Below are 247,348 nucleotides of genomic sequence, written 5' to 3'. Positions count from 1 at the left end.
ATCAGTTTCTTTTTTACTCTGTGGATATTCTGAGCTTTAAATGTGGAGTTTGCACTTTATGCCTGTGCCCTTACGGCTTTCCTCAGGTGCTTCCCCCCCCCCCCCCCACCCAAAGATTTGTGGGTTACCACCCCTAATTTGTAGGTGAGTGATGGGGAAATTCATGGGAAAGTGGAGAGGATGAAATGCGATCAGTGGAGTTCGTTTTCATGGTCAGTGCTTATTTTGTGCTGCGTGATTACTTTTAAAAATCCCAAAAGTACAGTGAAAGAGTCCTGTACAGCATAATAAATCCTTAAAATCTTTTCACCTAATAATTAGAAGTAGTGAACACAATTCTCTCTGGTCAGCTGAATATATGCTTGTCAGATAATGACCCATTGGATAATCCTTGAAATCTTAAAAACTAATTGTCCAGGAATGCTCTTATTAACTGCTGGAATACACTGATTTGTCTGCAGGTTCGCAGTTTTCATGAAGTTTCACAATGAAAGGAGGAAAATAATTAAATCTGCACGAATCAATAGTAAAAACAAGCACTGACTGCCAATCTAAGCAGAATAAATCTGATTCAGCTATTTACTGCCCAATCAGACCATTCTCAATAATCAGCAAGGGGATGGATGGAAACTGTAATCAACATTGCTTTCAAGTCTGCTGGGTTTCAAGCTTAATCACCACCTTGGTCCAAATGTGGAACAAGGAGCCAAATTCTACAGGTGAGTGCAAATGCCCTTTAAATCAAGATGGGATCTGTCAAAGTATGGTATGGAGAAGGCAGAGTACAATTGAAGCCAGTACACATTAAAAGAAAAACTTGCATCTCAATGGGAGATGCGATTGCTGGTGGAGGTGGGAGATTTAAAGGAGTTGAGTGGGCTTTGGATTATAAAAGAAAAAAGAAGCTCAAGGGGAGTGACCATTGCAGGAGTAGTTCTGTTTGAGTGGAACTTGGAGGCTTTGGTGAGCAGAGGCTGAAGTGGGCTTAGAGCTCAGTAAGCAGAATGGCAGGACAGTGGAATGCTGCTGGATATTGGAAACCAAGGATCACTGTGCTCTTCATACTAATGACATCTGTGGGAAGTGTCTGCAGCCACAGCTCATGACAGATAGGGTCAAGGAATTGGAGCTGCCATTGGATGTATTTGGAATCATCAGAGATTCTGAGAGCATCATGGATAAGACTTGCACTGAGGTGGTCACATCCAAGGGACAGCTAACAGATAGATGGGTGACCACCAGGAGAGTAAATGGGAGTAGGCAGAGAATACAGAGTTCTGTGGCCATTCCCCTCGCAAGAATGCTGCTTTGGATACTGTTGGATGGAATGACCTTTCAGGGACAAGCAGCAGCAGTAGTTGGGGGTTTATAGTGAAGATTACAAGATTCTGTGGCTGGAATTGTGTGTTGCCTCCAGGGTGCCAAAGTCAAGGATGTCACTGAGCAGTTGGGGGGCATTTCCAAGGGGAAGGGTGAACAGCCCAAGGTTGTTGTACACAATGTTAGGTAGAATTAAGGGATGTGGTCCTGAACAACATGTATAGGCAGTTAAGTAAGCAATTGAAAAGCAGAACCTCAAGGGTAGTGATCTTTTGATTACTCCCGGTGCCACGTGCTAGTAAGCTCTGAAATAGAAGGGAGACCACATTAATTTGTGGCCAAGGAGCTGGTGCAGGGGATGGGGATTCCAGTTTTGGGTTATTGGGATTTCCTCTGGGAGAGGGGCAACATGTTCAAGTTGGACAGGTTGCATTTGAACCAGTGAAGGATCCTGGCAGGCAGGTTTTGTCATGCTTCAAATTGTAGTTTTAAACTACATTGGCAGGATTTGGGACCCTATTGCAGGACAGGAAGGTGAGAGGTTTGAATTGGGAATGGAGGATAATGGGAGAAAATTTACTGCGCAGAAGAAAAAGACCGAGGAAAAACTTGGTTTAAATTGCACCTATTTTAATGATAGAGGTTTGTTGGGTGAGGTGGATGAATTTAGGGCATGGATAAATTAGAATCAAAATTTGTCATGAAGATGTCATGAAATCTTGTAGCAGTGGTATTGTGCATTACAGGTGCAAAAATTGCGAGAATTTACGTTTTTCAAAATAAGTAAATGCATGCAAAAGAGAAAAAGTGAGGTAGTGTCTGGTTCATTGGCTATTCAAAAATCTGGCAGAGAGGAAGAAGCTGTTTTTGTGCCATTGGATGTTCATCTTCAAGCTTCTGTACCTTTCCCGATGTTAGCAGTGAGAAGAGGGCATGGCCTTGGTGGTGAGGATCTGAGGATAAAGGCTGCTTTTTTTTTGTGATATTGCCTCTTCCAGATGTCCTTAATGGAGTGAAGACTGGTGCCCATGATAATGCTTGCAAAGTTCACAACTCTTTGTAGCCTTTTCCTGTCCTGTGCATGGGCACTCTATACCAGAATGATGCACACCATCAGAATACTTTCCACAGTGCACCTGCAGAAATTTGCAAGGATCTTTAGAGACATACCGACTCTTCTCAAACTCCTAACAAAGTACAAGGAAATTAAGGCCCCAGGATAGGTCTTAAGAGATGTTGACACCCAGGAATTTGAAGTTCTTTATCCTCTCCACTGCTGACTCCTTGATGAGGACTGGTTTGTGTTCTCCTAATTTTCACTTCCTGAAGTCCATAATCCCTTACTTCTACTGACGTTGAGTGCAAGGTTGTTGTGACATCACTCAATTAGCTCATCTAATTCATGTATGCCTCCTCATTGCCATCTGTGAACCTGATGGTGATTGTCATGTCATCAGCAAATTTGTAGATGGCATTTGAATTGTGCCTTGGCACACACTCATGGGTATAGAGCAAGTAGAACTGCACACACTCATGGGTATAGAGCAAGTAGAACATATCCTTGATGTGGGCCTGTGTTGATTGTCAGTGAGAAGATGTTACTGATTCTCACAAACTTTTTCCAGTGAGTGAGTTGAGGATCCTATCGCAGAGGGAAGTTCTAGTTTGGGTACTCACAGTATGTGTGTGATGGCATGCACTCATCCACATAGATCCTGATGAAGTCGCTGTCAGCTGTGGGATATTCATTCAAGTTTGAAGTGGAGTCTTTGAATATGGTCTAGTCCACTGATTCAAAGCAGTACTTGCAAGCACTCCTTGGCCTCATGACTCTCACTGTCTTCACTGCTGCTGTAGTCCTCAGTCTCTGCTTGTATGGCAGGAGTAGAAGTATAGCTGGGTGATCAAACTTGCCAAAATGTGAGCGTGGGATGGCTCAGTTGGCATTCTTGATGGTATAGCAGTAGTCAAATATTGGCTTTTCTGGTTGTGCAGGTAATATCTTGGTGATAGTTGTAAATATATGTGACTGGGATGTATTGTATATGCTGACATAAAAGTTGACATGTGCAAAATGACCCTGCCCCTCCCCCCCAAATTTCCACCTAAAATGTAGGTTTTGAGCTATATTCGTTGTATAAGACTGGCCCAATAAGTACTGACCAGTTGAGTGATGCTGTCATAATATTTTAAAAGCAAATTTTAGTAGCATATTTTAAAATAAACCACCAACAGTTCCTTAATAGACCATTTAAAGTCTGTACAGAACTAACGGCAGTCAGACAGAGCAGATGGACCCCACAGGGGAGCAGAGACTTCACTTTTAAGATTCAGATTTTATACTTGGCATGGGGGAGCATTGAGACTTTGCTGTTAGGGTCAGATTTCATACATGGGATATAAAACCCATGGGTTTGGGGTGATATTTTTAAGATTCAAATATTTATACACCAACATATACAGTAACCACAACAGAAACTTGGTTAAGAGAAAAGCAGGGAGTAGAGCCCTTCCTGACTTTAGCTTCCTAAACCTTATAAAAGCATAGCTCCTTTACGCTGTCTCAATAGCCGTTTTCAGGTGGAATAGCTGGGAGAATGTGGCTCTGGAGTTGGCTGCGGGTGTCTGCAAAGGAACGTTCATGTGAGAAAAAGACCTCAGTGGTGAATTCACACATCAAATGACAGATAAACTAGCAGTCAAATTCAAATCAGGGGAGGGAATATTCCACATTTCCCCCTTTGCCACTTGTTTTTGTGACTATATATAAATAGTCCAAAGGTTTATTTATTGGGACTCCATAATATTAGAATGATCAGAATCAACGTCACAAGTGGGAAGGTATTTGAGTCAAGCAATAATTGAAGCTGCCCACATTTCAGACAGGAGGCATGGTCAGAATATCAAAACTGACTCAGGATTGGTTTGAGCATAGACTGAAAGAAAATAGTTTCAAAACATTATCCAAGACAATCCCTCTTTTCAATCAAACTAATAAGAGGTTCTGACTGAATTCACTCCTTGGATAACAGCAATTCGTACATCAAACTGCTTTTCATCGATGACAGTTCAGCTTTCAACACCATCATCCCCTCAGTACTGGTCAGCAAGCTTCAAAACCTAGGCCTCTGGAACTGGATCCTTGACCTCCTCATCAAAAGACCAGAGTCAGTGTGGATCGGTAACAGTATCTCCTCCTCGCTGACAATCAACATAGACACACTTCAGTGATGTGAGTTTAGCCCACTGCTCTCACCCATGACTTTGTGGCTACGCACAATTCAAATGGCATCTATACATTTGCTGATGAGATCAGAATCAGATGGCAGTGAGGAAGCGTACAAGAATGAGATAGATCAGCTAGTTGAATGATGTCTCAACAACATGGCAATCAATGTGAACAAAACTAACAAACTGATTATGTATGCACATCATATGGAAGGAGTGAGCAATGGAATTAGTTTAAACCTGATACAGGAGACCATTGTTCCGTTCAGTTTAAGATATTTATGGAGAAAAACAAGACTGAATTAAAATTCAGAATTGGTGTAAGGGCAACTTCGAAGGTATAAGACAGGAACTAGCTCGAGTAAATTGGAACAGGTTTTTTAATGGAAGAGAAATATTAGGAAAATGGGATGTTTTTAAAAGTGTCTTGACAAGAGGCCAAGACATGCACACTTTTTAGAATCAAAAGTTGGACAGGGAACATAGGGAAGTTGGGATAACAAGGGAAATTCAGGCTCTCTTTAAGCGCAGAAAGGAGGCTTGAGGCAAAAAGGCTTTTTAGAGTCAAAAGTTGGACAGGCAACATAGGGAAGTTGGCATCACAATGGAAATTCAGGCTCTCTTTAAGCACAGAAAGGAGGCTTGAGGCAAAAAGGTGACAGGAGATAACACAGGCACATAACATTAAGGGATAATCCTGAGATTTTTATCAGTACAAAAAGGAAAAAAAGTACCAGAGAAAAATGATCCATCTGGATTCAATTTGGTCAACTCTGTGGAGCAATAGTAGATGGGCAAGGACCTCAACAAATAAATCCCCCCTCCCCCTCCATACACCCATTAACTTACAAACCCCATATGTTTTTGAAGAGTGGGAGGAAACCCACGCAGACACAGGGAGAACATAAACTTGAATCCAGCGCTGGATTCAAACCCGGGTCGTTAGTGCTAAAGTAAGCATTGCACTCAGCAAGTACTTTTCTGTTTTTTGCTGCGCAGAAAGACATGAGGATTGGGGAACTTGATTCTTTTCTTTTTCTTCTTTCTTTGGCTTGGCTTCGCGGACGAAGATTTATGGAGGGGTGTGTCCACGTCTGCTGCAGGCTCGTTGGTGACTGACAAGTCCGATGCGGGACAGGCAGGCACGGTTGCAAGGGAAAATTGGTTGGTTGGGGTTGGGTGTTGGGTTTTTCCTCCTTTGTCTTTTGTCAGTGAGGTGGGCTCTGCGGTCTTCTTCAAAGGAGGTTGCTGCCCGCCGAACTGTGAGGTGCCAAGATGGATGGTTGGAGGCGAGATCAGCCCACTGACGGTGGTCAATGTGGCAGGCATCAAGAGATTTCTTTAAGCAGTCCTTGTACCTCTTCTTTGGTGCACCTCTGTCTCGGTGGCCAGTGGAGAGCTTGCCATAGAACACGATCTTGGGAAGGGATGGTCCTCCATTGTGGAGACGTGACCCACCCAGCGCAGTTGGGTCTTCAGCAGCATGGATTCGATGCTTGCGGACTCTGCCAGCTCGAGTACTTCGATGTTGGTGATGAAGTCATTCCAATGAATTTTGAGGATGGAGTGGAGACAGCGCTGATGGAAGCGTTCTAGGAGCCGTAGGTGATGCCGGTAGAGGACCCAAGATTCGGAGCCGAACAGGAGCGTGGGTATGACAACAGCTCTGTACACGCTGATCTTTGTGTGTTTCTTCAGGTGGTTGTTTTTCCAGACTCTTTTGTGTAGTCTTCCAAACGCGCTATATGCCTTGGCGAGTCTGTTGTCTATCTCTTTGTCAATCCTTGCATCAGATGAAATGGTGCAGCCGAGGTAGGTAAACTGGTTGACTGTTTTGAGTTCTGTGTGCCCGATGGAGATGTGGGGGGGCTGGTGGTCATGGTGGGGAGCTGGCTGATGGAGGACCTCAGTTTTCTTCAGGCTGACTTCCAGGCCAAACATTTTGGCAGTTTCCGCAAAACAGGACGTCATGCGCTGGAGAGCTGGCTCTGAATGGGCAACTAAAGCGGCATCGTCTGCAAAGAGTAGTTCACGGACAAGTTGCTCTTGTGTCTTGGTGTGAGCTTGCAGGTGCCTCAGATTGAAGAGACTGCCATCCGTACGGTACCGGATGTAAACACTGTCTTGATAGTGCCTTGAAAAATCACTCAAATGCTGGAGAAACTCAGCAGGTCAAACAACACCAATGTTTCCCGCTTCAAGGTGTAGGGGAACATGAGAGATGTCCGAACAAAATGGGGGTGGTGGGGGGGAGTCTAGGCTAGGTGGAGAGGGAAAGGAAGTAGGAACTGGAATAAATAGTTAAGTGGGGGGTAGGGGGGAAAGGCAAGCTGATTAGTGGAATGCAATGAACTCAATATTCATCCCCTGGGGTTGGAGAGTGCCCAGATGAAAAATGAAGTGTTGTTCCTCCAATCTGTGAGGTGATCGGGGAGGGGTAGTGTGAAAGGCCATGGACAGTCCTTGAGATCTGTTAGCTGAAGAAGAGCTAAAGTCTCCTGGGCCTGATCAGATATATCACTGATGTAGGACACTCGAGAGGAAATTGCAGGTACCCTGGCTGATGTGTATGAGTCACCATGAAGTGCCAGAAGACTGGGGGAAGGCAAATATGTCTTAATTCAAGAAAGGCTGCAGTGAAAATCCTGGGAACAACAGGCCAGTGAGCCCAACAGCTGTGGTTGGTAAGTTATTAGAGAGCATTCTGATTTAGGAATTATTGTCAGAGTAAATACATGGCATCACATACAACCTTGAGATTCTTTTTCCTGTGGGCAAGGCAGAATTACCACTTATTGGCAGTGCACAAAAAAACTAACTCAACATACACATGTAAACAAATAAAGAAATGTAAACAAACTGCAATATAGATATAGAAAAAGAAAACAATAAAGTGGAAAAGTAAGAGTCCTTGAATAAGTCCCTGATTGAGTTTGTTGTTGAGGAGTCTGATGGTGGAGGGGTAGCAGCTGTCCCTCAACCTGGTGGTGCGAGTCTTGTGGCACTTACTCCTCTTTCCTCATGGCAGCAGCGAGAACAGAGTATGCCCTGGGTGGTGTGGATCGTTGATGATTGCTGCTGCTCTCCGATGGCAGATGTTCCCGATGACAGTCCCTTTTGCATGGCTATACGCTCAGGGGTATAGGTGTCCCCATACCAGATTGTGATGCAGCTGATCACATCTGGGGAAACTTGCCAGGTTTCTGATGTCATACCAAATCTCCGCAAACTCCTGAGGAAGTAGTGTACTGATGTGCTTTCTTTCTTGTGTGTTGGCTCCAGGAAAGATCCTCTGAGATAGTATCTCCCAAGAACTTAAATTTGCTCACTCTCTCCATCTTGATTCCCCAATGATTACTGAATCATACACCTCTGGTTTCCCCAGCTTCTTAGTTTTGGTGACACTGAGTGTGAGGTTATTGTTGGTGCACCATTCAGTCAAGTTTTCAATGTCCCTCATGTATGCTGACTCCGCCCCTTTTTAAGCAACCCACTACCATGGTATCGTCAGCGAATTTGTAGATGGTGTTATTGTTGTACTGAGCCCCACAGTCTCAGTATAGGAAGGGGTTAAGAATGCAGCACCGTGGTGTCCAGTACTGATGGAGATTGTGGAAGCGATGCTCTTACCAATCTTCACTGATTGTGGGGGATGTTGAGTCCCAGATCTTGGAGTGAACAATGCCTGATTATAAAAGTCATCATGGTTTGGGAGGTCATGTCTCACAAATCTGACTGAGTTTATTTTAAAGATCTGACCAAGAAGATTGATGAGGGCAAAGGTGTAGACATTGTATATCGGGATTTCAGCAATATATTTGTTGAGGTTTCACACAGTAGGTTGTTCTGTAAGGTTTGATCACAAGGAATCCAAGAAGAGATAGAAAATTGGCTCCATGGTAGAAAGCAGAGGGTGATGGTGGGAGGTAGTTTTTCAGACTGAAAGCTTGTGACCAGTGGTGTGCCACAGGCTTTGATGCGGGGCTCATTGCTGTATGTTGGTCTATGATTGACAATGATCAACAAAAACATGCATGGCATGATTAGTGAGTTTGAGGGTGATACTAAAGTCGTATTATAGATCGTGAAGACAATGCCAAAGATGGCAGCAAGATCTTGCTTGGTTGTGCAGATGAAATTTAATACTGAGAAATGTGGGGTCTTGCATTTTGGGAGGCCTAACATAGCTCCACTTGGAGTATTGTGTTCAGATTTAATTACAGTGCTATAGAAAAGATGTAGTCAACCTGAAGAAAAGATTTACAGAGCCCTCCATAATGTTTAGGCATAATGTTTTTTCATTTATTTGTCCCTATGCTCCACAGCTTTAAATTTGTAATCAAACAATTCACATGTGATTAAAGTGCACATTCCAGATTTTATTAAAGGTTATTTGTATATATTTTGGTTTGACCATTAGAAATTACAGCCCTATTTATACATAATCCCCTCATTTCAGGGCACCATAATGTTTGGGACATACCAATGGTATGTATATTTTTTTTAAATTTTTTTATTGATCATATTGATCAAGATACATACATTTTCCTTCTTAAATATATACAGTGTCATTTTCTCCCCCCTTCCCTCCACCCCTCCCTCACCACCCCTCCCTCACCTCCCCTCCCATTTATTTAAAGTTCAGAATATAAGATACATTAAACCCGTCAAACAATGTTGTCACTCAATAAAAATAAACAAGAAATTCCACTGAGTCAGTTCTTTTCATTATCTTCTCCTTCTGCCATTTTAGGTGGGAGATGTCCACGGTAGGTTTTCTCTATTGTGTTTCATGTATGGCTCCCATATTTGTTCAAATACTGTAATGTTATTTCTTAAATTATATGTTATTTTTTCTAATGGAATACATTTATTCATTTCTAGATACCATTGTTGTATTCTCAAGTTATCTTCTAATTTCCAGGTTGACATAATACATTTTTTTGCTACAGCTAGGGCTATCATAACAAATCTTTTTTGTGCACCATCCAAATCGAGTCCAAATTCTTTGTTTTTTATATTACTTAGGAGGAAGATCTCTGGGTTTTTTGGTATATTGCTTTTTGTGATTTTATTTAATATCTGGTTACAATCTTCCCAAAATTTTTCCACTTTTTCACATGTCCAAATTTCATGAATTGTTGTTCCCATTTCCTTTTTACAGCGAAAACATCTGTCTGATACTGTTGGGTTCCATTTATTTAACTTTTGAGATGTAATGTATAGCCTGTGTATCCAGTTATATTGTATCATACATAACCCCGTGTTTATTGTATTTCTCATAGTTCCGGAGCATAACTTCTCCCATGTTTCATTCTTTACCTTTGTTTAGATCTTGTTCCCATTTTTGTTTAGTTTTACCATTTGTTTCCTCATTTTCCTTTTCTTGTAGTTTAATATACATGTTTGTTACAAATTTTTTGATTATCATTGTGTCTGTAATCACATATTCAAAATTACTTCCTTCTGGTAACCACAGACTGTTTCCCAATTTGTCCTTCAAATAGGATTTCAGTTGGTAGTATGCCAACATTGTATCGTGAGTTATATTATATTTATCCTTCATTTGTTCAAAGGATAATAATTTATTTCCCGAAAAACAATTTTCTATTCTTTTGATCCCTTTTTTCTCCCATTCTCTAAAGGAAAGGTTATCCATTGTAAAAGGGATTAGCTGATTTTGTGTCAGTATTAGTTTTGGTAGTTGGTAATTTATTTTATTCCTTTCTACATGAATCTTCTTCCAAATGTTGAGCAGATGATGCAATACTGGAGAATTCCTACGTTCCCATTTATATAATATATGTTCAGGTATCTTCTCCCCTATTTTATCTAGTTCTAATCTAGTCCAATCTGGCTTTTCCCTTGTTTGATAAAAAAATCTGATAGGTATCTTAATTGTGTGGCTCTATAATAATTTTTAAAGTTTAGTAGTTGTAAGCCTCCTTGTTTATACCATTCTGTTAATTTATCTAGTGCTATCCTCAGTTTCCCCCCTTTCCATAAAAATTTCCTTATTATTTTCTTTAACTTCTTAAAGAATTTCTCTGTTAAGCGTATTGGTAATGTCTGAAATAGGTATTGTATCCTTGGGAAAATGTTCATTTTAATACAGTTTATCCTTCCTATCAGTGTTAGTGGTAAGTTTTTCCAATGCTCTAAGTCGTCTTGTAATTTTTTCATTAGTGGATAACAATTGAGTTTATAGAGATGGCCGAGATGTTTATTTATTTGTATACCTAGATATCCCATTGCTTGCGTTTGCCATCTGAATGGTGATTCTTTCTTAAATTTTGAGAAATCCGCATTATTCATTGGCATTGCTTCACTTTTATTTGCGTTAATCTTGTACCCCGACACTTCTCCATATTCCTTCAATTTCCTATGTAATTCTTTTATTGATATTTCTGGTTCTGCCAAGTATATTATAATGTCATCTGCAAATAGACTGATTTTATATTCCTTGTCTTTTATTTTTATCCCTTTTATTTTATTTTCTGTTCTTATCAGTTCTGCTAGTGGTTCTATGGCTAACGCGAACAATAAGGGAGATAGTGGGCATCCCTGCCTTTTTCATCTGCTTAAGTTAAATTGTTTTGATATATATCCATTTACTGTCACTTTCGCCAATGGTCCCTTATATAATGCTTTAATCCAATTAATATATTTCTCTGGTAAGCTGAATTTTTGTAGTACTTTGAATAAATAATTCCATTCTACGCTGTCAAAGGCCTTCTCTGCGTCTAAAGCAACCGCTACTGTTGGAGTTTTATTTCCTTCTACTGCATGAATTAAGTTAATAAATTTACAGATATTGTCTGTTGTTCGTCTTTTTTTAATAAATCCAGTTTGGTCTAGATTTACTATTTTTGGTACATAGTCGGCTAATCTGTTTGCTAATAGTTTAGCTATTATCTTATAATCTGTGTTAAGTAAAGATATTGGTCTATATGACGCTGGTGCGAGGGGATCTTTCCCTGTCTTTGGTATTACTGTAATTATTGCTGTTTTGCATGAATCTGGTAAGCTTTGTGTTTTATCAATCTGGTTGATTACTTCCAGAAGGGGAGGAATTAATAAATCTTTAAATGTTTTATAGAATTCTATTGGGAATCCATCATCTCCTGGTGTTTTATTGTTCGGTAGTTTTTTTATTATCTCCTGTATTTCTTCTATTTCAAATGGTTTTGTTAATTTATTTTGTTCCTCTGTTTGTAATTTCGGTAGTTCAATTTTAATTAAAAATTCATCTATTTTGTCTTCTTTCCCTTCGTTTTCAGTTTGATATAGTTGTTTGTAGAATTCTCTGAAGTTTTCATTAATCTCCATTGGATTATATGTGATTTGCTTGTCTTTTTTCCTTAATGCCAATACCATTCTCTTAGTTTGTTCTGTTTTAAGCTGCCACGCTAGAATTTTGTGCGTTTTTTCTCCTAGTTCATAATATTTCTGTTTTGTCTTCATTATGTTCTTCTCCACCTTATATGTTTGTAGTGTTTCATATTTTATTTTTTTTATCTGCCAATTCTCTTCTTTTAATTGTGTCTTCCTTCATTGCTAATTCTTTTTCTATATTTGCTATTTCCCTTTCCAACTGCTCTGTTTCCTGATTGTAGTCCTTCTTCATCTTAGTTACATAACTTATTATTTGCCCTCTGATGAACGCTTTCATTGCGTCCCATAGTACAAACATATCTTTCACTGATTCCGTATTTATTTCAAAGTACATTTTAATTTGTCGTTCCATGAATTCTCTAAAATCCTGCCTTTTAAGTAGCATGGAGTTTAATCTCCATCTATTCATTCTTGGTGGGATGTCCTCTAACTCTATTGTCAATAACAGGGGTGAGTGGTCCGATAATAGTCTAGCTTTATATTCCGTTTTCCTAACTCTCTCTTGCATGCGAGCTGATAACAGGAATAGGTCTATTCTTGAGTATGTTTTATGTCTACCCGAATAATATGAATATTCCTTTTCCTTTGGGTGTTGTTTCCTCCATATATCCAAAAGTTGCATTTCTTGCATTGATTTAATTATAAATTTGGTTACTTTGTTCTTTCTGTTAATTTTTTTTCCAGTTTTATCCATGTTTGAATCCAAATTCAGGTTGAAATCCCCTCCTATTAGTATGTTCCCTTGCGTGTCTGCTATCTTCAAAAAGATATCTTGCCTAAATTTTTGATCTTCTTCATTAGGTGAATATACATTGAGTAAATTCCAAAACTCTAAATATATCATTACATATCTCCCTGCTGGATCTATTATTTCCTCTTCTATTTTAATTGGTACATTTTTACTGATTAATATAGCTATTTCTCTAGCTTTTGAATTATATGACGCTGCTGTTACATGTCCTATCCAATCTCTCTTTAATTTCTTGTGTTCCACTTCAGTTAAGTGTGTTTCTTGTACGAATGCTATATCAATTTTATCTTTTTTCAGTAAATTTAACAGTTTCTTCCTTTTGATTTGCTTATGTATTCCATTAATATTTAAAGTCATATAGTTCAACATAGCCATTTCATACTTTGTTTATCTTTCTTTTCCGTTTCCTCATCATCACCTTTCCTTCTTTTTAAACTTTATTTAAAATTTTATGACATGAATAAAATAAAAATTACATTTAAAGAAATAATAAAAAATAAGATAATAAAAATTAGAATACTACATCATTAAACTACACAAATTAACCCCCCCACTAATTATAACACAACTTTAATCATCTAATTTTAATTAATCCAACCCTCCCCCAAAATAAAGAGTGAATAATTAATTAACAATGTTGTAAATAAAATAGAAAAAACCCCACTTACAAAAAAAAGGATAAAACTTAACAACAAAAAAAATTACTAACAACAAAAAAAATCAATATTAAAATAATACCCTTAAACATATATTTAAATCAAACATAATTCATGTATTTAACAAATGAAATCCACTTTAAAACTAAATTCAAATATTAAAATCATATATCAACCACATATCTGTTATACAAAAAATCATAATTAATAATACATAAATACAGAATTTCCATCAATACAAAGTTTCCTTTATAATTCATCGAGAGAACAAAAACATCCCTTAGAAAAACAATCAAATAAACTTTTTATTCCCTTCCCCTCCCCTTATAAAAAAAAGAAAAAAAAGTTCAATCTCTTATAAAATTCTCCATATTCTTCATTTATAACATCTTCAAAATTCTCTATCAAAATTAAAATTAACTTAATTTTATTAAACTCTTCTCCCTCAATGTATTTGTACTTAATTTTTTTCTTCTTCTTATCACCTTTCCCCTCATCTTCCTCTTCATCTAATTCAACATCCTCAATTTTTGACTTATTATCCTCTGTGACATCATCCTCTTAAAAAAGAAAGAAAAAATAGAAAAAAAAACCCCAAAAAAGGAGAGAAAAAAACCTCCTAATTCCCTCTCAATTACAATCAAAACAAAAAGAGTTAAAAATAATTATTATTATTTATTTTAAAAAAATAATTTAAAAAAAACCTTCACTTCTTAACCCAAAAATTAAAAAGAAAAAAAACAGGTCGGAGGTCACAACTACCTCCTCCAGTTTAAACCGCCCAAAGCGGTAACTCCCCCAAAATATTGGGTGTGAGATAACTCATAGGTAGCTGATGACTTCTGGAAACTAGTGCCCACCCAGTTCCCTCTCCCAACTCCCATTTCATTAAACTATCATCATTATTTAAACTCTTTTCAAAAAAAAGATAAAAGATTTATTTTTTTAAATCAACATTACCACTTCGATCACCATTGCTTCCACCTTACATCTCTACTCTCTTTGGAGACCTTGAAGGACTACATCGTTCCTGAAACTACATGATTGGTAGAGACTGAGCAAAGTCCATAACCTCTTTAGGATTGTCAAAGAATTTTGGCTAATTTCCATCCTAAAAAATCTTCAGTACCGCAGAATACCTGAATGTTGCCCTATGTCTTTTTTTTCCACAACCGTTCTTTCACAGAATTAAATTCGCGTCGTAATAGCATAGTATTAAATCTCCATCTTGAAGCTTTCTGAACATCTTGTGAACTCAAATATTCTAATAATAATAATCAATGATCCAAAACCAATCTAGCCTTATACTCCACAGATGTAACCCTATCCTGCAAATGTACTGATATTAAAAAATAATCAATTCTAGAAAAAGAATTATGTCGCGAGGAATAAAAAGAAAAATCTTTCTCTGTAGGATTAACTCTTCGCCAAATATCAATTAAATTCAAATCTGCCATCATATTAATCACTTGGATTGCCATCTTAGACTTCTTAATTACTCTTGAGTACTTATCCAATAAAGGCTCCAACACCACATTCAAATCTCCCCCAACATCACATTAGAGTTCGATTGTCCAAGTAATAAAGACAACAAACTGTATCCTCAACATTAGGAGCATAAACATCAAGCAAAGTCCATGCCTCATTAAAGATTGTATAATTTAATATTAATAATCTTCAACCATTTTTCTCTTCACTCTGTAACTAAAATGGTAGATTTTTATGTACCAAAATTGCCACACCTTTTGCCTTAGAATTAAACGAAGAATAAAAAACGTGCCCAACCCATTCACGTTTGAGTTTCAAATGTTCCTTATCTATTAAATGAGTTTCCTTTGCCATTGCGACCACCGTTTCTTCCATTTCTTCCAGAAATCAAATTCCCTTCTTGCAGCTCTGCCCTCTTTGAAGACCGCGGAGGACTACGTCATTCCTGGAATTGCGTAATTGGTAAAGACTGAGCAAAATTCATAGCTTCTTTAGGATTATCAAAGAACTTTGGTTGATATCCATCCTGAAAAATCTTCAGTACTGCAGGGTATCTAAATGTTGCCTTATATCCTTTTTTCCACAATAATTCTTTCACAGAATTAAATTCACGTCGTTGAAACATAATTTCCTGACTCAAATCTGGATAGAAGAAAACACGATTACTCTGAACCATCAAAGGAGATTTGTTTTGCTGTGCATTTCTAATAGCCATACGTAAAATAGTCTCTCTATCACAGTAATTTAAACAGCGAACCAGAACAGGTCTTGGATTCTGTCCTGAAAAAGGTCTCCTTCTCAAAGCTCTATGAGCCCGTTCCAATATTAAACCTTCAGAAAACTTATCTTGTCCCAACACTTGTGGAATCCATTCAGTGAAAAATTTTCTTGGATCTGGCCCTTCTATGCCTTCTGGCAAGCTGACAATTTTCACATTATTCCGTCTGGATTGGTTCTCCAAATAATCAACCTTTTTTGCTAAATTTTTATTCTGAATCTGTAATTGTTTTATTCACATCTTGCAATTGATCTTGTACATCAGATAATCCTTGATCACACATCTCAAGTCTTTCAAGAGTTTCAACTTTAAAAGCTCCATAATCAGCCATCTGTTGAGTATTGACATCCACCAATGCATTAATCTTAGAAGTAAGATTATTCATAGAATCACCTAAATGCATCATTGAAGAAAATATCTTATGTTCAAGACTCTTGAAAAGTATATCAACATCAGTAGATCCAGACATGGTGGGATTCTGCTGTTCTTGTGGAATCAAAGTCTCAGTAGACGTTGTTTGAAATACTGGCATCTGGCAAGCCCTTTGTTCTAAAGGCAGCTGAAAACGACCTTCAGAAAGACTTATGGAATCAGAACGGAGATCCAAGGCCGAATTCTTCGCTTGTTTTCCTGGATCCATTTCACGCTGAGTCGTGGCTTTTTGTAAACAAGCAGGCTAAGATAATTTCGGAAAATATAATTTTTTACCAATCTGTTGATGTTTCCTTTTACTTTTTTTTTTAACAAATGTACCATTAGATATTAATTCAACATCTCATACTATTTATAAACTTTTTAAAAAAAAGTTTTAACGGGCACTTAAAGACAAAACAATAAGTTAGAGTCAGGAGAGGACTGGAAGGCACGTCTGTTCCTTACGCCATCTTGCCATGCTCCCCCATCACCTTTCCTTCTTATCCATTTCTGCTTTCTTTTTTTGAACACATTATAAGACAACATTTCTAAAACATAAAATATTTCCATTATTCTCCTATCTAAAATTCCTTTAACCCCACTATCCCCTCCCCTTCCTGAGTTGCCCTTTGTCCCTTGTCGGGCAACCACATCTCCCCTCTCCATTTGGATTTGCGAATTCACTCGCAAGCGTCAACTGATTTCGCAGTGACTGTACTTCTTCCCCACCCAGCCCCCCCCAGAAAAGATTTTAATCTTCATATATAACAAAGGTCACTCTCTTAATTCCCCCCATACTTCCTTTCTTTTCCTTCTTAGTTCTTACCTATACTCTATTTTTTTTTATATATACATACACACATATTTATATATATTTATATATATACCTACATACACACATACATATAGTTTGTGGTCATTTTTGTTCTTGTTACATGTCTTCATCTCTCTGTCTGTTTTGTAGTTGTTCTGCAAATTTTCGTGCTTCCTCCGGATCCAAGAATAGTCTGTTTTGCTGCCCTGGAATAACTATTTTAAGTACCGCTGGGTACTTTAGCATAAATTTATATCCTTTTTTCCATAGGATCGTTTTTGCTGTATTAAACTCTTTCCTCTTCTTCAGGAGTTCAAAACTTATATCTGGATAGAAAAAAAATTTTTGACCTTTGTATTCCAATAGTTTTTTGTCTTCTCTTATTTTCCTCATTGCTTTCTCCAATATATTTTCTCTTGTTGTATATCTTAGGAATTTTACTAGAATGGATCTTGGTTTTTGTTGTGGTTGTGGTTTAGGGGCTAATGTTCTGTGTGCCCTTTCTATTTCCATTTCTTCCTGTAATTCTGGTCTTCCTAGGACCTGGGGATACATTCTTTTATAAATTCTCTCATATTCTTGCCTTCTTTTTTAAAAATTTTTTATTTTTCACATCATAAATCACATTAGCCATGATACACACTTTTTCTTTTTCACACATATACAGTGACTTTTTCTCCCCCCCCCTCCCTCCTCCCAAGCCACCCCCCACCCCCACCCCCTCCCATCCATTTTAGGTATACAATCTAGGTTACATTAAACCAGTCAGACAATGTTGTCATTCAACAAAAATACACCAGAAAGTCTACTGAGTCCATTCTTTTCTTTCCTTCTCCTTCCATCAACTTAGGTAATAATTGTCCCCGGTAGGTTTTCGCTATTGTATTTAATGTAAGGCTCCCATATTTGTTCAAATATTTCAATATTATTTCTTAAACTATATGTAATTTTTTTCTAATGGAATACATTTATTCATTTCTATATACCATTGTTGTATTTTCAGATTATCTTCCAATTTCCAGGTTGACATAATACATTTTTTTGCTACGGCTAGAGCTATCTTAACAAATCTTTTTTGTGCATCCTCCAAATCAATTCCAAATTCTTTGTTTTTTATGTTACTTAGGAGAAAGATCTCTGGATTCTTTGGTATATTGTTTTCTGTTATTTTATTTAATATCTGATTGAGATCTTCCCAAAATTTTTCTACTTTCTCACATGTCCAGATTGCATGAATTGTTGTTCCCATTTCTTTTTTTACATCGAAAACATCTATCAGATACTGTTGGGTCCCATTTATTTAACTTTTGAGGTGTAATGTATAGCCTGTGTATCCAGTTATATTGTATCATACGTAACCTCGTATTTATTGTATTTCTCATCGTTCCGGAGCATAACTTCTCCCATGTTTCCTTTTTTATCTTTATATTTAAATCTTGTTCCCATTTTTGTTTAGTTTTACCATTTGTTTCCTCATTCTCCTTTTCTTGCAGTTTAATATACATATTTGTTATAAATCTTTTGATTAACATTGTATCTGTAATCACATATTCAAGGTTACTTCCCTCTGGCAAACTCAAATTGCTTCCTAATTTATCCTTCAAGTAGGATCTCAATTGGTAATATGCCAGCGCTGTATCTCCAGTTATATTGTACTTATCTCTCATTTGTTCAAAGGATAAGAATCTACTTCCTGAAAAACAATTTTCTATTATTTTAATCCCTTTTTTTTCCCATTCTCTAATGGAAAGGTTATCTATTGTAAAAGGGAGTAACTTATTTTGCGTCAATATTAGTTTTGGTAATTGATAATTTGTCTTATTTCTTTCTACATGAATCTTCTTCCAAATATTGAGGAGATGATGTAATACTGGAGAAGTTCTATGTTGTACCAATTTTTCATCCCATTTATATAATAGTGGTTCAGGTATCTTTTCCCCTATTTTATCTAATTCTAATCTCGTCCAGTCTGGTTTTTCCCTTGTTTGATAAAAATCTGATAGGTATCTTAATTGTGCGGCTCTATAATAATTTTTAAAGTTTGGCAATTGTAAGCCTCCTTGTTTATACCATTCTGTTAATTTATCTAGTGCTATCCTCGGTTTCCCCCCTCTCCATAAAAATTTCCTTATTATTTTCTTTAACTCTTTGAAGAATTTTTCTGTCAGTTGTATTGGCAATGCCTGAAATAAGTATAATATCCTTGGAAAAATGTTCATTTTAATACAGTTTATCCTTCCTATTAGTGTTAGTGGTAAATCTTTCCAATGCTCTAAATCGTCCTGTAATTTTTTCATTAGTGGATAATAATTGAGTTTATATAATTGGCCGAGATTTTTGTTTATTTGTACACCTAGGTATCTTATTGCCTGCATTTGCCATCTAAATGGAGATTCCTTCTTAAATTTTGAGAAATCCGCATTATTCATAGGCATTGCTTCACTTTTATTTACGTTTATCTTGTAACCCGACACTTCTCCATATTCCTTCAATTTCTTATATAATTCTTTTATTGATAGTTCTGGTTCTGTTAAGTACACTATAACATCATCCGCAAATAGACTGATTTTATATTCCTTGTCTTTTATTTTTATTCCTTTTATATAATTATCTATTCTTATCAATTCTGCTGGTGGTTCTATAGCTAACGCAAACAATAAAGGTGATAGTGGGCATCCCTGCCGCGTTGACCTGCTTAAGTTAAATTGCTTTGATACATGTCCATTTACTGTCACTTTCGCTAACAGTCCCTTATATAATGCTTTAATCCAATTAATATACTTCTCCGGTAAACTGAATTTTTGCAATACTTTGAACAAATAATTCCATTCTACTCTGTCGAAGGCCTTCTCTGCGTCTAAAGCAACTGCTACTGCAGGTGCTTTATTTCCTTCTACTGCATGAATTAAGTTAATAAATTTACAAATATTGTCTGTTGTGCGTCTTTTTTTGATAAATCCAGTTTGGTCTAAATTTACCATTTTCGGTACCTGCTCTGCTAATCTGTTTGCTAATAGTTTAGCTATTATCTTATAATCTGTGTTTAGTAAAGATATTGGTCTATAAGACGCTGGTGAGAGTGGACCTTTCCCTTGTTTTAGTATTACTGTAATTATTGCTGTTTTACATGAATCTGGTAAGTTTTGTGTTTCATCAATCTGGTTGATTACATCCAGGAGGGGCGGAATTAATAAGTCTTTAAATGTTTTGTAGAATTCTATTGGAAATCCATCGTCTCCTGGTGTCTTATTATTTGGTAATGTTTTTATTATCTCTTGTATTTCTACTGTTCCAAATGGTTCTGTTAATTTATTTTGTTCCTCTATTTGTAGTTTTGGTAGTTCAATTTTAGTCAAAAATTCATCTATTTTCCCTTCTTTCCCTTCGTTTTCAGTTCGGTATAATTGTTCATAGAATTCTCTAAAGTTTTCCTTAATTTCTTTTGGATTATATGTAATTTGTTTGTCTTTTTTCCTTGATGCCAATACCATTTTCTTAGCTTGTTCTGTCTTAAGCTGCCATGCTAGGATTTTGTGCGTTTTTTCACCCAGTTCATAATATTTCTGTTTTGTCTTCATTATATTCTTCTCTACCTTATATGTTTGTAATGTTTCATATTTTATTTTTTTTATCCGCCAATTCTCTTCTTTTAGTTGTATCTTCCTTCATTGCTAATTTTTTTTCTATATTTACTATTTCCCTTTCCAACTGCTCTGTTTCCTGATTATAGTCCTTCTTCATCTTGGTTACATAACTTATTATTTGCCCTCTAATGAATGCTTTCATTGCATCCCATAGTATAAACTTATCTTCCACTGATTCCGTATTTATTTCAAAATACATTTTTAATTGTTTTTCAATAAATTCTCTAAAATCCTGCCTTTTAAGTAGCATGGGGTTTAATCTCCATCTATACATTCTTGGAGGGATGTCCTCTAGCTTTACTGTCAATATTAAGGGTGAATGGTCCGATAGTATTCTAGCTTTATATTCTGTTTTTCTTACTCTATCTTGCATACTAGCTGATAACAAAAATAGGTCTATTCTTGAGTATGTTTTATGTCTAGCCGAGTAATATGAATATTCCTTTTCTTTTGGGTTTTGTTTCCTCCATATATCCAAAAGTTGCATTTCTTGCATTGATTTAATTATAAATTTGGTTACTTTGTTTTTTCTGTTAATTTTTTTCCCAGTTTTATCCATATTTGAATCCAAATTCAGGTTGAAATCCCCTCCTATTAGTATGTTCCCTTGCGTATTAGCTACCTTCAAAAAGATATCTTGCATAAACTTTTGATCTTCTTCGTTAGGTGAATATACATTAAGTAGATTCCAAAACTCCGAATATATCTTACATTTTATCATAACATATCTCCCTGCTGGATCTATTATTTCCTCTTCTATTTTAAATGGCACATTTTTACTAATTAATATAGCCACTCCTCTTGCTTTTGAATTATACGATGCTGCTGTTACATGTCCTACCCAATCTCTCTTTAATTTCTTGTGATCCAATTCAGTTAGGTGTGTTTCTTGGACAAATGCTATATCAATTTTTTATTTTTTCAGTAAATTTAGCAGTTTCTTCCTTTTAATTTGGTTATGTATTCCATTAATATTTAAAGTCATATAGTTCAATGTAGCCATTTTATACTTTGTTTATCTTCCCTTTCCGTTTTTCCATCATTACCTTTCCTCCTTTTCCATTTCTGTTTTCTTATTTTAAACCCTTTATAAGACAACATTCCTAAAACATCAAACATTTTCCTTATTTCCTTCTTTAACCCCAATCTCCCCTTCCCCTCCTGAGTTGTCCTTTATCCCTTGTCGGACAACCACATCTCCCCTCTCCATTTGGGTTTGCGAATTCACTCGCAAGCATCAACTGATTTTGCAGTGACTGCAACTCCTCCCCACCCAGCCCCCCCAGAAAAGATTTCACTTTTCATATGTAACAAAGGTCACTCTTTTAATTCCCTCCTTATTCTCTCTATTCCATTACCTTCCCTTATTAATTCTTGTCTATACTATCTATATTTTCCTCTAAATACAGATACATTCACGTATGCACATTATACCTATACACTCTTATACCTCTTTACCCACATACATATCAATCGTGATCATTTTTACTCTCATTACACGTCTTCATCCCTCAGTCTATTTTGTAATTGTTCTGCAAATTTTCGTGCTTCTTCTGGATACGAGAATAGTCTGTTTTGTTGTCCTGGAATAAATATTTTCAATACCGCTGGATGCTTTAGTATAAATTTATACCCTTTCTTCCATAAAATCGCCTTTGCTGTATTGAACTCCTTTCTCTTCTTTAGGAGTTCAAAACTTATATCTGGATAAATGAACATTTTTTGCCCTTTATACTCCAGTGGCTTGTTGCCCTCTCTTACTTTTTCCATTGTCTTCTCCAGTACCTTTTCTTTTGTAGTATATCTTAGGAATTTTACTAAAATAGATCTTGGTTTTTGTTGTGGTTGTGGTTTAAAGGCCAATGCTCTATGTGCCCTTTCTATTTCCATTTCTTGCTGTAGTTCTGGACATCCTAGGATCCTAGGGATCCAATCTTTTATAAACTCTCTCATATTCTTGCCTTCTTCATCTTCCTTAAGGCCCACTATCTTTATGTTATTTCTTCTGTTATAATTTTCCATTATATCTATTTTCTGAGCTAACAGTTCTTGTGTCTCTAAAGCTTTTTTATTAGATTCCTCTAATTTCTTTTTTAAGTCCTCTACCTTCATTTCTGCTGCTATTGCCTGCTCTTCCATCTTGTCCATTTTCTTTCCCATTTCTGTTAAGGTCATATCTATTTTATTCATTTTCTCTTCTGTGTTGTTTATTCTTCTTCTTAAGTCATTAAATTCCTGTGCTTGTCATTCTTTAAATGACTCCATGTATTCTTTAATAAGAAAAAGTAAATCCTTTATCTTGCCTTTCCCTTCTTCTACTATTTCACTGTACTCTTCCTCTTCCTCTTCTTCTTCCTCTGGGTTGGCCATCTGTTGTTTCTTTGTTGCCCTTTTCTTCTCTTCTTTCTTGTTTCCATTGTATTCTGTGTTCTCTTCTTGCTGCAGGTGTTCTGCAGCTGTCGTTGCCGGCTGTGGAGATCGACTCCCCAGCTGGTCACCCCTCCCGTCGGTGTGTTTTTTTTCATGCGCGGTTGCGCACTTTTACTTGGCTCAGCGAGCCATTTTTGTAGTCCAATTTCTACCGACCTGAGGAAGCGGGTTTCTCTCTCCACCGCGGGCCTCTTCGAACAGGTAAGGCCTTTTCCTTCTTCCTCCATTGTCTTCTCTTCCTCTCTTCTTACCGTTGATTTCGATTTTTCTTTTTTTGTCGCCATCTTCTTTCCACCTTTATACTCACTTTTCTTTAACTTTTATTTCTGTGCCTTTGTGCTTTCCTTTGTTTTTTCCGACTTTTTTGGAGAGGGCTGGAGTTCACCGTCCGGCCACTACTCCATCACGTGACTCCTCCCATATTCTTGCCTTCTTCATCTTCCTTAAGGCCCACTATCTTTATATTGTTTCTTCTATTATAATTTTCCATTATATCTATCTTCTGAGCTAACAGCTCTTGTGTCTCTTTAACTTTTTTATCAGATTCTTCTAATTTCTTTTTTAAGTCATCTACTTCCATTTCTATGGCTGTTTCTCGTTCTTCCACCTTGTCCACTCTTTTTCCTATATCTGACATGATCATCTCTAATCTATTCACTTTTTCTTCTGTACTTTTTATTCTTCTTTTTATTTCACTGAATTCTTGTGATTGCCATTCTTTTACTGATTCCATATATTCTTTAAAAAAAAATATATATCCATTTACTTGCCCTTCCCTTCATCTTCCATTTCTCTGTGTTCTTCCTCTTCTTCTGAGTCCACTCCAGGATCTGTGTCCTTTACCTCTGTCTCTTCTGGTTTTCTTGTTGGTTTGTTTGTTTTATTTTGTTGGGTATTTTTGGTCTTCTTATTTTTACTAGAAGTGTCTTGATGCTGGTCTTCTTCCTCTGGGTTGGTCATCTGTTGTTTCTTTGATTTCTTTTTACTCTCTTCTTTCTTGTTCTCGTTATTTTCTATGTTTTCCTCTTGCTGCTTTGTTGTGGTTGTCAATTTCAACTGTGGAGATCGACTCCTCAGCTGGTCCCCCGTCCCGTCAGTGTTATTTTTGTCTTGCATATGCGTGGTTGCGCATTTTTGCTTGGCTCCGTGAGCCATTTTTGTAGTCCTGAGTTCGGGGCTTCAACTGACCTTAGGGAGCGGGCTTCTCTCTCCACAGCGGGCCTCCTCGTACAGTTAAGGCCTTCACCTTCTTCTTCTGACGTCTTTTCTTCTTCTCTTCTTCCCGTTGCTTTTGGCTTTTCTTTCTTCGCTTCCATTTTCTCCACACCTTTACTTTCACTTTATTTTAGTTTTTGTGTTTGTGCCTTTGTTTTTTCACTGTCTTTTTTTTACTTTTCCGGAGATGGCTGGAGTTCCCCGACCAGCCACTACTCCATCACGTGTCTCCCCTCCCAATGGTATGTATATTAAAGTAGTCATGTTTAGTACTTTGTTGCATATCTCTTGCATGTAATGCCTGCTTGAGGTCAGTAGCCCCTTTCACACTTTCATTCCAATATGTTAGCTGTTCAGTATCATGGAATAGGAATAGTGGTTTGGCTTTTCACACTTGACCACTCCTCACTGGGACACTGCACACTTTCACATTGCAAGGAGCCATCCCCAGAGTTAAGACTGTTCTACCTTCTACTGGTGATGCATCGAATGATGGTGAACCTGCCCTAAATCCTGATCAATGTATTATGATCTTTAAACAAAATTAATCATGCATAATTATAACATAATTAAGCTTTATGTACAGCACAGTTTGAGCTCTTCAGTCCCTGTTGTTGTGTTGACCGATATAAACCTTTATAAGGGACTGAGGGAAAGTGCTAGCAATAAATTGCAATAGCGGACAATTTTTAAACTGTGTGGAAAGTTGGTAGCACAGAATTTATAAAGACCATGGGGGGGGGGGCAGCAATGGCAGACCAGCCCTCCCATAATGCTGTGCAGCAGAGAAAGGGTCGTAATCATTGCTGCATGCATGGAGCACTTATGGAGGGGTTTCTCTGCTGCACAGCATTCTGGGAAGGCAGGTCCATCATCACTTTTTCCACAGTCTTTATAAGTTGTGCACGATAGTGCTACCAAATTTCCCAAGCTGTTTAAAAATTGTCTGCTGTTGTTATTTATTGCTATTTATTTTCACTCTCACTGCGACTTTCCCACAGCAAAGTTTATATCTTCATTTTAATCTTTTCTTCCTTCACATTCCTGCATTCACAAAAACTTGGGTCATTTCTACCCAAGAATGCAATTGCCAAATCTACACTTGCCTGATTGCAACACCAGGATCTGCAGATGTTGGGGATTGTACCAGGGGTCAAGGCTGTCAATCCCCATCTCATGCCAGCATTGAGATTTTCCTTTCACTCTACATCCTTTTTAGGCCGATTGGCCGTTAATTCCTGGGACCACTTGCAAATGTGAAAGGTGCTTTGGTTCCTACAGGTCCCCTGGTATGGCTTTGTGCAGTCCTGGAAGTCCCTCTATAGAAAGAATGTGATTGCACGGGAGAGGGAGCTGAGGAGCTTCAACTTGGATGGAGCGTTCTGGCTACAAAGAGAGACAGGAGAGGGTGGGTTGAAGCAAGCAGTATGGCAATGTGAGAAACAGAAGTACCTTCACAGAATTTGCACGAGACAAAAATTGAGAACAAAGAACATTTATTATACAACAATGCAAAGTTGGGTGCTTCCCCTTACCCTGGGAATACACACACATACTGGGGCTCACCCAACTTTTATACAGTTCATTTCAGTGTAGAGGTACCCTCCCCCCCCCTAACATTCTTCTGCCTCCTGGATAAGTTTGGCATTAGGCAATCCTGTCTGCCTATGTGCTGTGAACTTGGAGGACCAGGGGGTATCCCATATCCCATCATGTTATTGACCTTATTCAGCTGCCTTTGTCCTTATTCACACCTTCCCAAACCTCAGGGCTTACTAACTGCAGAATTTGCTAATTCTGTCTAAGGCTCTAATTACATATGCGGAACTTGCTGACTCTCTCAAGGCTAGAAGACCCTTATCTTATTCAGACTAACTTTACTTCCTACATTCATACTGGCTTTATTCATTACACATATATCCATACTAGCTTTCTTCATCTCTCATATTTTCATATTAGTTTTACTCATCTCTCAGAGTAAGAACTGGCTCTCTGAGACCACTGAGGCACTCTGATCTTGTTCCCTAAGTGAGACCACTGCATTGAGCAGGATTTGGATTCTGGGGTCATTTATGCAGTTTGCATTTAACATGTAACTCAAATGAAGAAAAGAGTTAAAATTGCCACTGAAGGGACAAAAGCCCCAACCTATCCAGCCTCCCCTTATGAGTTAAATTCACCAGTCTCATAACATTCTTGAGAATATTTTGTGGACCTCTTTCAGCTATATATTTCTTATAATTAGGCACCTGGTTTTTCACACAATACTTCAATTGTGGTCTCACCACCTTCTTATGCATCCCTGCTCCTGTATTCCATTTGGTTAGACACAAATTCCCATGCACAAATGTGCGCTATCAGTAATTAGTCCCTGTCTTTGCATTGCATGGAGGTCCTGTTCCTCAGAATTCTCTCCAATAATCTACCAGTGACTGAGGTTAAACTTGCCAGCATGTAGTAGCATGGCTTGTCCTTGCAGCCTTTAAGTGTGCAACATTGAACACCCTGCAGTCTTTTGACACTCCACGCATGTCATTATTAGTGAGACTTAGTTGTAGGAGTGGCAGGACTGGCAGCTTAGTGTTCTAGGGTTCCATTGCTTCAGATGTGATGGAGGGGGAGGGATGAAAGGGGGAGGAGTGACATTGCAAGTCAGGGAAAATATCACAGCCCAGAGGGCTTGTCTGCAAAGGCCATATGGGTGGAGCTGAGGAACAGGAAAGGTGTGTGACCACACTGATAGGGTTGTATTATAGACTGTCAGAGAATTGGAGAATCAAATCTGTAGAGAGATCCTAAGAAGCAGAAAGTTGTGGATAATAGATTTTAACTTTCCACTATTAACTGGGACTCCCATACTGTGAATGGGCTGGATGGCTTGGTGTTCGTGAAAGTTGGTTCGAAATAAAAGGGAGGCCTACATTAAATACAAGAAGCAAGGTATGGATGAGATGCTTGGAAAATACATGGATTGTAAAAAGAAGCTTAAGAAAGAAATTAGAAAAATGAAAAGAAGGTATGAGGTGTCTATAGCGAACAGGGTGAAAGTAAATCCGAAGGGCTTTTTACAAATATATGAATAGCAAAAGGAGAGTGAAGATAAAATTGATCCATTAGAGAATCAGAGTGGACAAATGTGTGCAGAACCAAATGAGATGGGCGAGATATTGAATGAGTTCTTCTCTTCGGTATTCACTAAGGAAAAGGATATGGAATCATGTAGGATAAGAGAGGCAAAAGGGATAATTATGGAAAATGTAGGGATTAGGAAAGAGGGGGTTTTGGAACGTTTGAGGCATATAAAGGTGGATAAGTCTCCAGGTCCCTACGGGATATTCCCCAGGACTTTGAGGAAAGTCGGGGAGAAAATTGCGGTGGCTCTGACAGTGATTTTCTGACAGTCACTGGAGGGGGGGGGGCATGGTGCCGCAGGATTGGCGTGTTGCAAACATGGTTCCTGTTTAAAAAGGGCTACAGGTGTAGGCCCAGCAATTATAGGTCAGTAAGTTTTACGTCGTTGGTTGGTAAACGAATGGAAAGTATTCTTAGAGATAATATGTATAAGTATCTAGAGGGACAGAGACTGATCAGGGACACCCAACATGGGTTTGTGTGGGGAAGGTCATGTTTGACAAATCTTGTTGAATTTTTTTGATGAGGTGAATAAGGAAGGTTGATGAGTGTAGAGCAGTAGATGTGGTCTATATGGATTTCAGTAAGGCCTTCGATAAGGTTCCACATGGAAGGTTGATAAGGAAGGTTCAGGCGCTAGGTATTGATGTTGAGATAGTCAGATGGAGGCCGGTGATGAGCGGTGTGGGTGTTGCATCCTTTGTTGTTCATCATTTATGTTAATGATTTGGATGACGGGGTGGTAAATTGGGTTAGTAAATATGCAGATGATACAAAAATAGGGGGAGTTGTGGATAGTGAAGATGGTTTTTAGGGACTGCAGAAGGATTTGGACTGCTTAGAAGAGTGGGCTGAAAGATGGCAGATGGAGTTTAATATCGATAAGTGTAAAGTGTTTCATTTTGGGAGGAATATCAAAACAGGACACATGCAGTGAAGGGGAGGGCATTAAGGAATACAGAGGAACAGAGAGATCTTGGAATAACGGTTCATCGTTCTTTGAAAGTGGATTCTCATGTAGATAGAGTGGTAAAGAAGGCTTTTGGTATGCTGGCCTTTATAAAACAAAGCATAGAATATAAGAGTTGGGAATGATGTTGAGACTGTTCAAGGCATTGGTAAGGCCAAATTTGGAATACTGTGTGCAGTTCTGGTCCCCAAATTATAGGAAGGTTATCAATAAGGTAGAGAGGGTGCAGAGAAGATTTATTAAACTGTTGCCTGGATTGCAGTATCTAGAATAGAAAGAAAAATTGAGTAGACTGAGTCTTTATTCATTGGAGCATAGAAAGTTGAGGGGGGATTTAATAGAGGTTTTTAAAATTATGAGGGGGATAGTTAGAGTAGATGCGAATAGGCTCTTCCCCTTGAGGGCAGGTGAGATTGGAATGAGGGGTCATGAGTTAAGGGTTAGGGGGCAAAAGTTTAGAAATAACATGAGAGGAAGCTTCTTCACTCAGAGTGGTGGCTGAGTGGAATGACCTTCCGGAAGAAGTGGTTGCAGCAGGGTCAATTTTGTCATTTAGGAGAAGGTTGCATAAGTGCATGGATTGGAGGGTTATGGACAGGGAGCAGGTAGCTGGGAGTAGAGGAGATCACTTAAATCGATGCGGACTAGAGGGGCCGAGATGGCCTGTTTCCGTACTGTAATTGTTATATGGTTATATAAGTTTTCTAAATCAATAGAAAGAGGTACCAACAAGAGACGATACAGTACTTGATCTCCTATTAGGGAATGAGGAAGGTCAGATGACAGAGATATGTGTAGGCGAATACTTTGGGTTATTAGCTTCGTTAATTATGGAAAAGGATAAGTCTGGCCCTCATGTCGGGATTCTAAATTGGAGGAAGGTAAATGTTGTGGAAATGAGAAAGGATCTAGGAAGAGTGGATTTGGATAAGTTGTTTTCTGGAAAGGGTGTGTTAAGTTAGTAACTTCAAAATGAAATTTTGAGAGTGCAGTGTTTGCATGTTCCTGTCAGGATTAAAGGCGAAGTTGACAAGGGATATTAGTGATCTGGTTAAGAAGAAGGTGGCAGTGTATAGAAGGTATAAGCAACAAGGAGAAAATGCAAGAAAATACTCAAGAAGGAAATCAGGAAGGCATAAAGATGACATGAGGTGGCTCTAGTAGATAATGTGAAGGTAAACCTGAAGGATGTGTTAAGATAAAAGAATAGGAAGGGATCAAAGTGGTCAACTATGTGTGGCTTCACACATAATGGGGGAGATCTTGAACAGTTTTTTTTACATCAGTATTTACTTAGGAAATTGGCATAGTGCATGAGGAAGGAAGAGAAACAAATAGAAGTGGCATGGAAATATAGAGATTGAGGAGGAGGTGTTCACTGCCTTTCAGCGAATAAAGGTGGATAAATTCCCCCCGACAGGATGTGATATCCCCTCAGACCTTGAGGAAGACACATAGAAATTGCAGGGGTTCTGGCAGATATATTCAAAATGTCCTAGGCTACAGGTGAGGTGCCAGAGGATTGGAGAGTAGCTCATGTTGCCCTGTTTTAATAAAAGGCTCCCAAATAAACCAGGTTATTATAGGCCGGTGAGGCTGACATCAGTAGTAGGTAAATTATTGAATGTTTTCACACTTGCAAGGAGCCATCCCCAGAATTAGGACTGTTCTACCTTCTACCGGTGAAATCATGGCACATCAAGTGATGGTGAACCTGCCCTAAATCCTGATCAATGTATTATGATCTTGCATTTAAACAAAATTAATCATGCATAATTATAACATAATAAAGCCTTTCAGCCTGTTGCTGTTATGCCGACCTATATAAACCTTTATAAGGGACTGTGGGAAAATGCGAGCAATAAATAGCAAAAGCGGACAATTTTTAAACAGGGTGGAAAAATTGGTAGCGCTATAGTGCACAATTTATATAGCATGGGGAAAGTTGGTAGCACTATTGTGTATAATATATAAATACCGTGGGAAAAACTGATGGCGGACCTGCCCTCCCAGAATTCCATGCAGCAGCGAATGGGCATTCATGGAGGTGTTTCTCTGTCACACTGTATTCTGGGAAGTCAGGTCCACCATTGCTATTTTCCTCCCACGGTCTTTATAAATTGTGCACTATAGCGCTACCAACTTTCCTATGCTGTTTAAAAATTGTCTGCTATTGTTATTTATTAGCTATTTCCTCCCTCTCTTGCCCCCACTGCAACTTTCCCATGGCAAAGTTTATACCTTCATTTTAATCTTTTCTTCCTGAACTCACGCAAAAACTTGAGTCACTTCAATTCCCACAATGCAATTACGCATTTCACACTTGCCTGGCTGCAATGCCGGCATTTGCAGATGTCCAGGATTGTACTAGGGGTGGAGCCCGTCAATCACCAGCATGAGATGACGTCATCTGATGCCAACATTCAGCTGATTTTGCTTTCACACTAGGGACTTTAAAGGCCAATTGGCATTTGATTCCTGGGATCACTTGCAAGTGTGAAAGGGGTTAGTGATCCATGGACATCACCAGGTCATGAGTATCTTCTCTGATGAATGCTCTGCCAGGCCTTTACTGCAGCCATCTTCAGCTCCTGCTTGTTTCGGGGACTTGTCCCCTTTTTTCCTTCTTCAGCTTATGTGAGGTATGTTCAATTGGATTTCAATCAGGTGACTGACTTGACCACTCTGATCTTCCAGGGGACCAATTTTGTCCCTTACTATCCTTTTAATATACTTGTAGAAACTCTTCGGGTTAACCTTACCATTATCTGCCAAGGCAACCTCATGTTTTCTTTTTGCCTTCCTGATTTCCTTCTTGAATATTTATAAAAATATTTATTGAGCCTAATCTGGAGTAATGTTTGTTTCTTAGCTTCATGTTTTTGGCAGGATGAAAATGAATGGGCAAATTGGAGAATTATTAGATGTTGAAAATTATAAATGGTTCTAATGGAATAAGTGGAAATGTTCCACCCGCCCCCCCCCCCCCCCCACCACCACCCCCATCATTCCTAATTGACCCAGGTTCAGTAATCAGAGAACCACATCTACTAATTGGAATTTAGAAGAATGAAAGCTAATCTTATTAAGATTCTAAGGGGGTCTGTCTGGTGGGTTAAATGCTGGGCAATAACTTTTCCCCTACTTGGGGAAATCAGAGACAAAAGTACATTCTTACATCATGTCATTCCTTCAAGATGATCATAGATTTTAAAATTGATCCAAGGGGCTGCATAACTGAACATGTATACAAGACCAGTCTTTCCATCTATTGGGGAATTGAGGGAGGCTTGCCAAGAGATAGAGCAGATATAACAGTGATGTTCAAAGGGCAACTGGATAATACACAATACAGTAGGGATTCAGTAGAAAGGAAGTGGTGTAGGCACAATCAGTGCTATTCCAAGCAGAGGATATCATATACCCACATTTGGCAAAGATTATACCAGTGAATTTCAAAATAATTGGAGGTGGTTGATCCTAGGCTCTATATTCGACCCTTAATGGAGAACATTTGTTAACTCAGAGCCTGTTGAATATTCAAAAGCCCAGCTCAGAGTGGTTGGAGCACATCTTTCTTGCAAGTACCTTGAATGCAGAAAGTAGCTGCAATCATCAAGGATCCACACCACCTGGGACATGCTCTGCTCTCACTGCAGCCATCAAGAAACAAGTATAGATGCCTCAAGACTCTTAGCACCAGATTCAGGAACAGTTGCTCTCCCTAGACTGTCAACAAACTCAGAGACTCATTCAAGAACTCTTACTCAATAATAAATAATGTTTAATGTTCCACAGTTGTTTGCATGGTTTTTTTTTCACATTTCTCTTTTGTGTGTTTTCTTGAGCATGTTTCTTTGTACTACCGATAAGTAAATATCCGCAGGAAAAAGTATCTCAGGTTGTATGTGATGTCATGCATGTCCTCTGACAATAAATATGAACTTTGAAAATGTGTGATCCATAAATTGCAGCATTACTAGTGGGAACCTAGAGTATGCCCCATTCAAGAAAAAGATCAGAACTTTTGAAAAGAAAAAGTTTTGGATAGTGCATCTGTAACCCTTCCTTCGCACCCCCACCACCTATCTAGGATAATGAGGAGGTAAGAGAAAAACATTTTCATGCAGCAACTTGTAATCTGAATGCCTCAAAAGAGAGAGTGGAAGCAGATTCCTCTCGATCTTCATGAAAAACTTGCAAGAGGAAATCCTGCAGAACTAATAGGGGAAAAAACTTGAAAGATTGAATATTACAATAGGAAGCATTCAGTGAAATCCGGGCAGCAGTGCAAGTCTCTTCATAAAGTCATCACTTGAACACAGATTCCATCTTAAGGAAGGTAATCACACAAATATGTTAATATTACTTTATTTGTAGAAGTATTCCAATATGGCTTAGGTACATGGGTAATACAATTTGTACAAATATCAATTTCACATTCAGTTATAAAAGCACAGCAGTATTAATGAGAACAGCTTTGAGTTGTCACTCCTGCCCTGGCTAATGAAATGTGTAGTAATTGCCATATTAACCTAATGGCATACTGAAAATATCATTAACGCAAGACAGGAGCATACAGTGATGTGTTACACACACAGGTGTTGGTTAACAAGGGAGAGGAAAGTCAGATGGAAGGTTTATTCAGCCTGGACATTCAACTCTCAACATTGCTTTCATAACAGGCAGCACATCCCATTGGAGGGGGGGGGGGGGGGGGGGGGTGGGGTGGAAATTCACAAAGACAGAGATTACATCAAAACCAGAACAATACAGTGAAGTGCTGAGCATTAATAGTCTACAATACCAAGGCACATCTTGGGAAATTGTTATGGGAATCCAAACAAACCTTAACAAGTAACCCAATTTAACAGCCTTCATTTTACGGTAGAACAAGCTTTTGGCGAGTCTTGTCTCCGCCAACATACAACTCCACTCAGACAATGACATTTCTGTTTTGCATTCCAACAGAAGCAACTAGCCAAAGGCAATTGTATGTCATCCTCATGTACGTTGGTGACAGATATGGTACAACTACAACCTTGGTTTAGGCACACTAAATGGCTCATCAACTCTGAACAATATATTACTCTCCATGGAGTGTTAAAAATTTCACATGTCACGCCTCAGGATGGCGATCACCCTGCCTCAGGCTTGGAGTTCATGCCAATGTACATCACTTTGGGACTATTTCACACTGCATTCAAGGTCAAGATTTTTTTTAAATTTGTCACCACTGGAATACTTTGGCAAGCATCAAGAACCAAGCCTGGGAGACAATTAAGTGGGGACAAACATTTTCCATCATTTACTAATCAGACCAATAAGGAGAACCAGTTTTTCAGGATATTTTCAAAATCAACTTTCACATTAAACACTATGATAAGGAGACTTATCTTGGTTCTGAGAACAAATACAGTAACCAGATGACAGCTCCCATCCCAACGTGCCGACTGTGGAAAAACAGCATTGCTTCAGATGACACAGTTATCATCAGATCAGGTGAAAAGCAAAAAACATTCGATTATATAATTAGTAGTGTATGTAAAGCTCTTGTACAGATTCAGGATTGTCAACAGAACTATCACTTCAGTGGTACTTGGTCTTGTCACAGTAGAGCGAAATTCTCCAGTCCTCCTTGGGTTCACATTCATTTTTCCTCAGAATTGTTTGGAGATCTGAAACCATACCCATATGTACACATTAGCATTTCACCCAGATTACTGTTCAGACTTCATACATCTTCATGACTGATGCAAACACAGAGTCAAATTAATGTTAACACTAAGTCAAATGGATGTGGGAGAAAATTGAGATTTTACCTAATCTCTGCTGAGAAACAGCAGTGCAGCACCTGTTTATTCAACATGGTCGAATGATTCAAGTGAATAAACCAAAGGTAAATGGTGTTGAGTTTTTCCCCTGACAAGGTTCCACCAGTTTGGCAGAAGCAGCAATACTCTTGCCTTAAACTTATTGGGTTATGCAAGTCATGAACTGTAGGGATGTGGTATTTTCAACCACAGTTTTTTGGCAATGTTGCAACAGTTAAGCTATGTATTTCTGGGGGGGGGGGGGGTGGATCGACAGTATTTGCCTGAGTGGGGTGTCTGGTAGGTACAGGTTGAGGCAATGTGATCCAATATGTAAACATTTACTTGCCTTGTGCACTGTTCTGGTCCCACACCATTTTTCTGGCAAGAAATTTTAAATTTAGACATACAGCACAGTAACAGGCCATTTCAGCCCACAAGTCAGTGCTGTCCAATTTACACCCAATTAACCTCAGTATGTTTTGAATGGTGGGAGGAAACCAGAGCCCCCCAGGAAAAACCCATTCAGATATGGGGAGAACGAACAAACTCTTTACAGATAGCGCAGGATTCAAACCCCGGTCCAAATCTTTGGAATCTGCACTACCCAACGCCAATGGTGGCTGTCCCTGAAATACACATTTCCCATTTACAGAAAACACATCAGTGAGTTTTGTAGTTTGACACTCATTGAGATCGAGGCAAAAAAGCAATACATCATTTTAACTTGGTTTTTTTGGACCACGGGAGCTGAGGTTTGAAACAGGCTTTGTACTTTGAATATCACAGTGAAAGTGATGAATGAAGTTTAGATCAACCATTGGACAGACCACGCAAGAGCTACCGAGAGCTTGACAAGAATAAGGATCCATATCGAGAGAGAGAGAGAGAGAGAGAGAGAGAATCTATATATATTAAAAAACTAAATGTTGATACCAGAGCATCACAAAAATTCACTGCACTAGATAAAAAAACATGAAGCACAAAACTCCTTTTAATGCAGTCAAACCCTGCTCGAGTTTCAGCATTCAGTTTCAGAAGAAACCCCAAGTCCTGCTACAAAGATCGAGGGACAAGCTGCCCTATTGCACAACAACAAACATTGGCAAGATCTTCTTGAATTTAGAGGCCGAGAGAATAGTAAAGTTATGACAACATCTTTAGACACGTCTTCCCCTCAGCTTTTTGTAGGAACTGCTCCCTCCAGGACTCTCTCATCTACGCATGGGTTGGGGACACCAATATCCCCGAGTGGAAAGCCTGCGAAAGAATGCAGCCCAGGACATCGCAGGCAAAACTCTCCCCACCATCGAGAACATCAATAGGGAACACTGCCTTCAGAGAGCAGCAGCAATCATCAAGGATCTACACTACCCAGAACACACTCTGTTCTCACTGCTGTCATCAGGAAAAGGTATGGGTACCACAAGACTCACACCACCAGGTTAAGGAACAACTGCTACCCCTGTGCCATCAGACTCAACAATAAACTCAATTAGGGACTCATTTAAGGACTTTTACTCTGTTCTTTCCTCTCTATATTGCAATTGTTTACATTCCCTTTTGTTTACATGTGTACATGGTGTACAGTTTGGTTTTGCACCACCACTAAGTGGTAATTTTGCCTTGCCTGCAGGTTGTGTGATGTCATACAGGTACTCTGACATTAAAATCTGAAATCTGAATCCATTCCCACGCAGACATGTCTGTTTATGGTTTTGTGCTCTGCCAAACAAGGAGTTGGAGGAGTCCAGCGGAACAGGGGTGAGGAGAGAGTGACGGCATGGTAAGGACTTAAATTAAAGCACTTATTGGAGCTCTGGCCTAGTGGTTTGGGTGAGGAGTTGGAGGCGTCAGAGTTCTGGGGCATCCAGTGGAGGAGGGGCGAGGAGAGAATGATTGGTAGAGGGCCAATAAAAGGAAGGTAAGGTAAAGGAGCAGCCAGCGAGGAGTGGCCCAGCGTGTGAGTGGCTCAGGGTAGGAGTGGGACTTGGAGGCTTTGGCTCACAAGGCTTCGGTGGGCAAAGGTCGAGGTCGAACTTGCTCACATTAAAGTAAGACTAGTTAGTTGTTTTCTCTTAAGATTCTTTTTTCTTTCCACTGCATTTGAGGAAAGAGAAAGAATGAGTGCAAGAGCAGTTTGCTGTTCTCAGTGTTGGATGCAGGAGGTCCTGGAGTCTTCTAGCTTCCCGGATGTCCATATCTGCGCCAGGTATGCTGAGCTACAGCTTCTCAGTGACTGTATTAGGGAACTGGAGCTGCAGCTCGATGACCTCATTCTGGTCAGGGAAAGTGAGGGTGTCATAGACAAGAGTTACAGCCAGGTTGTCACATCAGGGTCATGGGAGAACAAGTCGGTCACAGTTAGGAGAGGAAAGGGGAAGAATAAGGTGGCTGTAATCCTCAATAAGAAGTACTCCTCTTTGAGGACACTTTGGGTGGGGGGAGGGGGGGGGAGAACAGCCGAGCTGGGGGAAGCAACAGTGGCTGTGCCTCTGGCACAGGGTCAGACCCTGAGGCTCAGAAGGGTAGGAAAGGAAGAGGAGGGCAGTGGTCATAGGGGACTCAATTGTTAAGAGTACAGATAGAGGATTTTGTGGATGCAGTAAGGAGAACAGGGTAGTGGTTTGCCTCCCTGGTGCCAGGGTCCAGGATGATGCTGCTCGTGTCCAAGATATCCTTAAGCGGGAGGGAGATGAGCCAGAGGTCATGGTACATGTAGGTTCCATTGACGTAGGAAGAGAGAAAAGGCCCTGAAAAGTGAGTACAGGGAGTTAGGTAGTGAATTGAAAAGAAGGACCACAAAGGGTGCAACGTTGGGATTACTGCAAGTGCCATGTGACAGTAAGGGCAGGAATAGAATGGGGTGGAGCAAGGGGAAGGGATTCAGGTTTCTGGATCACTGGGACCATTTTTGGGGTAGATGTGATCTATACAGAAAGGATCGGTTGCACTTGAATCCCAGGGGGAACCAGGATTCTGTCGGGGATATTTGCTAAGGCTACTCAGGAGACTTTAAACTAGAATAGTTGAGGGAAGGGAACCAAATGGAAGAGAACAGCATGGAGAAGATTAGATTGCAAACAGAGAAAGCTTATAGACAGTGTTTGAGGGTGGAAAGGCAGGTGATAGAGAAGAGAGATGCTCTGTACGAAGATGGAAGGGAGATGATATAAAAAGAACATAATAGAGTTGTTTGTAAAGATAGGGGCAATCAGTAAGAAGTGGGAAATCTCTGAAATGCATACATTTTAATGCTAGGAGCATTGTAAGGAAGGTGGATGAGCTGAGGGAATGGATTGACACTTGGAAATAATAACGTGGTGGCAATTAGTGAAATATGGTTGCAGGAGGGATGTGATTGGCAGTTAACTATTACTGGATTTCATTACTTGAGGTGTGATAGAATCAGAGGGCAAGAGGGGGCGGTGTTGCATTACTTGTCAGAGAAAATATTACAGCGGCGCTTAGGCAGGATAGATTAGAGAGCTCGTCCAGGGAGGCTATTTGGGTGGAATTGAGGAATGGGAAAGGGGTAGTTACACCTTTAGGGGTGTATACAGACCACCTAATGGGGAACGAGAACTAGAGGAACAAATTTGTCGGGAACTAGCAGATATTTGTAATAAGTACAGGGTTGTCATTGTGGGAGATTTTAATTTTCCAAATATAGATTGGGAACCCCATTCTGTGAAAGGGGTGGATGGGTTGGAGTTTGTAAAATGTATGCATTTTACAAAATGCATAGTTAGTTTTTTTGTTTTTACAGCAATGCGTAGAGGTAACAACTAGAGAAGGGGCAATGTTGGATCTACTCATGAGGAATGAGATAGGTCAGGTAACGGAGATATGTGTTGGGGAGCACTTTAGGTCCAGTGATCATAATGCCATTAGCTTCAATTTAATTGTAGAAAGCGATAGGTCAGGACCTAGGGTTGAGGTTTCTGAGTGGGGGGAAAAAGCTAGATTTGAGGAATTGTGAAAGGATTTACAAGAAGTGGATTGGGACAATTTGTTTTATGAGAAGGATGTAGTAGAGGAATGGAGGTCTGTTAAAGGTGAGATTTTGATGGTACAAAATCTTTATGTTCCCGTTAGGTTAAAAGGCAGGGTCAAAGTTTGAGAGAGCCATGGTTTTCAAGGGACATTGGAAACTTGGTTTGAAAAAAGAGGGAGACCTATAATAAATAAGAAACAAAGAAAAAATAATTCATTGAATGCAAAAAGAATCTTAAGAAAGAAATAAGAAAAGCTAAAAGATATGAGGTGGCTATAGCAAGCAGGGTGAAAATAAGTCCAAAGGGTTTCTACAAATATGTTAATAGCAAAAGGAGAGAGGGATAAAATTGGACCCTTAGAGAATCAGAGCAGACAACTGTGTGGAGCCAAGAGATGGGGGAGATATTGAACATGTTCTTTACTTCAGTATTCACTGACTTGTGTAGGGTAAAGGAAGCAAAGAGTGTAATTATGGAAAATGTAGTGATTAAGAAAGAGGAAGTACTGGAGCTTTTGAAGCATACAAAGGTGGATAAATCTCTGGGCCACTACAGGATTTTCCCCAGGACCTGGAGAGGTTAATGAGGAAATAGCAGAGGCTCGGACAATGATTTTTCAAATGTTACTAGAGATGGGTATAGTGCCGGAGGATTGGTGTATTGCACATGTGGTTCCGTTGTTTAAAAAGGGTTCGAGGAGCAAGCCTGGCAATTATCGGACTGTACGTTTGATGTCTGTGGAAGGTAAATTAATGGAAAGCGTTCTTAGAGATAGTATATACAAGTATCTGGAGAGACTGGGTTTGATCAGGAACATTCAACACAGATTTGTATGGAAGGTCATGTTTGACCAATCTTGTTGAATATTTTGAAGAGATGACTAGGAATGTTGATGAGGGAAGAGCAGTGGATGTTGTCTACATGGACTTCAGTTAGGCCTTCGATAAGGCCACGAAAGGTTAGTTAGGAAGGTTTAGTCATTAGGTATTAATTTTGAGATAGTCAAATGGATTCAACAGTGGCTAGAAGGGAGCTGCCAGAGAGCCATAGTGGATAACTGTTTGTCAGGTTGGAGGCCAGTGACAAGCGGTGTGTCTCAGGGATCTGTATTGGGTCCTTTGCTGTTTGTCATATACATTAATGATCTGGATGATGGGGTGGTAAATTGGAAAAGTAAATATGGGAATGATACTAAAATAGGTGGAATTGTAGATAATGAAGAAGGTTTTCAAAGATTGCAGAGGGATTTGGACTGCTTAGCAGAGTGGGCTGAAAGATGGCAGATGGAATTTAATGCTGATAAGTGTGAGGTGCTTCATTTTGGAAGGAATAATCAAAACAGAGCATATGTAGTAAATGGCAGGGCTTTGAAGAATGGAGTGGAGCAGAAAGATCTAGGAATAACAGTTCATTGTTCCCTGAAGGTAGAATCTCATGTGGATAGAGTGGTGAAGAAGGCTTTTAGTATGCTGGCCTTTATAAATCAATGCATAGAATACAGGAGTTGGGAAGTGATGTTGAGACTGTTCAAAGCATTGGTGAGGCAGAATTTGGAATACTGTGTGCAGTTCTAGTCACCGAATTATAGGAAGGATATCAACAAGGGAGAGAGAGTGCAGAGAATATTTACGAAAATGTTACCTGGGTTTCAGAATCTAGACTACAAAGAAAGATTGAACAAATTAGGTCTTTATTTTTTAGAGCGTAGAAGGTTGAGAGGGGATTTGATAAAGGTATTTAAGATTATGAAGGGGATAGATAAGAATTGATGCGGATAGGCTTTTTCCATTGAGAGTTGGAGAAATTGAAACAAGAGGTCATGAGTTAAGGGGCAAAAGTTTAGAAGCAACATGAGGGAGAACTTCTTTATTCAGAGAGTGGTGGCTGTGTGGAATGAGCTTCCCTCTGCCTCTGCCCCTGCCTCTCCTCCCACCTTTTTATTCAGGTACCTGCCTTCATTGTGTTCATACCTTGAAGGCCGCAGGCCCGAAATGTTGGTTACCCTTAACTTCCTACAGATGCTGCATAACCTGTTGAGTTTCTCCAGCCCTTTTGTTTATTGCTTTAAAATTTTCATGTCACTGGGATGGTTCCCTGAAACTCCCTCCCCATAAACCATGGAACTATTTTCAGCAGGAGGACAATATACAGTTCACCACCCACCTTGGAGGGTGGTGATCTTGTCAGCAAAACCCAGATTTCAAATAAACAGTTTTTAAAAAAAAAAACAAAGCAAACTTGGTTGTTTGGGTGATATTCAGGAGATGCTGAACATTGACAGTTTTTACAATGATGGGGAGTATTTAGCAAATTTTCGATTTAAGAGCAAGGTTTTAGCAATGTCAATCTTTGCTACATCAAATAGTGAAAGCTTCAAATATTTATTCCATGACCCAGACTTGCATTGAATGAGTGTAGCAGTGTTTCCTTCCCCCCCCCCCACCCCACCAAAATCAGATATTAAACAAAAGCTTTATCTGCTCTCACCAACCAATGTAAAAGAATTCATTGCATTGTTCAATGACCAGGCAGGTTCTTCTTGGTGAAGAATGTTAATGCCTCACAACCAAAGTGTGCGGTCGTTTATTTGTTTGTGGAATCTTCTAATACCAAAATTCAGCTATATTGGGATTAAAACTGTTTTATGCACATAAATCTATAATTAATTGGCCACAAAGTTGCCTGGAGTTCCCCATTGCAAAGGAACAATCACAAATATAATCTAAATTTAAAGAGCCCAAATCTCTTGAAGTTGCATTTTGCTTTGATATGGAGCTTAATTTATTTAAGTCATTAGAAATTCTAACAAACCACAAAGATGTAAAAACTTCCAAGTGTGCAGAAAGGAGTCTGAACTACATTTCCCAACACCACAAAGGGTAGCTTCACTTGCCTCAGGATGCTGTTCCCCCAGCTGCATCTTTTGCAGGGTCCACTGCAGATGACTCAGTCTCCACTTCCTGGCTTTGCTTTTCATCTGCATCCAGTGAGCGATTTTGATCCATCTCGTCACCTTTTTTTGCCTCCATCTCATTTCCATCCAGTTTCTCATTTGCTATTCCTTCTGACAATGAGATTGTTCTGGCTTCTACATCATGCACTGAGGTGTGTTCTTCAGCTATCTGCTGGATTGTTACAAGTTGGGTTCTCTCTGCCATCTCTGTGGATGCAGAGGTTCTTTGGGGTGGCACCAATGAGCAACATTCTGCTTTGTTCACTTCTGGAGGAGGTGTCACATCACCTAAAGCACTGTCAGACAATGCTCCCTGCTCACTTTGCACTGATGCTAGGGATTCAGGCTCCTGGCCACCTCTTTCAGTTCTCTCCAGCATCATCTCAGCTGACTGCATCACTTGGTCTTTACCATCAACATCCTGACTACCTGAAGCTTTCAATCTCTCATCAACAACTTCACCTGTTCCTTCAATCACCGTATCATTTTGTAGCCTTGCTAACTTTTCTTCCTCTTCCTTCGTGACCAGTTGTTCCTGCAGCTGAGTTGGTATGAGGGCACACTGAGCCAACTGCATGCTTTGCTTTTCAAATGTCCATGTTTCATTCATTTCGACCTCTTCCAAACACTTTGGTTTCTGAGTAACATCTTCTATGATTTTGCATTCAGCCACCTTTCTACTGCTCTCTGCCTTTTGTTCATCAAGTGCTGCTCCCATTTCAGAAACTACATCAGGGGTACCTGACAGACTGACTGCAGCCACATCTATTGCAGTCTCTACTATGACAGCTGCAGTCTCGATTATTGAAATTTGCTTGACATCCTTGTGAGAGAGCTGAACCCAATCCACTGCACTCTGCTCTGGAATCTCAGCCACTACACTTGTTACAGTCTCTGCAATGACCTGCTTCTCCACAGGAGGTGCAGTCACTTGGAGCACATCTTCACAAGACTCGAAACTCTTAGTGATAGAAAGATCCTCCTTCAGTGTAACCATCTCATCCTGTACAGCTCGAGATTCATCAACCACACCATGCAATTTTACTTCAGGTACACTTTCCAAAGTAGGAGCTATTCTGTCGACATCTACTTCACATTTTTCTCTGGAAAACTCATTTGGAGTTGGCATGACAGCCATTTGGAGGGGTTGTTCCTTGATGAAGGATTCCTCAGCTGGTCCGCCCATCTCTGGACTAGTTTGTGACTCTGCTGTCATCACAGTGTGTACCAACTGTCCAGAAACAGCCTCAGGCAGCTTGTCATCTTGGGCCAGTCCACCAGATTTAGACGAGATCTTTTCAAGGGGTTCATCTTGTGCTGGTGTGTCAGAGTTCAACTTACATTCCACTTCCTCGACAGGCTCAGCCACACCTGTAACCTGTTCCTGGCTCGCCACGTCACTGGTTGTGCTCTGTGGCTCACCGGTTACTGATGTTTCAGTTAGTTTGGTTTCACCAACCTCTGGTCCCATGAGTGCTGTTTCCTCTGGACAAGATTCATGCCGATCTTTGAACTTCACTGCCAAAAAGGTATGGATTTCTGCAGCCAAATGGCCATTCTTGTCAATTTCAGGTTGCACCAATTGGGTTCCTTCCAGCTCATCACCTGCAGCTTTATCTTCTACCTCAGCCCCTGCAATTGTAGCCACTTCGCTCATTTCTCTGCATGTTCCTCCAGTCACAGCAGAATGTAGGATGGGTGATGCTGAACCCAACGAATCAACCACAGACTCTGGTGCTCTTTGTTCTTCAGGGGATATAACGAGCTCTTCACACACTCGTTCAACCATTCCAGTTTTAGCAACTCCTGCACCCTTTGGATCTTCAACTGCCTGCTGCATGACCTTAACAGGAGTGAGCTGATCCTGGGCTGCTTCAGAGCCCACAACCTTTTGGGAACCTTCAGTTCTCTTGATCTCCCCCTGCTGTGAGGTCTGGCCGCCATGCTCACATTTGCTCTCCTCCATTCCAAGTTTCACTGGAGCAGCAACAGCCACCTCATGATCCACCACGGCTGCTATTTCAATGGTCTCTGCACCAAGCACCTCACCTACTCCCATTGCTGCGACTGGAACCGTGTCTTTGCTGGGTGAAGTTTCAGAATGGCTGGCGGAAGTAACTTTGATAGTCTCTTCAGGTGGGACTTCAGTTACACTCACATGAGCAATGAGATCTAGGTCCTCACAGGGCATGACTTTGGGTGCTCCCAACGGAGATAGTTCCATGGTCTCTCTTCCACACAATGCCCCCATCATTCCCCCTGGCTTGACCCCAACAGGCTCATCACCAGGCAGATCTTGTGATGCCACTGGAATGCTTTCAGTTGTCTTTGTGTCACATTCCATCTCCAGAACACCCATATTTGGAGTGAGTTCACCAAGTTCCTCACTGGGTATATCCTCAGTTAAAATCACATGAGTGATGTCAGCAGGTTTCTCACCAGGTCCAACCTCCATTACTCCCACCGGAGTGACCACTGAGGTCTTTTCTCCACACACCATCTCAGTCACTCCCACTGCTGGAGTAATTACAGTGGGTTCTTCACCCTTTGGAGTCTCTGTTCCTTCTACTAGATTAACCTTCGAGGTCTCACTGCACATTTCCTTGGTCATTCCTGCTGCTGAAGTAATTACAGTGGGATCCTCATCCTTTGAAGCCTCTGTTTCTCCCACTGGAGAAGCCTCCAATGTCTTCTCTCCACACACTGCCTCTATCAGCCCAACTGTTGGAATGATCCCAGTGGGTTCATCATCCTTTGGAGCCTCTGATACTCCCACTGGAGTGAACTCTGACATCTCACTACACACCACTGCTGGAGTGATTCCAGTGGGCTCTACGTGATTCTCAATTTCCGTCACTTCTGCAGCAGTGATTGTAATGGCTTCTTCACCAGGAAGAATCTTAGTCACTCTCACTACTGGAGGGACCTCAATGTGCTCCTCACTAACCTCAGCCTTGCTCATTCCAGCTGGCAATACAACTTGCTCACTCTTTTTGACATGCTCCACTTCAGTCACCCTCTCCTCCACCTTTGCTGGAGTTTGGGCACCCTCTTCCTTTTCGTGTTCCTCCCAGATCTCATGGGCACCGACCTCCCTGCATTCACCCAGCATTTTCTCTGCCCCAGTCTCTGGACCCTTATCAACATCAGCCGCAGAAGCAATTTCACCCCTTCCTCCTTCCACCTGCTCAGCCACCCCTCCCACTTGCTCCACCACCACCTCATCCTTCCCATTAAACTGTGCTGGAGTTGTCCCAGTCGCTGTGCTTTCAAGAACTTGTTCTGATCCTACCACCTCGACAGCTGACGCAGGATGGGGAGAACTCTCTCTCTGATCTCCCTCTTTGCCTATTTGGATGGACAGATCCTCTGGGCTCACAATGTCCTCTCCTTCACCATGTTCCAGAATCATCTTCTGCATGGTTTCCACTTTCTCAGCCTCCTCCGTCAACTCGCCTCCATGCTCTTGTGCAACAATGCTTTCTCGCAGCTTGTGCAATGCCCCCATTGCCTCTGCTCCCTGTGGTGTGTCCATTTTACCAGCATGTGCTGTGAGCAGGCTCTGGTCCTGTGCCACTGCCAGGCAGGTTGCACTGCTCTCTGCCTCAATACACTGTGTTCCTGCATGCATCTCTGTCCTGGCCAGTTCACTGGGTGGTGTCTGCAGGGAGCTCTCTCCAACTGGCTCCGGGCTCAGAACCATTGAGGGTGTTCCAGCTATTTCCCGTGCCAACTCTGGCACGCCTGAATCGCTTGGACTTTTCTCTGCACCAATGTCTGCCACCAGCTCAGGCCTGCAGTCAACCTGAGCCACATCATGGCCGCAGGGCATAAAGGGATCAGTTGGCAGCTGCACCTTGTCTGCCACCTCCTCCAGCACCTCCTGAGTCTGCCTGGCATCTGTGGCCTCCTCTTCCTGGACAGGTGTCCCCTCCGCTGTAGTCACTGGCGTCTCAGTCAGCTGCGAAACTGCTGAAACCATCTCAGCCGTTTCTTCAGTGATGGACTCCTCGGCCACTGCTGCCTTGGGGAGAGGCTCCCGAGCTTCCTCAGCTACCTCATCAGGGGAGATGTCGCCATCCCTTTCCACTGATGTGGGCACCTCACCAAGTACCACTGGCCTCTTCGCTACCATCATCTCTTCAGCTCTTCCTTCGTCACCTTCGATGACCTCCTCAGTGAGGTCTGACACTGCAACTGATATCCATGATGGAGATCGCTCATCAGTGCTACCTTTAATGGCTTCCAAAGGTGCAGTGTCCAACACAGTTAGTCCACCATCAGTCACCTGAGCTGCCTCAACTCCTGCCTTCAGCCTCTCTTCATGTTCCCTCTCTCTGTCCACCGCATCGTACTCAGACAGCGGAACCACAGCTGGCGTCTCAGATTCCTCTTCCCTCCTGCTTCCCACAAGCTCTGCCAACCCGTTCTCTTTTCCAAGCAAGTCACTCTGGAGGAGTTCAGGCTTTGGGTCAGACTTCTTCTTTCTCCTACCAGATATCAGCTTCCTGAGGGACGCCCAGGAATCTTCCTTTGTAGGTTCAGTCTCGGGAGCCACTGCTTCTGGGCAGGGTACAGATTCCTCCCCTTGCTCTTCCAGTTTTGACTTAGACTTGCGCCTGGGGGTCATCAATCTCTTGAAGGACTCCCAAGTGGAGATGATCCCGTCTGTAGCCTCACCTTCCACAGGACTTTCTGCAGTTTCAGGAGATGCACCCGTCGGCTCCGGACCTGGAGGGCAGTCGACCTTGGGGTCTTCAGTATGCTCCTTTGCCTCAGGACCTTGGGCCTCTTCATTTGACTTCTGAAGCTCCAGGTCAGGCAGCTTCTTTGCCCTTTTCTTAGAGGATCCCATGCAGATGAGTGCTTCCCATGTCACAGGGACATCCGCTCTCTTCCTTGGGTCCTCTGTGCTCTGTTCCAGCTTTGGCTCCTCACCATTGGACTTTGGTTCTTCTTGTGTCTCAGACGACGTACTCTCGGCAGAGACGACTGTGGTGCTCTTTGCCTTTTCGGTCTGCTCCTCATCTCTGTCACTATCTGACAGCCCTTTGGGACGTTTCCTGGGTGTCACCAGCTTCTTGAAGGAGGCCCAGGCTGTGACTGCTTCCCTCTTCCTCTCACTATCACCAGAGGCGTCTAACTCCTCCTGCTCTGCGGGCAATGAGCTTGATTCAGCCACCTCTGCCGCGATCTGTGGAAAGGCTGGCGGACTATCCGGCTTTAGGCTGTCAGGACTGCTTTCAGATTCTGTCGAGGACTGCAGTCGCACCTCGTCATCCATGTCATCCCCTTTCTTGCCTTTCTCCTTCTTCCCAGACAGCATTCTGATGCTACTGACCAAGAGGAGCTTCTTCAGCGGACTCTCCTGTTGCTTGGACTTTGGCGAAGGCACCAACTCGCCCTCAGTTTCGCCAGTGGGCTGATGTGAGGGTACCTCCTTGCCCTCTGCCTGTGGTCCCACTGGCCCTTCATGGGCAGCCAATCCTGCTTGCCCCTCTGGTGATGTTCCAGGGCTAGGGGCTGGCTGGCCCACTGCTGAATCAGTGGTGCCCAAGTTCCTCATAGGCTCTGCAGCAGCATCATCCTTTCTAACATCAGGGGCCTTGGTTCCATCCGCAGCTGCCACACCAATGCTTGCCAACTCTGCTGTGAGATCTTCAAAGTCCTCCTCTGCTCCTTTATTTTCTCCCATCGCCTGATCGGTCAGGGCTTCGGCAGCTCCCCGGGAAGGTGGCTGGACTTCAGGAGCCTGTGCCGCCTGCTCACTCTCACCACTTTCAGCAGAACCGGGCTGCTCACCGCTCTCTTCCACCGTCTCATCCTTGGCTTTCTTGAAACTCTGCTTCCTCCGCAAACCCAAGAAAAGACCTTGCTTGAAAAACCTCTTCAGCGGTGAATCCACAGTGGTAGCCTCAGCAGGACTGAGGCCCGACTCCATGGTTGCCGGACACTCCTCGGCTTCTGGGGCTTTCGGCTCTTCCTGGTCAGTCCGCTCTGCAGCTTTTGCTGGAGAGAGGACTTCGGGAGAACTGCCCTCATCCTCAGTGACGGGACTTCCATTGCTCTCTGGGCTCCCTCCCTCCTGTGGCTTAGATTCGTCATCCTCCTCCCCTGCTGCACCATCACCCTCTTTTGTCACTGTCACCAGCTGCACTGGCTCAGACTTGGCCTGCTTCTCCTTCTTCACAGCGAACCTCAAGCCAACAAACTTGAGGACTTTTTTGAAGCCAATCTCAGCAGCCTGCACTTCCTCAGCTAGTTCTCCAGCCTCTGCCGGCAGCTCTCCTCCCTCCTGGGTGTCTTTCTGCTCACCGCCTTCGGTTTCGACACCGACCTTCTCCTGGTCCAGCTCCTTTTCCTCCATCTCTTCCCCTCTGGGTGCAGCCACCAGATCACGTTGTCCAACTGCAACACAAATAACCGAGTCACAACACAGAACCAGACAGATTTTAAAGTACAGTGTTTAAATATAGATTCCAAACCTGACCACCACTCAAGTTAGATTCATAGAGTTACACAGCATGGAACTGGCCCATCGGCCCAACTTGTCTATGCTGACCACAATGTCCATTTCCACTTTTTGTTTGGAATATTTTATTTATATTTTCACACAAGTTTGTAGTCATACACCACGTCCTCCCAGCGATGGCAGTTCACAATCACATATACATGTGTTCCTTTTCTTTATGACTTTATATACAAGGCCATATCTCTACCAACCCCACCTGGAGAACAAGACGATTCATTCATGCTACAATGACAATAACAAATATTAACATTAGGAAAAAATGGGGGCAGGGACTGTCGCACCTCAATGGACTGCCTCCTGGTCGGTGCTCTTTCTCAACTTTCCTTGATTGGGACCAGCGTGGGGCAAGAGAAAGCGGCAGCAGAGAATGGGGAAAGCAATCCCCCCCATGCACCTATGTAGTGCATGTATTGCTGGCATATCTTACAAAAGGTACTGTATTTGTTTAAGTTAAAAAAAAATTTCCCCAGGGGAACACAACTTTGCATTTCCTTGTTCCATCGTTCAATACCAAGATTAGAGTCAGACTTCCAAGTCACCGCAATGCACTTCCTGGCCACTGCCAATGCGATGAACACAAATTGGATTTGAAATTTGAACAGCTTCATTTTGTAAGCCTTATGTCCGTTATATTTCCCAACAAGAAGAACTCTGGATCCTGAGGGAATCATTTGCCTATAAATTTTTCCAGGACTTGGCCAATATCAAAAGGGCCTCGCCTTGGTACATGACCAGGTTGCGTGCACAAATATCCCAGTTGCAACACCACACCTGAAGCATTGGTCCGGGAGTTCTGGTTTTGATCGGTTAATTTTCTGCGGCGTTATGTACAATTGGTGCAAAAGTTATACTGGACCATCCTGTGCCTTGCATTAATGTCCGTGGTCATGCTTTCCCAACACAAGTTGGATGAGCACCTCTCACCAATTGTAATGCCCAAGTCTGACTCCCATCTTTCTCTTGACCTACGAAGGCCTGGTTTGTGTCCCTCTGACTGGAACAGGTAAAATATATTGCTGAAGTAAATTTCTTGCCGATCCCCCTTCGAATCAGGGCCTCTATGTTACTTCCACATTCCCTCCAAACATTTCATATCCATGTGCCTATCTGTGTACTTTTAAATATTGTAATTGTATCCACCTCTATATACAATAAACCCACCACCCTCTGAAAATTTTGCTCCTTGGTTCCCCAAAAATCTTTTCCCATGCTAGTTTTAAACTCCATTACTGGGAGAAAGACCAACTATACTAGACTGTTCATCCCTTCAGCCTCCAGGGAGTAAAGTCAAATTCTGCCCAATTTTTCTTTCTGATTCAAGGTAACATCCTTGAGAATCTTTTCTGCACTGCCCTCATCTCAATTATATCAGGGTTTGATGTAGAGCATGGCAGCAGAATGATACACAAGACCCAGATGTAGCACAATCGACAATATGTACTCCTGAAAGAAGATGTCAAACTTCTATCTTCGACGGTTCAGCCGATGAAGACACATGATGTGATTACCTTCACCTCAAGGTTGGCATAAAAGTTGATAGGATGGTTAGAAGCCACATGGTGTGCTGGACTTCATTTGTCAAGGATTGAGTTTAAGAGCCACGCAGTAATGTTGCAGCTTTATAATACCCTGGTTAATCCACACGGAGTATTGTATTCAGTTCTGGTTGTGGAAGTTTTATCAGGATGTTGTCTGGATTGGAGAACATGTCACACGTAGCAAGGTTGACAGAGAGGGCTATTCTCTTCAGAGCAACAGAGAATAAGAGGTGAATTAGAGATGAACAAGATTATGAAATGTAGGGATAGTCAGAACCTTTTTCCCAGTGCAGCAATGGCCAACACCAGAGGTAGGGAAAAATTAGAATGATGTGGGGTAGACTTACAGCTCAACACAGTTGGAAGAAGGGCCTGTACTACTTAATGTTCTATCCACTTTCAGGGAATTGTGTCCCTGTCCGCCAAGGTTTTTGTTCTCCAGCACTTCCCAAAGCCCTGCTATTTACTGTACACGTCTTGGCCTGATTTAATTTCACACTTGTCCAAGTTCAATTCTACCACTAATCCTTTGCCTACCTCCCCAGTTGATCCAAGTTGTCACCATACACATTCTGTTTACTGCTCATTTTGGTTTCATCTGCAATATTAATTGTGCCATCTACATTCTCTTTCAAATTAACAAAATTCTGTAACTTTTAAAATAGCTGATAAAAGATGGGCCTGCCCACAAACTCCAGTCCTAAAAGGCCAGTTTTGATGGGATTAGATCGAACTTTCAAAGTTGATTGGGAGAGGCTGAATGCTGGTAAAAAGGGACTTCTGGCAAGTGAGAGGATTCTAAATGAAAGAAATGAGGAGAATTTAGGGACAGGTTGAAGGGCAAGGCGGGCAAGATTAGGGCACCATGAAGAACCAGAGATATTGGGACTCCAGTCAAAAAATAATGTAGATGCTTTGGAGAAGGTGAAGAGGAGATTTACCAGGATGTTGCCTAGATTGGAGAACATGTCATATGAAGCAAGCATGACTGAGCTTGTGCTTTTCTCTTTGCAGCAACGAAGGATGAGAGGCAACTTAATAGAGGTATAGAAGATCATCAAGGGCCTAGATTGGGTGGGCAGCCAGCACCTTTTTCCTGGAATACCAGAGAACATCTGTATAAGGTGAATGAAAGTTTAGGGGAAATATCAGAGGTAATAAAAAAAAAAATAGAGAGTGGTGGGTGCCTGGAATACATTGGTTAGGGGTTGGGGTTGGAAATGGAGGCTGGTTCAATAAGGACACTTAGATAGGCACATAGATAGAAGAGGGTTATGGTGTGACGTAGAAAAAATTAATTTGTTGTGGAGTAAGTTTACATAGGTTGGCACAACATTGTGGCTGAAGGGTCTGTACTATAATGTTCTACGAAAAGTAAGCAAATGTCATTTATAGATTATGTAGTCAGGCAAATCTTTTGAGTATAGAGGATGGAGGAATTCACAGAAATCATGAGGGTAGATTTACAAGCTGTCTCTGGCAGATAAAGGTAAAGAGAATCTCAAGAGATTCCACAAGTTACTTGGGACAAGAAGTAATGAGGGACAGAAAGGGCCCTAGATAAGGATAAATGTCATCTATGTGCGGAGCCACAGGAGATGGGCAAGATCCTAATTGCAGAAGCCCGACAGAGATACTTGAATTTATTTAAATATTTAGAACTACAGAACACTGCAGCACAGAAAACAGGCCACTCAACCCTTCTAGTCTGTGCTGCACATTTGGGTTAGGGTTAGGGTGCTCCCATTCCATAACCCTCCAGACCTCTCCCATCCATGTATTTGCCCAATGAACTCTTAAAATTTAAGATCAAGCCTGCATTCACCAGATCAGATGACAGCTCATTCCACACTCCCACCACCCTTAGTGAAGAACTTCCCCTAATGTCCCCTTTCAGCTTAAAACTATTACCTCTTGTATTTATCTCTCCAAATCCAAGTTGAAAAAACCTACTTGCATCCACTCTGTCTAAACCTCTGATAATCTTGTAAACCTCGATCAAATCTCCCCCACCCCCATGCTTCTTCACTCCAAGGAATAAAGTCCTAACCTGTTTAATCTTTCCCTGTAACATCCTAGTAAATCTTGCTAGACTCTTTCAATCTTCTTGATATCCTTCCTGTAGTTGGGTGACCAGAAATGCACACAATATTCCAAATTTGGCCTCACCAATGTCTTAAAATTAACTTCACTGTTATATCCCAACTCCTATACTCAATACTTTATTTTTAAAAAAAAAGCTTTGGTTACAAATCAAACAACCCTGTCCACCTGCGATGCCACCTTCAGGGAACAATGCATCTGCATTCCCAGATCTCTTTGCTCCTCCACACGCCTCAGTGCCCTACAAATTTACTGTGCGTGTCCTACCTTGGTTTGCCCTTCCAAAATTCAACACCTCACACTTTTCTGCATTAAATTCTGTCTGCCATTTTTTGGCCCATTCTCCCAGTTGGTCCAGATCCCTCTGCAAGTTTTGAAAATCTTTCTCACTGTCCACAACACCTCCTTTGTGTCATCAGCAAACGTGCTGATCCAATTTACCACATTATCATCCAGATCATTGATATAGGCAACAAACAATAATAGTCCCAACACAGATCCCTAAGGCACACCACAGGCCTCCAGTCTGAGAACCAACCATCCACTTCCATTCTGTTTTCTCCTATACAGCCAATTTCAAATCCATTTTACAACCTCTCCATAGATACCTAGTATCTTAACTTCTGAACTAACCTCCCATGTGGGACCTAGTCAAAGGCCTTACTAAAGACCATTAGACAATATCTACAGCCTTTCCTTCATCTACCTTCTTGGTAACCTCCTTTAAAACACTACAAGATTCATTATACATGACCTACCACACACAAAGCCATGCTGACTGTCTATAATCAGTCCTTGGCTGTCCAAATACCTTGATATCCTATATCTCAGAACTTCTTCCAATAATTTACCTATAACTGACTTCAGGCTCACCAGTTTATAATTATCTGGTTTATTTTGGAGCCTTTTATTAAAAGAGAGCAACATGAGCTACTCTCCAATCCTCTGGCACCTCACCCATGGCCAAGGACATTTTGAATATATCTGCCAGAACCCATGCAATTTCTACGTTGGTCTTCCTCAAGGTCTGAGGGAATATCACAACCTGGGGTAATTTATCCACCTTTATTCACTGTAAGGCTGCAAACACCTCCTCCTCCTCCTCCTTATCTCCATATGTTCCATGCCACTTCTGTTTGTTTCCCTTCCTTCCTTATGCACTGCCAGTTTCTAAGTAAATACTAATGCAAAAAAAAAAACTGTAAGATCTCTCCCATAAGTGTGGCTCCACACATAATTGACCACTCTGATCTTCCAGGGGACCAATTTTACTATCCTTTTACTCTTAACATATTTGTAGAAACCCTTCAGGTTTACCTTCACATTATCTGCTAGAGCCACCTCACATCTTTATGCTTTTCTGATTTCCTTCTTGAGTATTTTCTTGCATTTTCTATACTATTCCAGTACTCTGTACCTCATTAGCTCCTTGTTGCTTATACCTGCTATTCACTGCCCTCTTCTTCTTAACCAGATCACTAATATCCCTTGAAAATCAGGGTTCCCTATACTAGTTAACTTCGCCTTTAATCTTGACAGGAACATGCAAACTGCACTCTTAAATTTTCACTTTGAAGTTACTTACTTAACACACCCTTTCCAGAAAACAACTTATCCAAATCTACTCTTCCTAGATCCATTCTCATTTCCTCAAAATTTGCCTTCCTCCAATTTAGAATCCCAACATGAGGGCCAGACTTATCCTTTTCCATAATTAACAAAGCTAATAACTCAAAGTGTTCTCCTACACATACCTCGGTCATCTGACTTGCCTTGTTCCCTAATAGGAGATCAAGTACTGTATCCTCTCATTGGTACCTCTATATATTGATTTAGAAAACTTAACTGAACACATTTTACAAACTTCAAGCCACCCAGCCTTTTCACATTATGGGTGTACCAGTCAATATATGTAAAGTTACAATTTACTATCACAACTTTCTGCATCTTACCATCTCTCTACAGATTTGTATTATAGACAACCTATGATATAATACAACCTTATCAGTGTGGTCACACACCTTTCCTGTTCCTCAGCTCCACCCATTATGGCTCTGTAGACAAGCACTCTAGGCTGTCCTGTCTAAGCATAGCTGTGATATTTTCCCTGGCGAGCAATGCCACTCCTTCCCCTCTATCACTTCTGAAGCAATGGAACCCTAGAACATTAAGCTGCCAGTCCTGCCCTCCTCACTAATAAAGGTATGAGCAGTGTGTCAGAAGACTGCAGGGTGTTTTTTTTTTTTTTAAATTTTTTTAATTTTTTATTTTTCACACCATAAATCACATTAGCCATGATATACACTATTTCTTTTTCACACATATACAGTGACTTTTTCTCCCCCCCCCTCCTCCCAAGCCACCCCCCACCCCCCCCTCATCCATTTTAGGTATACAATCTAGGTTGCATTAAGCCAGTCAGACAATGTTGTCATTCAACAAAAATACACCAGAAATTCTACTGAGTCCATTCTTTTCTTTCCTTCTCCTTCCATCAACTTAGGTAATGTTTGTCCCCGGTAGGTTTTCGCTATTGTATTTAATGTAAGGCTCCCATACTTGTTCGAATATTTCAATATTATTTCTTAACCTATATGTTATTTTTTCTAATGGAATACATTTATTCATTTAAATTTAGTAGTTTCTTCCTTTTAATTTGGTTATGTATTCCATTAATATTTAAAGTCATATAGTTCAGCGTAGCCCTTTTATATTTTGTTTATCTTCTCTTTCCGTTTTTCCATCATTACCTTTCCTCCTTTTCCATTTCTGTTTTCTTATTTTCAACTCTTTATAAGACAACATTCCTACAACATCCAACATTTTCCTTATTCTCCTATTTCTATCTTCTTTATCCCCAATCTCCCCTTCCCCTCCTGAGTTGTCCTTTATCCCTTGTCGGACAACCACATCTCCCCTCTCCATTTGGATTTGCAAATCCACTCGCAAGCGTCAACTGATTTTGCAGTGACCGCTATTTCCCCCCACCCCGCCCCCCCCAGAAAAGATTTCACTTTTCATATGTCACAAAGGTCACTCTTAATTCCCTCATTATTCTCTCTATTCCATTACCTTCCCTTATTAATTCTTGTCTATACTATCTATATTTTCCTCTAAGTACAGATACATTCACGTATGCACATTGTCTCTATTCACTCTTATACCTCTTTACCCGCATACATATCAATCGTGATCATTTTTACTCTCATTACCCGTCTTCATCCCTCAAGACTGCAGGGTGTTTAATGTTGCGCACTTAAAGGCTGCAAGGACAAGCCAGGCTACTACATGCTGGCAAGTTTAACCTCAGTCACTGGTAGATTATTGGAGAGAATTCTGAGGCACAGGACCTCCATGAAATGCAAAGATAGGGACTGATTACTGATAGCACACATTTGTGCATGGGAATTTGTGTCTAAAATGGAATACAGGAGCAGGGATGTATAAGAAGGTGGTTAGACCACAATTGAAGTATTGTGTGAAAAACCAGGTGCCCAATTATAGGAAATATACAGCTGAAAGAGGTCCACAAAATATTCTCAAGAATGTTATGAGACTGGTGAATTTAACTCAAGGAGAAGTTGGATAGGTTGGGGCTTTTGTCCCTTCGGTGGGTATTTTAACTCTTTTTTTCCATTCGAGTTGCACATTAAATGCAAACTGCATAAAGGACCCCAGAATCCAAGTCCTGCTCAATACAGCGGTCTCACTTAGGGAACAAGACCAGAGTGCCTCAGTGGTCTCAGAGAGCCAGTTCTTGCCATACTGCTTGCTTCAACCCACCCTCTCCTGTCTCTCTTTGTAGCCAGAATGCTCCATCCTAGTTGAAGCTCCTCAGCTCCCTCTCCCATGCAATTACATTATTTTTATGGAGGGACTTCCAGGACTGCACAAAGCTATACCGGGGACCTGTAGGAACCAAAGCACCTTTCACATTTGCAAGTGGTCCCAGGAATTAATGGCCAATCGGCCTAAAAAGAATCGAATGTGAAAGGAAAATCTTCTCAACACTGGCGTGAGATGGGGATTGACAGCCTTGACCCCTAGTACAATCCCCAACATCTGCAGATGCCGGCATTGCAATCAGACAAGTGTAGAATTGGCAATTGCATTCTAGGATAGAAATGACCCAAGATTTTGTGAGTGCAGGAATGTGAAGGAAGAAAAGATTAAGATGAAGATAAACTTTGCTGTGGGAAAGTCACAATGACAGAGAAAATAAATGGCAATAAAAAGCAAAAGCAGACAACTTTTTAAACAGCTTGGGAAAGTTGGTAGCACTAGAGCGCACAACTTATAAAAGACTGTGGGTAAAACTATGGCAGATCTGCCTTCCCAGTATGCCCTGCAGCAGAGAAACCCCTCCATAAGTGCTCCACGCATGCAGCTGTGAATACAACCCTTTCTCTGCTACACAGCATTCTGGGAGGGCTGGTCCACCATTACTTCCCCCCACCCCCCCATGTTCTTTATAAATTGTGCTATCAATCCGCTATTGCAATTTATTACAAGCACTTTCCCCCCCCACAGTCCCTTATAAAGGTTTATATAGGTCAGCACAACAGGGCTGAATGGGTCATACTGTGCTGCACATAAAGCATAATTATGTTATAATTAGGCATGTTTAATTTTGTTCAAAGATCGTAATACATTGATCAGGATTTAGTGCAGGTTCACCGATGCATCATAACATCACTGGTAGAAGGTAGAACAGTCCTAACCCTCAGGATAGCTCCTTGCAAGTATGAAAGTGTACAGTGTCCCAGTTAAGAGTTGTCAAGTGTGAACAACAAAAACACCATTCCTATCCCAGGACACTGAACGGCCAACTTATTGGGATGCAAATATGAAAGGAGCTAAAGTATCTGCCACTGTGAGCACTGCAGTCCTGATTACCTTTCATCACTTTCAGGTGCATTCTCTGCCAAAATTGCACCTGCAGATGCAAACCTGTGGAATGGTCGTTCAGGTGGCAGCCCTGAAAGTGCTGCACTGTCCACCTGAAAGGGACAGTTGCAGGAGAGGCGCCTCGGAGCACACTCCGGCTCCTGTCCCGCACCTAGGGGGAGGGGCAGCGGGAAGGGGGCTGTCAGGTGGCTAGGAGTTGGGTGGCCTGCTGATTGTCATTAACCTGCCCCTTAGCAGCTGCTTTCAGGCAGCTGCATTTCAGTGCCTAGGGGGACTTCAGTGCTCCGGCTACTATCTCGCTCGGAAGAGGGTTAAGAAAGTGCGCCTCGGAGCCGCCTCCTGCTCTTTCAGGTGGGTACCCCAAGAGCTGCATAGGGGTAGAATAAGAGGCTTTACATCGGGATATTCTGGCCACTTGAAAGAGCCTTTTGATTTCTGAATCACTGGCCTTTTATCATATTAGCTAATGAAATCTATTGCTAATTGGTCATTAACACAAAAGCTAAGAATTGAATTATTAGTTGATTACCAATTTGTCAGATGGCATAGTTGTGTAGAACTGGATTCAAACAGCAGGAAACATTGAATCGGAGATTAAAGCAAGGGGTTTACAGGTACTGAAGAACTAGAACAAAACACAAGTGTTGGAAGAATTCAGCAGGTCAGGCAGCATTGATCGAGAGTAGCAGACAGTCGACATTTCAGGTTTCAGGAGTAGTCTCGCCCTAAAATGTATCATTAGTTAAATCAAATAGATGTTAAGAAATTCAGAGTTAATTCTATGGTGCCTGTAAAGAATATGAACCATCTTCTTCTTTGGCTTGGCTTCGCGGACGAAGATTTATGGAGGGGGTAAAAAGTCCACGTCAGCTGCAGGCTCGTTTGTGGCTGACAAGTCCGATGCGGGACAGGCAGACACGGTTGCAGCGGTTGCAGGGGAAAATTGGTGGGTTGGGGTTGGGTGTTGGGTTTTTCCTCCTTTGCCTTTTGTCAGTGAGGTGAACCATATTACCATATGTATTCTCCAATTGAGGAGAAAAGCAAGTTAATCTGATACTACAGAAGCTGCTTCGTGTATTGAACATTTAGTGTTACATCCCCCCCCCCCCCCAACTTGTACAGCATTAGCGGCCCTCTTATCGGAAAATGTTACAAGTATTAATTACTATGAGCATACCACAATAGTCCAAGAATGCCCACAAGCAGGCCTCGCTGGGCTTGTATGGTATCAGTCAATCTATTGAACACAGCAGGACTGAGCCTTTCAAACAGCTCATGTTTGCCATCATTAGTTTCCACATTTTCTTACACTGTTCAGTCCATTGTGTCAGTGTAAACATCACCTTACAAAACAAGCCAGCTAGCTTGTTAATTGTATTTCCTAACATTTAGTTTAAGATCTTGGTCAGGGGTCAGTTGGGCAATGAATTCTGCAGTCTATAACCCAGACAACCGAAGCCACAACTATAGGTGGAACAAAAGGGTGCGAGGAGTTTGAGAGGTTGCACGCTGGAACATGGCGTTCAAGAGATCACAGAAGGAATTCATCATGCAAATCCTTAGTCTGCATGAAAACTCCTCCATAAGTGGGAGGGGTCGATTTTCAATAGAAGGATCAGTTTCTAATGGCAACAGTGCCCATTCTCAATAGCAGTAACTAGTTTTGTAAATACATCAACATTACACTTCAAAAAGTCACCACAAACAAGCAAGGCAGAAGCAAAGGTGCAGATTCTAAATTTCTAGCCATTATTATATATTAGATGCTACTGAAAGCATTGGAATATTTGGGAAACAAGGCCCATTGTGTGCTGGATAGAAACAACCTACTTCACCCCAAACCACCCTTCAGCACTAGATCTAGACTTCTCCAGGCCATTGCTCTAAAAATACACATTCCAATTCTATTCAGTGTAGAAGGGCTTCCTGCTCTCTTGCCCTGCAAGGTAAATGGGTCTGAAATCCTCACCTTACAGCTTTGTCATCATCCCTCTCCCACCAAATCGGAACCAAAAGGGTCCACTGAGGGAAACAGGCCATTTAGTTTTGATGCACCCTTTAATGTTCTCGTGCTCCAAAAAGGCCATCTACCACCTTTAAGTACTCCTTTACTCATCAGAGCACCTATGGCATAGGGATTACTTAGGGTAGTATATGAGTGGAAAGGTTTGAAAACCACTGATCTCAACTCTCCTCATACCTTATGATTGCCAAGACTCAAGAGATCTTTGTGAATTGCCCCTGCTCCAGCCCTGCTGCAGTGTCCAGTGACCAGGGCAGCAGGCACCAAGTTCTCAGTCCCAATTGGTGTGGTATACAGTTTAGTATTGTCTAATACTAAAGTACAGGAAATAATCCAATTTACCTTCATTTCCTATTGACCTGCCTTTAGTATCAGTGAACACCGAGGTCTCTCCTTCTTCACTACTGAACATCTCTCACTTCATTGATAATATCCATCAACCACTACCCCTGCCTTCCTGCCAATGTGACAGCTGTGAATTAAGTTTACTGCTCTCTTTTAGTCTCCTACTATTAACAGATTACCATGTGGAACCTCGTCATAAGCCTTTAAACTCCATAGAGCTCACTGCCTCACTCTCCCTTTCAACTATTTAACTCGGCAAATCCAGGACTAATTCTTAACAGAGGTATATCATCCTTCGGAATGGATTCAAAATCTGCCTCACATCAAAATTCTTGAACCTTCCTCCATTTTTCTTAAAATGGAATGACACAGTATATTAACAGTTCTCACAGGAATTACTTCTGCAACCAGGGAAGACTAAAATGCAGTCCAAGGCTCCATTTCCATTATTTGTTCAAATAATGACTTTATTTTTTAAGTTGTATGTTATTTTTTCCAATGGAATACATTTATTCATTTCTATGTACCATTGCTGTTCTCTCAGGCTCTCTTTTGATTTCCAGGTTGACATTATACATTTTTTTGCTACAGCTAAGGCTATCATAATAAATCTCTTTTTGCACTTCATCCAGTTTGAGGCCTAATTCTTTACTTCTTGTATTACTTAGAAGAAAGATCTCTGGATCTTTTGGTATGTTGCTTTTTGTGATTTTATTTAATACCCGCTTTAGATCTTACTAAAACTTTTTCACTTCCTCACATGCCCAAATTGCATGTACTGTTGTTCCTGTTTCCTTCTTACAGCAAAAACATCTATCTGATAATGTTGGGTCCCATTTATTTAACTTTTGGGGCATGATATATAGCCTGTGTAACCAATTATATATCGTGCGTAACCTCGTGTTTATTATATTTCTCATAGTTCCAGAGCATAACTTTTCCCATATTTAATTTTTTATCTTTATGTTTAATTCTTTTTCCCCCACTTTTGTTTGGGTTTATAGCTTATTTCATCATTTTCCTTCTCTTGCAGCTTGATTTACCTGTTTGTTATAAATCTTTCTATTATCGTTGTTTCTGTAATCATATATTCAAAGCTGCTTCCTTCTGGTAATCTCAGTCTGCTTCCCAATTTGTCCTTTTAAGTAGGTTTTCAGTTGGTGGTATGCAAACATTCTACCATGAGTTATTCCATATTTGTACTTCATTTGTTCAAATGATAATAAATTATTTCCCAAAAAACAATTTTCTATTCTTTTAATTCCTTTTCCCTCCCATTCTCTAAAGGAAAGGTTATCTATTGTGAAAGGGATTAGTTGATTTTACGACAATAATAATTCTGGTAGTTGGTAATTTGTATTTTTCCTTTCTATATGAATCTTCTTCCATATGTTGAGTAAATGATGCAGTACTGGTGAACTTCTATATTGCACCAGTTTTTCATCCCACTTATAAAGTATATGGTCTGGTACCTTCTCCCCTATTTTATCTAGCTCTATCTTAGTCCAATCTGGTTTTTTTCTCTTGTTTAATAAAAATCTGATAAATACCTTAATTGTGCTGCTCTATAATAATTTTTAACATTTGGTAGCTGCAAACCACCTTGTTTGTACCATTCTGTTAACTTATCTAGCACTATCCTCAGTTTCTCCCCTTTCCACAAGAATTTCCTTATTATTTTCTTTAATTCATTGAAGAATTTCTCTGTTAAGGGAATTTGTACCGATTGAAATAGGTATTGTATCCTTGGGAAGACATTCATTTTAATGCAATTTACCCTCCCCATCAATGTTAGTGGTAAATCTTTCCAATGTTCTAAGTCATCCTGTAATTTCTTCATTAATGGCTGATAATTTAATTTGTATAGGTGGCCTAAATTATTACCTAATCTAATACCTAGGTATCGGATTGCTTGTGTTTGCCATTTAAATGGTGATTCTTTTCTAAACTCTGTGTAATCCGCATTATTCATTGGCATTGCTTCACTTTCATTTGCGTTGATCTTGTACCCCGATATTTCTCCATATTCCTTCAATTTCTTGTGTAGTTCTTTTATTGATATTTCTAGTTGTTAAGTATACTATGTCATCTGCAAATAAACTGATTTTATATTCCTTCCTTTATTTTTAATCCCTTTTATTTATTTTCTGTCCTTATCAGTTCTGCCAGTGGTTCTATTGCTAAAGCGAACAGTGAGGGAGATAGTGGACATCTCTGCCTAGTTGACCTACTTAATTTAAATTGGTTTGATACATATCCATTTACTGTCACCTTTGCCAATGATCCCTTATATAATGCTTTAATCCAATTAATATATTTTTCTGGTAGGTTGAACCTCTGTAATACTTTAAATAAATAGTTCCATTCTACCCTGTCAAAGGCTTTCTTTGCATCTAAAGCAACAGATACGGTTGGCATCTTATTTCCTTGTACTGCATGGATTAAGTTGATGAACTTACAGACATTGTCCGTTGTTCGTCTTTTCTTAAGAAATCCAGTTTGATCTAGTTTTACTATTTTTGGTACACAGTCGGCCAATCTGTTTGCTAATAGTTTTGCTAATATCTTATAATCTGAATTAAGTAGAGATATTGGTCTATATGATGCTGGTGTTAATGAATCTTTCCCAGTCTTTGGTATTATAACCATAACCATATAACAGTTTACAGCACAGAAACAGGCCATGTCAGCCCTTCAAGTCTGTACCGGTTCACTTGAACAACTCCACTAGCTCCTCCACAAACTCTTGAGGAAGTAGAGGCTTTCTTCCATGTCTCACATCACAGGTAAACTGTAATTATTGTTTTTTTTACATGAATTTGGCAAGTTTTGAGTTTTTTTCTATCTGGGAGGAATTAATAACTCTTTAAATGTTTTATAGAATTCTATTGGGAGTCAATCCTCTCCAGGTGTTTTATTGTTCAGTAGCTTTTTTTTAAAAAAAATATCCTGTATTTCCTCTATTTCAAATGGTTTTAACAATTTGTTTTGCTCCTCTTCTTGCAATTTTGGCAGTTCAATTTTAACTAAAAACTCTTCTATTTTGTCTTCTTTCCCTTCATTCTCAGTTTGGTATAATCGCTCATAGAATTCCTTAAAGTGTTCATTGATCTCTGTTGGGTTATATGTAATTTGTCCTTTTTCCTTGATGCCAATACAGTTCTTTTCGCTTGTTCTGTTTTAAGTTGCCAGGCTAGTATTTTGTACATTTTTTCCTCCTAGCTCATAATACTTCTGCTTTATTTTCATTATGTCCTTCTCCACCTTATAAGTTTGTAATGTTTTGTATTTTATTTTGTCTGCCAATTTTCTTCTTTTTGTTGCATCTTCCCTTGTTGCTAGTTCTTTTTCTGTACTTACGATTTCCCTTTCCAACTGTTCTATTTCCCGATTGTAGTCCTTTTTCATCTTAATTACATAACTTATTATCTGCCCTCTAATGAAGGCTTTCATTGCATCCCATAATATAAATTTGTCTTTCACTGATTCCGTATTTATTTCAAAGAACATTTTAATTTGGCGATCAATAAACTCTCTAAATTCCTGTCTTTTAAGTAGCATGGAGTTTAATCTCCATCTATATGTTCTTGGTGGGATGTCCTCCAGTTCTATTGCTAATAACAGGGGTGAATGATCACATAACAATCTAGCTTTATATTCAGTTTTCCTAACTCTCCCTTGAATATGGGCTGACAACAGGAACAGGTCAATCCTCGAGTATGTTTTATGTCTACTCGAATAATATGAGTATTTCTTCTCCTTTGGGTGTCGTCTCCTCCATATATCCAAAAGTTGCATTTCCTGCATTGATTTAACCATACATTTGGCTACTTTGTTCTTTCTGCTAGTCTTTTGTCCAGTTTTATCCATCTTTGAATCCAAATGAAGGTTAAAATCCCCTCCCATCAATATTTCCCCTGTGTATCTACAATCTTAAAAAAAATATCCTGCATAAACTTTTGATCCTCTTCATTACGTGCATATACATTGACCAAATTCCAGAATTCTGAATACATCTGACACTTTATCATTACATACCTCCCTGCTGGATCTATTTTTCCTCCTCTATTTTGATTGGTACATTTTTATTGATTAATATAGCTACACCTCTGGCTTTTGAGTTATATGATGCTGCCGTTACGTGCCCTACCCAGTCTCTCCTTAATTTATTATGTTCCACTTCAGTTAGATGCATTTCCTGCACAAATGCTATAGCCTCTTCCTTTTGATTTGGTCATGTTTATTTATTTACATTAATATTTATATTCATATAGTTCAACGTGGCCATCTCGTACTCTGTTTACACCTCATTTCCACTTCCTCACCACCACCTTTCCCCTTTTCCCCATTTTCATCTCTCAGTTTTTCATTTTTGAACTCAATGTATGACAACACTTCTAAAACATAAAATACTTCAACAACTCCCACGTCTAAAATTCCCTTAACCCCAAGTGTTCCCCCCCCCCTCCGAGTTGCCCCTTGTCCCTTGCCAGGCAACCACAACTCCCCTCTCCATTCGGATTGCGAACCCACTCGCATGTGTCAACTGATTTCGCAGTGACTGTTATTCTCTCCCACCCAACCCCCTCCAGAAAAGACTTTTATCTTCACATTAAAACAAAGCTCCCCCTCTTTTCTTCTTTTTTTTTTAACCCCTCCTTTTTCTCCCCTTCTCCCTTACTTCCATTTTCTTTCCCTTCTTTAGTTCTTACTTGTACATTATTTTTACATCTTTATATGTAGTTTGTCATCGTTCTTGTTACATCTCTTCATCTCTCTTTCTGTCCTGCAGGTGATCTGCAAATTCTTGTGCTTTCTCCGGGATCTAAGAACAGTCTGTTTTGCTGCCCCGGGATAACTATTTTAAGCTCTGTTGGATATCTTAACATAAATTTATAGCCTTTTTTCCATAGGATCGATTTTGCTGTGTTAAACTCCTTCCTCTTCTTTAAGAGTTCAAAACTTGTGTCTGGGTAAAAAAATAAAAAAATAAAAAAATTTTTGACCCTTGTATTCCAATGGTTTTTTGTCTTCTCTAATTTTATTCCTTGCCCTCTCCAATATATTTTCTCTTGTCGTGTATCTCATAAATTCTACTAAAACGAATTTGTTGTGACTGTAGTTTCGGGGCTAGTGTTCTGTGTGCCCTTTCTATTTCCATTCCTTCCTTTATTTCTGGCATTCCCAGGACTTTTGGGATTCATTCTTTTTTAAATGCTTTCATATTTTTGCCTTCTTCATCTTCCTTTAGGCCCACTATCTTTGTTGTTTCCCCAACTCTAGTTTTCCATTATATCCATCTTCTGAGCTAACAACTCTTGTGACTAACTTTTTTGTCACTGTCTTCCAATTTTCTTCTTAAGTCATTCACTTCCATTTCTACAGCAGATTCTCTTTCTTCCACATTTTCTAATCTCTTCCCTATTTCTGTCATGGCCAGCTCTATTCTATTCACTTCTTCTGTACTTTTCATTCTTCTTTTCATTTCAGTAAATTCTAATGTCAACCATTCTTTTAATGCTTTCATTTGTTCTTGAAATTTTAAAAAATCTATATACTGTCATCCATTTTACCTTCTATTCTTCTGTGCAGAGCTTGGTCTTCTTCCTCTCTGTGTCTGCTCTTGGGTTTGTATCTTCTACTTCTCCTCCTTGTATCTGTGTCTCTTCTGACTTTCTTGTTGAGCTGCTTGCCCCAGGTTGTTGGATTTTTTTTTGCATAGCTTCTAGTTGTTGGTCCTCTTCTTCTGGGCTACTTAACTGTTGTCTGATAATGGCTGTTGGGCATCTCTCAGCTAGTCGCGCTGTGTAAGTTCGCTCCACAGCTGGGCCCCCTCCCTTTGGTGTTTTCCTTTTCCTTGGCGTGCACAGTTGCTCACTTCTGTTTGGCTCATTGAGCCATTTTTGCAGTCCCGCAGTTGGGTGGTCGCGACCCTGCAGGGTCTCCACTAACCTCGGGGAGCGGGCTCCTCTGTCCACGGCGAGTCCCTGCCTCTTCATGCAGGTAAGGCCTTCTCCTTTCTCTTCCGGCATCTTTCCTTTTTTTCCCCCCCGTTGTTTTTGGTTTTTCCTTCTTGGGTGCCATTTTCTTTCTTTTCTCCACACCTTTATCTTTTATTTGTTGTGTTTTGTGTTTCTTGAGCTTTGCGTTTTCTTCACTTTATTTCTTCTTTTCTGGAGAGGGCTGATATTCTCCTACCGGCCACTACTCCATCATGTGACTTCTTTCCACATTGCACAAGGTTGATGACAATAACTTATTTTCATTAACAGCCAGTAGTGAACTTTGAGAGGCTGGTTACGGAGAGAATAATCTTCAGCCTCAGAAATAACCTGAACCCACTCAGTTGGTCTGTGTTCACAATAGGTTAACAGCAGACTCTGAATTTGCTGGCCACTCAATGTTAGATCACCTAAGCCAGCCATTATCAACAGGGACCACAGCACATTTAAGTAAAAACCTTTTCTTTTTTCACCTCATGCAACATAACTATTTTTAATTTTTTTATTTATTTTTATTTTTTATTTTTTTTATATAAAGGTAGTCAGAATATGGGAAGTATAGAAGAAAGCCAAACTTGGCTGCTTCACAGGGAAGGGGTCCATAAATTTTGTGCATAATCCTGAGGCCATAGCTTAAAAAACCTTGAAAATGGCTAACCTATACCACAGGAACATCTATGTATGGTTCTTGTTCATTGATAAAAGCTTGGCACTCTTAATAGCAAAACATCAAAGGAAGGGATCTGACAATGTCCATCCCTATGCAACTGGATCCTGGACTGCCTCATTGGCAAACCCCAGTCAGTGCCAATCGGCAACATCACCTCCTGCTCACTGACAACCAATGTTGTATGCTTAGTCCCCTGTTCTACTCCCTTTTCACCCTTGACTCTATAGCCAAGTTCAGCTCCAACTCAATCTATAAATTCACTGACATCACCACTGCTGTTGGCCGAATAATTGGAAATGAGGAGTCTGAATACAGGATGAAAAAACCCAAGAACCTGGCTGGGTGGAGCCAGAACAACAATCTTACTCTCAATATTGGCAAGACCAAGGAACTTATTGCTGATTTTGGGAAGGTGAGGACAAGAGACCATGCATCTCTCTGCATTGAAGAGAGTTTTCCCCTCAAGCCCCTGGGAATCCACATCTCTGGGGACCTCTCCTGACATATCAGCATCTCTACTTTCCAAGAGGTTTTGGATTTGGCACATTATCAAAGGCTCCATCAAACATTTACTGGTGAACTGTGAAAACTATGCTGACTGGTTGCATCAAAACCTGGTTTGGGAATTCATACCTAGGAACTTGATCTACAAATTTGCTGACAACACACTGTTGTTGGCTAAATAACTGGAAATGAATAGTCAGAATACAGGATGGACAGCATACATCTTAGTGCCAGAGCAATCTTGTTCTCAACTTCACCACCAAGGAAGATGGGGTTGATTTTTGGAAAAACACTCGATAGTGCCTGTACAAGTCAAGGCCAGAAAGGGGAATGCCACAGAAGATACTTGTGCATTTCTTGACCCAGGTAACACTGCATCATTTTGCACAGGAGAGGTGGATGAATAAGCTTATTCTTCAGGGAAGAAGGTCAAGTATTCTATTGAGAACTATAGGTCAAAGGAAGTTCGTTGAAACCAGCATTGTTTCAAGCCAAGAGATCACTGGACTGGACAGCAGTGATTTTTGTCATCTCCCAGGCATTTACACTCCTAAGACTATGCCTGTGCACAAAGGAAACATTCCACATCAAAATGCTGTGGGTGGGGCACGACTGCAGCACTCCACTGGCTGAATGTTTGCTCCCATCTTCAAGGATTTGGGTGTTGCTTCAGAGAACATTTACTTTTACAATTTAAAATTTTATTTACAATTTTATTTATTCTTATTCATTCTATTTATCCATCTGTCAATTTATTTCCTCAATTTTGTTGCTGGTTGTTTGAATCTGGACAACAGGGATTTTACTGTATTACATCTACTATAGCTAGATTCACTACTCCTTGGCCAAATATACACCACTGTCAGTAGCTTCAGCTTACTTTGCCCATGCCCACCAAGTTGACATACTGGGCTAGTCCCATTTGTCAGTGCTTGGTCCATATCCTTCTAAACCCTTTCTGTCATGCCTCATTTTATTCAATCTATCTATCTATCTATTCCAGTTGCTTGAATTCCAGATACCAAGGATTTTACTGTAGTTACAACACATCCCCAAATTTTGTGGAAAAAACCCTCTCACACCAGAAGTCCAATTCTCCATATACTTTCCCAATCGCGTTGTACTTATCTTCTGGCATTCCAGTTGTATACAAGCACATTCAAAGATCGTTTTGGATATCAATACCATTCAAACTCACATTTAAACAAATATTTAAACTTTTCTGTTACACATACCAAATTAAATGAGCACACATTTTCCTCCCATACATCACGTCCTTACTCACTCACAGTTTGTCAAGTCACCTCTAATTCCCTTCACCAAGTATACTCATCCCCACTGCTCAGCAAATTTGGAAACAGTACTCAAGTATGGGTTGACTTGCCTGGAGAGCACAGTAGAAAACCTTGCCTATCTCAGTACACACAAAGGCAAACAATACAATCTAATATTTTGCTCCACCAGCCAAATTGTTGATGAATTACAAGCAGCTGGGGTCCCAGCATCATTGAAAGCATGCCAACCCAAGGGTCCATTTATCCCTTTCTTCACCAGCTCCCATACATGTGGGAATCATCCCAGTGTTCCCATACACAGCACAGGAAGTGCCTTCCAGAGGTCCAAGGGGCTCTGCCACATTTCTTCCTAGTCAGCTGAGTATTTAAACAGACATGAAAGTAAAGCTTCTCTGTGACTTTCCCTCCCACGCTGCTGATGCACCATCTTCTGTTTTATATTCACAGGTACAACCTCCCATTTAACCCAAAGCACTTTCCATTAAGCAGGTACCCCGATAGAAGACAGAAGGATTAATACATGAACCTTTTCACACTTGCTTCCCATTCCTTATGAAAACACCATTTATGAAACACTAGAATAACTGAATAATTAAAATGAAAAACAGATCCTCATTAACAAAAAGGTAACACACAAGGTCACAGCTGCCTCATCACCAGCTACCCTGGTGACCACAGCAAGGGCAGGAATGGAGGCACAGCACCTGCTCCAGAGGCAGCCTCACTCTCTACTTGCCCAGCAACTGGGGGCCCTGATAATACTCTCCACAATCTTCTTGGAGCCTCCTCAAGGTCTAGAAGCTTATAGATAGGACCAATGAGAGCGAGTGTATGCTGACACAAGTCAGAGCATATCAAAGATAGAAATTTACAGCACAAATCCTATTGTACCTGCCTCCACCACCATTGCCAGCAGTGCATTCCATGCACCCACCACCCCAAGTGAAAAACTTGCCTCTTGCATCTCTCCCCCCCCCCCCCCAGAGACCACCTCCCCCCCCGCCCCGTCCTGCCCTTTCTTATTTAAAACTATGCCCCTTTGTGTTAGTCATCTCAACCCCAGGTAAAAGTCTCTGGCCATCCAGCTGATCAATGTCTCTCATCATCTTATCCACCTTTATCAGATCATTCCTCAGCCTCCATCTCTCCAAGGAGAAAAGACCTGGTTCACTCAACCATTCTTCACAAGGCATGCTCTCCAATCCAAGAAACATCTTTACAAATCTCCTCTACACCCTCTCTATAGCATTCACATCCATCCTGTAGTGAAGAGACAGAACTGAACACAACATTCCAAATGACGTATAACTAAAGTGTTATATAGCTGCTCCAACATCATCTCATGGCTCTTGAACTCAGTCCCACTTTTAATGAAGGCCAACACACCATACGTCTTAACAACACTATTAACCTGTGCTTTGAGCGTCACATACCGAAAGATCTTCCAGTTTGTCCACATTGCTCAGAGTCCTCTCGTTTTTTGCCTTCAGATTTGATCTACCAAAATGAACCACTTCACACTTATCTGGGTTAAAGTCCATCTGCCACTTCTCAGCACAGCCCTGCTGTAACCTCTGGCAACCCTCCAGACTATCCACAACACCATCAAACTCCATGTCATTCATAAACTTACAAAGCCACCCTTCCATTTCCTCGTCCAACTCAGTTACATTTTAAAAAAATTACAGAGGAGATGAAGTGCCAATTAATGAAGGTGAAGGCTGTGTAGTTAACCAGGAATCATGACTTTTATTAGCAGAAACTAGGAATATAATAATGAAAGTCAATGGATGCATACACAGTTATACCTAAGGGGAGTGTCTTTAATGGTAGAGATAATACGTCCAATGTCATAAAGCAGACCAAGCACAGCGAGAGACTGACAGTACAACACAGATTCACTACAGGAGGGGCCCTAGAACCAATCCCTGTGGAACACCACTGACCACCATCTTCCAATCATCTACAACCATCCTCTGCCTTCTCAAGCCAAGTCAATTTTGTTTCCTCAAAGCTCGGCCTCCTTGGATTCCATTCCTCCTTACTTCCTGAAGGAGCCTTGCATGAGGAACCTTAAATGCCTTGCAGAAATCCATATTCACTACATCCACCACTCTACCTCCATCAATGTGCTTTGTTCCACCATTGAAGAATTCATTCAGGCTCGTGAGATGCAACTTTCTCCTTACAAAGCCATACCAACTATCACCAATCAGATGCTTGTAAATCGTGTCTCTCAGGATCTTCTCAAACAGTTAAACACTAAAGTAAGAAAGATTCACTGATCTATAATTTACCGAGTTATCTCTGTTTCCTTTCTTGAACAAGGAAAGATCATTTGCAACCCTCTAATCCTATGGTACTTCTGCTCCTGGTGACGATGCCAAAAAAAATGCCAGTATCCCAGCAATCTCCTCCCTTGCTTCCATGCACAAAGCTAAAGAAACAAATCCACACTTGACAGTAAAAGCACTGTCGAATGCTGCAGATGAAGTCATTAAAGCAGGAGGTTCAAGACAAATTTTGGGACATGGGATCAGCCCAGAAGGCCAATGGCTAGCATGGAGGAGCTCAGCCAAAGGGCCTGTTTGGTGTATACGACTCTGGCATTATCCTTTCAAATTTAACACACCTGTAATCCAGGTTTCAGATATCTTTGGGGTTACAGCCGAGCCAGAGTGATCAGGTTCAAACCTTTCTGCATACCCTGACCCTGCAAAGTCCAAGCCATTTAGAGCAGGTGCCATCTTGCCTAGGGTTAGACAAGCTCAGAAACTGTAGGCCCCACTCTCTACCTGCCACACACTCTGATCAAGCATTTAAAACCACGATCACAGTTCAGAATGGTAGAGCTTCAGGACCTGACTGGGAGCTGAACTCTTGCTCACCGCCCCGGCGAAGGCAGCAGCTCATTTGACAGGCCAATGTACTGCTGCACACAGTTATCACTCGGCTGCCTTCAGGGGCACATAAACTCCACGCACTAGCTCTCCACTCCCAGCTCAAGGGTACTGCATTGCAGTCTTTCTCCAGAAACTAACTATGCCAACAGCTCCTGCTGGCAAACTATTAAGGTCATGCCTTACATTACCGGATGGAAGAAAGAAGAGCTCCATGATATTTTCCTGATGCCGATCTTTACTAATCATTGAGGGAGGGATAAAGCCAATTCCAAGGCACTAGTAATCCCCACCTAGAGCAGGGAATATCAATATCCCAACAGGCAAAATTTGAATGCCTCAGGCTTCAGAAAACAAGATTACTGTCCACTCATTGCTTTGCAATTATTTGTAAAGCTTGCTCAACAAGAAAATCTGCAGACTCAAGGGTTAAGTGCAATACACAAATGTGCTGGAGAAACTCAGCAGTTCACGCAGAATCCTGAAGGGTGACCAATATTTTGGACTCGAGCCCTTTGTCAGGAGATTGTATCAACTTTCAATCAAAGGAGCTTCATTCCAAATCTAACACAAGAGCACAAGCTCCAGGTATGGTGGTTTTAGCATTTCAGAACTGATCCCCCTCAAATCCAGTTCGGTTTACTTTTACTAACACAGCAAAATATCCCACACATCTCAGAACACCAAAGCTTGCTTACAAAAGTTTGAGGGAATCCCTTCAACAGAAGAAATGCAACATTGCATATTGTCAGAGACCAACAAATTCCAGACCAAAGGGCAAACACTTTAAATGCCTGCATTCACTTAAGTACAATGCACCCTCCTTTGGAGAGCAACTCAACTTCCTCATTCAGAGAGAAAAGCATCTATAACCTGGAGGTGTAGAAGGTTGGATACAAAATGCAAGTCTGGCCAAACACTCCGCAGTTTTGCTTTTGAAGTTGAATGGAACTTAATACTCAAACAGGTGCGTGCTGGGGAGTTGCGGCCAACACTGGGGATGGGGAGCAGAGGGGTGTGTTTGACCCATACTTACTTGTGTTGAAAAACCTCAAAGATAAGCGTATACAGAGCCGTTGTCATACCCACACTCCTGTTCGGCTCCGAATCATGGGTCCTCTACCGGCAGCACCTACGGCTCCTAGAACGCTTCCACCAGCGTTGTCTCCGCTCCATCCTCAACATCCATTGGAGCGCTTACATCCCTAACGTCGAAGTACTCGAGATGGCAGAGGTCGACAGCATCGAGTCCACGCTGCTGAAGATCCAGCTGCGCTGGATGGGTCACGTCTCCAGAATGGAGGACCATCGCCTTCCCAAGATCGTGTTATATGGCGAGCTCTCCACTGGCCACCGTGACAGAGGTGCACCAAAGAAAAGGTACAAGGACTGCCTAAAGAAATCTCTTGGTGCCTGCCACATTGACCACCGCCAGTGGGCTGATATCGCCTCAAACCGTGCATCTTGGCGCCTCACAGTTTGGCGGGCAGCAACCTCCTTTGAAGAAGACCGCAGAGCCTACCTCACTGACAAAAGGCAAAGGAGGAAAAACCCAACACCCAACCCCAACCAACCAATTTTCCCCTGCAACCGCTGCAATCGTGTCTGCCTGTCCCGCATCGGACTTGTCAGCCACAAACGAGCCTGCAGCTGACGTGGACTTTTTACCCCCTCCATAAATCTTCGTCCGCGAAGCCAAGCCAAAGAAGAAGAAGAAGACTTGTGTTGGGCGGAATAAGAAGTGATCTCTTTGAAGCACACAAAGTTCTGACTGTGCATAACAGGCCGAGGTAGGGATGATGTTTCCCTGGAACCTCAATAGGGGACAGCCCACTCAGGACTGAGGGGGAAGAGAAAACTCCATGAAGCAGAACTTGGGAGTTTTCAGCCCCTGAGGGCTGGGAGGTTGTTGTGTGCAACATTGCAGCAATACAAGACCGAGGTTAGATCCCACTTGTGTTCAGTTCTGGTCACCTCACTACAGGAAGGATGTGAATGCTATAGAGATGGTGTAGGGGAGATTACAAGGAGGCTGCTGGATTGGAGAGCATGCCTCATGAGGATAGGATGAGTGAACTTTTTTTCTGCTTGGATTGACAGGATGAGGGGTGACCTGATGGAGGTGCACAAGATGAGAGCATGGATGGCTAGGCTTTTAACCAGGGTTGAAATGGCTAACATCATAAAAGAGCATAGTTTTAAGGTACTTGGGAGTAAGTATCAGGCGGATGCAAGAGGTAGGATTCCCCGCCCCCCCCCCACACGCACAGAGAGTGGTGATTACATGGAAGACACTGCTGGCAACAGAAGTGGAGGCAGGTGCAATAGGAACCTTCAAGAGACTATTAGATTGGTACATGGAACTGAGAAAAAAATGGAGGGTTATGCAGTAGGGAAATTCTAGGCAATTGTTAGAGTAGGTTATGAGATCGACACAATACGGTGGGCCAAAGGGACTGCACATTTCTATGTTCTAATCTGGATACTAATCAAGAAGCTATCTGATCCCATGACTGCAGCTGGGGAATTTAGAATTAATACCTTAAATGATAAAAAAAAATTCCACCATTGCATTCAGCATACAATGGAAATTTATTCACCATCATATGGCCACAGGCTACAATGACAGTCCAAATCCCCAAACACAGCAAGCAGCTGAAGCAACTTCAGCCCAAGAACGGTGTTGATGGTCCCATTTAAGAACATCGATAGAAGTCATCCATCTGTCCATCTGGGCCTACTCCTCCACTCATTGGCAAGGCCAATCTCCTCAAGTGCCATTTTCCTCTCCTATGCCCAGACCAATTCCCTCACAATAGTGAATGAACTCAGGGGAATGGAAGGGGTTAAGGAACTATTAACTTGTCAGATGTGAGGCAGGGGGTAGTGTGTCAGTATAAAGTGGAGAGGGGAAGAGATTGGGGCCAGAAGGTGAGAAAACTGGTGTAGGTTGGAGTCAGGTGGGCAGTGTCTACTATTCCAGTGCAACAGTTTCAATCAGGTATTTGCCCCTCTCCACAGCCAGAGTCTGCAAAAGAAGCTTATTCCACCAAGCATATTCATCCAATGTAGTTGGAATCTTTCCACCCCCCCCCCCCACCACCCACCCCATCTTAAACATGGTCTTGAAACTGTCCTGCACTTAAATTTCTTTCTTCTTTGGCTTGGCTTCGCGGACGAAGATTTATGGAGGGGGTAAATGTCCACGTCAGCTGCAGGCTCGTTTGTGGCTGACTAGTCCGATGCGGGACAGGCAGACACGGTTGCATTAAATATCAGGTCAACATTAAATCCTTACATCTTGAGGAATGTCCTCTATCAACCACAATATCCACGCCTTATAATGCGCTGGCAGTGGAGACACCCGAAGGGCAAATTGAAATGGTGACGTGCGTGCTAACATGATGAACTGCATGTATCATGAGACACGATGGCTGCTCTGATGAGAAACAAGAGCTGCAGACACTGAAATCATAAGCAAACATTGAGCTCCAGGAGGGACCCAGAGAAAATCCACACAGGGAACGAGAACTTAGAAAGTGGCAGAATAGAACCCTGATTGCTGGTACTGTAATAGCATTATACTAACACCTACATAACTGTAGTGCGCAAACATCAATTATAAGGTTATTGATCCCGAGATTATTTCTGTGTATATTTCACAAAGATTCAGTTCTTCCGCCACCCCCCCCCCACCCCAAACCTATCCAGAATGATCAGTTTACTCCTTGCGTTCCACCCATGTGCCTTGTGAAGCAAGGTGTTCCAAGCTGGGACTTTTCTCTTTGGAGGAACAAAGAATGAGAGACGTCTTATTAGAGGTATTCCAGATCATCGAGAGGCTTAGATAGGGTGGACAGCCAGCACCTTTTTTTCCATGGCAAAAATCGTTGGAAAATATAGGGGAGATGTCAGAGATTTTTTTTTTTGGTTAAATACAGAGCAATGGGTGCCTGGAATGCATTGTTGGTGGCGGAGGCTGGTACAATAGGGACATTCAAAAGACTTTTAGACAGGCACATGGATGCAAGAAAAATAGATGGTTATGGGTATGAGGGAGGGAAGGATAAGATTGTTGAAGAGTAGGTTTATACAAGTCGGCACAACATCATGGGCCAAAGGCTATGATGTGCTACGTTCATAACGCGAGTTCTGCAGCCTCAAGTGATTATGCTTCTTCTGCTTAGCCTCCAATCCCTTTCATCTTTGGTCTTTTGTCTAAATCTCAACTCCAAAAGACAGTTTCCACCTTTCACATCCAACAGCAAGCCTCCCCTCAACTGAGGGTTCAATCTGTCACCCTATCAAGGTACCAGCACAATTCAGGCACAGCCATAAAACATTCACCAGTACATAGAACATTACAGAACAGTACATGACCTTCAGCCTTCAATGTTGTGCCAACCTATATACTCCTACCAAAAAAAGGACTTCCTACCTCATAACCTTCTACTTTTCTTCCCTCCACAAGCCTGTCTAAATGTCTGTTAAATGCCCCTAATGTTTCAGCCTCTGTCACTGCAAGACATTCCAGGCATCCATAACTCCATGTAAACAAAAACCTACCCCTGATATATCCCCCAAACTTCCTTCCCTTCACTTTGTAGAGATATCCACTGGTGTTTGCTATCCCTGCCCTGGGAAAAGGTGTTGGCTGTCCCCCTTATCTTATGCCTCTCAGATTCTTGCAGACTTCTATCAAGTCTCCTCTCATACTTCTTTGCACCAGAGAGAAAAATCCCAGCTTTGCTAACCTTGCTTCACAAGACTTATTTTCCAATTCAGGTAACATCCTGATAAACCTCCTTTGCACCCTCTCCACAACTTTCACATCCTTCCTATAATGAGATGACCAGAACTGAACACAATACTCTAAATGTGGTCTCAACAAAGATTTGTAGAGTTGCAACAGGACCTCTCGACTCAGTCAATCCCCCATTAATGAAGCCAGCATCCTATAGGGTTTCTTAAATATATTCTATCAACCTGTGTGGCAACCTGGAGAGATGTATGGATTTGGACCACCTCTGTTCCTCCACACTGTTAAATATCTGACTATTAACCCATCATCCTTCTGGTTTGACCTTCCAAAAAATGCATCACCCACACTTATCCATATTAATTTCTATCTGTCACTTTTCCACCCAACTCTGCATCCCATCTGTATCCTTTTGTAATTTATGACAACCTTCAGCACCATCCACAACTCCTCCAATCTTCATATCATCCACAAACTTACTGATCCATCCTTTCACTTTTTCATTTATGTCATTTATTTAAAAAAAAAATCAAAGAGCAGGGGTCCCAGAACAGATCCTTGCAGTACTCAACTAGTCACTGACCTCTAGGCAGAATACTTTCATTCCACTACCACTCTCTGCTTTCTACCTGCAAGCCCATTTTTAATCCACACAGCCAAGGTTCCATGGACCCCATGCCTCATGACTTTCTGAAAGAGTATCTCATGGAGGACCTTGTCAATGCCTTGCTAAAATCCATACACACATCTACCACCCTACCTTCAATTTCCTTTGTTCCCTTCTCAAAAAACTCAATTAAGCTAGTGGGCACAACCATCCCTTCACATGTCCCTTGAGTAGACCGTACTTCTCTAAATGAGAGGATCCTATCCTTAAGAATCCTCTCCAATAGTTTGCACATCACTGATGCAAGATTCACTGGTCTACAATTCCCAAGATTCTTTAAAAAACCAAACACATTAAAAAGACCACATTTGCCATTCTCCAATCCTCCAGCACCTCCTATGTGGCCAGGGAAGGTGCAAAGATCATAGCCAACGCCCAAGCTATCTCTTTCCCCCCCCCCCCCCCTTCCCATAGTAACCTGGGGGGGGGGGGATATCACATCTGGCCCTGGGGACACATCAATCTTAGTGTTTTTAAGAAGATCCAACACTTCCTCTTCCTTCATCTCAACATTGTTCAGCATGCAAGGGTGTTTCATTCCAAGCACCCCCTGATCAAGGTCCTTTTCTCTTGTGAATACTAAAGCAATGTATTTAGTTAGGATCTTCTCTGTTTCCAGGCACATGTTGCCTCCTTTGTCCTTAAGTGGTCCCACCTTCATTCCAATCATTCTTCTGTTCTTGACATATGCACAGAATGCTTTGGTGGTGGTGGTGGGAGGGGTGGTCGTCTCCTTAATCCAACTTGTCAAGCCCTTTTTTAAGTTTCTTTCTGGATACAGTACAAATCTCATGAGCCCTTCCTGTTCCCTGCTTCCTAAATCAAATGTACCTTCCTTCTTCCTTTTAACTAGCTTCCGCAACTGTTTCGTCAATCACTGTTCTCTTTCCTTATCTTTTCCCTGATTCCGTGGGACAAACCTATCCTGAACTCAGCACAAGTGGTCCCTAAACATCCTTCACATTACTTCTGTTTTCTCCTGTCAACATCTGCTCTCAATTTACCCTCCGTAGTTCTTGCCTCAATCTATCAGAATTAGCCCTTCCCCAATTGAACACTTCCCCATTCTGTCTGCTTTTATCATTGTCCATAGCTATGCTAAAGCTCGAGCTGTGGTCACCATCACCAAATAGTCTCCCACCAAGGGGTATACCATCTGATTAAATTAATTAGCGAGTACTAAATCCAGTATGGCCCCTGCTCTTATCAGCTGTTCCACATACTGTGTCAGGAATCCTTCTTGGACACACCTGACAAATTCTGCCCCATCTATCCCTCTTGCAGTCAGTAGGTGCCAGTCAACATTGGGGAAGTTGAAGTATCCCACAACAATAACCCTGTTATTTTTGCACCATTCCAAAATCTGCCTACTTATCTGTTCCTGTGTCCTGAGAGCTATTTAGGGGCCTATAGACTATTTCCAGTACAGTGATTCCCATTTCTGACTTCCAGCCACACTGGGTCAGTGGACACTCTCTCTGCAGCATCCTCCCTTTGTACTATCTCTAGCCATTAACACTAGTACTTCCAACCCCCCCCCCAACCAAACTGACCTCCATCCCTTTTAAACACCCAAATCATCCCAATTGTCTTACCACCAGCCAAGTCTGTAACAGCCACAAAAACATAATTCCATGAACTGATCTATGCTCATCTCCTTTATTCCTAATACTCCTCGCATTGAAATAGACACATTTCAAAACCTCAAAGTGACTAGATTTATGCTTCTTCCCTTGCCTATCCTTCCTCAGAGACTTGAAACATAGTGCACATGGCATGCCACAAAGTTGTGCGCTCAGCATAATCCTCTTCACGCTACTGACCAATAACTGCATCACCAGATCCAGCTCCAAAATTGCAGATGACATAACAGTAGTCGGCCTCATCAGCAACAACAATGAGTCACACTGCGGAAAGGAGATGGAAACTCTTGTGAAATGGTGTGAGTGTAACAATCCGAGTTTCAACATGAACACGTCAAAGGACTTTAGGAAGACCAAAAATGACCACCCTCCGCATCAACTCTCTGAAGAGAGTGGAGAGCACCCCAAGGGGGAAGAAAATCAGATGTTCCTCTAATGGATTTAAATCATTTATTAATTTTTATATACATATGTATATCTACAAGATCATTTAGATCTGGTCTTGAATTTGTATGGGGGTTTTTATATAAATGATAGTGAAATTGTATGTATTTACCAAATAACTTTGGAAGGGGGTGGAATTTGTAGCATAGCAGTAATTTACTTCTTAGGAAAAAATCTTTTTCAATTAGTCACTTTACAACTGATTAAATGATTATTTCCTTTTTTGTTTGATTGTAATGGAATCTCGTTCATATGTAGCAGTTTTTCTTATACAAGTCTCTCTTCTACAGTTCTTTTTCCATATTACCTCTTTATATTTAAATAAAGATGGCTTCAATTTTGTATTTTTTAAAATTTTGTATTTTTGTAAAATTTAATAAAAATATTGAAACAGAAGAGCACCAACTTCCTTGGAGTTCACTTAGTGACCTAATCGTGGACACTCAACATCTCATTTGTCAGGAAGGCATAATGGTGGCTGCACTTACTGAGAAGACTGAAGTGGGCAAGGCCACCATTATGTCAACTTTCTATAAGAGCTTTAATCGAGAATGTCCTGGCCGACTGCATCAAAGTGTGGTACAATTACTGCAGAGAAATGGATCGGAGGTCAATCCACAGGACCACAAAAGTGGCAGAGGGGAGCAATGGAGTCTCCTCCACCTCCCCCCACCCACCCCCCCCCCCCACTCTACTCGTGACATGATCTACTAGAATCGTTGTCTGAAGAGGGCATACAAAATCATTGAGGACCCCTTCCACCCTGCATGCCAGCACCTTTCAGCTTCTCCCATAGGGAAAAATGCATGTGTATCAGAGCCAGTACCACATGCTGAGGAACAGCTTCTTCCCACAGGCAATGTGAATGCTGAACCACCAAAGGAACTACTCACACTAACCATTCAAGATGATCATATTCATGAAACAATATTTATTTGTATCGATCAATACTTGTCTTGCATATGTATTGTTTGTCTGTATGTGTGTTATGTCTGGTTGTAAGCATGCATGTTTTGAAAAGAGAACCAGAGAAATCGGTTTCATCAGGTTGTACTTGTGCAATTAGAGGAAAATAAACTTGACTTGATCATGCTTTTCACCTGCTGCCACATTCTCTGAACTCACGTTCTGGTTCCTATCCCCCCCTGCTCCAACACCTCAAACAAACCTGCCCACCAGTATATTGGTCCCCCTCCAGTTCAGGGGCAGCCTGTCTTTTTTGTACAGGTCTAACCTTCCCCAGGTCCCAATGATTCACAAATCTGAACCCCTTCTCTTCAGTCATGCATTCTTCTGCCACAACTTCCTATTCCTACCCTCACAGGCAGCAATCCCAAGATTACCACCTTTTGAGGTCTTGCTTTTCAGCTTCCTTCCTAACTCACTTAATTCCTTCTACAGGACTCCTATCTATGTAACTGGTACCAACATGGGCCATGACAACTGGCTGCTCATCCTCCTGCTTGAGAATGCTGTGAACTCGATGGGAGATGTCCACGACTCTGGCACCTGGGAAACACCATACCATCCAGGAGCCCCAATCACATTTACAGAACCTCGCATCTGTTCAACTAGCTACCGAATCCTCAATCGCTATCCTCTTCCCTCTTCCCTCCCGAGCCAGACTCTATGTTAGTGACATGACCACTACAACATGTTCCTGGTAAATCATTCTCTCTCTTTCTCCTCCCTCCACCCCCTCCCCCCCATAGTGTACTTATTGTTGAGAGAAACTCCCACAGGGGTGCTCGGTATCGTCTACCTCTTCCAAGTCCTGCCTCCTGATTTTTGAGGGTTAACTTTCTCCCTGAAGCTCCAGTCTCTCAACCCCCTCTGCCTCACAAATGATCCAGAGAACCTTGGTTCTGTGTAACAAGCTCTGTCATCTGCATGATTAGCTTGCCAACTTTGAAAATTGCTTCACTGCAGTGAAACAAGGTGCTGAGTGATTTTCAGGTGACCAGGTGGCAACTTGGAGCTAACAATGTTCAAGGGCAGAATTCCAGAATGTGGCCACTTGTCATCAAAGGAAACCCAAACCACACAGGATGGAGATCTCAGCAGAGAGCAAGGAGGGCAGTTTAGGCTGCACATTTAGCACAATACGATTACAACACAAGCAACCTGGGTTCCAGTCTGTTGCTGACTGGAAGGAGTTTATAGGTTCTCCCGTGGCTGCATGGGTTTTCTCCTGCATTTTAAAGATGTGTTTGTTGGTTATTTGGTCACATGGGTGTACTTAGGTAATGTGGGCCCATGGGCTGGAAGGCCTTTTACCATGCTGTATCCAAATTAAAAAGTGACTTGTGCACAGGATCCAGGGGCTTTAACCACATGACTAACCCGCCACCATCTCACAAAAAGGCAAGTTTTTAAATGAGCAACTCTAGATGGCGACATTGAACAGAGCAGTCGAGCCATCTGCTAATTGAAGTGATTTTCCAGGAGCTAATGCGTCAGTCTGATAATTAGAGAGAGCAAAAACCATCCAAGGTCAACAAAGGCCCCACCTCTTGTGAGCAAATATCCACTCTTTAGATTCTGAAAACCACAAAGTGGGAACACCAACAATTTCCTTCACAACCAGGCAAAATTAACATAAACGTACAAGTGGAAGCCACTTCTCATCCTGGAGATTTGTGAGAGTAGCTGCCCCCTCTCCCTTCCCCACAAGCTTACCATTTTTTTTATTTTTAAATTTTCACACGCACAGCACACTGCATTTAAAAGTTAATCTGCTTCCAGCAGTGCAATCTGCCACATGAAACCTCCAGTGAAAATGAATTCTGAGCCCATCTTTTAAAAAGGTCTTTTCATGATGAACAATTTTTCCATTAGACAGAGGAGCACTCCCACCATTCCATCAGGAGCTGATCCACTCTCCCACTCCCCTGCCTTCTCTCCACAACTTTTCCGCATCCAAACTGGAGCTAATGAATATTGTGGATGCGGCCTTGCTTGGCCTGAGTTTGAGCTGGGATTTCTGACCACTGCCTAAAGAACTCCCTAAATCACAGTGTGGATTCCATACACCGTGGCAGGATTTTCTCACAGCAACCACTGCAAGAAATCACTCAGGGATTGGGATGAGGTTGTTCAGTGATCCATGGTTAACCAGAGGGGCAGAATGAGCTCCTGCATTGTAAGAAATTCTGCCACGGTGTATGGAATCCACACTGTGATTTAGGGAGTTCTTCAGGCAGTGGTCAGAAATCCCAGCTCAAACTCAGGCCAAGCAAGGCCGCATCCACAATATTCATTAGCTCCAGTTTGGATGCAGAAAAGTTGCAGACCATGGCAAACCTAGCCAAGGCTTCAGGCACCAAACCCTTGTCCATTGCAGACATCTATGTGAGACATTACCTCAAGAAGGCAGCCAATGTCATAAAGGACCCCCCCCCCCCCCCAATCTCCCTGCTCACAACCTCTTCTCACTGCTACCTTTGGACAGAAGATACAGAAGTCTCCAGGTTCAACCATTTATTTTCCCAATAGCCATCAGGCTCTTGAACCTCCCCTAACCATAAACTATTCTAGGACCACCAAAGATCTGTGAGCACTTTAGAAATGTCACTTTTTCTTGCATTAACTGCATGAATATTTATCTATCTTTAATAGTTATTATTTATATTGGAAATACTGTGGGCCAAGCCCAGCACCAATTACAATGATTCTTCCATCTGATTCGAAAGCCATTTTATTGCACTAAATTTCCACAATGAGAAGCTTACTATTTTAAAAAAAAAAACAGGGCAAAGTGGCAAGGGCATGAATGGTAGCAATGCCATCAATGCCCAGACAAGGAATTAAAGAGGATCCTCTCCCGCTGGTTGAAAGATGCCAGACCAAAAGCTGGGACCACAGTGAGCATGCCCAACTAATAGAACCACTTTCCATTGCTAGAAAGGTCTAAAACTATTGCAAAGACTAAAAATGCCATAAATGTTCACTGCCACTACAAAATTAAAACTTTGCAACTTGATTGTTAAGATCTAATGTATAGTGATAAAGTAACTAAACTGAGAAAGTGATTGAACAAATTTTAAGAGCTGGAACATATTGACAATTGTATTCAGTTGGGGAAAATTTGCTCAAATGCTTGGCAGTGGAACTGGTTATTACACCATAATCTTTTTTCCAGTTAGAGTGGAATAGTTCCTTTTTATATTTACATTTGAAACCAAATCTTGATTTCAGTGATAGTTTGGCGAAACTAACAAGGCAAATTTTTTTTTTTTTTTTAAAATCAGAAGCTTTAAAATATGCAAGCTTTTGAAATAAATGCATGGGTTTATGAATAAAACTGGAGATTTAAATCCAAAAAGATTCCACATAATCGGAATTCAATAAAATGTCCTTCGTCAAAACATCCCAAATTGTTGTTCAACTTCTGATTTACAGTAGCCATAAAACTGGCTCTACAATATGACATCAATATTAAATGGAGGGGAATTGGGAAAATAGGAACTATAGATCAGCCTGTAAAAGTATTGAAACTGGAGCCAAGAGGTTCAAGATGAACATTATGAAAAGGCAAGGCTGCAAGAGCTGGAGTCTGATGATGGCACAGAAGGGAGTTGGGTCCACAATAGAGGGACTGGCAGAGATATTAGACATTACCTCATCTTCCAGGAACACTCAAAGAACAATCCAAATTACAGAGCATAATGAAGGCAGAAAAGGGGAAGCACCAAAAAACAAATCCTGGATGGATGACTTCCCAACAGATACGGATGGTGTTACAGTACCAGCTATTGCAGTCAGCAAGAGGGCAATGCAAAGTGATGCTGAGCCCAAACTCAGCTCCAAGAAACACAACTTTTCGTTCTCTGATTGATGTGGTTTTGCACGAGGAAGCATGTTGCACAGCTTTAAAACACAGTCCCAGCGACTTCCACTGTTCCTTTCACAATGGTGTCTCAAGTGCCTTTAACGGTGTTAATATTATTCGATTAGAAGTTTTTTTTTAAAAACCAGCAGGATACTAGACAGAATCCAATGGATAACCATCAACAGTGGCATTTGGATCCCACGCCGTCTTCCTCAACTCCCCACCACAGAGATGCAGGCAGCACAAATCAACCTGGTACTGCATTGCAGTGCCAAGAAGGTGCGACACTGTCAGAGGAGACAGGGGATTAGTGCTTCAGCTGCCCCGTTGCAGGTGGGCACACCCCGGAGAGCGAGGACGGATTCTCCCTCCCCCCGCCACGTCCTGCCAAGTTGGGGACATCCACAAGTCAACCGAAAGGACTCTTGGCTCAGCTTGCTGTAACGATTTGGCGTGCGTTCATTTGCAAAGCAGCAAAGACATCTTCTGAAAGCAAAGACACTGAAGCATTCCGAACGAATGGAGACCCGGATTACAAGAGGACTCAGCCTGGGGTTGTGCAGCCCGTCCAGTTTCAGGTGTTGAACAGACAAGTCGAATGACATCACACCGCATAGGCACAGCCCATCGGCCAGCCTAGTCGCTTCGGCATTGTTCTCCGTGTGCTCCCCTTTCTCAACACGACCTGTGGAATTCGTCTGTTTCTCGGCCCCGCCACTTGTCTGGGCTGCGGGTGCCCACAGAACAAGCACAAGGGCTGAACCGGCTTTCCTCTTGTATCTGGACAACCCACTGGCGGGGATAGAACGGGACTCGAAGCTGCAACCTTTCGGCCAGAAAGGTTGGAAGATTTCAAATGCAGTGACGAGACGAAAAAAGTCACTGAAATTCTGCTGCTCGCAACAGGGGGACATTGCAAACTATCTCCGCACAATGCATCAGTGAGATATTAATCCAGATCCTAAACCAGCTGCAGTTAATGCACTGAAAATGCGGGCGTGGGGAGAAAACTCCGTCCCCAGTGAGACAGCTGCAGACTCCCCTCTCTCCACCCAAACACCACACTCGGGAAATGACAGGCATTCCCGGGCTTCAGGCATTCCTCCCCCTCTACCTTGAGCTCACGGCACTTCCCTCCTCAGAGATTCCGACCGACAACAGGCCGGGTCCTCGTCCAAACTCCTCAGGGGGTGAGGCAATCGAAAAGGTCTGCCTGAACCTTGCTTTCCAACTCGAACCCGGCCACGTCTTTTACCCCAAACGTGCTGAGCACTTAGTTCCAGACGAGAACTATATTGTTGTAAGTATTAAAGCTCTGCTATATATTACACGTGGCACATTTAATAATCCAACTGACAAATGTGCCAAGAAACTTTCAAAATAAAAACGGAATTGATAAAGTGGGGAAGGAGTAATCAAGGTCGCTGAAGACTGCACCCTTTTCTTTGTGACTCGACTGGATGAAAGCTGCAGAACTGCACAATGTCTGCCCCACCTCAACCTCCAACACCAGCCCACTAACCCTCCGCTATTTCCATAACTTATTCTTTAAAAAAGATATATATATTTTTAAATGGCAATTTTAAGAAATGACACACGCCTCTCGAGACATTCTGAGCAAGTCCAGGGTATTAATGCATTCCCTGGGGGGAAATGGGAATGCTGAGAGATCCACTGGTACAGATATAATCAGATTTAATCTTAGAAGATGCGTTCAGAAGTTAATATCCGTAATCTTAAAGCAAGGACTTTTTTTTTAACAAAACCAGGTGCTATTTCTAGTATCCCAAGACATGCAATTTAAAAATCTTAGATTTAAAATTTTCCAAGATAGAGAGCAAGTCTTCCAGATTTGTTAAAACTTGGGTTTTAGAGGAATGAATAAATCCATCTCACACGTGATAGAGCTGCACAAATCTCAGAATCCAGGCAAACGGATCCAGTTACACCCTCCCCTTTCAATCTCCACACAATGCCGAAGACGCGCAAAATGTTGCAGTTTTAAAGAGAAACGAGCCACACTCACACAGATGGGCTCACCCTTACCTGTGGCTGCTAGAGCACCCAGCATTCTCTAAACCACTGCTCCAGCTGGGAAAGAAATCAGGCTTTATATCAGAGAGGCTCCAGTGAGAACAGCTGACGGAAGGGCACTTTGCTTAATGCAAACTGGTCCAGTTAATTAAAAACCAACCGAGACACGCTCCCTCACTGTTCCGAGGCTGGATCCAAGAGCGAGGCAGACAGACCGCGTGCATATTTCACGCCCCTGCTGCAGGGTGATGAATCTGCCTTCCCTTATTCCTACCCCCCTAATCACCCCTTACCCCTAGCTCCCAATCGCCCCTTACCCCCCCCCCTCTCTAAAGTTGACAATGTCAGGCTGCTGGTCTGTTGAGAGAAACACCTCAGTGGGGGTGGGGAGCGTTGGGTTTGGAGAATGAATCGCATTCCTTCATCTCTGGCAGGCCGAGGGGAGGGGGAAATAAAAAGTCACACGGTCCGTTTGGGGACCTGTCCGAGCCGACAGCCCAATCACAAGACACTCCAGCTGTTTCAAAGCAGCAAACGCTCAGACTTTCTCCACCGACCAGATGCGACCCAGAAAAGAAAATTCCAAGAATTCTGCTTTCACGACAATGACAGAGCAAGCTGGTAGAGACAGAGACAATATCTCACACATGGTGGTATTACTCCTTGAAAATAATGTCCACCGAACTAGTGTGTAGCAAACAAGGCCACACCCACGCCAATGACTTAGGCTTTCTTCTTCCCCAGACAAGTGTACCAAGGCAAAGCCCCCACCACTCCAGTCCTAAACTGTCATTGTCTCAGCTGTACACAGGATTAAAATGTACCGAGATCCCAGTTCAGGGCAAGAGATTTAGCAGCTGTATTCAATTCTGGACACTGCACAAAGCATAAGTCAGTTTGGGGAGTGTGTGGGCTCAGGGTCACGAGAACAACCAAGGGTTTATTCTCACCGCCCATCTGCAACGTCTACCACCAAGGGACAGGGCAGATGTTTGCTGTTATGAAAAGGGCAGTGCTGGCAACGTGGAGGTGCATCAAGGTGGATAAACCTTCGGGCCTGACCTAGTGTTGGGGGAAGCAAAAAAAGGACTTCAGCAGCCCTGGCAGAGATATTTTTGTCTCTTCCTTCGTCTCTGGAAGTGGAGCGTGGCTCATGTTAGACCTTAATTGATGTAGGGATGCAAGGATAAGGCAGGGAACTACAGGACAGTGAGCTGAACATCAGTAGGAGGGAAAATTGCTGGAGGGATTGAGAGACAGGATGTATCTATATTTGGAAAGACCAGGACTGATTAGGTTGTTTATGTGGGAAATTGTATCTCTGAAATTTGACTGAGTTTACTTTTAAGAAGCAATCAAGAGGATTTAGTGAAGACAGGGCTGTAGCTATTGTGATCATGGACTTTAGAGGGTTCAATCATGTGGTGTTGAGGGTGAGCTGGCCAAGTGGATACAAAATTGGCTTGGTAGTAGGAGACCGAAGGTAATAGTAGAGGAATTTTTAGTCAGACAAGTCTTGTCACCAGCGTTGGGAAGTCCACTGTTGCACATCATGTATATTTATGATTTGCATGAGTATGCAGGTGGTGTCCCTCACCTTTTTTTAAAATTTTTTTATTTTTCACATACATTTTCCTTTTCAAATATATAGTGTCGTTTTCTCCCCCCTCCCTCTTCCCATCCCACCCTCCCTACCTCCCCTCCCATTCATTTAAAGTACAGAATGTAAGATACATTAAACCAGTCAAACAATGTTGTCACTCAATAAAAATAAACAAGAAATTCCACTGAGTCAATTCTTTTCATTTCCTTCTCCTTCTGTCATTTTAGGTGGTAGATGTCCCCGGTAGGTTTTCTCTATTGTGTTTCATGTATGGCTCCCATATTTGTTCAAATATTGTAATATTATTTCTTAAATTATATGTTATTTTTTCTAATGGAATACATTTATTCATTTCTATATACCATTGTTGTATTCTCAAGTTATCTTCTAATTTCCAGGTTGACATAATACATTTTTTTGCTACGGCTAGGGCTATCCTAACAAATCTTTTTTGTGCACCATCCAAATTGAGTCCAAATTCTTTGTTTTTTATGTTACTTAGGAGGAAGATCTCTGGGTTTTTTGGTATATTGTTTTCTGTAATTTTATTTAATATCTGGTTTAGATCTTCCCAAAATTTTTCTACTTTCTCACATGTCCAGATTGCATGAATTGTTGTTCCCATTTCTTTTTTACAATGAAGACATCTATCAGATATTGTTGGGTCCCATTTATTTAACTTTTGAGGTGTAATGTATAGCCTGTGTATCCAGTTATATTGTATCATACGTAACCTCGTGTTTATTGTATTTCTCATAGTTCCAGAGCATAACTTCTCCCATGTTTCATTCTTTATCTTTATGTTTAAATCTTGTTCCCATTTTTGTTTAGTTTTATCATTTGTTTCCTCATTCTCCTTTTCTTGCAGTTTAATATACATATTTGTTATAAATTTTTTGATTATCATTGTATCTGTAATCACATATTCAAAGTTACTTCCCTCTGGTAACCTCAGACTGCTTCCCAATTTGTCCTTCAAGTAGGATTTCAGTTGGTAGTATGCCAACACTGTATCTTGAGTTATATTATATTTATCCTTCATTTGTTCAAAGGATAGTAATTTATTTCCTGAAATACAATTTTCTATTCTTTTGATCCCTTTTTTCTCCCATTCTCTAAAGGAAAGGTTATCTATTGTAAAAGGGATTAGTTGATTTTGCGTCAATATTAGTTTTGGTAATTGGTCATTTGTTTTATTCCTTTCTACATGAATCTTCTTCCAAATATTGAGCAGATGATGTAATACTGGAGAATTCCTACGTTGTACCAATTTTTCATCCCATTTATATAATATATGTTCAGGTATCTTCTCCCCTACTTTATCTAGTTCTAATCTAGTCCAATCTGGCTTTTCCCTTGTTTGATAAAAATCTGATAGGTATCTTAATTGTGCGGCTCTGTAATAATTTTTAAAGTTTGGTAGTTGTAAGCCTCCTTGTTTATTCCATTCTGTTAATTTATCTAGTGCTATCCTCGGTTTCCTTATTATTTTCTTTAACTCCTTGAAGAATTTCTCCATCAAGTGTATTGGCAATGCCTGAAATAGGTATTGTATCCTTGGGAAAATGTTCATTTTAATACAGTTTATCCTTCCTATTAGTGTTAGTGGTAAGTCTTTCCAATGCTCTAAGTTGTCCTGTAATTTTTTTCATTAGTGGATAATAATTGAGTTTATATAGATGGCCGAGATTTTTATTTATTTGTATACCTAGGTATCGTATTGCTTGCATTTGCCATCTGAATGGTGATTCTTTCTTAAATTTTGAGAAATCCACATTATTCATTGGCATTGCTTCACTTTTATTTGTGTTAATCTTGTAACCCGACACTTCTCCATATTCCTTCAATTTCTTATGTAATTCTTTTATTGATAATTCTGGTTCTGCTAAGTATACTATAATGTCATCTGCAAATAAATTGATTTTATATTCCTTGTCTTTTATTTTTATCCCTTTTATTTTATTTTCTGTTCTTATCAATTCTGCTAGTGGTTCTATAGCTAACGCGAACAATAAGGGTGATAGTGGGCATCCCTGCCTTGTTGATCTACTTAAGTTAAATTGCTTTGATATATATCCATTTACTGTCACTTTCGCCAATGGCCCCTTATATAATGCTTTAATCCAATTAATATACTTCTCTGGTAACCTGAATTTTTGTAATATTTTGAATAAATAATTCCATTCTACTCTGTCAAAGGCCTTCACTGCATCTAAAGCAACTGCTACTGTTGGAGCTTTATTCCCTTCTACTGCATGAATTAAGTTAATAAATTTACAAATATTGTCTGTTGTTCGTCTTTTTTTAATAAATCCAGTTTGGTCTAGATTTACTATTTTTGGTACATAGTCGGCTAATCTGTTTGCTAATAGTTTAGCTATTATCTTATAATCTGTGTTAAGTAAAGATATTGGTCTATATGACGCTGGTGCGAGTGGATCTTTCCCTGTCTTTGGTATTACTGTAATTATTGCTGTTTTGCATGAATCTGATAAGCTTTGTGTTTTATCAATCTGGTTGATTACTTCCAGGAGGGGAGGAATTAATAAATCTTTAAATGTTTTATAGAATTCTATTGGGAATCCATCCTCTCCTGGTGTTTTATTATTTGGTAGTTTTTTTTATTATCTCTTGTATTTCTACTATTTCAAATGGTTCTGTTAATTTATTTTCTTCCTCTATTTGTAATTTTGGTAGTTCAATTTTAGTTAAAAATTCATCTATTTTGTTTTCTTTCCCTTCTTTTTTAGTTTGGTATAATTGTTCGTAGAATTCTCTGAAGTTTTCATTAATCTCTGTTGGATTATATGTGATTTGTTTGTCTTTTTTCCTTGATGCCAATACCATTCTTTTAGTTTGTTCTGTCTTAAGCTGCCACGCTAGAATTTTGTGCATTTTTTCTCCTAGCTCATAATATTTCTGTTTTGTCTTCATTATGTTCTTCTCCACCTTATATGTTGGTAGTGTTTCATATTTTATTTTTTTATCTGCCAATTCTCTTCTTTTAGTTGTGTCTTCCTTCATTGCTAATTATTTTTCTATATTTACTATTTCCCTTTCCAACTGCTCTGTTTCCTGATTATAGTCCTTCTTCATCTTGGTTACATAACTTATTATTTGCCCTCTAATGAATGCTTTCATTGCATTCCATAGTATAAAATTATCTTCCACTGATTCCGTATTTATTTCAAAATACATTTTTATTTGTTTTTCAATATATTCTCTAAAATCCTGCCTTTTAAGTAACATGGGGTTTAATCTCCATCTCTACATTCTTGGAGGGATGTCCTCTAACTTTACTGTCAATATTAAGGGTGAATGGTCCAATAGTATTCTAGCTTTATATTCTGTTTTTCTTACTCTGTCTTGCATACGAGCTGATAACAGGAATAGGTCTATTCTTGAGTATGTTTTATGTCTAGCCGAGTAATATGAAAATTCCTTTTCCTTTGGGTGTTGTTTCCTCCATATATCCAAAAGTTGCATTTCTTCCATCGATTTAATTATAAATTTGGTTACTTTGTTCTTTCTGTTAATTTTTTTTCCCAGTTTTGTCCATATTTGAATCCAAATTCAGGTTGAAATTCCCTCCTATTAATATGTTCCCTTGCGTATCTGCTACCTTCAAAAAGATATCTTGCATAAACTTTTGATCTTCTTCGTTAGGTGAATATACATTGAGTAGATTCCAAAACTCCGAATATATCTGACATTTTATCATTACATATCTCCCTGCTGGATCTATTATTTCCTCTTCTATTTTAACTGGTACATTTTTACTGATTAATATAGCTACTCCTCTAGCTTTTGAATTATATGACGCTGCTGTTACATGTCCTACCCAATCTCTCTTTAATTTCTTGTGCTCCATTTCAGTTAAATGTGTTTCTTGCACGAATGCTATATCAATTTTTTCTTTTTTCAGTAAATTTAGCAGTTTCTTCCTTTTGATTTGGTTATGTATTCCGTTAATATTTAAAGTCATATAGTTCAACGTAGCCATTTCATACTTTGTTTATCTTTCCTTTCTGTTTCTCCATCATCACCTTTCCTTCTTATCCATTTCTGCTTTCTTGTTTTGAACACTTTATAAGACAACATTTCTAAAACATCAAACATTTCCCTTATTCTCCTATCTAAAATTTCTTTAACCCCACTATCCCCTCCCCTTCCTGAGTTGCCCTTTATCCCTTGTTAGGCAACCACATCTCCCCTCTCCATTTGGATTTGCGAATTCACTCGCAAGCGTCAACTGATTTTGCAGTTTCCGTACCTCCTCCCCACCCAGCCCCCCCCAGAAAAGATTTCAATTTTCATATATAACAAAGGTCACTCTCTTAATTCCCTCTTTACTTCCTCTCTTCTCTTTCAATCCCTTATTAATTCTTATCTATACTCTATATATTTTCCCTTAAATACGGATTCACTCATGTACACACATATATACATACACACATACATATAGTTCGTGGTCATTTTTACTCTCGTTACATGTCTTCATCTCTCTGCCTGTTTTGTAGTTGTTCTGCAAATTTTTGTGCTTCCTCCGGATCCAAGAATAGTCTGTTTTGCTGCCCTGGAATAACTATTTTAAGTACCGCTGGGTACTTTAGCATAAATTTATATCCTTTTTTCCATAGGATCGTTTTTGCTGTATTAAACTCCTTTCTCTTCTTCAGGAGTTCAAAACTTATATCTGGATAGAAAAAAATTTTTTGACCTTTGTATTCCAGTGGCTTTTTGTCTTCTCTTATTTTCTTCATTGCTTTCTCCAATATATTTTCTCTTCTTGTATTTTACTAAGATGGATCTTGGTTTTTGTTGTGGCTGTGGTTTCGGGACTAATGTTCTATGTGCCCTTTCTATTTCCATTTCTTCCTGTAATTCTGGTCTTCCTAGGACCCTGGGGATCCAATCTTTTAAAAATTCTCTCATATTCTTGCCTTCTTCATCTTCCTTAAGGCCCACTATCTTTATATTATTTCTTCTATTATAATTTTCCATTATATCTATCTTCTGAGCTAACAGCTCTTGTGTCTCTTTAACTTTTTTATTAGATTCTTCTAATTGCTTTTTTAAGTCCTCTACTTCCATTTCTACGGCTGTTTCTCGTTCTTCCACCTTGTCCACTCTTTTTCCTATATCTGACATGACCATCTCTATTCTATTCATTTTTTCTTCTGCACTTTTAATTCTTCTTTTTATTTCACTAAATTCTTGTAATTGCCATTCTTTTACTGATTGCATATATTCTTTAAAAAAAAATATATCCATTGTCTTGCCTTTCCCTTCTTCTTCCATTTCTCTATGTTCTTCTTCTTCTTCCTCTGGGTTGGTCATCTGTTGTTTCCTTGTTTTCTTTTTACTCTCCTCTTTCTTGTTCTCATTGTTTTCTGTGTTCTCTTCCTGTTGTTGTGTTGCAGCTGTCATCCTCAGCTGTGGAGATCGACTCCTCAGCTGTTGCTCCCTCCCGTCAGTGTGTTTTTTTTTCATGTGCATCTCAGATGCACTCCTCGCGCATGCGCGGTTGCGCACTTTTACTTGGCTCCGCGAGCTATTTTTGTAGTCCTGAGCTCGGGACTTCCACTGACGTTAGGGAGTGGGCTTCTCTCTCTGCGGCGGGCCTCCTCGAACAGGTAAGGCCTTCACCTTCTTCCTCCGACGTTCTTTCTTCCTTCTCTTCTTCCCGTTGCTTTCGACTTTTCTTTCTTTGCTGCCATTTTCTTCCTACCTTTACTTTCACTTTGTTTTTATTTTTATTCTTGTACCTTTGTGTTTTGTGTATATTTTTTAAACTTTTCCGGAGAGGGCTGGAGTTCCCTGACCGACCACTACTCCATCACGTGACTCCTCTCGTGTCCCTCACCTCATGTGAGGAACAGTGAAGAAGGTCACAGGAAATTCTGCAGAAGTTAAGGGTTGAGAGCAATACACATGCATATCTGGGAAACTCAACAGGTCACACAGCAAACATGTGAAGTAAAAGGTAACTAACGTTTCGAGCCTCAGCCTTTCATCAGGAATATGGAAAATAGGTATGTGCCTGAATTAAAAAGGTGGGAGGATGGGGGAGAATGGGGCGGGAGAGGACACAGGCTAACATGTGAGAGGTAATAGGTGGATACAGGTGGAAGGGTAGAAGAGAAAGAAGTTGAGGTGATGGGGGAGAGGGAGGGTCACCGTCAGAACAAGTCTAATGGGGGGCATTAGGGTGACTGCGGATGGGGGCACAAACTATCATTCAAAAACTCTCTCAGTGGGGGGGGGTGCTGTGCTTATATCCTGTGCTGCGAGTGGGGGGGACAATAACTCAGTGCCCGCAGATACCTCCCACCCCGGCGCCGACTCTGGGGAGATGGTTAAGAAAGAGAAGGAAGGGAAGGGAAGGGTGTGGGGAGCTGGAGGAAAGGAGACAGAGGGGTAGGAAAGAAAGTGACCGGGGAGGCACTTAAATGGAAATTGCTGGTCACTATTGATGCCTTCTGGTTGGAGAGGGCTGAAATGGAATACAAGGTGTTGTTCCTTCACTTTGTGGATAGAGAAGAAGGTTGTCTAAGATTACAGTAGGATCCAAATCAACTGGGAAAATGGACAAAATAAATGGCAGATGGAAGTTAACGCAGATAATGGCAAAATGATAAAGTTAAACAAGGAGAGACAATGAATGCCACAGCCATGGGAAGTGTTGTGGAACAAGTACAGTTTCCTGAAAGTTATGAAACAAATAGAATAAGTGGTGAAGGGGTTTGGCACAATGACCTGCATCAAAAAGGACAAAGAGTACAAGAATTGGGATGTCCTGTGACAGCTAATGATGTTGGTGAGACTTCACCTCGAACACTGTGCACATTTCTGGTCACCTCACTATTGGAAAGATGCATAAAAATGAGTGGTGGAGCTGAAAATCTTCCAACTATGTTGCCAGGACTGGAGCGCTTAACTTAAAAGTGGTTTTCCATGGCACAAAGGAAGCCATGGGGTGACCTTGGAGGTTTATAAAATCAGGAGGGACAGAGACAAGATCGGTAGTCACAGTCCTTCTCCTCCCCCCTCAAAAGATAGGAGAATCTAAAACTAAAAAGCACAAGTTCAATGTGAGATAGGTGGAGTGATCTGAGAAGCAACATTTTCCCCACAGAGAATGGTGGGTTTCAAAACAGGTGCAATTAAAGTGCCCTCCATAATATTTTGGACAAATACACTTTTTTTGTTTATTCACTTCTGTGTTGCATAGTTTTAAATTTGTTATCAAATTACTCACATGCAATTCAAGTGCACATTCCAGATTTTATTCAACTTATTTGTGTACATTTTGGTTTGACTGTGTAGAAATTACAGCACTTTTTGTACATAGTTCCTCCCATTTCGGGGCACCTTAATGCTTGTACATTTGGCTTCACAGATGTTTATGATACTCAGGCATGTTTAATTGCTTCATTGGGGCAGGTATAAGAGAGCTAGGCTTGCTTCTCAGCATCTGGTCACCTTTGGAGTCTGTAGCTGCCATTTTTCAACCAGAGTTGTGCCAATGAAAGTCAAAAAGGTCATTATGAGGCTGTAAAACAAGAATAAAACACTAAGAGACATTGCCCAAACCTTAGATTAGCAAAATCACCAGTTTGGAACATCATTAAGAAGAAAGAGCATTCTGGTGAGCTCAATCATTGCATAGGGACTGGTAGGCTAAGGAAGTCCTTCACGGCTGATGACAGAAGAATTCTCATCATAATGAAGAAATATTCCTAAATATATGTTTGACATCAGAAACACTCTCCAGGAGGCAGGTGTGGATATGACAATGTCTACCGTCTGCAGGAGATTTCCTGAACAGAAGTACAAATGTTACACTACAAGATGCAAACCATGGTAAAGGTGGTATGCTTTGGATCTTGGGGAGTTCCTTTATGCTTCCATACTTTTCCCATCACTGTGATACAGGTTAATCTTGGTCTCATCTATCCATAAGACCTTTATCCAGAATTCTGCAAGCTCTTTTAAATACTTTTCGCCAAGTTGAAATCTGGCCATCCTGTTTCTGTGGCTAACTAGTGGTTTGCATCTTGCAGTGTAGCCTCTGTATTTATTTTCATGAAGTGTTCTGCAGATGGTAGTTATGAACATAATTACACCTGCCTCCTGAAGAGTGTTTCTGATCAGTCAGTCAAATATTTGGGGATTTTTTTTTCATTATGATGAAAATTCTTCTATAATGTTTCCTGGATTGCAGTATCTTGAGTACAAAGAAAGATTAAGTAGACTGAGTCTTTATTCAAGGTTGAAGGAGATTTAATAGAGGTGTTTAAAATTATGAGGGGGATAGATAGAGTAGATGTGAATAGGCTCTTCCCCTTGAGGGAAGGTGAGATTGGAACGAGGGGTCATAAGTTAAGGGGCAAAAGTTTAGAAGTAACATGAGAGGAAGCTTCTTCACTCAGGAGTGGTGGCTGAGTGGAATGACCTTCCAGAATAGGTGGCTGCAGCAGGGTCAATTTTATCATTTAAGAGGAGGTTGGATGAGTACATGGATATGAGGAGGTTGGAGGGTTATGGACAGGGAGCAGGTAGGTGGAACTAGTGGAGTTCACTTAAATCGGTGTGGAGTAGAAGAGCCAAGATGGCCTGTTTCCATACTGTAATTGTTATATTATGGTCATCAGTAATGGAGGTTTTCCTTGGAATTCCAGTCCCTTTGTGATTACTGAATTTACCAGCCCTCTTTTTCTTCTTAATGATGTTCCAAACTGGTGATTTTGCTAATCCTAAGGTTTGGGCGATGTCTCTTACCGTTTTATTCTTGTTTTGCAGCCTCATGGCTGCAAACGGTGATCAAAAGCTTAGAAGCAAACCTAGCTCTCTTATACCTGCACCAATGAAGCGATTAAACATACCTGAGTATCACAAACACCTGTAAAGCCAAATATCCCAAATGTTATGGTGCCCTGAAATGGGGGGAACTATGTAAAAAAAGTGCTGTAATTTCTACATGGTTAAACCAAAATATATAGAAATAACCTTGAATAAAATCTGGAAAGTGCACTTTAATCACATGTGAATTGTTTGATGACATAACTATGGAGCACAGGGGCAAATAAAGAAAAAAATGTCTTTGTCTCAAACATTATGGAGGGCACTGTATATATAAAATACACTTTGACTGGTATTTGGAAAGGCAAGGTTTAGCGGGAAATGGGCAAATTATAGGCAAATGAGACTAGCTGAGGAAATACATAGGGCAACATGGGTAACTTGGGCCAAAGGCCCTGATTGCACACCGTCTAACTTTATGGCTACATACATGACTACTGATCCCTTTCAGGTCATGCACATTGCCCAATTTCAAAATACATTGCCTTTCATTCATCACTATCCACAGACTCTGGAACCTCATGTCCCAAAGCATTGTGGGAGCACCTTGTCCTTGCACTAACTCCTCGCTGCTTTTAAGGGCTGTGGATGATAAGTGCTGGCCTAGCAAGCAACACCAGATCCTCATTTTTAAAAAAAATTCAAGGTAAAAGAAGGATGAAAGAGAAGAGACAATGCTCATATGGGCTTAAGTCTGGAAAATTGAGACACTATCCAAGTGAAGGTTTATGGTAACTGATAAGAGTTGCGGGGTGGAGAGACAAACTAATTTTGGGCAATGTCCTGCACACAAGATAGATCAACGCACAACCTGCTAGAGGAACTCAGCAGATTGAGTACCATCAGTGGGAGAAAAAGTCAACTTTTGAACAGTTCCAACCTGAAGTGTTGACCATTCTTTTCCTCTCATGGACGCTGCTCGACCCGCCAAGTTTCTCCAACAGGTGTGTTTTACTCCAGATTCCAGCATCGGCAATCTCTTGTGTGCATGGCATAGCACGCACTGGAATCTCAAAGGTCTCTAGCAGGGCAAGTCGCCACTGAAGATTTGGGTAAGGCAAGAATAGTTGAAGAAACATCAGCCAGGATCTAATTGAAAGGCAGACAGCAGGGTTGACCTTTCCTTGGTCAGTCCACTGCAGGTGGCACAAAGCCAGCCCACCGGGGTGCCAGTGGCTCATCACCATTTGTGACTCAAGTAAGATGAGCCACAGGAAGATTTGCACCCTCAGGCCATTATATCATTGAAGCAAGTGTGGCAAGCACACAACCCAACCCATCTTACAGGGCAGAGCCCAACAGAATCCAAGGTTCAAGGTTCTTTTATTATTGTGTACATCTTTTACATTTGTTTGCCCTGAAAAGACACGCTATGAGGTGCCATTGGTCCAGCAGCCTAAGATAAGAAAGAGAAGCAGAGACCCTGTGTTTGTGGCTCCTACCACCTTCTCCACTGCTTCCACTGCCTGTTCCCCCCATAACCTCCATAGCCACATGGCCTCTTGCCCTTTCCAGCAGTGAACCTAAGCTCCAGGCATCAGAGTCTCCCGGTTCCCCATCCTAATACAGACAGGAAGCTGTCAGCACCTGTACCCTCACCAATCCTAGGTGCGATACCTGGTTCCCAGAGTCTGGTCAGCTGGTGTTAGGCCTTTGGTCTCCAAGCCCCTTGCCAGTCCATGGTTGTGATCTCTCCTTCCCTGCAGGATCTTCTCCTTCTCAGCACAGGGGTGTTCTTCCCCTCTGATTCCCTGTGTTGGTTAGCTGCTTCCCAGGGCCCACAACCTTCCTGGTTTGGGATGCCAAGGTTGAGCACTATCTTAGGCTTGGACCTCCATGGGTCCTCAGTTATTCAAAAGATGCTGCTGCCCTGTTCAATTGATGAATGAACCAAAACGTGTGGAAATATGGCCATGGACGTACTTCAAAATCCATCCACAGGAGATTCTCAATATTTCATGGCCAATCATTTACCTGTCCCAGCTTCTGATCATCTTCAGTTAAGCTGGAGGCACAGCCCAAAGTTTGTATCTCCACCCCGCAACTCTTATCAGTTACCATTCAATTATGCTCTGCACAGAAGCCTCTTCTCACCATACAACCAGAATTGCCATTCGGAAATTACACTTTTGTTGTTTGTCAGCTGATGCAAAGATGGGAGAGCCTATTAAACACATTCTGAGAGATGCAAGAACAGAATAGAAGGGGAGACAAGAAGATGAATGACTGCTTGGTACATGGTCAATACCTCTCTTCAAGGAAGCCACACAAGGGCTTATAAAGATCAGGAGGTTTAGGACGGCATTATAGTGGATGAGTGATGTCCATTAAGAGAACACAGAAGTGGCAGGACTGTTCTCCTTGGTGCAGAAGGTCAGAAAAATTCCCAAAGGTTTTCAACGAGAGGTTCTGATGCAGAAGGAAAATAATATTAACCAGAGATTGCATTTTTAAATTCATTGGCAAAAGATCAAGGAAAGGGCAAAGTGCTTTCAGTCAGCTGCTTGAAATGCAAAAAATGCTCCAATGGGCATGCGTGGTGGAAGAAGAGTAAATAGGAATTCAACAGCTACTCCGGAATGGGGGAATTCCAATTTCAGGTGCAGTGCATGTAATGTGGACATAAGTCCATCAGTTCTTCCAAAGTGCTAACACCAGGGTGATGAGTTTCCTGCATGGCAAGTTGCAATAATAATCCAATTAATTAATCAGATTTCTTTCTCCCTTCTCTTGGATCTTGCTTCCCCTTAGAAGCATCTATTGTACTCATCTCCAAATCTTATTGCATGCAAGTTCAACTTTTTATCTTTGATTAAATTTCTGACCGGAATACCCATTAGACTTGTTAGAAACCATAGAAACCACCTCATATTACATGGTGGGTCTTGCTTCTCCCTATATTCAAACCCATGCTCTAACGTGGAAACTTGCTGGATCTACTTAATCCTAAAGGCCTCCATGGATCATTATCCCTCAGGCTTGCAGAAAAAAAAAGCCCTTCCTTATCATTTCAGTTCTAGCATATATATCTATTTTTAAAACCCATCTCAGATGGATTGGAGGCCAGAAATAGGGTCCAAGGGTCAAACATACTGAACAATTTCCAAGTGTCTTCAAGTGCTCCAATGGCCTGTCATGCTTGCACTGCCCTCCACTGTAACATTTAACAATTAGCCTCCTTTTTCTGACTTAATCTACTTTTCTGCCCCTATGATGAGCTCAATATCTTCAGCCAGTTTGCTGCCAACTTCCAGCCCAACCTCAAATTCACTTGATATATCTCTAGCAACACTCTCTCTTTCCTCGATCTCTCTGTCTTCATCTCAGGAGACCAACTCTCAACAGACATTTTCTATAAACACACCAACTCCCACAGCTACCTCAACTACACCTCTGCCCATTCTGTTCCCTATAAGGACTCCAATCTCAATTCCTCCATCTCCATTGCATTTGCAATCAGGACAAGGATTTCCATTCCACATCAGAGATGTCCTCCTCCTTTAAACAACATGGCTTTCCCACTACCACCATTAACTCAGTGTTCACCTGTATATCCTCCATTACCCACTCATCTGCCCTGACCCCCTCTGCCCTCATGCGCAACAAGGACAAAATTCCTTGTCTTCACCTACCACCCCACCAGCCCCTGCATCCAACACATTTTCCTCTACCATTTCTACCACCTACATGATCCTACCACTAGACACATATTCCCCTCTCTGCCTTCCACAGGGACCGCTCACTCCATGACTCCCTTGTCCACTCCTTCCTCCCCATCAGTCCCCTTGGTACCGACCCCTGTAACCGCAGGAGATGCTCCATTTGCACACACAACTCCTCACTCAGCATCATTTAGGGCCCCAAGCAGACCTCCAAGTGAAGCAACATTTCACGTGAATCTGCAGGGGTCACCTAGTGTATCCAGTACTCCCACTATGATCTCCTCTACATCGGAGAGACTGGACACAGACAGGGAGATTGCTTTATTGAGCACTTTGGCTCTGTCCGTCACAATAACATGGATCTCCCAGTGGCCACCTATTTCAATTCTCCATCCCTTGCTGACATGTCTGTCCAAGGACTCACGGACTGTCAAACTGAGATCACTCATAAATTGGAGGAATAATTCTTCATCTTTCGACTGGACACCCCCCAACCGGATAGCATTAATATCGACTTCCCTGGCTTTCATTAAAATTTCCCAACTCCCCACCCCACCCCCTTGCTTCCCCCATAGTTGGTCCATTGCCTGTCTCATTTCACAAACATGATAAATTCCACCTAGACCCTTATCACGTGAATTTAACGCCTTTTGTTGGTCTGGATTCCTCCCCCATTGTTTGAATTCTAAGACATACTGTTATATCCTCCTTCTGTCTTTTCTGATTTTTCTTTGGCTATTTTAAAGAGAATAAAAGTGGATAAATCTCCGGGTCCTAACAAAATATTCCCTCGGACCCAGAGGGAGGTTAATGTACAAATAGTGGGGACTCTGACAGAAATATTTAAAATATATCCATATAACAGTTTATGGCATGGAAACAGGCCATCTCAGCCCTACAAGTCCACACCGGTTCACTCAAACAACTCCGCTTGCTCCCTCCGCCTATTCTCCACCCATAACCCTCTAATCCCCTCTTATCCATGTATATACCCAGCCTCCTCTTAAATTAAAGAATTGACTCTGTCTCAACTATTTCGTCCAGAAGATTATTCCATTCAGCCACCACTCTCTGAGTGAAGAAGCATCCTCTAATGTTTCTCCTAAAATTTTGTCCCCTTACTTGTGTCCTCATGTTTCAACCTCCCCTGCTCTCAGGGGGAAGAGTCTACTTGCATCTAGTCAATCTATTCCCTTCATAACTTTAAACACCTCTATCAAATCCCCTCTCTACCGTCTACGTTCCAAGGAATAAAGTCCTAACCTCTTCAATCTTTCTCTGTACTCTAGGTATTTTAAGCCAGGCAACATCCTGGTAAATCTTCTCTGCACCTTATCTATATCCTTCCTATAATTTGGAGACCAGAACTGAACACAATACTCCAAACTTGGCCTCACCAACGCCTTAAACAGTCGTAACATCACTTCCCAGCTCCTATACTCAAAGCTATGATTTATGAAGGCTAACATACCAAATGCCTTCTTAACCACCCTGTCAACATGGGAATCCACCTTCAAGGAACCCTGCACCATAACTTCAAGATCACTTTATACATGTATTCCCCAATGTCCTCCCTTTTACAACATATGTCCTATTTTGATTATTTTTACCGAAATTAAGCACCTCACACTTCTTTACATTAAACTCCATCTGCCATCTTTTAGCCCAACTCTCCAGACAAACCAAATCCCTCTGTAATCCCTGAAAACCTTCCTTGCTATCCACCACTACCCCTATTTTCATATCATCTGCATATTTACTTACCCAGTTAACCATCCCATCATCCAAATCATTAATATAAATTATGAACAACAGGGGACCTAGCACCGATCCTTGAGGCACACCACTCATCGCAGGCTTCCATCTGACAGACAGTTGTCCACCATGACCCTCTGCTGTCTCTCCTCCAGCCACCTTTGGACCCATCTTACTATTTCTCTATTAATCTCTAGTGACTGAACCTTCCTTACTAACCTTTCATGTGGAACCTAATCAAAACCTTTGCTAAAATCCAGATAGACTACATCAACTGCCCTACCTTCATCCACCTTTCTTGTCACTTCTTTGAAAAACTCAAAAAGGTTCGTCAAACATGACTTAGTCTTCACAAACCCATGCTGGGTGCTCCTGATCAATCCCTGCTTATCTAGATATTCATACACACCATCTCTAAGAATACCCTCCATAACTTTCCCTACCACTGAAGTCAAGCTTACAGGCCTATAATTACTTGGCTGACACATCATGCCTTTTTTAAACAATGGAACTACAGTAGGAACCGTCCAATCCTGCGGCACCACACCCTCTTCTAGTGACCTTTGAAAAATCACTGACACTGACTCCGCGATTTGCTCTCTGACCTCCCTTAACATCCATCAGGACCAGGAGACTTATCTACTTTTACTGACCCTAGAAGCTCCAAAACCCTCTCTTTATTAATCCCTATCTTTTCCGTAACTAAGCCATTTGCCTCTCTTATCTCTCATAGTCCAATGTCCTTTTCCTTCATGAACACAGATGAGAAAAAAATCGTTTAATATCTCTCCCATCTGATACGGTTCCTCGCACAGTTCACTGCTCTCATTTTCCAGCGGTCCTATTCTACCCTTAACCCTCCTTTTACTATTCACATATCTGTAAAAACTGAATTCACTTTTACCTTATCAGCTATTGACACCTCATACCTTCTTTTTGCCTTTCTAATTTCCTTCTTCAGGTTTTTTCTGCAACCTGTGTAATAATCATACATCTTATATTTTTTGTTTCTTAAATTTAGTAGATGCCCCCCTCTTATCCCAAACCAACTTCCTTATTTTTGCAGAAAACCACGGTTCACTTAGGCTTTTGACCTTGCCTTTCGATTGGAGTGGAACGTAAAGGTCCTGTACTCTCAATATCTCTTCTTTAAATACCCTCCAAATCTCCTCTATGTCCTTTCCAGAAAAAAGATCAGCCCATATAATTTTCTGCAAATCCCTTCTCATTTCTTCAAATCTAGCCTTCCCCCACTCGAAGACCTTTAACCTCGGACCTGACCTATTTCTTTCCATATTTAAGTTGAAGCTAATGGACCCATGATTGCTGGATCCAAAGTTCTCACCAACGCACACTTCCATCACCTGCCCTATTCCATTCCCTAACAATAGATCTAACACTGCCTCCACACATTGTACAAAGACTGAGCCATCCTGCCCTCTCACTGATTGTGGTTCCCAATCAATATTAGGAAAATTGAAATCCTCAACTATCACAACCCTGTTTCTACTACACATCTCAGTTATTTCCCTGCACATTTGCTCTTCCAGTTCCCTATACTCTTTTGGTGGCCTATAATATAACCCTATATTTGTAGCCTCACTTTTCTTATTTTTTAGTTCAACCCACAGAGCCTCGCGCAATGAGTCCTCCAGTCTATCTTGCCTCAGCACCGCTGTAATATCTTCCATGACAAGCAACACCACACCTCCCCCTCGTACCCCGCCAATTCTGTCATGTCTAAAACAGCAAAATACTGGAATATTCAGCTGCCTGTCACAACCTTCCTTCAACCATGTCTCACATAACACCATGTGTCAATCCACACCATTAGTTCATCCACCTTTTTTAACCACACTCCTTGCATTGAAATAAATGCATCTCAGAAATCTTCCACATTTAACTTTCTGCCTCTCACCTTCTCTCCAATTGTTACTATGGCCACTATTTATTACCTGCCGCTGTTCCACCTCCAGATTGTGTGAAAAAGCCTTTTTTCTTTGCCTAAAGACTCTGTTCTTGCTCTCCTCCCTGACATGAACCCTTGTCCCCAACTTTACTAGTTTAAAGCCCTAGCAAACGCCCCTGCCAGGAGAGTGGTACCTCTGGGATTTAGATGTAACCCATCCTTATGGTATAGGTCCCATGTCCCCCAGAAATGGTCCCAGTGGTCCAAGAATTTAAAACCCTGTTTTTTACTCCACCCCTTCAGCCACACATTCAATCTCTCCCTGACTCTATTTTTGCCCTCACTATCATGTGGCACAGGAAGTAATCCAGAGATTACACCCTTAGTGGTCCTTCATCTGAGCTCCCTGCCTAACTCCTTATATTCATTTTGCAGGACCACTTCTTCCTTCCTACCAATGTCATTGGTACCAATGTTGACCACGACCTCAGGCTCTTTCCCTGCCCTCTTTAGGATGTTCTGGACTCGTGTAGCCACATCCTGGACCCTGGTTTTCTTTATCTCTTCCACAAAAAATTCTGTCCGTCTGCCTCACCAACGAGTTCCCTATAACTATCTCCCTATTCTTCCTATTAAAATGTCACTGGCCACGGGGGAGGTGCTAGAGGATTCGAGGGTGCTCTTGCTGTTCTGCTGTTTAAAAAAAGTTCTAAATGTAAATTATAGGCCTGTGAGTCTGACGTCAGGGGTTGGTAAATGAATGGAGAGTGTTCTTAGAGATGGTATATACAATTAATTGGGTAGACAGGGATTGATTAGTAGTCAACATGGTTTTGTTCATGGTAGATCATGTTCAACAAATCTTATAGAGATTTTCAAGGAGGTTACTAAGAAGGTTGGCGAGGGGCAGGCTGTGGATGTTGTCTATATGGACTTTAGTAAGGTCTTTGACAAGGTTCCACATAAGAGATCAGTTAGGAAGGTTCAATCATTCAGTATTAATGTTGAAGTAGTGAAATGGATTCAACAATGGTTGGCTAGGAGATGCCAGAGTGTAGTAGTGGAAAAATTGTTTGTCAAAATAGAGGCTGGTGACCAGTGGAGTGCCTCAGGGATCAGTACTGGGTCCATTGTTTTTGTAATATATATTAATGATCTGGATGGTGAATTGGATTAGTAAGTATGCAGATGATACGAAGATTGGTGGTGTTGTGGACAGTGAAGGTTTTCAAAGCTTGCAAAGGGATATAGGGCAGTTAGAAGAGTGGCTGAAAGATGGCAGGTGGAGTTTAAGACTGATAAATATGAGGTGCTACATTTTGGTAGGACTAATCAGCAAAGGTTATAGATATTAAATGGTGGATAATCGAGGAATGCAGTAGAAAAAAGGGATGGAGGAATTCTGGTACATAATTCCTTGAAAGTGGAGTCGCATGTAGATAGGCTGGTGAAGAAAGCTTTTGGAATGTTGCCTTCATAAATCAGAGTATTGAATATAGGAGGGGGGATGTCATGTTGAAGATGGATAAGACATTGGTGAGGCCAAATATTGTGTGCAGTTTTGGTCGCTGAATTACAAGAAGGATATAAACAAAATAGAGAGAGTGCAGGGAGATTTACAAGAATATTGCCTGGGTTTCAGGGTTTGAGTTACAGGGAAAGGGTAAACAGGCTAGGACTTTATTCCCTGGAGCATAGAAGATTGAGGTACTGATTTGATTTGATAGATATATTTAAAATTATGAGAGGACAGACAGAGTAAATGTAGATAGGCTTTTTCCATTGAGAGTGGGGGAGATTCAATCAAGAGGACATGGATTGAGATTGAAGGGGTAAAAGTTTAGGGGAAACCTGAGGGGAAATTTCTTCACTCAGAGGGTGGTGGGAGTGTGGAATAAGCTTCCAACTGAAATGATAGTAGATGCAGGTACGATTTTAATATTTAAGTAAAAGTTGGATAGGTATATGGACGAGAGGGATATGGAAGGTTATGGACTGGGTGCGGGTCAAAGGGACGAAGTGGGAGAAGGTGTTCAGCATGAACTAGAAGGGCTGAACTGACCTGTTTCTGTGCTGTAATTGTTATATGGTTATAAGGGATCAGGTCCAAAATCTTGGCAATATATTTTTGTCAAAAAGATCCCAGATGCTGAATAAATGAGTTCCTCCAGCATTTCGGTGTTTTTACTACATCTTCAACCTATCGTGTTTCTCTCACCTTTTCTTTTCTGTCCCATTCAAGGACTTGCAACCCCAACTCAACAGAACCATCATTTCCTCACTAACTCCAATAACTCCAAGTTTATTCTTTCATTTTGTCCTTGTCATCTCTAGAAATAACTAAACAAATGAAAGTTTTTTTTTTAATTTTGCAGTTCCAATTATTTAAGAGCCAGATCATATTGCAAGTCGGGGCACCTGTGCTTCTCTGGTGTTGGTAGTATTGTGGTAGACTACTGTGGTAAACCATGATTGGCTGCTATCAACTGGATATGCCTCCTGAGACAATTCCTACCCAAAGCCCCTTGCAGGCTACCCCTTTCCTTTTGCTCTGATCAGTCATGGAGGTGGATGATTGTTTGATCATGTTCCAGTCTTTAGCTATTAAAAGCCTGCTTGTTTCACTACTCAGCCTTGTGTGAATTATTGATGGTACATCAAATATATTACTTAAATTATTAGCATTATGTGCACTCTCTTTCCAGCTTTGTGCCCAACTTAGTTGAACCCATAGTTGTGAGAAAAAAAATGTTTCAAGAATATGGATGCGAGTAGGCTTTTTCCACTTAAATTGGGGGAGATAAATACAAGAGGTCATAGTTTTAAGCTGAAAGGGGAATGGTTTAGGGGGAACATTAGGGGAAAGTTCTTCACTCAAAGAGTGGTGGGAATGTGGAGTGGGCTGCCATCTGATGTGGTGAATGTGGGTTCGACCTTGAGTTTTAAAAATAGGTTGGATCAATATATGATTGGGAGAGGTCTGGAGGGTTATGGAGTGGGAGCAGGTCAGTGAAATAGTGGTCGGCACAGGTTATAAAGGCTGAATGGCCTGTTTTCGGTGTTGTAGTGTTCTATGGTTCTAAGAAATGAAACTTTGAATGAACTTCCTTAGCTTTGTTCATCTTTGATCCAACTTACAAGGATATAATGATGCTAAACTAACATTCAATGCTGCCCACCCATTATAGTTTGCATTCCATTTTTCAGTGAAGATTCTACTATCCTTCCTACCACTGGAACCTACTTTGTAGACACAAGGAACAGAATTAGCATTTGTCAGCTGTCTGCTCTAGTTCCCATTTTAATCATCCAGAATAGGATGCTGGGATCTCCACTATTATTGGTGGAGCAGCACATGGTATTTCCCAGCAGGGACAGCCAGGTAGGGTTCCACATCCAAAAGCAGCAACACACCTCAGTACTGGGATCAGAATTGGACTTCAGCTGACTGGCCATCCACTGAACCAAGGCAGGTGCAAAGGAATATTAAGCACGCAATTACAAGCCACTCTTGGAAAATTATTTCTTCACTTCTCTTTAAAGCACTGTCACTTTTTAAACCCCCCCCCACCCCCCACCATGATTCACCCTCAGCACAAAGTGACTGGTTAACTTTGCCATTGGTGATTACATCTTTTAATAGCTTTTCCAGTCTCCGAGCTTTGACCTTTTAAATACTTGCACGAGATCAGTGGTTTTACGAAGAGTGAGATTCCAGAGGCTGACTGCTTGGAACCTCTAGTTTTGATTTCCATGATTAGTGAGCTTAGAATACTCCTATCCACCAGGACAGTACACAAAATGCTGGAGAAACTCAGCAGGTCACACAGTCGACATTTCGAGAAGGGCTGAGGCCCAAAAGATTGACTTCCTTTTATTTCCCGTGGATGCTGCGTGACCTGCTGAGTTTCCCCAGCACTTTGTGTCCTGCACTCAACCACAGCATTTGCAGGTCTTCTTTTATTCGCCCATGGTGGCCAATAATTCAAGTGTAGGACTCCTCACATCAGTGGCTGATCCCATATGATATCAGTATTTCCTTCCACCAATCCAAAGGGTCATGCACCACAGAAACAGGCCCTTCAGCCCCTCAGGACCATGACAACCATCATGAAATCATCAATACTACTCCCATTTACCAGCATTTAGTCAATAGCTTTGGTAATTCTAGTTCTTGTCCAGATACTTCCAGAATTTTATTGTAGGGTCCATGGTTACAACTGATTTTACAAACCACCTGTAACAGAATTATGTTATTAATAATCTTTAAGTTATAAATATATTATTTTTAATAAAGGGACTTTGTAGGTTGGATACAGGGACATTTACACAAACAAACTTACACATAGAGGGTTGAGTCTGCTATGGACAACTGAAGCAGAGCAATAAAACCTAGAATGATTGTCTATTGAAATATTGAAGACAATGAATGTTTGCTCAAACAGACAGTTTGAATGTTAATTCAGAGAAGTGAGCAATTTTCCATTGAAACCTGGATCAATGAAGTTTACTTAGAATGCATCTGTGTACACATACAGCCATCTTGCTTGTTGGTCTGGGCAGGCAGCCTGGAAGCATTTTCTCATAAACCTTTGGAAGAGAGGAACTTCAAACAGAAGTTAGCAGTGATGTCATGTGATTATGATGGCAGGAAGACATCTTTAATATTGCACCAGTTTCATCTGAAGTCAGAAGGGAGTAGCCTTCGGTAAGAGAGGTACTCATGGGTTGTGCTCTCCTTGTCATGGGAGGAACACAGATCAATGGGTTCAAAGAGAAAGAGCCATTTCATTTGTGGGAGGGAGTAATTGAGATAAATGGCAGAGACAAATAGAAGAGGAGTAGCCCAGTGAAGAAGTGGAGCTCTGAGCCTCTGGCTCGAGAAGAGAGTAAGGATGAGCATACTTTCTTTGAGGTAAGGCTGGTAAGTTTCTTTAATTAATTTAATTAACTTAGGTAATGGAGGCAATGGTTAGGGCAGTCCAGTGCTCCAGTTCCAGGATGTGGAAAGTCAGGGACAGCACCTTTGTTCTACACCTGCAAAAGGTGCATCCAGCTGCAGCTCCTGACAAACTGAGTTAGGGAGCTGGAGTTGGATGAACTGTGGATCTTAAGGAAGGCAGAGGTAGTGATAGATGGGAGTTTCAGGGAGGCAGTCACCCCTAAATGTTAGGAGACAGGTAACTGAATGACTATCAGGAGAGGGAAGGGGAAGAGGCAGAAAGAGTAGGGCACCCTTGTGGCTGTTCCCCTTAACAGGTATACCAATTTAGATACTGTTGGGGGAGTTGACCTACCAGGGCATCAAGGTGGTCACATCTCCAGCACAGAGGCTGGCCCCCCAGCTCAGAAGGGAAGGGGGGAAGAAGAGAAGTGCCATAGTGATTGGGAACTCCTTGGTTAGACAAGTGGATAGGAGGTTCTGTGAATGAGATTGAGGCTCCTGGATGGTATGTTGTCTCCTAGGTGCTAGGGTCAGGGAGGGGGAGGGCAAACAGCCGGATATCATGGTCCATTTGGGGACCAGTGACATAGATAGGAGTAGGGATGAGGTCCTGAAGATATAATATTGGGAGTTATGAAAGAAGTTAAAAAGCAGGACCTCAAAGGTGGTCATCTCAGGATTGCTGCCTGTGCCATGTGCCAGAGAGGGTAGGAATAGGAACCTATGGCCGATGAATGCGTGCTGAAGAGTTGGTGCTAGGGGCAAGGGTTCAGATTTGTGGATCATTAGGATCTCTTCTGGGGAAGGTCTGATGTGTACAAAAATGACAGGCTGCACCTGAACTGGAAAGGGACCAATATCCTGGCCGACAGGTTTGCTAGAACTGGTGGGAAGGGTTTAAACTAGTTTGGCGGGGGGGTGGAAATCAGAATGTGAGGGCAGAGATTAAGTAAGATTTTATATTATTACTAGTTATTAATATAAATGATTGTTTTGAAGATACCATTGCCTTGGTGAATTTCTATGGCTACTAATCTATCTCTAATACCACCAATAGAGATCTTCATCTGATTGGCTTTTGTTGCTAGCATCTTCAAGTCCAATTGGAAGAGATGTTTCATACTGAGCTATCTCAATTATCATCATCTTTCATCTCTCCATTATTCATTCCACACCCTCCAAAAATCTCAATGTGCATACCTTGTCTGGAAATTACTTCCTCCTGGATTCCATTTAGCTGCTCCAATTTTCCATCCAGGGCCTCCTGATCCTCCAATTCTTCCTGCATTCCTGAAACCTGGCCATTTTTCTGAGCAGACTCCTGCAACAAAAGGAGGAAGTTATTCTAGTTCAGCCATTAAATGCACACACAAGACAACCTTCGAAACACCATTGAGAATGCGTGTGACCTATTGCCAACTGAAACTGTGAACACCTTTGTGCCAAGAGCAAAGTGCACTGTATAAAGTTACCAGGATTAACGTGTTCTCCAAACTAATCCAATTCTGATGTGCTGCAAATTTCCTCAATTAGTCTAGGTTTGGAATTCACTTCTGCTGTGAATCACACAGCTTTAAGAGGGGAAAAGTCAGAATGATGTGACTGGCTGCAACACAAGCCTTGTCAATTAAACCATCATATGTTCAGATATGTAGTGGCCGGATGGTGAACTCCAGCCCTCTCCAGAAAAGTCGGGAAAAACAAAGGAAAACACAAAGGCACAGAAATAAAAGTTACAGAAAAGTGAGTATAAAGGTGGAAAGAAGATGGCGACAAAAAAAGAAAAATCGAAAGCAACGGTAAGAAGAGAGGAAGAGAAGACAAAGGAGGAAAAAGGTGAAGGCCTTACCTGTCCGAAGAGGCCTGCTGCGGAGAGAGAAACCTGCTCCCTCAGGTCGGTAAATAATGGACTACAAAAATGGCTCGTAGAGCCGAGTAAAAGTGCGCAACCGCGCATGCGCGAAGTATCGCGCATGCGCGATGCGAATGAAAAAAAACACACCGACGGGAGGGGGGACCAGCTGGGGAGTCGATCTCCACAGCCGGCAACGACAGCTGCAGAACACCTGCAGCAAGAAGAGACCACAGAAGACAATAGAAACAAGAAAGAAGAGGAGGAAAGGGCACCAAAGAAACAACAGATGGTCAACCCAGAGGAAGAAGAAGAGGAAGAGGAAGAGTACAGGGAAATAGAAGAAGAAAAGAAAGGCAAGGTAAAGGATATGCTTGCTCTTATTAAAGGATACATGGAGTCATTTAAAGAATGGCAAACACAGGAATTAAGGATTTAAGAAAAAGAATAAACAACACAGAAGAGAAAATAAATAAAATGGAGATGACCTTAACAGAAATGGGAAAGAAAATGGACAAGATGGAAGAGCGGGCAGTAGCAGCAGAAATGGAGGTAGAAGACTTAAAAAAGAAATTGGAGAAATCTAATAAAAAAACTAAAGAGACACAAGAACTACTAGCTCAAAAAATAGATACAATGGAAAACCATAACAGAAGAAATAACATAAAGATAGTGGGCCTTAAGGAAGATGAAGAAGGCAAGAATATGAGGGAGTTTATAAAAGAGTGGATCCCTAAGACCCTAGGATGTCCAGAACTACAGCAAGAAATGGAAATAGAAAGGGCACATAGAGTATTGGCCTCTAAACCACAACCACAACAAAGTCACTGTATATGTGTGAAAAAGAAATAGTGTATATCATGGCTAATGTGATTTATGGTGTGAAAAATAAAAAATTTAAAAAAAAATATGTTCAGATATGTAGAAAATGAAGTTACAAGGAGAGTCAATATAACTGCATTCCCTCCCAAGATCTATTGTAGTAAAATTCCTAAGATATACTACAAGAGAAAAGGTACTGGAGAAGACAATGGAAAAAGTAAGAGAGGGCAACAAACCACTGGAGTATAAAGGGCAAAAAATCTTCATTTATCCAGATATAAGTTTTGAACTCCTAAAGAAGAGAAAAGAGTTCAATACAGCAAAGGCGATTTTATGGAAGAAAGGGTATAAATTTATACTAAAGCATCCAGCGCTATTGAAAATATTTATTCCAAGACAACAAAACAGACTATTCTCGGATCCAGAAGAAGCACGAAAATTTGCAGAACAATTACAAAAATAGACTGAGGGAGGAAGACGGGTAATGAGAGTTAAAATGATCACGATTGATATGTATGTGGGTAAAGACAAAAATAGACTGAGGGATGAAGACGGGTAATGAGAGTAAAAATGATCACGATTGATATGTATGCGGGTAAAGAGGTATAAGAGTGAATAGAGACAATGAGCATACATGAATGTATCTGTACTTAGAGGAAAATATAGATAGTATAGACAAGAATTAATAAGGGAAGGTAATGGAATAGAGAGAATAAGGAGGGAATTAAAAGAGTGACCTTTGTGACATATGAAAAGTGAAATCTTTTCTGGGGGAGGCGGGGTGGGGGGAAATAGCGGTCACTGCAAAATCAGTTGACGCTTGCAAGTGGATTTGCAAATCCAAATGGAGAAGGGAGATGTGGTTGTCCGACAAGGGATAAAGGACAACTCAGGAGGTGAAGGGGAGATTGGGGATAAATAAGATAGAAATAGGAGAATAAGGAAAATGTTGGATGTTGTAGGAATGTTGTCTTATAAAGAGTTGAAAATAAGAAAACAGAAATGGAAAAGGAGGAAAGGTAATGATGGAAAAACGGAAAGAGAAGATAAACAAAATATAAAAGGGCTCGCTGAACTATATGTCTTTAAATATTAATGGAATACATAACCAAATTAAAAGGAAGAAACTACTAAATTTAAATGAATAAATGTATTCCATTAGAAAAAATAACATATAGGTTAAGAAATAATATTGAAATATTCGAACAAGTATAGGAGCCTTACATTAAATACAATAGCGAAAACCTACCGGGGACAAACATTACCTAAGTTGATGGAAGGAGAAGGAAAGAAAAGAATGGACTCAGTAGAATTTCTGGTGTAATTTTGTTGAATGACCACATTGTCTGACTGGCTTAATGCAACCTAGATTGTATACCTAAAATGGATGAGAGGGGGGGGTGGGGGGGTGGTTTTGGAGGAAAGGGGGGGGGGAGAAAAAGTCACTGTATATGTGTGAAAAAGAAATAGTGTATATCATGGCTAATGTGATTTATGGTGTGAAAAATAAAAAATAAAAAAATAAAAAAGAAAATATGTTCAGATATGTAGAAAATGAAGTTACAAGGAGAGTCAATATAACTGCATTCCCTCCCAAGCCTTCAGGTTTCAGTAGTTCTCAACCTTTTTCTTTCTACCCACATACCACCTTAAGCAATCCCTTAATAACCACAGAGCACTGATGGCATAGGGAACACTTAAAGTGGTATGTGAGTGGAAAGAAAAAGGTTGAGAACCACTGGATTCTACCTGGTATTCACAAGGGATTAATTGTACGGTCCTTGTAACCACCTTATTCACACTTTAGGGATTCATATCAGAAGTGAAGGCCTCAGGAAATCCAAGGTAAGTTTGGACCTTTCTTTGTCCCTCGCCCACAAATGGAAACAAAACAAATGTGTAGTTCCTCAAGTTTAAATCATATGCCACCTAGATAGCCTTAAACATTGATTTTTCTCATTTTTGGTCACCCCCACCTCTATTTGGTTCCATCTTCACCTCTTCTGTTCTTAATTTGCTCTCCAACCTTCCTCCTAGTTGTCTCTCCCTCTCCCTGTCACTCCACCTCTCCCACCTCTGTATAACCTTTTTGGCCCCTCCCCAGCTTATTTCTCCCCTTTCATATGCAAAATTATCACCTCTTTTTACTATAAAGGGTCCCAACTTGAACATTTTTACCCATGGGAACTGCCTGATCCACTGAGCAAAGGCTCAACATTCTTTATGTTTTATTTACAGCGTGGCAGAAGCCACTTTCAACCATTTAAACCCGTGCCACCCAATTACGCCCAATTTAACCGACAACCCCGTACATTTTGGAGGATGGGAGGAAACCAGAGCACCCAGTGAAACCCCACGCAGACATGGTGAGAACATTGTGATAGTACAGATTCTATCACCAATGTGTATATGTACAGATTGTAGTGTAGGATGACTGTGATTGGCTGAGAGTGTAGCCACGCCTACTGGCAGGTCTTAAAGGGTTGCTCCTAGCCAGACCAGGTCATTCTGGACTGGTCGACCTACGTGATATGCTCCAGTCTTCTAGTTAATAAAATTGTAGAGTGCGTCAAAAGAATCAAAGGCTTGTTGATCCAAACCAAGGCTTTTGACCCTGACTGCATGCGTCCCCTCATGGACTTATTCCCCCCCCCCCCCACCCAGAAGGCACTCAGACGCTGCCTGGGCTTTTTCTCCTACTATGCCCAATGGGTTCCACACTATGCCGACAAAGCACGGCCACTCATCAAGACCAAGAAAACCTCCTTCCCCCTGTCAACCGAAGCCAGATCGGCCTTCAACTGCATCAAAGTGGACATTGCCGCTGCAACGCTACACACCATCAATGAGTCCATCCTGTTCCAAGTCAATAGCAGCCACTTTGAACCAGGCCAGCCGGCCGGTAGCCTTCTTCTCCAGAACCCTCCAGAGTCCTGAGAGCCGACACTCCTCTGTCGAGGAGGAGGCCCAGGCTATAGTCGAAGCTGTATATCGTTGGAGACACTACCTCACTGGCAGGCGCTTTACACTGCTGACCGACCAACGCGTGGTCTCCTTCATGTTTAGCAATACCCAGCGAGGTAAGATCATGAATGACAAAATCGTTAGGTGGAGAATCGAACTCTCCACCTTTAATTATGACATACTATATCGCCCTGGTAAACTCAACGACCCGCCAGATGTGCTCTCCAGGAGGACTTGCGTCAACATACAAATGGACAGACTGCAGAGACTCCACGAGGAGCTCTGTCATCCAGGGGTCACTAGGTTCACGCACTTTGTCAAAGCTTGCAACCTGCCCTACACGGTCGAGGAGAATTGCTCCATGACCCGAGCCTGCCTGGTGTGCACTGAGTGCAAGCCCCACTTCTTCCATCCGGAGAACACCCACGTCATCAAAGCCACCCGCCCCTTTGAGCTTCTCAGAGTGAACTTCAAGGGGCCCCTACCGTCGGCCAACTGTAATACCTACATCCTTACGGCCATCGACGAGTACTCCCACTTCCTGTTCGCTGTGCCCTGCTCGGACATGACCACCTCCTCAGTCATAGAGGCCCTGCACAGCATCTTCGCCATCTTCGGGTACCCCAGTTACATCCACAATGACAGGGGGGTGCTCATTTATGAGAGCAGAGCTGCGGCAGTACCTTCTGGAGCGTGGTATTGCTTCAAGCAGGACCACCAGCAATAACCCACACAGTAATGGGCAGGTCGAAAGAGAGAATGGCACCATCTGGAAAGTGGTTATGCTTGCCCTCTGGTCCAAAGGTCTCCCCATCTCTTGCTGGCAGTACGTGCTCACTAGTGCCCTACACTTCATCCACTCCCTCCTATGCATCGCGACCAATGCCACCCCCCATGAAAGGATGTACTCTCTCCCGAGGAAATCCAAATCAGGAATAACCATACCAGAGTGGCTCATGGTTCCCGGGCTGGTCCTCCTGCGATGCCACATCCGGCACTCAAAGAATGACCCCTTGGTTGACCGAGTGACTCTGCTCCATGCGAACCCGCATTATGTCTACATTGAGTACCCGGATGGGTGGGAGGACACAGTCTCGGTAGGGGACCTAGCCCAAGCCGGATCAGGCCCAGCAGTGCTCCCAACCCAACGTCTGCCAAATCCTTCTCCCCCAGGTCATGTGCTTGAACAGAGGGACCAGCACCACCCCACCAGCTCAGGCCAGACCGTCGACAACGCCTTTGGGGAATTGAGCGAAGCAGTGGCTGCACCCGTCGAGCCTGCCGGCGACACGACTCCAGCGACCCCAATCCCAGCACCACGGCGGTCACGCCGGATGATCAGGCCCTCTGACCGGTACAGCCCCTAACCTCCACCAGGCCATTTTTTCCTTTTTTTTTTAAACAGCCCTGCATTCAACCCGGGGTCAGTTCTCAAAGAAGGAGTAAATGTGATAGTATAGATTCTATCACCAATGTGTATATGTACAGATTGTAGTGTAGGATGACTGTGATTGGCTGAGAGTGTAGCCACACCTACTGCCAGGTCTTAAAGGGTTGCTCCTAGCCAGATCAGGTCATTCTGGAATGGTCGACCTACATGTGATGCGCTCCAGTCTTCTAGTTAATAAAAGCCTTGGTTTGGATCAACAAGCCTTTGATTCTTTTGACGCACTCTACAAACATACAAACTCCTTACAGACAGTGCCAGATTTGAACCCAGGTCGCTTGTGCTGTAACAATAGGTGTTACAAACTGGGACTGCTCAGGACCCGTGGATCCTACCTGTGTAGTGGGCCCTGCAGCCCTTGACACACTGGACCCTAAATTTCCTGGTCAAATGGCGACCAGACAACTTACGTGCACTCCTGCCCCTTCGGTGATTGTAGAGCTCGTTGAAAGAATCAAAGACTTGTTGATCCAAACCAAGGCTTTTATTAGCAAAAGACAGGAGCTCTTCACAGGTGGCCGACCAGTCTGGAATGATCCGACCTGGCTAGGGACACAACCCTTTAAGGCCCAGACAGTAGGCGTGGCTAAGCTCTCAGCCAATCGCTGTAAGCACAGTCTAGATACTGTAACTATATACACTATATACATTGGTGATAGATCTGTGCTATCACAGCGATGTGGTGAGTGACATGTCATGCACTCACTGCGTTGCCGTAGGCCTGCAAGGAATCCCCCGTTTCCCATTTTAGCCTCCAAAAGCCCGGGCAGGCACGGAATCAGGACGGGGGGATGCTTTTGGGGCCAGGGCACGTATGAAGTCGGAATGCTATCGGAGCCGGGGGAGAACACTGTTGGGCTGGCAGGGAGTGGAATGGGCTGTCAGGGGAGCGGAGTTGGGGCAGGAACAAGGGCTGCCCTTCTCGCCCATAATCCCCAATGCTGCGAAGCTCTCTGGCGTTTCAGCGGTGTGGGGAATTATGGGTAAAGAAGACAGCCATTGCACACAAGCGCTGACGTCATTTTCTATCTGGGCAGCCATTCATTGCTTACAAATTGACCAGCAGCAGGGTACACGAGCAGACAATTCACCTCCGAGGTGGTTTGCCTATCCGCGCAGTTTTTAAAAGAATTCTACCCAGAATTGGCCTATACACGGATAGAAAACCTGCCAAATTGACAGGCTAAACTCATGTTACAATCCCATTTATAAACTCCTAGTGTTGCGCTAACTGCTACGAAACTGTGCTACCCATTCAAGCAAGAATGGGCTGACTAGGACCCATCTAAAGCAGAATCAAAATCAAACTCAAATTACAGAAGCTGCATTATTTATTTTCACTGAATTTATTGCTTTAATAAAATCAATCAACTAGCCATGATGCAACGCAGAGGTGGGGGGGGGGGGGGGGAATCTGAGTAGCAGTACAGTTTGCACACTGCACAGCTTTTGCAAGCAGAATACAGATCCCAGTCAGCTGAGAGAGCAGCATTGTTCTTACTGAATGTGGATCGTGGAGTATAACATTTTATTAACAGGCTTCTCAACTTGCTATAAGGAGGGTAACAGATCATCCTTTGAAACATTTCTATTAACAGAAGCCCCTCTGTGGAGGGTGCCTGGGACTTGAGGTAGGAGAGGTGGGGCAACAGCTGGTGGAGTCAGGGTCACTTTGAACAGTCAGCAGGCCTTGGAGAGAGCAATGCCTGTTTATGAGATAGAGTTTGCTAAACCCTGAGGGGCCATAGGGCCTGCAGTGGCTAAATCCAACCAGGGAAAGGATTTCCTTTTAAAGGCAGTTATATCCAGACATCCAGACTCCTGATTATTGATAAGATTGCCATAGTCACCATTTGTAATCTGCCTCAAAGGCACAGAGATCATCTCCCATGCACCGGATGTGCAGTACAGCTACCGATTTGAGAACTGGGATAGACAAGCCCAAAACTACTGGAGAAAGAGGATCGGCAGTTAAAGCGAACCATTCATTCTCAGATGGCATGAGAGACTCACATGGTCCAACAACAGCCAAGGGGAGAAGCGGCCAGTGCCCTTTGAAGGGGAAATAAATCTATAAAAGGGGAAAGAAGCTGGGGAGGGGCTAGAGATGATAGGGCAGAAGGTGTGAGAGATGGAGAGACAGGCAGAGGGACAGACCACTGGGAAGGGGTTGGGGTGGAGAAGAAAAGGCAAGAGGAGGAAGAATGGTACAGGCAAGAGTGCAGAAATTCTTTCTGTTCTGCTGCATCAGTTCGTAGGATGAGGCCTTCCATGCCAGGACATCCAAAAAATCCTGTCTTTGATTTTCCCTTCCCATGCAGGTAAAGCTCACACTTGTATCTCCTCCATTTCTCATACTTCTGCCCTCAACCCACCTCCCCCCCCTCCCCCCAAGACAGAACAAGTGCATGGTCCCTCTGGTCCTCACTTTCCACCCAACCCCACAGTCACATCTTTCAATCTCCACTTTTGCAGAGATCAGTCTTCCCTTCCCAACCACCCATTCAGGCACTTCCTACTGTAACCACAGAGAGTGCAGAACTTGTCCCTACGTCTCCCCATCACTTCCATCCGGGGCCACAAACACACCTTCCAGGTGAGACAGAGCTTCGTGTGTGTGTGTGTGTGTGTGTGTGTGTGTGTGTGTGTGTGTGTGTGTGTGTGTGTGTGTGTGTGTGTGTGTGTGTGTGTGTGTGTGTGTGTGTGTGTGTGTAAACCTGAGCTCTCTGTTGCCAATCATCTCAACTCCCCAACCATATCTACAGAGACATGTCTGTCCTCGGCCTCATCCATTGTCAGGGCAAGGCCAAACATAAACTTGAGGAACAGCACATCATCAACCTCATGGCATTAACTTTCATTTTTCTAACCCCCACTCCCATCTTTTTTTTAACCACTCCTGTAACTTATTCCCCTGTTTTCTCCCCTCCCCCTTCCCAGTGGTCTACCTGTCTCTCTACCTCTTGCATCTATCCTTTTCTCTGTCACCTCTGAGCCCCTATCCCCAGTTTCTTTTTGTCTTTTATACACAATATCACCTCTTTCATTTTTGTATGATACTTGGTCCCAACCCAAAACATTGACTGCCTTTCCCTCCCACACATGCTGCCTGATCAGTTGTATTTCTCCACCAACGTTTAGCTTGCTCAAGGTTCCAGTGTCTGCAATCTTTGTGTTTCTCATTCATTCTCAAGGTCTGCTTTGTTTGACTAAGATGTGAAGGCAACAAATTTTACCTAACTGGAGAGAGAGGAAGGAGAGGGGAAAAACAGGAGTAGAGACCAATTGGATGAAGTGTCATTGCAAAACACTAGAATCTATCAAGGAAGCAGTTACTGCACAGTGCCTCACACATCACACAGAACGTACCTCTGGAATCGAGTCCACCAATGGTATCAAGTGTCGAAACAGGGTTCGTTGTAGTGTTTCACATAGGAAAGTAACAGGCAGTACAGCTGTCGTAAGAACCTGGCAAGAAGCACCGACTTCCCCCTTCCTACGCGGGAAAAGCCCATGATTGTATTGCCTCCATTTCTCATACCTCTGCCTCACCCTACCTCTCCCCAGACAGAAAAATGAGGCCTTTTCACACCACCGTATAAAATGGGGATTTCCGGAAAATTTTCCCGTGAACCCTCCCATAAACCAGTGGTGTCAAAATGTCATCCTCTCCCTGTGGTCTGAATCAGCAAATGGCCGAGCAGGGGAAGCGTCGTGTCGTCAGCACTTGTGTGCTGTGTCATCATTTCAGCATTTAAGCTTGTCAACCTCAATGTGCCTTCAATAAATCAGTTCATTCTGCTATTTGTTAATTGCTCTATATGTGTGTGTATGTGTGTGCATATGTAAAGATAGACACAAACACACACACACACACACACAAACACACACAAACACACACACACACACACACACACACACACACACACAGAGTCTCTGACTTCTAGTAGGACTTCCTGTGAGTGCGTAATACATCACTCAGTATGTTATTGCAGGGGGCGGGAAACCCCCACCCCTCCAAATTTCCAGTGAGGGCAAAATACAGATAATTTGGACTGCAGTGTGAAAGGCCTGGGAGCTCCTGTCTTCACTGGAATTTCATCCAGGTCCAAGTAGGATCATCACTCACCCTCGGTGTGAAAATGCCAAATGGTGATCCCCCAGCAATCAACTCACTCAGGGATTGGTGTGGAGACAGATAGAAGTGGTGTTAGTTAGGTGTGGGTGACTGGTGCAACCAAATACATGGCAGTGGATTGCATCGCATTGAGTGAAGGCCATTGCTGGGGAGCTCCCAGAGATGGAGCCTCCTGCATTGCTCCACTGAATACTGTTTCCCACTATTTTGACAGCACATCTATCAGGTAAGAAGCTCAGATCAGCCAGCACTAAGCTCACTAATCATAGCAAGTTTACTGCTACATACATTGTATCAATGCATTGAAATTCCTACTTGCTACAAACATTTATTTTATAACAAAAACTACAATAATATGCACAAATTGAATTTTCAAAAAGATCTTAGACAAACAGCACAGGAACAGGCCATTTATTGAAACAGCACACCCAATTAACCTACACTGCCAGTATATTTCCAACAGTGGAAAGAAACCGGAGCCCCTGGGGAGAATCCACGCAGACAAGGGGGAACATACAAACTCCTCACTGACAGCGTGGGATTTGAACCCCAGTTCCAATTGCTGGGGCTGTAAAGGCACTGCACTAACTGCTATGCCAACTGTGCCAAATTAAAGAGAGACAATAAATACTAAAGATAGGTAGATAGTAAATATTCAGTTACCATTGTGCAAGAAAAAAAAGTGACTTGCGCAATAGTTCACACAATTGTATTGTTGGAGCAGTTTATGATTAGTGCATCAAATGCTACCAACAATGAGGAAGGCATGAGTTCACGCCAAATTTCTCTTATAGCATAAGATACATAGAAAGTTAATAACAAGAGCTCATTGGATTAGGCACAAACTGGAATCTTGATTTGCTGTCTGTAAGACCGCAGTCAGCAAAAACGGGTACCATCTACCCCATGCTCACACTTAATACCAGCATTCCTCAAGGAAGACTCTGTGTGTGTGTGTGTGTGTGTGTGTGTGTGTGTGTGTGTGTGTGTGTGTGTGTGTGTGTGTGTGTGTGTGTGTGTGTGTGTGTTATATATCTTCTTTGGCTTGGCTTCGCGGACGAAGATTTATGGAGGGGGTAAATGTCCACGTCAGCTGCAGGCTCGTTTGTGGCTGACAAGTCCGATGTGGGACAGGCAGACACGGTTGCAGCGGTTGCAGGGGAAAATTGGTTGGTTGGGGTTGGGTGTTGGGTTTTTCCTCCTTTGCCTTTTGTCAGTGAGGTGGGCTCTGCGGTCTTCTTCAAAGGAGGTTGCTGCCTGCCAAACTGTGAGGCGCCAAGATGCACGGTTTGAGGTGATATCAGCCCACTGGGGGTGGTCAATGTGGCAGGCGCCAAGAGATTTCTTTAGACAGTCCTTGTACCTTTTCTTTGGTGCACCTTTGTCACGGTGGCCAGTGGAGAGCTCGCCATAGAACACGATCTTGGGAAGGCGATGGTCCTCCATTCTGGAGACGTGACCCACCCAGCGCAGCTGGATCTTCAGCAGCGTGTACTCGATGCTGTCGACCTCTGCCATCTCGAGTACTTCGACGTTAGGGATGAAAGCGCTCCAATGAATGTTGAGGATGGAGCGGAGACAACGCTGGTGGAAGAGTTCTAGGAGCCGTAGGTGATGCACATGTATGTATCTATACATATATACACACACATACATACATATATAGTACCTAGATACACACACACACACACACACTATATTTCATCCACACTCAATACAGCTCCATCCTCACATTTGCCAATGAAACCACAGCAGCAGGACACCATTCAAATAATAACAAAATGGAATTCAGGAAAGATATTGAAAGTCTCGGGGCATAGTGCCAAGATACCCTCTCAGTGTCAATAAGATTACTTCAAGAGAGAGGGAAGAGTCGAGGAGTCACGTGATGGAGTAGTGGCCGGACGGTGAACTCCAGCCCTCTCCAGAAAAGTCGGGAAAAACAAGAGAAAATACAAAGGCACAGAAATACAAGTTAAAGAAAATTGAGTATAAAGGTGGAAAGAAGATGGAGACAAAAGGAGAAAAATCAAAATCAACGGAAAGAAGAGAGGAAGAGAAGACAACGGAGGAAAAAGGTGAAGGCCTTACCTGTCCGAAGAAGCCCGCTGTGGAGAGAAGACCCCACTACCTCAGGTCGGTAGAAAGAGAACTACAACAATGGCTCACAGAGCCGAGTAAAAATGCGCAACCGCGCATGCGCGACTCCTCGCGCATGCGCGATGCGCATACAAAAAAACACACCGACGGGAGGGGGGACCAGCTGGGGAGTCGATCTCCACAGCCGGCAACGACAGCTGCAGAACACCTGCAGCAAGAAGAGACCACAGAAGACAATAGAAACAAGAAAGAAGAGGAGGAAAGGGCAGCAAAGAAACAACAGATGGTCAACCTAGAGGAAGAAGAAGAGGAAGAGGAAGAGTACAGGGAAATAGAAGAAGAAAAGATAGGCAAGGTAAAGGAGGTACTTGCTCTTGTTAGAGGATACATGGAGTCATTTAAAGAATGGCAAACACAGGAATTCAATGATTTAAGAAGAAGAATAAACAACACAGAAAAGAAAATAAATAAAATGGATATGACCTTAACAGAAATGGGGAAAAAAATGGACAAGATGGAAGAACGGGCAATAGCAGCAGAAATGGAGGTAGAAGACTTAAAAAAGAAATTGGAGGAATCTAATAAAAAAACTAAAGAGACACAAGAATTACTAGCCCAAAAAATAGATATAATGGAAAATTATAACAGAAGAAATAACATAAAGATAGTGGGCCTCAAGGAAGATGTAGAAGGCAAGAATATGAGGGAGTTTATAAAAGAATGGATCCCTAAGGCCCTAGGATGTCCAGAACTACAGCAAGAAATGGAAATAGAAAGGGCACATAGAGCATTGGCCCCTAAACCACAACCACAACAAAAACCAAGATCTATTGTAGTAAAATTCCTAAGATATACTACAAGAGAAAAGGTACTGGAGAAGACAATGGAAAAAGTAAGAGAGGGCAACAAACCACTGGAGTATAAAGGGCAAAAAATCTTCATTTATCCAGATATAAGCTTTGAACTCCTAAAGAAGAGAAAAGAGTTCAATGCAGCAAAAGCGATTTTATGGAAGAAAGGATATAAATTTACACTGAAGCATCCTGCGGTATTGAAAATATTTATCCCAGGACAACAAAACAGACTATTCTCGGATCCAGAAGAAGCACGAAAATTTGCAGAACAATTACAAAAATAGACTGAGGGATGAAGACGGGTAATGAGAGCAAAAATTATCACGATTGATATGTATGTGGGTAAAGACAAAAATAGACTGAGGGATGAAGACGGGTAAGGAGGGTAAAAATGACCACGATTGATATGTATGCGGGTAAAGAGGTATAAGAGTGAATAGAGACAATGGGCATATGTGAAAGTATCTGTAATTAGAGGAAAACATAGAAAGTATAGACAAGAATTAACAAGGGAAGGTAATGGAATAGAGAGAATAAGGAGGGAACTAAAAGAGTGACCTTTGTGACATATAAAAAACGAAATCTTTTCTGGGGGGGGCTGGGTGGGGGGAAAAGAGCGGTCACTGCAAAATCAGTTGACGCTTGCGAGTGGATTCGCAAATCCAAATGGAGAGGGGAGATGTGGTTGTCCGACAAGGGATAAAGGGCAACTCAGGAGGGGAAGGGGAGATTGGGGATAAAGAAGATAGAAATAGGAGAATAAGGAAAATGTTGGATGTTGTAGGAATGTTGTCTTATAAAGAGTTGAAAATAAGAAAACAGAAATGGAAAAGGAGGAAAGGTAATGATGGAAAAACGGAAAGAGAAGATAAACAAAATATAAAATGGCTACGCTGAACTATATGACTCTAAATATTAATGGAATACATAACCAAATTAAAAGGAAGAAACTACTAAATTTACTGAAAAAGGAAAAAATAGATATAGCATTTGTCCAAGAAACACATTTAACTGAATTGGAGCACAAGAAATTAAAGAGAGATTGGGTAGGACATGTAACAGCAGCATCGTATAATTCAAAAGCAAGAGGAGTGGCTATATTAATTAGCAAAAATGTGCCATTTAAAATAGAAGAGGAAATAATAGATCCAGCAGGGAGATATGTTATGATAAAATGTCAGATATATTCAGAGCTTTGGAATCTACTTAATATATATTCACCTAACGAAGAAGATCAAAAGTTTATGCAAGATATCTTTTTGAAGGTAGCTAATACGCAAGGGAACATACTAATAGGAGGGGATTTCAATCTGAATTTGGATCCAAATATGGATAAAACGGGGAAAAAAATTAACAGGAAGAACAAAGTAACCAAATTTATAAATAAATCAATGCAAGAAATGAAACTTGTGGACATATGGAGGAAACAAAACCCAAAAGAAAAGGAATACTCATACTACTCGACTAGACATAAAACATACTCAAGGATAGACCTATTCCTGTTATCAGCCCACATACAAGGGAGAGTTAGGAAAACGGAATATAAAGCTAGACTATTATCGGACCACTCACCCCTGTTATTGGCAATAGAGCTAGAAGACATCCCTCCAAGAATGTATAGATGGAGATTAAACCCCATGCTACTTAAAAGACAGGATTTTAGAGAATTTATTGAAAAACAATTAAAAATGTACTTTGAAGTAAATACGGAATCAGTGGAAGATAAGTTTATACTATGGGACGCAATGAAAGCATTCATTAGAGGGCAAATAATAAGTTATGCAACCAAGATGAAGAAGGACTATAATCAGGAAACAGAGCAGTTGGAAAGGGAAATAATAAACATAGAAAAAAAATTAGCAATAAAGGAAGATACAACCAAAAGAAGAGAATTGGCGGATAAAAAAATAAAATATGAAACATTACAAACATATAAGGTGGAGAAGAATATAATGAAGACAAAACAGAAATATTATGAACTAGGGGAAAAAACACACAAAATCCTAGCATGGCAGCTTAAGACAGAGCAAACTAAGAAAATGGTATTGGCAACAAGGAAAAAAGACAAACAAATTACATATAATCCAAAAGAAATTAAGGAAAACTTCAGAGAATTCTATGAACAATTATACCGAACCGAAAACGAAGGGAAAGAAGGGAAAATAGATGAATTTTTGACTAAAATTGAACTACCAAAACTACAAATAGAGGAACAAAATAAATTAACAGAACCATTTGGAACAGTAGAAATACAAGAGATAATAAAAAATTTACCAAATAATAAGACACCAGGAGAGGATGGACTCCCAATAGAATTCTACAAAACATTTAAAGACCTAATAATACCGCCCCTCCTGGATGTAATCAACCAGATTGATGAGACACAAAACTTACCAGATTCATGTAAAACAGCAATAATTACAGTGATACTAAAACAAGGGAAAGATCCACTCTCACCAGCGTCATATAGACCAATATCTTTGCTAAACACAGATTATAAGATAATAGCTAAACTATTAGCGAACAGATTAGCAGAACAGGTACCGAAAATGGTAAATTTAGACCAAACTGGATTTATCAAAAAAAGACGCACAACAGACAATATTTGTAAATTTATTAACTTAATTCATGCAGTAGAAGGAAATAAAGCACCGGCAGTAGCAGTTGCTCTAGACGCAGAGAAGGCCTTCGACAGAGTAGAATGGAATTACTTGTTCAAAGTATTGCAAAAATTCAGTTTACCAGAGAAGTATATTAATTGGATTAAAGCATTATATAAGGGACCGTTAGCGAAAGTGACAGTAAATGGACATGTATCAAAGCAATTTAACTTAAGCAGGTCAACGCGGCAGGGATGCCCACTATCACCATTATTGTTTGCGCTAGCTATAGAACCACTAGCAGAATCGATAAGAAGAGATAATAATATAAAAGGAATAAAAATAAAAGACAGGGAATATAAAATCAGTCTGTTTGCGGATGATGTGATAGTGTACTTAACAGAACCAGAACTAGCAATAAAAGAACTATATAAGAAATTGAAGGAATATGGAGAAGTGTCGGGATACAAGATAAACGTAAATAAAAGTGAAGCAATGCCTATGAATAACGCGGATTTCTCAAAATTTAAGGAGGAATCCCCATTCAGATGGCAAACGCAGGCAATAAGATACCTAGGTGTGCAAATAAACAAAAATCTAGGCCAATTATATAAACTCAATTACAATCCACTAATGAAAAAATTACAGGACGATTTAGAGCATTGGAAAGAGCTACCACTAACACTGATAGGAAGGATAAACTGTATTAAAATGAACATTTTTCCAAGGATACTATACTTATTTCAGGCATTGCCAATACAACTGACAGAAAAATTCTTCAAAGAGTTAAAGAAAATAATAAGGAGATTTTTATGGAGAGGGGGGAAACCGAGGATAGCACTAGACAAATTAACAGAATGGTATAAACAAGGAGGCTTACAATTGCCAAACTTCAAAAATTATTATCGAGCCGCACAATTAAGGTACCTATCAGATTTTTATCAAACAAGGGAAAAACCAGACTGGACGAGACTAGAATTAGATAAAATAGGGGAAAAGATACCTGAACACATATTATATAAATGGGACGAAAAATGGGTACAACATAGAACTTCTCCAGTATTACACCATCTCCTCAATATATGGAAGAAGATTCATGTAGAAAGAAATAAAATAAATTACCAAATACCAAAACTAATATTGACGCAAAATAAGCTACTCCCTTTTACAATAGACAACCTTGCCTTTAGAAAATGGGAAAAAAAAGGGATTAAAAGAATAGAAAATTGTTTTTCAGGAAGTAGATTCTTATCCTTTGAACAAATGAGAGATAAGTACAATATAACGGGAGATACAGCGCTGGCATATTACCAACTGAGATCCTACTTGAAAGATAAATTAGGAAGCAACTTGAGTTTACCAGAGGGAAGTAACCTTGAATATGTGATTACAGATACAATGTTAATCAAAAGATTTATAAAAAATATGTATATTAAACTGCAAGAAAAGGAAAATGAGGAAACAAATGGTAAAACTAAACAAAAATGGGAACAAGATTTAAATATAAAGATAAAAAAGGAAACATGGGAGAAGTTATGCTCTGGAACGATGAGAAATACAATAAATACGAGGCTGCGTATGATACAATATAATTGGTTACACAGACTATACATTACACCGCAAAAGTTAAATAAATGGGACCCAACAGTATCTGATAGATGTTTTCGATGTAAAAAAGAAAGGGGAACAACAATTCATGCAATCTGGACATGTGAGAGAGTAGAAAAATTTTGGGATGATCTCAATCAGATATTAAATAAAATAACAGAAAACAATATACCAAAGAATCCAGAGATCTTTCTCCTAAGTAACATAAAAAATAAAGAATTTGGAATTGACTTGGAAGATGCACAAAAAAGATTTGTCAAGATAGCCCTAGCCGTAGCAAAAAAATGTATTATGTCAACCTGGAAAATGGAAGATAATTTGAAAATACAACAATGGTATATAGAAATGAATAAATGTATTCCATTAGAAAAAATAACATATAGTTTAAGAAATAATATTGAAATATTCGAACAAGTATGGGAGCCTTACATTAAATACAATAGCGAAAACCTACCGGGAACAAACATTACCTAAGTTGATGGAAGGAGAAGAGAAGAAAAGAATGGACTCAGTAGAATTTCTGGTGTATTTTTGTTGAATGACAACATTGTCTAACTGAATTAATGCAACCTAGATTGTATAACTAAAATGGATGAGGGGGGGGGGGGATGGGGGGGTGGCTTGGGAGGAGGGAGGGGGGAGGGAGAAAAAGTCACTGTAAATGTGTGGAAAAGAAAAAGTGTATATCATGGCTATTGTGATTTATGGTGTGAAAAATAAAAAAAAAAAAAAAAAAAAAAAAAGAGAGAGAGAGGGAAGAGTCCACACCCCTGGTCACATTAACGGCCCTGAAGTTGAAAGAATAGATTGTTTCAAGTTCTTAGGAGTAAAAGTCTCTAATGACAACTGAGGGACAAATGTGGAGAAAGGACACCATGCCTCATTGTCTTAGAAGACCTTGACCTTCAACAACTTCTACAGGGGCACCATTGAAAGCTACTTGCTGGATGTATCACAATATTGGGACGGAGCTGCTCTGCTCAACATCAGAAGCTACAAAAAGTAATGACTTCAGCTCAGAACACCATATAAACTTCCCTCCCCTCCATGAACTCTAACTATGTCTTCCGCTGCTAAGGAAAGACAGCCAATGCACTGAAGGACCCATCAAACACCAGGCTCATCAATAGGCCTCAAAATAGTTTCTTCCCAACAGCCATCAAGCTGAAGAATGATGTCAGGATAAATTGGGAAATTCAAAGATAAAATGCAGGAACTGTTCATTAATTCAGCCTTTTGCCTGGGTGAAAGATTCTGGTGCGAAGAGAATTAAAAACAAACTGCAGATACTGCCAATCCAACACAAAAACAGAAAACTCTAGAACACTCAGTGGGTCAGGCTACATTCAGGAGAAGAGAAACAGTCATGGTTTTGGGTCGGAGACCTGTCATCTGAAAAACAGGCAAAGGGTAACACTGGGGTGACCATGGCAATTAGTTGTTAACAAAGTGAATTGCAGTTAAGGAGCGAGAACCTGGACAAAGGAATGTGGGAGTTGCAAAATGCAGAGCTGTAGGTCATGCCTGGCAGGTCAGGGTGGGCATGTCCTCCACTACCAGAGAGGAAAACAAAGCAAGCTAATATGACTGATGCCAACTGCGAAATCAAGTTACCTGAAGTTATGGAACTCAGTAAACAGAAGATGACATACTGTTCCTCAAGCTCACGTGGAGCCTACAGAAAGACTCAAACCAATAGGCCAGAGGAAGGATGGTGAATTCGTAGCAGGGAATGAGAGGCTCAGGGACCCCCCTCCTGAATGAACACATGGATTCTGCTAAGGGAGCACCAACTCTATGTTCAGTTTCTCCAATGTGGGGGGGCCTCTCTGTGAAAACTGAAGCCAGTGCACTTGGTTGGGAGTACAAGACTCACCAGAGAAGAAGGTTCAGATGCCCTGGTGGTGGGAAGAGATGAAAGCACAAGTGATGCATTGCCTGTGGTTACAGGGGAAATGACTGTGAAGGGGGTTAGAATGGTTGGTGCAATGGAGGAGTGGATCAGAGAGTTGCGAAGAGAACCTTGGCAATGCTCTGGTGCTTAGACGACTACCTTTCTCACTCAATGGTCTGGATCCGATGACTGTGCAAGTGGTCTAAGCTCAGCACTGCACCCAGCAGCAGGCCAACAGTAATTGGCTCTGACAGTGCAAGGTTGTTGTGGCAGCTGGAGATCAGGACGCTGAGGGCAAGAGAGTGGAAGAATTGGTCCCACATGGATATCATAGAGTTAGGAGGCTTGCAGCACAGAAACATGGGCCATGTCAACCATCAAGTTTATTCTGCTCCCATTTTATTCTCCACTCTCTCCCAGTAATTGTCCCAGATCTACCAGTCTCCTGCACACTTTTGGGCAATGTACAGCAGCCAATTGACCCACCCACCATCTCATCTTTGGGATGTGGGAGGAGATTGGAGCATCCAAAGGAAACCTAGGCTGTCACAGGGAGAACATGCTAACTCCACACAGGGAGCATCAGAGGTCAGGATTCGACCCAGGTTGCCACCTGCCGCAGTAGCCTTGGCTCTGCCCGAATCATCAGTAGCAGGGGTCATCTTCCAACATAAGTATGAATCAGGAGATTGGGCAATAACTGAGGGGGTTCACAGGCAATGGCCAGCTCCAGAATTTATCCAGCCCCGCTCGACATTCAACATCATGACCTCCACTGCATCTCCCATCATGGAACACCATTGGGCAGAAACTCAAATGGATCCACCAATGGAAGATCATCATCAGGACTGGACATCCTGCAGCAAGCAACCCAAAGCCTTTTCCACAGCTGCAAGGAACAGGCCAGTAGAGGATGGAATACTATTGTGGCTAACAACAAGAGCTTGACACCATCCAGAGCAAGCAACTTGCTTAACTGCCACCCACTCACTATCTAAAACATTGTCTCCACCAAAGTAGTGACTGCAATGTACACCTTCCAAATTACTCTCCCAGTCTACCCCAATGGCATCTCCCAATTCTACCATCTCTCAGCAAGCAGAGGCATCTGGAATACCATCTCTTAGAGGATCCCACAAGTCACGCATTATCCCAATGTGGAAATATCACCAGCCCTTTCTTATTTCTGGGAATAACTCTGGAGTTCCCTCCTCAAAAGGACTGTGTGAGCACCTTCACCAGAAAGAACACAGCTCACAGTCTCAGGTAATTAAGGTTGGGTGGGCAGTAAATGCTCCGCTCCCAAAAATGAATAAAGTGGCAATGCTTCTTCAGGGAAAAAGGTACCAAGTCCAGGATTTGCAAGGGTGCTGATGGTGACCAGGACTCCCAAAGGGCCTTGGGAACTGACTTTTTCCTGATTGTATGGGAGGAGTTGAGAAGGGAGATGCAGATGCCTAATGCCCATGTTCACTGCTGGATGGACAGGAGGCCATGGGGCTGCAGAGGTTATGGGGACACAGGAGGCAGCAGGCATTAGAGGAGGGATCCACAGACACTCCATGTCACTGAAAGGACCTTCTTTTGGTTCTCTTCATCTTTATAGTAACAACTCTTTGTGTGTTCTTACGGAGCAAATAAAGGAAAAAAAGATGTGCATTTTTGAGTACATGACAATAGCAAAATCTTGAATCTTCATTGCCAATACTACCTTGCTAGTTGGAAGTAGTTTGGAAAATCCTGTGGTCATGAAACTTGCAAAAGGAATCCAAATTAGTACTACTCTGTCCAACTTCTACAGGTGAATTGAGAAGGTATGCTGGCTGGTTAGGAACTTGAGTGCGAAAGAATGCAGTAGATTGCAAACCGTGCCAAGCCCACATCCCTATCCTTGAGGAGAAAGCCAACATCATAGAGGACCCCCATAACCCTGGTCACAACCTCTTCCCACTGCTACCTTCAGGCAAAAGGTACAAAGCCGGAGGACCAGCACCTCCAGGTTCCAACAATTGTCTTTCTCCAACTGCTATCAAGCTCTTGAACTCCCAAATCATAAATTACCCCAGGACCACCAACAGATCTGTCCACCCTACTGAAACATCAACTTTTCCTTCCACTAACAGCAGCTATGAATATGTATCCATCTTTGTCTTGACATATTGTGTTAATTTAATGCCTACTATTGTAGCTGATGTATCTTATGTTTAGTGCAGCAAGAATTTCAGTGGGTCTATATACTGTACTCATATATATGACAGTAAACTCAGATCAATGTGTTATCACTACTACCAAGCTTTTTTTGCAGTTGATCTGGTTTTCTCCATTTTGTGTTAAATTGCCTGACAAGCGTAGGATGTTTTATTGTATCATTAGGCTCATCTGTTGTTATAACTGAAGCAGCAAGTTCAAAGCCATCTGAATAAACATCACAAAAGTCATCTTTTTTTAATTTTTAAAAATTTTTCACACTATGAACTATATTAACCAAAATACACACAAACATTTCCTTCTTGAATATACACAGTGGCATTTTCTCCCCTTTTCCACCCCTCCCTTCCCTCCCTCCTTCCCACCCCCCTCCCTACCCACTAAACGTTCAACATATACAATACAATAAACCCATTAAACAATGTCATCACACAATGAAAATAAACAAGAAAATTGTGTCATCTACTTTTACACACTGGGTCAGTTCATTTCGTCTTCTTCTCATTCTATCATTTTAGGGGATGGAGGTCCGCGGTAGGCCCTCTCTGTTGTGTCCCATGTACGGTTTCCAAATTTGTTTGAATACTGTGACGTTATTTCTAAAATTATATGTTATTTTTTCCAATGGAATACATTTATTAATTTCTATGTACCATTGCTGTACTCTCAGGCTCTCTTCTGATTTCCAGGTTGACATTATACATTTTTTTGCTATAGCTAAGGCTATCATAATAAATCTTTTTTGTGCTTCATCCAAATCGAGGCCTAGTTCTTTACTTCTTATATTACTTAGAAGAAAGATCTCTGGATTTTTTGGTATGTTCCTTTTTGTGAAATAAGCTGTAAACCCAAACAAAAGTGGGAACAAGATCTAAACATAAAGATAAAAAATGAAAAATGGGAAATACAATAAACACGAGGTTACGCATGATACAATATAATTGGCTACACAGGCTATATAACATGCCCCAAAAGTTAAATAAATGGGACCCAACAGTATCAGATAGATGTTTTCACTGCAAGAAGGAAACGGGAACAACAGTACATGCAATTTGGGCATTTGAGAAAATGGAAAAGTTTTGGGAAGATCTAAATCAGGTATTAAATAAAATCACAAAAAATCATCTTGATTCAAGATCCTCAAATTGCAATCGATGTCATGGGGAAAATGAAGGAAAGCATTCATCTGAATCTATTCAGTGTTCATTTGACTGAATACCAGCAATAAGTCACACTTGAAGGATATTAAGGTTAGTGCAAGTAAAGAAATAAATAAATCACGAAAGTCTGCAGACACCGTGGTTGAAGTTAAAAAAAATCTTGAAACTCGGCAGGTCAAACAGTGTCATTTATATACAAAGATAAAAATACGCAACCAACATTTCAGGCATGACCTCTTCATCAAGATTTGGAAAATGTCGGCAGGCGACCGCATAAAAGGGTAAAGGGGGAGGCGTGGTCGCAAAGGCAGGAGATGATAGGTGGAGAAGGGAACACAACTGAGGTGTTGCTTCACTTGAAAGGTCTGTTTGAGAACCCGGGCTGTGATGAGGGAAGAGGTGTAGGCATAAGTGTGGCATCTCCTGTGGCCATTGGGGAAGGTGCTGGGGGGGGGGGGCAATTGGTGGGGAGTAATGAGTGCATGAGGGAGTCATGGAGAGAGCAGCCCCTATGAAAGGTAGAGAAGGGAGGAGAGGGGATGATGTGTCCGGTAGTGGGATTTTGTTGCAAGTTCCAGAAATTCCAGAGGATAATGTGTTCAATGAAGAGTCTGGTGGGGTGGTAGGTGAGGACAAGGGGAATCCTTTGTTTGTTGCATCTAGGGGCAGAGGGGGCCAAGTTAGATGAGGGGGAAATGGAGGAGATGTGGGTGAGCACTGAGTTGATGGTGGTGGAGGGTAAGCTATATTTCTGGAAGAAGGCAGATATTTCAGAAGATCTGGACTTGAAGACCTTATCTTGGGAACAAATGCAGTGGAAAATGAGAAATTGAGAGAAAGGAATAGAATTCTTGCAGGGGCCAGAGTGTGAGGAACTGTAGTTGAAGTAGTTGTGGGAGTTAGTGGAAAGCTCGTTTGCTGAGATGGAGACAGTGAGATCCAGCAAAGTGTGAGTGTTGTCAGAGATGGACCATGAGAGTTTGTGAGATCGGGGTGGAAGCTGGCTGCAAAGTGAATGAAGTTGATGAGCTCATCATGGGTGCATGAGGCAGCCCCGATTTAGTCATCAGTATAATTGAGGAAGAGTTGAGGAGCTTGCTTGTATAGGTTTGCAGCATGGATTGCTCCACAAAGCTCATAAACAGGCAGGCGTAGCTGAGACCCATGCGGGTACTGATGGTTACTCCTTTGATTTGGAGAAAGTGAGATGTTAAAGGAGAAGTTATTTAGAGTGAGGACAAGTTCTGCCAGGTGGAGGAGGGAGTTGCTAGAGGGTGACTGGTCAGGTCTCTGGTCCAGAAAGAAGTGAAGTGCTTTAAGACCTTCTGTATGGGGGATGGAGGTATAAAGGGGTTGGACATTGAAGATGAGGCAGACCAGTTTGGGGAATCAGAAGTCATTGAAGAGATGGAGGGCAAATGAGGTATCGCAGATGTAGGTGGAGAGGAATTGGACCTGGGGAGAAAAGATAGAGTCAAGGTAAGACAAAACTAGTTTGGTGGGACAAGGGCAAGCAGAAATAATGGGTCTACCCAATGGATGGGTTTATGTATCTTGGGTAGAAGGTAGAAACAAGCAGTGGGGGAATGGGAGGCAATGAGGTTGGAGGCCATGGGAGGGAGGTGATAAGAGGTGAAGAGGTTGGAGATGGTGTTGGAGACAGTGGCTTGATGAGTTGTGGTGGGGTCCTATGGGAGAGTTAAGTAGGAGGAGGTGTCTGGCCTCAGCAAGGTAGAGGTCAGTGCACCAGACTACTACAGCAACGCCCTTGTCTGCGGGTTTGATGGGAGGTTGGGATTGTTGCAAAGAGAGTAGAGGGCAGAGCCCTTGGAGGAAATACATTTAGAATAAGTTGCAATAACAAGGTTAGTACAACTCTGAAACAGTCCTCATTCTACCCTCACATTAAAAGTCTGTTTGTCTTCTTTATAAAATGAATTTGCAAGTACTGTTTTGCAATAGAAACCATTGTAAAGTGTTGGACATATAAAAAAAGGTTTGCTGTTTTTCTAAACTTTGATTTCATGCATTCTGGTATCAGAGCCAAACTTCCCAGGCAGATTCAAATATTTTCTGAATATGAACACTTCAAGCCAAAATACTTCAGATGAACTCAGCAACTGATGAGTGTCTGGAGCTGGGCTTTGTTTCAGGAGGATTTAAAAGGTAAGCACAGCAATGATTGGTTGGAGTCTGGGCTATAGATAAACCCTGCAGCATATAAAAAGAAGGGAAACTCAGGTGGAGCAGCCAGTATGTGAGTGGCCAAGTGTAGGATGATATCCAACAAGTAAGGTCAGGTAAGATGTTTGCATAATAACAAAGCACAGGTCGTGGAGATAGAAGCTTGGACAGTGGAATGCTCTGATTACAGAATGTGGTAAATCTGGGAGAGCAAAATTATCCTTGATGATCTCACCTGCAAGAGGTGCATCCAGCTGCAGCTCCATACAGGGAAATGGAGCTGGATGAACTCAGCAGAATGGGTGATAGACAGAAGCTATAAGGAGACAATCACACCCAAAGGCAAGAGGCAGATCACTGGGTAACTGTTAGGAGAGGGAAGGGGAATAGTCAGTGCAGAGCACCCCTGTGGCTGTTCCCCTCAACAATTAGTATAATGTTTGGATACTGTTGTGGGGAACAATCTATCAGGGACAAGTTGTAGTGATCAGGTCTCTGGCAAAGAGTCTGGCCCTTAGGCTAAGAAAGGAAAGTGATGAAGAGGAGAGCTATAGCGATTGGAGATTCAATAGTTAGGCAAATAGATAGGAGTTTCGGTGAACAAGATCGAGACTACCGGATGGTATGTTGCCTCCCAAGTGCCAGGATCAGGGATGTCTCAGATCGAATCCACAGCATTCTGAAGCAAGAAGTTGAGCAACTGGATATCATGGCTCATGTTCGTACAAATGACATAGGTAGTAGGGAATATAGGGAATGAAACATGAAAGTCTGCAGATTCTATGATTGTAGTTAAAACACAGAAATACTGGAGGAACTCAACCAGTCTCACAGCATCCATAGGAGGTATTACCAATGTTTTGGGCTCGAAACCTTCCTCAAGATATGATTGAGAAAAGACAAGGGTCTGAATTTTGAAGGCTGGGGAGAGAAAAGGGGAAGAATGGGAGGAGGAGTACAAACCAACAGACAAAATGTGTTAATTGAATAAGTTAAGAGGGAAGGTGAGAATTGATTTTGGCTCTGTAAAAAGAGACTGAGGAAAAAGGGGAGAGAGGCAGAGCGAGAGGAAAGGAGACAGGGAGAACAGAATGGGGAGTGGGTTTCTTTTTTTTAAAAAAATTTTAATTTTTCAAATTACACACAAAGAAAAACATAAAATTACTATAACCCCTCCCGCTCCCTCCTATAACACGAAAAAAATGCACTAAAAATCCTAAAAAAAAACTTCCCCTAATGCCCCCTCCCGCCAAAAACTAACAACAAAAAACAATTTTTCCTGATTGTTGTGCCAAACTTATTACAGTTAATTAATTTCTATAGCCATACATTTCAAATATAATCCCCACATATCGATTAAAAAAAAATTATTTTTCACATTATATGTTAATTTTTCTAAATACAAACAAGACTAATTCATTATGCCATTTTTGCAAATTTAATTGTACATTATTCTTCCATGTAACAGCTATGCATTTTCTTGCTACTGCTAAAGCTAACTTTAAGAAAGCAAAATATGGTTTAGGCATTCTTAAATCAACAAGTGGAGCTTTATCATAGCCCAATAAACATAACCTTGGATCCAATCAAATATCCATTTTCAACAAATCTCTCAAAATTTTATAATTTCCTCCCAAAATATTTAATTTCCTTACACGACCAAACTGAATGTACAAAAATATCTTTCTGTTTTCCACATCTAAAACTTAAATCTGTTATACTAAATCCATATCTTTTCAATTTCTCAGGAGTTAAATATAATTGATGCAAAAAATTATAATTAACCATATTATATCTCACATTAATTAATTTTGTAACACTGTCAACACACATTTGTGACCATTTTTTCTCTACCAATACAATATTTAAATCTTTTTCCCGTTTCTCTTTAATTTTATACATATTTACTTTTTCCATGTTTTCCTGCAACAATCCATACATATCAGAAATAAAACCTTTTTCACTTTTATCTTCAATCAGTAATTCAAATTTCATTTGACTTGGCAAATTTATTTCCTTACCGTAACTCTTCTTTAAAAAAATCTCAAAATTGATAGCAAGCAAACAAAGAATTTGACGCAATACCATATTACTCCTGTAATCTATTAAATGAACAAAACTTTCCTGCTTTAAAACAATCTGTAACATTAACTATTCCTTTATTTTTCCAATCCTTTAAATAAGGACTATTCAATGAAAAAAGAATTAATTTATTCTGATATATTGGTGATCTTATTGAAATCATCCCTTTAAACCCTATAATTAAATTACAATTATACCAAATATTCATTATATGTCATAAAACTGGCAAATCAAATTCTTGTAACAATAAAGGATTCCATTTATAAATAAAATGCTTAATATTACCTTCCAAAATCTGATCCATCTCTATCTTTGCCCACCTAGGAGATTGTTCAGTGTCAAATAATCTATTAATAACGCAGTACACGAGAGACGTGCCAGGGACAGCCTACCAGCGCTATGCGGTCGCTGCAGGGACGTAGGCAGCGGTGAGCATGCGCGAGACTCTCGAACGTGTGAGAGCTGCAGGGGCTGCCGCTCAGCGTCGGGCTGAGGAGCTCAGCTCGATGCTGAGTGAGGAACAGACCTGCAGCCAGCCTGAAGAAGTTCAGGAAGCTGAGATACAAGAGATGGAAGAAGAATTAGAACATTATTTGGAAGCAGAAGACAATCAATTATTGTCAGCTGCAGCTAAATTGGAAGGTATTCCAACATCTTTGAAAGTACCTTCACCACATAAGTCTCCCAGCACTCTGAGTCCTATGCCCCCTTCTGATGTAATGATAATGTTGGAAACTATAACAAAACAAAATGAGAGTTTGATGGATTATGTTTCTACTAGTTTTCAAAATGTTGACCAGCAACTTTCTGACATCAGACTTAATGTCTGGTGAAATTGCTTCAATGAAAGTGGATGTTAGTAAATGTTTGGCAGCAATGGATACAGTCAAAAATAAAATTAAAAACGTGGAAGATAGAGTGGATCAAGTGGAAGGAGCGGTTTCCGGATGGCAGATTGAGAAGAAGAATTTTTTTACAGAAGATGGATTCTTTAGAAAATCAAAGTTGGCGGAATAATATAAAAATGGTGGGGTTACCAAACAGTTTTGAAGGAGTAAATCCACAAAGTTTTTTAAAGAATGGATTGTTGAAGTATTCGGTCCAGAATATTTTCCGGAGGGTTTGGAGATAGAGAGGGCTCATCATGCGTTAAGAAAAACACCATTACCAGGGTAACCACCTCAAGCCGTTTTAGTGAGGTGTTTGAGGTATCAAGATCGAGAGATGATTTTACGTGCAGTGGTTTTATGGGGACGTATGAATGGTCCAAAGATAATTCAAAATAGTAAGGTATTTTTTTATGTGGATTTGAGTCAGGAGGTAGTTATGAAATGGAAAGAGTTTAATCCTGCTAACGTTGTCTTATGGAAAAAAGGCTATAGATCTATTTTTAGATATCCAGCAATTTAAAAAATATTTTATGGACAAAACCAATCTCAGTTTTTTGAAAATCCACAGGCAGCTTTAACTTTTGCTAATTCTTTACCAGATTCTAAGCTGACACAGGAATTTGCGTTGAAACCACTGGTGGTGCCTGATAAAGCTGGAAATGGGAAAGTTGAGAAGAAACTGGAAGTTGAACAATTGATGGATTTGGAAGAAGAAATTCTGGAAGCATTCAATAAATGAAGGGTTTCTTTGCTCTCTGGCTGGGGAGAGGATGCTATCCCAGCTAAATCTGAAGTCATCAGCCACTGTTGCTATTAATCGCACCCCGTTAATAAGGGGGTTACTGCTCTGCAGTTTTGTTGTTGGGGGGGGGTTAAGGGTTTTTATTTAAGAGGGGTTATTTTTTGTTTAAGGGATTTTTTTTCTTTTAGTGAGTAGTGAAAGATTCGGTGCCATTATATAGGTTGAAATGAGTAGTTTAAGCTACGTAACTTTTAATGTTAAGGGGTTAAATCATCTGATAAAGAGGAAACGTGTTAGATTATATTAAGAAATTAAAAGTAGATATACCATTTTTGCAAGAAACTCATTTAACAGAAAAAGAACATTCAAAATTAAAGAGATTGGGTTGGACATAAAATTTCATCTTCATTTAATTCTAAAGCTCGGGGGGTGGCGATTTTAGTTAATAAAAAAAATCTTTTGCGGTAGATTCTTCTTTTGCAAATGCAGGAAGAGTGTTAATTGTTAATTGTAAAAGAATTTCTGAAAGTTGGACTTTAATGAATATTTATGCACCAAATGAAGATGATGAGGCTTTTATTTCAGAAGCATTTTTAAATCTGAATCAGTCAAATGGGAATGTATTGGTGGGAGGGGATTTTAATTGTTGTTTGGACCCACTGTTGGACAAATCTCCAAAAATTGTTAGAAGGACTAAGATGGCGAAAAGATTGCTTGAAATGATGAAGAATTTGAATTTAGTGGAAATTTGGAGGAAATTAAATTCAACGGAAAATGATTATTCATTTTATTCAACTCAACATAATTCTTTTTCTAGAATAGATTTATTTTTGATTTCTGCACATTTACAAGGTAGATTTTATTTAGCAGAATATAAAAGTAGATTATTGTCAGATCATTCATTATTGTTAATTAGATGTTTAAGTACTGAATTGGTTGAGACAGCCTATCGATAGAGGTTTAATGAAATATTATTGAAGAGACCAGAATTTGTTAAATATATAAGAGATCAAATTAATTTTTATTTACAAATGAATCAAAATTCAGTTCAAAGTAAGTTTGTTTTGTGGGATGCTTTAAAAGCATATTTGAGAGGATTAATTTTTAGTTATAAAACAAAGATTTTTTTAAAAGTATCAATTAGAATGTTCAAATTTGGAGAAAGAAATTGAAGGTTTGGAGAAAAAGTTACAGAAAAAATGTACAGAGGATGATAAGATACAACTATCTAAATTGAAATTACATTATAATAATTTACAAACATATAAATATGAGAAAATGATACTGAGGTCTAAGCAATGTTATTATGAATTGGGAGAAAGAGCACACACGATTCTGGCATGGCAACTTAAAACTGAGCAAGTATCGAGGACAATTAATGCTTTTAGGAAGAATGAAGAAATTACTTATAAACGAAAAGATATTAATGATGAATTTTTTTAATTTTATGAAAACCTATATACATCAGAAGGTAGTCAAGATATTGATCAAATTGATTTATTTTTGGATAATTTAAATTTACCAATGTTGAATGAAGCAGAAGAATTTAGATATTTCATTTACTGAACTAGATTTGAAGGAAGCTTTACAATCGATGCCTAATGGGAAATCTCCTGGAGAAAATGGTTTTATGGTAGAGTTTTATAAAGAGGGTAATAATTTATTATTTTCGTTATATATAGATGTTTTGAAACAAACAACTGAAACAGATGTATTTCCAGAATCTTTCTCAAGAGCATTGATAACATTTTACCAAAAAAAGAGTTCCTTTAAAAGTATCATCATATAGACCAATATCATTATTAAATATTGACTATAAATTGGTGGAAAAGTCTTGGCCAATAGGTTAATGAACTATTTACCAAAACTGGTTCATATTGATCAGATAGGTTTTGTTAAAGGTAGGTATTCAGCAGACAATATAGTTAAGTTGATTTCATTAATTAATGTGGCAAAACAACAAAATAATCAACCAATGGTTGTATCTTTAGATGCTGAGAAGGCATTTGATTATGTTGAATGGAAATATTTATTTAAAGTATTGGAAAAATGTAATTTTGGCCCATTTTTTAGAGGTTGGGTTAAGGCTTTATATGCGGGACCTACAGCAAGGGTGTTAACGAATGGTCAGACTTAAAAATCCTTTAATTAGTCTCGTTCTACAAGACAAGGTTGCCCTCTTTCACCTGCTTTATTTGCTTTAGTGATTGAACATTCAGCTCAGGTGGTTCAACAAGATTTAGGTATTAGGGGTATTAGAGTAAAGGAAAATGAATATAAAATTAGTTTATTTGCAGATAGTGTTTTGATATACTTAACTGACCCAAAGGTTTAATTAAAGTCATTACTGGGAATTATTGAATAAATATGGTAAATTATCAGGATATAAGGTTAATTGGGAAAATAGTGAGATTTTACCATTAATGGAGAAAGATTATAAAGATTGTAGGCAAATTACTAAATTAAGATGGTCAAATAAAATTAAATATTTAGGAGTAGTTGTAAATAAAAATTACAATGATTTGTTTAATTTAAATTATCTACCTTTCTTCAATAAGATTGAAATAGATCTAGATAAATGGAAAGATTTACCATTGACATTAATTGGAAGAGTAAACTGTATAAAGATGAATATTTATCCTCGAGTACAGTATTTTTTCAATCCATTCTGTGTTTGGTACTGAAAAAGTTTTTCAAGAAAATAAATAAGGCAATTAGGTTATTTTTATGGAAGGGTAAATTATCAAGAGTTTCCTTACAAAAATTGACTTGGAGTTATGAATAAGGTAGCTTGTTTTTATAATTATTATGAAGGGAAGTGGGTTTCTAATGAAAACCGGGGAAGTCGATGTTAATGCCATTTGGTTGGAGGGTGTCAAATTTAGGGAAGTACAGTCTCTCAGGGATAGTCAGCATGGCTTTGTGAGGGAAGGTCATGCCTCACAAGCTGAATTGAGTTTTTTGAGGAAGCAACAAAAGAAATTGATGAAGGCCAGGCGGTAGATATGTATATGGATTTTAGTAAGACAGGATCCCCATGGGAGAATTGTTCAGAAAGTCATGAGGCGTGGGATCCGTGGTGGCTTGGCTGTGCATATTCAGAATTGGCTTGCCTGTAGAAAGCAGAGTCATAGTGGATAGAAAGTATTCTGCCTGGATGTCAGTGACAAGTGAAGATCCACAGGGATCTGTTCTGGGACCCCGACTCTGTGATTTTTTTTTTTTAATTTTTTATTTTTCACACCATAAATCACATTAGCCATGATATACACTATTTCTTTTTCACACATATACAGTGACTTTTTCTCCCCCCACCCTTTCCTCCCAAACCACCCCCCCACCCCCCCTCTCATCCATTTTAGGTATACAATCTAGGTTGCATTAAGCCAGTCAGACAATGTTGTCATTCAACAAAATTACACCAGAAATTCTACTGAGTCCATTCTTTTCTTTCCTTCTCCTTCCATCAACTTAGGTAATGATTGTCCCCGGTAGGTTTTCGCTATTGTATTTAATGTAAGGCTCCCATATTTGTTCGAATATTTCAATATTATTTCTTAAACTATATGTTATTTTTTCTAATGGAATACATTTATTCATTTCTATATACCATTGTTGTATTTTCAAATTATCTTCCAATTTCCAGGTTGACATAATACATTTTTTTGCTACGGCTAGAGCTATCTTAACAAATCTTTTTTGTGCATCCTCCAAATCAATTCCAAATTCTTTGCTTTTTATGTTACTTAGGAGAAAGATCTCTGGATTCTTTGGTATATTGTTTTCTGTTATTTTATTTAATATCTGATTGAGATCTTCTCAAAATTTTTCTACTTTCTCACATGTCCAGATTGCATGAATTGTTGTTCCCATTTCTTTTTTACACCGAAAACATCTATCAGATACTGTTGGGTCCCATTTATTTAACTTTTGAGGTGTAATGTATAGCCTGTGTATCCAGTTATATTGTATCATACGTAACCTCGTATTTATTGTATTTCTCATCGTTCCGGAGCATAACTTCTCCCATGTTTCCTTTTTTATCTTTATATTTAAATCTTGCTCCCATTTTTGTTTAGTTTTACCATTTGTTTCCTCATTCTCCTTTTCTTGCAGTTTAATATACATATTTGTTATATATCTTTTGATTATCATTTTATCTGTAATCACATATTCAAGGTTACTTCCCTCTGGTAAACTCAAACTGCTTCCTAATTTATCCTTCAAGTAGGATCTCAATTGGTAATATGCCAGCGCTGTATCTTGAGTTATATTGCACTTATCTTTCATTTGTTCAAAGGATAAGAATCTATTTCCTGAAAAACAATTTTCTATTCTTTTAATCCCTTTTTTTTCCCATTCTCTAAAGGAAAGGTTATCTATTGTAAAAGGGAGTAACTTGTTTTGCATCAATATTAGTTTTGGTAATTGATAATTTGTTTTATTTCTTTCTACATGATTCTTCTTCCAAATATTGAGGAGATGATGTAATATTGGAGAACTTCTATGTTGTACCAATTTTTCATCCCATTTATATAATATGTGTTCAGGTATCTTTTCCCCTATTTTATCTAATTCTAATCTCGTTCAATCTGGCTTTTCCCTTGTTTGATAAAAATCTGATAGGTATCTTAATTGTGCGGCTCTATAATAATTTTTAAAGTTTGGCAGTTGTAAGCCTCCTTGTTTATACCATTCTGTTAATTTATCTAGTGCTATCCTCGGTTTCCCCCCTCTCCATAAAAATTTCCTTATTATTTTCTTAAACTCCTTGAAGAATTTCTCTGTCAGTTGTATTGGCAATGCCTGAAATAAGTATAATATCCTTGGAAAAATTTTCATTTTAATACAGTTTATCCTTCCTATTAGTGTTAGTGGTAAATCTTTCCAATGCTCTAAATCATCCTGTAATTTTTTCATTAGTGGATAATAATTGAGTTTATATAGTTGGCCGAGATTTTTGTTTATTTGTACACCTAGGTATCTAATTGCTTGCATTTGCCATCTAAATGGTGATTCCTTCTTAAATTTTGAGAAATCCGTATTATTCATAGGCATTGCTTCACTTTTTTTTTACGTTTATCTTGTAACCCGACACTTCTCCATATTCCTTCAATTTCTTATATAATTCTTTTATTGATAGTTCTGGTTCTGTTAAGTACACTATAACATCATCCGCAAATAAACTGATTTTATATTCCTTGTCTTTTATTTTTATTCCTTTTATATTATTATCTATTCTTATCAATTCTGCTAGTGGTTCTATAGCTAACGCAAACAATAAAGGTGATAGTGGGCATCCCTGCCGTGTTGACCTGCTTAAGTTAAATCGCTTTGATACATGTCCATTTACTGTCACTTTCGCTAACGGTCCCTTATATAATGCTTTAATCCAATTAATATACTTCTCCGGTAAACTGAATTTTTGCAATACTTTGAACAAATAATTCCATTCTACTCTGTCAAAGGCCTTCTCTGCATCTAAAGCAACTGCTACTGTAGGTGCTTTATTCCCTTCTACTGCATGAATTAAGTTAATAAATTTACAAATATTGTCTGTTGTGCGTCTTTTTTTTGATAAATCCAGTTTGGTCTAAATTTACCATTTTCGGTACATACTCTGCTAATCTGTTTGCTAATAGTTTAGCTATTATCTTATAATCTGTGTTAAGTAAAGATATTGGTCTATATGACGCTGGTGAGAGTGGATCTTTCCCTTGCTTTAGTATTACTGTAATTATTGCTGTTTTACATGAATCTGGTAAACTTTGTGTTTCATCAATCTGGTTGATTACTTCCAGGAGGGGCGGAATTAATAAGTCTTTAAATGTTTTGTAGAATTCTATTGGGAATCCATCCTCTCCTGGTGTCTTATTATTCGGTAATTTTTTTATTATCTCTTGTATTTCTACTATTCCAAATGGCTCTGTTAATTTATTTTGTTCCTCTATTTGTAGTTTTGGTAGTTCAATTTTAGTCAGAAATTCATCTATTTTCCCTTCTTTCCCTTCGTTTTCAGTTCGGTATAATTGTTCATAGAATTCTCTAAAGTTTTCCTTAATTTCTTTTGGATTATATGTAATTTGTTTGTCTTTTTTCCCTGATGCCAATACCATTTTCTTAGCTTGTTCTGTCTTAAGCTGCCATGCTAGGATTTTGTGCGTTTTTTCACCTAGTTCATAATATTTCTGTTTTGTCTTCATTATGTTCTTCTCCACCTTATATGTTTGTAGTGTTTCATATTTTATTTTTTTATCCGCCAATTCTCTTCTTTTAGTTGTATCTTCCTTCATTGCTAATTCTTTTTCTATATTTACTATTTCCCTTTCCAACTGCTCTGTTTCCTGATTATAGTCCTTCTTCATCTTGGTTACATAACTTATTATTTGCCCTCTAATGAATGCTTTCATTGCATCCCATAGTATAAACTTATCTTCCACTGATTCCGTATTTATTTCAAAATACATTTTTATTTGTTTTTCAATAAATTCTCTAAAATCCTGCCTTTTAAGTAACATGGGGTTTAATCTCCATCTATACATTCTTGGAGGGATGTCCTCTAACTTTACTGTCAATATTAAGGGTGAATGGTCCGATAATATTCTAGCTTTATATTCTGTTTTTCTTACTCTATCTTGCATACGAGCTGATAACAAAAATAGGTCTATTCTTGAGTATGTTTTATGTCTAGCCGAGTAATATGAATATTCCTTTTCCTTTGGGTGTTGTTTCCTCCATATATCCAAAAGTTGCATTTCTTCCATCGATTTAATTATAAATTTGGTTACTTTGTTCTTTCTGTTCATTTTTTTCCCAGTTTTGTCCATATTTGAATCCAAATTCAGGTTGAAGTCCCCTCCTATTAATGTGTTCCCTTGCGTATCTGCTACCTTCAAAAAGATATCTTGCATAAACTTTTGATCTTCTTCGTTAGGTGAATATACATTGAGTAGATTCCAAAACTCCAAATATATCTGACATTTTATCATTACATATCTCCCTGCTGGATCTATTATTTCCTCTTCTATTTTAAATGGCACATTTTTACTAATTAATATAGCTACTCCTCTTGCTTTTGAATTATACGATGCTGCTGTTACGTGTCCTACCCAATCTCTCTTTAATTTCTTGTACTCCAATTCAGTGTTTCTTGCACAAATGCTATATCAATTTTTTCTTTTTTCAGTAAATTTAGCAGTTTCTTCCTTTTAATTTGGTTATGTATTCCATTAATATTTAAAGTCATATAGTTCAACGTAGCCATTTTATACTTTGTTTATCTTCCCTTTCCGTTTCTCCATCATTACCTTTCCTTCTTATCCATTTCTGTTTTCTTGTTTTGAACCCTTTATAAGACAACATTCCTAAAACATCAAACATTTTCCTTATTCTCCTATTTAAAACTTCTTTAGCCCCAATCTCCCCTTCCCCTCCTGAGTTGTCCTTTATCCCTTGTCGGACAACCACATCTCCCCTCTCCATTTGGATTTGCGAATTCACTCGCAAGCGTCAGCTGATTTTGCAGTGACCGTAACTCCTCCCCACCCAGCCCCCCCAGAAAAGGTTTCACTTTTCATATGTAACAAAGGTCACTCTTTTAGTTCCCTCCTTATTCCCTCTATTCCATTTCCTTCCCTTATTAATTCTTGTCTATATTATCTATATTTTCCTCTAAATACGGATACATTCATGTATGCACATTATACATATACACACATATACCTCTTTACCCACATACATATAATTCCTGGTCATTTTTACTCTTATTACATGTCTTCATCTCTCTGGTTGTTTTGTAGTTGTTCTGCAAATTTCCTTGCTTCCTCTGGGTCCGAGAATAGTTTTTTTTCCATAAGATCGTTTTCGATGTATTGAATTCCTTTCTCGTCTTCAGGAGTTCAAAACTTATGTGCCTTTTTAGTTCGCAGTCTTTTGTACTCTCGTTACACGTCTTCATCCCTCAGTCTATTTTGTAATTGTTCTGCAAATTTTCGTGCTTCCTCTGGATCCGAGAATAGTCTGTTTTGTTGTCCTGGAATAAATATTTTCAATATCGCTGGATGCTTTAGTATAAATTTATACCCTTTCTTCCATAAAATCGCCTTTGCTGTATTGAACTCCTTTCTCTTCTTCAGGAGTTCAAAACTTATATCTGGATAAATGAAAAATTTTTGCCCTTTGTACTCCAGTGGCTTGTTGCCCTCTCTTACTTTTTCCATTGTCTTCTCCAGTACCTTTTCTCTTGTAGTACATCTTAGGAATTTTACTAAAATAGATCTTGGCTTTTGTTGTGGTTGTGGTTTAAAGGCCACTGCTCTATGTGCCCTTTCTATTTCCATTTCTTGCTGTAGTTCTGGACATCCTAGGATCCTGGGGATCCAATCTTTTATAAACTCTCTCATATTCTTGCCTTCTTCATCTTCCTTAAGGCCCACTATCTTTATGTTATTTCTTCTGTTATAATTTTCCATTATATCTATTTTCTGAGCTAACAGTTCTTGTGTCTCTATAACTTTTTTATTAGATTCCTCTAATTTCTTTTTTAAGTCCTCTACCTCCATTTCTACTGCTGCTTCCCGCTCTTCCATCTTGTCCATTCTCTTTCCCATTTCTGTTAAGGTCATATCTATATTATTCATTTTCTCTTCTGTATTGTTTATTCTTCTTCTTAAATCATTAAATTCTTGCGCTTGCCATTCTTTAAATGACTCCATGTATTCTTTGATAAGAGAAAGTATATCCTTTATCTTGCCTTTCCCTTCTTCTTCTATTTCACTGTACTCTTCCTCTTCCTCTTCTTCTTCCTCTGGGTTGGCCATCTGTTGTTTCTTTGTTGCCCTTTTCTTCTCTTCTTTCTTGTTTTCGTTGTCTTCTATGTTCTCCTCTTGCTGCAGGTGTTCTGCAGCTGTCATTGCCGGCTGTGGAGATCGACTCCCCAGCTGGTCACCCCTCCCGTCGGTGTGTTTTTTTGCATGCGCGGTTGCGCACTTTTACTCGGCTCAGCGAGCCATTTTTGTAGTCCACTTTCTACCGACCTGAGGGAGCGGGTTTCTCTCTCCACCGCGGGCCTCTTCGAACAGGTAAGGCCTTCTCCTTCTTCTTCCGTTGTCTTCTCTTCCTCTCTTCTTACCGTTGATTTCGATTTTTCTTTTTTCGTCACCATCTTCTTTCCACCTTTATACTCACTTTTCTTTAATTTTTATTTTTGTGCCTTTGTGTTTTCCTTTGTTTTTCCCGACTTTTCTGGAGAGGGCTGGAGTTCACCGTCCGGCCACTACTCCATCACGTGACTCCCCCATCCCTCCAGTTTCTGAGACAACTCGAATCCCCAGTTTCTGCTGTAATCTCACTATTTGATCCTCAACATGAACAAATTAAATTTGCAAGCCCAGTACAAACGCTTTGTGAATAGAATACATCATCTCTGTGGCGCATTGACATCTTTGTATTTGATTAAACATTGTTTCACAATTGAAAGAAAATTACTTGACTCGAGCTCCTCCCATTACATTCTTTAAAAAAAAATCAAAATAAACACTCATTTCCTTTCCAACTATTGAGATGGAATTTCAGTAAGTGTCTAAAAATCAATCCCCCCTGCACCCCCCCCCCCCCATCGACCGGAGACATTTCTGTTGGAGATCCTTCCCTGGATCTTGCACAATACTGTGTGCAAGAGCAAACCAGCTCGACTCACTTCTCGACCCCACAGCCTTGTAAAGGGTGTCTCTTTCACTCCAAGGCCACTGAGTCCAACATCATCACCACCTCTGGTGGTTCATTCTAAATGTTCGATGTACAAGAAATATTTCCATTGCAATCCTTTTGATCCTTTTTCCAAATACCTTTAACCCACTGGTTCACAGCCCTTCCTCCATGACTGCAAGTAACAGGAGAGTGCCTGTGGTGAGGAGGTCATCGTAGACTTCAGGATGATCAAGAATGACTATCCTCCATTCCACATCAACAACTCTGTAGTAGAGTAGTTCCTTGAAGTTCACTTCACTCGTCATCTTTTGTCAGGAAAGCACAACAGCGACTGCACTTCCTGAGAAGACTGAAGTAGACAAGGCTACCGGCCACCATTTTGTTAACCTTCTACAGAAGCTCTATTGAGAGAATCCTGACTAGCTGCATCACAGTGTGGTATGGTTGCTGTATAGAAATGGCCAATCCACAGGATCATAAAAGTGGCATAAAGGATCACTGGAGTCTCCCTCACTCCCATCAACGTGATCTACTGGGATCATTGTCTGAAGAGGGTGCGCAAAATCATTCAAGATCACTTCCACCCTGCACACAGCATCCTTCAACTGCTCCTTTCGGAGAAGAGATGCAAGAGTAATAGAGCCAGCACCACCAGGCTGAGGAACAGCTTCTTCCCAAAGGGCAGTGAGAATGCTGAACGACCAAAGGAACTGCTCCCACTAACTATCCAAGACTTTCATATATACCAAACAATATTTATTTATTTGTTTGTATAGATAAACTATTTGTCCTGCATATGTATTGTTTGTCTGTGTGTTATGTCTGGTCGTATCCCTGCATGATTTGCAATGAGGACCAGGGAATGCAGTTTCATTGGGTTGTATTTGTACACTCAGATAACAATAAACTTGACTTAACTAAAGTATTCAGCCTTGGTAGGAATGAAATGTAGCTCTAATACAATACTTGCACTTACCTTCAACTTGCTCTCCACTCAATTCTGGATCACCTAGATAATAGCAACTCATACCTATGGCTGCTCTTCCTCGACTACACCTCAGCCTTCAATACCATTATTCCCTCAATGCTGGTCAATGAGCTCCAAACCCTTGGCCTTTGCATACCCCTCCCCATCCACACCTGGATCCTTGACTTCCTCATCGGAAGACCACAGTCAGTACAAATTAGAAACAGCACCTCCTCAGTGATCATCAACACAGATGCACTTCAAGGATGTGTGCTTAGCCCACTCTCTACTCATTATACACCCACGACTGTGTAGCCAGGCACAATTCCAATGCTATCTGCAAATTTGCTGATGACACCACAGTCATTGGTAGAATCACAGATAACAATGAGGAAGTGTACAGGTGGGAGATAGATCAGCTCTTTGAGAGATGTCACACCAACTACCTTGCACTCAACATTAGCAAAAACAAGGAGATAATTGTGGACCAGGAGGAAATCAGGAGAACACAAACCACCAGTCCTCATCGAGGGGTCAGCAGTGGAGAGGATCAAGAACTTCAAATTCCTGGGTGTCAACATCTCTGAGGAACTATCCTGGAGCCTCCATGTCAATGCAATCACAAAGAAGGCTCGCCAGAAACTATACTTGGCGAGGAGTTTGAGGAGATCCTGTAGGTCATCAAAGTCTCCTGAAAACCTCTACTGGTATACCGTGGAGAGGATTCTGTCTGGTTGCATCACTGCCTGGTATGGAGGTGCCAAATACTCAGGACAAGAAAATATGCCAGAGGGTTGTTACAGGCATTACGTAAACAGTCTTCACTCCTTCAAGGACATCTACAAGTGGCAGTGTCTTAAGAAAGTAATCTCAATCCTCAAAGACCCCCAATGCATAGGCCATGCCCTCTTCACTCTGCTACCCTTGGGAAAAAGGTAGCTGAACCTAAAGACCAGCACTCAGCGGCACAAGGACAGCTTCTTCCCCTCTGCCATCAGATTCCTGAATGGACAATGAACCACAGACACTACTTCACCTTGTCTTTTGCTTGTCCTATTTTTATTTTATTTTGAAATGCGGTTTATTTGTTTGAACTCTGATGCTGCCACAAAACAATGAATTTCATTATATTTTCATGATTATAGATTCTGATTCCCAAATGGAAACAGTTATTATACCATGCCAGAGAACAAGAGGACACACCCCTCTTCTCTGATTTTACAAACACTCAAGGAACACCGGTGAAAAGTCCAAAAAGATGCCATATAGACAAGGCCTAGTTTCAGGACTCCATTCGTTGTCATGTGCCAAAATACAGAAAAAAAACTTTTTCCTTTGCTTGCCCTTACTCTCCCTGCAAAAAAGACTCTCAAGAATTCACTATCAAAAAAGAGTAGAAGAGAATCCCTTCAGAGATGGTGTCCGTGGATCCAACCACCTCCTCCATTGCTGCCTTGCATGTCTCCGTAACCTCAGAGCCTCCTGTCTAGTATGGCAGTGAACCCTAAGCATCCAAAGACCCACTTCTGAACCACTGAAGTGATCAGGAAGAGCCTGGGTGATGGTGGGTGGGGGAATGTTCTCTGACACTGATCCACTGCTTCTTCTGAGCCCATAACCCTCAAACGTCTGGGCCCATTTTAGATCCAGACTTCTGGCCTTCATTGTCAAAACACCACAGTTAACCCTGCTCTTCAGGCAACTCAAACCCACATGGGGTCCTCGGCACAGACAGCAGGGCATTAGACCCTGCGGAGGAGCACTGGAAGCCTGTGACCCTGCTTCTCCCAGCTCCATGCCAGTGGCAGCAGAGCCGTTCCAGCAGCATTGCCATCTTGGTCATTTGGAACCTCTTAGCAGCAAACGATATTTGCTCAATGCTCCAATGTAGGAAATCGGCACAGCACAACTAAACAACGTTCAAACAAAAGTCAAGACGTCGCCCCTGTGATAGTACAGATTCTATCACCAATGTGTATATGTACAGATGGTAGTGTAGAATGACTGTGATTGGCTGAGAGTGTAGCCACATCTACTGGCAGGTCTTAAAGGATTGCTCCTAGCCAGACCAGGTCATTCTGGATGGGGCGACCTACTTGTGATATGCTCCAGTTTTTTAGTTAATAAAAGCCTTGGTTTGGATCAACAAGTCTTTGGTTCTTTCGACGCGCATTACACCCCCTTAAAAAGGATTAGGGAGTGTTTGAAACCAAAGAAGCAGAGGTGCAGATAACTACTTCTGTCTCTGATTGGTCAGGTACATGAAGGATCCCACAAGTGGCCCACTTCCTGGGAAACCAAGGCATTTACATAGTGCCTTTGAAGGCAACTCTTTGCCTCTTTCTTTCAAAAACTGAGTCTTTCCCACTGTGACCTAATACACGAGCCCCAGCACAACAGCAGGCAAAAAGTGTTGGCTCAAGTCTGGAAAGCTTTGCTGCTATTTCAGGATGCCTGAGAACAGTTGAGAAGTAGTGGGTCGCTTATTGAAAGCAGCAGTGCTGTAAATGAGGAAAAACCGGGCCTTCATCAGCTGTGACTTTCTGCAGAACAGAGGCTGTCTATCAGAAAGCTACCCTGATTGCTGCTGCTTTACTGCATCTGCTGCAGTTTATTCTGCAGAGTCATGATTGGCTACCTCAAGAGTACCCATTATTATAGTTAAGCAGCTCAACCAGACCTTTTCATGGAGCAGGCCTTTCAGCTTGTCTCTCTGCCAGCTATCAAGCAGTTATTAATACTAATCCCATTTTAACCACTCTCCACCACTGTCTTGAAATACAATTTTTTAACCTCAAATGTAGTTTTTCCATGGCATTCAGCCAAGAGACAGACTATGCACCAATTAGTCTGGATACAGGAAGGCCTTTTCCCAGTGGAGAGATGCTGGAGACTGCAGACACTAAAATCTGGAGCAAAACACAAACTGCTGGAGGAACTCAGCGGGTCGAGCAGCACCAGAGGGAGAGAAAGAATGGTTGACGCTTCAGGTTGGAACCCAACGTCAGCAGATTTTTTTTTGTCCTTTTCCCAGTGTTTGTTTGTGCCACAGGAGATGAGCAAGGTGTTGATTGAATACATCATTTGTAATTGCCATTAAAGGTGGTCACAGATGCAGTGGGAGTGAAATACAAAAGTCTGAAGATGCTGTGATTATAGTCCCAAAATATCAGTAATATATCCTTCCTTTCTAAGGATGCTACGAGATCGGCTGAGTTCTTCTAGCACTTCTGTGTTTTGGCAGAAGCTGCAGGGTTCAGGGAAGTTTCGCCCTGATATTACAAAAGAGGTGGTCCTGGCAGTAAGGTACATAAAAGTAGATAATCCTTGGCGCCTGACCAGAAGCATCCTGGGGAGTTGCGGGAAGCAGAAAATTGCTGGGCCCCTGACAGAAATTATTGGATCTTGCTTTGTCCTGGGCAAGGTACCAGAAGACTGGAAGGGATCCAGAGTGAGCTGGCCAATTGGAGCAGAACTAGCTTGGTGAGAGGAGTCAGAGGGTGGTAGTGAAAGGCTGGTTTTCAGATTAGAGGCCGGTGACCAGTGGTGTGCCGCAAAGGTCCCGGGCTTGAATCCCTAAAAGTTTATTGTCACACACAAGTAGAATGCAATGATGGACTGAAATGTTTGCTTGTTGCAGACACACAGGTACACAAAATGCACAAAGAAGCAGTAAGTGCAAAATTACTTGAGAGAAAAAAAGCAAATATAAAAGAAAAACATTCAATGTTGCAGTTTGTGCAAAAAAGATATTTGTCATGTATATTAACAAATTGGATGACAATATAGGACACATGATTAGTAAGCATGCAGATGACACTAAAATGGGCATCACAGTGGAAGTGGTTGTCCAAGGTTACAGCAGCATCAAGATCAACCGGGAATGAATAAAGGAATGGCTGATAGAATTGAACTCAGACCAGTGTAAAGTGATGCATTTTGAAATGTTAAACCAGTGTAGAACATGCACTGTGAAAGGCATGATTCTGGGAAGTGTGGAAGAACAGGGCATGGGATACAAGTAACATGCATCCCTAAGTTCAGTTCCTGAGAACTGTCCAAAAGCCAATTTCTCCATGAGTCAGAGACTTCCACTTTCCACAACTATCATACACATACACTTGCAATAATTCTTTAATTTCATCGAGTTATCACCCTGACACTGGGCCGGCCCCAGTTTATGAACTCCTGTTTTGTGGACACCCAGACACAAGTGAGATCCTAATGAGATATTGAATTGAAAGGTCTGGTGTAAGTACCTGTACTCACTTCTACAAAAGACAGAACTAGTTTCCCCTCTCTCCATTTTGAGTAATTGTTCTTTCCATTTGGTCTTGTGCTTTTGTTGTCAGTCGTTGCCATACAGTGGAGGTACAGTTGCTGTAGAATGATGGTGTATTTCCTGATTTGTGGACCAAAGTTGACAAGGACATCCACAAAACGAGAACCTTTTTGTTCACCCAGGGATAAGAGCTTCAAGATTGCAATTCGGAGACTAGGAAGTGCCTGTTCTCTGAAAGTGGTGGATACAGGTAGGCAGGATGGCGAAGGTACTTTGCAAGATTGTGTTCAATGGTCAGGGCATTAAAAGTAAAAGGGCAGGGATATCAGATTATTAATGAGACATCACCGAGTGCAGTTTTTCTGGTTCCAAATTTTAGGAAGGATGTGATTAAGCTGCAGAGGGTACAGAAAAGATTCACAAGATGTTCTCCCTGGAGGAAATGGTGACCTTAAAGGTTTAAAATCACAAGGGCCACAGATAGGTGCATGGTCACTTGTTTTATGAGGGTACAGATTTAAATCTAGAGGGTATAGATTTAAGATGACATTTAAAGATTTTACCACACACACTGTGGTGGGTATATGAAATGAGCAGCCAGAGGTAATGGCAAGGTGGGTACAATTTAGACAGATACATGGAGAGGAAATGTTTAGAGAGACATGGGCTCAATGCTGGTAAATGGGACAACCTCAATGGAATCTTGGTCAGCATGGAGGAGTTCAGCTAAGAGTCATTTCCCTTCTTTAACTACAACTCTGAAAATACAGGAAAATTCCCACTTTTTAATTTTTTTTATATTAAAAATTAGTGTAACAGCATGGTAGCAAGCCTTTCTGGCCCATGAAATGGGCCTGTAGTATGCACAGCAAGTATACATCAGGTTAATAAAACTGCCATGTGGGGAAAGTCCTTTGAATTTGTGATGTGCTCTGCCCAACAAATCATGGGGGCAGGACTGCAGCTACCTACCTGTCAATCACTTACAGAATTTAATTTATTCATACTGCGCAGTAACAGGCCATTTATGCCTATGAGTCCATGCCGCCAAATTATATCCAATTTACCTCCAACCCCAGTACGTTTTGAAAGGTGGGAAGAAACCGGAGCCCCTGGGGAAAACCCACTCAACTATACGGAAAACATACAAGCTCCTTACAGTCAGCACGGGATTTGAACCCCAGTCCTGGTCGCTGGTGCTGTAACGGCATTGCACTAATCGTTGTGCCAGCCATGCCACCCTAGAAGACGATTTCAAATTCAGGAAAGATCAAGTTCCCTTTATCTGCTCATTTCAAGGGTGCATCATGAACTGAACCACTAATTTGTCAATCTCAGTGGCGATGGGGGCGTGGCGGGGTGAAGTAAAAGGTCACAAAGTACTTCAAAGAGTGAAAATGTACACCAAAGAGTAAAAGGAAGTAATAAAGGTGCGGAAGGGATTGGAACAGAGAAACTGAATAGCTTGGAGACATGCCAAATTGCAAAAAGCTTGAAGACAAGTGAATGATCATACCCATTAGTTAGCAAAAATACAAACAAAGGAATGTCATCAGAAATTAAATGGGCAGGTTAGAAGAAATCTTTTCATTTAAAGGTTATTGACAAGAGTATTGCATTACCTTAACAAACCAAAAAATGCAGATTTGGCCATGTTTATTTGTTGCAGTCCAAACTAGGTTGTTCACAATAGAGCAATTTTGAAATGCAATCACTTGTGATTTTGAGGGTCAGGCATCCAACTATTCAATATCTAAATATTGAAATCAGTGCCATGGGTCAAGCAGAGTGGTACAAACTGCTGCCTCACCATTAATGGCCCTGGCTCTGCTCTGACCTTGTGTGGACTGTTCACATTCTCTCTGCATTCACGATTTCCTCTCACAGTTCAAAGACCTGGTGGTTAAATAGTACTTGGCCACTGTAAGTTGCCCTTCGTCTATATGAGGGAAGTGGAGAGAAAAGGGTTGATGGAAATAATAAAAATAGGATTAGTATGGAATTGGTGTCAATAATTGGTTGATTGACAGTATGGATTTGGTGGGGCTCGCATGTCTGTTTCCATGTTGCATGTCCCTGTGAATCTTGCATTTAAAGTACAGTATTCAAAGAGTGCATCACCAAATGCAGCCAAATCTCCACATCCTTGACATTTGGGCCCATTCCTTCCAACTCCCAAGGTCCACGTGCTAATAATTGGCCATGGATTGGGGAAATATAAAGTCAAAATATTGTCAGTAATCAGCTCGATCTAAAAAAAGCCAACATAGCAGGACAGTATAAATCTGTTCCAAGCAGCACATTCCCACAAATTGTTTTCTTCCAAGTGCCTACTCCTTGTTGTCTTGAACCATGCCCCAAATGCACTCGAAGCTTTACACTCATCCACTTAAGCTGAATTCACACCAACATTCAGAGTCAATCCAAAATAGATCAAACCCAGGGGAAGCCCAAGTGCAGCATGTTCCAAGATACTAGTGAGACCCCATGAATGCAATTTAAAGCAGAACAATAGAGGCCATTCAATCCATTTCATCCATAAAACCTTAGAACATTACAGCACAGAAACAGGCCCTTTCAGACCTTCTAGTCTGTGCCAAACCATTTTTTGTTTGCCTAGTCCCACTGACCTACACCCTGTCCGTAGCCCTCCATATCTCTCCCTTCCAGATACCTGTCCAAATTCTTCTTAAATTTTAAAATGAAGCCCGCATTCACAATTTCAGCTGGCAGCTCATTCCACACTCCCACCACTCTCTGTGTGAAGAAGTTCCCCCTCAAATTCCCCCTAAACCTTTCCCCTTTCACCCTTAAATCATGTTCTCTGGTTTGTATCTCAGTTACTCTCAGTGGAAAAAGCCTACCTACATTTACTCTGCCTATCCCCTCATAATTTTAAATACCTCTATCAAATCTCCCCTCATTCTTCTACGCTCCAGGGAATAAAGTCCTAATCTGTTTAACATTTCCCTGTATCTCAGTTCCTGAAGTATGGGGAACATCCCAGTAAATCTTTCTATCTAATTGATATCTTTCCTGTTGTTGAGTGACCAAGACTCCACACAATACTCCAAATTTAGCCTCACCAATGTCTTATATAACTTTATCATAACATCTCAACTCCTATATTCAATCCTTTGATTTATGCCAAAAGCTCTTTTTATAACCCTATCCATCTGTGACGCCACGTTCAAATAACTCTCCAATGAGCTCCACACTCTGATCTTTTCCTGTACCCTTATAATTTTTTTCAAATGTTTAGGGAACTTGGGTTGGATGCACTTCTACCACATTCAAAATATTTCAGTCCTTCGTCCGGAACCATGCTAAAATCTATTGATCCCTGAAAGGTCATTACCAATGCCTCCACAATCTCTTCAGCTACTTTGTTCAGAACCTGAGGGTGCTATCCGTCAGGTCTGGGAGTCTTACCTACCCTTAGACCATTCTGTTTTCGAGAACCTTATCCCTTTTCATAGAAACTTCATTAACTTCCCTTCGCCATCCGGCACATTCTCAATGTCTTCAACAGTGAAGACTAATTTAGCTCCTCTGCCATCTCTTCGTCTCCCATTATTATTTCTCTAGCATCATTTTCTGGTGCTCCTATACATCTTCTGTTTTACTCATGAAGTACTCAAAGAAGCTTTTTGATATTATTTGCAAGGCTACTTTCATACTTCATTTTTCTCTCCCTACGAGTTTTTTTAGTTGTATTCTATAAAATTTTAAACACTTCCAAATCCTCTCTTTATTCCCACTCATTTTTGCTTCCTTGTATGCCCTCTCTTTTGGGTTTATGTTGGCTTTGACTCAGATAACCTTCATTTAGTTATTCCTCTATGAGACTTCTTGCCCACTGTCCTCTGATATTTTGAATATAAATTTCTTCTTTTCTTTTATTAGTGTTAGTGCAAGAGCTTCCATTTTGGTTCGAAGTCTCCCAGTTCATTTGCTTTGCCATTTTTCTAAGCTACAGAAGAGTGAGCTTTCTCTCATTTACAAGCACTGGTCTTGTTTGGTATCAGTTGCCTCACTTTCACAAATGACACCAGTGGAAAACAATACTTCAGCCCAGTTGGCCATGATCCATATTACATTCCATATTTGCCCAGCTCTAAATCTATGTCTGTGACTGTAATGGAGGATTTAGACCAGCTTATGCAAGAATGTATACATGTGAATCAGAAGACATAACCTAAATTCCACCATGGGGCCCAGGGATGCAGTTGAATCAGAAGACATAATCTAATTTACACCATGAGGCCCAGAGATGCAGTTGTCTTTTGTTGGTCACAGACTGTCAGGAGACCTTGAAGATAAGTAAATCATTTATTCAAAGAGATAAGCTATGAGTAAACAATTTTTGGTCCCACTGCTGAAGTTTGAGACTCCCTGAGGGGTGGCTACATCTCTCACCAAGAAGAAGAACTTCTAGAGTCCAACCAACGTCCCGGTCGGGGGAGGTGGAGAAGCTGCTACTGACGCCCCGGCAACCTACTACAAGTGTGCGGTCGTTGCCTTGCTTCGGCAGTTGGGACCAGTCCAGGCGGTGATAAGTATAATTGGGAAGGGCTTGCATATTGTAGTTTGAAATCAGCTTTAGATTTTGTAATAAAGACTTGTATAAACTGAAGTGCTTTCGGCGTGTGTGTCTGTTTTCTTTCAGTAGCTTAAACACTGTGACCAATCTAAAATGCACAAAGTGAGAGGTACAAGTTTACCCAGGACAATTGGCGTAGTCGGCAGGATTGGTCTCGAGATGCTCTGCCAAAAGAAAGAGGTGAGCCCTGAGCAGTTCTTGATTCCGGGATGGACATCCAAAGACGATAGGTTTGGGATGCTGGCCAATACCTTGTCTTTGTTAGGACCACCCATTAGTTGGGATGAGAAGTTAGATCCATCAAGTGCGCCTCTGGGAGAGCGGATTGCCACTCTCCTTCGAGAAAGTAAATTTCCTGTTAAAAAGGGGACACTGATGGACGGATTTTGGCTGCTGGCCACAGCCTTACGCCGCGCCGTTCAGCACGAAGCAGAATCTGTTCAGCGAGAAGTAGAATCCCAGCACAAGAAAAAGCAACTAGAGGAGGAGATAGAAGCCATGCGACAACGCTGTTCCACGATGAGCGAGATTGTTCGCACCAGTCAGGACCGAGCCAAAGAATGGGAGGATAAGCATGTCCAAACGATCTGCCGTAATATTAAACTCCAGCAGCAGCTCTGTGCAGTTAAGGAAAAGCAAGGGGTAGAACCCGATCCACATGGTATTCATGCCATGATAAGGAATGGCGATGATTCTGATGTAATTGATGATTGGGACAGGAATATCTGGAATGATGACAATGGTAATAATGCAGATACCACTCGGGATGTGCCTGACATACTGCCCTCTCCACCTGCTGTTCATGCCCATCCTGTAAGGCAACAGACTTTCCAAACAGACGGAGATGGAGAGGGGTGTGATGTAATGGTAGAGATTGAAGGGATAGATGCCCCTTCCTCCCAAGCGGACTCAGGGGAAGATACCTGAACCCCTGCTTATTCTCAATGGCCCCCCCTTCTATGAGATGGCCTCGGCCTGCTCCAAACCACTGGGTAGAGGGCTGGCCGCCATTGGAGATCGATTTAGGTAAAAGACGGGAGAAACTCTGGCGACCTGGCTCCTGCGTGTTTGGGAACAAGGAGGGGGTAATGTATATTTAACACCTGAGGAATTGCTGGGATTAGGAACATTGACTACTGATATCTGGGACACTGCTGAGCTACATGGTAGGAGAGGGGTGGATTACTTACTTGCCACTCTAGGGGATGCCCTGTTATGAGTATACCCGTCACCAGTAGATTGGGATTTACATTTTCAGAGCAATTGAGGCACTCCAGAGGAGGGTATAGCAGTAATTCGTCAATAGGCCCTGGCCTCTGCCTTGTTTGCAGGGTGTTGGAGGCTGTGGGTACATAGGGGGAGCCCTGACGAAGAGATATTCACAGCCGGAATGCATACCCGATTGGTTCGTTCCGCCTAACCCACTGTACGGGGACTGGTTCTGTCCGTAACTAGTCCGCTAATTGGGCACCCTGTGTCTGAGGCAGTGCACGCCTTATCTAGGCTTAGAGAATTAGAGTTGGGAGGTAAAATCCACTCACGTACAACCCAGGTTAAATCAGACAAACAGGATGAAAAGAGAGGGTCTGCTGCTAATAACGGACCGACAAGGAAGGACCTTTTTCTAACCTTGTTAAAGTTAGGCGTACCTAAAAGTGATATTGATGGGAAACCTACTGCGGTCCTTTATGCCCTTTATAAGAGGAAGGCAGGGGAACATCATCCCCAGCTGCTGAGTCCTCCTGGCCCAGCTGTGCTTTCTGCTCCCACTGCTGCTCTCACTGAGCCAGCTTCTCTTGCTCCAGTTATCCATGATGAGATACAACAAATGGTTAAAAAGGCTCTTATGGATAATAGTAGCATGTGGGCCTGGAAGCCCCCGAACCCTACTAAAGCATGAGGGTGCGGGCAGGATTCCCATGTCTACTCCATTGAGATACGGCAGATACACGGGGACCCACGGCCCTACATACCATTAACAATCCACTGGGGTGGGGGTAATGACCGCCAATATTTGGCCTTGGTCGATATCGGTGTGGAATACTCGGTGATTCCTGGTAACCCCGACCTCTGGACTGGACCAACATTTCGAATAGAGGGGATGGGAGGAATGATCACCCTGGTGAAGGAAATAAAAGTCCGTGCCACGGTGGGTGATGGCCCTTCCCCTGTATGGCTACATGCCCTGGTGGCTGCCACTGACGAGTGTATCCTGGGTACGGCCCTTAATACTAGCCAAGGGGGATTTGCATTTGGAATTCGGACTATTACAAAAAGATTAGTGGTGGGTCGGGCTAAGTGGGATCCTGTGATGGTACCTCCCCCCTCCCCCCTGAAATCAGTATGCATTCCACAGCATCGCCTCCCTGGAGGGCAAGAAGAGATTACTTCTACCATCGATCCATCGATGCTTTGCAAGAAGAAGGGGTAGTGAGGCCCACAACGTCGCTCTTTAATAGCCATGTTTGGCCGGTCCAGAAGCCGAATGGCTCCTGGAGAATGACAGTTGATTATCATTTTTTGAACAAACATGCCCCACCACTTGCTTCGGCAGTTCCGGACATTGTTACCCTTATTGAAAACTTTGTTACTGGGAACTCAGGAACATGGTATGCTATCATTGATCTCGCTAATGCCTTCTTCAGTATTCTTATAGATGAGGTCTCACAGGATCAGTTTGCCTTTACCTGGAAGGGGCGCCAATATACCTTCACCCGCCTCCCTCAGGGCTATGTACACTCTCCCACTATTTGTCACAGCCTAATTGCCCGTGATTTGGAGATGGTGCCAGTATAGCCTTCTCTCTCGATTCACCATTATAATGATGATGTGATGATCCAAGGGGCCACGGAAGAGATGGTACAGGAAGGTATGGAGAGTGTCCAAGATACCCTGATGCAAAGAGGGTGGGCCATTAACCCCGCCAAGGTACAGGGCCTGTCCCAGATGGTTATTTTCCTTGGAATTCAGTGGCATGCTGGAGAACAGGTGGCTGATCTTCTGTCTCATCATGAGGACATTGAACCCGCCTTGCCCCCTCCCACACCCCCTTCACCAGTTCAGTGGGGTAAACCATATGACTTGCTCACTCCAGCAGAACAAGAGGACGACTGGTTTACTGATGGTAGCACCCGGTGGGTGCAAGGAAAACAGAAGTGGAAGGTGGTGGCTTACCATCCAAGGTCAGGAACTCACTTATCAGAGGAGGGGGATGGTGGCTCCAGCCAGTATGCTGAGTTGAAGGCGGTCATTTTACCACTAGACCCCCATGATCACCCTCTTCACTTGTTTACTGATTCCTGGGCTGTGGCTAATGGACTAGTGGTATGGATGCCTGATTGGCAAAAGAATGACTGGCTGATACATGACCGCCCAGTATGGGGCAAACAGTTGTGGCAGCTGTTGTGGGATGCTTCCCATTATCGTGAAATAACCATATATCACATTGACGCCCATACCAATGCGACGACGAACATGGCACAACATAATGCAATAGCAGATCAGCTTGCCACTCTCAGCCGCGCCGATACCGTCTCCCTGGCTCGATGGGCACATGAACAGAGTGGCCATTTGGGGGAGAAGGGATCAGCTATGTGGGCCCGTACACATGCCTTACCCGTCCATCAGGATGATGTCCGCATGGTCGTGCGTACATGCCCAGCATGCCAGCTTGTGAAGACCCACACTGTTCCTCCTGGTCCACATAGCCGAATAAGATGGGGAGCTCGCTTGGCTGCGGTCTGGCTAACCCGTCCAACACAAAACACTACAGCCTTTCTTAAAGATGCTTCCCAGCCCAATCATCTACTTTTAGCTCAAATTCCTGATCTGCTCTAATGAGCTCAGGAATTAATCAAATTCACCCCTTGTTGAATTGTTATTGTCACGTGTACAGAGTGAAGAAAAATTCTGCGTGCTATCCAAGTAAGTCAACCCATATTTAGAGCAGCTAATGCAAATAAAACAAAAGTGCAGGGCGAGGTGTTGAGGAATAATTTGTTGAAAGTGCATAGTGTTTAACCAACAAGAAATCTGTTCAAGAGTCTGATAAGAGCAGAACGAAACTTGATCTACCCTCATGTCAACTGGGATTGTTCAGCTGCTTTCCCTCTCAATCTATACATCCTTCCATACTTTCTTCTACAGACTGCAGTCCTTTAACCTAGTCATTCTCAACAGGGGTCATATGCCCCCGCCCCACCCCTGAACCTGGAGGCCACAGAACATTTAAGGAGGGAGGGGGCATGGACTTGAATCATAAAATATTTATCCTGCTTTTCTTCAGAAAAGTACAAAAGAAACCAACTAAACTTGGCAGCTTCACAGGGAAGGAGGCCATAGCCAATAAAAGGTTGAGAATGGCTGCCTTAACCTCACCCATCCTTATTGTGACAAATATCTTTAAATCAATATTGCCATAATCTGACTCCAATTCCTTTTGTTTGGGGTGAGGGGGAGGAATCCTGTGGCTCAAAATATTTAGTTCCTAATCCTACTCTGATGACTGCAGCAAATAAAAACACAGCTAGAAGAACACAGCAGGTCAAGCAGCCTCTATGGAGGCAAAGGGAAAGTCAGCATTGAGCTGAGACCCTGCACAAAGAGCATATAGCCAATATAAAGAGGCAACAAGTAGATCGAGGCAAGGTGGTGGGGGGAGCAGTTGAATGATGGGCAGATGGTGTCACGTGTGCGTGGGTAGAGTTTGGAGTCATGGGTGGAACCAAGAAATCCTTTGTGGCCTACCTTTCCTGTGCCATCATGTCTCCCTGTCATTCCCCATCTCACCCCTCTCTCACACACCATTTGTTGGGCATCTTCTCTCTACACTCCATCCTGATGATTCAAAACGTCAGCCACCCCTTGTTGCTCATCTTCAGTAGTTTAATTTCTGCCACAGATTCCAGCATCTGCAGTCTCTCGTGTCCTCCGTAATGACTAAAATGTTTCCCTTGTGCTGAATTGCCATTTCTAACTTGCACAATAAATTTAACCGTGTGCAGATTTCTCATCTGGCAACTGCTTCTGCCAACACATCTCATAGGATATCATTGATTGCCTTTCTAATTAACACAGGCAATGAAATCTTCTGGAAGCTTTCCTGTCCACAAGGAGGCAGGCATTTTTAAAAAAACGAATACAAGACAGTAGCAGGCCCTTCTGGTCTATGGCCCCCTTCTGGTTCTTCGCCTCCCTCCTGATGCTTCCCAATACCATCATTATCACTTCTTTACTTGGACTCCAGCACTGGTAGCCTTTCTCTTACCAATTAACCTACAAACCCCATTGTTTTTAAATGCACAAACATGCTGGGGAAATTCAGCAGGTATTGCAGCATGTATTGGAAGGAAAAGGTAAACAACATTTCAGGCCTGAGCCCTATGTCAAGAAGTGAATTTTTGCCCCAAATGTTGGCTACCCTTTAGTTCTTCTAGATTTTTCCAGCACTTTTGCATATTGCATCCACAGACTTTCCAGTTTAAAAACACTTTTTAAGACTTGATCTGGACATCTCAATACTTGGCCACCAACAGACCCATTAAAATTAGGAATAGATAAAAACTGAATTGGTGCAATTAAATACAGCGATGAGCGTTTGTTGGGTTAGAGCTGATTGGGGAGGACTGAGAAAGAATTGTAAACAAGGTGAGAATTTCACACTCAACAGAGAGTGAGTGTCCTGTTTTGTATAGTTGGCTCTACAAGGTCAGCAGCAAGTATCAGCTGAGCAGCATTTAATTAGGTAAGCCTTTTGCAGAAACTTTTTGCAGATAGGTGGTGGATTGAGCTACACATTCCTCATACTCTCTCCCCCATCCCCCCTCCCCCACCCCCCCAATCCACCCCACTCCTCTGTCAGCCTTTGTTTGGTGTGAAGGTTTGGAGAATACACACAGCCAGATGCAGGACAAAATGCTTGCCAAGCTTCTTACAAAACAGCACACAAAGCTCCGTCCAGGATCTCTGGGCCTTGGGCCATGATGTGCAGCATAATGCATGTGGGGGTGGGGCAGCTAAATTCAGAGCTTGGTTTGGAGTTAAACAGAAAATACCCAGAGCAAAAAAAAATTATAAAGGAACCTCACCATTCTGATCACAACCTCTTCTCACTGCTACCTTCAGACAGAACTCTGAAGGCCAGCACCTCTAGGTTCAAGTCTGAAGACACTGTGATTGTAGTAAAAATTCAGAAATGCTGGAGGAGCTCGGCTGGTCTCTCAGCATCTGCAGGTGGTAAAGATATATAACCACCATTTCTGGCCTGAGCCCTTCTTCAAGGTATAAGCAAAAAGCCGTTAATATTGACCGGTTTCCGTTAAACCCACTCCCCCACCCCCATGTTCTTCCTCTGTCTCCTTCCCTCTAGTTCTGATTTCTCTTTTCCCTCTGACTCCTTTCACAGAGAGAAAAAATATTAATTCTTCCCTTACCTCTTATCATATCCAATTAACATCTTTTGTCTGTTGGTCTGGACTCACCCCCCTCCCATTCTTCCCCTTTTCTCTCCCAAGTCTTTAATTCAGATACCCACCTGCTTTTTGTTTATACCTTGAAGAAGAGCTCAGACCTGAAAAGACAGTAATATATCTTTACCTCATATGGACGCTGCAAGGCCTGCTGAGTTCCTCCAGCATTTCTGTGTGCTTTTGCCTCCAGGTTCAAGAACAGTTCCTTTCCAACAGCGATCAGACAGGCCACAGAAGGACTGTCTATATTGTTGTCGTCTCTGTTTTTGAACTAGGTTAACTGTGAATGTTTATCATCTTTTTTGTATTTATTGTCTCTTTTTTTATTCAATTAAATATTCTACCATAGTTGTTTTTGTAGTTCCCCCTCCCACAAGGTACTTGTTCAGCTGCAGCAGGGAAGAATTTCAGTGTATGGGTACATTGTACTCATTATCTGCTGGAGGAACTCAGCAGATCAAACTGCAGTGGGCTGAAAGAAAAGAATGGTTAACAGTAGGGCGGCACGATTGGCATAGTCAGCGCAATACTGTTACAGCGCCAGCAATCGGGACCAGCAATCGGGACCAGCGTTCGAATCCCATGCTGTCTGTGTAAGGAATTTGTACGTTCTCCCTGTGTCTGCGTGGGTTTTCCCCGGGGGCTCTGGTTTCCTTCCACCATTCAAAACATATCAGGTGTGTAGGTTAATTGGATGTAAATTGGGCAGCATGGACTCGTGGGATGAAATGGCCTGTTACCGTGCAGTATGTATGTCTATGTCTCAGAGTACATGACATCACATACAACCCTGAGATTCTTTTTTTGACGGGCGAGGCTTAACTAACTCTACACCTGTAACTGCAAGCTGAACACATCAGAAACTGTATTAAAAAAAACAATGCAAATACAGATGTAAATATAAATATACGGTAATAAAAAAAAGCTTATGAATCCTTAAATGAGTCTCTAGATGAGTGTAGTTATCCCCTATTCCTCAAGAGTCTGATAGTTGACAGGTAGTAACTATTCCTGAACCTGGTGGTACGAGTTCTGTGGGAACTGTACCTCCTTCCTGATGGCAGCACTGAGAACAGAGCATGGCCTGGGTGGTTGTAGAGCTCGTCGAAAGAATCAAAGACTTGTTGATCCAAACCAAGGCTTTTATTAGCAAAAGACAGGAGCTCTTCACAGGTGGCCGACCAGTCCGGAATGATCCGACCTGACTAGGGACACAACCCTTTAAGGCCCAGTCAGTAGGCGTGGCTTAGCTCTCAGCCAATCGCTGTAAGCACAGTCTAGATACTGTAACTATATACACTATATACATTGGTGATAGATCTGTGCTATCACAGTGATGAGAATCCTTGATAATTGATGCTGCTCTCCAATGGCAATGTTCCATATTGACATGCTCTTTGGTGAGCATAGTTTTCCCTGTCATGTACTGGGCTATGTCCACTACCTTTTGCAGGGCTTTCAGCTCAGAGGTATTGGTGACCCCATACCAGGCCATGATGCAGCCAGACAGTATACTTTCCACCGCACATCTGTTTTTCAATGCTATACCTAACCTCCACAAACTCCTGACAGAGTAAAGGTACCGATATGCTTTCTTTACAATTATTTACATGAAAGGCCTGGGACAGGGACTTTTAGAGAGTGACAACCAGAAATTTAAATTTGCTCATCCTTTCCACCTCTGATCCCCCAATGATCACTGGATCATATACCTCTACTTTTTCTTTCCTAATATCTCCATTCAGTTTCTGGGTCTACCTTTTCCTTCCAATACATGCTGCAATACCTGCTGAATTTCCCCAGCATGTTTGTGCATTTAAAAACAATGGGGTTTGTAGGTTAATTGGTAAGAGAAAGGTTACCAGTGCTGGAATCTAAGTAAAGAAGTGATAATGATGGTATTGGGAAGCATCAGGAGGGAGGTGAAGAACCAAAAGGGAGCCATTGAGTTGTTAATACACCATTTGGCCAAGTTTTCACCCCCTTTTATACAGCCCACTCCAGTGATATCATCACTGGCGTTGGAGTTGTTGTTGGACTGAGACACAGGGTCATAGGTATAAAGCAAGTAGAGCAGGGGGCTAAGTGCGCATCCCCGTGGTGCTAAGGTACTGATGGAGACTGTGGAGGAGATGTTTTTGTCAGTGCAATCTGACTGGAGTCTAAAGATGAGGAAATTCAGGATCTAATTGGAGAATTGAGACCCAGGCCTTGGAGTTTACTGATCAGGTTTTAGCTCAAATTTTCAATTTATTGTCAGAGTACACACATGACATGACATACAATCCTGAGATTCTTTTTCTTCCGAGCCAGGCAGAATTCTAGTTATTGGTAGTGTAAACTCTACTCAAGAAAAAGATATTTAAGAGAGAAATGTATGCAGAAGGGAGAACTGAAAAAAGAAAGAAATGTAAATAAACTGACAGTGCAAATACGGGAAAAAAAAATACAGTCATAAATAACGTGCAAAGTAAGAGTCCTTAAATGAGTCTCTGATTGATTCTGTTGTTAGGGGTAGCAACTGTTCCTGAACATGGTGCTACGAGTCTTATGGCATCTACACATCTTTCCTGATGGCAGTACTGAGAACAGAGCATGTCCTGTGTGGAGTGGATCCTTGATGATTTTTGCTACGCTCCAACAGCAGTGTTCCATGTAGATATTCTTGATGGTGAAGAGAGTTTTACCTGTGAACTACTGGGCTGTATCCACTACCTTTTGCAAGGCTTCCCACTCAGAGTTAATAGTCCACCCATACTAGGCTACGATATAACTGGTCAGCACACTTTCCACTACACATTTGTAGAGGCTTGCCCAAGGTTTTTGATGACAGAGCAAACCTCCACAAACTCCTGAGAAGTAGAGGCACTGATGAGTTTTCTTCATGATAACATTAGTATGTTGGGTCCAGGAAAGGTCATTCAAGATAGTGGCTCTACCCCCCCCCCCCACCCCACCCCCAGGATTTTAAATTTGCTCACCCTCTCCACCTCTGATCCCCCAATGATTACTATAGCGACGACTTTCCTTTAGAGTCGCTTGGACGACCAAAAAATGCTGTTGTCATCTATGACTCATTCAAATAAATTCGACCCAAAGCTGAGTTTTCCAATATTTATTAAATTATATTAAACATTGTTAACATTGTTATATGTTGCTATATGTTATTACAAGTCATTTAAATGTTGTTAGTCAATAGAAAAATGTCAGAACTTTTCTTATTCCTCCATTTCGCAGAACAAAAAAATCTAAACTGAACTTCTTTATCTCTTAAATAAGCTGTATGACCCTGGCTCGATGTTGCAGAAGATAGCATAAAATTATGTTAAACAAAACCACAAAGCCACCAACTGACTACTTGCAAGCATGAAATCCTTTTTAAAATCAGTGGATCATTCACGTGGTTTTCCCTTCCTAAAATCTACAATCAGCTCTTTGGTATTGGTGACATTGAGTGTGAGGTTGTTGTTAGTGCATCATTCACCTAACTTTTCAATCTCCCTCCATATGGTGACTTTTCGCCCTTTCTATACAGCTCAGTATTGTGGTATCAACAGCAAATTTGTAGATGGTGTTGTTGTTATACCAAGCCATGCAGTTGCAAGTAGTGCAGCCCTGAGGGGCTCCAGTTTGTGGAGATGTTCTTCCCAATCTGCATTGATTGGGGTCTGTAAGTGAGGAAATCCAAGATCCAACAATACAGTGGGGTATTGAGGCCCAAGTCTTGGTGTTTGCTGATCAGTTTTGAGGTGGTGCTGAATGTTGAACTGTAGTCAATAAAAAGCATCCTAATGCATGCATCTTTGCTCTCCAGGTGTTCCAAAGCTTTGTTTAGAGCAAGTGATATGGCATCTGCCATAGACCTGTTGCCGTGGTAGACAATTAGAATGGATTCATTTCGACATTCAGACAGGAGCTGATATGCTTTAACACAGCCTCTCAAAACACTTTATCACTGTGGATGTGAGTGTCACTGGTCAGTAGTCATTTAAGCAGGTTACCACACTCTTCTTGGCCACCTGTATGAGTGAGGCCTGTTCCAATAAGGTGAGTACCACACCCTGTCAGATTGAGATGTTGAAGATAGTTATGAAAACATTGGTCAGTTGGACAGCACTGGTTTTCACTACTCAGTCGGGTACTCCATCTGGACTGGATGCTTTTCTGGGGTGCCCACGTGTCATCTTCGGATACTGACAATACATGATCATTATGCGACATGGGGGTGCGCAGTGATTCTTCCTTGTTCTGGTGGTCAAATCAGGCGAAGAAGGCATTGAGTTAATCTAGGAATTAAGCTTTGCCGTCTCCTACTGCATCAGATTTGATTTTGTAGCAGGTTATATCATTTAGACCTTGTCACAGCCGTTGGATGTCCTTCATTATTTCCATTCTCGTCCGAAATCTCCACTTCACCTAGAAAATGGCTCTCTGAGAGTTGTACTTGTTTCTTGTGTAGTGATCTAGATTACTGAACTTGAATACCTGTGGTCTGGCTCTCAGCAGGTTCCAGATTTCACTGTTCATCCACCAGGTCTTCTGACTGGGAGTAACCCTGGATAATATGACGAGGACACACATGTGCACAGCTGCTTTGATAAAGTCTGTAACAATTCTGGTGTAATCATTCTGATCCTCAGCTGAGTATTTGTACACCAACCAGTCCACTGACTCGAGGCAGACCTATGTCCATTATTTAGCCTCTTGCAACCACCTTCTTGCCATCCTGATCTTTGGAGCCTCTTTTTTTTTAGGCTCTGTGTGTATGCAGGCAAAAGGAGCACTGCCAGGTGACCTGACTCACCAAAATACAGTCTCAGGAAAGAATGATAGGCCTTCCTTATCATAGTCTGCATGAAAACCAACAAGGTCGGGTCAGATACAGCAATGAGCTCTCTGAACCCTTCTCCATTAACAATGGTGTGAAGCAAGGCTGCGTTCTCACACCAACCCTCTTTTCAATCTTCTTCAGCATGATGCTGAAACAAGCCATGAAAGACCTCAACAATGAAGACGCTGTTTACATCCGGTACCGCACGGATGGCAGTCTCTTCAATCTGAGGTGCCTGCAAGCTCACACCAAGACACAAGAGCAACTTGTCCGTGAACTACTCTTTGCAGACGATGCCGCTTTAGTTGCCCATTCAGAACCAGCTCTTCAGCGCTTGACATCCTGTTTTGCAGAAACTGCCAAAATGTTTGGCCTGGAAGTCATCCTGAAGATAACGGAGGTCCTCCATCAGCCATCCCACCCACATCTCCATCGGGCACACAAAACTCAAAACGGTCAACCAGTTTACCTATCTCGGCTGCACCATTTCATCGGATGCAAGGATCGACAACGAGATAGACAACAGACTCGCCAAGGCAAATAGTGCCTTTGGAAGACTACATAAAAGAGTCTGGAAAAACAACCAACTGAAAAACCTCACAAAGATTAGCGTATACAGAGCCGTTGTCATACCCACATTCCTGTTCGGCTCTGAATCATGGGTCCTCTACCGGCATCACCTACGGCTCCTAGAATGCTTCCACCAGCGTTGTCTCCGCTCCATCCTCAACATTCATTGGAGCGACTTCATCTCAACATCGAAGTACTCGAGATGGCAGAGGCCAACAGCATCGAATCCACGCTGCTGAAGATCCAACTGCACTGGGTAGGTCACGTCTCCAGAATGGAGGACCATCGCCTTCCCAAGATAGTGTTATATGGCGAGCTCTCCACTGGCCACCGAGACAGAGGTGCACCAAAAAGGAGGTACAAGGACTGCCTAAAGAAATCTCTTGGTGCCTGCCACATTTGACCACCTCCAGTGGGCTGATATTGCCTCAAACCGTGCATCTTGGCGCCTCAGTTCGGCAGGCAGCAACCTCCTTTGAAGAAGACTGCAGAGCCCACCTCACTGACAAAAGACAAAGGAGGAAAAACCCAATACCCAATCCCAACCAACCAATTTTCCCTTGCAACCGCTGCAACCGTGTCTGCCTGTCCCACATCGGACTTGTCAGTCACAAATGAGCCTGCAGCTGACGTGGTCATTACCCCTCCATAAATTTTCGTCCGCGAAGCCAAGCCAAAGAAGAAAATCATAGTCTAACAGTGATGAAGTATGCTGGAAACTTTATCAGAACCCTTGTCAAAAATGATCTTTCTCCCACTGATGCTGCACGACCTCCAAAATTCCTCCAACCAATTGTACTTTGCTCCAAATTCCAGTGTCTACTGTCCCTCATCTGTGACCAAAGGGCCAGGCAGTTAACATTTCTCCTCTCTGCAATTTTGTTGCTGATTTTCAGCATCTGCAGATTTCCCCCCCCACCCCCTTTTGGAGCTTTGGGGTGGCAGTTATGAAGCAGAAGGAGACTCTAAACATTTAATAATCACTCCCAAATAGTTAAATTTTCCAAAGACCTGGATTTGAAATACTCCTGGAACATCAATGTCCTATGTATCAATTACATAACAAGTTGTTGTCTCAAGAACAAAGGGTGGCACGGTTTGCTTAATGGTTAGTGCAACACTATTACTGCACCAGTGACCTGGGCTAGAATCTATCACTCTCTGTAAGGAGTTTCCTGTGTGGGTTTTCTCTGGGTGCTTCAGTTTCCTTCCACATTCCAAAGAAATAGAGGGTTTGTAGGTCAGTCCCATGGAAGTATTTGGGTGGCGTGGGCTCATGGGGCGGAAGGACCTGTTATCATGCTGTATCTCTAAAACTTTTTTAAAAAATCTGCCACCAGCACCTTCTCTCACACATCCTGTCAGCGTGCATCACTGTGTGGGACAAGAACTGCTCCACCCAAGATCACAAGAAACTGCAGAGGGTTGCGAATACATTTCAATCCTACCACCCCCTACCAAAATCCAATCTAGCTGTGCTTAGTGTCTTGAAAAAAATAATCACCCAACATATTAAAGGTCACATCTCACCCTGTGGTCTCGCCCTCTCATCAGGAAGAAGATTCATGAGTATGAGATCATGTTATCACCAAATTCACAGAAAGTTTCTTTCCTGCTGTTTTCAGACTCCTGAATGATTCCCACAGTAATAAAATTATGTAGCTTTTTGTTTGTACCAACTGATCTCTCTCTACTCTGGCCATACACAGTAAAACAAACCTTTTCACTGCACCTAGTACTTAGAACATTACAGCACATACAGGCGCTTTGACCCTCGATGTTGTGTCAACCTATATATTCCTACCCCAAAAACCATAGAGCATTACAGCACAGAAACATGTCTGTGCCAAACTATTTTTTGGCCTATCACCCAGTCCATAGCCCTCCATACCCCTGTTTCTGTGCTGTCATGTTCTATTCCAAAGATCTCATGACTTATTTCTTTCTGAATGAATCTCTCAATGGGAACTTGTCAAATGGCTGACTAAAATATGCATACACCACATCTACCGCCCTACATTCATCAATTACTTGTGCTATCTCCTCAGCATTTAAAGCCCTAACTAATCAAGAAATTCAGTCTCTGCCTTAAATACACCCAATGACTTGGCCTCTACAACCACCTGTGGCAACAAATTCCACAGATTTACCATCCTCTGACTAAAGGAATTAGGTGAGACATAAAGTTTTATTTTTCCACAGAGAGTGCTGGGTGCTTGGAATGCATTCCCACAGGAGGTGTGGAGGCAGGAACACTATGAAAATTTAAGAGACTCTTAGACAGGCACATGGATGAAAGAAAAATAGGGGGTTATGATGTAGGGACATTGGCTCAGATATAGAATGACTGTGGGTTGTTAAGGGTAAAAAGATACTGTAGGAGTTATATACAGCCTCCAAACAGTAGCTGGGATGTGGACAACAAATTACAACAGCAAATAGAAAAGGTGTGTCAGAAGGGCAATGTTATATTGGTCATGGGGGATTTTATCATGGAAGTAGATTGGGAAAATTAGGTTGGGATTGGATCTCAAGAGAGAGATTTTGTAGAAAGCCTATGAGATGGCTTTTTAGAACAGCTTGTTGATGAGCCCATGAGGGGATTGGCTCCACGGGATTGGATTTTGTGTAATCCACAAGTCATTAGAGCTTAGAGTAAAGAACCATTAGGTGGAATTGATCACAATAAGATGGTGTTCAATTTGAGAATTAACAAGGAGAAACTCGTCAGATGTGTCAATATTTCATAGAATATAGAAGATGACAGCACAGTACAGGCCCTTTGGTCTTCAATGTTGTGCCAACCCATATATTCTTTATAAAAAAAATATAATAAACCCTTCCTATGCTGTAACCCTTTTTTTTCCATCCATGTGCCTGTCTAAGAGTCTCTTAAATGTCCCTAATGTTTCAGGCTCTGGCAAGGCATTCCAGGCACCCACAGCTCTCTGTGTAAAAACTTGCCTATGATGTCTTCCCTAAACTTCCCTCCCTTCACTCTGTACACATATCCTCTGATGTTTGCTATTCCTGTCCTGGGTAAAAGGCACTGGCTGTCCATCCTATCTATGTCTCTCATAATCTTGTAGATCTCTATTAAGTCTCCTCTCATCTTTCTACACACTAAAGAGAAAAGTCCCAACTCTGCTAACCTTGCCTCATAAGACTTAATTTCCAATCCAGGCAACATCTTGGTAAATTTCCTCTGCACCCTATCCATAGGCTCTACATCCTTCCTATAATGAGCTGACCAGACTGAACATGATATTGCAAGTGTGGTCTCACCAGAGATTTGTAGAGTTGCAACATGACCTCTCAACTCTTGAACTCAATCACCCTATTAATGAATCCCAGCATCCCATAGGCCTTCTTAACTATCCTATCAACCTGCACGACAATCTTGAGGGATGTATGGATTTGGATCCCAAGTTCACTCTGTTCATCCATACTCGTCAGTCACTGACTTTGTACTCAGTCTTCTGGTTTGTCCTTCCAAAATGCATCATCTCATACTTAACCAGACTGAACTCCATCTGCCACTTTTCTGCCCAACTCTGCATCCTGTCTATATCTTCCTGTAAGCTTTATCAACCTTCAGCTCCATCTACAACTCCTCCAACCTTCATATCATCCACTAATTTACTGACCCTTCCTTCCTTCTCTTCGTCTAGGTCATTTATAAAGCCCACAAAGAACAGGGGTCCCACAACAGATGCTTGAGGAACTCCACTAGTCACTGACCACCAGACAGAATACTTTCTGTCCACTACTACTCTCTGTTTTTTATATGCAAGGTAAATTTTTATCCACACAGCCAAGGTTCCACTGATCCCATGTCTTATGACTTTATGAAAAAGTATCATGAGGGACCTTGTCAAATGTCTTACTAAAATCCATATAGTCCACATCTATCACCCTACTCTCATCAATTTCTTTTGTTACTTACTCAAAAACTCAATTAAGCTCGTGACCTTCTCTTCACAAAGTCATGCTGACTATCCTTGAGTAGACTGTACTTCTCCAAATGCTCATAGATCCTATCCTTACGAATCCTCTCCAATAGTTTGCACACCACTGATGTAAGACCCACTGGTCTATAATTCCCAGGATTTTCTCTATTTCCTTTTTTTAAACAAGAGGACTACATTTGCCATTCTCCAATCCTTGGGCACCTCCCCTGTACCCAAAGAGGATTCAAAGATCATAGCTACTGCCCCAGCTATCTCTTCTCTCACTTCCCACAGCAGCCAGGGGTATATTACATCCATCCCCGTGGACTTACCAACCTTAATGTTTTTAAAAAGATCCAACACCTCCTAATCTCAACATTGTCGAGCTCACAAGCCTGTTCTATTCCAACCTCACCCTGATCTAGGACCTTTTCTCATGTGAATACTGAAGCAAAGTATTCATTTTAAGCCTCCCCAACCTCCTCCGCCTCCAGGCACCTGTTCCCTCCTTTATCCTTTAGTGGCCCCACCTTCATTCCCACCATCCTTCTGTTCACATATGCATAGAACACCTTGGGGTTCTCCTTAATTCTACATGCCAAAGCCTTCTCATGCCCCCTTTGAGCTCTCCTAAGTCCTCACTTAAGCTCCTTCCTGCCTAACATATACTTCTCATGAGTCTTTCCTGTTTCCAGCTTCTTAAATCTAATGAATGCTTCCTTCTTCCTTTTGGCTAACTGCCTTTCCTGTTTCATCAACCACAGTTCCCTTTTCCTACCGTCATTTCCCTGTCCCAGTGGGACAAATCGGACCTGAACCCTGCACAAGTGGTCCATAAACTTCCTCCACAATTAGATCTGTACTTTCACTTATGAACATCTGTTTCCAATTTACTCTTGTAAGTTCCTGCCTCATCCCTTTGTAATTAGCCCTTCCCCAATTTGTCTGTTTTTTTAATCCTTAACTATACTTATGCTAAAGCTCAAGGAGTTGTGATCATTCTCACCAAAATGCTCCCCACCGAGAGGTTCATCACCTGACCAGGTTCATTCCCCAGAACCAGATCCAGTATGGAGTCTCCTCTCATAGGCTGGATGACATATATGGTGTCAGGAATCCTTATTGAACACACTTGACAAATTCAATCCCAACTATGTGACAATGAACTTGATCCTCCCTCTAAACCAGTGTTTTTCAAAGTTTTTCTTTCCACTCACATACCTCCTTAAGTCATCGTCATGGCTATCCCTTGACATTGAGGGTGATCATCTTCATTCCTATGGGCTCTCAAGTGGCTTATGAGTCCAATCTTGGAAAGTGACCCTCCAAGCGAAGACACCCAAGCCACTGCTCTAAACCATATGAATTGGTGCCAAACCCTCAGACACTACAGCATTATTCAGTGCATAAAGTTTTGTGCCAGCAGATCTAGAAGCACAACATCAATGCTGACATCAATATAGTACTACATCAAGAGCTGACATTAAACCTAGGTCCTGTATCTCACTGTAGGTGGTGAGAAAAGTATTCAATGGCTTCGCTGGAAGATGGGTTCCAGGTTAACATACATCAGCATTACTGACCACCTACTCCCAGCTGTACCATTGCTTCAAGAACCCAATGAGAACAACTATCTTCCACATTTCCCCAACCCCCAAAATTGAGCACAATTCATGAGTTTTGTGTGGCATGTGTTACAGTACCCCAAGGTTTTAAAATGTATTCCTGAAGTGAAAGTCTCCCCCTACACACTTGCTGAGTCTTCTCTCTCCAGATTAAACCACTTTAATGGGAGTAGTGGTGAGGAACATATATTTCCTATGGCTATGACTGCTGCTCTTTTCCAGGTTATAGCTACTGACTGTCCTTTATGCCTCCTGTGTGAGTTACAAGTGGACATGGACTTTGCCCTTTGTCTGAGTTTTTGTCCAGGTTCAAAGTCAGAACTTCACTTACGGGTCAAGGGACATGCCAGTGTGCTGAATACCAAAGTAGTTCATACAGAGACCAGTAAGAAAACACCACTTAGCATCCTGCTCTCACTGCCCAGCTTCCCCAAGCCCAGACATATGCAGAGTTGGAAGAACAGCTCTTGTGAATGTGAAATTTGGTCAAGCAAACCTCCTCATTCCCACTCACCACCTGCTTCAGCCGGTGAATCAATGCTCCTCCATGTTAAAAAAATACATGGAAATACTGACTGAGCTCTGGGCAGGGGACATGAGTCTCCAATCACCAAGAGTGGATAGATAGCCATATGCAGAGATGAGAGTTTATTGCCACCTACACAAGTACAATGAACAGATGCACAGAAATTCTTACTTGCTACAGTCACATAGGTACAAAAGGTACACTAACTATAATCACAAGATTACAAGACAAAGGAACAAAACCAGACCACTAGGCCCATCTAGTCTATTCTGTACATTTACAGTAAGCTACTCTACACCAATTCAAATTTCTGGCCTTTTCCCCATATCTCTTGATGCCCTCACTAATGAGATACTTGTCTATTTCTTGTTTAAATACTCCCAGTGATCTGGCCTCCACTGCTGTATGCGGCAGCAAGTTCCATAGATCCACAACCCTCTGGCTAAAGAAGTTCTTCCTAATCTCTTTAATCTCCTGCCTATCAGCCACTTTTCTATCCAGTTTAATAACTTCCCTGTAATTCCATGGGCCCTCATCTCATTTAGCAGCCTAATATGTGGCACCTCATCGAAAGCCTTTCAAAAATCTAAATAGATAACATCCACAGCCTCTCCTTTGTCTATTCTACTTGAGATTTCTTCAAAAAACTCTAATAGGTTGGTCAGGCAGGATCTACCCTTTAAAAAACCATGCTGACTTGGGCCTATCCTGTCATGCATCTCTTGGTATTTCATCACCTCATTCTTGAGGATTGACTCTAATATCTTCCCAACCACCGACATCAGACTAATCGGCCTATAGTTTCCTTTATTCTGTCTCCCACCTTTCTTAAACAACGGAACCATATTTGTGACCTTCCAATCCTCTGGAATCTCTCCAGAGTCTATCGATTTCTGGAAGACCATCACCAATGGAACTACAATCTCCAAAGCCACCTCTTTCAAAACCCGTAGATGCACCTCATCCGGTCCGGGAGAATGATCAATCTTTAATCGATTTAGTTTGCCTAGCACAATTTCTCTGGTAACCCTAACTGAATCTAACTCTACTCCTTGAACCTTCTGTCTGTCCGGGATATTACTAATGTCTTCCATGGTGAAGACAGACGCAAAATATTGATTAAGTTACTCTGCCATCTCTTTATAACCATTACAATTTCCCCAGCATCATTTTTAAATCAGTCCTATGTCAACACGTGTCTCTCTTTTATTTCTTATATATTTGAAAAAAACTCAGTATCGTTTTTAATATTGTTAGCTAATCTCCTTTCATAGCTCATCTTTTCTTTCCGAGTGATTTTCTTTGTCTCTTTCTGTAATTGTCGTAAGGAATCCCAGTGATTTCCCATTAATTTTAGCTTCCTTGTATGCCCTCACCTTTGCTTTTATTTTAGCCTTCACCTCTTTTGTTAGGCACAATGGTACCATCTTTCCTTGGACAAATTTCTTTTTCCTTGGAATATATCTATCCTGCATGCCTTTTATTACTTGCAAAAATATCTTCCAGTCCTGCTTTGATCCTCCAATTAGTTTGCTTTCCCAGTTTAATTGAGCCAGCTCATTTTCAATACCATTGTAATTTCCTTTATTCCACTGAAAAATTGATACATCCAATAATTTCCTTTTCAAATTTTTTTCAACTATGTTATGATCGCTGCTTCCTAGAGGTTCTATGACCTTTAACTCCCTAACGACCTCGAGTTTATTGCACATGACCCAAGCCAGAACTACAGATCCCCTGGTGGGTTTCTCAACAAGCTGTTCAAAAAAGCTATGTCTTAAGTTTTCTACAAACTCTCTCTCCTGGCTTCCAGAATTTTCCTGTCTTTCCCAATCCCCTGCCATGTTAAAATCCCCCATAAGTATTTTGATATTATCGCTGTGGGATGCCCTCTGTATTTTCTACTGTATCTCATTATCCACTTCCCGGCTACTGTTTGGGGGTCTGTATATAATTGCTAATAATGGTTTTTTTACCCTTGACATTTCTTAATTCAACCCATAATGATTCTATCTCTTTTGACCCTATAATCCCTTCTTTCTATTGATTTAATGTCATTACTGATCATCAGAGCTACCCCTCCTCCTCTACCCACCTGTCTATCTTTCCTATAGACTGTGTAACTTTGGATATTGAGCTCCCAATCACACCCCTCATTGAGCCACATTTCAGTAATGGCTACAATATCATACTTTTTCAGTAGCAATCTGAGTTTTCATGCTGTTGGCCCGGTCACGTTAAATTACCCCAATTTGCCCAAAAATATTCACAGTTGCAGTTAGTGCAATAAATAAAAAGTGATGTCTCAGTAGTGCAGACAGATCTTTTTGGTAGTCTTGCAGTAGTTTATGATATGGTGGTTCAACAGCAAAGCATTCCCACTAATCTAACCAATGGATTAGATGGAAATATGGTGATCCTAGCACTCTAGATCATTTATGGTGGTGAACAGTTCAAAACAACTCCTCCAAGAACAATCTCACCCTCAATGGTGGACAACACATTCATCTAAAAGTCTACCAAGATGCTCACCATTACCTTACCATCAGCTACTTTGATTCACCCCACAGTCAAGAATTGTGGATACTGCAGAAGGTACAGGTTAAGATGGACAACATCCTAGTACTGAAGCCAACAGCATTTCGAGCCAAGCTACAACTACAATACAGTTTGCAATGCTGGCATTAACCCAATGTGGAAAATTGTTGAGGTTTGCCTTGTTCACAGAAGCAGGACCAGTCCAATCTGGATGATTGACAGCATAACAAAGCAGTATTTACTCACCACTAACCCAACTCGCCAGCGCCCATTTTGGGTGACAACTTGACCACTGGCTCCAGGCCTCAACACAGCCCTGGACCAAAGAGGTGAATCGCAAAGGCAAGGTGATAGCAACTGTCCTTAATATCAAGACAGCATTTAACAGAGGGGATCATCAAGAAACCTCAGTAATGACATCAAGGTGAAAAACAGTGGAGTGTTTATCTTGCAATTCAACCAGGATAGTTGTGGTCATCAATCATTTCAGCCCTCAGCATTAAGAGCTCAAGACATCATATTTAAATGCATCTTCAGTTGCTTCAATGATTATCAGTCAGGGTATTATAGATTATGGAGAGATGGCGGGGAGTGAGACTGAGTTTTAAGGATCAGCTCATGATTAAATGGCAGAGCAGACCTGACAAGCCGATTGATCTACTTCTGCTCTTATATCTTGTAAATGTCAGAGTTGGGACACTCACTGATAATTCACAATATTTAACTTCATTCACATTTAACAAATGAAGTTGTGCATGCAGCAAGATCTCAAGGACATCAGGGTCCTTGCCTGGTGGGAAAGGGGCACTAGGTGGGGAGTGCACATCACCACAGACCAGAAATGTGACCAGGCCAACAGCACAAAAACTCAGATTGCAAGAGCAGGTCAGGGGCCACATCTCTTGCGACCAGCCACTTGACTCCCAAAGCCTTTCCATCACTACCAGGCACTTTAGAATGCCCTTCCTTTGATGTTTGAAGACAGTAGCAACGACTCAAGAATTTCAACACCACCCAGGATGATATATCTAGCATCTTAACCATTCGACACACTCATTCCCTCCAAGACTCCATGTTGTATTCCATTCACAAAATGCACTACATTTGCTTGCCTTGACCACTTCAGTAGCCACTTCCAAATCTGAGCTCTTGCACAGAAGTGATGAAGGGCAGTAGGCAGCTGGAAGCACCACCACAGACTGTTCCTCTCCAAGCTGCATGTTATAACATATAACAATTACAGTATGGAAACAGACCATCTCGTCCCCTCTAGTCCACACCAATTTAAGTGAAACTCCACTAGTCTCACCTACCTGCTCCCTCTCCATAACCCACCAGTCCCCTCACATCCATACACTCATCCAACCTTCTTTTAAATGACAAAATTGACCTGCTGCAATCACCTCTTCTGGAAAGTCATTCAACTCAGTCACCACTCTCTGAGTGAAGAAGCTTCCTCTTCTGGTACTTCTAAACCTTTGCCCCCTAACCCTTAATTTATGACCCTTCATTCCAATCTCACCTACCCTCAAGGGGAAGAGCCTATTCACATCTACTCTATCTATCCCCCTCATATTTTTATATATCTCCATCAAATCCCCCTCAACATTCTACACTCAAGTGGTCATTTTTCTTTCATCATTGCTGGAACCATAGAACCTTTTCAACTCCTTGAGAGAGGAGCTTTGCTACAAGGACTGCAGTGGCTCAGGATGGCAGCTCCATATCTTCAAGAGCAAGTGCAGAATGAAAGAATACAATAATGACTGTTTTTGCATTTCTATAAATTTAATTTTAACATAGAGATACAGAATGGTAACAGGCCCTTCCTGGCCACGAGCCTGTGCCACCCAGATATAGCAATTAACCTACAAACCTGCTATGTTTTGAAAGATAGGAAGAAACCATAGCATCTGGAGGAAACCCACGCAAACACAGGCAAAACTTACAAACTCCTTACAGACACCATGGAATTCGATCCTGGGACGCTGGCGCTGTTATCTTCTTTGGCTTGGCTTCGCGGACGAAGATTTATGGAGGGGTAATGTCCACGTAAGCTTCAGGCTCGTCTGTGGCTGACAAGTCCGATGCGGGACAGGCAGACACGGTTGCAGCGGCTGCAAGGGAAAATTGATTGGTTGGGGTTGGGCGCCGGGTTCCTCCTCCTTTGTCTTTTGACAGTGAGTTGGGCTCTGCGGTCCTCCTCAAAAGAGGCTGCTGCCCGCCGAACTGTGAGGCGCCAAGATGCACGGTTTGAGGCAATATCAGCCCACTGGCGATGGTCAATGTGGCAGGCACCAAGAGCTTTCTTTAGGCAGTCCTTGTACCTCTTCTTTGGTGCACCTCTGTCTCGGCGGCCAGCGGAGAGCTCGCCATATAACACGATCTTGGGAAGGCGATGGTCCTCCTTTCTGGAGACGTGACCTACCCAGCGCAGTTGAATCTTCAGCAGCACGGACTCGACGCTGTCGGCCTCTGCCATCTTGAGCACCTCGATGCTGGAGATGAAGCCGCCCCAATGAATGCCGAGGATGGAGCGGAGACAACTCCAGTGGAGGCGTTCTAGGAGCCGCAGGCGACGCCGGCAAAGGACCCATGATTTGGAGCAGAACAGGAGCGTGGGCATGACAACGGCTCTGTATACACTAATCTTTGTGAGGTTTTTCAGTTGGTTGTTTTTCCAGACTCTTTTGTGTAGTATTCCAAAGGCGCTATTTGCTTTGGCGAGTCTGTTGTCTATCTCGTTGTCGATCCTTGCATCCGATGAAATGGTGCAGCCGAGATAGGTAAACTGGCTGTGTTGCACTAATTGCTACACCTCCCATGGTGCCCTGATCAAAAACATTTTGGAAATAGGTTCAGTATTAGGCACAGATATGATAGGAGAGAATGAAGATCCTTGGATACACATTGCAATCATATTTACATGGGTTTAAAAACAGCAACTTGTATTGAACTGTTTATTATCACAGTGAAAAGCTGTTTTGCACGCTATTCTGGCAAGTCATCCATACTTAAGTACATCAGATAGTACAGTAATAAAGGAAGAGTGTAGGGTACAGAGAAGAATACAGTCAAACAAATCGAGGGCACCATCTTGACAAGGAAAGGTCCATTCAAGAGTCTGATAACTGCAGGAGAGAAGCAAGCGTGACAAGGTGGGATGGGTCTTTTGAACATAGGCGCACCTTTCCCAAGGCAGAAGGAGCATAGAGAGTCGATGGAGGGGAGGTTGGCTTGCTGATGGCCTGAGCTGAAAACACAGCTCTGTGCTGTTTCTTGCAGACTTGGTCAGAGTGTTTGAATTCTGCCTTTCCCCAAAGCATTTTAAAGTCAATGATGGCATCTTAACCACAACTATGGTTATGATGGTCGCTGTAATGCTGCAAGGAGGGGTGGCGGTGGTGGGGGGGGGGGTTTAGTGACTTGAAATATGTAGAAGAATCTAGTAGAGGAGCATATAAATTAGTGGTCAATTTGACCAAGGTACAGCAAAACAATCCATATTGGAGGTGAGAGTAGCAGGTTTTCTGCATATTTTCCTGTTAACATTCCAATATTAACTTTTGAAACGTTACACTGCAATTAATGGGGCCTGGATGAACTGAAAGAGCATAGGTACTATCAGAATTTACTAATTAGTGGGCAGTTTCATGATAGGCACAAGTGGTGGTGGTTGCAATTCAGCATTTAAAGTTCAGTGGGATTTCCTCTCTGGTGTTGTCGTGGACACCAAGCATGTTAATCAAGAGCGTGCACTGAGAGATTCAAACAGTGAGAATAAGTACAGAAAAAAAGTACGAACAGGAATGGGACTGGGGATGCTTTGTAATGACGCTCAACTCAAACACAGTCCTCATTAAAAATCTGCAAAGTGTTAAATAAGCAGCTGGGAATAAACCAGTGACACGAGGTCCAAGACAACATTCTGATGATTACTCCCACGCGACAACACCAAAAGCAGAAGCTTAACTACTACAACCAGCAGAAATCATCTCTGGCCACAAAGAAATAAGGCAGTCAACATAATAACTTGGAGAGAGCTCGTGCAACTGATTCCCAAACACTTAAATTGGTAATTTCTCCAGTCCTCTCCAAATCACTTGATGTGCTTCTACATCTGTGCCTGAAACTTGCATGTGCGTGGAACTTCATGTTAATACACTCTAAATCCCACAAGTACACAATCTTGAATTTAGGTCACTCAAGCTAATATAGTGCAGTCATCTATGAATAAACAGTCAGGCCCCTAAAATAGTGAAAGCAAACAGATTACATCAACATCAGATAGGACTCTAAATGCCTCTCTACTTCAGGCAGTACTGCGAGATCCTTTGCATTTACCATACTAATCAGAAGTTGGTTCAGTTCCACGTCACATTCAATACTTCAGTATATGAAATAAGATTTGAACCCTGGGTGTTATAAGGCAAGAATAACAAAGTTATAGAATTGGGCAAGGTAAACTTTGCTTTATAATACGGAGTGTTGGGCACAGAAGGACAGAGCAAAGGAGAACTTATCAAGCACCTCAACAGGCTCCAAGCCCAAGATCAAAGGCAGACTCAGAACCCCCGGAAATCTTATGAAAGAAACATTCTATGGAACACCAACAAGTAGTTTTATATGTTACATAATTTATCACTAGAAGAATATTTTTAATATTATGAGAAATGACAAAAAAGTTAGATTTTGTGTCATCATAAAGAAAGCCCAGATATACTCAGGTGGAGGTATTGTGGGAAGAGATTCCCAAGCTTCACCCCTCAAACTCAGTAGGAAACAAGCCCCCTGTGTGGGAGCAATGGAAATAAAATGCAAGCTGACCACAGTTGAAGATGCAGAGAGGAACGAGAGAGGATGGTTATAGGCCACAAGTCAATGAGAAATTCAGACAGATGGTTCAAGGGCAAGGATTTTCTTGATCAGGAACAAATGTTGTCTCGGCACCAGTGAGGTGGCTGTGGTCTTGGCACCAGTGAGGTGGCTGTGGTCTGTGTGGGATCACACGTTCACTCCAGTGTTGGTTTCCTTCCAACCCAAAGATGTCCTGGTATGTTTATTGGACTCTGTATGTTACCCCCTAGTGCAGGCAAGTCGGAACGAGGAGTTGATGGGGTGAAGTTGCAGGGCAGTAAAGAAATTGGACTGCTAAGCTTGCTCCCAAGCATAGACCCAAAGGTGCTGAGAAGGAGATGAGCTAAGGAATGAAAAAGAGGAAGGAAACTCAATGTAACAAAACTAAAGAACTGATTGTGGACTTCAGGAGGGGAAATCAGGAGAAATTAGGCCAGTCCTCATTGAGGGAACAGCTGTGGAAAAGGTAAAGAACTTCAAATTCCTGGGTGTCAACATCTCTGAAGATCTATCTTGGAGCTCTTATGTCAATGCAATCATGAAGAAGGCTTGCCAGTGGCTATATTTCATTAGATTATGTCACCAAAGACTCTTGCAAATTTCTAAAGGTGTAACCATGGAGACCATTCTGACAGGTTGCATCACTGTTTGTCAATGCATAGGACAGGAAAGGACTACAGAGCTGTGAATTTGGAAAGCTCCATCATGGGCATGAGTCTTTACTCCATCAAGGACATCTACAAGAGGCGATGTCTTAAGGAAGCAGCCTCTATCCTCAAGGTTTCTCACCCCCTAGGCCATGTCCTCTTCCCTCTGCTGCCATCAGGAAGGAGGTACAGGAAGACAAACACCCAATGGCATAAAAACAGCTTCTTCCCCTCTGCCATCAGATTTCTGAATGGACAATGACCCACAGACACTACCTCACTTTCTCTTCTTTTAGACAATTTTTTTTAAAAAATGTGATTTATACCAATATTTACACCTGTAATGCTGCCACAAAACAATGAGTTAAACAATAAATTCTGATTCTGAAACCTAATCAGGCCTTTAAAATGGTCAGGGTATTGATGAACAGTCTGCAGTCAGGACCCATATTCTCAGAAGAATGACAACAGATGTCAAGATTTAGGATAAGTGAGCTGGATTTAGATTTTGTAGCCACTTTCAAAAATCCAATGCATCCATTTGGAAACCACCAAGTTACAGAGCAAGCTGAAAGGGAGATTAAACTGAAGAGGTCTGAACTGACATGAGACCAATCCTGCTGCAATGTGCTCCAATGCCGTCACTGCAGCTAGAAACCTCTCTATAATTGATGGGCTCACTTAGTGAATCAGCAGCTGTCTGAAGGGCTGTTATACAAAATGTGCAACATCAGCTCTGTTTTGGGCACATTATATAGTGACGTAACATCTACTCGCCAGTCCAGAAAAGAGTCAGGATGCAAATAACAAATCTTCTGAACATTCAAGAGAACAATTTAGATGGTGGCCACACTTTTCACCGACTCCAAATCACCTTCTTCAAGGTTCACAAGGTGACCCTTCTTTCTCATGCTATTTTTAGTTGCCTCTTGCAGCCGGTATTCATTTACAATTGCTTTAGAAAATCTCTTCTGTGAGTCTTAACTTGCTCGGATCAGCAGATAAAATGGGCCATCAAAGTGCAGTACTGCTTCATCAGCAAAAGGGATGGGTGGGGGGTGGGCAGGAATAGAAAGGAGGGGGGCCAGAATCCACAATGGAAGAAACCTCCACAGATCACGATCATTCTGTCCCAAAACACTGCAGCTAATGGAGGCCTTCCAAGGGACAAATCACACAAGTCAGGAAAATTTGGAGATCACTTCTACAGATAGGTTAGATACAGTTTGAGAGGTTAGATAATCACAAAACAATTACACCTGTGGTTGAGGGGATGGACCAAGAACAGCCAAAGCTACCCTGCTCTTCAGATTAATGCCATGTTATATTTTAAATTCAGCCAGGAACAAAGGTTAGACATACATAGAAATATATTCTCATCCAAAAGACAGCACTGTGCCTAATTAATGTGGTGATACCACTGAGATGCTGTTATGCCATTTGTACTGTATCTCTTGAAACGAAGATCCTGAGGCAGTTTACCTTGGTCCCAACAAAGCTTGAAAAATGTTGGGACCAAGGTAAACTGCCTCAGGATCTTCGTGATGCCACCATCATCACCCTGTACAAAAACAAAGGCGAGAAATCAGACTGCTCAAACTACAGGGGAATCACGTTGCTCTCCATTGCAGGCAAAATCTTCGCTAGGATTCTACTAAATAGAATAATACCTAGTGTCGCTGAGAATATTCTCCCAGAATCACAGTGCGGCTTTCGCGCTAACAGAGGAACCACTGACATGGTCTTTGCCCTCAGACAGCTCCAAGAAAAGTGTAGAGAACAAAACAAAGGACTCTACATCACCTTTGTTGACCTCACCAAAGCCTTCGACACCGTGAGCAGGAAAGGGCTTTGGCAAATACTAGAGCGCATCGGATGTCCCCCAAAGTTCCTCAACATGATTATCCAACTGCACGAAAACCAACAAGGTCGGGTCAGATACAGCAATGAGCTCTCTGAACCCTTCTCCATTAACAATGGCGTGAAGCAAGGCTGTGTTCTCGCACCAACCCTCTTTTCAATCTTCTTCAGCATGATGCTGAACCAAGCCATGAAAGACCCCAACAATGAAGACGCTGTTTACATCCGGTACCGCACGGATGGCAGTCTCTTCAATCTGAGGCGCCTGCAAGCTCACACCAAGACACAAGAGAAACTTGTCCGTGAACTACTCTTTGCAGATGATGCCGCTTTAGTTGCCCATTCAGAGCCAGCTCTTCAGCGCTTGACGTCCAGCTTTGCGGAAACTGCCAAAATGTTTGGCCTGGAAGTCAGCCTGAAGAAAACTGAGGTCCTCCATCAGCCAGCTCCCCACCATGACTACCAGCCCCCCCACATCTCCATCGGGCACACAAAACTCAAAACGGTCAACCAGTTTACCTATCTCGGCTGCACCATTTCATCAGATGCAAGGATCGACAATGAGATAGACAACAGACTCGCCAAGGCAAATAGCGCCTTTGGAAGACTACACAAAAGAGTCTGGAAAAACAACCAACTGAAAAACCTCACAAAGATAAGCGTATACAGAGCCGTTGTCATACCCACACTCCTGTTCGGCTCCGAATCATGGGTCCTCTACCGGCACCACCTACGGCTCCTAGAACGCTTCCACCAGCGTTGTCTCCGCTCCATCCTCAACATCCATTGGAGCGCTCACACCCCTAACGTCGAGGTACTCGAGATGGCAGAGGTCGACAGCATCGAGTCCACGCTGCTGAAGATCCAGCTGCGCTGGATGGGTCACGTCTCCAGAATGGAGGACCATCGCCTTCCCAAGATCGTATTATATGGCGAGCTCTCCACTGGCCACCGTGACAGAGGTGCACCAAAGAAAAGGTACAAGGACTGCCTAAAGAAATCTCTTGGTGCCTGCCACATTGACCACCGCCAGTGGGCTGATAACGCCTCAAACCGTGCATCTTGGCGCCTCACAGTTTGGCGGGCAGCAGCCTCCTTTGAAGAAGACCGCAGAGCCCACCTCACTGACAAAAGGCAAAGGAGGAAAAACCCAACACCCAACCCCAACCAACCAATTTTCCCTTGCAACCGCTGCAATCGTGTCTGCCTGTCCCGCATCGGACTGGTCAGCCACAAACGAGCCTGCAGCTGACGTGGACTTTTTACCCCCTCCATAAATCTTCGTCCGCGAAGCCAAGCCAAAGAAAGAAAAAATATTTCCATGTAGATCTGATACGTTATCAACAATACTAAAAGACTGGAGTTACTTCGTGACGGGCTTTTATTACCATAAGACTGGACACATGCTCCTGTTGCTGGCCTGATTCCAAGATTCATACTGAGGGAGGGACTTGGGCGAAATTGCCTTTATTAGGGAATTCCAGGGGGAGGAGTTACAGGGATGAGGTGGGCCAGCCATACACAGAGATACAGTTCTTTCTTCTTCTTTGGCTTGGCTTCGCGGACGAAGATTTATGGAGGGGGTAAAAAGTCCACGTCAGCTGCAGGCTCGTTTGTGGCTGACCAGTCCGATGCGGGACAGGCAGACACGATTGCAGCGGTTGCAAGGGAAAATTGGTTGGTTGGGGTTGGGTGTTGGGTTTTTCCTCCTTTGCCTTTTGTCAGTGAGGTGGGCTCTGCGGTCTTCTTCAAAGGAGGCTGCTGCCCGCCAAACTGTGAGGCGCCAAGATGCACGGTTTGAGGCGTTATCAGCCCACTGGCGGTGGTCAATGTGGCAGGCACCAAGAGATTTCTTTAGGCAGTCCTTGTACCTTTTCTTTGGTGCACCTCTGTCACGGTGGCCAGTGGAGAGCTCGCCATATAATACGATCTTGGGAAGGCGATGGTCCTCCATTCTGGAGACGTGACCCATCCAGCGCAGCTGGATCTTCAGCAGCGTGGACTCGATGCTGTCGACCTCTGCCATCTCGAGTACCTCGACGTTAGGGGTGTGAGCGCTCCAATGGATGTTGAGGATGGAGCGGAGACAACGCTGGTGGAAGCGTTCTAGGAGCCGTAGGTGGTGCCGGTAGAGGACCCATGATTCGGAGCCGAACAGGAGTGTGGGTATGACAACGGCTCTGTATACGCTTATCTTTGTGAGGTTTTTCAGTTGGTTGTTTTTCCAGACTCTTTTGTGTAGTCTTCCAAAGGCGCTATTTGCCTTGGCGAGTCTGTTGTCTATCTCATTGTCGATCCTTGCATCTGATGAAATGGTGCAGCCGAGATAGGTAAACTGGTTGACCGTTTTGAGTTTTGTGTGCCCGATGGAGATGTGGGGGGGCTGGTAGTCATGGTGGGGAGCTGGCTGATGGAGGACCTCAGTTTTCTTCAGGCTGACTTCCAGGCCAAACATTTTGGCAGTTTCCGCAAAGCAGGACGTCAAGCGCTGAAGAGCTGGCTCTGAATGGGCAACTAAAGCGGCATCATCTGCAAAGAGTAGTTCATGGACAAGTTTCTCTTGTGTCTTGGTGTGAGCTTGCAGGCGCCTCAGATTGAAGAGACTGCCATCCGTGCGGTACCGGATGTAAACAGCGTCTTCATTGTTGGGGTCTTTCATGGCTTGGTTCAGCATCATGCTGAAGAAGATATATACTCTTCATGGAAATATACTCTCATCCAAAAGGCAGCAGTATGCTCCATTTTTTGAAGTGGAGCTTAGATCAACCTCTGTCTCAAAAAATAAGAGTCTAGTTTTTAAAATCCCCACAAGTGAAAATTCCCCAGCCTGTTCTATTGTGTTGTGATTTATTGTTGTACACCGATCTACCCATCCACATTGGAGCTGCACATAATCTAATTTATACTATTGTAGTTGGTGGATCTTAGGTTACTGTTTAGCTGCAGCAACCAAGGATTTTGGTGTATCTGTGCATTGTACCTATAAACTCTCATCATCCAAAAATTGAAGGAACAACACCTAATAATCCATCCAAGCACTCTCCCTCCAGATGGAATTAACCGACTTCCCCAATTTCTATTAAACCCCTGCACTGGGTCTTTTTATTTCCCTATCCCTCTGTTTCCTTTCCTCCATATCCCCACCCTATTCCCTCTCCATTCAGAGAGTGACCCCCTCCCCTATCACCTCAACTTCTTTCTCTTCTACCCTTCCTCCTGTATTCATCTATGTCCTCTTGCATGATAGCCTGTGCTCCTTCCCGCCCCTTCATCCCTCTTCTACCTTCCCCCCCCCCACATCTTTATTCAGGTGTCTGCCTGATTTCAGCTCGGACCTTGACCAAGAGCTCAGACCTGAATGTCAGTTGCCCCTTCTTTCCTATCAGTGAACCGGTGCGGACTCAAAAGGCCAACATGGCCTGTTTCCGCTCCGTAAATGGTTATATGGACGCTGCGTGACCTGCTAAGTTTCTCCAGCATGTTTGTGCGTTGCACTCAACTCCAGCACCTGCAAATTTTCCTCATCATGATTGAAATGGTGCAACAGCTCCTCCACTGGTGGGGACCTGCAACTGCTGCACAACTTGTTGGTACTTGGGCCTTTGGGTGAATAAAATTGGTAGTATCATGGCCAATGAAGGAAGTACTTAAAAGACTACAGGAGATCTGGGTAAGTGGGCTGATGTATGGTAGAATTCATGACATGCAAGGCATTGGATTTTGGCAAATCAAACCAAGAAATGTCATAAGAAGTAAATGGCAGTGCCCTGGAAAGCGATGGAGAGAGATTTGGAATACCAGGTACACAGTTCCCTGAAAGTCACAACAGGTAGAAAAGGTGGTGAAGAAGGCATTTGGCATTTGTGACTTCATCAGTCAGGGCATCGAGTGAACAAGTTAGAACATCCCATTACAACTGTCCAAGATGTTGACATGGCCACCTTTGGAGTATTGTGTGCAGGTCTGAGGTGGCCCAATTATGTCATTAAGCTGGAAAGGTTGCAAAAAAATAATTGTGAGTGTATTACAGAGACGGGAGACTTGAGTTACCTTATATACTTATGTAATGGTTGAAGTTTATTTTTATTTTTTATTTTTCACACCATAAATCACATTAGCCATGATATACACTTTTTCTTTTTCACACATATACAGTGACTTTTTCTCCCCCCACCCTCCCTCCTCCCAAGCCACCCCCCCACCCCCCCCTCTCATCCATTTTAGGTATACAATCTAGGTTGCATTAAGCCAGTCAGACAATGTTGTCATTCAACAAAAATACACCAGAAATTCTACTGAGTCCATTCTTTTCTTTCCTTCTCCTTCCATCAACTTAGGTAATGTTTGTCCCCGGTAGGTTTTCGCTATTGTATTTAATGTAAGGCTCCCATATTTGTTCGAATATTTCAATATTATTTCTTAAACTATATGTTATTTTTTCTAATGGAATACATTTATTCATTTCTATATACCATAGTTGTATTTTCAAATTATCTTCCAATTTCCAGGTTGACATAATACATTTTTTTGCTACGGCTAGGGCTATCTTAACAAATCTTTTTTGTGCATCCTCTAAATCAATTCCAAATTCTTTGTTTGTTATGTTACTTAGGAGAAAGATCTCTGGATTCTTTGGTATATTGTTTTCTGTTATTTTATGTAATGGTTGAAGTTTGGGGACATATTTTACAGGTCAAATTTGGGGGTGTCATCTTTTACACAGGTACTATATTTTGCCATGATAAGTACCTGCGTCGTTCAAGGCATCGGGAGCTTGATTGGTTGGGACTGAGTCATAAGTCTGCATTCGGGGTGTTGGAAGCTCGGATGGGCGGGCGTCTGATGCAATGATCTGCAGTTGTGCCATTGGGAGAATTCGGGTAGATTGTCCCTTATGGTACCATTCCATTAATCTGTCAGCCCTGCCGGCCACTTTTTCATATAATTGAATACAGGTTTCTTCATAAAAGCAAATTTGTGCAAAGCGAGTATTCATAAAGTGGGGTATACCTGTAATTGGAACCACCAGACTTTGTGCACTCAACACTTTTGCCCAACTTTGACCTTACCAGGATGAAATGTGTTCAGCATTCAACACAATCATACCTCAGTACGTGATAAAGAAGTTGAGCCTACTGGGTTTAAACACCTCCTTCTGCAATTAGATTCTTGACTTCCTGTTGGGGAGATTCAAGCAGTCCAGATCGGTAGCAACACTTCTGAGACCATCACACTGAGCACAGGGGCCCCCCAGGGCTAAGTGCTTTGTTCACCTCTGTTCATTCTGCTGACTCATGACAGTGCAGCAAAACACAATCCAAACCACATCAAGTTCACAGAGGACACAACCATGGTGGGCGTTATTAGTAAGAATGATGAGTCAGCGCACAGAGATGTGGTGCAGTCGCTAATGGACTGTTGCAGAGCCAATAACTTATATCTGAATGTTAATAAAACAATAGATGGTTGTCAACTTCAGGAGGGCCTGGGGGTGGGGGGGGGGGGGCGGAAATGACTCTCCACTGACCATTGATGGCTCTATTGTTTTTTTTTTGTTTTTTTTTTTTAATTTTTTATTTTTCACACCATAAATCACAATAGCCATGATGTACACTTTTTCTTTTCCACACATTTACAGTGACTTTTTCTCCCTCCCCCCTCCCTCCTCCCAAGCCACCCCCCACCCCCCCCCCTCTCATCCATTTTAGGTATACAATCTAGGTTGCATTAATTCAGTTAGACAATGTTGTCATTCAACAAAAATACACCAGAAATTCTACTTAGTCCATTCTTTTCTTTTCTTCTCCTTCCATCAACTTAGGTAATGTTTGTTCCCGGTAGGTTTTCGCTATTGTATTTAATGTAAGGCTCCCATACTTGTTCGAATATTTCAATATTATTTCTTAAACTATATGTTATTTTTTCTAATGGAATACATTTATTCATTTCTATATACCATTGTTGTATTTTCAAATTATCTTCCATTTTCCAGGTTGACATAATACATTTTTTTGCTACGGCTAGGGCTATCTTGACAAATCTTTTTTGTGCATCTTCCAAGTCAATTCCAAATTCTTTATTTTTTATGTTACTTAGGAGAAAGATCTCTGGATTCTTTGGTATATTGTTTTCTGTTATTTTATTTAATATCTGATTGAGATCATCCCAAAATTTTTCTACTCTCTCACATGTCCAGATTGCATGAATTGTTGTTCCCCTTTCTTTTTTACATCGAAAACATCTATCAGATACTGTTGGGTCCCATTTATTTAACTTTTGCGGTGTAATGTATAGTCTGTGTAACCAATTATATTGTATCATACGCAGCCTCGTATTTATTGTATTTCTCATCGTTCCAGAGCATAACTTCTCCCATGTTTCCTTTTTTATCTTTATATTTAAATCTTGTTCCCATTTTTGTTTAGTTTTACCATTTGTTTCCTCATTCTCCTTTTCTTGCAGTTTAATATACATATTTGTTATAAATCTTTTGATTAACATTGTATCTGTAATCACATATTCAAGGTTACTTCCCTCTGGTAAACTCAAGTTGCTTCCTAATTTATCTTTCAAGTAGGATCTCAGTTGGTAATATGCCAGCGCTGTATCTCCAGTTATATTGTACTTATCTCTCATTTGTTCAAAGGATAAGAATCTACTTCCTGAAAAACAATTTTCTATTCTTTTAATCCCTTTTTTTTCCCATTTTCTAAAGGCAAGGTTGTCTATTGTAAAAGGGAGTAGCTTATTTTGCGTCAATATTAGTTTTGGTATTTGGTAATTTATTTTATTTCTTTCTACATGAATCTTCTTCCATATATTGAGGAGATGGTGTAATACTGGAGAAGTTCTATGTTGTACCAATTTTTCGTCCCATTTATATAATATGTGTTCAGGTATCTTTTCCCCTATTTTATCTAATTCTAGTCTCGTCCAGTCTGCTTTTTCCCTTGTTTGATAAAAATCTGATAGGTACCTTAATTGTGCGGCTCTATAATAATTTTTGAAGTTTGGCAATTGTAAGCCTCCTTGTTTATACCATTCTGTTAATTTATCTAGTGCTATCCTCGGTTTCCCCCCTCTCCATAAAAATCTCCTTATTATTTTCTTTAACTCTTTGAAGAATTTTTCTGTCAGTTGTATTGGCAATGCCTGAAATAAGTATAGTATCCTTGGAAAAATGTTCATTTTAATACAGTTTATCCTTCCTATCAGTGTTAGTGGTAGCTCTTTCCAATGCTCTAAATCGTCCTGTAATTTTTTCATTAGTGGATTGTAATTGAGTTTATATAATTGGCCTAGATTTTTGTTTATTTGCACACCTAGGTATCTTATTGCCTGCGTTTGCCATCTGAATGGGGATTCCTCCTTAAATTTTGAGAAATCCGCGTTATTCATAGGCATTGCTTCACTTTTATTTACGTTTATCTTGTATCCCGACACTTCTCCATATTCCTTCAATTTCTTATATAGTTCTTTTATTGATAGTTCTGGTTCTGTTAAGTACACTATCACATCATCCGCAAACAGACTGATTTTATATTCCCTGTCTTTTATTTTTATTCCTTTTATATTATTATCTCTTCTTATCGATTCTGCTAGTGGTTCTATAGCTAGCGCAAACAATAATGGTGATAGTGGGCATCCCTGCCGCGTTGACCTGCTTAAGTTAAATTGCTTTGATACATGTCCATTTACTGTCACTTTCGCTAACGGTCCCTTATATAATGCTTTAATCCAATTAATATACTTCTCCGGTAAACTGAATTTTTGCAATACTTTGAACAAGTAATTCCATTCTACTCTGTCGAAGGCCTTCTCTGCGTCTAAAGCAACTGCTACTGCGGGTGCTTTATTTCCTTCTACTGCATGAATTAAGTTAATAAATTTACAAATATTGTCTGTTGTGCGTCTTTTTTTGATAAATCCAGTTTGGTCTAAATTTACCATTTTCGGTACCTGTTCTGCTAATCTGTTCGCTAATAGTTTAGCTATTATCTTATAATCTGTGTTTAGCAGAGATATTGGTCTATATGACGCTGGTGAGAGTGGATCTTTCCCTTGTTTTAGTATCACTGTAATTATTGCTGTTTTACATGAATCTGGTAAGTTTTGTGTCTCATCAATCTGGTTGATTACATCCAGGAGGGGCGGTATTATTAGGTCTTTAAATGTTTTGTAGAATTCTATTGGGAGTCCATCCTCTCCTGGTGTCTTATTATTTGGTAAATTTTTTATTATCTCTTGTATTTCTACTGTTCCAAATGGTTCTGTTAATTTATTTTGTTCCTCTATTTGTAGTTTTGGTAGTTCAATTTTAGTCAAAAATTCATCTATTTTCCCTTCTTTCCCTTCGTTTTCGGTTCGGTATAATTGTTCATAGAATTCTCTGAAGTTTTCCTTAATTTCTTTTGGATTATATGTAATTTGTTTGTCTTTTTTCCTTGTTGCCAATACCATTTTCTTAGTTTGCTCTGTCTTAAGCTGCCATGCTAAGATTTTGTGTGTTTTTTCACCTAGTTCATAATATTTCTGTTTTGTCTTCATTATATTCTTCTCCACCTTATATGTTTGTAATGTTTCATATTTTATTTTTTTATCCGCCAATTCTCTTCTTTTGGTTGTATCTTCCTTTATTGCTAATTTTTTTTCTATGTTTATTATTTCCCTTTCCAACTGCTCTGTTTCCTGGTTATAGTCCTTCTTCATCTTGGTTGCATAACTTATTATTTGCCCTCTAATGAATGCTTTCATTGCGTCCCATAGTATAAACTTATCTTCCACTGATTCCGTATTTACTTCAAAGTACATTTTTAATTGTTTTTCAATAAATTCTCTAAAATCCTGTCTTTTAAGTAGCATGGGGTTTAATCTCCATCTATACATTCTTGGAGGGATGTCCTCTAGCTCTATTGCCAATAACAGGGGTGAGTGGTCCGATAATAGTCTAGCTTTATATTCCGTTTTCCTAACTCTCCCTTGAATGTGGGCTGATAACAGGAATAGGTCTATCCTTGAGTATGTTTTATGTCTAGTCGAGTAGTATGAGTATTCCTTTTCTTTTGGGTTTTGTTTCCTCCATATGTCCACAAGTTTCATTTCTTGCATTGATTTAATTATAAATTTGGTTACTTTGTTCTTCCTGTTAATTTTTTTCCCCGTTTTATCCATATTTGGATCCAAATTCAGATTGAAATCCCCTCCTATTAGTATGTTCCCTTGCGTATTAGCTACCTTCAAAAAGATATCTTGCATAAACTTTTGATCTTCTTCGTTAGGTGAATATATATTAAGTAGATTCCAAAGCTCTGAATATATCTGACATTTTATCATAACATATCTCCCTGCTGGATCTATTATTTCCTCTTCTATTTTAAATGGCACATTTTTGCTAATTAATATAGCCACTCCTCTTGCTTTTGAATTATACGATGCTGCTGTTACATGTCCTACCCAATCTCTCTTTAATTTCTTGTGCTCCAATTCAGTTAAGTGTGTTTCTTGGACAAATGCTATATCTATTTTTTCCTTTTTCAGTAAATTTAGTAGTTTCTTCCTTTTAATTTGGTTATGTATTCCATTAATATTTAGAGTCATATAGTTCAGCGTAGCCATTTTATATTTTGTTTATCTTCTCTTTCCGTTTTTCCATCATTACCTTTCCTCCTTTTCCATTTCTGTTTTCTTATTTTCAACTCTTTACCAGACAACATTCCTACAACATCCAACATTTTCCTTATTCTCCTATTTCTATCTTCTTTATCCCCAGTCTCCCCTTCCCCTCCTGAGTTGCCCTTTATCCCTTGTTGGACAACCACATCTCCCCTCTCCATTTGGATTTGCGAATCCACTCGCAAGCGTCAACTGATTTTGCAGTGACCGCTCTTTTCCCCCACCCAGCCCCCCCCAGAAAAGATTTCGCTTTTTATATGTCACAAAGGTCACTCTTTTAATTCCCTCCTTATTCTCTCTATTCCATTGCCTTCTCTTATTAATTCTTGTCTATACTCTCTATGTTTTCCTCTAATTACAGATACTTTCACATATGCCCATTGTCTCTATTCACTCTTATACCTCTTTACCCGCATACATATCAATCGTGGTCATTTTTACCCTCCTTACCCTTCTTCATCCCTCAGTCTATTTTTGTCTTTACCCACATACATATCAATCGTGATAATTTTTGCTCTCATTACCCGTCTTCATCCCTCAGTCTATTTTTGTAATTGTTCTGCAAATTTTCGTGCTTCTTCTGGATCCGAGAATAGTCTGTTTTGTTGTCCTGGAATAAATATTTTCAATACCGCAGGATGCTTCAGTGTAAATTTATATCCTTTCTTCCATAAAATCGCTTTTGCTGTATTGAACTCTTTTCTCTTCTTTAGGAGTTCAAAGCTTATATCTGGATAAATGAAGTTTTTTTGCCCTTTATACTCCAGTGGTTTGTTGCCCTCTCTTACTTTTTCCATTGTCTTCTCCAGTACCTTTTCTCTTGTAGTATATCTTAGGAATTTTACTACAATAGATCTTGGTTTTTGTTGTGGTTGTGGTTTAGGGGCCAATGCTCTATGTGCCCTTTCTATTTCCATTTCTTGCTGTAGTTCTGGACATCCTAGGGCCTTAGGGATCCATTCTTTTATAAACTCCCTCATATTCTTGCCTTCTTCATCTTCCTTAAGGCCCACTATCTTTATGTTATTTCTTCTGTTATAATTTTCCATTATATCTATTTTTTGGGCTAGTAATTCTTGTGTCTCTTTAGTTTTTTTATTAGATTCCTCCAATTTCTTTTTTAAGTCTTCTACCTCCATTTCTGCTGCTACTGCCCGCTCTTCCATCTTGTCCATTTTTTTCCCCATTTCTGTTAAGGTCATATCCATTTTATTTATTTTCTCTTCTGTGTTGTTTATTCTTCTTCTTAAATCATTGAATTCCTGTGTTTGCCATTCTTTAAATGACTCCATGTATCCTCTAACAAGAGCAAGTATATCCTTTACCTTGCCTTTCCCTTTATCTATTTCACTGTATTCTTCCTCTTCTTCTTCCTCTGGGTTGGTCATCTGTTGTTTCTTTGCTGCCCTTTCCTCCTCTTCTTTCTTGTTTCCATTGTCTTCTGTGGTCTCTTCTTGCTGCAGGTGTTCTGCAGCTGTCGTTGCCGGCTGTGGAGATCGACTCCCCAGCTGGTCCCCCCTCCCGTCGGTGTGTTTTTTTGCATGCGCGGTTGCGCACTTTTACTCGGCTCTGTGAGCCATTGTTGTAGTTATTTTTCTACCGACCTGAGGTAGTGGGGCCCTCTCTCCACAGCGGGCCTCTTCGGACAGGTAAGGCCTTCACCTTTTTCCTCCGTTGTCTTCTCTTCCTCTCTTCTTTCCGTTGATTTTGATTTTTCTCCTTTTGTCTCCATCTTCTTTCCACCTTTATACTCACTTTTCTTTAACTTGTATTTCTGTGCCTTTGTATTTTCTCTTGTTTTTCCCGACTTTTCTGGAGAGGGCTGGAGTTCACCGTCCGGCCACTACTCCATCACGTGACTCCCTCCATGGCTCTATTGTTGAGGTCATCGAAAGTATCAAGTTTCTTGGAGTGTACATGGTGGAGAATCTCACCTGGTCCCTTAACACCAGCTCCATAGCCAAGAAAGCCCAGCAGTGCCTTTACTTCCTGTGAAGGCTGAGGAAAGTTCATCTCCCACCCTTCATCCTCACTATATTCTACAGACAATGTATTGAGAGCATCCTGAGCAATTGCATCACCACCTGGTTTGGAAGCTGTACCACCTCAGACAATAAGACCCTGCAGAGGAGAGTGAAGTCAACGGAAAAGATCATTGGGGGCTCGCTTCCTATCATGACAAACATCTACAACACACGATGACGCAGAAAGCAATAAATATTGTGAAGGGCTTCACATCACCCTCATGTAAACTTTTCTTCCTTCTACCATCTGGTAGTAGGTACCATAGCACTTGGGCCCTGACATCCAGATTGGGCAACAGATTTTTTCCTCCAAGCTATCAAGCTCCTGCATTCCCAGAACATATGTGGATAGTGTCCCGTGGACCTTTGCTGTATGTGTCTTAACGTTTTAACTTCTATTTTAACATATTTATGTAAATCTGCTCCATGGTCTTGGAGAAACACCATCTCATCTTTACCGTGCAATGCAGGGCATGAACGACAAATAAAGGTGACAACTTGACTTGACCAGATTACTCCAGCCTTCCCCAAGTATAAGACCAAGATGCAGCAGGAAGCAGCTTCTCATCCAGATGATTAAACACAGCCCCTGGAGACAGAAATTACCCTACAATCTGATGCTACTTAGAAAAGCAGAATTAAGTGTGGTATCTTGACCAATATTCCTTCCTCAGATTAAAAACAAAAGCCACAGATGCTGGAATCTTGAGAGAGAGAAAAAAATAAAAATCGAGGAGCTGGAGGGGTACATGGATAGAAGTTTCTCATCAATGATTTGAGTCAGGACCCTTCAGTGTATGCATCCTTCATCCAGGACGCAAAACCTATCTACATTATGTACTGTTACTCCACTTTCTTCTGTGACCACACTTCATTGTGATCCAACTTATTGTGATGAACAAAGCTGATGGAAGATCAGAGAAGTGGACACAAGGTTCTTATTTCCAACACCACCCCCCTCCCCCCTCTATTTCCATTAATGGGAAGAGTTGCCCTCAAGAGGAAGGCCCTAGTGCAATTCCAAGTGGGTCACAAGTGATTCACCAAGAGGAATAAATTGCTCAATAAAAGGACACCCTGTACACAAGATCTCACTCCAAGAGGCAGCTGGATTTTCCATCAACTCCACCTTATTTCCATGCTGTAAAACTCTGTGACCAAGTTCATCTCCACTGTCAGCGAATCTTTAAGTCCTAGAATCCATGGTTCACAAACTTAGTGAGCAAACACGCAGAGCTCATGTGATAGAGAGGAGTCAAAGATGGAACTAAGTTTCAACGCGAGCCCTGCACAAAGCTGGTTTCATTCAAGGGTTGTTCAAAAAAAACCTTTGTTGGGATCAAAGTTCAAAAAGCCACATGCACCCAACCAACAGCTATCAGAACATTCAACTCTAGCAAATATCATTGCTTTGCACAAGAAGCAAGAACAACCAAGGAAGCCAATTCAAATATCTCCCGGAGCTCCTAGTTCCCCTTCCAACCAGGTAACTACATTCCACAACATTCCTTACACATCTACTCAGAAACACCTTGCAAATCAGTCTGATCCCAGCAACAGCAAGGAGCATTTACCAAAGAGAAAGTGTTCTAGAATCATAATTATAATTTGTATTGTAGAATGAAACTGGAGTGATCACTCCTGCAGGGTTATTTCATGAAGTTTTGTTTCTTAGCACATGTTTGGGGTGAATAGAGTGCCACAAGCCCCAGCTATTGGTCTGGTTTGCAAAGAGTTAACAAAAAGTCAGCCTGGCAAATGGCATTTTCCACGGTTGTAATAAGTTAATCGAAGTATCCTGCCAAGTTGCAAACATTTTACAAGAATGCAGACAGGATAAACAGCCTGCAAAAGCTCACTACAAGATAGAAAAACTATTCCAAAAAAAGCCAGGAGTTGTTCGGAAACCACAAACCACTTGACTTTTGTAGACAGCCAAGTATTAGGAAGAGGAGAGGTTTACATTCAAGTTTAGTACCCTGGTGGATTTGATTGGAGCATCTGAAGGGTAAGTGAGTGCACTGCCCCACATTAACAGAAACAGGATGCATGAAGCATTAAACAGCAAATCGTAATGAAAGAGCAAATGTGGAGGCATCTTACCCATCGAATTCCCGGCATTAGAAGGCAGCTAATGTGGCTTCCAAAGCCCCAGAACATCCTTCAACACCCCTAAAAACCTACCTCCGGCTATTTTTAAAATCTCTTGTCCCAATATTTTCCTATATTGCCCAATTAGTTTCCTGCAATTTCAGGGCAATTCAATGCCTTACCAAAGAGCACGAGACAAACATCAAATTTATGAAGGAGTGCAGAGTAATTCAAGGTTATATTTGAAGAAAAGGAAGGACAGAGTTTTAAGAGTGCAAACATTATAGGGGAAAAGATTTTATTGTCATGTAACAAGTATATCATACAGATGTCTTCAAGCTTGGAGGGTAAGGAGCTCGTGGACCTCTTTATCTTCCCAATTTGTGGGTTTTGCAAATGATACTCTTGGAGTTTGCCAAGGTGGAATAATGGAAGAATTCAGCCACTGAAGTTGGAATTCGAGGGCCAAACCCATCGGGACCATTGCCTGAAGAGGGCGCACAAAATCAGTGAACCGGTGCGGACTCGAAAGGCCAACATGGCCTGTTTCCGCTCCGTAAATGGTTATATGGTTATGGTTATATGTGCTGAAGCTGAACAGGTATGCATGAGGTACCAACAATAGTACAAATTAACACAATATGCCAACATGGAAAAAAATGATATAAAATGATAGTTAAATATTCATAGTGGCAGTGCATGCAAGAAAACATTCAGGGTCATTAGTACAAAAAACATACATTATATGCTGGAGGAACTCAGCTGGTCTTGCACCATTCATAGGAGGTAAAGATATATTACCGACACTTCAGGGTTGAGCCCTTCTTCAAGGTATAAGCAAAAAGCAGGCAGGTGTCTAAATAAAGACTGGAAGGAAAGAGGTGGGGATAATGGAAGGAGTCCAGACCAACAAACAAAAGTTGTTAATTGGATATGAGGAGAGAAAAGGGAAAAGAGAAAGAAAGACAGAACTAGAAGAAAAGAGTTCCTTTTACCAGGGGTATGATGGCGAGGGGGTGGGGGGGGGGGGGGGGGAGTTTAAGCAAAAACCAGAGAAGTCGATGTTAATACCATCTGGTTGGAGGGTGCTCAGATGTAAGGTGAGGTGTTGTTCCTCCAATTTGTAGGTGGTCTCAGTCTGTCAGTGCATGAGACCATGGACAGACATGTCAGCAAGGGAATGGGGCGGGGAATTGAAATGAGTAGCCACTGAAAGATTCCTGTTATTACAGCAGACTGAGCAAAGATGTTCAACAAAATAATCTCCCAGTCTGCACCCAGCCTCTCTGAAGAAGAGGAGACCACAACAGGAGCACCGGATGCAGTAGAATGAGGAGGTTCAAGAGCCTGATAGCTGTTGGATATAAATTGTTCTTGAACCTAGAGGTGATGGACCTCAGGTTTCTTATGCCTGAAAGGAGCAGTGAGAAGCAATTGTGACCATCCAGAATCTTGGAGTAAAAATTGGCACCTGCAGGATGATAGATGGAAGAAATGAAGAATTTTCACAAGGCTCTGAGCAGACTCAACCATTAAAGATCACAGCTTGTCCCATCATTTTATTGTCGCAACTGGTTAAAGGAATGAGGCCCAGAAATGAGAAATAAACATTTAGTCATACCATCAAATTAAATCTCTAGACCTGAAATAATTGCAACTTTGATGGAGGAACATTCCATCCAAAAAACAATTTTAAATTCTCTTGAGAAAGGCAAACTAAACAACTAGAATTTGGGCCAAATGGAAGATTTGGTTCAAGACGGTAACTTTAAAAAAAAACACAGAGAGTGGTGGGTGTACCGAATGAGCTGGAGAGGAGGTGGATGAGACAGATGTTATTGCAATGTTTTTAAGACAAAACTAGACAGCTATGTGGATAAGACGGGTTTAGAGGGATATGGGCCAAACGTGGATAAGTGGGACAAGTATTGGTGGCCACTTTGGTCGGCATGGATAAGTTGGGCAGAAGGGCCTGTTTCCATGCTATAAAACTGTATGTGTGGATTTAATGCAAATGTAGGTTAAGGAAAAAAGCTTTAATTACACCAATGAATATCAAAAAGACTGAGCATCATCAGGAGATCAAAAGGGTTTGAGACAAATATTTCACTACAGGAAATATAACCAAGACAATCACATCTTTAATACAGTGAACAAAATCAATATCAAATTTCAGATTTATTGCAGGGTACATACATGACATATATTCTTTTTTCCTGGGGGGGCGGCAGAATTACCACCAATTGGTAGTGCAAAAAAATAAACTGTACACAGTCTAAAACATGAAAATAAACTATAAACAGATAATGAATACAAACGAACTAACTGCAATACAGAGTGAAAAAAAAATTAATAAAGTACATAAGTATGAGTCCTTGAATGAGTCCCTGATTGAGTTGGTCATTGAGGAGTCTGTTGTGGAGGGGTAGCATCTGTTCCTGAACCTGGTGGTATGGGTCTTGTGGCACCTATACCTCTTTCCTGATGGCAGCAGCAAGAACAAAGTGTGTGCTGAGTGGTATGGGTCTTTGATGATTGCTTCTGCCCTCTGACGGCAGCATTACCTGTAGATGTACTTAATAATGGGGAGGGTTTTGCCTGTGATGCTCTGAGCTGTGTCCACTACCTTTTGGAGGGCTTTATGCTCAGGAGTATTGGTGTTCCCACACCAGACCATGATGCAACCTGTCAACACACTTTCCATCATACCTCTGTAGAAATTTGCCAAGGTATCTGGTGTCACACCAAACCTCCACAAAATCCTGATGAAGCAGAGGTACTGTCATGCTTCCTTCACAATGCCATTGGTGTGTTGGGTCTAGGAAAGATCATCCGAGATTGAGAATCCCAAGAACCTAAATTTACTCACCCTCTTGACCTCTGATCCCCCAATGATCACTGGATCAATGATCACCTCTGACTTTCCTTTCCTGAAGTCAACTATCAGCTCCTTAGTTTTGGTGACATTGAGTGCAAGGTTGTTATTAGTGCCCCATTCAGCCAAGTTTTCAATCTCTATCCTTTATGCTGACTCAACCCCTTCCTTTACACAACCCACAATTGTGGTATCGTCAACAAATTTGTGGATGGTGATATTGTCATACCAAGCTACACAGTTGTAGGTGTGAGGTGAGTACAGAAGGGACTAAGAACACAGCCCTGTGGTGCTCCAGTACTGATGGAGATTGTGGAGGAGATGTTCTTACCAATCTTCACTGATTGTGGTCTGGGAGGAGAGAAATCCATGATCCATTTATACAGTGGGGTATTAACCCTCAGGTCTTGGAATTTGTTGATCAGTTTTGAGGGAATGATGGTCTTAAATGCTGAACTGTAGTCAATAAAGAGCATCCTGATGAATGCATCTTTGTTGTCCAGGTGTACCAGGGCTTTGTGTTGAGCCAGTGAAATGGCATCCGCCATAGACCTCTTTCTACAATAGTCGAACTGGAATGTATCCGTGTCACCATTCAGACAGGAGCTAATCTACAGCCTCATCACTGTTGATGTAAGTGCTACTGTTCGATAGTTTTTAAGGCAGTCATGACATTGGAGGTGAGTAGAAAAATATAAATTCATTAATGTTGGGATCAACGATCAAGGGAGGAATGATGGGGCCATTCTGCTCCCCAAACCAATTCACTAAGATTGTGGCAAGCCATCTTCCATTTTTTTGCCTCCATCCAAGAAAATTCCTGCAACAAAGGCAGCAGTAAAGAGGAAAGATTCTATTCTTAGCAAAGACTATTCAAAGGTCACTTTGACAATCTCTTCTAGCCAAAAGGATTAACAGTCAGCATGCAAAAGCCACTTGATTGGTGTTGGAGGGAGTTGGGCTAGAATGAAACAACATATCGGAGAGAAGAAGGCTCTCCAGGACCTAGCATGGAATTAAGTGATAGATGAGGGTTATTGTTATATGAGGATTGTAGAGGAACACGTGACGTCCCTGTCTGAAACCTAGTTGTAAGTTGCATCACCTGCCAATCAAGGTTAGTCTCCGGCCACCCATTAGCTCACACCTTACCATTGGCTCATTTAAATGATCCAGCATCATCACTGGCCAGAAGCCCAGCTCAGAACAGTATAAACAACAATACATGTCACATTTCTCTCTCTTTGCCTCTTGGTCCAAGTCCTGGACATCGCTCCACACCTGGTTGCTACTGTGGACTTTGCTGGAGGAGTCGTGGGTAAGATGTGCACTACACTTAGTTGAGCCATAGTACTGAAATAGAGGAGTGCTTGCAGAGAACCGCACCCCCGATAGTACAGGGAATCGGGAGTGTGTTTGAAAGTCCCAATCTGTGAGTGTGAACACATGCGAGAGAGTGCGGTAGGGTAAGGAGTCCCCTGTGCCAGATATGCCTGCTTACACCATCATAGTTTTTGTCTCGTACCATGTAGAAGATAGGTAGCCACTGGTGTCGGAGTCCAACCTGAGTCTGATGTGAATGTCTATATAGTTATTAAGTAGTAGAGTAATTCAACAATGGTATATAGAAATGAATAAATGTATTCCATTAGAAAAAATAACATATAGTTTAAGAAATAATATTGAAATATTCGAACAAATATGGAAGCCTTACATTAAATACAATAGCGAAAACCTACCGGGGACAATCATTACCTAAGTTAACGGAAGGAAAAGGAAATGAAAAGAATGGACTCAGTAGAATTTCTGGTGTATTTTTATTGAATGACAACATTGTCTGACTGGTTTAATGTATCCTAGATTGTATACCTTAAATGGACGGGAGGGGGGAGGTAGGGAGGGTGGGATGGGAGGAGGGAGGGGGGGGGAAGAAAATGGCACTGTATATGTGTGAAAAGGAAAAAGTGTGTACCATGGTTAATGTGATTTATGGTGTGAAAAATAAAAAAATTTAAAAAAAAAAGTAGTAGAGTAATTAAGTATTGCTGACATCTTCCCTGTTTGTTTCCCATGTGTTCAATAAAATTACCTTTGATTGTAACACTTCTGTCCAGACGTGTCTCTCTGTGAGCCCACTGAACTTGAAACTTTCCCAGCACAATACATAAGCACTGAAATCCCCATTTTCTATAGCCAAACAAGTACTTCATAAAAAGACTACAATAGTGTAGTGTACATTAAATTAAAAAAGGTAACACAAAAGATGACAGATGTCCACAGTTACTGTAGTGCAAGAAAAAAGTGGCATTACAATAGTGCAGCCAGTCTTACACATGATTCTTCCATGATTCCTAATAACCAGGGGACATTCCAGAGCCTGATAGCCATTGAAAAGAATCTGCTCTTGGACAGAAAGGTGTTGAGCTTCAGGCTTCGAATGGGTAAGGTGGCCTCCTATATCATCGTGAGGTACAAGACCTGATGACCATGGTGACACATTATTTAGGGCAGGGTTCATTTTTGGATATCAAATTTTTAAAAAAGTTTTGCAATATGAAAGAAAAAGTTCTTGGGATCAACAAAGTGATTCGCATCTGAAACATATTTGGCCAAACTGAAAAATTGATCATGAGGAAGTGAAGTATTTATAGTGACCCAAGACAAAACACATCAAACAGTGGTCCACATCGGGAGGAGTAACGTGATGGAGTAGTGGCCGGTCGGGGAACTCCAGCCCTCTCCGGAAAAGTTTAAAAAAAAAACAGAGAAAACGCAAAGGCACAAACACGAAAATTAAAATAAAGTGAAAGTAAAGGTGGGAAGAAAATGGCAACGAAGAAAGAAAAGTCGAAAGCAACGGGAAGAAGAAAAGACATCGGAAGAAGAAGGTGAAGGCCTTATCTGTCCGAGGAGGCCCGCTGTGGAGAGAGAAGCCCGCTCCCTCAGGTCAGTCGAAGTCCCGAGCTCGGGACTACAAAAATGGCTCGCGGAGCCAAGCAAAAGTGCGCAATCGCGCAAGACAAAAAAAACACTGACGGGAGGGGGGAACCAGCTGAGGAGTCGATCTCCACAGCTGAGAATGACAGCCACAGCACAACAACAAAAGAACATAGAAAACAATGAGAACAAGAAAGAAGAGAGTAAAAAGAAATCAAGGAAACGACAGATGACCAACCCAGAGGAAGAAGAAGAAGAACACAAAGAAATGGAAGAAGAAGGAAAGGGCAAGACAATGGATATATTTTTTTAAAAAGAATATATGGAATCAATAAAAGAATGGCAATCTTTTATAAAAAGGAGAATAAAAAGTACAGAAGAAAAAATGAATAGATTAGAGATGGTCATGTCAGATATAGGAAAAAGAGTGGACAAGGTGGAAGAACGAGAAACAGCCATAGAAATGGAAGTAGAGGACTTAAAAGAGAAATTAGAAGAATCTAATAAAAAAGTTAAAGAGACACAAGAGCTGTTAGCTCAGAAGATAGATATAATGGAAAATTATAATAGAAGAAATAATATAAAGATAGTGGGCCTTAAGGAAGATGAAGAAGGCAAGAATATGAGAGAATTTATAAAAGATTGGATCCCCAGGGTCTTAGGAAGACCAGAATTACAGGAAGAAATGGAAATAGAGAGGGCACATAAACATTAGCCCCTAAACCACAACCACAACAAAAACCAAGATCCATTTTAGTAAAATTCCTAAGATATACAACAAGAGAAAATATATTGGAGAAAGCAATGAAGAAAATAAGAGAAGACAAAAAGCCACTGGAATACAAAGGTCAAAAAAATTTTTTCTATCCAGATATAAGTTTTGAACTCCTGAAGAAGAAGAAGGAGTTTAACACAGCAAAATCGATCCTATGGAAAAAAGGATATAAATTTATGCTAAAGTACACTTAAAATAGTTATTCCAGGGCAGCAAAACAGACTATTCTCGGATCCGGAGGAAGCACGAAAATTTGCAGAACAACTACAAAACAGACAGAGAGATGAAGACATGTAACGAGAGCAAAAATAACCACGAACTATATGTATGTGTGTATATGGGTATATATATATATGTGTGTGTGTGTGTGTGTGTGTGTGTGTGTATGTATATATGTGTGTACATGAGTGTATGCATATTTAAAAGAAAATATATGGAGTATACATAAGAATTAATAAGGGAAAGAAAGGGAAGAGAGGAAGTAAGGAGGAAATTAAGAGAGTGACCTTTGTTGTATATGAAAATTAAAATCTTTTCTGGGGGGGCTGGGTGGGGAGGAGTTACGGTCACTGCGAAATCAGTTGACGCTTGCGAGTGAGTTCGCAAATCCAAATGGAGAGGGGAGATGTGGTTGCCCGACAAGGGATAAAGTGCAACTCAGGAAGGGGAGGGGATAGTGGGGTTAAAGAAATTTTAGATAGGAGAATAAGGGAAATGTTTGATGTTTTAGAAATGTTGTCTTATAAAGTGTTCAAAAAAAGAAAGCAGAAATGGATAAGAAGGAAAGGTGATGATGAGGAAACGGAAAGGAAAGATAAACAAAGTATGAAATGGCTATGTTTAACTATATGACTTTAAATATTAACGGAATACATAACCAAATCAAAAGGAAGAAACTACTAAATTTACTGAAAAAAGAAAAAATTGATATAGCATTCGTGCAAGAAACACACTTAACTGAAGTGGAGCACAAGAAATTAAAGAGAGATTGGATAGGACATGTAACAGCAGCGTCATATAATTCAAAAGCTAGAGGAGTAGCTATATTAATCAGTAAAAATATACCAATTAAAATAGAAGAGGAAATAATAGATCCAGCAGGGAGATATGTAATGATAAAATGTCAGATATATTCGGAGTTTTGGAATTTACTCAATGTATATTCACCTAACGAAGAAGATCAAAAATTTATGCAAGATATTTTTTTGAAGATAGCAGACACGCAAGGGAACATACTAATAGGAGGGGATTTCAACCTTAATTTGGATTCAAACATGGATAAAACTTGGAAAAAAATTAACAGAAAGAACAAAGTAACCAAATTTATAATTAAATCGATGCATGAAATGCAACTTTTGGATATATGGAGGAAACAACACCCAAAGGAAAAGGAATATTCATATTATTCGGGTAGACATAAAACATACTCAAGAATAGACCTATTCCTGTTATCAGCTCGCATGCAAGACAGAGTTAGGAAAACAGAATATAAAGCTAGAATATTATCTGACCACTCACCCCTGATATTGACAATAGAGTTAGAGGACATCCCTCCAAGAATGTATAGATGGAGATTAAACTCCATGCTACTTAAAAGGCAGGATTTTAGAGAATTCATTGAAAGACAAATTAAAATGTACTTCGAAATAAATACATAATCAGTGAAAGATAAGTTTATACTTTGGGACGCAATGAAAGCGTTCATCAGAGGGCAAATAATAAGTTATGTAACCAAGATGAAGAAGGACTACAATCAGGAAACAGAGCAGTTGGAAAGGGAAATAGTAAATATAGAAAAAGAATTAGCAATGAAGGAAGACACAACTAAAAGAAGAGAATTGGCGGATAAAAAAATAAAATATGAAACACTACAAACATATAAGGTGGAGAAGAACATAATGAAGACAAAACAGAAATATTATGAACTAGGAGAAAAAACGCACAAAATTCTAGCATGGCAGCTTAAGACAGAACAAACTAAGAGAATGGTATTGGCATCAAGGAAAAAAGACAAACAAATCACATATAATCCAACGGAGATTAACGAAAACTTCAGAGAATTCTACGAACAATTATATCAAACTGAAAATGAAGGGAAAGAAGACGAAATAGATGAATTTTTAACTAAAATTGAACTACCGAAATTACAGAGGAACAAAATAAATTAACAGAACCATTTGAAATAGTAGAAATACAAGAGATAATAAAAAAACTACTGAATAATAAAACAGCAGGAGTGGATGGATTCCCAATAGAATTCTATAAAACATTTAAAGATTTATTAATTCCTCCCCTCCTGGAAGTAATCAACCAGATTGATAAAACACAAAGCTTACCAGATTCATGCAAAACAGCAATAATTACAGTAATACCAAAGACAGGGAAAGATCCACTCGCACCAGCATCATATAGACCAATATCTTTACTTAACACAGATTATAAGATAATAGCTAAACTATTAGCAAACAGATTAGCCGACTATGTACCAAAAATAGTAAATCTAGACTAAACTGGATTTATTAAAAAAAGACGAACAACAGACAATATCTGTAAATTTATTAACTTAATTCATGCAGTAGAAGGAAATAAAACTCCAACAGTAGCGGTTGCTTTAGACACAGAGAAGGCCTTTGACAGAGTAGATTGAAATTATTTATTCAAAGTACTACAAAAATTCAGCTTACCAGAGAAATATATTAATTGGATTAAAGCACTATATAAGGGGCCATGGGCGAAAGTGACAGTAAATAAATATGTATCAAAGCAATTTAACTTAAGCAGATCAACAAGGCAGGGATGCCCACTATCGCCCTTATTGTTCGCGTTAGCTATAGAACCACTAGCAGAACTGATAAGAACAGAAAATAAAATAAAAGGGATAAAAATAAAAGACAAGGAATATAAAATCAGTTTATTTGCAGATGACGTTATAGTATACTTAACAGAACCAGAAATATCAATAAAAGAATTACATAAGAAATTGAAGGAATATGAAGAAGTGTCGGGGTACAAGATTAACGCAAATAAAAGTGAAGCAATGCCAATGAATAATGTGGATTTCTCAAAATTTAAGAAAGAATCACCATTCAGATGGCAAACGCAAGCAATGCGATACCTAGTTATACAAATAAATAAAAACCTCGGCCATCTACATAAACTCAATTATTATCCACTAATGAAAAAAATTACAGGACGACTTAGAGCATTGGAAAGACTTACCACTAACACTAATAGGAAGGATAAACTGTATTAAAATGAACATTTTCCCAAGGATACAATACCTATTTCAGGCATTGCCAATACACTTGACAGAGAAATTCTTCAAAGAGTTAAAGAAAATAATAAGGAAATTTTTATGGAAAGGGGGGAAACCGAGGATAGCACTAGATAAATTAACAGAATGGTATAAACAAGGAGGCTTACAACTGCCAAACTTTAAAAATTATTATAGAGCCGCACAATTAAGATACCTATCAGATTTTTATCAAACAAGGGAAAAACCAGTTTGGACTAGATTAGAACTAGATAAAATAGGGGAGAAGATACCCGAACATATATTATATAAATGGGATGAAAAATTGGTACAACGTAGGAATTCTCCAGTATTACATCATCTGCTCAATATTTGGAAGAAGATTCATGTAGAAAGGAATAAAACAAATTACCAACTACCAAAACTAATACTGACGCAAAATCAGCTAATCCCTTTTACAATAGATAACCTTTCCTTTAGAGAATGGGAGAAAAAAGGGATCAAAAGAATAGAAAATTGCTTTTCGGGAAATAAATTATTATCCTTTGAACAAATGAAGGATAAATATAATATAACTCGCGATACAGTGTTGGCATACTACCAACTGAAATCCTACTTGAAGGACAAATTGGGAAGCAGTCTGAGGTTACCAGAGGGAAGTAATTTTGAATATGTGATTACAGACACAATGATAATCAAAAAATTTATAACAGACATGTATATTAAACTACAAGGAGAATGAGGAAACAAATGGTAAAACTAAACAAAAATGGGAACAAGATCTAAACATAAAGATAAAGAAGGAAACATGGGAGAAGTTATGCTCAGGAACTATGAGAAATACAATAAATACGAGGTTACGTATGATACCATATAACTGGATACACAGGCTATATATTACACCTCAAAAGTTAAATAAATGGAACCCAACAGTTTCTGACAGATGTTTTTGCTGTAAAAAGGAAATGGGAACAACAATTCATGCAATCTGGACATGTGAGAAAGTGAAAAAATTTTGGGAAGATCTAAACCAGATATTAAATAAAATCACAAAAAGCAATATACCAAAAAACCCAGAGATCTTCCTCCTAAGTAACATAAAAAACAAAGAATTTGGACTTGATTTGGATGGTGCACAAAAAAAATTTGTTATGATAGTCCTAGCTGTAGCAAAAAAAATGTATTATGTCAGCCTGGAAATTAGAAGATAACTTGAGAATTCAAAAATGGTATATAGAAATGAATAAATGTATTCCATTAGAAAAAATAACATATCATTTAAGAAATAATATTACAATATTTGAACAAATATGGGAGCCATACATGAAACATAATAGAGAAAACCTACCGGGGACACCTACCACCTAAAATGACAGGAGAAGAGAATGAAAAGAATTGACTCAGTGGAATTTCTTGTTTATTTTTATTGAGTGACAACATTGTTTGACGGGTTTAATGTATCTTAGATTCTGAACTTTAAATGAATGGGAGGGGAGGTAGGGAGGGTGGGAGGGGAGGTAGGGAGGGTGGGATGGGAAGGGGGGGGGGAGAAAATGACACTGTATATATTTGAAAAGGAAAATGTATGTATCTTGATCAATGTGGTTTATAATGTGAAAAATAAAAAAATTAGAAAAAAACAGTGGTCCACATCCAGTTGCCCCAGGCCACAGTGACAAGAGATTCATCGGTGCAATCCGATAGACATCTGCTCATTCACATGCAGATGCTGCAGCACTGAAGCTTGATGCCAGTGTTGTTTTATATTCCCACACAAGTCTCTTCCTTTTGTAAATACTTCATCTCCCCATTGCCCTTCCCTCCATTCCCAGCACTCGCACACAAAATAAATCAAGTACCCCCCTAAATACATCAACATCGTCAGCTTCGATCACTCTAAATCAACTGTGCTTTTATGGGTTCAACTGGCTTCCATTTTAATAAAAGAGAATCCAGTTTAAAATAAAACATTTCACAGATGCTGAGATACAGAGGCTGTACTGCTAACTGCGCCTTCAAACAAAAACACTGACTCTCCAACTAAAGATTCATCCAACAATAGAAAAGCCACCAATTTAATTTCTTCCTTCCTCTCCTCACTTGAGAGAGCAAGGGTGGGGGGCAGGGAAGGTCATGAGAAGTTATTTCAACTATTTCAGTATTCTGAACAGAATTTCACTGAAACTGCAACCGCACTCAAAGATGCAACTCCTCAGCTGTCCAGTCCAAGGCAAGAGTATTATGTGGCTTGGCATCGATGTATTAGACACAGTGGCAGTGTTAGTCTGCAGTGTTAAAAAGGTCCCTAATTTTAACCATGATAAAATGGCCATTCCAATTGATGGCCTACACCAATTAACCTTTATTCTCTGTCGATGTTCTGCTCCATCTTTTCAGCAGAATGTCCTCTCCCCTTTGCAATACGCATACTGCAGGTTACGCATCATCTATTGGAGGTTAAGGGTAACTAATGTTTCAGGCCTGAGCCCTTTGTCAGGATTTGAAGTGTAAACTGCATTTTACTTCTGGTAGGTACTCTGTGTCCTGCAGAGTTTCTCTAACACATGTGCACTGCACTCGACCCCAGCCACTGCAGATCCTGTTGAACATGACTATTTTTGTACTTATTGAGCTTCACTGAAACTCATCCATGGTAGTCACCTCAACTCTGTCTTGAGACAGCAAGCTTCGTACTCTTATTACTAATGACCCCAAATTTCTGACTCACCTGGTCCCTTGGTATTAGATACCCTCATAGGAAAGAGAGTACCACGTTGAACCAAAACTGCTGGGAACACTCAGGTCAGGCAGCACCTGTTAAAATGGCTTTCTTCTAATGGTGTCAGCCCTGCTGAGTATACCCAGGCTTTGTTTCAGATTTCCAGCATCTGCAGGGTATTTTTATTATCCCATTTTTCATAAAAGACCAGCTGTCAAATCACACATGACCTTCTCTCCACTTGGATGTGGGTCCAGTCCATCAACCACCCAATGAAAGAAGGCCTTGTCTTTAGATCAAGACTAACAACCTAGCAACTGCTATACAATGGAATTGTCTGTTTTACCCAGAATACTCACCATTCCGACTGTGACGACAGTAGTTAAAGTTTGCTTGATCAAAAACAGAGTAGAAGGGCTCAAATATTCAACATAAATGGAGGAGGGCCAAAAAATTCTCAACCCAGCGAACTTTGGTCCCAGATTCTCTCAGCACTTCTAGAAACAGCATGATATCCAGATTCTCCAGTCAGATAGGACAGATTTTTCTCCCCAATCAAGGCACTACTTTAAAGTGATTGCTCGATTCAAATCTACACTAAGGCAAACTTCACGCAAACAACTTTTTCACACAAACAAGAAGAGGAACACAAGTTGCTTAAAAAAGGAGCTTTATAAATGACATTTAACAACCACTGGTGTGCTATAACAGATGTCCAAGCCATGTTCAACAGGATCTGCAAAGGCTGGGGTCGAGTGCAGTGCACGTGCGATGGAGAAACTCAGCAGGACACAGAGAACCTACCGGACGTAAAATGCAGTTTACATTTCAAATCCTGACAAAGAGGTAGGTGTTTTTACAAGCATCAAACAGTGCAAAGACTTGCAGAAGAAGAGAATTTAGGACATCAGCAGGCTTGCTGTATGAAGCAGGCAAAGCTGAACATAACGGTTAGAATGCTGGAAGTGATCAGCAGAGAGAAAGAACCCAAGACCATGACATGAAAGCAAGAGGGTTTAAAATAAAGGCAATTGCCCCATCCAAAGCCTTCAAGAGGCCAGGAATAGCACTGGTGGATAGTCAGGACTTGATCTCATATGCAAATCAGGTAGCAAAGGATTGGTGGCTCCATGCATTGCAATAATCTTTTACCAACAGTTAACAGGCTCTTGTACCTTGTACTACTCTAACCATAAAAAAAGATCTGTCTGCACTATTGAAACAAACTCTGGCACTTTTTTTGTGGCATAAACTGCATCTGTGAATATTTATTATTCACTTTTATTTCTCATGGCATGCTGTGGTAATTTGTATTATTCTATTCTCATAACCATGTGGCTGCAGCAAGAATTTCAGTACCTCTACACATTGTACTTTTGTATGCGAGAAACTGTCTTACATACCTTGTCTGGTCCTGAGGTAATCAAGACACAATAGGGGGTTTAACAGAGATGTTGAAATGGGAAAAGAAATCAGGCATCCTTGCAATAATGTGCCCATAAATTGACTCTAACTCAGATTAAAGTGAAGTAGTGTTATAAACATTCTTGTTTAAGACCATAAGTCATAGAAGCAGAAATATGCTGTTCATCTCTTCAAGTCTTTCCTGCTACTCAAACACGAGCTGATACATTTTCCCACTCAGCCCCACTCCCAGATCTTCTCCCTTCACCTTTCATGCCCTGGTTAATTAAGAACCTATCAATCTCTGCTTTAAATATGGCCCATGGCAACAAATTTCACAGATTCACCACCCTCTGGCTAAAGAAATTCCTTTACATTTCTGTTCTAAACCATTACCCTTCTATCCTGCAGTTGTGCCCTCTTGTCGTAGACTTGGGAAACAACCTTTCTACATCTACTTTGTCTATGCCTTTCAGCATTCAAAATGTTTCAATAAGATCCTCCCTCATTCTTATAAATTCTAAAGAGGACAGGCCTAGAGTCATCCAATCTTTCTCATATGATAACCCTTTCATTCCTGGAATCATTCTTGTAAAACTGAATACCTCTGAACACCAACATATTGGCTTTTCAATGAAACGTGAGGGCTCACCAATACCTCAGCATCACGTTCCTGCTCCTATATTCTGTTCCTCTTCAAATGAATGCCAACATTGCATTTGCCTTCTTCACTACCAACTCAACCTACAAGTTTACCTTCAGGCCATCCTGCACAAGGACTCCCAAATCCCTTTGCATCAAATACCAAATTAACTGGTGATCTGCCCAAATGTGCAGACAGAATTAATGGTGTATTTACAGAGATAACCTGTTGCTCCAAATAATGAAGTATCATTAAATCAAGAGGCATGAAGTTCAAGGAAATCTATTTAAACAGGTGTTGAAACCTTGCTGTGTGCAATTTGGTTGCTTTTATTTCTGATGAGCAGTTTCCAAATTTCAGTGAAGAATTCTGACATTATCTGCAAATGGTAACTGACTGCCAACTTTAGATGACTATGAAGTTTGGCCATGAGAGGACCTTGACATTTTGTTACCCACCCTGTCAAATTACATCACTTTGCATTTCTCTGTATTGATCTCTACAAGTCCACACTCCTCCTGTTTATTTTCAACAGAGCAGACAGACAAGGGACGGAGAGTGAATAAAGTGAGCTTGATCCTGCTTTCTGAGGAAACCAACTCCTGTTCCAAATTGTAAGAGATTACAGTTGAGTTCAATGGAATATCTAGGACCAATGGCAACATTAAATCAGCTTAGACTCTTGGTGTAAAATTATCCATCTTTATGCTGCATGAGTTTCCTCCATTTTCAATCTTTCTCCACAAATCTTTGTCCTTCCATTTACAATATTCAGTTTCTTAAATTAACTGCAAGTTTAAGAATTCACAAGTTCTGTATTCTCAGAATGTTTAATCTGTTTTTTTAATGATCTTTAATTCTTCCAGTCTGTTTAATGTACCATTTTCCTCAATCGACTGATCCAAAAGACACCCTGCCAACACGGACATACAACTAGTGCATAGCTTGACTGTATTTTGTACAATTTTGGTTGCATTCAGCATTTTCTCACACAGCAAGACCACTTCCTTCACTGTCATTTCTGAACTGACTGTGTTACTTCTTGGAAGTACAACATAATTAAAAATTCCTCATTTATACCTCACTGCAGTGTGACTTACAATATCACATGGAATTTCACAGCACAGGGGCCTGTGTTGTTTGACACCCAAGTTTATACTGATGCTAAAAACTTTGATCAGGAGGTAGAAGCTGAAGGGTCCCTGACCATGTTGGAGGTTTGGCTCTGGAGCTTGGGTTGCCAGTGGTTTGGACTGGACTCTGGGTGGCTGTGGAAGCACTGGAAGTGAATCTACGAACACTCTGGGGGGGCGGGAGGGATCTCTCTTGCTTCTCCTTCTCTGACTGTAAGAAATGTAAGAGACGCCTGGCAATTTCTGCCAGTGGCGAATCTGCCTGCCTTGCACCAGGCAGAAAGGGAATTTCATGTCATAGAACACTTTTATTATTATGACAACAAATTGAATCTTGAATCTTGAGACAGCAGTAAGTGATAAAGGAGACCAAATGACGAGTAGAAATTTGTATCCGTGACTCATATGGACCCAACTTTTCACTTAATGGTCTGCTGGCAACAACTACTCCCAACTCATGTGGCTCCGTGGCTACAAAACATTTCATTCAAATTGTCTTCTGACTTTTTGCTCTCAAATCACATGTACTCCCAATCTGATAGACCCTTTAATGTTTCATCCAGAAAGTCTGAACATCTATCAGCACAGTTTGTGTTAGCTATCCTGATCTCTCTTCAATGTGTCGAGTGGGCTCAAATCAATTCTCTTTCCCAGTGAAAGCAGACAATTATTTTGTTGAGTGAGTAAATGGTGGTGCTGCCGGATCTGATGTAACGGAGAGCAGAGATGCAGTGCTACCCCCCCCCCCCCCCCCCCCCCCACCACCATTGAGAAGGAGAACCAGAGGAGAAAACCCGACAAGACAATGACCACAGCAACAGACCAGCAAGGGCCTCAAGTGGCTGAAGGATCCACATAGACTGCAGGTGATTTGTGTTGGAGAGACTCACAAGAGCTGCTAGAGACTGGCTCAATGGAATCAAGCATTGGAACCAGGATTTGAGAGGGTGCTGAGGACAAGAAGGGCTCCCAAAAAACCTAGGGTGCTGAAGGCTTCCTAATCATGTTGGAGGTTCGGATCAGAAGCTTGGATTGTCAATGCATTGAACAGAAGTCTGTATGGCTCAGAGAATGCAGGAGTGTTGGAAGCGAATCTTAAGGGACTCCCTTTGGTTCTTTTCCTCTCATATTGTAAGGGGCACCAGGCAATACTAATGATGATTCTTTGTCTTATGGCAGGCAAAAGTTAAAGTATGTAACATTTTTAATGTACAGTAAACCCCCCCACACCATATCTGGTACTGATGAGGATTGGTAGATGCCTAATAAGTGAATTTTCCGGTTGCTTGAGATTATGTATTGTTTGATTGGCAAACTTGACGCTAGGGGGCACAATTTTAAACTTTCACATTTTTAACCTATTTATTTTCTGTGATTTTTTTTTGCTGGTTGTTTGAGACTACCAATTGCTTGATTTAGGGGATTTTAATGTGTTATCATGTGACAAAGGGAAGCTTGAACCTTGGCCAACACATTCACACATAGCTTGAATGGAATGATATTACAGTGAAATATACATTGGTTTGTGGTAGGAATTCATTTAAAACATAGAGCATAACAGAGAACAGAACAGTATAGACTCTTTGGCACACAAAATTCTGCTGACTGATAGAAACCTTATCAACAAACACAACCTTTGGGGAGTGTGGCGTGATGGCGTAGGGATCTTATATATGACAAACAGTCATATATAAGGGTAGGCCTATGGTGAAGCAGACTTTAAAGTTTAAGTCTGATCCTCACCATTCAGAGTCAACTTTATCTATTGATTTATCCAAGCAGATGGAGAACTTGGCTGTTCAAATGAGTCAAGGGTTTTCCATTATGAAGGAACAGTTTGCTGATATGAAAGGGGAGATATGTTCTATTAATGAGGCAAAATGTTTGAAAGCGGTGGATAAGGTTCAGGATAAATTTAAGAAGATTGAAGAAGAATTTATTGATTGTCAAGATGATGTGGTCCAATGTAAAGAAAGGATGGGGCAGATGGAGGATTTGTTTACTGGCTGGGAGATTCAGAAAAGTGTCTTATTGAAGAAGATTGATGCCTTGGAGAATCAAAGTTGGAGAAATAATGTTAAAATTGTTGGTCTTCCAGAAGATTTTGAAGGTCTGGATCCAGTTCAGTTTTTTCGGAAATGGATTCCCAAGGTTTTGGGAACAGAATATTTTCGAATGGTCTGGAAATGGACAGAGCTCATAGAGCAATAAGAAGGAAGCCGCTTCCTGGTCAAGCTCCATGTTTTATTTTGATTAGATGCTTGCGTTATCAAGACAGAGAGTTGATTTTAAGACTAGCTGTTCAAAATGAATATTTATGCTCCTAATATAGATGATGAACAATTCATGTTGGATTCTTTTTTAATTTAAATCAGGCATATGACAAAATTATGGTAAGGGATGATTTTAATTGTCATTTAGACCCATTATTGAGGATGAAGCGGAGACAACGCTGGTGGAAGCGTTCTAGGAGCTGTAGGTGATGCTGGTAGAGGACCCATGATTCGGAGCCGAACAGGAGTGTGGGTATGAAAATGGCTCTGTATATGCTTATCTTTGTGAGGTTTTTCAGTTGGTTGTTTTTCCAGACTCTTTTGTGTAGTCTTCCAAAGGCACTATTTGCCTTGGCGAGTCTGTTGTGTATCTCGTTGTCGATCCTTGCATCTGATGAAATGGTGCAGCCGAGATAGGTAAACTGGTTGACCGTTTTGAGTTTTGTGTGCCCGATGGAGATGTGGGGGGGCTGGTAGTCATGGTGGGGAGCTGGCTGATGGATGGACATCCCTAACATCGAAGTACTCGAGATGGCAGATGTCGACAGCATCGAGTCCACGCTGCTGAAGATCCAGCTGCGCTGGGTGGGTCACGTCTCCAGAATGGAGGACCATCACCTTCCCAAGATCGTGTTATATGGCGAGCTCTCCACTGGCCACCGTGACAGAGGTGCACCAAAGAAAAGGTACAAGGACTGCCTAAAGAAATGTCTTGGTGCCTGCCACATTGACCACCGCCAGTGGGCTGATATCGCCTCAAACCGTGCATCCTGGCACTTCACAGTTCGGCGGGCAGCAACCTCCTTTGAAGAAGACCGCAGAGCCCACCTCACTGACAAAAGGCAAAGGAAGAAAAACCCAACACCCAACCCCAACCAACCAATTTTCCCCTGCAACCGCTGCAACCGTGTCTGCCTGTCCCGCATCGGACTTGTCAGCCACAAACGAGCCTGCAGCTGACGTGGACGTTTACCCCCTCCATAAATCTTCGTCCGCGAAGCCAAGCCAAAGAAAGAGAAAGAAAGAGACCCATTATTAGATAAATCTCCAAAATCGGTAATTAGAACTAAAATGGCTAAACAGTTAATGGTGTTATTGAAAGATATTAATTTGATAGATCCTAAGGAGACGGATTTTTCATTTAATTCATTCTGTCATGACTCTTATTCTAGAATAGATTTGTTTTTAGTATCACCACAATTACAAGGTCGAGTTTTGAAGGCTGAATATAAGAGTCGGATTTTGTCTGATCATTCTTTATTATTAATTACATGTACAGGTTCGGAGAGAATTGAGAATGTTTGTCGTTGGAGATTTAATTCTTTACTGTTGAAAAATCCTGAATTTTGTAAATTTATAAGGGATCAAATACAGCTTTTTTTTAAAGTAAATATAGGTACAGTGGATAGTAAATTTGTTTTATGGGATGCCTTATAAGCTTATTTACGTGGACAAATTATTAGTTATATTGCTAAAATGAATAAACAACATATGGCTGAGGTTAGTAAATTGGAGAAGGAGATAGAAATTTTGGAAAAGGATTTACAACAAAATTCCACAGAAGTTGAGAAACCACACTTAGTTAAGATGAAATTACAGTATAATTCATTACAAACATAAATTTGAGAAATTATTACAGAGAACTAAACAGCGATATTATGAGTTGGGTGAATGAGCCCATAAAGTCTTAGCTTGGCAGTTAAAAATGGAGCAAGCTTTTAGAACAATAAATGCTATTAGACATGATTCAATAGTTACCTATAAACCTCAGGAAATTAATGATGAGTTTCATGCATTTTATAAAAAATTGTATACTTCTGAAGTTTTGGAAGATGAAACTAAAATTGATAATTTTTTGTCTGACTTAGTTTTATCCTCTGAAGGATAAAGATATCAAGGATTTATATGCTTCTTTTACTGCTAAAGAAGTAATAGATACACTTCGATCTATGCCCAGTGGGAAGTCTCCAGGAGATGTCGGTTTCACTTCTGAATTCTATAAAGAATTTCAAGATTTATTAATTCCCTTATTGATGGATGTATTGAAACAGGAGACAGATGTTTGTTCTTTTCCTGATTCTTTTTCTAAAGCAATTATTAGTTATTCTTAAGAGGAATAGGGACCCATTAAAAGCAGAATCTTATAGACCTATTTCTTTATAAAATTGTTGCCAAGGTTCTAGCTACTAGATTAGCAACATATTTACCAGATTTAATTCAAGTAGATCAAGCAGGTTTTATTAAAAATCATTATTCAGCAGACAATATTATTAAGTTGATTTCTTTAATTAATGTTTCTTGGAAGCAATCTGACCAACCAATGGTAATTTTTATCTTGATGCAGAGAAGGCTTTTGATAGAATCAAATAGAGTTTTTTTATTTAAAGTTTTGCAGAAATTTAATTTTGGGCCTTTCTTTATTGGTTGATTTAAGGCTTTATATAGAAGTCCTACTGCGAGAGTTGTGACAAATGGACAGTTATCTTCACCTTTCATGTTAACTAGATTGACTAAGCAAGGCTGCCCTTTGTCACCAGCTCTATTTGCACTGGTTATTGAAACTTTGGCTCAGATGATTAGACAAGATAGTTATATTGAAGGTATTAAGGTGAAAGATGATGAATATAAAATAAATTTGTTTACAGGTGATGTTTTGATATATTTAACACAACCTTTGAAATCTTTGAGGAGTCTGCATGATAGATTGGAGCAGTACGGTGAAATATCAGATTATAGAATTAACTGGGAAAAGAGTGGAATTATGCCTTTATCTGAAATGGATTATTCTTTGTGTAGGCATATTGTGAAATTTAAATGGTCAGATCAGATTAAGTATTTAGTTATTAAGATAAATAGTAATTATAATCATTTATATGAACTGAATTATCTACCTTTATTGTCTAAAATTAAATATGATTTAAATCGGTGGAAAGATTTACCTATAACATTAATAGGATGTGTTAATTGTATTAAAATGAATATCTTTCCTCAAATTCAATATCTTTTTCAATCTATTCCTTGCAAGATTTCTCAAGAAGTTATGCTTAGGTAAGGAGGCTTTTGTGGAAAAGTAAAATGGTAAGGGTCTGATTACAGAAATTAACTTAGAAATATGAATTAGGAGGCTTGCAACTTCCCAATTTTCAGAATTATTATGAATCTGCACAGTTTAAATTTATTAACAGGATGTTTGAAGTGGATAAACCTTTGATATAAGCTAATATTGAACTATCTCAGATTGGTGAGAAGAGGATGGATCAGTTTATTTATAGATAGAATTCTCAGTTATTATAATTTGCCTGTGTCGAAACATTTAATGGAATTATGGAATAAAAAATGAAATTATAGGTACTCAAGGCAAAATTTCAGGTAAAACTCCTTTGTTTCAAAATAAGCTTTTTACTTTTACACTTAATCAACTTTTGAAGTTGTGGGATCAGAAAGGTATTAGATCAGTAGAAGATTGTTAAGGAGCAGGATATTTTATTTCATTCCAAAGAATGAAAGAGAAATATGAAACATCTTCGAACCCTACTGTTGGATAATTTTGGGTGTATATTAAGGCTACCCAAGCAGTCTAAATTTGAGATTTTACTTACTGATGGTGGCAACAAAGGATTTGTATCTGAGAATGTTTGCTTTATTGCAGAATAAAATGCTTAAGTCGGGTGTTTATAAATCTAAATTAAAATGGGAAAAAGATTTGTCTATACTATCTCTCAGGATGATTGGATGAATCTATGTGAGGATAGTATGACTAAAATTGAAAATGTAAGGTACAGATTGACTCATTATAATTTTTTTCATCAATTATATTTTACCCTGGAAAAATTAAGGAAATATAAGTTTACTTCTTCTGATTTATGTTTTAGATGTCATAAGGAAGTTGGTTCCTTTTTACACTCTACTTGGTTATGTGAGATAGTGAAACCTTTTTGCAATGGAAAATTCACTTGATCATTTAGTATTTTTATTGGGTTATATTATGAAATTGAGTTTGGAGTTAAAATTAAATAAATTTCAAAGTATTTTTTTGAGATTGGCCTTAGCTTTGCTAGAAAATGTTTGGCAATTACCTGGAAAAACTTGAGCATTCAGCGATGGCATTTAGAAACGAGATCTTGTATTCAGATGTAAAAGATAACATAATTATTGTTTTTTTGTTAAAACTTGGAGCCCGTATCTGGAATATATGGGGCTGAATTATTAATTTTCTTCCCACGCATTGATGGTGTTGCTCTGAACCATGGCAAATAACCGATTGAAAGCTTGATCTCCTCCTCTTCCTCTTTCTTTTCTTCTTTTTCTTTTGGGGTAGTTTAGAGGGGGTGGGGAAGGGTGAGTGAGTTAGGGTAGGGGGTTGGGGGTTCATAGGGGGCATATTTACAAAAATATCATGTATGCGTTATGTTTTTCTTTGCCTGTATTTTTTAATTTTATGACTTATTACGATCAATAAATAAAATTTTCCCAAAACAGAACTTTCCCTACCCTCTATTTTTCTTGTATCCATGTGCCAATCTAAGAGTCTTTTATATGTCCTTATTGTTCCAGCCTCCACCACCACCTCTGGCAATGCATTCCAAGCACCCACTACTCTCTTGTGTAAAAACACCCCTGATAACCCCCTAAATTTTCCTTCCCTCACGTTGAACAGATGTCCCCTGGTGTTGGCTACTCTCACCCCAGGAAAAGGGAGCTGACTCTCCACTAGGGTGGCCATTCCAAAGGAGGACGTGGTCTTAGGTAACCATATATATATATATATATATATAGGTAACCTTTGACCCTGTCCTCCTTTGGAATGGCCACCCTACTCTCCACCCCATCTATGCCTCTCAAATCTTGTAGGCCTCTATTAAGTCACCCCTCAGCCTTCTTCACTGCAAAGAGAAAAGTCCTTGCTTTGTTAACCTTGCTTCTCCAGTCCAGGCATCATCCTGATAAATCTCCACCGTAGACTCCCCATAGCTTCCACATCCTTCCTGCAATGAGGTGACCAGAACTGAACACAAGTGTGGACTAACCTGAGTTTAACTAACTTATCTTTGAATTATTTGTCAATTTAGTCCCATGCCCACCTTATTATGAATTATTTAAATCATCTTTTGCTGGTTTCTAAAAAGTTACTCTATTTCTGGTCTATGGCTAACATTCGCAACATGATAGCTTTTTAAAAATTCAAGCAAGCACCATCTTTAACTTCTTGAGCTAGCTGCATCCTTCGCAGAATGTCTCTCTTTGCGAATTAAAGCTTTGTTGAAATTTATGAAATATTTATGATCTACTGACCCACCCAAGATCATTCTTCACTGTTGCAAATGACCTCATCCTTCAGTAACACAGCCACCCCCCACACCTTCACCCCCCCCAACTGAAATGTCAAATATTCTTGAATATGTAAATGCAAACTAAACAGAAATTGAATCGCAGATTTCTCCCACAATGACTGCATTTGAGTTCACCCACAGTTCAGTCTTCTGAATGTAACATACAGAACGTTAATCAGTTCCATTGCCTGGAATGTTATGGTTGGATCATCTCAAGCAATCTCGTCTGATGTACAGGAGTCCAATACAACCATGTTAATCCATATGCAATTTCTGCATCTATCCAACGAGCCTGACTGAATGAATTGACATATTTTTAAACAGTCGATTTTTCTACACTAAGTAATAAAGCTTCCATTTAAAAAAAACTTCTACATCTTATCAATGCTTATTTGTAAAAACATGGGAAATGAAAGACCATCTCTCACAGAGGTGGTGAGACCTCATGACTGCGGATCCCACTTGGCAGATCATAATCGGCTGAAAATAAATTCCCTTCACTTGAACTGGGTGGCAAATTTTAAAGTAGCAAACTCCCCCAAAGAGTGTTAAAATTCTCGCTGACCGAGTGTGAGACGTGCAACTTGCAAACAAATCGCCCCGAAATACAGATTGAAAGTCTTTCAGGCCAGGGACACACGAAGCGTGTGTGTGTCCGAACCGACGATACATTTGAGGGGCTGGCACAGGACAGAGATGTAGATACAACTCGCATCTCCGAGGAGCTGTGGGGCATTGTTACAACCTTCCACTTTTATCCCTGGCGGTGGAGAGGGACAGGTCGGGCAATGCAGGTCCCACACCCCACCCCACCCCACCTCCAGACCCTGATCCCCGGTTATGCAGCGGCTCTTTGCTCGGTGACCCTCTCCACTCGCCTGCTCACCTTGCCGCCTGTCCCCTCCCGCTGGCTCTCCTGTCCTTGCTCCTCGGCCGGGCTGTCGGGCGGAGTGGAGCGGGTGGCTTGCTGCACCGACGTCCCGGCTCCCATCTCCCAACAGCGAGTCGCACGGGTCGGCGTTCAAAGGGAGACTGAAAAGTAAAAGGAGCGCTTTTGTGCGGATCGACAGTCAGCGCGCAGAGACAGCCCCCTTGGGCGGCCCGACGCTTTCCCCTCCCTTCACTCCTCCCCACCCCTCTCCTCTCCCTTCCCTCCTCTCGTCCCCCCTACTCTCTCTCACCACCACTCGCTTCTCTTCCCTTCCCTTCTCCAACACTCCCCACCTCACCTCCCCACCTCACCCCCCCTTCCCTCACCCCCCCTTCCCTCTCCCCCCCTCCCTCTCCCCCCCTCCCTCTCCCCCCCTCCCTCTCCCCCCCTCCCTCTCCCCCCCTCCCTCTCCCCCCCTCCCTCTCCCCCCCTCCCTCTCCCCCCCTCCCTCTCCCCCCCTCCCTCTCCCCCCCTCCCTCTCCCCCCCTCCCTCTCCCCCCCTCCCTCTCCTCCCCACTCCCCCTTCTCCCCTCCCAATCTCCTCTCCCCACTCCCCGTCTCCTCTCATCCCCACTCTCCTCCCCTATCCTCTCTTACCTCCTCATCCCTTCTCCTCTCTCCACTCTGCCCACCTCTCCTTTCCCTCCTCCCTCTCCTGTCCTCTCTCTTCTCTCAATCCCTTCTTCCCACTCCCCTCTCCTGATATGACCTTCTGGGATCAGACACTGTCCATTAGCTTGTGATTGGACATCAGTTCCCTTCCCCCTCCCACACCCCTAGGTCAGACCAAATACTGTCTCTCCTCTCCTCCCTCCAGGATCAGGCCGCTCCTCTCTCGCTGGGGTCAGGCCAACTTCCCTTCTTCCCGGGTCAGTCCAACTCCCCTACCTCTGGGATCAGACTGGAACCCCTCCCTCAGGGGTCACAGCAGATATAGCCCTTTTCTGGGCATCAGGACGCATGCTCTCCCTCCAGGGTCAGACTGGGTTGTCCTTTTTCTGTGCATCAGGCTGCACACAGACTCTCCCCACTCTGGGGTTGGACCAGGACTTTTTTTCTTTTTCCCCTCTCATCCTCCTCTTCACCCTCACCCTCCCTTCTCCAGCAACACCCATGGGCTCCATTCCAATGCTGTATCCACCTTACATCTCTCCTCCCCCAGACTGACCTGCGTCTGGAGTGTGGCCATCCCAAGCCTCCTGTGCCTGCAAAGAGGACCATCCAAACATGTCAGCAACGATTCTTTGCCCACACCACACAGCAGACGCTTTGTTCTCTCTGCTGCCATCAGGAAAGAGGTTCAGGTGCCACAAGACTCGCACCAGCAGTTTCAGGAACAGCTGCTTCCCCTCCACCATTAGACTCCTCACTGCCATTCTGATTTACATTTACTGTCTATGCAAAAGGACCACCTTAACCCTTTCTTCACCCACCATTCCTGAAGACTATCAGCAACTCCATGGGCCAAGCAGCATCAGGGCAGGGAGATTTGTCAACAAACTCTTGATCATTTTCCTCCAGTCGTTTGGGTTTTTTTCTTTGCTGCAGATCCTAGTATCTGCAATCTCTGTGTCTCCATTAATTTGTTAACCCTTTCTTCTCCAATCATATTAATAAACAAAAATGCTGGAGGATCTCAGAAGGTCTCACAGTGTTTATAGGAGGTAAAGACATAGAAGCAATATTTCAAGTGTGAGCCCTTAAGGTCCCTTTTACTGGTCAAGAACTGATGGCCAAGAGAGTGGTACCCTGTCTAAATTATTATCGACCACACTCACATCCACAGTGTTGAAGTGCTTTAAAAGGCTGGTGTTGAAGCATATCAGCTCCTGTCTGAGCAGTGACTTGGATCCATTCCAATTCATCTATTGAAGCAACAGATCTATGGCCGATGCCATCTCACTGGCTCTACACAAAGCCCTGGAACACCTGGATAGCAAAGATTCATACATCAGGGATGTTCTTTATTGACTACAGTTCTGCATTTAACACCACCATCCCCTCAAAATTGAAAGCAACTACAAGACCTGATCTCAACACCCCACTGTGTAATTGAATCCTGGATTTCCTCACCTCTAGACCACAATCAGTGATGATTGGTAAGAACATCTACTCCACAATCTCCATCAGTACTGGAGGACCACAGGGCTGCATTCTTAGACTCCTGCTCTGCTCACTTTACACCTATAACTGCGTGGCTCGGTACGACAATAACACCCTCTACAAATTCACTGATGATACCACGGTCGTGGGTTGTATGAAAAAAGACAAGTCAACATCCAGGATGGAAATTGAAAACCTGGCTGAATGGTGCACCAACAACAACATCGCACTCCATGTCACCAAAACTAAGGAGCTGACTGTTGATTTCAGGAAGGGGACTTCAGAGGTGTATGATCCAGTGATCATTGGGCAATCAGAGGTTGAGATTGTGAGCAAATTTAATTTCTTGGGAGTCACTACCTCAGAGGATCTTTCATGGACCCAACACATTAATGGCATCATGAAGAAAGCACATCAGCCCCTCTATTTCCTCAGGTGTTTGTTGAGGTTTGGTATGACACCAGAAACCTTGGCAAATTTCTACAGATGTGTGGTGTAAAGTGCACTGACCGGCTACATCACGGTCTGGTATGCGAACACCAATAGCTCTGAGCATAAAGCCCTCTAAAATGTAGTGGACACAGCCCAGGACATCAGAGACAAACTCTCCCCTCTATTGAGAACATCTACAGGGAACCAGCAATCATCAAAGACCCACACCACACAGCACACGCTCTGTTCTCTCTGCTGCCATCAGGAAAGAGGTTCAGGTGCCACAACTCTCGCACCAGCAGTTTCAGGAACAGCTGCTTCCCCTCCATCATCAGACTCCTCAATGACAAACTCAATCAGGGGACTCATTTAGGGATTCTTACTTATTCACTTCATTGATTTTTTTCTCTCTCTGTATTTCAGTCAGTTTATTTATATTTCTTTATTTGTTTACATGTGCACATTGAGTACAGTTTTTTTTTGCATGACCAATAAGTGGTAGTTCTTCTTCGCCTGCAGGGAAACGAATCTCAGGGTTGTGGCATGTCATTGATGTACTCTGACAACAAATCTGAAATCTAATCATTTTGACTCCAGTTTATGCATATTGTCTCATTTGTTAGGAACACGTCAAAATGATGCAATTCCTTTGAATACACAGAGAACGTTTGCAAAAGGAAAAATACATCTGACAATTAAGTTCCTTTGGAAGCACAATTATTGTTGGCATGTATGAATTGTATTTTTCAATTTGGTCCCACAAAATCTCCTTCAGGACAGTAGAGAAACAGGCCTTTGGCCCTTCTAGTCCATGCCAAACTATTATTCTTAATCCCACTGACCTGCACCCTGAATATAGATCTCCATTCCCTTCCAATCCATCTACCTGTCCAAATTCTTCTTAAAAATTCAAACTGAGCCCGCATTCACCACTTCAGCTGACAGCTCATTCTACACTTCTACCTCTCTCTCTCTGTGAATAAGTTCCACATAATGTTCCCTCGAAACCATTCCACTTTCACACTTAACCTATATGCTCTGGTTTGTATCTCGTCTACCCTCAGAGGAAAAAAAGCCTACTTACATTTATTCTGTCTAGACCCCTCATTATTTTAAATACCTCTATCAATCTCCCCTCATTCTTCTATGCCCCAGGGAATAAAGTCCAGGCAACATCCTAGTAAATCTTCTCTGTACTCTTTCAATCTTATTGATCTCTTTCCTGTAGTTAGGTGACCAAAACTGCACACAATACTCCAAATTTGGCCTCATCAATGTCCTGTACAATTTTACCTTAACTCTACTCAGTCTACTCAAGGATAGTCAGTATGGCTTTGTGAAGGTAAGATCATACCTCACCAGTCTAATTGAGATTTTTGAGGAGGTAACAAAATAAATTGGAGGGTAGGGCGGGAGATATGGTGCATGTGTATTTTAGTGAGGCATTTCAGAAGCTCCCCCATGAAAGACTTGATCAGAAAGCTATGTGGCACAGTATCCACAGAACCTTGGCTCGATAGATAAAAAAATTGGCTTGCATGTAGAAAGCAGAGAATAGTAGTGGAAGGAAAGTATCCTGGCTGGAGGTCAGTGACAAGTGGAATTCTGCAAGGATTTATTCTGGGGACCCCTGCTCTTTATTATCTTAATATATGATTTGGATGAAGAGACTGAAGGATGGGTCAGTAAGTTTGCAGATTATACGAAAGTTGGAGGAGTTGTGGATGGTGCTGAAGGTTGTTGTTGGTGACAACAAGATATAGACAGGAAGCAGAATTGGGAGGAAAAGCGGCAGGTGGAGTTCAATCTCTTCCACTTTTGTCTAAAGAGGGCATGCAAAATCATTGAGGATCCCTTCCACCCTGAACACAGCATCTTTCAGCTGCTCCCATCGGGGAAGAGATACAGGAATATCAGAGCCAGTACCACCAGGCTGAGGAACAGCTTCTTCCCACGAGCAGTGAGAATGCTGAACGACCAAAGGAACTCCTCACACTAACTATCCGCAACTCTCACTTGTACAAAACTATATTTATTTTTATAGATATAATACTTGTCCAGCATATGCATTAGTTGTGTGTTATATCTGGTTGTGTGTCTGCATATTTTTACACCAAGGTCCAGAGAACACTGTTTTGTTGAGTTGTAATTGTACAATCAGATAACAATAAACTTGACTAAACAATCTAGAAAAGTGTGAGGTGGTGCATTTTGAAAGGACAAACCAGAAGGTTGAGTACAAGGTTAAAGGTCGGTTACTTCAGAGTGTGGATGAACAGAGGGACCTTGGGATCCAAATCCATAAATCCCTCATGGTCGCTATGCAGGTTGATAGGATAGTCAGTCAAGAAGGCCTATGGGATATTGGGTTTCATTAATAGGGGGATTGAGTTCAGGAGTAGAAAGGTCCTGCTGCAACTCTATAAATCTCTGGCGAGACCACACTTAGAGTATTGTGTTCAGTTCTGGTCACCTCATTATAGGAAGGATGTGGAAATTATGGAGAGGGTGCAGAGGAGATTTACCAGGATGTTGCCTGGATTGGAAAATAAGTTTTAGGAGGCAAGATTAGCAGAGATAAAACTCTTTTCTCTTTGGAACATAGAAGGAGACTTAATAGAGGTCTACGTGATTATGTGAAGCATACATAGGGTGGACAGCCAGCACCTGTTTCCCAGGGCAGGATCAGCAAACACCAGAGAACATGAGTACAAAGTGAAGAGAGGGAAGTTTCAGGGAGCCATCAGGGGTAGGTTTTTTACACTAAGTTTTGTGGGAGTGTGGAATGCCTTGCCTTGCCAGGGATGGTGGTTAAGGCTGAAACAATAGGGGTATTACAGAGACTCAGACAGGCACATGGAAGGAAGAAAAATAGAGGGAGAATTTAGTACTTTTATGTAAAGGAATACATGAGACAGCACAACATTGAGGGCTAAAGGGCAGTACTGTGCTGTAGTGTTCTGTGTTCTATGTTCTATCCCAACTCCTATACTCAGTACTTTGATTTATGAAGGCCAATATTCCAAAACCTCTCTTTGCAACCCTATCCACCTGTGACACCACTTTCAGGGAATTATTCCTAGGCCCCTCTGTTTTACTGCAACTCCTTAATGCCATACCATCTACCATGTATGTCCTTTCTTGGTTTGTCCTTCCAAAATGCAACACCTCATACTTGTTGGCATTAAATTCGATCTGCCATTTTTCAACCCATTTTTCCATCCGGTCCAGAACCCTCTGCAAACTTTCAAAGCCTTCCTTGCTGTTCACAACACCTCCAATATTTGTGTCATCTGTAAACTTTGCCGATCCAATTTTACCACATTATCATTCAGATCATTGATATAGATGACAAACAACAATGTCCCAGCACCGATCTTTGAGGCACCCCACTAGTCTGAGAAGCAACCATCCACCACTACTCCCTGGTTTGTCTGTGTAGCCAATGTCAAATCCAGTTGATTTCCTCCTCATGAATACCGAGGGTCTGAACCTTTCTTGACTAACCTCCCATGTGGGGCCTTGTCAAAGGCCTTACTAAAGTCCATGTAGACAACATCCACAGCCTTTCTTTCATCAATTTTCCTGGTAACTGTGGTGCACTGCAATGAGAATAAACAAGTGCAAACAACAAGAAGTCTGTACTACAGGTTTTAATTAGCTTAAACATGTATACTAGTCTTAGTATCTTTGCTGGCTCTACGTGTGTCTGACTGTCCCCCGAAGGGGCCAGCTTGAATCTTTATACGGGCCGGTGATTGACAGCCAGCATGTGGGGCCAGCCTCACAAGTTGCCTACCTGCAGGTACAGTGGTTGCTCCCTGCAGTAGGCTGGTAGGAGTGCAGCCAGTGTAGTGGTTGTATCACCACAGAAACCTGCTCAAAAATCTCTGTAAGATTGGTTAAACATGACCTACCATACACAAAGCCATGTTGATTATTCCTAATCAGTCCCTGGCTATCCAAATAATTGTATACTCGATCTCTAATAACACCTTCCAATAATTCACTTACTACTGATATCAGGCTCACTGGTCTATAATTTCTAGTGTGACCTTTCAAGCCTTTTTTAAACAACAGAACAACATGAGCTACCCTCAAGGCCTCTGGCACCACACCCATGGTTAAGGAGATTTAAAATATTTCTGTCAGAGCCCCTGCAATTTCTATACCAGTCCCCTCAAGGTCTGAGGAAATATCTTGTCAGGCCCTGGGGATTTATCCACCCTTATATGCTTTAAAACGCCAAGCACTTCCTCCTCCTCTTTAATCTGTATAGATTCCATGACCTCACTGCTTGTTTTCCTCACTTCCCAAGGACTGGAGTAAATATTGATACAAAAAAATCCATTTAAAATTTCCCCCATCTATTTTGGCTCCATACATAGATGACTACTTTTATCTTCCAAGGTGACCAATTTTGTCCCTTTCTATCCTTTTGCTCTTAATACACCTGTAGAAATCCTTAGGATTTTCATTTACCTTGTCTGCCAAAGCAACCTCGTGTCTTCTTTTAGCTCCTGATTTATTTCTGAAGTTTTTTTGTGCATTTTAATACTCCTCAAGTACCTCGTTTGCTCCATTTTGCCTATACCTGCTATACACCTTCTGAATTAGATCCTCAGTATCCCTCAAAAAACAAGGTTCCCTATGCCTGCTAACTTTTTCTTTAATCCTGACAGGAACATACAAACTCTGTACTCACAAAATTTCACCTTTGAAGGTCCTCCACTTACCTTGCACATCCTTTCGAGAAAACAACCTATCCCAATCCATGCATTCTAGATCCTTTCTCATTTCCTCAAAGTTGGCCTTTCTCTAATTTAGAATCTCAGCCTAAGGCCCAGACCTATTCTTCCCCTTAATTAACTTGAAACTACTGATATTATCATCACTGGACCCAAAATGTTCCCTTACACATACTTCTGTCACCTGCCCTGTCTCGTCCCCTATTAGGAGTTCCAGTATTGCACTTCCTCTAATTGCTCACTCTATATATTGATTTAGAAAACTTCTCTGAATACATTTGACAAACTCCAAGCCATCCAGCACTTTTATAGTATGGGAGTCCCAGTCAATACAGGTATGTGGAAAGTTAAAATCTCCTAATATCAAGACAAGTCAAGTTGCCTGTATTTATTGTTCATAGCATGCTCACACGGTAAAGACAAGATAGCGTTTTTCCAGGGCCACAGAGCATATTTACATACATATAAGAATATAAATTCAAATAGAAGTTAAACACATTGAAATATTAAAACATTAAAATGTATACAGTGAAGGTCCACGGTACACCATCCACATATGTTTTGTGAATTCAGGACCCTGATGCCTTGGGAGAAAAAACTATTGCCCAATCTGGATGTTAGGGCCTGAGTGTTATGGTACCTCCTATGAGATGGCAGAAGGGAGAACAATTTACATGAAGGGTGTGTGGAGTCCTTCACAATGTTTATTGTGTTTCACCTGCATCAAGTGTTGTAGATGTCCTTCATGATAGGAAGAGAGTCCCCAATAATCTTTTCCACTGACTTCACTATCCTCTGCAGTCTTGTGGTTTGAGGTGGAACAGCTTCCAAACCAATTGATGATTCAGTTGCACAGGATGCTCTCGATACATCCTCTGTAGAATGTAGTGAGGATGGAGGATGGGAGATAAACTTTTCCTCAACCTTCGCAGGAAGTAAAGGCGCTGCTGGGTTTTTCTTGGCTATGAAGCTGGTTTTAAGAGATTCTCTGCCAAATGCATTCCAAGGAACTTGATACTCTTTTTCTAATATATTTTTTTATTTAGTACTTCACCGTGAACTACGTCAGTAATAATATATACAAATATTCAGTATTAATATATACACAGTGACATTTTCATTTCCTCCCCCTTCACCCCAGCCTCCCCACCCCCTATAACTGAAAGGAGGAAATAAAAGAAAAGGAAGAAATAAATAAATGATAGAATAAAACAAGAGAAAAGAAGAAATTGTGTCATCCAATATTTCATATTTAATTATTTTTGTAATTGTAACTTATCACGTCAAGAGATGGAGGTCTAAAATTGGCAGTTTCTAATAAACTTTATGTATGGTTCCCAAATTTGTTCAAATAGAGCATATTTGTCTTTTAGATTGTAGGGTTTTTTTTCTAATGGAATACACTTGTTTATCTCGACGTGCCATTGTTAAATTTTTAAAGTTGCTTCCGTTTTCCAAGTTAACATTATGCACTTTTTTGCTACTGTAAATGATAAATCTTTTTTGAACTCTGTCTAATTTTAGACCTAATTCTTTATCTTTTATGTTGTTTAACAGGAAGATTTTTGGGTCTTTTGGTATCCTATTTTTTGTAATTCTATTTAATATTAGGTTTAAATCCTCCCAAAAGGTTTTCAATTTTGTACATGTCCAAATTCCGTGTAATGTTGTTCCAATTTCTTGTTTACAATGGAAGCATTTGTCCAATATTGTTGGATTCCATTCTTCTAACTTTTGAGGTGTAACATATAGTCTATGGAGCCAATTTTGTATTGTATCATATGAAATGGAGTATTTATTGTATTAATCATGGTATACCCACACTCCCGTTCGGCTCCGAATCATGGGTCCTCTACCGGCACCACCTACGGCTCCTAGAACGCTTCCACCAGCGTTGTCTCCGCTCCATCCTCAACATCCATTGGAGCGCTTTCATCCCTAACGTCGAAGTACTCGAGATGGCAGAGGTCGACAGCATCGAGTCCACGCTGCTGAAGATCCAGCTGCGCTGGGTGGGTCACGTCTCCAGAATGGAGGACCATCGCCTTCCCAAGATCGTGTTATATGGCGAGCTCTCCACTGGCCACCGTGACAGAGGTGCACCAAAGAAAAGGTACAAGGACTGCCTAAAGAAATCTCTTGGTGCCTGCCACATTGACCACCGCCAGTGGGCTGATAACGCCTCAAACCGTGCATCTTGGCGCCTCACAGTTTGGCGGGCAGCAACCTCCTTTGAAGAAGACCGCAGAGCCCACCTCACTGACAAAAGGCAAAGGAGGAAAAACCCAACACCCAACCCCAACCAACCAATTTTCCCTTGCAACCGCTGCAATCGTGTCTGCCTGTCCCGCATCGGACTTGTCAGCCACAAACGAGCCTGCAGCTGACGTGGACTTTTTACCCCCTCCATAAATCTTCGTCCGCGAAGCCAAGCCAAAGAATCATGGTATCTGCACATAGTTCCTTCCATGTTTCATTATTTGTATATTTGAATCTTTTTTCCAATCTCTAATTGGTTATATGAAATCTGTTGATCCTCCTTCCTTGTTGCTCTGTTAGTTCTAGTTGCTTGTTCTCTTTTTAGTTGCTAAGCCAAAATTTTGTGGGTTTTCTCTCCTAGTTCATAATATCTTTGCTTTGTTTTCATAATGTTTTTCTCCACTTTGTATGTTTGCAGCATATCATATTTTAAATTTTTCTCTGTCAATTCTCTCTTTTTCTCTATATATTCCCTTCTCATTAAATATTTCTCTATAATTACTATCTCTTTTTCCAACTGCTCTCTTTCCTGATCATATTCTTTTTAAATCTTGGTCGTGTAACTAATTATTTGTCCTCTAATAAAGGCCTTCATTGCGTCCCATAATATAAATTTGTCTTTTACAGAGTTTGCATTTGTCTCGAAATATTATTGTTCTATGTATTCCAGAAAGTCTCGCCTTTTTAACATATGGAATTTAGCCTCCATCTATGTATTTTCAGTGGAACAACCTCTAAATCAATTGTCAATAACAAGGGTGAGTGGTCTGATAAAGTATTGCCTTATATTCGGTCTTTCAACCTCTCCCTAGAATTTGAGTTGACAACAAGAACATGTCAATCCGAGAATAGGTTTTATGTCCATTTGAATAATCTCTTTCTTTTGGGTGTTGTTTTTTTTCCATATATCAATTATCTTCATATCATGCATTGAATTTAATGTAAATTTGGCTGCTTTATTTTTTGTAACAGTCTTCCTGTTTTTATCTATTGATGGGTCAATGTTAAAATTAAAGTTTCCCCTAATAAGATATATCCCTGTGTATTTGCTATCTTTAAAAAAATGTCCTGCATAAATTCCTGGCCATCTTCATTAGGTGCATAAGTGTTCAACAAGTTCCAAGATTCTGAATAAATCTGGCACATTATCATTACATATCTGTTATTACTTTCTTTATCTTAATTGGCAAATTATTATTAACTAATATATCTACTCTCCTGGCTTATGAATTGTACGATGATGCAACTATGTGGCCTACCCAGTCTCTTCAGTTTGCAATGTTCTAACTCAGTTAAGTGTGATTCTTGTATAAATTATGTCTATTTTCTCCTCTTTAAGCAGTGTCAATAACCTTTTTCTCTTAATTTGATTGTGAATTCCATTAATATTAATAGTCATATATTTCAATGTATTCATCTTATGCATCCATTTTCATCTCTATTCCCCCTGTTCAACCTCTCCATTCCCCTTCCTCTAAAATCACTCTATTGATTGTTCTTACTCTATTATACATGACGACACAATTAGTAGGTAAATAACAAAAACTATAAAAAGATTAAAGAATAATATTAAAGAAAACCACATTAAATCCCCCTTTAATGAATTTTCCTTGCTACCTCGCAAGACAACCACAACTCTCTTTTCAAAATACATTTTTATTTGTTTTTCAATAAATGCTCTAAAATCCTGCCTTTTAAGTAACATGGGGTTTAATCTCCATCTATACATTCTTGGAGGGATGTCTTCTAACTTTACTGTCAATATTAAGGGTGAATGGTCCGATAGTATTCTAGCTTTATATTCTGTTTTTCTTACTCTATCTTGCATACGAGCTGATAACAAAAATAGGTCTATTCTTGAGTATGTTTTATGTCTAGCCGAGTAATATGAATATTCCTTTTCCTTTGGGTGTTGTTTCCTCCATATATCCAAAAGTTGCATTTCTTCCATCGATTTAATTATAAATTTGGTTACTTTGTTCTTTCTGTTAATTTTTTTCCCAGTTTTGTCCATATTTGAATCCAAATTCAGGTTGAAGTCCCCTCCTATTAATATGTTCCCTTGCGTATCTGCTACCTTCAAAAAGATATCTTGCATAAACTTTTGATCTTCTTCGTTAGGTGAATATACATTGAGTAGATTCCAAAACTCCGAATATATCTGACATTTTATCATTACATATCTCCCTGCTGGATCTATTATTTCCTCTTCTATTTTAAATGGCACATTTTTACTAATTAATATAGCTACTCCTCTTGCTTTTGAATTATACGATGCTGCTGTTACGTGTCCTACCCAATCTCTCTTTAATTTCTTGTGCTCCAATTCAGTTAAATGTGTTTCTTGCACAAATGCTATATCAATTTTTTCTTTTTTCAGTAAATTTAGCAGTTTCTTCCCTTTAATTTGGTTATGTATTCCATTAATATTTAAAGTCATATATTTCAACGTAGCCATTTTATACTTTGTTTATCTTCCCTTTCCGTTTCTCCATCATTACCTTTCCTTCTTATCCATTTCTGTTTTCTTGTTTTGAACCCTTTATAAGACAACATTCCTAAAACATCAAACATTTTCCTTATTCTCCTATTTAAAACTCCTTTAGCCCCAATCTCCCCTTCCCCTCCTGAGTTGTCCTTTATCCCTTGTCGGACAACCACATCTCCCCTCTCCATTTGGATTTGCGAATTCACTCGCAAGCGTCAGCTGATTTTGCAGGGACTGCAACTCCTCCCCACCCAGCCCCCCCAGAAAAGATTTCACTTTTCATATGTAACAAAGGTCACTCTTTTAGTTCCCTCCTTATTCCCTCTATTCCATTTCCTTCCCTTATTAATTCTTGTCTATACTCTATATATTTTCCTCTAAATACGGATACATTCATGTATGCACATTATACATTAACACACATATACCTCTTTACCCACATACATATAAATCGTGGTCATTTTTACTCTTATTACATATCTTCATCTCTCTGGTTGTTTTGTAGTTCTGCAAATTTCCTTGCTTCCTCTGGATCCGAGAATAGTTTTTTCTTCCCATAAGATCGTTTTCGATGTATTGAACTCCTTTCTCTTCTTCAGGAGTTCAAAACTTATGTGTCTTTTTAATTCTCAGTCTTTTGTACTCTCGTTACACGTCTTCATCCCTCAGTCTATTTTGTAATTGTTCTGCAAATTTTCGTGCTTCCTCTGGATCCAAGAATAGTCTGTTTTGTTGTCCTGGAATAAATATTTTCAATACCGCTGGATGCTTTAGTATAAATTTATACCCTTTCTTCCATAAAATCGCCTTTGCTGTATTGAACTCCTTTCTCTTCTTCAGGAGTTCAAAACTTATATCTGGATAAATGAAGATTTTTTGCCCTTTGTACTCCAGTGGCTTGTTGCCCTCTCTTACTTTTTCCATTGTCTTCTCCAGTACCTTTTCTCTTGTAGTATATCTTAGGAATTTTACTAAAATAGATCTTGGCCTTTGTTGTGGTTGTAGTTTAAAGGCCAATGCTCTATGTGCCCTTTCTATTTCCATATCTTGCTGTAGTTCTGGACATCCTAGGATCCTGGGGATCCAATCTTTTATAAACTCTCTCATATTCTTGCCTTCTTCATCTTCCTTAAGGCCCACTATCTTTATGTTATTTCTTCTGTTATAATTTTCCATTATATCTATTTTCTGAGCTAACAGTTCTTGTGTCTCTATAACTTTTTTATTAGATTCCTCTAATTTCTTTTTTAAGTCCTCTACCTCCATTTCTACTGCTGCTTCCCGCTCTTCCATCTTGTCCATTCTCTTTCCCATTTCTGTTAAGGTCATATCTATTTTATTCATTTTCTCTTCTGTATTGTTTATTCTTCTTCTTAAATCATTAAATTCTTGTGCTTGCCATTCTTTAAATGATTCCATGTATTCTTCAATAAGAGAAAGTATATCCTTTATCTTGCCTTTCCCTTCTTCTTCTATTTCACTGTACTCTTCCTCTTCCTCTTCTTCTTCCTCTGGGTTGGCCATCTGTTGTTTCTTTGTTGCCCTTTTCTTCTCTTCTTTCTTGTTTTCGTTGTCTTCTATGTTCTCCTCTTGCTGCAGGTGTTCTGCAGCTGTCATTGCCGGCTGCGGAGATCGACTCCCCAGCTGGTCACCCCTCCCGTCGGTGTGTTTTTTTGCATGCGCGGTTGCGCACTTTTACTCGGCTCAGCGAGCCATTTTTGTAGTCCACTTTTTACCGACCTGAGGGAGCAGGTTTCTCTCTTCACCGCAGGCCTCTTCGAGCAGGTAAGGCCTTCTCCTTCTTCTTCCGTTGTCTTCTCTTCCTCTCTTCTTACCGTTGATTTCGATTTTCCTTTGTTTTTCCTGACTTTTCTGGAGAGGGCTGGAGTTCACCGTCCGGCCACTACTCCATCACGTGACTCCCCCACAACTCTCTTTTCTACGTGGGTTGCAGTGTATACTACAAATGTCAACAGATTTCGCATTGGGCAGATCCTCCCCCCTCCCCAGCGCTCCCCCAAAGAAATCATTATATATTATTAAAAATATAACAAAGCCTTTTCTTCCTTCTTTTTTCTTAAATGTCTATAATCAAACTATTAACATTCAAACATTTATATTTTAACATTCTTTTTATCATTTTCTTTACTCCTCCACTGTCTGCATAAAAAAGTTACCTCTCATGTTCCTGTTAAATCTCTCCCCTCTCACCTAAAACCTATGTCTTCTGGTTATTGATTTCCCTACTCTGGACAAAAGATTCTGTGTTTCTCTCATGATTTTGTAAACCTCCATGAGATCTCCCCTCATCCTCCTGTGATCGAAGGAATAAAACCCTTGCTTGCTCAACCTCTACCTATAGCTCAGGCCCCAGAGTCCTTGCAACATCTTCACATATCTTCTCTAGATCTTCTCCATCTGAACAACATCTTTCCTATAACACAGTGGTGGCCAACATCTTACACAACTGCAGTATGACTCCCAAGTTTTTGACCAATTTATCTTTCTGTGGCACCACTTTCAAGATATGTAACTGTACTGTTACGGAGTCCAGAGGACCCCAAAAACCAGCAGCAATAGATATTCACCACAACACAGAGTTACTTAAACAAAAGTAGTTTTTAATTATACTTGAACTAGAAAACAGAATGAAACTTTAACGTATTACTTAACCTACTTACTTAACCTACCTAACCTACTTAATCCCTCCTCTAATACTAAGTGCAGGTGTGTGTAATATGTATTTAAGATTAGAAAAGTTATTTGGATCACAATCCAATCTCATTGGTTGCAGACAATTCTTATACTGTTCACAGAAGTTAGCATTAACAAAGTTCACCAGTCTTTGGTGCTTAACAGGCAAATGGTTACCACTCAAGAGGGTTCTTGTTGGTCTTCAGAGAAATATTCCTTTGTTCCAGGACATCCGCACCTGATTCCTGTTTAATCAGTCTTGCTAACGAAATGTGCCCCCTTCAGGGTTCTCCAGATGATCCCCCTTCTTTCAGGTCACCTTTCAGACAGCCAATCTTCTCCTTCAACCAGGCAGACTTCCAAATGTTTGCCAGCTTTGTCCTTCTGGAACTGTTTCCTGTTTCCTTTCTCTCTGTTTCACACCCTCCCTCTCCGAGATCAAAACTGTTCTCTCTGCCTACAAAAAAAATCACATGCTCTCCCAGGCAAGCTGTATGCTGCAACTTTATTGCTCTTTTTGCAAAAAGCACTCTGCAAAAGTCCTGCAAATATTCTGTGTTTTAAAATGTTTGTGTGCAACCTGCTCTAATAATCCTTCCCATAACACCTCTAAATACTCTGTCTCCGTACACCTAGATCCCCCTGGTCTACAAAACATCCTAGATCCTTACCATTCACAGTATAGGTCCTAACCATGTTACACTTCCCAAATGCTATACCTTACGCTTCTCTGTATTAAATTCTATTAGCTATTCCTTTGCCCATCTGCCCAACCAATCAAGATCCTGCTGTAACCTTTGGCAAACATCTTCACTATCTACAATGCCAGACCCTTGTAAGTTCACAAACTTACTGATCATGTCATGATGTTTTCATCTAAATCATTGATATAGATGACAAACAGCAATGGCCCCAGCACCAAAACCCATGGCACATCACTCGTCCAAAAAAAAGTCTCCAGTCCAAAGAAAAGATCTCCAGTTCAAAAAAAGACACCAGACCTGTGAGGAAAAGTATTTAGCTCATTTGGCTGCATCATGAAATGTGGTTTTCCAAACTGAAGAGTGAGACAATTTAATTGATCAAACGAGAAGCTGGAGGGAGTTCATAGGTCAGGCAGCATCCATAGGGAGAGATTGTCAGGACCCTTTCTCAAGACTAAAGTGGGAAGGGGAGATATCAAGGGGTGGGAGAAGCTGGAGAAGGGCTATGAGATGGTTGGGTATTGAACAGAAGGTGAGAGGTAAGCCAAGAGAGATACCACTGGGAAGGGGAAAGGTTAGAGAGAGTTAAGTTTGGGGAATAGGTAAAGAACTGATGGAAACAGTAGAGACAGATCAATGTTGGGGGGAAGGAGCTAAAATGAAAAAAATCAATGTTCATTCCACAGGGTTTAAGGCTGAAAGGTTGAACTCCCAGAAGCCAATCATTTTAATTCCCTTCACCTATCACTCACAGTGTGTCCTCAGCCTCATCCATTTTCAGGGTGAGATCAAATGTAAACATGAGGAACAACACATCATATTCCCCCTGGTCAGCCTTAAATCCATTCTCTCAATTTTGTTGAACATGATTTCCCTCTACAGATCTGTGCCTTAATTAATCCATTACTCACCAAGTGATTTTTAATCCATGAACCAGATCAATTTTTCCAAAACTTTTCCAACTACAGAGATTAAACTGACAGGCTTGCATTTCCTGATCACATCCTAACTCCCTTTTGAGTACATGGGAATAAACATTAGTCACTCTCAAGTACTCTGGCACCGCACCATATCCAAAAGCATTGAAAGATTGTTCATTTCCCCACAATTTCTTCCTGAACTTGCTTCAATGTCCAAGGATGCATACCATCTAATTCTAGTGACTCACCTACTTTAAGTTTAGCCATTTTATCCAGTACTCCCAAGCAATCAATTTTAACCTTCATTAATACTTCAGAAACATCCCCTTTTAAGTTGAAGGCAGATACTCACTTTGGAACTAACATGCTTTCAGCAAAAATGAGCAATTTCCTATTTTTGTCCACTTTTGCCAAATTTGTCCTTGCACTATTTATATTTTTGCAATTATTATATATTATAAATTATATATACACAAAACTTTCACTATTTATATTCCAAGAAATTGTTTTTGCATTCCCTTCTTGGCTGACAGCTAATCCTTACTCATTCATTCTCAATCCCTTCCTTTTTCATATTTTCACTTCCTCTCATTTGTAATTGCAGCAATCTACAACTTAGCACAGCTTATCTTCCTCTGTATTTCCTGTCCCTCAAAGCAGTGCGCCTCAACAAAATGTACTGTATAAATATTTTGGGATGATTTACTTGGTTATAGGATATGGTTCATTAATCTCACAGTCAAGAAGCTATTTCCCAGCCTGGCAATCCTGATTTTGATGCTCCTGTATCTCCTTCCTGATGCTAGTAAGTCAAAGGAACTGTGTGCTGGATGGAAAGGGTCTTCAATAAATCTTTGAGATCTATTTAAGTAATGCATTACTCTGGCCTATTTACATTCGGTTCTAATTTATCTGGACCATTTCCATTCTCATGCCATTGAACTTGACCTTCCTTCAATTAATAGTCTTTTTCTTTGGATTGCTCCTTCTGCTTTTCTGTCACTTACTTCAATTTGAGGATGTTTCAATTGCAACTCCAAAACTTGGTGCTTTTGCCCACCTCATTCCTAACAACACGTTGGTTCATCTTTGTCTGTTGTAGAAAGAGAGAGTATTTTCTTTCTTTTCCTTTTCAATATTTGTATTGAATTTTATATAATAGTACATACATGTGGTGAAACCACTATTGTATATATTTGCATGCCATATGTAAATGTCATGACCTTTCCTGGGTGACCCTGCTCTCACTGGCTGGCTCGTGACTCCTCCCCTTTCTTCCCCATAAAGGCTGTCATGCCACAAGCTGGCCCCCAGTTCGAGTCCGGCTCAACGTGAACGACGAGCTGTCCATCTCTTGTAAATAAAACCCTTCAGTTTCGGCAACTCCAGTCTTTGTGTAATTGAGGAATGATGCATAAAATTCATTCAAACTGTAATCGAGCAGACAAGCCCAATATGCCAGAGGAAAAAAAAAATTTCTTATGCCACAGTATTATTCATAGGTAAATTTAAAAAAAAGCAAAAAGGAAAAGAGAAAAAAAACCAATATAATTAACTAATTGAAATCCCAAACCATTCCTAAGTTACATGGCAATATAGAAAAAAAAAACTGCCTGTAAAAATAAAAAGAAGCGCATAATCACAAAGAACCTGATCAAGATTCACATGAGAGGCTGTGAAAATGATTTTAAAAGAACTGCAAAGATTGGGAAAATTTAAATATGAGCCACTTATGGAACATCTTATTTTCTCCAAGGTTAAATATAACATCATATCATGCAACCATTGATTATGAGTGGACAGGATTTCTTTCCATCTGATCAAAATAACTTGTCTTGCAATAAGAGAGTCAAAGGCTATTGAAATGAAGACAATTTCACTTTGCTCTGTTCAGCCATCCCAGACAAGGCCGCCAATGGGTCTGGTGCTAGGTGAAGATTAATAATTATTGATAAAGTACTATCTGCCGCCTTCTCTTGTTCTATTAACAAGGTTCTATTGTGCTCCATCTACCAAATATAAAATACTCAATCTTTTTTTTAAAAAAAACTACAGTCCACTTCTAAGCACGACCAAATGAATACCATCTGAATGCTATTGCCATCAGTCACTGATGCTACATTATCAGTCCACTGAACACTGCAAAGATAAAGATAACCCTCAGAAATCAAATTTTGTTAATCCTCCAAATACTACCAAGGTTAATCTATGATTCAAATCTTTGAGACCAGATTGAATTACCAACTAGTAAAATAAATCATGTTCTAATCCTCTCAAAAATACCACAAATAATCCAATCAATATTATTGTATTCGATAGTTTTAATAATTAGTTATACATAATTGATTAAATACTGCAAAAACGGTTGAAATACCAAAATTCTTGTCACCACACTTCTGAATGATATCACATACAGTACAATCCCCAATTACACCACAATGCCTAATCTCTTATTAATACTTCCCAATAATAATGGCCATTCTTCTAAAGACCAAAAGTTAATGTCCTAAACAATACTACAGAAAACCCTTTTAAACTGCTGTCATCCATGCAATGAACAAATTGAAATGTAAACTTTTGTTCTATAGTAATCAATCCTCTCAGTAGCTACATCTCCGAATACAACCATATGGTCAGAGGATAATTCTGCATGCATTCCTCCAAAAATAACTGTGGCTCATTCTCTGAATACCACCAGGGTCAGTTCCCAGAAGAGTACTATGGATAATGAAGTTCATTTTCTTACGACAATAAACTAAATAGTATTGCATTCACTCTAAATATTAATATGAGGGATCATCTGAAAACTACTCAGTCAATCTTCTGGACATGCATGTTCTTAAGGACTTTTAACCCTCTGAATTTCTGTGGTTAATTATTTGCGTACCTCTATTGTCATCCTTGGTGCATTCTTCCACAGATTACCATGAGCTCTATGATGGATGATCTTTTATTAGCCCTCTCTGTAATATCATGGTGGATAATTTACTGATATTACTATAATAATTCTGATAGTACATTCCACTGAATAAAATTATTGATATTCAAATGAATTATATCATTACTAGTCCTCTTCAAAATATCGTGAGATTTAATTCTCTCAATAACACAATGATCAATTTTCTGAATTTTGTTCCAGATACCACTACATACCAGTGTTATCCAATTAAAAGGTTCTATGAGGACCTCTGACCAATACAATCGTTAATCCTTCTAACAATATTCCATTCTCCTTTGCTACCACAGACAATACTTTGAATATTACTGCAGCCAAATTATCTGAGTATTGATATAATGCAGAATATGTCATAGTTAATTTTTTCAATTCTTGTAAGGTCAGTTCTTTTGATATCCTGTTGGATACTTCTCAGAAGATGGGTATGCTACTGATTAATACAATCGTCAATTCCTATATATTGCATCACCTACAGCTCCTAGAACGCTTCCATCAGTGCTGTCTCCGCTCCATCCTCAACATTCATTGGAATGACTTAATCAGCAACATCGAAGTACTCGAGGTGGCAGAGTCTGAAAGCGTCGAATCCATGCTGCTGAAGACCCAATGGCGCTGGGTGGGTCACATCTCCAGAATGGAGGACCATCGCCTTCCCAAATTCGTGTTCTATGGCGAGCTCTCCACTGGCCACCGTGACAGAGGTGCACCAAAGAAGAGGTACAAGGACTGCCTAAAGAAATCTCTTGGTGCCTGCCACATTGACCACTGCCAGTGGGCTGATCTCGCCTCCAACCGTGCATCTTGGCGCCTCACAGTTCGGCGGGCAGCAACCTCCTTTGAAGAAGACCGCAGAGCCCACCTCACTGACAAAAGACAAAGGAGGAAAAATCCAACACCCAACCCCAACCAACCAATTTTCCCTTGCAACCGCTGCAACCGTGCCTGCCTGTCCAGCATCAGACTTGTCAGTCACCAATGAGCCTGCAGCAGACGTGCACATACCCCTCCATAAATCTTCGTCCGCGAAGCCAAGCCAAAGAAAGATATATTGTCACTGTTAATTATCTGAATATTCTGGTAGTTAACCTTGCAAGTTCATTTGACAATGGATAACCCTCTAAATAATTCTATAGAAATTTCTCTAAAAGATGCATAAATACATTCTGAATATTCAGTCAGTTGATCCTTTGAATGTTACTGTAGATAATTAACTGTAAGTGACCAGTCTTCTAAATACAATCACTGTTTATTCTCTGAAATGTACAGTTAATTCTCTTACTTCTTATTAATTTTTACAAATGTTGTTTTGCTAATCCTGTGACTTCAAATATGATCAACCCCCCTGAAAATGTTTTCCTTCATCTCCTGAAGGCTTGTATAGTTGATAGTCAAAATGTAACAAGAGAAAAGAGCTAGAACAATACCACAGACAATTATCTGAATACTAATGTAGGGCAGTAAGTCATCGAGGCATGGAGAGTTATAGAGCACAAAAGTGAATCATATTTAAGTCAATCTTCTGACTGCTATAAAAAATAATACCGTATATTTCGGCATATAAGTCGTGAAACCCAAAAAAAATCTCCCAAAAAATGGGGGTCGACTTATTCGTCGGATATACTTTTGAGACCTTAAATTCAGCTCAAAATCCAATCCATGCTGATCCAGTGTATAAGTCAATCGTTGAAAAACCAATCCGGCTTATAAGTTGAACCCTGAAAAACCAGAAAAACCCCGACTTAGACAAATTTACATTGAGATTTTTATTGAAAACAACAACACAGTTAGAACCCTTCAAAATCACTCTCATTGCCTAAAAACAACAACACATTTAGAACCCTTCAAAATTATTCTCGCTATCATCGTCAGAAGCAAAGATGGTGGCAAGCACATCCACACTTTCTCTTTTTAAACAGTCTGTATCTGATGAGGCAGTTTCACCTTCATTGTCGCAGTCCCACAATAAATAATCTTCCATGCCATCAATTGCATAAGAGATACTACACTTTTTAAACAATTTTATCACAGTCTCTACTTTAACTTTTTTCCTGCCTTGAGCATGGTTACACAGCATTGCGGCACACATTGCCCTGCCTTTTGTTAACAACTTTTCTGCACTCGACGTCGATGTATTCCATTCCTTGTTCACATGGTTTTTGAATGTCTTGTTCATTGAGAGGCTGCAATATAGATGTCAAACCACCCAGGATAACCTCCACCATGTAAGTATTATGTAGAGCTAATTAAATTTTAGTGTTCTCAGGTAAGTGGCTACAAAACATATCCTGGACCAGCAAATTCCATTCTTTACGTAAACCCCCAAACCACCTGTTCCACACATTGTCTATCCTAGTTTTACACCATTTTCAACCATCCATCCTTTATCATGAAAATGTACAAAAACACCCGCAGGGAATCTCATTTAGGTTTAATTTTGTGCTTAAAAATTACCATGGGGCTTAACTTTGTCCTGATGGCCATGCACGATAACACCACAGTAAACCTGGTCCTTTCATGGCCTATATTTCTGGTTTGCATAGTTTTAACACCTTTCCATTTCATTGTTCTAGTGCCCATCATGTCAAAATTCATGGGGGTTTCATCCATGTTTCCAATATTTGCCAATATAAACTGATGTTTTTGCCAGTCCCGTATAATAAACGAATGAAAACTTACAACTTTACGATCACAATCTTTTGGTAGTTTCTGTGAAAATTTTGTTTTTTGTGTAATACCAGATTTTCCCTGTTCATGAAAAGGTTGCACCAGCCGAATGTAGCCTCAAAATCGTCACTGAAGTCTGGGTGTGACTTGGCCCACTTCAGTGCAAATGTTCTTATTCAAGTACCCATTCTGCAATGTGATTTTCCAACTCTGACCGACGAGTGATTCCTTTTCTTATTGGTATTTTTCTTAAAGTCTCTTCTTTCTTCTTCCAATCTCTTGCCAACTTCTCATCCAATTGTCCTGCAGCAGCACAAGTTGTTGGTTTTCTTGGCCATTTCTATCACTTTCAACTTAAAGCTCGCTTCATATTTTCATTGTGTGCTACATTGTGTCGATGGACCCTCCATGATAACAATCAACTCTAGCCAATGCCCAGCGGTCTATGCCAGTCAATGTATATGCCAGTCAAAGGCCCATCTCAGGCATCACGAGGTTTTGGGGTCAACTTATACGCCGGTCAATGGGACACCTCAGGCAGCCAGAAAATGGGAGTCAACTTATACACCAGATATTCCATAAAATCCTTAAAATAAGGCTGAAAAATGAGGGTCGACATATGCTGGTGGACTTATACGCCAAAATATATGGTAACATTGCTGTGAATGTGACTACAGTTGAGTACAGCCTCTAAATTCTGCAACCCTCTAATCCTCCAATTACAATAACTGGTAATTTTCTAAATACTATTATTAATAACATTATATATACTGTTTAGTCAGAATGGCTTTGTTGAGGGGAGATCCTACTTGGCCAATCTGATTTTTTTCCCCTAAGGAGGAGACAAATAGTGTCAGTGAGGGTAGTGTGGTTAATTGTCCTTTGCCGAATAAAAAATCTGGACCCACTGCAATTCGCCAACTGCCGCAATCGATCCACAGCAGATGCAATCTCACTGGCTCTCCCCTCAGCTCTGGATCACCTAGAGAACAGCAACACATACATCAGGCTCCTCTTCAGTTTTCAATACCAGTATTCCATCAGTGCTGATCAACAAGCTCCAAAACCTGCCCCACCCTCCTGCAACTGGATCCTTGATTTCCTCATCGGAAGATCACAGCCAGTACAAATTGGAGATAACGTCTACTCCTCACTGACCATCAACATCGGCAATGCTCAAGGATGCCCACTGCTCTGCACACTATCAATTCAAATGCCATCTACAAATTTGCCAATGGAACTACAGTCATCAGAAAAATCATGGATGGTAATGAGGAAGTGTACAATAATGAGATAGATCAGCTATTTGAGTGGTGTCACAACAACAGCCTTGCACTCAACTTTAGCAAAACAAAATAACTGATTGTAGACTTCAGGAGGGGGAAATCAGGAGAACACAAACCAGTCCTTATTGAGGGGTTAGCAGTGGAAAGGGTTAAGAACTTCAAAATCTTGTGCGTCAACATCGCTGATGATTTATCCAGAGGCCTCCATGTCAATGCAATCATGAAGAAGGCTCACCAGCGGTTATACTCTGTTAGGAATTTGAGGAGATTTGGTATGCCACTAAAACCTCTTGCAACTTTCTACAGGTGTACAGTGGAGAGCATTCTGCTTAGTTGCATCACTGTCTGGTAACAATGCACAGGACAGGAAAAGTCTACAGAGAGTTGTGAACTTGGCCAGCATCATTATGGGAACCAGTCTTCACTCCATCGAGGATATCGACAAGAGGGGGTGTCTTAAGGAAACGGCCTCTATCCTCAAGGGCCCTCACCAGCCAAACCATGCTTTCTTCTTGCTGCTATCACCAGGAAGGAGGTACAGGAGCTTGAAGATGAACACCCAGTGGTACAAAACCAGCTTCTTCCCTTCTGCCTTCAGATTTCTGAATGGACAATGCACCACAAACACTACTTCACTTTCTCTTCTTTTGCACTAATTCATTTATTTAAAAAAAAATTATAGCAATATTTGCACCTGTAATACTGCAGCAAAACAACAAATTTTGAGATATGTTCATGACAATTAATTCCTATGTAGTCTAAACCGATGCCAAAAAAGTATTTGTCAATGTCTCACCTAGGAGACTGTTCCAAAATGGTTTAGCTCATGGGATGCAAGGCCATTTGGCATATTGGAGCAGAAATTGGCTGAGTGATTGAAGGCAAAAGCAGAGAGTCACTTTTGTGACCAGAACCCTGTGATCAGTGATGTACTGTTGGGATTGGTGATGGAATTCTTGCTGCTTTTTATGCCTTTCTTCCTTCTTTGGCTTGGCTTCGCGGACAAAGATTTATGGAGGGGTAAATGTCCACGTCAGCTGCAGGCTTGTTTGTGGCTGACAAGTCCGATGCGGGACAGGCAGACACGGTTGCAGCGGTTGCAAGGGAAAATTGGTTGGTTGGGTTTGGGTGTTGGGTTTTTCCTCCTTTGTCTTTTGTCAGTGAGGTGGGCTCTGCGGTCTTCTTCGAAGGAGGTTGCTGCCCTCCAAACTGTGAGGCGCCAAGATGCACAGTTTGAGGCGATATCAGCCCACTGGTGGTGGTCAATGTGGCAGGCACCTATTAACAGCTTGAATGTGAAGGAAGGAGGTACAAGTAATGAGTTTGCAGATTACAGTGTTGTTGACAGTGAGGAGAATAGTCTTCAGCTACACCATGATATTGATAGATTGGTAAAATGAGCATGAGGCATTTTAATTATGAGAAGCTGGGATTGTTTTCCTTGGAATTAAGTGGGTTGGGGGGGTGGTGTGGAGGTAGTACCTGATTGAGGTGTACAAAATTAAGAGGGACATAGGAATGGAAGACAGTGAGAAAAAAATTCCTCTTCACAGAGATATTCTTAACCAGATGGCATAGATTTAAGGTAAAGGTTATGAGTCCTAAAAGAGATTAGATGAAGAATCTTTCCATCCAGAGGGTGGTTGGATTTTGGACCCCACTACCTGAAGGGGTGGTGGAGGCAGATTCTTTCACAGTGTTCAACCAGCACTCAATGCACTACAGCACAGAAGGTTATGGGGAGAGAGCAGTATAAAGGAATTGACATTGATACCTACTTCATGGCCAGCATAGACATGCTGGGTTGAAGAGCCCTGGTCTGTGTTGTCTGACTCTGTGCCTGTAATTCAACAAGTGCCCTGTAGAAGTGGTGCTGGTGAATGTACTGGAGCCCGGTACAGGACCTCATGACTTGCACGATCTCAATGTTCATCTGAAACCCACTCACTGTCTCAGCGTAAAATCAAAAAGGGAAAACACAGAAACAGGAAGGATGGGAAATGAAAAATAACACATGGTTGAGGCCCACTGAAGAGTGACCTGATATGCTTCCATTTCCTAAATTAGCAGGAAATACAGTTAGCAAAATCCATTCTTCATCATTAAAGTCTATAAACACAGA

The 247,348-nt window shown here is 41.1% G+C and overlaps 1 protein-coding gene across 2 annotated transcripts; it reads right to left on the bottom strand.

Annotated features, from left to right (window-relative positions):
- Positions 1–32,590: 32,590 nt before the first annotated feature.
- Positions 32,591–222,105, bottom strand: akap12b (A kinase (PRKA) anchor protein 12b). 2 transcript variants are annotated; one of them, XM_069932271.1, is made up of 4 exons: positions 221,928–222,105; positions 108,137–108,257; positions 40,940–47,407; positions 32,591–33,913 (listed from the first exon to the last, which is right to left on the bottom strand). In XM_069932271.1, the coding sequence occupies exons 1-3, from the start codon at positions 222,030–222,032 to the stop codon at positions 40,941–40,943; spliced, it is 6,693 nt and encodes a 2,230-aa protein (XP_069788372.1). In that variant the 5' UTR covers positions 222,033–222,105; the 3' UTR covers positions 32,591–33,913; position 40,940. The 2 variants fall into 2 exon arrangements, with proteins under 2 accessions (XP_069788372.1, XP_069788373.1); XM_069932272.1 differs by lacking the exons at positions 108,137–108,257; positions 221,928–222,105 and adding an exon at positions 84,210–84,332.
- Positions 222,106–247,348: the final 25,243 nt, after the last annotated feature.

The sequence above is a fragment of the Narcine bancroftii genome, chromosome 4 (assembly GCF_036971445.1).
Source record: "Narcine bancroftii isolate sNarBan1 chromosome 4, sNarBan1.hap1, whole genome shotgun sequence".
Taxonomy (NCBI): Eukaryota; Metazoa; Chordata; class Chondrichthyes; order Torpediniformes; family Narcinidae; genus Narcine; species Narcine bancroftii.
This window is presented reverse-complemented; position numbering and strand designations above follow the sequence as displayed.

Bases quoted from the DNA above. Each gene is read 5' to 3' on its own strand.
- akap12b (XM_069932271.1), bottom strand. From the start codon at position 222,032: ATGGGAGCCGGGACGTCGGTGCAGCAAGCCACCCGCTCCACTCCGCCC. The intron at 108,258-221,927 runs GTGAGCAGGCGA...CTTTTGTTGCAG, and splicing joins GGGAGGGGACAGGCGGCAAG to GAGTCTGCTCAGAAAAATGG. The intron at 47,408-108,136 runs GTATGCACATTG...TTTGTGTTGCAG, and splicing joins GGAAGTAATTTCCAGACAAG to TTGGACAACGTGATCTGGTG.